Consider the following 288,358-nt stretch of genomic DNA (forward strand, 5'->3'; position numbering starts at 1 on the left):
GGTTAGTGGATATATGACGTGACTTATATGGTCGGCTCCGAGGTCTTGCAGCTTGCGCGGGCAGGCAGGCACGGCCTATAAGTGCGTGTCACCTACCACGAGCAGTAATGACTGCTTTCTTTATTTTATAGCTAAAATTTCTTGGTGAGTTCTCCTGCAGAGTGCTGCTGGTCATAACAAACAGACAGACAGCCAGACAGGCGGACAAAGAACTTGAATGAGGTCTTGAGAAGCACCACACTTAGAGCAGAATCGCGGGCTGCTCCCACGTGGGGACGGGGAGGCCTAGCCTTGCCGCCGCATCGTGGGCTCTCTGGACAGCCCGAAGTTGTGGGAGAAGTTCGGAACTCTTGATTGCAGAGCTCCACTCCACCTCGGTGACTTGATTAGGTCCCCGTAACGAGGGGCACCGAAGAGCATGTGGTCTAAGCTGCTAACTGACCCGCAGTCCGGGCAGGTAGACTCGAAGGCGTCCAGAACAATAATGCTGAGGAAAGCTAAACTGGGATATGACCTAGTCTGCAACATTCCGAGTGTGATTGCCTGAGACCTGGAGAGTTTACTGTGCGGAGGTGGAAAAGCTCGCCTGCCCATTTAATAGTGCTTGGTGACTTCGTTAAAGGTGAATAAAATGTCTAATTTCCCCGTACCCACCCTGCAGACCTGCATCCTCCCCGGCGCAGAGGCTTAGAGCGCGTGCCCGAGAGTGAGCAGTATCATTGAGGTTGGTGAGGGAATCTAGCTGACAATCAACATGTGCGGGAAACTAAGTAATGGTGTACAGGGATATAATCTTATTGCCGAGAATTTCAGAGGCTTCGACGGAAATGGAGCCAGAAGCAAAGGCCCTAGCCACCGATCTAGAGTCTGCGTAGATTTGCGATCTACTATCGTCCAGGAGGGCGAGAGTTATGGCCGCCTGCTCGGCCCTCGAGGGAGTGTAATCTGAAAGATGCGGAATTGAGGATCGAACCCTTGTGATCTATAAAAACGGCAGCGAACCTGGTCGAGCGGCCATACTGGGTGGTACCTACGAAGCAAGTCGAGTGAGGTTCGTCTCTAAGGTGTCTGAGAAGTGCGACGGCCCGGTGCCTGCCAACGTGCTGTGGATGAACGTTGCGAGGAAAATGCGATGCCTGAATGCTGGCCCTTTTGACATCAGAGAGCTGATGTCGCCGCTCCGCAACGATCATGGGGTTGAGGCCAAGTACGGCCAAAATCTTCCTTCCGGCCGGCGTAAATGACAGCCAAGCTACGTGGACAGATTCCTGTGCATCGATGATCTCTTCCAGGGTGTTGTGAATCCCTAGCTGCATGAGTCGCCCGGTGATGGCTTGCATGGGAATGCCCAGCACCCTCCTTATGCTATTTTTGAATTAGCGTGTCCAGCTTCTTCTCGTGGCCTTGCCAGCAGTACATGGCCTCCACGTACATAATGTGGCTCATGAGAAAGGCGTGAAAGAGCCTCGGGACGTTGTCTTCTCTGAGACCTCCCTGCCTGTTGGAGACTCTGTTGATTAGTCTGATCATGTTCGCCGTCTTCGTAGTGATTTTGTTGATCGTTGAACCTTTACAGCCGTTCGACTCTATCATGCCGAGAACTCTAAGGGCATCCACTCTGGGAATGGGATTACCGTTACTTGTGCAGAGGTTGTCACAGAAAGAGAAGTGATAGTGGCCTAATTATTAGAAGCATCGGGCTGCTCTGCGGGGGACCGTGGTGTGACTCCACTATCGGGCCGACCTGGCTTGCAGATGAGGACGACCGACGGGCCGTCTTCCACGACTCGGGGCAGAGCCCTACTCCCATATGTGGTTGATTCCTTCAGTGAGGGATCACATGCCTGATGGTGGAGTGACACCTCGGTCCCCCGCAGAGCAGCCTGATGCTTCTAATCATTAGGCCACTGTCACTTCTCCTTTTGTTTCTTTTTTGCAGAGGTAATGTCGACTGCCGACAGCGGCATCCAGCCCTCGGGTTTGGACCCCCTTCTGAAGGGCCTGTATAGAAGGAGCTTCGACTTGCTCAAAGAGCACCTAAGGCCCGTGTTGGTGAGAAAATGTTCTGTGTAGTCTAAGGCTTCCTGAAGCGCAGTTTCGACCTTGCCCTCGCTGCCGGCGGCACACCAGATAGTGATGTCGTCGGCGTAGAGAGTGTGGTTGATGCCTTCAACTCTGGAGGATGATTTGGATAACTTGCACATGGCAATGTTGAATAAAAGCGGGGAGATTACCGCACCCTGCAGCTTACCTTTCGGGCCCAGCTCCATAAGGTCGGACTTGAGATAGCCAATCTTGAGCGTGGCTTTCCTTGATCATAGAAACGAACTGACAAAATTGTGAAACTTCTCGCCCAGCCCGAGCTCTAAAACCGAGTCCAGGATGTGTGTGTGTGTAATGTTGTCGAAGGCTTTCTCCAAGTCGAGTCCCAGGATGGCCCTGACATCCCTCGTGTTCTTGTTAATTTGGTGGTTGAGTAGCTTCATCGCATCCTGCGTCGACAGGAACGGGCGGAAACCGATCATGTTGTACGGGAAGAGATTGTTTCCCTCGATGGTGCCCTGAGATGCGATTCTATATAACGTGCTCTGCCATCTTGCCCACGCATGACGTGAGGGAGATGTACTGAGGTTAGCCAGCCCCGAAGGCCGACCCGGCTTGGGTACGAGGACGACCGACGCCGTCTTCCACGACTCGGGGACGGAGCCCTACTTCCAGATGTGGTTGATTCCTTCAGTGAGGGATTACATGCATGATGGTGGAGTCGCACCTCGGTCCCCCGCAGAGCAGCCCGATGCTTCTAATCAGGCCACTATCACTTCTCTTTTTGTTTCTTTATCGAATTAGGCCACAATTGCATGTACACTTCCATCGTACCCGCCAACAAGCTCTTTAGGATGATCGCCGCGTGTGTCGCATTGTGTGTGCGCGAGAGCTCTGCGCGCGCACCAGTTTCCTTTATGTCAAAGGCGGAGGGTCGAAACAGGCGAATTTATAGCATTTGATTAACCGTTTTACGAAAGCTTCGCTCCACCAAAATTTGCAGTTGACCTTGAAGAGACTGCAATAAGGTCGGACTCCAGTTAATTTTGCCCCAGTGGGACCGCAAGTATTAGTCAAATTATCCGAAAGGTTGAATTAAGAAACGGCGCCAAAATAAACGGATTCAAATGTTTTTTTTTTTTTTATTACTTGAAATAGTCTATCGTCACTGACAGGCTGCTTCAATCTAGTAATGGAATAAGTCGGTGTTCCCACTCCTGCGTGAAACGATTTTCTGCGCCATCCTGATAAGAAAACAAACAAAAACTAAGAAAAACGATTTTGCGCCGAAGTACGCCAAAATTAGCGAATGCGCAATGCGTGTGTGGCCGAAGCGGTCTGCAGACGCGCAAACCGCACGTGACTAAAGAGGTTCAATAAATCGAACTTCCCCTTGGTTATACGCCGCCGACCGATAATTCGGGCTCAATGGTGACCGCCTGAATGCCCGAATAAGTGGGAGTCCAAAATATCCAAATTCGCCAGAAGACAAGCGGCCTTATGCCTCGAGGGGCTAAAAAAGCGCTGTATTCTCATGACCGCTTTCAAGGACGCGTTCACTTTCGCGGAATTTTGCATCACACGCGTCGTGTCTACGAGCGACAGCATTCTTGGCACTGTGTCAGGAATACTATCGTCCGTCGACGTGTCTGGAGCTACTCGCAAAAGTGAAAGTACCTCTGAAAGAGATCGTCCAAAATCAAGGCCTAAGTTTCGCAACGTCGCCACATACAGACGAATGTGCAATCAATGAATACACAGAATCTTCAGCCACTGGTAACATAACAAGACCGCGGTTTTGTAGCGATGATGCTTTCCTGGTGCCACTCCTTGCGCTTCGTCAGTGGCAAGAGCGGCGCTCCGCCAGTGTTATGAATGGTGTCAGCTGGCCGTGAACGGTGAATGATATGGGTGGAATATAGAATCGAGTGGAATGCATCGCTACAAAGTCGCGGTCCAGGTCGATCGCGCTATCATTGCCGAATGACTGCAGGCTTTCTTTTACAGCGGAGCTGTATAAGTCTACTCGCCCATAGATTTTCCAATTTCCGTCCATCAAAACTCCCGCGCCCTCTATGAGTAGACTAAGCAAACCAGTAAGGCATGTTCTGGCGTTGACGTCGCAAAAGGAAAGCTAAGAAACCACCCAAGACATAGTTTCATGCAATAAAGTCGCTAGATATTTGCTTTCAGAGATTTTGCTTTCAGAAGATCCAGGGACTTTATTTTCAACAAAGTACTGTGTAATAAATAATTTAATGAGCGTTAAAACTGTCCGACGGCAGAATTCGAACAGAAGCCCGGTAATTAAACCATTACGCCACGGATGCATGCATCGACAAGCGGCATAGAACGCCCGCATGAATTTCTCGCGTGCAAGTCCGCGCGTTGAGACGCTTGGCGCATATCGAGTTGGCCACCTCGACAGGCCAATTGCGTGTGTTCGCAGAGACTGGGTCTGTAGTTGCTAGTATGCTGATCAGTGTATATCATAGCAACCACAAAGCCAATGTGACCGTCGTTACTAAGTGACAATGAGTAATGCAACAAAGTATTTACCACAAGTTTTTTCACCACGACATTTACAGCTCCGCTGGTCATCCACATTTTCAGGGCGGAATGACCTTGAAGCTTTAGCAGCAGTCATTGTCCTCGTCGGCGCAGACATCGAAGGTGGAATCGGCGTTGCTTAAACAACTCGAATATGCCGGAACCGTGTCACTCTTCAACATGTGAATGAACAAACGCTGGACGCGCGTAACTAACACTGCGGGACTCGCGATTGGTTTGCCGGATTTAGGTAGTTTCGGTTTCGATGAGGTGTCGGCAACATGGCCGACGACCATGCTGCGGCGATGCCAGCGGCGTAGCAAAGCCGAAATATCACTATTTCAGCTCAACTCTGCGGTCATATTAGCACGCAGTCGTGCAGGCGTGGTCCGAATTGTTGAACGGCGTCCTTTAAGGTGTCCGAAATTGCGGTCGTGTTTATACATTAAATTTATAGGCCAGTGAAGGTGCCCCAAAGTGGTGAATAATCGAGCGTGTCTGAACTGTTAGTGCGTGATAAACGGGCGGCGCCAGCTGTGAATAGACAAGTTGCTGAGCCGAAGCTTCAGCTTTACGAGGAAAAGCTAATGAAAAACGCCTGGTATCTAAAGCAACGCTTGAGCTTTACCAGGCGCTCATCAAGGCTGGCCTAGCTCAGATGAGCATTGGTGACACTGAGTGTGGCCAGGTGTTTGACTGACTCGTGCTAGCTATAACCTTTCCGAAAACATGGCTAAGCTGGCAGCTGTCAATTAAAAATTCATAAGAGGTCAAAGGCAACGTCTGAGCAGCTTCACTCAATTTGAACTGAACTATTTACAGCACGCTGTGTGAATAGGTTTGTTGTCTTCATTTAAATGAAAGAAACAACCAAATTTAGGTTTTCTTTTTCTTTTATTTAGAGGCAGAGCAACATTGTTTTACATCAAGCAAATACTTTCCGGAATAACACTTGTCGATTTTAAGTGTTCGAAATAGCCTAGGAAGTGTCCAGCAGTTGGCGTTTATTTGCTCCAAAGTGCTCAGACATCTGTATTTTGGTGGTCTAACTGCTAAAATATAACATTTTGTCCTTGTGAAAACTGTTCCAAATTGATATTCGCACCACTGAATAACTATACAGTGCTCAACTATTCAAACGCGATACTCGTAACACATGGCTTGCGGCCCTTTTTGCGCCACCGATGGGAACTGCGGACAAGCGAACTGATGTATTTTTGTATCGCATGGAAATGAGAGCCTTTGTGACGCACTGTGACTGCATTCGGCCCCTCAGCGATCACCCAGCGCTCACCAGTGGCGCAACAAGCGCCTTCTCCCATGCGCTCCGAGTATCGCGTTTCAATCGATAAGCCTTGCACGTGGTGCATGTCGTCGGTCAGTGGCCCATAGACTTCAACGTTATCGTCGGCCCTGACAAAAAACTGAGAACAGACATCGCTCAGGGCTGTAAGAGTTGGGGTTGGGCATGAAATAGATGGTAGCTGGCCCATGCCGCCGTCCGACTCGTACACGCTGAGGACGTTGTTGAAGGGAGGGACTTGTTCTCATCGAGAACGAGGAATTTGGGATTTCTTTACGATATCTACATGAAGGGGGGATAACGTTACAGTTCATCAGTCTAGCATGACTGAAAGAATGCACCCTGAAGAGCCGCAAAACGGGGCTGCTTAAAAACACACTGTACTCCCTAGATCCCTAGGTAAGGGAAAACGGTCGTTCAACCTTCGGCCAATGGGAGCGTGCAGTCATCGTAGCCTACCCGCCTTTGAGGGGGAAGGTTTACACACTCACTTCCGCACAGGTTTCACTGAATACACCGAGGTGAGAGGGTTCTCGCAGACAGGGGTCTTGCCCCGAGCAGGCGCCTCTTGATCCCAGAGCTGACCCTGCAGTCAGTGGCCGCCGCGTCTGTCCATTTACTGTGACGACTTCTGGGGCCCGTGGGAAAGCACCGCAAAACATCCTCTTCCAGGAGTTCCCCCGCTCCAAGCAAACCGTGAAAGCGACGGCGAGTCAACTAACAATACTCGGTCCGCCGAGCGTGGCTAGCGCCGCTGGCGCTGCTGGGCTATCCGAGGAATCGCATTGTTGACTACCCAAAACGACTTGTCGCAGCGGGCTGGGAGGGTTCGAAGGTCGCTTCTCCGAAGGACGCCACCCCCGCAGCTGCAGCGGCTGGGCAAATATTGCAGGTCGTTACCCCTGCAGGCCGATCCTAACAGAGGACAGTGCAGATTGTCATCATCACTGCAGGGCCGGTTGCTGTCGTCGCCTAGGTAATCGCTAGTTTCGTCTGCACAATTTCTTGTGTTTTTAAGCTTTGCTTTCGGTAACCGCTGCGCGCATGACGAAGCATTAAGCGAAGCGACATGCTTTCGTGTTCGAACCAAGCGAACTTTTCTCCCATCGCAATCTGTTGTTTTTCACCGGGAGATTCCAGTTCGTCCGAATTAAGCGGTAATTAGCCAAGGTCAAATTAGCGCCTGTCGACTGTATTTGTTGTACTGCAGCTGCGGTCACAGTGTTCATATCGACCTAGACTCTAGGCTCGTCGTGCTAATGTTGTGTGACGCGATATATAGCAGTCTAGCCGATGTCGTTGCTTCAATAGACACGTCATGCGTTACGCAAACTAGAAACGTATATGTTGAGAAAAAATACACGCAAAAACAAAATAATTTGGCTCGCTGGTTCTCCCAAGCCCCGCCAGCGACACGCAGGCCAAGTTTGTACGCAAACGTTGCAAACGCGGTCTGTTGTGGTGGTTCACACATCTATACTGATGGATCAACTACATCAACCAGTTCCGGTGGCGCTGTAGTTATACCAACAAGGAGAATAACCCAGCGGTTCAAGACTTCCCATGTCACTACGTCTACAGCTGCAAATCTCGCGGCTCTCCGCGACGCACTTCATGTGATAAGTCCTGAAAGTGATAGGAAATGGGCAGTCTTCTGCGATTCAAGGCCGGCCTTGCAGTGTGTGCAGTCGTTTCTCCGACATGGAACTCACGATCAGCTCACATGCGAAATCGTGGAATTTGTCCATCATTTCGGAGAAAAAGGCCATGGTATATCTTTTCAATGGATACTAGGTCATTGCGGTATCATATAGGAAATGATGAGGCAGATAAGGCAGCTCGGATGTCAAACCAAGAAGACCGCTGCGTCCCCATTCCTCTCTCAAGGACCGACGCCGCAAGACAACTTCGCAATCTAGCTCGCAAGATCTCTTTAGCAGAGTGGAATACCGCACATACCAGGCGCGCAAGACTGCACAGACTAAACCCGCCACTTCAACACAGACCTCCGGCCGGTCTGCACCGAAGCGAAGCGTCTCTTCTGTGTCGGTTATAACTTGGAGTTGCCTTCATGAATGCCTACTCAGCACTAATTGGAATGGCTGATAGTCCTACATGTATAATTTGCGGATGCGAGAAGAATATTGACCACTTATTGTGCCATTGTCCTCAATTTCAAGCGCAAAGACAATCTTTGTCAAACACATTGAGGAAATTAGATGATCGTCCTCTGAGTGAACAGACAATATTAGAGCACCGTCCCCACCGATCATCGGCTCAGAAGGCAATGAAGGCACTTTTGTGCTTTCTCAGAACGTCTGGTTTGCGAGAGCGGCTTTAACTCAAGTACTGCCCGTGCGCGTATCTACACCTTCTCTCTCCTTTCTCTCTCTCTTCCCCTTCTCCCTTCCCCCAGCGTAGGGTAGCTAACCAGACCCTTGACTGGTTAACATCCCTGCCTTCCTCTCTCTCTCTCTCTCTCTCATGCGCGGGATGAAACCACGATTCGGTTGTGTTTTAGGGAGCCTTCGCGGCTTTTTCGTTTGCGCTACGTTCCATAGAAAGGCCGTTGCGACGCCGGGCAAGCGGAGAGTCACGACGTACTAAGTGCATTTTCATGACATATCTCGGCTGGTCAGTCAGTTATTTGATCATGCTTGCTAGGACTAAATTAGAATTTTTAAGTATCGGTCTGGTCCGGAATTTTTAAACATCATGCGAAGTATTAGTACTTGACTTAATTTCGCGACACTATAGTCGTTGTCAACCTAAGAATTACAAGAAAGCTCTACTTACAGTAACGTAGTGCAGCTGCCTTTCACCTGTGAAAGATGGCCGAGCTAGTTGGAATGAGCAGCTCGCAGCTTAATGACTTTGCTATGCTAATGTGAAATGCTAGGCTAGTGGAGAATGAAAGCTAGTTATTTCAAGTTAGAATGTTATTTTTGGCTAAGCGGTGATATCAGGACAGCCTAAAGTTTGCTAAACGTTCAGGTTTCATCCTAAAACCAGTGAATCAAAAACCGATCTGTATGGAGAAAAAAGTTGTTTCATACACGCGAAACAGCTTGACGTCAGGTTAACAAGCGAACTTAATTGCCTGACGAATATATGCAAATTTAGTTTGAATTGACCAACGCTCTACATATAACATTTTAATTCCTGTAGACTGTCACCGACTATAAATCACTATATATGTTATCGCTTCACATCGCGTCGCTGTCCGCATGGCTTTTGCTTGACGACGCTCCGGCTGGTTTTCCCTCATCGCCTCTGGGCATTTGATTTACGCTTTGTCTCTAGGTGCTGCTGATATGCCTGGTCACTCATTGCAGCACACCTCTTTTGCTCGGGCTCGCGTTTCCGTGCAAGGACGCGCACACTTCGCTCCCGCGGCGTGCCTACATATAAGCGGTAAAAGTTGACGATTCACTCGTCCCGTGCCTCTGGCCCAATGGGTAAAGCATCCGGACATTGTTTTTTTCGCTACTGCAGTCTCTGTCATCCGCGCTATCTTGGTGTTTTTCGTCACAAGTCGCACGAAACAGCGCACAAGAAGCAAGTGACCTGCGTTATACGGAAAGCAGCCAAACCCCGGCTATAGCGTTTAAGAAGAGATAGTGAGTCATGCTGCTTTGGACTTGTCTGAAATACTATACACGAGCCTTAAACAGAAACTACGCAATCGAACAGGACGTAAGAAAGGGACAGGCAACGGCGTTGACCGAAAAGCGAATGTGTTATTCTCCCAAGAAGCTTATATGATCTACCATCTTTGGTAGCGGAGTGATTTGGTTCCATTAATTACTTCCGCGCACGTTCCTTTTCAGTCTTTTCTGTTTTCTAAGACAAGGTCTTCTTTGGCAATTTCACACGGTTTCGGCTCACTTAGAATATGGATATCAATCTGGCCTCTTCGTCAAAACGGCCCTTTCGCGCTTCCAGAGCGTCGTATCGAGTCGCAAAAGGTGCAATAATGTAGGCCTCAAAGAGACGACAAGTGCAAATTTGTCGTACTCTAGATAAAATTAACAGTACGGGCGTAATTAGCACCAATATCTTCGAGAATTAATTACATTGCCCGATAGACTGCATTATATGCGGGAACGGCCTACCTGGCCTCTTGGTCAATAAAAGAAAGGCGTGCCAACAAAAGTCGTCGAAAACAACGTCGACGTACATGGACATAAAAAAAGAAAAAAAAAGAACGCGTTGAAAAATGAATAAAAGGAATAGAGGGTCCGGAAGAAAATGTAAGGGCTGACAATGGGACAAAGAAAGTAATGCAAAAATATGCAATTATGCAACATTGAATCACCTTAAAGCCCCAATTTCACTACATATAAATTACATATGCTAGGTATGTCGACATTCTTTTGCGTCGACTTTCGGTGAGACCAGTGGCGTAGCCAGAAATTTCGTTCGGGGGTAGGGTGGGGGGGGGGGGGGGGTCTCACGTTCCAGCTCTGCCTGCTCCTTATAGAATTTGTGGAGGGATCAAATACATGAATAATAACTGCACTGCTAATGCCAAAGTAGCTGCAAACGAATTCTTGAACGCTACGCACTGTCAAGACATGTAAAATATGTATTATTTTACAAAAAATAATATATTCGTCTGTCCCAACAAATTGTGCCAGAAATAACTCGTACCAATGCTTCCACCTTTTTTTGTGTATTTAATAAGTACAGGAGGTATCACACGAACCTTACTACTATATCAGTTCGAAACCAGCAAAGCAGGGCATGAAGCTGATATGAAAAACGTGAAGGCGGTGAAATGAGCAAGTTGAGGACAAATATTTTAATGAAACTTTGAGCAAAACGAGAACAAGGGAAAAGCAGGAGCCTCCTGCTTTCACTTTGTTCTCGTTTTGCTCATCGTCTTGAATTTCCATCTCACGCCTTCCCCCTGTTTCAATGAAACTTTGTAATTCAAGAACCTTGTTTACATTTCTGTGCATATGCAACAGCCAGGGAAAAATCTCAGTGACGCTGTCCTTCGTTCCCATGTATTGCGCAGGAGCAGTCGTGTATTGTGAGCAATTGCACCGAATTTATAGTCGCAACAGAGAGCACAAATAGAAAGCAATAGTTCTGCAAAATATACCTTAGAAATGCGAAGATATAGTGGAATATACAAATGCGAAGATACAGCTTAATAAAGGGCAAGAAAGTGTCACTGGAAACAAAGTTCACTGCATGTATGCACAAAACCTCGCAACAAGATATTTAAATATACGTACAAGTCTCCAATAAATCTACGTATCGAAGCTCCTTCCCCGCTTTTCTCCCTTGCGCACACAAGACTGAGCCACCATCGTCGACTCACCCATGCCCCCCCGCCCCCCCCCCACCCCCTTACGCTTTCACTCGCACATACAGCATGCGGCGCGCGGTCACGATGTTATCTCCCTTGGACTTTATACGGAACATGAGGGCGACGGCGATGGCAGGAATGCGCCTGGAATGTCCATGTAATTGCTACCGCAATAATATAAGAGTATTCGGCAAAGGAAGCGCCCCGTAGCCCATTACTTTCCGCAAAAGAAGAATTAACAAAATCGAACTTTCACCATGCGACAATTTGCGGCAACGCAACATTGTCTTTTTTTCTTTTGTGGGGCGGGGCACCGAAAAAAAAAACGCACAGGAAAGCATGTTGGCCACAATCGAATGCCTACTTTGGGCACCTAACGTGGCTAACGAAGGAATAGCGAAGAAAACAGGAGACGCTTGGTCCACAGAGAACCATACGCATACTGCTTGGTATCCTAAATCGGCGAGACAAAATTTTCTGGAGAGGTTGCGTTCAAGCGAACGCGTTGCAATCCGTCGAGTCCCCGCAGTGATGGCGGCGAACGACCATTGTTTCTTTTAAAGCGAAAGCTGTACTAGCCGCGAACTTGCGATTTCGCCGTGGCGGTGCTCCGAGGAGGCACATGACGTCACAACGCGGGCCTCGCCGCGGATATTTCTTTCGTTATCTTGCTCCCTAGTCACTACTGCACATGCGCCACTAAGTAGGAGGAGGCCTGGAATCGTCATCGGAACGAGGTGAAGAGGAAACGAATCGCCCAGGAAACAGACGAACAGCGCGCCGAACAACTGGCTAAACGCCGCAACATAGCTAGACAACCAGACTAACCTGGACTTGCAATCAACATTAACCAAGGCTAACCTTAGCTTTCGCTACGTATATCCTGGCATAGCCGAGCTAAGCCACTGCCAATTTTTTCTCTCTCTCGCTCCCTAGTCTCTACTGCGCATGCGCCACTAGTAGCACCGAGCCACAGGTGTTCCGCCGCTGCGCAGCGCCGCGCCTTTCAGCCGCCGCCGTTTGGTCGTCGCCTCCGCTCGCTTCGCCAGCTGCGTCGCATGCCTGATAACATGTAGGAGGATTGAAAAGGAGAGCTCGCGTGCGCCGCAACCACAGTTGAGGCGGCAGTATGGACGGCGACAATTATGATAAGCAAGAGGAGGCCTGGAATCGACATCGGAACGAGATGAAGAGGAAACGAATTGTCCAGGAAACAGACGAACAGCCCGCCGTACGACTGGCTAGACAACCAGACTAACCTGGACTGGCAATCAAGATTAACCAAAGCTAGCCAGCCTAAGCTTTCGCTACGTATATCCTGACATAGCCGAGATAAGCCACTGACAATTTTTCTCGTGTGCTAGCCAGAAAGCGTAGAAAATAAGAACTTAGTTACCTCTGCGGACTTTAGTGTCTTGACATGGATGCTTTGGCGCAGGTGAAAAAAATGCTTATAATCTTTTTTTGTGACATGACGGCACAAATGAACCACCACAACGCTTCGTCTCATCGGACCTCGCTGCCTGCTTTGCCAACGTGTCTGATAGTGTGTCGATTTGGCTTGTCTCGATCGTTGTATGGTCCGATGTACGAATATAGAAAATTCAATGCACCTTTGGCGTCAAATGTTTATAGAAACATTAAACCCACATAGTTTCGGAATTGAAAACATAAAGCACGCCTTTGGAAATATCAGTGCACCTCTCGCATCAAAACTTCATGAGAGCTTTATGCCCACGAAGTTTCAGAATTGAAGTTCATGCATTCTGTAGATTCCGTGGCCTTCGCGAGGTGCCGCGACAAGCCCGCTCGCCATCAAAACGCCCTTGAAACTTTGTGCTCGAATGGGGCTCCTTGCGTTATGGGACTCCAGGTGCATGGGCGTTGCCACGAAATCCAGCCCAAGTTCACAATGTTCGCGCTGAAATAGCTTTTCGAGCATGAAAAAGACATTCTAGACAAAACCCAGAATGATTTCCGGCGCCGGGGTTGTTTTGGTCGACGGCGCATGACAGCACGAACCCCCCCACCCACTTCCCCCATTGGCTATGCTCCTGGTTGAGACGCCTTGTTGAGTATCAACAAGAAAAGCAGAAAAGACGGATTAGACGGACCAGGAGCATGCGTAGAAGTAATGCAATGAAATTACTCCGATTGGAATATCTCATTCGGAATTAAGGAGCGAAATGGTTGTGTAGCTGACGCATGCATCGCCACTTTTCTGAATGTGGAAGGCCACTTAATACAATGATCAGTTCGTGCGCACTGATCATTGTATTTTTTGTCACGATGGTGCAACCTTTAAAAAGCGTTTCACAGACACTTTTAACGCATATCAGTGACAGGTGGCTATCTCTTGCTTGCTTACTGACCTTAACGCGATAGCGTTCAAGAACCCCTATCGCAGTAAATCCGGCGTTGGCGTCGGACGATGTTTCGGCAAGATGATTTTCGAACCACCCATACCCAGGCCCTCCATGAGACGCAAAAAATTTACTGAACTAATTGAAGTTCCCAAGCTAAAATACGTAAAAAATCCTAAACTACGACTTACACACAACCCACAGACACGATAGCTTTCAGATTGTAATTTGACTATACGAGAAAACGTAATTCTGTTACGCGAGCACTCAAAGAAACCCCTTCACACACACAGAAACCGACCGCGGCGTCCGCCATGTGCGCGCGCCGGCGCGATGGGTTTCTTGGAGGCCACGGAGCGGCGCGCCCGGTTCCTTGCAATACTTCCAGGTGGCGCTCGCCTAGGCCGCATCGCGGCCCACGCAAGAAGCCGTGTTTCTAGCACAAAGCTCGCATGGCTCGCATTCGAGCATAGCGTTCGCGGCCAGCGTTTCCCGGTAAACATTACAGTTACATACGCTCCAGTTGCCGGGAAACGCGAGAAGCAGTCAGGGATCTTTGAATGCTATCGCATTCTACTCTTAAAGGCGAAGCTTAAGTGTCCTCAAACATTTGTTTGGTGATCTTGCATTCACACAAAGCATCGTTTGTCCGACATAGAAGCGTCCGCAAGAAAGAGGAATCTGATAAAAATTACCATGGCACAATTTACTGCAGTTTATGCATTCTTTCAATCATTTTAGGCTCGGTCTCTCGATTGACTTTCTGTCATAGGCCACCACGCTTATTTGGAGCAGTGAACAGCAATATGATGCCTGCAATATTGAAAAACATTCTTTAGGCTGCGCAATATATTGTGCACCTGCCGATTACCGCAACATTCTGGTGCAGGAGGCCCTCACGCTGAGCAATCCTCGAATACTTGCTTTTGAAATCAGCTACGAGGCATTCTGCGATACTTGTCAATAGCTTTAAGGGGTACTCTGAAAGCTATAGGCTTTCTGCTTGGGGTGTGGAGCTTTTTTCCACTTGGTGATCACAATAGGGAGTGAGGGTCGCTTTCATGCACGCTTTTGCGATACCCCGCTTTACTACATTTGAGTGAGTAGAGGTGTACGGAAGAAAGCTATTGTGAATTAGTGAATGAATGGAAACTTTATTTTCATGCTGAATGCCGGTGTGGGTCCCGTCTGTTCAAGGAGACCCTAGGTTCTCGGCTGTGGGCTTCCTAGGCGGCGTCTTGGTCTTTGGTGGCTTATGTTGGATCTGGGTTGAGGGCTTGTCGGTCTTCTTCGCAATGTGGTGATGTTTCTTGATGTAAGCGGCTAGTATTGTTTGGTCTTCCTGTGTTGAGAGTGTTGTGATGATGTCTTGTCGTGGTCCCTGCGTGGCACCCGCCGAAGAGATGATGCTGGTTTAGCACTCCCCGGCTTGTGAAGCATGGTGGTGATGGTCTTTTTTGGCAGAGTGTGATTCGTTTTTACGGGGCCATCCGTGCTGGGGTTAGGAGAGTACCTGCTAGCACTTGCTTCAGTGGAACCTGCTCTTACTTGGTAAGGTGTGCGTGCGGCTTAGGGCAAGCTTCCGGGTTGGGTCATATACATATCTACAGATCTTTTTAGTACGATAAGTTCTGGCGGGGTCGAATATCTCTGGGGTTGGCTGTGGTTGCAGGGAGCCCGGAGTGCGGTTACGCGGGCGAATCGGTTTGCGCTTTCGCTAACCTGCATCCTGGCATGACCAGGTACCCAGTAGAGTTTGAACGACCTTTTTATATATTCGTAAAGTAAGTGAGTGCCATGGGGTGGATGTTATTGGGTAAGATGCGTGTGCATGCCTGCTGGGAGTCGGTGTAGATAGTAAGTGTATTATGTGGGGTATGCGTATTATTTAATTACTTGTCCCAAGGCGTATATTAATTTGGTGCTTTGTGTGCAGCGGCAGGGACCCATTGCTGCTGCGCCTCCCATTTCGATGGTGGCCAATGCCCATTATGGTTGCCGGCGTGTGTGAGGACGTGCTTTTCTTGTGCGCACCGAGACCGGGGCGCATAACGCCACATATACGGTAACCTGAGAAGGCGAGAACCGCTATATCTGACGGAAGTACAGTGGTGGATGCTAAGAGACTTCATTCTTTGAGGAACACGTCAAATTTCATTGCAGTAGAACGCTAAACGTCGGAAGAGTTAGTACGGTAAAAAAATTTAAAGTCATCTACACATCGCATCCCTTTGACTGTGCTTGTCCGATGCAGCTTAGCTATACAAGGCTACGGTCATAAAAGGTGAATAAAATTCTACTTAAATATGGGGCTGTTACTGTGCCTGTTTTCGTGGACGGAATTTTGGGAAGCCAGAAAAACGTGACAAGGAAGAACGCGTTAGCTCTTTGTAGCGTCATGAGACTTAGACATCATCTGGTCGCGAATATAGTTAGTAGTCCTTCGTTAAACAATCATTACATTGGATCCTAAAATAACCATAGGCTCAACTTGTGGGCTTCCAGAAATTTTTCTGACGGCAGGCGGTGCAGCCGTGCGAAATTGCTTCGATGCGACGTATACGGGAACCATATGTAGTAACTATAACATATGGTTTGGCGAAAAAGCACAACTGTACTTCATTTCACCGCTTTCTTTCTCCACCAACTTCCAATCTTTTCCCGCCAACTACATGCAAGTGAGTCCTGAAATAAGTAATTAGTCTCATTTTTGCTGTTTCTTCATCATAATCAGCAGCAGTAACCTATCTTTATGCCCACTGCCCAGGACGAAGGCTTCTCTCAGCGATCTCCAATTATCCCTGTCTTGCGCTAGCTGATTCCAACTTCCTCCTGCAAGTCTCCTAATTTTATGACCCCACCTAATTTCCTGCCGTCCTCGACTGTGCTTCCCTTCCTTTGTCACCCAATCTGTAACTCTAATGGTTCACCAGTTCTTTGTCCTACGCCTTGCATGACCTGCCTAACTCCATATTTTTTTTCTCTTAGTGTCAACTAGTGTATCGGCTATCCCCGTATTCTCTCTGATCCACACCGCGCTCTTCCTGTCTGTTATCGTTATGTCTAACATTTTTTTGTTCACACCGCGGTCTTCCTGTCTCTTAACGTTATGCCTAACATTTTTCGTTCCATCGCTCTTTGCGCTGTCCTTAACTTGTCCTCGAGCTTCTTCTGCCCCTTATGTTAGCGCCGGCAGAATGTAATGATTGTGCACTTTTCTTTTCAACAACAGTGGTAAGCTTCCAGTTATCATTTGGTAATGCCTGCCGTAAGCACTCCAACTCATCTTTATTTTTCTGCAAGTTTTCTTCTCGTGATCAGAGTCCTCTGCGAGCAATTGTCCTAGATAAACGTACTCCGGTACAGACTGGCGATCATGAATTCTTATTGTCTTGCCTAGTTATTCAACATTAACTTTGTCTTCTGAATATTAATCTTCAACCCTACTCTTGCATTTTCTCGGTTAAGGACCTCAATAATTTGTTGCAATTCATCCTCAGTGTTGCTGAGATATTCGCCGTTGGTCCTCACTCATGTCTTCCCAGTCTAATAGCTTGAATGCTTCTTCTAGGCATGCAGTGAATAGCATTGAAGAGATTGTGTCTCCGTGCCTGCTCCCTTTCTTGATAGGTAACTTTCTACTTTTCTTGTGGAGTACCTAGGTGGGTGTGGAAACTTTAGAGATATTTTCCAAGGTATTCACGTATGCCTCCTATACTCCTTGATTCCGCAATGCCTCTATGACTGCTGGTTTCTCTGTTGAATGAAATGAATTTTCATAATCTATGAAAGCCATATAGAGAGGTTGATTGTACTCCGCAGCTTTCTCAATTACCTGAGTGATAACATGGATGTGATCCATTGTAGAATATGCCTTCCTGAGGCCAGCCTGTTCTCTTGGTTGACACAAGTCAAGTGTTGCCCTGATTCTGTTCTAAATTATCTTGGTGAATATTTGATACAGTATGAAAGCAAGCTAATGGGCCTATAATTCTTCAATTCTTTAACGCCTGCTTTTCTATAGATTAGTATAATGTTGTCATTCTTCCAGATCTTTGGTACACTTGAAGTCGTGAGGCATTAAGTATAAAGGTCCGCAAGCTTTTCAAGCGCGATATCTCCCCCTTCTTTGATTAAATCGACTGTTATTCCATCTTCTCCTGCCGCTTTTCCGCCGATCATGTCTTGCAAGCAAGGCTGTTCTAAGTTTATCGCTAGTTATAGGAACCTCTGTATCACGTTCATCACTACTTCGAATGAAGGTAGCTTGGCTGCTCTAGGTACTGTGCAGGTCAGTACAGAATTCTTCCGCTAATTTTACTATATCATCAAAATTGTAACAAAGCTGAATAAGAGGTATGATTAAAGGTAATACGGGCCTACACTTCAACCTCCAGTCATGATGATTAGTGAGAGGGTATTAGTAGATATAAACTAAAGGTAGTACAAGCCTACACTCCAACCTGCAGTGATGATGAAGAAATAGAACAGTTTTATGAAGATGTTGATTTAGCAATGAGAAAAGTGCAAAGTAGGTATACTGTATATTTACGAACGACTTCAATGCAAGAGTGGGGAAAAATCAAACTGGAGAACAAGCAATTGGCAACTACGGCATCGATTATAATAACACTATATGAGAGATTCGGGTAGAATTTGCGGAAAGAAATATGCTCCGAATAATGAATACCTTCTTCAGGAAGCGCAGTAACAGGAAGTCCTTCTACTATATAATCGAAATTGCTGATGACATTACCCAGTTAATCTTTCACTGCGTACATCTTGCCCTCTCCTATGCCAAATTTTCTTCTCACTAATCTCATGCTGCGGCCAAATTTTGCTGTTTCGTCAATCTTTCTGATGTTATAATTTCCAATATCGCTCACTTTCTTCTTGTTTATCAGCTTTGAAAGTTCAACGAATTTTCTCTTATCCCTTGAGTGGACACTTTCATGCTTTGTCGTTTCTTTATTGGGTCCTTTGTTTTTTGGGAGAGCTTACCTACTGGTTGATTGGGTTCCTTACCTCCCACTTCAATTTTTGTTTCTGAAATCAGCTTAGTTACGGCTTCATTAATTGCCTTTATATTATCATTTTCTTGTTCTTAAGCTGCATATTTGTTTACTAGCACCAGCGTGAATTCGTCTGCTTTTACCCTAACTATGTCTAGGATAGCCTGTTTCTACCTGACTAATTTTGCTTTTTCTCTATTCAAATTGAGAACGATCCTAGACCTCACTAACCTATGGGCACTGCCCCTTAGCCTACCTAACACTTCTGCATCCTTCACTATGCTGGGATCAGCTGAGAGTGTGGAATTATTTCATTTCTTGTTTCGCCATTGTGCCTTTCCCAGGTCCATTTCCCGCGCTTCCTGAAGAAGGTATTCATCATTCGGAGTCTATTCCTTTCCGCGAATCTTACCAACATCTCTCCTATATTATTCCTAGAGTCGATGCCGTATGTCGAATTGCTTGTTACCCAGCCTGCTTTCCCCACACTTTTGCACTGAAGTTGCCCATGATTATACAATACTGAGTTTGCAATTGTCTCATTGCTAATTCAACATCTTCATAAAACTGTTGTATTTCTTCATCATCACTGCAGGTTGGAGTGTAGGCTTGTACTACCTTTAGTCTCTATCTACTAATACCCTCTCACTAATGCTGTAGAATTCGTCAGTGTTGTCTGCTATGCCCTTATGAATTAGAAATTCACCTTGTACTCTCTCTTACCTGGAAGACCTCGGTAGCAGAGGACGTGGCCGTTATTTAGCGCTGTATAAGCCTCACCAGCTCTAACTATACTAAGGACAATAATATCCCAGGCAACGCCTGATAATTCCTCAAAGAGCCCTGCTAAGCTAGCCTCACTCGAGAGGATTCGCGTGTTACACGTTGCCAAGTTCAGTTTCCAGTTTTGCTGTTTAGTACCCCTTTATTAAGCAATAAGTTTACCTACCTTAACGGGGCAAATTATTTCGTGTAACGTTATAGCAATTAATAGCTGCTGACGAAGGACCATATCAACGGATAGAACATCAGGCAAAATAGTCGCGTTTATATGTTATGAACGCTTGGTGTTTGTGGCCAGTGCATGTTCAGAATTTTCGAGCAGAGGCCATCCATGTACAGTTTGGTCTAAGAAGAACTGCCTTCGAAACTTAGTAGCCGTCCCGTTTGTTTTGTCTTTTCTTCGTGCTTTTGTATGCGCAATCTATTTTATGGACTGAGTTGGATATCAGTACTTCACTGCTCTAGATATTAAGTACGACAATTCTTTATGCTTTGAGCCACCTAATGTCAGCGGAGCGTCAGACAAAGCGTAGCTTCGAAACTGTCGGCAAAGGATGTGTGGCTGGACGGCTTGTCTTCATGATTGAGAGTAATCCTTTGAAACTTTAGTCGCTATAGGTGAGCTACTACGTCGTTGTGGTATGGCACGTATGGATGCTCCGGAGCTTAATACGTATCACCCGTATTTGCCACCCTATGACTGTTGCTGCTGCTGCTGCTGGAAGGCCTCCTGGCTGCCAAACTCTCTTTTCTTTCTGTACTGTCCTTCCGTCTCACCCTATGCAGGGTAGCAAATTGTACAGTACTTTTGTTTAACCCTCCCCAATTTTCCCCTCTCTCTCTCTTCTCTCTAATAGTGGTTATAGCATTCGAAATTGATCATCGTTCTGGTCACTGCATCAATTAGTGCAGAAGGGATGAATTATTGTCTGCTCATGAGGCTACATAAGACACTACTATACATGACGCTACATGGCGCCATGATATTTCTTTGTGCATTTCTCAAGTGGTTGGCTTGGGTAGAGGCAGTGCACTTCGTGACATTTTGTGTGATAAGCTGGTGTCTGTCGCGGCCCGATACTTCTGGGTGTCTTCCTGCCGTGAGTGGGTTGGCAGCAGAAAGCATAATCTCACTTATATTACTGCAGCTGCGCCCATTAGCATTCAGAACAATTTAGACGTACGGCAAAGCTCTCTTACAATTTTGTCTCTTCCACGTCCAACTGTCTTGCAAGCACGCCTACTTGGTTTTGAATCTACTGAACTAATCATGCAATGGCGTACTTAATTTTACATTGCACTCAGCTTTTCATAATTTGATGGATATCGTTTTCACTTCGTTAGTATGAAGGAAAGCCTCAACTTTGTCTTTGCATGACTTTCTTGCATTCCTTGCTTATGTGTGCACTTGCAGTCAGCCCTTTCTAAAAGTTCTAATCCAGTCATTTTCACTGGGTGACATTTCACTCTAATGTGGAAGCGTGTGAGCCCAGATTCGTTAATAGTACGGAAGATGCCGACATGTTTCTCGTAATGACACCACGTGCAACTATCCGATAGCTTCAGCCTGGCCGCAAGCGTACTACAGTTTACGGAATACCGTCACACCGAAAATTCGACGACAGCAGCAGCGCTGATGGTGCCGCCTTGTGGCCGTTTATGTAACCACAACGTGGTAAAAAAAAGTTTTTGTGCTGTTGTTGATCTTGCAGAACGGAAAAGAACACCAGTAAGTGTTGCTGTCAGCACATTTGTATTAGCAAGGCAGATTGGTCGTTGCAATATTAGTTCTGTATACTGTATTTGACGTTGACGTCGTGTCACGAAATGGCGACATCAGCTCTTCTGTGCTGATTTGTGTCGCCGGTATTTAGGTAATCCGTAAACGGTAATACGTGGACGAACAGGCTACAGGTCTCAGTTCAGCACCACAGGGCGTGCGTGGCCACTTGGCATACCGTGGTCGTTTGAACGATGACCAGTGCTGCCATTGCTTCGTTTAATTGTTTCACCTCAAAACAACCGAGAGCTTGAAAAAGGGCTCAAATGTGGTTATTCTGGTAATTACTCGGTACGTGTGGGCTTGCTGTGGTTATACCGAACTAACCAGGTGGCGTCACTATCACGTATCTCCTTGGTGGAAAAGTCTGTCGATTCCTACTTCATTTTCCTCTGGGATGCGTTGCAGAGCAAACACGCAAGCTCGCAGATCGCATAACAACATTTTATTTGCAATATGGTATCAACAACACATCATAAAGCAGGCCCAGTAATGGCGACTGGGGATCGCTTGTAAGGTATAATACAAAGTAGGAGCTGCAAGGATTCACTCCAAGACGTGATGCCTCTCAATAACTACGTCAAGCCGGAAAGCGGCGCAACGTGTTCAGAACAAGACTTCCCAGGATACAGAATGAAAGTGTCGACGACCGTGTCATCGAAGACACAGCTAATGTTTCGAATTCGCACAACTCGGTGCTTGTGACACTTCATCTGCTGAAGAATTAAAACACCTAGCCCTTATTTGATTGTGGGTGTTGCTTGTAGAGTAGAAATAAAGACAGAACGGAGTTAATAATAAACTTGGGCATCACTTTCACATGTTGCGCCGCTTGAGGGTGTAGCTACATGCGATTTACTGAGGCGAGTTCATTTAACCATTCACACACATCTTACGGTTGGCAGCTGAAGAAATAAACGCAAAAAAAGGCGAAGTGAAAATGTGGACTGACGTGCGTGACATTTCAGTATTGGATACTATAGGCACACTATACACGTCGTTTACCTATATAGGATGATTGATATTCTCGACGCTACTCCCGATGCAGCCAGCTTACTGATCTCTTGCTTGGCTGCAAAGTCATGCTTACCTCAAAAGCCGAGCTTACCGGCGAGCTGGCCACGCTGCGCTTAGCCTTGTGCATTCGTGACAGTCGGATCAAATTTCAAGTATCATACAGAGTGCCTAGAAGATGCATCCTTCAACTCTCGACAACTAACATGGCGCTGTGGCATTGAGAAACCATGCCCTGAACATAACGTGGGCCATATGAAACAAAATAAAGGCGGCAAAACAAAACAGAAAAGCGCGAAAATGCATCACAAACAACCACTATACAAACTAACGCTGCCAACCATTTCAGCTACACCATTCCAGTTCATGATCATTGGCGTGCTCATCCGTAAGAGAGAACAAAAAAGACGCCTCTTTAATTTGCCTGCCGACTAGACAAAGTTCTTAGTCGACTTTCCATCCTCGGGAGGTGACTTCTAACACCTTTTCATCCAATAACTCATTCAGGATCTCATTTAAATAGAAACAAGAAACAGTTCATCTATAGCCTCATCATTTCACGAGCTGGTGTCACGTTCATTTTGCGGACTTCGACAGTTTGGTCAGCCGGGTTCCGGTGCTATTCGTGGAGGAGGAGGCGGTACCGTTAGCCGTCGAGTTGTCGGGAGTGTCGATGTAGTCGTAGTAATAGACATAGTCGATGTACTCGACGTCGTTGTTGTTTGTCGGTGGCGTGGGCTGGCCTTTGGTCGTGGCGTTACCCGACCTTTGTTGCTGGGCGCCATCCTTTTGCAGCACGTTCCCCCGCACCGTGTTTGGGGCGCCGCCTAGAGGCCTCTCGGAAGCCCTGGTTGATGTAGAGGGTGGTGTGCTAGGTGTTGCTGGTGCCGTGACACTAGTAGTAGCGGGCTCTGGACTCGTGAGTAGAGGGATAGTGTCGTTACGTCCGGAGAGGAGAGGCTGTGTTTGAATCGTCGTTTGCAGCTGCGGAGTCGTCTCAGTGGCTTCGGAACTTGCTCTCGACCTTGTTGTCGTCGTCACAGTCTGCGGTTGGCGGGTGCCGGTCGTTGTCGTTTCGGCGGTTTTTGTCGACGTGGCGGGTCCCGTCGTTTCAACATTTCTCGTCGTAGTAGTAGTCTGCTGAACGATAGTTGTTGACGGTGTTGTAGGTGTCTCCGTTCCACTTGGAGTAGCCGTCGTGGTCACTGCGGGCGTGGTTCCAGGAGCGTTGGCGTTGGTCGTACCGACGAAGGCGGTCTCCGTCTCTCCTGCGGTTTGGTAAGAGCGAGTTGCAGACTGCGTTGTCTCTGGCTGGCGGGACGTTTCCGGTGGAGCCGTTGTCCTAGTCGTTGTGACTGCAGCTGTCGTCACCTCTTGTGTTGAGGCTGGCGTAGACAGAGTGGTAGGTACAGTTGTGGTCCTGCTCAGGGTTGTTGGTGTCAAGGTAGACTGAGGAACTGCCGAAGTGGTAACCGTAGAGGTAGAAATATCAGTCGCCGTCCTGTCCTCGGGTTTATCGGACGAAAGATTCTCAATTGCCAGGTTCACTTTAGCTCGCGACTGTGTTCCGACACTTTTGACCAGCGTAAGAGTCGTGTCTCTTCCCGTCGATAGTGTGGTTGTGCCCGTGCTACCCTCAATCGTCGAGCCAGCGATCTGTTTTCTCGTTGTGGCGGTGCTGGTGGCCTCAGTGGGCGTAGATGTAGTGGTGGATGCGAGGTCCGTGCGAGTGGCTTCTTGCGTCGCCGTCTCCGTTCTAGCGAATGCGGTTGTCGTGTCCTGAACATTTTGCTTCGTCACACGAGGAATGTCCACGGCCATCTTTGTGACTAGTTCTTTCTGGAACTCTTGGTTGTCCGGATCCGGCGTGGTGGATTCTGGATCATCTTTTGGTGCGGGCTGATCCCCCTGAAGGTCCTCAACGAATAACGACGACTCGTTCGTATCTTTCTGCTTGCTTAGCTGCTCCTTGACCAGTGCCATCATGGACTCTGGGATCCTCCGCCGGTCTCCGGGCCTTTCTTGAGCCGGCGGTGTCAGGTTGCGCTTTTGGCCTGGAATGTAGTAGTCGATGTAGTCGTAGTAGTCGAACACGTTGTCTACCAGGGACCTGAGAATGGTCGGCAAGTTACCGCTCTTCTTTCCGGCATCACCTTGCGCCTGTTTCGTCGTGGTTTGTTCGGTCGTCTCGGTTGTTGTAGGGGGAGTAGGCGTAGTTTCAAGCAGCAGTTCCGTCGAAGGCGATGATGTGGTTCCAAAGATGGACTCGGGGACAGTGAGGCCGACCGATCTGGTCGTCGTTTCGTCATAGATCTCCGTAGACGGTTCGCTTCTGGGCGGTTCAGTCGTGATGGCCGCTGCAGGCTTGTTCGTGCGGTCGGGGGCGAATACGGCTGTCCGGGTCAGCTCGGTAACCTGCTCGGGGAATTGCTGCTTGGCTGTCGTGGTAGTCTTGGGAGTCTCCGGAACTCTCGTGGTTGACTCTGCTTCTGACGATGGAACCACGGGAGCGTCGTTCAGGAAGAGTTCGTCGTCGTCTTCGACGCCGATAGACGGCAACGTCACACTTTTTCGCGGCTCTTGTTGTAAGGAGTCACTCTGGAAGCCAGTGCCACGTATGATCTCGACTGGCGACTCGGTCGGCGTTGTTTGCACAGGTGACGTCGTTGTGACGGCGCCGTCCGTGGTTCCAAAAGGCGTGGTGTCCTGCGTCGTGACACCAGGACCCTGCGTGGTTAGTAGAGCCGCCTCCACCATGTCGTCCACGTTCGTAGGTCCACGGAAGGCAGCGTCGCCCACCGTTCCATTCGCGGCGGCACTTGCGTTGACTGCGGCGGCTTCAAGCGCCTTGATGCGGTTGAGGATGATGGCGTCCAGCAGCGTGGTGTTCTGTACCTCCAGGAACCTGAAAACAAGCAAGAAAACGAAGGCTAAATTTTAATCGCCTGACAGATGAAAAGCAGTCGGTTGACGTGAATGAACGAATGAATTCCGGGGTATTGCGTGCCAAAACCACGATTTGATTATGAAGCACGTCGTAGTGGGGTACTCTGGATTAATTTTTACCACCAGGGGATGTTTAACGTGCTCCTATTGCACGGAACACGGGCATCTTTTTATTTCGCCCCCATCGACATGCTGCCGTCGCGGTTGGGATTTGATACCGCGACCTCGTGTTTAGCAGCGCAAAACGATAGCCGCTAAGCCACTGCGGCGGGTAGTCGGCTGACGTGAATAAGCTTTCTGAGGTAATCTGCAGTAATGTAGCAATAAGGAACCTGATCGTTATCTAGCTCCGCAGATTCTGAATGGTGCACATTGGCTGAGAAACTAGGCACAACAAAAGCGGGGGTGTGCGCTTCGTATTCGCTGCAGTGTAGAAAGAAATAATAAAGCGCTACGGGTCGTTACTTTTTTTATGTTTTGTGCACTAAGGCCTTTGGCTATTTGAATAATGCAGGAAAGCAAGATTAGAATATTTTCACCGCTGACGTATTCATTTATAAAGTTTTATTTAAAATTATTTTGGCATGGCTTTTTTCGTGTATCCCAGATATTAGCACTCAATAAAAATGTCCTTTCTATTTCTTAGGTCGAAATCTGTACAACATACACAGATTTGTGTCGTTTTGCACAATCATCGCTTACGAGGCGAAAGCGATGATTGGAGATACACACGTAGTTTCGAAGCGGTAACGTTTTATGTTTTGGCACAACAACGAGTAGAACGCTCTTCCACGACCCAACCACGATATCACGTGGGTAAGCGAAAGAACATGTCTCATTTAATCTCCATAGGCTGATGGAAAGGAAAATATGTGGGAGATTATCTAGAACTGTGTAGGGAATTCCCAGCGAAACAGATCTAAATTGGCGCAAGGTTCTAGAGCTTTGGTATTTCGTGGTCCTCTGGATACAAAACGTGAGCAATGACGACGATATATAATTATAGATTTTAAGAATCCAGAATAGCAATTACACTATAGCAATAGAACGCGTTCGAAGTCAGTCGACCTCACGCTTGCTCTTGTATGGTTGTGTTGTCATTTGGTACCGTCATTCTAAGTCATGTCCTCTCTGCTGTCTGTTGGTTACCCACATGATCCATGGTAACGAGCAAGTAGAGATGACAGATAAGAGTAAACTATTAGTATAACCAATCAGCAGTGCTACAGAATAGGATGTTACCAAGTATCTGGCTGACTGAAGTAAAGTTGGAGCGAATGCTCTTTTGATGGCCTCTGTACTTGCACACCCTTTTGCTGAACTACTGAGCCAGCACTCTAAGCGTGCCCGCAAAGCCGAGAGCACCGTATCGATGTTTCCTCCTTGAAGTGGCTGCATTGTTTCAGCAAAACACTGCACCTGGACTTGGTCACACTCTCCTATACTTTACCGTCTAGCGTCCGTACATCTTTCTAGGTCTTTCTTCGGTGTCTTCATAGCAGACATTTTCAAAAAGTTTTAATGGAATCAGCCTGAGTAACCTTTTAGTCGTGCTGTGCATCCTCTTGGGCGAGCAGTACTTACTTTCTCCCTCTTTGGCTCTGTCCATTCTCCTTTCTCTCATCGCCAGTGTAGGGTAGCAAAGAGGACGCTCGGCTGATTGGCCTCACTATCTTTCCTATTTTTGCTTTCTCTCTCTTGCTCGGCACGTCAGCGACGCAATGTGTGGGGAGTACTAACAATAAGTGCTTCTGTGAGTGCCTGGACTTGTTTCTGACTAGAAAGATGATAAATAATAAATAGGCTAAATTGTGAAGCGCTGCCGGCGTCAGTGCTTCATCCCGTTTCAATTTTAACTCTGTCCTTACCTTTTACCTTTGTTTCCCTACTATAGGTTATACTAGAGGCTTGTTCACCTCGCGGGGAAGAAAAGAGACAATTTGTGAACATGTGCACTAGCCTTTTGAGGACAAACGGTATCTTGCGCAGCTCCTTGTCGACGCTGACGTGCGGTGTGAAGGGCTTGAGCTGCGTCTGCGTTGGTGGTGGTTGCTTCTTGTGGCGCTGGCAGATCATGCGCGGGCAGCAGGCCGGGAACGGTAGACGCTTGTCCTCGATTATGTCGCACAAAAGTGTCGGGCGGTTCTGCAGCCGGGGGCACCTGCGCACCACAGGGGGAAATGAAGATCATGTAAAGACAAGCAAGGACAAGCAAGGACAAGCAAGGACAAGCAAGCATGGAAGGCAACCCGAAATTAAGTGAATTAATTAAACTGTGCTGTTTAACGTCCCGACATTGCACTCTGAGTTATGAGGGAGGACGAAGAGGTGAGGCGCAGGGAGGGGGGAAGGCCTGGCCGCGATCGGGATCGAACCCGTGTCCTCGTGCGCTTAGCAGCACAACGCCATAGCCACTGAGACACAGTGGTGGATGTACCTTGAAATTGTACCCGTCGTGGTGGCGTAGTGGCTTCGGCGATGCGCTTCTAAGTCTGAGCACGCAGGATTGAACCCCGGCCACGGCCACGGCATTTCGGTGGGGGCGAAATGCAAAAATGCCCATGTACCTTGCATCGGGTGCACGTTAAAGAACCCGAGATGGTCAAAATTAGTCCAGAGTCCCCCACTACAGCGTGTCTCATAATCATATCCTGGTTATGGCGCTTGAAACACCAGAATTTAATTTTTTAAACCTTGAAATTGCATTGCAAATTCTATCATTTGTTCTTTCTTTGAACAAAGCCCGTTCCTCGTATTACGACTGACACCTACGTCTTTCAGAGAATTGCTCCCACGCCTTATGCAATGGTCCATCTGTCAGACTTGTGTGGGCCTTTTGAAACCTTTCGATATTGTCTTGCACTCTTTGGCCTACCCTGTGGACATTTGCACCACCTTATCATTCATCACATTTTCACTGTGGAAGGCTGATAAACGGGAAGCTATAAGCTAGTGCTTTTGTGGCAGCGGTTCGAGGGTGTCTACACGGCATCAAAATCTTTTGACGTATTCTTAATGAGTTATCGTGTGGCACTTACATATTGTCATTTCGTCGACAATTAATATAGCACTCGTGTGTTGCTATGCAAACGACATATATAGCGCATCGTGCAGAAGACCGTCTCTTGGACTTATGATGTGCCATCAAAAGACCAGCTCGTAGCATGACCCACAGGAAAATGTCCTGAGGGATGGTGGACATCTGTCTGAGGAAAAAAAGAAAAAGAAGAGAAAAGAAAACTACTCCATCGCCTGACTGCGATCTGTCCTGACATGCTTGCTGAGACGGCTATCTGCTTCAGTAGGGATGGATGTCCACTGCATCGTTGAGCTTCGCAAGATCGCTTGAGATTCCGCATAGCTTTCGGCGACTTTGATTCATTATGACCATTTTTACTCCTAGCAAAGAGAAGGCAACACCTTTAGCCGCGCGCTGTTGCTGCCAGGTTTGTTTTGAAGTCCTTCTGGGGTCAACGTACTGTACCTAGTTTGCCTGTTGCATGAATTCCAGCTGCAGAAAATTGCCTTTTGCGATTAATGTTAATTAAGCCTACGTGTAGAAGAAAGACTTCCCACATGCAAGCAAGCGTAACTGGTTTATCTGGAAAGGCGCATCTATTTTCTAAAGCAGATATCGCGTCTACTACTGAAGTTCTCTCGAATGATGATTGTTGAACGTTTGATGATGCGCCTCAGTGAAAATTCAAGAGACGCTCAAGCGGATAAATTGCCGGCCATGATTACCACATTAAACCCGTTCACGGCTCTACCACCGTCACGACCACCTTGTATAACGTGTCAAGGGGTCGATGTTCGTGTGTGTCGCATGTTTGCTCATGTGATGACAAATTTACCGCGATAAATTATAACAGAAAGCTGTTCATGTCTCATGGACACCATTGCGGTGGCTTCAGTGTAATCCACAACTGCAGCACGGGAACAAGCACGCATAACCTGCACGGGTGGCTTTCAACAGCCGTGAAAGTCGCATATAAATCACTTTCAACATGCGCTATTCGTTGCCTGCGATCGTTCTGATAACCAGGCTAATTAATCTCAGAAGGAAGTGAAATTCATGAACCAATAAATTCCTCCACCCAACTTTTCTTGGCGCACAGCCTTGCTTCCATATTGCATGCCTCACGGCGTCTATTTTCAGTCCCATCGTAGGTGCGGACATAGTTATCGGTGGTGCAAAGGCCCCGAGTCAAGACACGCCTACCCACCGTCGGCCCGACGGTACTGTATTATGCTCTCGTGCTGCATATGCGTGTGAGAGAGCGTGCAGCCGCACGCCTCGGTCTCGAAAAGAAGCGAGACGGATGATAGTGTCTTTTGTTCGCGACCCACCAGTGAGCAGGTTCAGGCGAGAGAGTGTGGAGATGGATAGGCGATAAAACGTGCGGAACCGCCGCCGACGTCGGCATCTTCTAGTACTGAGTGCAGCCATAGAGTTTAGGGTTGGCTATCTGGCATAAAGAAGGGAGGACGGAGCGGTTTTTACAGTGGTGGATCTTACTCTTAGGTTGTCACGTTTGTTAGTGTTACGGATCGGCGCGGTTATTTTCGGGCGTTTCACTTTTTCGCTCTGTTAGCCAGCGAACAGGGATGGGCTATTCACCACTGCCGCTTCGCGTAGCAATTCACTACTGTTGCGAGGCTACGCGACGCGACTGCCCGCGTGTTATCCGCGCTGTCGTTTATGTAGCATGCGAGTATCGCCGTTGCAGCGCAACCACCCTGTAGTTTTGGAGGCCGAGCCAAACGGTGCGGCCCTCTTCTTTCTTTGGTGTCGCCGCGGCCAATACACGCTTCGTTGGCGCGAACAGATATGAGTCCCCGCTGGACGGTGTAGCCGATCGAAAGTGGTCCACTTTTCGCCTCGATCAAGGAGGACACACGGAGCCTTGAAGTGAGAGCAAAAAAAGTAACGACTATGCGTATGATCCTCCCTGCTTACTTTCTTTCCTTCTTTTCCTAGTTCGGTACGGCCGAGTGGAGCAGATGTTTAACTGAAAGTATGGATCATTTTCGTTTTGATACGTGCTAGGCAGCCGTTTTGAGAACCATTTGTGAACAATTTTCTGAGTATTTTCTTTTTGTGGCGCCAGAGCGCGCCATCTTTTTTTTCTAATTTATTAGCCTTCGCTAAAGCATAATTTGAAGTGCTGCATATTATAATTATGCGCACGCAGTTTGTTTTTGCCACTATAAAGTAAAGCAGAAGGATCTATGTTAAGGACATGTCTACCGATGATAAACGGGTTCGCGTCTTGTGTGAAGCCACACCGTAGACGGGTAGTGGCGCATAGATGAGCGCACTTCGGGTAGAGGGGAATTCTGCAAGTTTCCATCGTCCATTTCGTCTGCTGCTGAAGTGCTGAGTGGCTGAGGGCGCCTGCCTCCTCATCACGCTTGCCCCAGCTCAGCCAATCAGAACTTCAGCAGCACACGAAATGGACACGTCCACAAGGTGGACACTTGCAGAATACCCACGACAAGAGGTGTTGAAGGTACCCCAGAACAACTACGTGAAGGGCCGAAGGAACAGGTCGCACTGGAGGCTGACTGATGGTCCAATGGACACAAAATGACACTGCTCCTACGCTCGCTATCTTTCACTGTGCGTTCAGCGTGTGTAATGCCAATACATCCATTATCCATATCATTCGGAGTGGCGTACTATAGGCGTAAAGCCTGGTGAGCCTCCCGGGAGCCCATTATATTGTATATCTCGCTGGTGCCAAGAAAATGGCCAAGTGCAACGCCAAGCTGTTTTGTCGATAGCGAACCAACCCTCAACACTGCGTTTTTAGCGACAAAGCCGTGCCATACTTCCGCATCAGTCTGCTCAAGATAAAAGCGTCTGTGCAGCCTGCATGGTAAAAATGTCTGTGCACGTGACGGGAACACTTGCATAATGAGCTTGAACTCTGTGGTGGTGCAATTTGCTGGTTTATTCCGATGTAGCGAAATTCAACTTTTGATGGCAAGGCTTTATGGCTTTAGTGGCAAGGCAAGCCTCGTATTTGAGATTTTCGTGGTCGGTGAAGAACGCGTGCGACGCTTAAGCTCTTGTGGGTTGTTCGAGCAAGTTCCTTTTGATTATGATGCCTGTGTTTGGATCACTCGCTCTTGAAAGCGTGGAGAGTGGCTTAGCACGATTTTTGCATAATGTTTCTCTCGTAACCAACGAGTGTCTGTAGACGCAGTCACAGTGCAGAAATGAACTTTATCGTCACTGTCATTTTACTGCCCAGAGCAAAACGTCTTGCTCCCTTACGGATGGTCGTTTCCCCACGGTTTACATCCTCGCCATTATTGGGTAGCACCGAGTCGTTGACGAAGACAAATTAAGTTACCGCCCTTAGAAATCTTTTTGTGGCAAGCAAACATTATATAGCGGCGACATACGAGCAGCATGAAATAAACTTTAATAGTTATCGCTGTGAAACTATCGTGTCAAATATTTCAGTGCGCACCAGGCGATCAGAATCATTACACAGTTTTAAACTACAGCTTCACTCATCGCAGGTGTAGTCAGAGCTCGCTCTCGCATACAGTGATTTTTTTAAACCCCGCCACGGTATAAACCAGCAACCTTCAGGGTGAAAAAAATTTTAACTGGCAGCTATCGATCCTGAGCACAGTAGTGGAGTGATTTGAATATTAATATAACCTTTAACTTTAACGGAATTGTATTAGGCAGTCTCTGTTTTCGTTTTATAAGACGTGTAAACAGTTTACTGTTTGGCCCAGCCCCTCATTTTCTCGTCCTGAACCTCTGGTTTCGTTGCGCAGCAGGCCATGATCGCCATTAAGGAAAACTACGTACTAACTTGGCCGCTGAACGACTTTTCACAGCCGTATCACCATCGGCTGTGTCAGAAGAGCAGCTTGGTTCAACAGCAGCATCGTGCGGCGGATATCCCTGAAGACGACTCGAATGAGAGCTATGTATCTGCTTATCTCATAATTTCCGCAATGTACATGCATGGTATATACGCTTTGAGGTGGTCTGAGCATTCCGGATATAAGGCACGATTGTTTTGTGTGCGCACACCTAAACGCAAGCTTCTGAGCTACCTATATACATGCACCTTTGCGGTATCCGCCACAGATTAACGTACGGCTTGCTTCTTGGATTCTCGATCAAATGACCGCTCGAGCTACCGATTTCGTTTAACACGTCAAACCAGCACCTGAGCTATGAGCGACGTTGCTCTGAGAAACACGAAATAAAAAATAAATAAAAGTAATATCTCGAGAAAGTGCAGCATTCTCTACAACGACGACGCGGAGGCAATAAATGTTGGGCCTATCGGCGTTCCGATTTTCGTTGAACATGCGTCGTAAGACGAGTTCCACACGAGGTATTGCGAACCCCTTTATAGGCGTGTAATAAAACGCGGCCTATTCTAAACGTAAGCGCCGATACCGAGAAAAATTGAATACTGTCTACGTATATATATATGTATTTATATATGTGTAGAAAGCATTGAATTATATAAAAGTTTGCGACAGGAAGCACCAATATCTGAAAAATTTGTTATAGTAAAGAAGAAAACTATCAACGGTTCCGTTGCGCTCCTGAAAGGCAAACTCTTGGAGCCGCCGTCGGGTTCACCTTCGAACTCGTGGCGGTAGCTGTACGAATGCACCACCACGCACGTTGGCGTTCATCAGGGCGATCTTACGTTCAGCTGCCACGCACGAACTTGCGTATTATACAGTTTTCCTTGACCCTTCACAGGTTCAGCTTGTGCTAACAAAACTAAATAGTCTATGGTTGTATAAAATTGTATATCCACGTTGAAAATCGTTGGGCCACTTCTCCAAGTCGCTGCACGAGAGCGCCCGCGGCACACGCTACCACGCTCGCGTGTCGGGACTGGAGCGTGCAGCGCGAACGCACAGCTCTCGGCGTTTGGTGGAAAGCACCAGCGGTGCGCTCACAAAGAGACCGGCCGACTAATTACGACCGGGGCCGGCCGGGTCGCGTAGCGAAGGAAAGCACAAACGCCTCGGCGACCACGAGAAGAGGAACCGGGAGCAGGCAGGCATCCAAAGAACGGAGAGGAGTGGTAGTCTTTGTTCTTTGCAGGCAGGTTATACCGTTGTTGTAAGGTGGAGGGTGTGGGGGGGGGGGGGGGGGGAGCGGGCGTGCTGAACACTTCCTGAGATGTGACCGAGGGGGGGGTAACCGCGCGCGCCCCTTCCGTTCCGTCCTGGGGCGGCTTCCGTTTGGTGTTGTTCTTCCAGTGCCCGCGGGCGGCAGAGAAAGAAGAAAAAGTGCCGCGAGCGTTCGTCCTGTTTTCCTAATAGCGCCCGGGGAGCGAGAAAACGCGGCGGCGCGCACGCTTGGGCCAGTCGAGCGAGTTTAGGGTCAGTGGAGAAGCGAGGGCTCGCGTCGTTGCCGTAGAGACGAGTCGAGAAGCGGTCAGCGATTGGAAAGGGAACGGACGGCATATGTAAAGAGCGATTCCCCGAACAAGCGTCCCTCTAAAAAAATATGTGCGTGATGCCAGCGGACAGTTTTGTCTCTTACAATTTGGCAGCTTAAGGTGAAGCTGCTGGTCACTCTGACAAGATCAGGAAACTAGCCTTTGTCAAACCGTGCCAAATAGGTGAAGTATCTGATGTATGCAGGTCGTTCATAAAGAAAGAAAGAAAGAAAGAAAGAAAGAAAGAAAGAAAGAAAGAAAGAAAGAAAGAAAGGAAGAAAGAAGAAAATGAAAAGCGTCCACCGGTCATGGAAGCACGTCTATTTCGCAGTGGGCCGTCGTTGACCTAGTCAACCCGTAAGACCTTGCGCAGCAGACTTGCGCGACCTTACAGAATCACAACCAAATTTCTTTTGCAAGCGGTTGAATGAGCAACTTTTTCTGAATGCACGTAATTAAAACAAACTACATCTCCCGCATGTACGTTATCCATAACATGAGCCGCACTTCCTGCAAACGAACATTTTGTGTCACAATTACGTTTCTCAGAACGCCGGCACAACATGTCTATAACACTTGTAGGACGCTTCCGAGCGATAATTTACTGCAAAAGCCGTAATTATACCACATTTCAAATTCTTTCGCCCACGTGCGCTAAGTGTATTCGGTGCTAGATTTAGGTCTCCCAGGACAGGTACGTTAAAGGTGATATGGCGGGCCAAGTCTAATGGCCTTGAGTTATTTTATGGGGCTTGCAAATAAAAGCGAAATATTCGTTTTACCCCTATGTAAAGGCGTTACACTGGGCACGAAGAATGTTTGCCCGTCGCTCAAAGAGGTCTGACAGTGGCACCGAGCTTTCTTTAGGAGGATATAGGGGGCATGTTACGGGTGATGTGCAGGAAAAAAAAATGAAGGAACAAAAAGTGCATGCATTACTTATCGTCTTTTGAGAAAATTACTAATATAAGCGCTGGAGGGCAATTACGGTTTTCTTGGAAATGAAACGGTGATTGTACAAGGTAGCACAAATTGCACAAGTCAGCTATCTATCTGTTTATTATTATTATTATTATTATTATTATTATTATTATTATTATTATTATTATTATTATTATTATTATTATTTACAGTGAAGCTGGAGTTCCACAGCCGTGCAGGCAGTATCAAGCGCTAATAAAAAGAGCATCCAGAGCCCTTCACTTCTGCTTTGAAACGTATTTATCAATGATTATAAAATGAAAGATGCCTCGCGTATACGTCGCTCGAATAGAAAACTTATTTGCACGGCTTTGTAGCCTGTGTAATCCGTATTTTTGTTTTGCTTCTCATGTCGCGTTTCACCGGCTCTACGGAGGGCGTCGAGTCAGTTTGGGGTTTGTACGGCTGCGACGGTGAAGGCCGGTTTCGCACTGCAACGCAGCCTTGCTGCTGCGTTCGAGGAGCAGCTGTCGTGGCTGGCCGTTTCACGGCTCCCACACAGGCTGTGTTACGAGCGACTTCATGGATGCGTGCTGTTCGTGACGGCTCCGATGCAGACTGCGTATATTGAAAGCTGACGGTGCGGTGCTACAGCCAGCCACAGCGCAGCCGGCAAACGTAGACCCCTGTAGTCGGTGACGACCTGCACGCGAGCTACACCCGCAGATACACGGTGCACCCGCTCTTCGCCCCTGCGAGAGAGCTGAGGTGAAGCCCGCCTGAAGTCCGCTCACAGCTTAATGTCGCCGCTCTGCGCTAACGTAAGTGCTGGGCTAATTGGAAAATAAAGCTAGTTGTCTCAAGCCACTTGCTTCATTTGGCTGAGCGATGATATCGGGATCCGCGTGAAATTTGCCTAGACTTTCAGGTTCCATCTTGAAACCATGTGACGCAAATGCCGATATATGTAGAGAAAGCAGTTTCTATAGCACGCGAAACCACTCGTTGTCAGGTAAGTAAATAAACCTAATCGAAGCATACGCTCTGCTTTCTTTTTTTTTCGACTTTCTCTTCAAGTTATATATACAATAAAACTTCCATTTCACTGGAGCACCTATGCAAATTGTACTTGGGTAGGGCAGCGTGCATATAACCTTTTATTTCTTAGGTTGTCACCGACTATAATCTTACTGTCACCGACTGCTTCCGGAGATAGCTTCGTTGTCTTTGATGTATCAGTTGTCGGACTGTCATACACCTGTGAGGGTGTTTTTGTTTGTTGTTGCTACTGGATACTTAATTACGGTAAGATGCATGGTGTGGTATGAGAAATATAGTTTCATTAACCTGTTGCTAAGGTAAGCTTATTCGTATGCTAGTTACAACACTAGCAAAGGGAAGTTTTAATGAAGAATAAAGCGTTGCGTGACGCAAGCCAGATGCGGGAACTCAAGTTCTTTCTTCACTTGGACAAAATGGGAAACATTATAGTAAAATATATTTCGTTACAAAATATGAATGAACCCAGTTCAACAACGGTAGCCAAAAAACCATGACAACTCACCAGATTGCATTAGTGCGGGCCTGTACAGCCCTCCTGCTATCACCGCTTTTTCTGTGTGGTCAATCGCAGTTTTATAAATATTCAATTTTCTGAAATCACAGGAGAGTAGTGGTACACACAGCATCTTGTCTCACGAGGCTGGTTCCCTCATTCGAATGTGCCGAAAGAAAAAAAAAAGAAGTGTCCCTCTGATCAATTGCAGATTACAAACGCGCCTGTTTTGAACTCGTTTCAAAACGGGCGCGTTTGGAAACGAGATTTCGCTAGATTTTGCTAGATTTCGCTCACGTGAATCACTAGTCCTGTCAGCTATCGCAGCTGAAGTCAGACGGCGTCGCACGATAAAAACTGAGTGCCAAGTGCCACGGTCGTGCAAGTGGGATCGCTGCGCAGCTGGGGTGCTGTTCTTGTCGAATTTTGTCACGTTGTCTAATTTGGTAATGACGCCATTTTGAGCCAATCAGGAGACCGTAACAGCCCTCGGGGCACCTCTGATTGGTTCAAACTGCTGCCATCACAGAATCTGACAATATGGCGGAAATTGACAGTGCACGTGTAGAATAGCACGCCTGGTTTCTAAATATACTGTAGACTCAAAACACTGCGTCGAAAAATGAATGTGGGAGCGCCATAGGACGCGTGCCACTCGATTTTGATAAGTACGCTTATCTTATATATACTGATGGTACGTTGTTGAACTTAGTTAATACTGCATTGGTCCAGTCCGCACGAGCACAGAGGACCAGTGACTTTTTTTCCCGCAAACGTCACGTGTGTAAATCGTAAAAACGCGTCAATTCAACATAGCCGTATTGATTTCATTAAAAAAATTAAATTATGGGGTTTTACGTGCCAAAACCACTTTCTGATTATGAGGCACGCCGTAGTGGAGGACTCCGGAAATTTCGACCGCCTGGGGTTCTTTAACGTGCACCTAAATCTAAGTACACGGGTGTTCTCGCATTTCGCCCCCATCGAAATGCGGCCGCCGTGGCCGGGATTCGATCCCGCGACCTCGTGCTCAGCAGCCCAACACCATAGCCACTGAGCAACCACGGCGGGTCGTATTGCTTTCATGCACCAGTGCTATGAAAGTCTACCGGGAGCCGCATTCGCGTCAACTTGTTTTCATTGATAGTTGTTTTAAATAATAGAATGGAATGAGCCCACGAATCGGCCACTGTTTCACCGTGAACGCAATCTATGAATAGGCACCAATGTTTCATACAGTTCGCGCGACGTACACACTTATACATGGTGTTTCAGCTAAGACAACGCTACCAAATGCATGTTGCTCACTTCTGTGTGTAGTATGTTACGCTATTTTTTGTATTTTGCTTAAGTAGATAATTAGTCAAGAATACAACTTCTGAAAGCAACGAAGTTAGGCGAAAAATTCCAATCAGAAAGTTGTAGATCGCTTTGAAAAATGTCTGATTAGGCAGTTTCTAACTTTATATCTATTAAGTGTTAGTGTTTTTCAGCTTACCCCGGATGCCCGCGAAATGCATAGACACAAAAAAGATACCACGTGACATACCCGCTTGCGCGCCGTGATTGCAACGCTCCCAAACTATCCGCGTACGAACTAACATAGCATCAAGCAGGGCGTGCTTCTGAAAGATGCATTTGAGCAACATGCATTTGGTCGCGTCGTCTTAGAGTGCATCGGCATATTCTTAAACTCTGGCTAAAGTTAGCCGATACACCTTGTATATCAGAACGCGTAACAGGTATGTAGCATCGCCCATGCTCTGATCAGGGCGTGCATATTTCGGTGAGAAATAAATCTGTCATCAACGGCGTCCGATCGTTCCATCGATGACCTTCGATCTGTACTCTTAAAGGCCACAAGATTCCACTGCAGTGCCTAGGATACTATAGCTTAAAAAAAGCTTAGTCGACAATGCACTTCATTTTTTCTGTCGCTTAAACTGTTGGCGACAGCTCCCGATAATGCCCGTGCCTTAGTCCATCGCGAAGAATCCATAGATGATACGGCAGGACAATGACTTTCCGGAAGTGAAAGCGCGCCTAGTGGCATGCGTTGAGCGACAAGTCGTAATTAGAAGCGCACCTACAATTTGTTAATTACGTGGGCCCACCAGCAGCGCCGCGTCGTGTGGGACTCGGCTATAAATAAGCTTTAATGTCGGCACGGCTTCCTAGAGCGCGGGCTCGCCATCTTCTTTGCAATTACTAGGGGCCGCCGCGCTGAAGCAAGCCGTATTGTGCGAGGAACTGCCGTTTCTCACACCTGAGAAGCGCCTGGAATGTATGGCGTGCTAGCTGGGAGCCCTCCCTGCGGAGGCTTACGCGCAACACACGTGCGCCTGTAGGTGAAACCGAGGGCACGGAGCAAGTCTAGCACAGAAGTGTCACGACGGGTGCCGCTATGCGGATGCGAATGTCCATGGAAGGGCGAAATACACATATCCACAAGTTGTTCCGCCAATATTAAAGGAAGGTAAAGAGAACCATGCTTTCGCGTGACCTTTAAGCACTAGTAACCTATTGGGCTGTTGAAATACTTAAGTATACTGTTGTGCTGCCGCGCCGGTCATAATTATTGCTTGGTGCGCTCGCGTATAATTTGAACCCTGTGTTTATCTCCCGGTGCGACACTGAACTAATATTTCCTCCTGCCTCTCTTAATCTGCGTGCCGTTCTCGTGTTAATCGTGTGCCCATATGTTGCGTGATGTATACGTGCGTGTCTTCGTATGATGAGATTTCAAGTGATACCTGTTATTTTTTCTCACATTTCTTTAGTGAGAGCAAATCAGCGCCACCTACAGACGCCGCCTTGTGATTTACATTCCTGTAAATGCCTGAAAGGGAGGTGAGGGGGTAAGGGGTTATTGTGTAAGTGTCCACCTAGTCATGGTCAGAACAGGCCACTGTGTCCAGATAAGGGAGGGGGGGAGAGGGGACGTATTTTGTGAGTGTCTACCAAGTGGACATGTCCGAACATGTCCACTTGTCCACAAGTGTCTGCCAAGTGGACATGTCCGCTAGGTGGACACTTACACGATATGTCCCCTCTCCCCCCCCCCCCCTCCCTTATCTGGACACAGTGGCCTGTTCTGACCGTTGACGCCCAATCACACTTCACCGTTACAATCACATCTTCTTAAAAAGTTACAGGCCAGGAAATGCAATGGGTGGTACTACGGACCCATTATGCTTTTGTTAACAGATCGTGTGCTATCGTTCACTTCTTTCGGATGCTTTTATATTTTTAAGTGCCTCCTCAGTGTAGTTTAGCTTCTGGCTTGCAGCATAATTATTGTATATGTAAGACTTTCATCTGCCAGGTGAATATAAATGGTGTACTGGATTGCATAATATTGTTGTTCGTATTGTATACATGTACCGTATTCTGCATTGCAATAAAATACCAGTACCGTTACCAATAGGCTGTGGCATATTATATAGTTGGAACCACCGACGGAGCGCTCACAGAGGCGCAGCATGTCTGCCAACTATTTCGCGAACTATAGCCGGTGTGCGTAGCAATTCAAAATTACTTTCGCCACTGGTAAGACATCGTTCTCGAAAAAAAAAAAGGCACAGCAAGATATGAACAGCGAGTCACCTGTTAGAAACTGATGGATGTAGTGTACATGTTCGTACGCATAGCTCGTTTAAAAGCGTGCAGATAGCGAACGTTGACCATAATGTGTAAATATAGTTATGTATTGAGAATACATCACACCGAGTACTCTGGTGTTGCCACGTGAAAGGCGGCAGATGACGCATACACGCATACACACGCTCCGGCGCGCAAGACACTCAATCCTACATGTTCTAGCGGATCGCACATGTACGCTTACGACAAGCTTGCCGAGCTCATGTTTGTTCAGCATACATCATCACGTATCTGTAACAGCTTTTAAAGTGAGCCAACAGCCAGCACCCCCTTTTCAGATCCCTGATTTTCTTTTCTCTTTTTTTGCGAGAGAAAGAATACACGACTGAATGTGATGTTGAGTTATTTACGTGCGTGCCTCCGCTTTAGACAAGCGTGGGCACGCACGATGAAAATGAAGAAACTAAAGCGTTATAAAAAAAAAAAAAAAGCTACCTGTAAGGGTGAGTCGGGCCTTTCATTCAGGGCGTGCCTCGGTGCAGTGAATACTGACGGCACATCAGGAAACGGCTTTTTCTTTCTTATTCTTCTCACTGGGGCTTCTAGATCGCAAGCAGACAACGGGGTAAGCAGGAGGTTGGCAGACAGGGAGACCCTTTCCTTTTACGGTCGTGCCCCGTCGCCGCATGTCCTACACACACGGCCCGCTCGCTGCTTGCGCTGCGCACGCGATGTGCACTATAAGTACACGTGCGCCAGCTTCGAGTTCATTTTGAGAGTTATATATCACGCGCATATGCGTCACGCAAGCTATACTTATGAATCCCATGCTCTTCCTCTAAGAGCGGAATGAGTTATGCACGATGCTATAAGGAGGTTCCCACGCATTTATGTAGTCGTAACTATACTGACTGGTAAGGCTACTTTCGGGATCGATTGCACGAATGGTAAGAAATCCACGTGGACGAAGCTATCCGCGACATTCTGCGTCTGTGACTGGCGAGTGACGACAGTGATCACGTTGCGTTAACTCGCGCGTCGGAAAACGCGATTTTGCCTCCGACACCGTTGTGATGTGAAGACAGCCTTAGTAGCCGCAATTTGGAGTGCTGTGTCTCCCTCCGTATCGCTTTCAGGGCGCCTCTTGAATATTAACGTGAAATATTTTCCACTTGACATTCCGCGCAAGAGGTCTCACATCGCTGTTGGCTGTCGCAATTTTTTTGTTTTCTTGAAAGATACTTCATCGCATGGTTTGTTGCGCATCTGCTGAAGACGCGTTTTCGTACGAAGCAAGATCCACTAACCCCGACGAGGATTTGAGAGGTCATAACGCGTCTGCGAAAATTCAGGTATACACTGACATAAATTGACGATCACAATACGTTGGATATAAGGAGTTAGCTATACGAACGAAAACTTGACCCATGAGGCGACCCCCTTCAGCTATGTCGATTTCCCTTTCTTAAACGTTTCTCCTCGTTTTGGGGAGCCTATTTTCGGCACCGTTCGCACGCGTTCCGGTATAGCAAAAAGACAAGCCGACTGCTGACTATTTAAGGCTATTTTCAAGTCTGTATTCGAGCAAGTGTGTCTTCCGCACTATGCGGTGTCTGCGTTTGCCAGTACGATGCCTGGAAAACCAAATCGAACCAACCTTTACACGCCAAAAAAAGTCGTCGCGGTGGACGCCACCGCCGCAGCCTGCGGCATATCGCGAAGCGTGAAAGATGAACTCCATATTCTCTTCCGTGCCCCCCCCCCCCCCCTGCCTCTCTTTCCCCCTCCCCTTTTAAGGTTCTCCCGACAGTCTCCTGCGTCGTTCCTCCAATTTGAAGAAGCATCGCGGCCTTTTCCGAAACTGTGCATCCACTCGCGTAGCCGCCGGGTCGCGGAGGTCGGCCCGACGCCCGCAGCACTTTCCGTCCTCAACGCTCCTCCGCGTCATTTACGCGCGTTAACCCCCGTTTTCGCTCTGAAAAGAAGACAGCTTTCCCCCCTCCCATTCGCACTCCCTCTGCCTTTCAAGCGCCGTACGCCTCGCAAGGCTCCTCTGTTTGCAAAAAGAAAGTGGCGCAGCAACTCCCGCGCGCCGCTTCCTCAGCGGCGTCGGCCGCCGCCTTGTTGCGTGAACTGGACGCTCGGGAAGTGCAACAGGAAGCGCGGTCTCTCTGCCTGTGTAACTTTGCTGCTCTGCAGAGCGGGGGGAGGGGGGGGGGGGCGAAGTTGTCGATCGGGGTGCAGGTGGCTTTCTTATTTGGGCACTCGTCAGTCGTTTTGTTTTCTTTAAATTTCTTTTCTATTCTTCGCTTCTCTCAGCGCGTGAGCTGCCTATATGCACGAGGCGTATGCAGCGTGCGGGCAGCCGCTAAGACTGACGCTTTCAGAGAGCTGCCGCGTACGTGAGTATATACGCATATCTACACGAACGCCGCCTCGCGGCGGCGGTCGGACAGCGCTGGTCACGCGTGTTTGTTGGGCGTCCCGCAGCTGTACAAAAGAAGGGCGGAGGGTAAAACAAGCCACTGCAAAGAGAGAATAAAGCACACGAAAGATGATGGAACGGAGCCTCTGTGGCGCTATTCTTTGTCCGATTCCTTTTTCTTCGTGTCCGGCTTCTTTCTTTTTCTCTTTTCATCTTATCTCTCTCTCTCTTTCTCACGCTGCCGGTTCGACTGGGGCGACTTTTGATTCTAGCGCCAGAACGTTCGTGACATGACGTCGTTCTATCAGGAGTTGCGATGCGAACGCGTGAAGAATGGTTTCACGAGACGCAAGAGCAGTTCTCTCCTCGATGCGCGCTAAGCATCGAGGTCCAAACATCGAGTCCCTGTTTAGTTCCTGTTGCCGTTTTATGGTTATCTACAACCGAGAGTACTATATGCAGTGCAGAGTTCCTGATCTTTCTACGTGCCCTACTCCGGTGGCCGCTGCATATGGCGCGCCGCGCGGGCCCTATATTGAAAGCGATCTGCGACGGGGAGAGAGTGCGCCGAATGCTGATAGCTTCGTGTGCGCTCTGTTCTCGGCGCTTAGTTCGTGTTGAAGAGACGGGCAGAACGGAGGTCGATTCGCTCACTGCCCCTACTGCCGCGCTTCAATCCTCACACCAGAGTTTTGACAGTGAGTGTGCACGGTCATCCAGGTAGGCATGTTCACGTGTGCTTGTGCGTGCGTGACACCATGCTTGTTAATTTAGTTAGTAAGCGAATGTTTACAAGTTTATACGGCTGATAAAACTACTATCCTTACTTTGTACAGCTATCTACTAATTTGCTATCGCAATCGACGCTTCACCGTTCGGCCGAAACAGCGACTATTTTTCGTTCTAGTTAACGTCCCTGCCTTTCCTTTCTTTAATTTCTATCTTTCTCTGCTGGCCCGACGCGACGATGGACAGTAGGGATCAACATAATGATGCATATTGTACCACATTTGCAAAACAGCCATGACATCCTGCTGCAGAGCACGATGCCTTGTATTCTATTGACCTTTGCATGGAGCCGAAAGGAGAGAGAGACAGAGAGAGAGAGAGAGAGAGAGAGAGAGACTCTGAAGTGCTTCAAATCTGTGACGTAGTTACCGTACAGATTGTAAGGTGAATCGGTGGGTGACCCAGTCAAGAAACACTTTTTCATTAATAACGCTAGCGTACTCAGGTCGTGGGGCATGTTAAGGAACACTAAGTGGGAAAAATTAATCTCGAGCTCTTCACAATGGCGTCCCCCAAAGTTTAGATGAAGCCAGCTGCCGTTCGAAAATGAATGAACGAATCTCGCATTCTGTCTGACACGAGGGCGAGGACGGCTTCCGTTTGAGGTCTGTTATATATGAGTATATTTATGCGTCGTGCCTTATGAGTGGTGCTCCGAAGGCAGAAGCCATTGGCATCTCCGGTATGTACGGACCACTCACTGCGAACGCCTTGGGTTACCGGAGGCTACGCTGCGGTGCTGGCGATCACAGCGAACTGCACCAGCTCCCACGATATATACGCCACCGCTATATATGTCCTTCCGTCTGTGGGTCTCCTTATCCCAGCGAGGCACGCTCGTTCATCGCAAGAGTCATACAGTAGTGACAGTAGGACCGCATTACGAGGGAATTTCTTTTCTGTCGTCGGCGCCCTTTGTGTGCGCGATCGCCTCGCACGGCGTCCGGACATTGCAGAGCGGAAAACTGGAACCTGTGGAAGATGGAATGAACGCGGTCCTGTATACGTATTGTCGCCGAATGCGGCATGATCGAAGCACTGCACCGCATGGCCGCGTGAACTAGGCCGACGCTGCCTTTGCAGAGCGTGTAAATCGGGAAGCGAATGCAAATAAGGAGGCCAGAGGCGTGCATGAAACTGTAGGAAGAGCCTGTCGCTTCATCGGCTGAAATATATACATATGTACTTTGCCTCGTTCGAGCGTTATGGGCTACAGTGCACGTAAGCAGAGCTCGTACTTCTTAACGGCGGGGCCATTGGCATTCATAGGCGCGCATTGCAGCGCCGGAACCCGTGGCTATCGACGGTGCTGCTCCCGAGAAGGAGATTACTGCTGTTCCTTCTTTCTGTCTTTCTTCTTTTTATTTTGTGCACAAAGTACAATGAGCGCTTACACATGAGACATATTGCACTAGTCCGTCGCTCCGAGCGCACTTGATGAAATGCCGCAATCAAGGAAGCGTTTTGAAATTCGGTTACTGATATCAACACGCGAAATCAGCATACAAGGGGGTTCAGATGAGTACGCGCGCACGTGTCAAGCTTGCATGGCGGAAGGCCCAACACAGCGAGTTCGTTCATTAGGCATCACTACGCGGTGTAGTAAGCCTTTTTGCTCTGACCATTAACGATGAGTGACAAAAGTGGGACTTAGATTGCGAAGCTCGATTCGGGACGCGCAGAATCCTCGTCGCCTGTACAGTGTAAGATGGCTTGCGTCCTACTCTGACGTCATGATGCGTGGCTAAGCGCAGTCATGTTTTTATTATTAGAACCGCGAAATCATTTCCTTCAGCAAGCGCAATAAAGTGTTTGTTGTTCAATGTATCAGTTGCAGTAAAATTCAATTTTTGTGCTGAAGCGCCCGATAAAGACAAAGCAATCCGGGACAGCTTGTTTCACACATCAAAGCTTTAGACCATGTCAATTCTAGATTCTTCCTCATACGTTATCAGAATGGGACGTCCTCTCAGGATGACACGACGTTGCCATTGAAAATCCTCTCTAAGAGAGATTTATATCCGCTCACGTCTCCCTCATAAACGTGTGGGCTGCGGCAGCTTTTCGTATGACGTCATGGTTTAAAGCACGAAAGCCCTCTCTGTGCAGCGATACCTATAGTAGCACCTTCACTAAAGTCAGTACCGTGATGTAACGGGATACTGCTTGGAACTTCCTCTGAATTCGCTCTCATTCCCGGAAGCCATGCACGGGTTTTGTGCATGGCCGAGCCTATACTTACCTGCTTTCGCCGTCGAAATGAGACGGAGAGAGAGAGAGAAAGTCGCGACGTAACGACGAGTTCATCTTTACAGTACGTCATTCGTCCTCTAATAGCGTCGGCGTAATTTTAGATTCTGCTGTGGACGGAAAGAACTCGCGTGCACTGATAGCGGCTATGCGGTCAGTTCTTCCGGAACGGGGAGAAACAGGTGCACCGTAGAAACGCTAGCCTACTAGCAGGGCTCGTGCAACCACGCTCTTGCTCGCCGAGTAACGTAGGGCGAAACAAAGAAAAAAAAAAGATAACTAGACGAACGAGCGGCAACTTTCCGGCCTTTTTAGAATTCTCTTCTGCCTGTCTGTCCGCTTTTGTTGCATCGCAGTCCACACGCATGCAGAACACGTATACATTGGCGCGCGCGCGCTAGCAGCGTCTTGGTTTAGGGGTGGGCGGCGCCTTGCGCGTGCACCGCGGAGACAGTCCAGACCGCAAGAGGTCTTTCTGATGAGGGATGAGTAAGGTACTGCAACCACGTCCGGCTTCTTTACCGTTGCAGAGTGTGACGGATGGGAGATGCGTGGTGCAAGGTGCCACGCTGCAGCGACGCCGAAGGCGGCCGAGCCTTGCTGCATTTGATGTATGTGAGAACGCAGAAGAAAAAAAAAAACGAAAACAAGGTCAAGTAAGAGGCAACGACAATGCCCTGGTTGCCGATATTCGCCCGACATCGATTCGCGTGATTGTCGTGGTTGCGGCTAACTAGCCTCGCTCGTGGGGGAGCATCCTCTCGCGTTGTACGTGGGCGAGCACGATTAGACGGAGCAGACGTCGCCGGGCGTCTCACGGACGGGCCCCGATGATTCACACGGTTGCGCGGTTGTCCTCCTGCGTGACAGCGAACCTACTCGGGAGGCTCCTCCTCGATATATAAGTTGGGGAGAATTGATTCGCGGCCGTGCAGTCGGAGCACGTGGGAATTTCCGTGTTCGATGCGGCTTTTCTTTCTTCCACGGTGACTACGGCGCTGACTGACACCGGCAAGTGGCATGTCGTGTTAGCGATGTTTTTGATGGCAGCGGACGTATTTCTAAGGCACGAAATAAAGGACGGTGCAGGTAGTGTCAGGTGAAGCGGAAAGCGTCGGGCTCATCTGGTTCTTGCATATACTATAGTGTTTCCTCTTTCGCGGTTACGCCAAGTGGAGAGCTTGGAGTTCGCAATTTTATCTAAGGAAGAGGCTGAAAACAGACAACTTTGACAGCGCAAAAAAAAGAAAAGGAAAGAAAGAAAGAAAGAAAGAAAGAAAGAAAGAAAGAAAGAAAGAAAGAATGAAGAGGAGAGTTATTTTATTTTAGGAAGGCAGAGATGTCGGCCTCAGCTAGTGCACTATCTCATATACCATACTCAGCACTTGGAGAAGACAGAACGGTAGGAAAAGGGGGACTGAGTCGTGATGATGATGATGATGATGATGATGATGATGATCAGGATCATGACGGCAGTTTAGGGATTCATGACGGAGAAAGCAGCCCATATGCAGCTCGCATGCTTAACAGCCTACGAATGTGTGCATCGGCCAAGGAGTCCCTTAGTGCGATAGAGTCGAACATTTGGTGCGTCAAAAATGACTGGCCGACAGCGACGTCACACTTGCAGTCGGAATTTTCCAACTTTTCTTTTGCTTTTCTTGAGTGTAGGCAAGGGAAAACCGGGCTTTTTGTTGCCGCTTTGAAGGAACGCGACGGAGAAATTATAGGGTTTACGTGCAAATACCTTGCATCAGACGCAAAAATTGAATACCAAATGCGGGAAAAAAAAAAGCAACCGATAACGCCTTTGGTCACTCGAAACTGCGAAGTTAGCTTCGATGCGAATAATTTTGTTGCAGGCGTTAAGTAATGAGGTGCGATGAGGTCACTTATGAGGTCGCCGTGAAGGCTGAGAGTTCGGGGGCGAGATAATCGTGTCTGCGTCTGCCACTTCGATAATGCTGACTTTATCTGAAGTTAACCGGTTTCTCGGCGTGGCACCTGTTGGTGAATGTAGCACTGCAACGCGTTAGTTTGGGCTTAATCATCCAACCAGAACGCGCAAGGCTATCCATCAGTTCGTCTAACGGGGTCGCCGCGGAGAGCACAGACCCTATCAGCCCGCATAGAGCTCACATATACGAACTCGAGATAACTTCGCACGCCTCAAGCTGTTGCCGAGCGTCGGTTGTTGTACAGGACGACTCCTACACTGACGCGACGCCTAAAAGCGATTACGGTGCGTATAGGGCCCGTGGGGGCACGATGACTATGTGCCGCGCATTCCCGCGAACTAATGCAAATCATCTGAGGCAGCGCCGACTAGTCACGAGTTGCATAAGCGTGGGAGTAAGACGAGCCGGCATGGCTCGTAGCGTGGAGCGAGTCCATGACTTTTGGGTTAAACGCCAATTGTTTGGGGGCGAATGTGGCGTAGCTTTATATACCCGAACGCGTTCCCGGCGCACCTTACGTAATAACAGCGGCATAATAGCTCACGTTCTTACCAGGATTGTGCGAAAGTCGCGAGATCGCACACCTCTCTTCTGTTTTTTTTCTTCTTTTTCGGCGTATCGTTCTTTGCTGCGTACGGACACGGCGGTAGTTTTTTGCGGTAGGACTGTGAGCTTTGCTAGCTGTCCTCGTCGTAAGCACTGACCTAGAATTAACACATACCTCTACAGCACCGGAGGGTCCCGTGCCTGCAAGACATACCGGTCCGCAATCGTCGCTCATATTACTCTTAATGCATGAGGTCAAGGCGCCCATGCAGGAAAAGAGTCTCGCGGATGCGCTCTATACGACAGCTGTGCGTTTGTGTGCGCGAGGACTGTTTACCAAATTTAAAGGCAAGCAATGGGCAGTCATCTACATTTATTCTGGAGGACCGTGAGCGTCATGTTTCGCAAACTCGCGTGTATCGAGGCGTTGCTGTTTGCTCACTGTCCTTTCCTTCTCTCGCTCTCTCTTTCTCTCTCTCTTTGACGACAGAACTAATGCCAGAAGATTGCCTTATAGGTTCCTCCGGACGATCCTTCTTAGGCGCAGGACAAAGGGTTAATGCGTCTGCCGCTAAGGGCTGCAGTCGGGGCCGTTAACCACCGCCCACTGCGCCAGCTCGTCCCCGCGCAGTCGGTCACGCCCTCTCGAATGAGACGCCACAGGCCAATTCTCTGGCTGCACCGCGGGCCATCATCCTTACGCCGCCGTATGTGAGCGCCAAGCACGCAGCGTGCGAACGTAGCCCGCCACGGGAATGATGGATGGCGTTTCGTCACCGCCTGCCAGCCACCTCCCTGTGTCCTCGCGAGGCGTGTCCCGACGTCGAGGCATCAATTTCGCCCGACGGACAGTGTCGCTGCGTCTGAATGAAACCATTTGTCACTGCATCTGCCAGCGAGGCGCGGACGCGCACACTCGCCTAACGGCAACTTTCTTTTTCCCCTCGTGGCCCCTCCGCGCACCCTTCCACTGCCAAAGGCAACGTCGCGTGTGTGCGTATACGCGCAGCCTCGCGCTCTTTTCCGACGATTCGAGCGGCCCGGATGCGGTCGGTGCCACCTAAGCGCTTTGAATCTGGTTGACCCGGTGGTGTGGCGGGGAAGCTACGCGCGGTCGGCGTCGCTTCGAGAAGATCGACCTCGGCGGCGCCCGTATTGACTTTGCCCACCTTTCTCGCCTTTGTGGGTCAGTCGCGGTGGTCTCTCGTACGCGTTATGTAAGCGAGCCTCGCAGGGAAGAAAAACAAAATTGCGCCGTTTTGTTAACTTGTGTTCGCAGTTCTTCTTTTCCGTTCGTTGTTGTTGTTTTCTTAAGGAGTCGCTCTCTCGCCAGGACGTCCCCTCAGCGCAGGGGTGAGGGACGGGTCGACTTTGGCGCGCATCTTTCGCGAGGTAACACCGCGGAATGCATGCGCGCGTATGGCGGGCACGCCACTTTCGATTTCTGCGTGGGGTACCTGCGGCCGTGCAGTCGGATTGGTTAGCCTATTAGGCAGACAGCAAAGTGTGCATTTTTGACGCCTGGTGTCGGTGGCTATGTAGATTTATGCGCGTGCTTTCTCTGCCTGGGCTTTGAACTTGCCGGCTGTAAGGTTGCTGCCGCTACCCACGGACGGAGACTTATAAGTTGCTAGATCTACCGTTCGCTTTGAATGCCTAATGCTTTAAGGTGTCATAATCATATGCCCATACACCGTACCAGTGAATACGTGAGCATGTGTACGGAAGTCAAGGTACTTTGATGTGCATAGCAATAAACATGCACGTTCGTGATTGACTTAAAAGATTAGAGGTCGCGAGTGCGCCCTGTGCCCTTAAATCCACATATTTGCCTAAAACTCGCAAGTCCTTACCGAGCATGCAAAGCGTGTTGTACCTTTTTGTTTCTTTAGGGCCACTGTAATCTTATTCGCTCATAACGGGTAAACAAATAGTTCTTGAGAGATATTGAGATGTTTCTTTTATATTTACGTGCAAACCTTACTCATTGGTAGTCTCCCACGAGCTTGAATTCAGCGAACAGTGTTTATACAAACCGACTCTTTCTCTGTCCATCTTCCAGGTCATGAACCGGGTGTACTTTTTCCTTCTTTCCCTGTGACTTCGTCAACATACAGTTGTGCCCTTTAAGATGTTGTGCCTATTCAGTCAGATGATTGCGGCGTCTGTGTTTGCTGTGCTCAATAGACTTCCAGCGGAGGTAAAAAGCCACCAGCGTGTCGCCTGTGAGATACTGCCAACACAACCACAGCGGGAAATAACGCGCAGCACGATACTATTTAGTGTAAATTCGTCCAAAGCCGCCATTTATTGCATTCAGAAACATTTTTGAGTCAGTCCGCAACTTCGTTTAACTAATTGTTTGCGTGACTTCGCACCACGAATGACTGTGAACAACCTTACACGTGTTAATTTAGTACAAACGAGAGAGAGGTTCACAGAAACATGGAGTCTTGAAGTAATTAATCGCGGTTGAACAAGGAATGCTTCACGCTGGAATTAACATTTCGACGAGATGACTTGTCGTTTCCCCGACAAAGCCAAGTTCATTTGTCGAAACGCTGGTTCCAGCCTGAAACATCCTTTGTTCGACCACTACTGACCATGCGTTAATCTCACTTTTATGAGAGATTCCTGATAGCGCGTTTTCTTTAAAGCCCGGAGGGTTGCGGTTCGTTCCAGATTTTCAAATGTATCCCAAGCGTTTCTGCTATCCGCGTCGGGTTGACGATTCGCTTGGGCGACCGGAGCCAATCCTTGTGGCTAACCTTCTCACCGTCACTGGTTGCGTCTGGCACAGTTCAGATAACGCCACACGTGCCAAGTGGTTACGTCTGCGCAGTACTTGTAACACCTGTTTCTTCCTTTTTCTTTTTTTCTCATCGAACTAAGAAACGAAACTTTCTTCGGGAACTGTTCAGGACAAAAGAACACTCTGCCATACCGGCGACTTCAAAGCCCCTTCGTGTAAGCACGGCGCACCGCGCTTTCTCAGGGCGCCGAGTCGGCGCGGGACGCAGCGCGTGCAGGCTACCGGTACTCTATGTACTGCGTGCTCCTATATAATCTCATTTAGTGAGCAGCTGCCGGATGGGACGGCGTGACGTTGTTCTCTCCGCGGCCCACTTTCGCTCGGAGCCTCTTCCGCGACAGAGGTTTCGCGACCTTTGTTCGCAGGACCTCCCTCTGAGGCTCATCGTCCCAAAGACGCATCGCGGGGAGAGAAGTTCGAGTCGCTCTTCAATCACTCGCGCTTAGCCGAAACGAAAGCTGGGACACCACATGAGCGAGAGCACTCGAACGACATAGCCGCGTGAACCAATACCAGCGAGCAAATTCGTGCAGCCTTCGCCGGTCGGTTGCGGCCTAGAAAGAAAGAAACAAAGGGGCGCTTCGTGAAACGGCGCAACGGTAAATTACACGAAACGGTATTGTGGCAAGGGGTGTATAGTCTTCAGATCGAAGAACGCGGCGGCGGCGTTGGAGCCAGAACGGGGCGTTACCGGGAAGTATGTTGGCCCGTCGTACTCGAGTTGGCAGAACATTTGCAGCTACCGCGGCAGAGTTCGAGCCACATTCGTCGGCTTGACCGACGTGACCCTGCACCACATTTCAGTTCGAACTAGACAGTTTGGGCGTCGCGCGCGCGCGCGCCTCGAAATTTTCACAAGGCGCCGCAATGGACGTCGTGGCGTTCATTCGGGGCTTTTCTGGCGGTGTGCGAGGAGGAGGCGTCTCCACGGGGCTACTGCCGAGCAGGTCACGGAAGCACAAGGTCGGTCTGCTGGCCTTATAGAGAGCTTTACCTTCTTCATTTTTTTGTTTGTTTATAAAGCGGCCGACTTCACTTCTTTTTTGTTCTTCCTCTAAAAGCTGTTGGCAGACACTCCCAGCCTAGAAGCGGCACCCACTAATGCACAACCACACATCCGATAGTGTGCGGCTTGTGCGTTGAGAGTGATAGCGGCCGCCGCTTGAGAGACATGATCGTGCTTCGATTTCTTTCTTTCTTTCTTTCTTTCTTTCTTTCTTTCTTTCTGTACAACGCAATGCCCACTCACGTCTCTGAGGGAGGGGCTTTGCAGAGACGAAACAATTTGACCTATCATATTTGACGCGCCCTAATCTGCAAGCTCAATAGTCTCGTTCTCCTGACATGTGATAGAGCGGCACGCGTAACGAATCTGAGCTATGCAATAACGCGAGACCTCTCTACGTCGTTACATTGCACTCTTTTCGCTTGCTATTTTGCGTTCGGTTCGCTATTTAAAGGAATCTGCAGCACTGCAATCTAAATCTTGTTGCATACGAGTCGATGACATGCGACTATTACTGTAGGGAAGCAAGATATAATGGCTTTCTTTTGTTCTTTCAGTCACTACCTTTTCAGCGGGTGGTTAAGGAGAGAAATCAAGCATGTCTGGCATTGCAAGCAGAAAACTCTTCTTGATTCGAACACGCATAAATGCAGATGAGAAACCTTTACGGTTCTAATGTACGCGTCTGGTTTGTTTGTTTGCTTCTGTCTACTATGGCTCGAAAAATGTGACTTTTTTGTGTTGTTGTCTTTCTCGTACTCTCTGCTGGCTTAATCAATCCCAGAGAGTTTAGCCAAGGATGACTCGATTGTGTGAGTCACAAATCCTAGTTCTAGATGCAATATTTAGACATTGCTCACTTATCACCAACATGTTTGACGAGCGTTCAACATTTGAGCTGATTAATGAGTGGCGCGAAGTCTCCTATTCATTTGTTAACTGACTGTGTCTGCCATACACAGGGAATCGTATTTAAAACACACTCACGCAAAGCCACGTGTTGGCGTTTTCGTGAGCCAATCCTTAGTGGAATAACTAAGTACGGAATCTGAACTAATTTAGGCTTTCGATAGTCCGTGGCATTGCAAGTAGAGCGTATTGCACGAGGAACCAGAACGAGAAGCATGGAATGTTGTCCTCTGTAGTATCGTTTCAGTCCCTGGTACTATTTGCATCAACCAGTTATCTGCACTGCTGCTTTTTTTTTTTGTTTGCTCTGGGCAATCAACTGAAAAGTTGCATAGTATGGAACAGACAACTTGCAAATTTCAAAGAAAGCAGCCGGTGGGCAGTGACTTAACCCTGTCACACTGAAACAGCGGGCAGGGAACACAGAACATGAGAAAAGGCAGGGGGCAGGAAGTTTCTCGCATGTTTCAGTGTGAACGAATACCAAGTCGCCCGAAATTTAGGTCTCTTATTTCGACCCTGCTAACTTCAGATATCTCACGCAGCGGTTCTTCTGCAGCATCTTGGGCTGATAAATAGAGGTTACGCGCCCAGGCAGGACGGTTGGATATTTAACAGATTTGTCGTTCGTTGGAACACCGCCTCCGTCGCTCGTCGGCCCGTAAAGCGGTGAAGGCGCTCTTGTGCTTTTTGAGGACGACGGGCTTGTGTGAACGTCTGTGACTATTAATGCATTTTATATTAGACCACACGCGTCAGCGAACTCACCGTTGATTTCCTTCTTTCCTTCCTTCCTCTCTCTCCCTGTCATCTTTGTTTTCCCCTTTTCCATTTCCCCGGTGTAGGGTAGCCAACCGGACGTTATTCTGGTTAACCTCCCTGCCTTCTGCTTTTCTCTTTCCTTCCCCTTGTCGTTCGTTCCTCGATTGACGTGTAGAACTGCTAGTGTAGAACTGTAGAACGTGACCTTGTGTGTTACCTCCACGTCTTTTTTTTTTCCTCATCAGGTGAGCTCAATGACACACATCAATGACGTGTCGCGTGGAGTGAAGTATCTGCGCTTCTTTGTTTCTTTTCCTTTTTCTTTTTTTTTCTCGCGCTTTGCTAACATCGATGCACAGAGCTTTGCAAGTTGCAAAAGAACGAAGATGACAAGGTCATTGATTTACATTATTAACAAAGCAGCTGACCGAGCGGTCAGCACAGGTCAGCGGCCATAGTGAATATACTCACGCGTAGTGCACTTCGAGCAGGATGCCCGACTCGTCCATCTCGCATGCCGCCCTGCTACAGACGCCGATGGCCCAGCTCTCGTTGACGGCCCTCGCCGAGCAACTACTCACGTCGTAGCACATCCCCGGAAAGTCTGCGGCATTTGGGAAACAAAAGAAATTGCGATGTCAGCACTCCAGTGGCCATCTTATATACATAAACGCCAGGCGCTGTCATGGACTCAAGGTGCCGCCGAGCTTTCGGCGAGTATATGCATGACCAATAACCCTTTCGCTAGGGCGCCTTAGATTTCGCATTGGCCTTCTCGAGCGTACTCGAAGAAACGTGAGCGACATTAGCGCAGGGCTCGTCGCCCAAGCATGCTTGTAAGTAATAACGTAGCAGTGCTCAGCTCGCCCTGAGTTGAAGTATGCAATAAAGTCAAAAAGTCATAATGTCGGCAATTGAAGAACGTAATTTCGAACGTTGAAGAACCTTATTCTGATCTCGTGGAGAGGCCTCAACGGTCACAAATACGATTGAATATTTTGGCGCTGTCACCGAAAGAGAGGTCCTCTGAGGGAAGCCACGCAAATCATAAAACTGCAATGCCAAGATTTTCATAGATTAGCGCGACATTTTAAATGGCTTCAAGCAAACTAAATATTATCACAAAAGTGGGCAAAGCCTCTGACTTGAGAAAGAACGCCAGAACCGTCTATCGTGAATGCTCGGCCCGTTGCATGATGCACTTCAATTCGCAAAGTTTGAGTTTCAAGTCACGGATAAATGGCGATAACCTTTGGCACTTCGCTACTGTACGTTGATCAGTGCGAACGAGACCAAGGCTACTATATATCCTAGTACTTGCAAACCTTGCCTCAGAACTCAAAAATAATTTTTCGTGAAGAAAAAAGAAATAGATAAGATGGCGTAGCCGGAAACGCGTCGCATCCGTCTTTTCCATTTTGTTCCACCATTTGGACCTACCCCGTCACAGTAAAAATGAGCTAAGGTTGTCTTAATATAGTGGCCTTTCCTTTGTTCTACCTAAACCGGATGCGCGAAACTGGCTTGAACTGCCCGATGGTCGAATTAAGCAAATGGATTGAAAAGTACGGCTGTTTGGTGGCACTGTTGAACACGTTCGACTTAAAGGAAATGTCGTATTAACCGATGTCTGAATGACGGAAAGCCATTGAGATTAATCTTGACTCAGTGACTAGGTTCGAAGCAAGTGCCACCTCGTCGCGTATGTTCCTCCTCCTATCTGTTGTCATTTTCCTGCTTGATGAACAGCAGAGCGTATCAGGGTGCCAATTTGTGTAGCTGTACTTTTGTAATGCAAGGTGAATTTGCCAGAGCACATGATGCTTGTTCGGTCTTCTTGAAGTCAGGTTGAGTCACCTGTCTACGCTTGCACTCTCAAGGGCCACCCTTTACTGGCGCTGTGAAAATTTCCTCCTTCGGTTAGCTGCACTGACTGCTGGTTTTCTTCTTCTTCTTCTTCAAAAAAAAAATTCACGCTAGCTCGTGGGGAACAATTTTAGCAGTGCATAAAGGCTATTTAGATCGCCTGTTGCAATGCGGTGTTATGTACTGTTTTGCATTTGAAAGGCTTTCCACGCGTCAACGTGCTGGAGCAACAAAGGCGCAGTTGGAAACGGTGCCGTTGCATAAAATATGCGGCTTTTATCGGTTACATTAGTCGTTGAACAAGAACGGCTTCTCAGAAGGCGTAGGACAAAAAGAAAACACGCACACGCACACACACACACACACAAAAAAAAAAACGACAAATGAATCTGTGATAACCGCAGCTGGATCGAGAATTGCGCAAAAAAAAGAAAAAAGAATTTTGCAGGGAAAGTTTGCTTATGGGCACAGCGCTATAATCCGTATGCGGGCGAGGTGCTTGGCGTCTAACGACTTTGTGTATGTTATCAAACGAGATGGTCGGCCGGTCGCTGGTTTTTATTTTTTGTCCCGTCCTTACGGAATACGTTGCCACAACATTAGCGCTCGCATTTGGCCAAGGAAGGCGCTTTTTAAAGCAACTGGCTCGATTCTGAGGAGAGAAATAGGCGTCTTTGTGACCTCGTTTGTAAAGGAAACGACCGGTTCATGCAAAGTTTTCCCTTTTTTATTCTCTTTATCTCTCTTTCTTCCTTTTCGTTTGGTCGCGAGAGCGATAATAGGAAGCGGATTCTTGACGTATTCGGCAGGAAGGGTCTAACAAGGCTCGAGGCGTCACTCGGAAAGCATGCGTGACTCCTCTGGACGTTGCGTTTTTTTTCATCAGTTTTTTTTTTAGTTTTCTATGCGGACGTATTTGATCGTTCAGTCAAGCACTGCCGATAAAACCTGCAGAACTTGCGTAGTTTCGGACTCGTTATGTATAGGGATGTCGATCACGCGATTGAAGAAGGCTGTTCCGTGGAAGCTCAGGTCGCCCAACAGTAACAGTGCACATTTCTGCGAACTTGCCACGCTCTGTTATGGCTCAAGTTTATTCGTCGCCCAAGCTCCCGTCGCAGCTTTTGCGTCACTATTTGTTCAGAAAATTGCAGAAGCTGTGGAGCTCGTATACGGCAGCTTTCGCAATACTTCTCATCGTCGGCGTGGGTATTTTGTAGATGTTTTTTTGGCAGCACAAGTTACAGCGAGTTACAATGACGATTCCTGCATTGAGAATTATTGCTGCTGGTCAGGCTGATAGAACAGGGCCGCCACAACACGAAATTTACGTAACCGCCGACGCAAGCATTGGGCGGTGACCCGCAGCGTTGCTGAACAGCCCAATCAAACGCTCTCCTCGTTTACCGAAGGTCACTTTTGTTTGCTTTCGAAACGAATAACATTACCTACATTGAGCCGTCTTATTTAATTGGCTGACAAGAGGCGAGGAGCACGCTCAAGGGGAGAGGGGCTCGACCCTTGAACAGATGGTGCATTTACAAATAGTTTTGCAGAAAGACGGGTGTAGAAGAACAGTTAATGCCAATGAAATGTCCGCACCACATAACAGTCGTAACAACCTAGCAGAATTACGAAGAAACTCTTAAAGCAACAGTGCAAACTGTCTTTCTTTTGTCAAGCGCCACCTTGTTATGTCATATTTAGTATACCCATATTGGTATACTCCAAACCGTTCCTTTACGCCGCCGCCACCGCCACCACGGCCAAGCACCTTACAGCTTCATAGTCAGAAGAATACCGAGGCTCAGAAAAAGGAATTTGGCGCGGCTTGGCCTGCACTACCACAGACACACTTCTCCGCCGAGCGACAGAATCGACTACCATCAAGCGCTACAATCCGACAACAGATAGTCAAGCTGTGCAAGATGTCTAGGCCGTTGCTATGCTGAGGTCACTGGTGAGTGTTGTCCGAGCACTCCTCAATAATATGCAAACGCCATCCGCTAAATGTGCACTGCAGATCCTGGATACCCTTGAACCAGTACTTCCGGGTCTACAGTAACAAGACGGCTTGCCACTGTAGGATTCGTCGGACGATCTCGCCGCTGCCACCATTTGTTAGGGTTGGACGATCTATGAGCTGTAGGCCGATCTCGCCGCTGCCATTCAGATGTAAGATTTGGCAGTCGTAGCTGTAGGAAGGAGCTTGACTCTTCGTCGGGACTTAGGAGAGCAGGATTTATTTACATGTTATTTACAGTTGAACATGAGATACATCGACAAGCTAGCGTGGCTCCCAAATTGAGCCCGCAAGACGAGCATACAGCAAACAGCTTACGAGCACACAGCTCACGAGTACATTTCGAGCACCACAACGAGCACACTCTAGCAGCCGACAATCGCTGCTTATAAGCACTCTACTCGGCGTCGTAGTTCGACGTCATTGAAGATGACCCGCCCTTTTGGAGGAGGCAGGCTCTCGACTTGGAGGAGGATGAGGGCTCACATACACGTGGCGCACACACACACACACAGGTGTAATGGTCCGGAGCCGACGTCAGAGGGGCTTCGTAGAACTCTGAGCCGTCCCGGGTGGCGCGCCCGGGTAGCACATTGTCTGGTGTCTCGAAAAGCTCATGGGGAGGTTCCGCCAATTACCCCCCTCGAGAACTCCCCTGAGCTGACCCCGCGCCACGTGGCTGCCGGTTATCCACAGTTCTCTGAAGTGCGCCCCGTCCCGGTTGGATCGGAACACGTGCAGCGGGCTGAAATAGCTGCAGGCCGATCCTAACACCATCCACAACCACTGCGGCCATTCCGGGAACAAGTCAAGTGCGATTCCATACTTCAATGGAACCCCAGAGGTCTGCAGTCACGGATGTCAGAATTTCGGCACTGTTTTTGAGAATAAGTTCCCCGTTATCATAATTTGTGAACCTCATTTTTCAACGACAATTCGACTGTCGGGCTGCGAATCATTCGTTTCTTCATCATGCATTGAACGTAGTCAAGTTGTTGTGTATATCCGCAAGGAGCTCACGTATGTTTACCAAATTGTGCAGCCTCACAACGATAATCAATACGTGTGTCTCCGTGTTAAAAAGAAGAAAGCCTCATTCACACTTATAGGCGCCCACATATCCACATCACGTCGACTTGACTGACAGGGACCAAGCGACATACAAAACCTCCCGGCCCTTGGATAATCATGGGTGACTTTAACGCCCATCATCCACTCGGGAAGCCTTAGGACAAATCAACGAGGCATGTGTCTTGTTGATTTCGCTGCCGAGCATGGACTATAAGAGTTTTGAACGATGGCAGCCCGACTTATCTCCGAGGAGTGACTTACAGCAGCTGCTTGGACTTGACATTAGTGCCGAGTTTAAGTTCCAAAGTTAAATTGTTTACAGACATTGAAACTCATGACAGCGATCATATTCCTACGTACATGACTATCAGAGGCCTTGACAGTTCTTTTTACTTTGTGCTCTCAATACAGATAGATTGGCAAGCGTACCGAATTCCGATCGAGGAAAAGTGCAGACATGACCATCCCGAGCCCCTCGAAGACACGACCATACAAGCTCTGCAGGTTTCTACGCGGATGTTTACAACATCTACACGATGCACAGATTTCGACCAAGAATTAGAGAGGCTTTGGGTGATCCGCCGGCGGGCCGAGAGAGTATATAGGCGTACGAAGTACTATTATGACCTGAGGGAAGCCCGACGCATTCAGAAGAAAGTTCAGCGTCAGATGAGCAGACTTCAGGACCAACGATGGAAGAGCTTCGGCAAATCTCTGGGCCCTCGCAAGCCGTTATCCCCCGTGTGGAGAACTCTCCAGGGTCCTTTCTCACCTCCACAACAACGTCTTCCCTTCACAGCGGTGGCGCTACATCAAAGTCGTCCAGAGCTTGAGGTCGGGGGAGAATTTTGTGCAAAAGTTACTTGCGACTTTGTTTTGCTGGCTGCCGTCTTCTTACATGACGTTTCGATCGCGAGAGATCAAAGTATGGAAGCGCCTTTCTCTATGGTATAACTCCAAGCGTCCTTGGCTGCGTGCGGGCGATCGTCATCACCAGGCCCCGATGGGCTGACCTACGCTGCCTTGAGGCACCTATGTCCAAAAGCGCAACGTTGTTTTCTGGATATATTCAGTCAATCTTGGCGTGACGGCATAGTCCCCGACGATTGGAAGTGTAGCCGACTGGTGCCTCTAATGAAGCCTCGGAAGTCTCCGCTGGACCTTACATCGTACCGGCTGATTGCACTTGCGTGTTGCATCGGTAAGGTCATGGAGAGAATGTTGTTGACACGCATGGAGTGGTACGTCGAATACTATAAAATTTACCCTGAGGCTATGGCTGCTTCTCGACGTAGATGGTCTTCAATTGACAGTGTCATAGATCTCGTGACCTCCGTGCAGCAACTAAAAGCTATGAAGTGCCTCTCTTCTTCTTCCTAGATGTTCTTAGATGTAAAAGGTGCCTACGACAACGTAACCCATGGAGCCATTCTCCAAGCTCTTGAGGCTGCAGAACTTGGAGGGCACGTCTTTAGGTGGATTAGGAGCTATCTCTCATGGAGATCTGTGTTTGTCCTTACAGAGGATGCCCCGATATGTCCACTCGTGGTGTCCCACAAGGCGGAGTGTTGAGCCCCACTCTTTTCAATCTCTTTCTAGTGGGGCTTGCGGAAACCCTACCACAGACTGCTAATGTCTCGCTCTACGCTGCCGATATTTGTATCTGGACGTCCGGCGTGACAAAGCCACAAGTGCGCGCCAGAATACAGAAAGTGGCAACTCTGACAGCGGCATACCTTCGCTGACAAAGTCTCACGATTTCTAAAGAAAAGTGTGCGCTAAAGGCATTTACACCGAAACCGATATCTTTCCAGGCGGTATGTATCGAGGGCCAGTCCATAACGTACAAGAAAGCAAACATGTTCTTAGGCATTATTGTGGATGGTGACCTCACCTGGAGTCCGCATGTCTCTTACATTAAGAAAAAGCTCATTTGTATTGCAAATATGCGTAAATTTGTATCTTGAGTATCATGGGGACCATCCATGCGCTCCATGTTGCAGCTATACACGGCACGTTTTCTCGGACTTTTGCGATGCAGTCTTCCTGTTTTGTTCAACACATGCAAGACTCATCTCCTTGCACTACAGAGCGTACAAACCCAAGCACTTCGGACATGTCTTGGCCTCCCGAGATCTTCTTCGACAGCTGCAACGATTGTCATTGCACAGGAGCACCCGATCACCACTCATATCGTCGGTGAGACGCTAAGAGCGCATATTCGACGCCTTTCTCGGCTACCACCCCACCATTTAGCCGATTTGCCAGTGCGAAGACCACGGGCTACATTCTTTGGTATTGTGACGAGACACTATGACTCGATATCATCTGGCTTCAAGCCTGCCAAACGCCCAACATCAGCGTTGTGGTGCCTCTGGCAAATTCACTTGTGCCACTCAATTCCTGGGATTGCTAAGAAGGCAAACTTGTCACCGCTAGACTTTAAGCAGTTGTCTCTGCTTCTCCTCAACGAGTTTTATTTTGATCGCATACCTATTTACACGGACGATTCCACCAATTCAAACAGCTCTATCGGAGCAGTAGTTTTTACATCAGTGTCGTCTCTTTGCAGTTTAAATATTCGCACAATACAACGTTGACAGCGGCAGAACTTGCGGCTCTTCAAGGTGCACTCAAGTACGTGCTTCAGCAGCCGTTGGGCCATCTTCTGCAATTCTAAAGCAGCCAAACCGTAGTTTGCCCTGCGTCATGGTTTACACGAGCAGCTAGGGTACTAAATAAGGCACGCTCATAATCATGCGCTCGAGAAAGGCCACGACATTGTATTTCAATGGTTGCCAAGCCATTGCGGAATTGTCGGCAACTACAGCGCAGATGAAGCTGCGCCTTCGGTTCACCGAAAACGTCAGTGGGTTCATACACCACTTTCGAGAACTAATGCTGCGCGACAACTTCAATCACTTGCTCGCCACATCACACTCCCACGATGGAATTCACCGGGTTTCACCAACTCACGCTTGCACTCTCTCGACCCTAACTTGTGACTTCGGCTACCACCTGGACTCTCCCGTCGCGAAACAACTTTACCGGGTCACATATCGTTGGGCGCCGCATTTACAAATTCCTATTCATTCCTGATAGGAATGGCCAACAGTGTGACGTGCCATTTGTGTGCGTCCGATGAAATTCTAGAGCACCTTCTGTCTGACTGCCCATCCTTTGACACTCAACGACTTACTTTACGAGGGAAATTCAACCGGCTAGACAATAGAGCGCTCTCAGAAGAAAATATCCTTGGACCATGGCCTATGCGTTTTTGCATGCAAAAGGCCACAAAAGCCTTTTAGCGCTTCTTGAAGGGCGTTGGATTGTGTGAACGCTGGTGACAGTGGAGATTCATCTGCGACTGACTGTGAATGACTGACCAGTATTTTAATTTTCACTCCTTATCTCCCCTTTTACCCCTCCCCAAGTGTAGGGTAGCCAATCGGGCACGTCTTTGGTTAACCTCCCTACATGTCCCTCTTAATTTCTCTCTATCTTGGTTCTATTAGAAAAAGGAGCAGCCGGTGCCGCATAAAGGCGCCAACGCCTCCCAAATACCATGTGTTAAAAATGGGAACACCAGATTTTTATTGACGGAGAGGGATTTTCTGCGTTCAAGGGTCTGGTCGGAGGGAGAAAATGATAGGAATCGGCATTCAGAAGCGGTTGACTTGGAAAGGCTGGTTGCATGACGCCATGCCTCTCTTTCTTTCTTTTTTTGTCTCTTCCTTACACTTTGCGCTGAAGTCAGTTTGCGTCAACAATCTTAAGGGATCGGACACAACGTGGCCGCGCAGGAAGTGCACCCTGGGAACCCCCGCGTGTTCGAGGAATGAGTCAGTGTCGGGGCAGCGGTGTAGCGGCATGCGGTCGCTTGCGTAAAACTCGGCCAGGACGCGACGACGAACGGGCGGCCGGGCGTGACCGAAGACGCATTAAGAAAGCTACACGGATGGCTCTCAACCGGTTCACCGTTGGCTCGAGCCAGCCCGCCTGCTCCACACCCCGGACCAAAAGACGAAGGGGTAAAAAAGAGGAAAAAAAGAAATGGAGCGCAGGAGTATCTCCGTGTGGCCTTTCGTCACCGGTCATTTCATTTCGTTCCACTCACCATATGGACATCAGAATTCTATTCCGTTAAAAAAAAAAGAAAACAGAAAGAAAGGAAAACTCCTCGAGGAGATTCCTTTCAGAGGCACGATTACAATTCTGGGAAAGCGCAGGCTGTCTATCTACCTCGAAGAGGTACGACGCAGTGTTTGCACGTTCCTTTATTTTTATTTCTTTTTGCCTATTACCGACGGCGGCTTTACTTGCTTCACAAATGTACGCAGTAAAACATTGCAGTATTGCTAACAAATGATCGCACATGATCGCAGGGTAGCCCTTAATTGACGCTGCGATTCAGTGGCCCACGGGTCAAACAGTTAATATGTTTACACTAATTGCACTCACACGTACAAAACGGAACACAGGTGGCGTACTTATTTATTCAAATAACTATTCGTATCTAAGGGCCAGAATTTGTGGCAGCGGCTGGCTTCCTGTGTTGCTTTCGTTTATTACGCTGGCTTGGACTTCCTGTCTTTCTGTTGTTGCATGGCTCTTATCATCTTGGTCAGCAGCTTCGGTGGCGTACTGGATGCAGTGGGGATTCGCGGTCACTGGAGTATCTCGCGCTGCATTTTTCTGCCAGCAGATCGCGCGACAATCAGCATACCTCCTAGCCTTTTGGCGAATAAGGGCGTTGGATATCTCGAAACGTATAGGTATTTGGGTAATCCTCTGTGCCGCCCTGTGTCAGCCCCGATCACGCGCGTTGCGCATATGTGAGAGTCTTAGGAGAAAAAAAAAAAAAAAAGAGGTGATCCTCCTCGCAAAATTACCCCACAAAATTGCTATCCACGAGGAATCGTAATACACTGCACTTATCGCTCGCAGGTTTTGTGTACGCCTGTTCCTGCGAGAACATCTACCGTGCGTGTCGGTTTACAGATGTATCAGTTCACGTTTCGCGGTCGCTCTTCCTGAAATACACGCGATATTTTTTTTTGTTTTCTGTCTAGGGCAGTTCCGGACGAAAAGCTCGCCAGCTGCGGCCCTTCCGTGTCTTCCTGACGCTGTTTCTGCCCACCTTGCGGTACTAATTCCGTTATTGCTAGGCGACGCAGCTGCCCTGGAAAATTGAACGCCACGAGCTACGCGCGTAGCGAGAAACGAAAGAAAAGAAACGAAAAGAGATGAAAAGGAAAGAATGGGCCAGGAAACAAGTGGAAGGACAGAAGTACGTCAGAGAAACTTGCACGATGGGGTCACCGGGTCTCAGGGGCCCATTTCGTGTTTCGAAATCCCAAGAAACGGAAGAAACGTCGCAGACCGGGCAATGTGACTCGATCTAACTGCGCTTACGCGGGGCGCGTTGTCTGTATCTGTGGTAAGAAGGTGGGAGAATGGAGAGCGGGGAGGGGGGATGACAGCGCGGAGAGCGAGGTCACGCAGTTCGCCTGTCGTCCTGCCATACCAGGCGCGTAACAGAGCGGTTGGTATATAGCGCCCCTGCTGAGACAGAAGCGCGTTGCGTTTCTTGTGTGAGACGGCTCGAGCGATCACCTTCTGTTGTAACCGGAGGCGGGACATTGTGAGAGGAGTGGAAACATATGGGCCTATCTGATGCGCAGGGCACAACGTCGCAAATGACCCCCCCCCCCCTCGCCCCCTTCCAAGAAAAGAAAAGTGTTTAGGCGAAGGGTAAACTGACTAAGGTTCTTAATTACAACAGCACAAGAATTAAACGGAAGTAAACACTCAGATGGCGATAAAGCTCAGCTCCGACTGATAGCTGACATTCTTTTCCTAGATTAAAGCGGACGTTACACGTGCCTCAGCGCGCATGCAATTTTTATACGCGGGCTCCCTTAAATAAATTAATGTGCCAGCTCACAGCTAGTGCATGTCGCGCATAAGCCCTTCTGTCGTCTTCGTTCTCTTGCGGCTGTGGCGATTTCGAAGGGACAAAATCAGGGGTGTCTTCAAACGGTCTACCGAGCGTAACGTTCTTCTTTGCTGAGCCTTTTAAACCGAGCTTCGCTTCGGCGTGGCAGCGACATGAGCTGCGTGTAGCGATGGATCGGGGCAAATTGCTACGCGAAAGAGGACTGGGGAAGGGGGGGGGGGGGGTTGGCCACTTCCGGGAATTCTAGCATTCCTTCTCCCGCCTCTACTGGTGGCTGCAGCGGATATATAGCTGCCGGATGTAAGAGCAAGAAACAACAAGAAAACAACGCACTGCGAAGCCTCGGCGTGAGCGGTTATTGTTCTTATCCCCTCGTCTCCAATCTCCTCCCTTCCTATAGAACTAGTACGCGGCTTCGCGACGTTTGGGGGCAAATCGGTAATCAGCCGTAACGACGACCGGCGGCCGGCGATGGTGAAAGGAGCTGCGCGCAAAAACAGGGACGATTCTGCGCTCCCGATGCGTGCGGTCTTCGATGAGAGGGATTGACAGCGGCGAATGTAGCATACGCCGCCCGCAGGTCTTGCATATAGGGGGGAGCAGCTGTCGACCGTAGCCAGGATCGCAGTCTCGAGAAGAAATGAAACGAAGGAGGCGGTTTCGAGAGTTAACGATTCGCGAAAGGTCGGTGATGGCCGTAGCAGATCTGTATTGCGGCTCTGCTCGAAGTGTTAGATGCATGCGCATATATAGGGGTTGCGGCATTCGTGGGTCGTGCATGGGGTGCAACGCTCAAGACCCACCCCTGTTTCAGTACGACACAGCCCGCATCTTGATGCTTTTTAAGGTTCGTGCAATGTTACATAAGCTTTACTAATTAAGTTCCCTCCCCCCCCCCTTTCTTCTTTCTCTTCTGCCACGAAAATGCCATTAAGCAAGCGCGACACAAGAATCGTGTTCTCTTCATACGTTATTTGGCGTATGCATGCAGTAGACTGGAATGAACCACCAAGATCAAATTATACGCCGATATGCATTGCTTATATGTAGACGCTTTTTCATTGTCGGCTCAATAGCACCTCGCGATTTTCCCTTTGTTGTAAGCCACAGAAGCGTCATCACACAACCTGTAGACGTAGGCTCGCGCGCATTGTTGTGAGCACAGGGACGTGTGCACATTTCTTGACAAGGAGCTCGATTAAATGACCGCGTTTGCTTCGTTTGCTTCGGAGGTCGACATTTCGAGCGCAGTGTTCGATAAGAAAGGTTCTGCTCCCACAAGGGACGTTTGAGCTTTTGTTCTATAGATATCCTTTTGCGTGCGCGCTTTGCTCTTGTTGCGCTGCGCCCTCGTCCTTGCGTCTAGTTACTATAGCTTTGTTCTTTTCTTTGACGAATCATCACGATGGAGATGCCTTCCATACCTCCATTCTATTTATTTATTTATTTACTTTTTGCTTTTAGGAAGCAAGGTTTATCTAAAGGCGAGCACATTTAACGGCGTTGGCAGTGAAAATGATAAGCCTCTACAGTGGCCTATATCACGTAACATCCGGAAACAAAGCTCAAATCGTCCTTCAATTTCCCTGGCAAGAAAAAAAAGAAAGAACGTCAAACTTACTTATATGATGTTTTTAGTATGATTAAAGAGGTAGTGGGGTAGTAACTATGAGCTTTAGGATAGTGAAAATTCAGGATCCTGTAACATACGGACTTCGAAATTGCTTCTGTATGCACAAACAAACAATCAAGCAAAAAAAACATGGGGGAGCATAGGTGGCAAAGTATTTATCTTGTACAGCGCATGGCATTGATATGGAAAGTCAATGCAACTGTCGGCTTACAGATAAGCAAGATTTGAAGAGTAACCATAGCTGCTGGTTGGCTAACAACGGGTGCTTGAAGCGCCCCATGGAAGAGACGCGTAGGTTCTTTACCTTGGAAGGTCGATCGTGAATTAGTCGCAATAATTCCGTATATTGTAACCGAAAATAAAAAAAAAATCAACCGAATTTATTTTCTCAAGCCGATAACTTCGAATCAAAAGAGAAGGTCCGCATTGAAATTTTCGTATACTCGCCCAAACCTACTATTAACGCGATAGCGACAGCACGCTGATAAGCGTCTCCCTGCACGCCAGGCGTGCTGTGGATGTAGGGAGAGGAGGCCGCAGCTTTGCAGGGGAGAGAAGTGCCCGCTTGCTCTTGAGATACTCGCCGCGCCCAGGCACCTGACACGCGCTGTCAAACTCGTGACAGCACCTTTGAACGCGCCGTGAGAGCGTAGGCAGCGTCTGTTACCCGGGTGGGCGAATGAAGCAACAACGACGACGACCGGGCACCACTGCGTTTTCTATAGCGAATGTTACGCGCTGTTTCAATACGCAGCTTCACGGTCCAGCTGCGTACGATCGAAACTTTGTCCCCTACCGTCGTGGCGTCTGCGTTCTCGCTTCGATTCCGTCGCGAAACGCAAATCATTCTCGCGATCTAAGGCGTCGACAAAGTGGCATCGCGCTGCGGCAGTATAATTTCTCAAGTTTCACTAACCATCATTTACGCTCCGTCGACCGCACCTTTGTAAGTGTAAGTTGTTACTTGGTCTCTCCCCTTGATACGAGGCAAGCTATACTGCGCCTCCTCTGGTTGGTCGTTGTCGACGGCACTGATTGCAACGTCGGCCGCTACGCGAAGAAAACACATTGAAACAAGATTTCAGCAGCTATCCGTTTACTTGACGATCAAGGCTTGGCCTTCGCGCTGAAGTCGGTCTGACGAAGGATCAGAGCAAAATTTTGAGTCAATGTTGCCATACACTAAGGACGCAAAAAATTACAAAGACTCCGGCTGCGGTTTTAAATTAAAACAGCTTAGACAGCTTTACTTGTGTCCATGCAAGTGACAGCGCCCCCTTTTAGTTTTTCCTGCCCATTATCCCGCTTTTCTAAACGTAGTTTGTAGCCAAGTCGATCAGCCATTGTTTACCTTCCTGTTCTTCCTTTCTATATCCCTCCCTCTCTCTCTGCCTTGTTGTTTTCTGCGAACTGAAGTCGGTCTGACGAAGGATCAGAGCAAAATTTTGAGTCAATGTTGCCATACACTAAGGACGCAAAACATTACAAGGACGCCGGCTGCGGTTTTAAATTAAAGCAGCCTAGACAGCTTTACTTGTGTCCATGCAAGTGACAGCGCCCCCTTTTAGTTTTTCCTGCCCATTATCCCGCTTTTCTAAACGTAGTTTGTAGCCAAGTCGAGCAGTCATTGTTTACCTTCCTGTTCTTCCTTTCTATATCCCTCCCTCTCTCTCTGCGTTGTTGTTTTCTGCGAACAAGAACGAGTGAGAGAGCTATACTTTCGTCCCACACAACGTCGATCCACCGTAGTGGTCATGAGCTTTCATCATTTTCAAAATAATGCCATGAAAGATAAGGTAAAATATTCAGATGTACCGTAAAACTAGATGCAGGTGGCATGCGCTGTTTGTCTGGCATTTAGTAAATAGTTTTTCGCCATCAGTTTTAGAGAAAATCGATACCTTGTGCGAGACGAATACCGCTGAACCGCCACCGACAAATGAGTACGTAGTGCATTTCAAATGCCACAAGGTGACGCGGAAATCAAGGGTGAAAAGTGAAGGCAACAAACCGCCATGTGATGTTAAATCTGTATTACGTGCTTGGGCAAACAAAAACACGCTTCTACCTGAACAAAGTGGAAAAATGTGCTCTTTGTCCACATAAGAGAGAAAGCAAGGAAAAGAAAGGCAGGGAGGTCAACCAGACAAGCGTCCTGTTTGCTACCCTACACTGGGGGAAGGGAAAGGGTAAATACTGAGGTGCTGCTTTGACCATGCACCTGTGCCAACTCAACAGGCAAGATGGTTTTTCAGGTTAATTGCAGACCGGTTGACCAATAATAACTGACTTGAAAAAGTACTGTGTCACCAGGATTTTGTTGGTTCACTGGAGTATACTTTTGTATTCGTTAAAGCGAAGAGCGCACACTGAATGAGCCGACAACGACAGATCGAGTGCAAAGGTACGAATCTTTTTTTCGAAAAAGGAAAACTTTAACAAAAAGAAAAACAAATCTTGCGTATGAATGCAAGAGGCCGATTCGAAGGACTTCGAGCAAACATTACGGGTGTTTGAATGCTCATAGGCATCCAAGAGATCCGAGCGAGTGAGGTTCATGAGTGGCAAGTACATCGAGCGCTTTTCCGACATAATTTCGGCGTGGCGTCCGTCAACCGGCGTCGAAGCAACCTTACGGCTTATTTCGCACCAGATGATAGCCACGCTACGCCACGATGAAAATTCGTCACAAAGATTTGATCCGTGCGATCACTGCTTTGGCAGTATACGACACCTCTGACGAACCAAGAGGAAATGAAGCATATAGGACGGCTGTGTCAAAGACACCACGGAAAAAAAAATCGCTTAGCTAAATGTTGATGGCGATAAGTGGCCGCGGCAAGTTATGTAGGTTGGCACTAAACGAGAGCTGTATTATGTACAAGGAGACATATGGGCCTGTACGAAATGACACGCTAAGGCTGCGACGGGCGTTGCCATGTTTTCGTGTCAGTGAGTATTCTTTTACTATTTCAGATCCAGCTAATTTCAATCAGTCAAGCCACTGGATTACCGCATGCGAATTCGCCAGCATTGGTAGCTTCTGTTTGTAATCTGTACGTTCGAGACCGCGTGTGCCAATCGCCCGAAAGCTCTGAAATTTTAACGTATTTGGTATAAACCAACGAAGCCGTTTGTTCTTGCATACAGCTGTATGCGCATCAGCAGAGCAAACGCCTCCTGCTGTGCACCCGTAAATGGCGAGTCACTTTGTGACCAAATCTCGCGCGCCCTGCTGCAACCGTATCTAGAGGATTAGCTTGAAAGCTTTGTTCGCATTCGCATTTATAAGCGAGCGTTTCAGACTTCATTGGCCGAAGCATAACACGAGCGCTTCGCACTGGCTATAAATAAATAGTAACAGTATACGTCGGTTTACTTTCCTCCTTCCCTCTTATCTCGTAACAGTGACAACAAGTGAGACACGGCCGAGAGCTTTGCGCGGATATTTTTCAACCGCCTCCGCAGCGCAAGTCGTTGCCCGACATTCAACTCAAAGCGATGTGCCCGGTATGAGGAAAGAACGTGAACCCGTCTCGTCTGTTTGCCCTAATTCAATACGTCTCTCATGCCACAGGGCCGTTGTTCTTACGTGGCGCAGAGGCAAAAAGCAAACGAGGATGTGTTTTGCTGTTGCTCTCTTCCAGTCTTGCTGCGGCTCGGGCGAGGCCGGGCTATTTTTGATTCACAAACCCACGGGACGCCGATACGTTTCTCCCGCGAGATGAGCCGTCGCGTTCTCTTCTGTCCACCGCAGTGTCGAGTCAGCCAGTTTCGAAACTTTCAACGGCAGTGACCGAATTGCTTGCGTCACAGTCGTCCTCGCAACTTAAGTCAGAAATACTGTACGAGCATGTACGGATTTTCGCATGTCGTACACTGGAGTACACTGGAGTACACTGGAGTACACTGGAGTACACTGGAGTACTATGGAGTACACTGGAGTACTGGAGTACACTGGAGTCGTACACTGGAGTACTATGTACTTACTTCGTTGAAAAGGTTGATTAGACTTATGAGGTGTAACGTAAAATATCAAGACCTGAACTGCAAGACAATCTGCAGTGTTCGACTCCAAATAACTTCGATCGTTAGGGCTGCTCGCAGACACAAACTTTAATCTAAGTAGATGAGCTTTCTTTCATTTTGCACCTGTCGGAATAAGGCCAGGAAGTCAAGAGGGTACTGAGAAAAATTATTGCCCTTGAGCTAATTTTCATAATGAACATACCAAGGAACATTGGACATTGCCCTTGCGGCCTACCGTCGAACTTCACCGCAATGCACCAACGTGACTCAATGGGCAGCATTTTAACAAATGATACCTCAAAAGGTGGCTTGAATTTCAACAACTTTCACTTAGCAACGTCGAGGGTAACCTCCTCTAATAACATGTGCATTTACGGTACTTATTCATAACTTTTATGCTGTGTTTGAGCAGTGTTTAAATCCTGACCGAAACACTACTATAACGCAGCAAGGACGTTACGGCTAAGTGCCATAAATACACATGTTAATAAAATATACGTTGCTCTCTACGTTGCTAAATGAAAGTTGTTGGGATTCAGTCGGTCTTCTGATTTACCATTTAGTTTTTAAAATGCTGCCCATTGTGTTAGGCTGATGCATTGCGGTGAAGTTTGACAAATGGCCGATAGGACAATGCCCAAAATTCCTGTATATGTACGCGTTGTAGGAATGAATTCTTGCAGTTATCTACATTTGAAGAGCCATCTCTGTGCATGCAGCCTGACAGTTAACCCCTCTAATAGGAAGCCTGCGAGCGTTGAACGGTGACGTCACATGGGGAGACCAACCGCCCCTCCTTTTCAATGGGTGGCGATGGAGGCGCTTAGCACAATAGCTTCCTTTTTTTCGAAGCAAGTTTTTTTTTTTTAAAATGCAAACATACACCTTCCCACAGTGTGTTGTGCTTAGGGCGCGCATGTATTCTGTTATCTATAGATGACACTGCACTAACGCACGGCAGTTTCAGTGGGCGCCAATGCGTGACGTCGAAAACAGACCGGGCAAGTCGTAACCTTGCTTCCGATGTGTTTCCGGAGCCGACTAGAGTATACGCCAGAAGGCTCATGAAAAACACTGCTGTGATAGCGTCACCTAGCAACTAACTTTGCGGGTGCAGTTGCTTTTCTCGAATTGAACCTAATTTCAGAGTGTTCTCCTGCCCTTCGCCTGTACCAAAATACGCCAGGAGACATGAGAGACAAATAGGGGGACACCACAAAGCCGACCACCATCTTGATCGCCTTGATGTCTCCGCATTTTTCCTTCCTGTTCTCTGGCGCTATCTGCAAGCCGTGACGACTCGACTAGGCGAACAATGCGTTTTGGTTCGTACCCACGTTAATTCTGATTACAAACAGCAGGCGCACACCACTGGAAAACGTCAACCCTCGAATATGGATTCATATATCGGACAAGCAGCTGCTCTGGCCTATATGGAGTTATCAGTTGTCCCGTGTTCTTAGAAGGTTGCGCAACGCACATGTGACTGCGAAATCGAAGCGCTAGCGCGCCGACGGAATACAAAGATGTAGAAGCGCAGAACAACCGATCGTCACCACGCCCGCCTGCGCCTCTCGAAGCAAATCTCGAGCGTGGCGCACTGGGAGGAGTTCGACGTTTTGCAACTTAATTACCCGCTGAGAGCCACCATAGTCGGGGCGGCGCGAAGATTGTTTGCCGTCATCGTCAACAAGGGACGTCGTCGTCTCGTTTCTCAGGCGATTAAGTAAGCTTCGCCTTCCGGAACGCGACGCGCCAGTGACGAGCGCTGACGGCTGCTGACGTCGAGCGACGGCACGTTGAGCCACTTGTAAAGTGAGATCGTGGTCGCGGCAATTTTCATCCGTGTCCCAGACGGCGTTCCCAGATTATTTTTGTTTTTCTTTTTAAAGCGAAGCTTTCTTTGCGAACGCTCCCGGACCTTGTTAACCGCTGTTGCTGCAGTCCTGCCGAATAGCTCACGCATGCAGAATGGCGCACACATATAGCGAATCGGTTTTACATAGTAATCGGTACTACCCCTACAGGTGCGCCAGTGACCGGTTCCGTATTTTACGAAATTGCGCGATGAAACAGCAAATGGCACCTAAATGCAACAAATATCCGCCTCCAAGTGCATATTTCCTTCAATAGAGCAAAACTTTCAATGAATTTCTGTTCCCTCTATCCCTTCCCCCAGAGTAGGGTAGCCAACCAGACGCATTTCTGGTTAACATCCCTACCTTCGCTCTTTATTTCCTCCTCCTCCTCCTCCTTCTATGCCTTATTTTTCAGGCTCTTGCGCGTCTGCTCGTTCGGTTTCGCGCCGGGTTGCAGAAAATGGTGCCTTCTTCACTATCACTCTCTTTCTCTCTTCTCGCCGAGCAACCAAACCGAGCTCGGAGATGGTGTATTGAAAACTGGGCTGGTCCTGGGGATGCTGTAATCATAACTGGACCCCCATCCCGAAGGCAGTATAATCTTCGGTTGCGAGGGTCGCGTACGTGGGTCCCGTCGGTGGCGTGTCTCTGTGTCTGGCCACCCTATCGAGCGGACACGTATTCGCTAGGCTGCAATACGCTGTGCAGAACACGATTGGATTGGATTGGAGACAACTTTATTTATGCCTGCAGTTGGGCGTTCGCGCGCCCCGACGAGGGTCTACGTCATCCTCGAAGTCGCCGTAACTCGGCGTGGGTCTCCGCTCGCCGTAACGTAACACGTTCGTGTGCAGAACACGAAAGTGCGCGTTATCGCGGAGCCAAATTACAAGCCTCTTCTGATGGGAGAAGAACGGGAACAGTTCCTTGCGCGTATTGCGAAATAAAACGAAATTGCACACGTCATGTGTCTCTTTGAAAAGTATTTAGTTGAAACGTCTTGAGAAATTTTCGCTTAACGTTGATTCCAACAGTTACGTTGGGCCTGCCGTGGTATTTTACTCTCTTGCATCAACACTTGTAGAAATTTTACGCCAGTAAAACAAAATAAAACGGGGCTGGTTGCTCGTCGTTTCACAACAAAGCGCCAATACTGCAGTGTGCAAGGCTGTTGCCATCGTATAGTTTAGTCGATTGTTGTTGCACGTTGTGGGCGTGGCTCGTAACGACTCGGTGATCGCGTTGGGAGATCGTGTTCCATCCTTCTGGGAGAGGCATCTTTAACGTCGCGTTAGCCGTAACGCAAGCTCTAATTCATCGTAATGCATATAGTTTCAGAACTGTACACCAGAATGTATCTGCGTACAGCGGATCGCAGACGAGTCTCTAGCATGATGTACATGCAGAATTCATTAGCCTTATCTCTTGACCATCCACCCATACACGCCGACACGCACGCACGTTAGAGGCTGCTGCGCTGTGCTCCCGAGAACAGGGTCACGGCATCGAATTCTGAAAACGGCGGTCGAAACACTCGTGTACTTGAATTTAGGCGCGTGTCAAAGAACGAAATGTTGTCTAAATTACTTCGGAATCATTTTCTGCCATACGGCGTCTCTCATAGTCTACATGGCCCGTTTTGTAACGCTGAACTTGATCATTTGAATCGTTACTATAACGTCATCCTCTACATGCGTATAGATGCAGGTACACACGCGCACAAGGACGGAAACAATGAACCGAGGAACTCGCCGTATAAGACGTAGCTTTCGCCGTGAAGGCGCAAGATTGCTCACGGTTAATTATCTCAAACGAGCATTCCTCCTTGTGCGCACGGTTAGCGGTGTCGCAAGTGACGGTGAGAGAGCGGCTCGTCGTACACCGAGCTGGGGGGCAATGAGGAGTAATTACGAACGGACAGGTGTACAAGGGCGGAAGCGGCGAGCGTAATTATCTAGCAACGAGATCACAATGAGAGCGGGCGGGAGCGCGGTCAGAAGGTGCTGCCGATCGGCCGGCGCGGAGATTAACCAGCTGCGGATAGCGCATGTTATACATAGTTGTCAGTCCGTTTCAATCTGCCGAGTCTTGAGCAACGCTGCCGCCAGAATGCGGTCGCGTCGGCAGGAGGCAATTTGTGCGCTCAGCCTAGAAAATATTATGTGGCTCTTTTTTTTTTTTTGTAGGTAGATGGACAAGTTGAGAGAAAAAAAAAAGAATACATTTCTCGGGGTTGCTTACGAAGAAGGCTTGCGGGTCACCGGGGAGTAGTTGCAATCGCGACGGTCGCCTTGACTCTTTTGGCAAGCGGAATTGAGGGATTATCGACGCGCTGTGCCAGACTCTGTTTCTGAAGCGAGACTGGGAAAAAAAGCATAGGTACTCGCGCGGCGCAGCATTTCAATGAAGTGTTGATCGAGCTTTCTTGCTCTCTGCCTGCTCCATACCAAATACTGTGCCTCTCAATCTACAGGTCTGACACAAACGTGACCTAAGAAAGCGTGCGCACATGTTGAAGTAAAATCAACAAAGATGGCACCTCGTTCTATGAGGCTTGTCCATAGTTAAAAAAATAATAATAATCCGACGAAGAATCGGGCTCAGAGAAAGTATGATTGATGCTGGCGGTACCAGCACTCCTATACTACTACATCTGCTATGCTCCTTATTCAAGGCAACCTTCTCACTATATGCTTACAACAGTCGCCATAAAAATTACGTTTTTTTTTGTTGGGTTTCTGTTGATTTGATTTAAGTAGTCCTTTTGTTTAGATTTACCGAATGTAATGCGTGATATCTACAAATGTATATACTCCTCTGCCTGTGCGACCTCCGTTTATCCTGCCACAGGGATAAAGAATGACCTACGGACCACGGCCGAATAAAGGTTGCGCTACTACACCCTATACCTTAGCTGACTCTGCTCTTTTCCGGCCAACCGGAGATAATGATGCGCCTCTTTTCTTGTCCGGCGTAATCGAACGCTGTCGAGTTTGAGCGCCTGCCGTCTGTGCGTGAAATGGGGCATGTATGGCGTGCGTGGTTCCCGAATTCTCTGCACAAAGTCGGTAGAATTTAGCCGAACGGAACTTGCAATTGGGGCGCACAACAATGAGAATAGAAAAATAATATAAACGCCTGAAATACAATGTTTCGGCCTATAATATCATTAAAAAGAGCCGTTATTAACAGTGCGAAAAGTTCTGGAAATAAACCGAGATTTTCGGTTGGGAATAATGTAGGCTGGGGAAGCTGCCATGAAATAGCTAGTCACACACATTTTGTATAAGACACGTTCTCTTTGTACTCTGTTATTTTTCTTGCGCGATTTTTATTCGATTCCTTTTCTAGCAACCCTGCCGAGCTTTTCGTCTTGCGTTAAAGCTTTTGTTGTTGGTGCATGTCGTATCCTCCCAATTCATAAGACCTGCGGGTGGTGGCACTCTGTCTTCTATGACGCAACAGAATACACCTTCAACGCCGCTTTACAAATTAAGGTGAGGAACGGTGCTGATATATGGGTTTTGTGCCCGTAAACGTTCCTCGACAACTCGGCAAGTACAACAGCCATTTCGAATCGCTGTGCAGTGTCGCTTCAGTCGTTTCTCTTCTTATATAGGCCACAGTTTGGCCACAACGACGACGTCTGCTAGCTGACTTTCGTTTTTTCTCCCCTAGCTTGCCTGGAAAGTGGAATGTGCGCGAAGAAGAAAAAACGAGGAGACGAAGAAAGAAATAAAGAAAAAGGAATAAATAAATAAGGCCTTCGCGTCCGCAACTCCTCTGAAGAGGCGTAAGTCGGCGAGGCGGGCGCTCGAAATATTGAGCACGCGCGAGGCTGGAATCTCGCCGGGTTCCTCGCGTACTTCTTTATGGAGGCACATCATTACATTGCTGGCGCGAGATCGCTCCCACTGTTACGTAGGCGATCTGACGAAGAATCGCAACAGCTATGCAATCGGAAAAGAAATGATCCATAAAGAGCGGCTCCGATTCGAGCCGTTTGGTCCTCGAGTTTGTCATCAGCGGCGCGCGCGCGCTGGCCTAGTGTGCATAAAGCGATTGAGCCGCCTGACCGACCCGACTCGCGGTGACTGAAGCCGGCGATGGCGAACTAGTTCAGGTCGCTGCCGCTCGTTCGTGCCCGCCTCGCGATCGTCACGGGAGCCGAGCAGACGTGCCTTCGTTTCCGGGTTTGTGCCTGTCGAGTTTGTTCTCCAAGTATGAAAAGGTGTACACGGAGGACGCCGGGGGAGCAGACGTCTGCCTTGCGGGAAAAGGATACTCTTCAACCCCCCCCCCCCCCCCACACACACACGCACAAACGCACACACATCTGGAAACTGCCTCTCTCTAAAGAAACGCGTTCACCTGCCGTCATAGTCCCACTTTCTCGTTCTTGCTGCAAATAACTGCTTCTGCCACGCTACCTGCTTTCGTGCGAACGTGGGAAGTGGCTACGCTTACGGAATTGATTGCAGACCGTATATATATTTATATATATAAAAAAGCGTCGCCACATCCACAACTAAAGCGAGTGCCTGATGCGTGGTAAACCATCGCACCGTGAAACAACGCATTAGGCACCCACCGTGCGGCTAGCCATGATACCGCCTTCAATAGAGAGTTTTAAATTAGGGGGACGCAGGCGTTGTGGCCTCCTAGCCCTTGGGGCCACAGTACTGCGCATGCGCAGACCCTTACGTTAGTCTGCGCATGCGCAGTATCGTGGACCCAAGCGCTAGCAGGCCTCAACGCTTGCGTCCCCCTAATCTAAAGCTCTCGAATATCTCCGGCGCGAGGTTTGCGATTGCAAGTTGCGCCGCGGCCGTTAAGTGTCACCGCCTGGCTACAGTCGTTAATACACGTCAGACAGCCAATCAGAGTGGCACTCAGGCCGTAATTAACTCGTCATTATCATCCGAAATCCGGGGGTGACGTCTTCTTATTTAAGTGATTTTTTTTTCTTTCTTGTCTTCTCGGCTAGCTATTCGCTGTGCATGATTCTGTGCACCAACTTGTGCCCATAATATTGAGCTTACTTCTCAAACAAACTTTCTTTGCCTTCTGTTTGCTTTTGATTGTCGTGATCAAGATACAGAAACAAGTACATCGAACTATTGAAGACACTTGTCAAGAAAAAAAAAAAAAAGAGTGATCTATACGGATAATTACCACAAGCGTCTTTCACTCTTGTTGTCTATTTCCGCATCCTTCTATCGTGATCATCTGCGTCCCACTTGCTCGAGCCAGTTATACCAATCCAGAATATATGCTTCCTAAAATTTCCTGAGCTCGTTTCTTGCTGCTTCTGCTAGGTGTTATAAGAGTTCTCACGAGAAGTATGATACTTCACGTTGGCATTGGTGTGTTTTTTTCTCTGCTATAGAGCTGCTTAGTGGAGCCGCTCAGGATTCAAGCAACGTGTCGTGGGCGTCATTACCTTTCCGTCTTTCCGCGGTGTGCGTTTCTTGCTTGCGCGGCCCGGGATGACGATGCCCACGCATCACGAGCGCCGGCTTTCGACGACCGAGCTCGTTCAAACAAGGCTGGAGTCACGTTTCGCTCGTGCCTTGCAAGCGCGCGTTGCATACAATTACGCAGCCACCGCGATTAAGGGTATGCAAGCGCCTCGTGGCTCCCCTGCGTCGAACTCTCACTAACCTTGTCTTCTCTCGTCACTTTTACCCTTCTGTGATCGCAACTCCGCCGGGTGTAGGATGCGAGGCAAGTTTCTTCAATAACTTCTACTACATGCTTTTGTTTGCTCGCTTCTGTAACAATATTTGCTGGACATATGTGTTTTTATTATTCATTTTCTGCATTACTGTGTTTGCATTTGCCTTTGTTATCATTGTAGCTGCTTCGTGTTCTTTTTCCAATTTTCTAGCAACGTTGCTGAACAAGTCATTTTGTACCTATATGCATCGTGTAATAATGTGTTTTGCGCTTGTATCATCTCTTTGTGGCCCCTTCTCTGTATAATGATTTATAATGAAGCCGCTGAGGGTATCATAAATAAATAAATAAATAAATAAATAAATAAATAAATAAATAAATAAATAAAAGGATCAGAACGTGCACTGACCAACATGAGTTGAGCTGCATAGAAGTGACGAATGAGAAGGGAAAACATTTAAGTAAACATGAAAGAAAGGTTTGCTTTTTTTTTTCACATATGCGCGGGATTGTCTTTCGTTTTTCATTTCTTGGTTATCAGGATAATCGGCTGAGGTCACCTAAAACAATATAAAACACAGCAGGAAGCGCAGCAGAACGGATCTTAGATAAACACGTATTTTGCACTTGTCACCACGAGCGCCACAAGCTGCCTTGACTTTTGAAAGCGAGTAATTGCTCTCTGCTCTTTAAGCCCCCTGCTCTCCAACTTCTTTCTTTGTAATTACGAATGAAGTAGCTTCTCTCCATGCTGAGTTGCCAATTTACTGAACTCTTTCTTTCGCTTTTCTATTTTTCAACATTAAAAATAAATTTCTTTCTCATCTTTACCAATAGGGACATGCGCCCACGCCAGCAAGAGTACCTCCACGCGGCGAAGCATTTCCGCAAGCTGCGTCATTCAAGCAACGCCGGACAGACCAAAACCACAAACCAGTGGCCCAGACTCCACTACAGGTCTCAGCGACGACCGTGAGCGCCTGCTCACGAGATCAGCCGACTTGCCTTGACTTTCGAATTCATCCGTCGCGACCGTCGGTCCGCTTGCGTACAACCCGAGTCTGTGCAAGAGAACTGCACGTATCATCGATAGAGGGTGCTCCAGCCGTCAGCCGAGGAAACAACATCAAGAACCGAAACAGCAAAAAAAGGGCCGGCAAGAACACACCTCTCCCAGGCCGGCAGGCGTCTGGCGCGGCGCATCACGCCGAAGAGCGCGCCGTTCCTCCTCTGCGCGGGTGCCTCAGCGGGAGCTGCAGTCGGCAGCGCGCCCGATTGTTCTCGCCGCCCGGCCGCTGCCAGCGACGGCAAGGAAGACCTTGCAAGGCCGAAGGCGCGATCACCGGAGAGCACTTAACCCACTTCATTGCGCGCACCCTCGCTGGATGGCCGCCCCCCTTCCCGCCCGGTCCCTTCGCCTTTCTTCTACCGGAGCGGCCGGATCAGGGCAGAGCGATCGTGGCCGGGAACGAGGATGGGCCGAAAGAGGGAGAGCGAGCCAGTGAGAGGGAAAGTGTGTCTGCAGCGAGTTAGCAACGGAGAGATGGGAGTAAGGCGGCTCACAAAGGCGCGGTGGACGGGGTTCGTCGTCGCGATCTAAAGACCAAGCAGAAACAAAAAGATTGAAATTGATTGCCTTCCTTTCGGGCACCGTGTGTAACTGGAGGACGCTGGACGCTGGAAGAGGCGAAAGCGGGAGCGCAGTTAGAGGCGTATGTGCGAGCGAAACGACGATGAGGTTTGTTTTGTCACTCGAGATGAGATCGAAATGTGCTTGCATTGAGAGCGAAACAGAATATATACAACGACGACAATAAAAAATGCCACTTTCGTCGCGTTGTGTCGAATATTGCGTTTCAGCAAGTGATGTCATGATTGTTCTTGTTATGAATTACGGCAGACTTTCTTGCCTTTCTCCCTTGTACTATACCCCCTCCCTCCCTCTCGCTCCCCCTCTCTCTCTCTTGCGTACATATATCGTTGCGCAATTTATCAAAACAATCTATCCACCATCGTGCCGCTCAAAATAAGCGGAGCGCAGACAATACGCGTCGCCAAAATATTTCGCCTTGTAGAAGCTGTGCCATCATTGTGGCAGCGAGTTGACCACCAGGTGGGCGAAGTTTTCACAGAAACGGAACTCCTCAGTCTGCTGCATCATGACAACACCGACAGTGCCTTCTGAAGCTTTAGCACCACACTGCTCTGCATGGGGGTGATGCCAAAGGCGGGGTTAGCCTGGCAGACTGGGCCAGCAATGGCTTCTCCTGGAGGTCTCTTTCCATGTCGTGAAGATGTGTCACCGTGAGACAGCTAATTCAGTCTCTCGTAAGAACGTGAGCGGAATTTTCTGTAGCACACCGAACTGCCTTTCCATGCAATGCGGAGGCATGACACTGCTTTGCGGGGTACAGCCCCGCCAGGGCAATGCCGAATAAACCGCACTCTCACGAATACCACAAAGAGGAGACCTTGAAGGAAACAACGCCGGTCGGGCCTTGACACTAGCATTGTTGTCATGGCGCGCAATCATTAAAAGAAAACAACAAAGAACAATCATTCAGACTCTCTATCCCGTGCTCACACGATGGCGACCATCCGATGACTTGCTCGGCACCTTGGCCACTGGTGTTGATCGCTGATGGTGCATGGAGGAACCGGTTCAATACCGGTGGGAGCGTGCTTTGTTTCGCCTTCGCGACCTTGATTGGGCGCATACGGACGAACGGCGCCCTCAAGATGTGCCCGTCGTTCGCCTTTATCTGCCATCTGTTTCACCAAGTGAGGATGGTTATCGTTTTGAAGCTCTTCCAGTACGTTCTCATGTAATGAGGAAGCCGCTTGCATGTAGATAATTGCGGCTCTTTCCTCCTCTGTTTCAGCCGGAAAAGGTAAACTCGGTAAACGCGCTAAGCTTAAAATTAATTCTTTCCTGCTTTATACTCGGTGGGATCTTAGGAGGAGCGCAACTAATAACGAAAGAGAAAGCGAATAACGCCCGTAGTCTAATCGCTTGTCTCCTTCTTCTTCTTTTTTTTTAACGAAAGCTTTAAATGTTTAACACGTACAATAAAGAAATCAAGATTTCACAATGTAATATTAAGTCGATCAACAGTATGTGCCCTTAAAACTCTACAAAGTACATCCCACTCAACTCTACATCATGGTTCTCGCAAGTTGCCGGTTTTCGAAAAGTATAAGCGCCACGTTGTCGACGAGAATAAGCTTGGCGTCATACGTTTGGTGATAAATTGTTGGACCATTGCGGTGTTGTCGGTTACAACATCGCCACATCGCCGACAGAACTGCTCCGCCCCGTACATGAAAAAAAAAAAAAGGCTTCACCTCTCCTTTCCAGAATCGCCTTTACCTTGTCTAAAGCAGTTGCTGAATAGCAGCTTCGGTTACACGCTCTGTTCACTACGTTGCATGAACGTAATTCACCGAGCTTTGCCGACACTCGTTTGCAATCACTCGACCTTCCGCCGTGAATTCTGCTGCGCTTTGCACTCTAGTATTTACGCAGAGTAGCAACATTACTGTGTTGTTTGTGGGTGGCCGTGGATCGCGCCTTTACAGATGGGAGCGATTGACAGTGTCGAGAGAAGGCTATTGCGGTTGCGACGAAGCTGCAAATGCTTCCAGCACCATGGTCTTATCTCGTACCGGGCGGTCGGAGACCGTAGAAGAGACGTATACATGCATTGATGTTAGTATGGAGGAAACTGCAGCAGTTAGTTACGACCCTGAGCAAAATGAGAAAAAACACTGAACCTGTTTGTACGGCCGACATGTTGAACCAATATGGCCTCTTGAAAACAATTTTGGGTGTTTTACACCTTCGTATCGTTCGCAGGACGGCCTGCCTAGGCCACAGCATTTACGAAATCAAGGAACAAAACATATTCATACCTTGAACACTGCCCTCGATTAGTCAGAAGTCTAAAGCTGCGAAGTTTCTGAATGGTTACTAGACTGCACGACCCCCTGAAATATGAATGCTCATCTCTGTGTGTGTGTGTGGATTTACTCAATATAGTTTTTTTATCCGCTCGTCGTTTTCCCCCTTTTTCATGGTTAGTCTGTCTAGGATAAAGTATTAGAATACATTTTGGCAAGCTTTCTTGTCTTTCTTTCTTGTGTAAATTCTCTCTCAGACACACATACTACATACCGACATGTTGAAATTGTGAGAAAAAAAAAACACACACACACAAGAAAAAACAAAGTATGAAGCTTATATTTGTGTCAGAAATAGCTTAACACGGGTTTCCGGGAAATCGCTCCGTGGTTCAATACATTCACGCCTTCTACATGGGATATAAGAAAATTAAAAGACGCCTAAGTTGTCGCATTGTTTTGTCGGTTTTCACCTGCAACCTGTTTTCGTTGAAACGTGGAGGCGCCGCGGCAAGCCAAGTGTAAGTTCAACATCGTACACCAGGCCCGCCTGCGTCGGCAATGCCATTTCAATGACAACACGCAAGAGGTTTCGGCAACCGTATTCCTCCTTTACATTGGCCACTTTCGGTGCCACTTTGACCTTCGCGTTATGTATCGGATCGCATCGTTGAGCGGGATCGCATTTCATTACACAATCGCACGAGGCGGTGGCATAGCACCGCGTGCTATGTCTGAGCTGATGCGAACGACTGTCGACATTGTCCCGAACAATGGGTGCATCCCTAAACAAAGCGTCGTACACAGCAGCCACGAGCGCTGGACTGGTCGATGCGATGGAGGCGCACGGGGAAGTGGTTAGCTCACTTAACTGACTTCGTTCACCCGATCGATGGGAGAATGAGAGGTAAGGGGAACGACGATGACGACATAGGAGGCGACGCGCGATGCCTGTGGGTCAGTGTGTGTCAAACTTCCTGCACTTCCAGATCATTATGTATGCAACGTGCCGGTGAGGCAGCACAGCAACGGAAATTACGTGGGCGCACGCTGAACGCCGATTGCAGCTTATCGACTCGTATGTTCTCTGCGCTGACGCGGAGGTTCTTTTCGAACGCCCCAGCTATGTGTTGTTGCACTACTACTGAGAGAAAACGGTACGAGCCGACCATCCGAATTACGCAACGCCTTTCTGGAAACGTCAGCGCGTATCTGGGTGGCACACACTAGTGCTTCCGGTCTTTTTCTTGTACCAAGGCTCAGCAGAAGGTGCTTTGCTTTTGAAGAAAAACAAGGGTTGCGGGGTTCGCATGTCGGCAAGACAGACATACTGAGCTCCTGCCTTGGCTACGAAGAGCAGAGACTGAATAAAGGGATTTAGCTATCTCATATAAAAGAGAGCGTCGCCTGCTATTACATCCAGAGCCACGTGTGCATTTTCGCTACATTCTTTCCGTTCTAATTTTGTTTTCTTGGATACGAAGCACAATATGCTTAAGTGCGTAAGAAATGTTTAGTGGCTTTGTTGGTGTTAAGACACGGGACTTTCTGACAAATTATGACTGTACACTGTGTGACGTAGGATTCGACGGTGACACTGCGTAACACTAGGAACGCCTTCGCAGACTGTGTGACAGTGCTCACACACAGAAGCAGTTCGTGTGTGTGTGTGTGTGTGTGTGTGCTGGGATTTTTTTTTCTTTTCTCTCTCACCTATCGCATCATTTTGACCCTCCCCCAGCACAGGGTAGCCAACCGGAGATAATCTCTGGTTAACCTCCTTGTCTTTCATTTGCCTTTCTCTCTCTCTGTTGGTTTTGCTGGTTTCAGCGCGATGTGTTGCGGCAAAAACTTGCGATTACGCCCTTCAAAACGTACGTGGTGCTTTCTCACATTCTTGAGCAAGAACGAGACACGTTATCGCGGAGAAACACCAACGACAGAACTAATCAGACGAATCAGCCATCCTTGTATATTGGGTCAAATGCTTTCCTACCTAGGAAACCTATCTCATAAGCTGACCAATAACGTAAGCTTATTATACGTCGATGCAATTAAATGTCAGACCCACCACGCAATTTGTAGAGCAAGGAATGGTAAACACGAAAAACGGACTCTGACGTTGCCAGTGGAACGCACTTGTCGTGCACCTACGCATAGGCTCACAAGTTCGCACGTAGCTTCGATTTATTTAAAGCTACAGCAGCCGCATGGTGCTTCCAGATCTTCCGAGCCCTTCTCATTGCCGCTGTATTACTCCTATAAGTTCTAAAAAAAATCGCCATATTAACAGGCAAATTCTTGTTGTTTCTTGGACATCACTTTTTTTTTCTGAACAAGACAAGATTCTTATTGGTGACGAACGCCTAAAGACAGTGGGCAGTAAAATTTTTTAAAAAAGAAAACGACGTGCTGAAGGTTTGTATAAATTTGTTATTGGAGCGAAAAGAATTCGGCGTTACTGCGTATAATCGCCGCCGGGGAAAGAAACAGACTGAATGTTTATTTACAGGGATCGCTTCCTCGCAGTCTATTTTTCCCCTAAAGCGAGCATTTTACTGATTCATCCACATCCAAGGTCACAACTGTATCGGAGGAAGGTTGACATTCAGTCATGTCGTCGAGTTCAATAACTCAGGAGATAGCCTTCGAAACCCGCTAAACACGTTCGTGCGCAGATTTAACTTAAGCACCTCGTCGTATCCGCAATAACATTGCGGATAGCACTGTTGGCTTAAAGAAAAGTACAAATAAATAAAGAAAGAGTATTTAGAGAGCGTGCTAAACATCAGAAAAAGAGAGATGAAGAGAGATGAAAAGGGATCACTCATAGCTATTTTCGGTTTTCTCATGGCGCAAATTTCTTCTTTTTTTTTTTTTTCCGAGAGCACCTCGATGCAGCTGTCTGTTTTCCATGTCGATAAACTACGCGCCGAAGGGACGTAAATAGTCTACGTTAAAGGGCTGACACAGGGACGTACAACTACTGCAGAAATTTGACTACGACAAAGCTGCAGGAAGTGGAACACGCATCGAGCGCGCGCGAACCCGCCGCTGAACACGAAACCAACGAAACCGCGCTTCGCCCCACGAGCCTGGCATGGTGAAAAAAGTGCGGCCACCGAAGCGGAACTCCAGGCAGCGGCGCGGCTGACCGGCGCGTAGTGCACATCATCGCAAACACTGCGCGGAGGAGCGAAGACTTCCGGTACGAGCGTCTACATAGAGGCCGTCGGCGGATCCACTTTGATGTTGGCCGTGCGACCAACCTGCGCGTACGGTGCCGCGCCTCTTCGGCGAGAAGTATGTACGGTTGGAGAAAGGGCAATTTTTAACGCTTGCCTGTTTGCTTTCTCGCTTGATTGCGGCGAGCTTAACGAGATCGGAAAGTATCTTAAGTGTGTCACACTCGAACAGATGCCGTGTATGCGTTATGAATGTCGTTTCCTAAAACTGGATCATACGTAAACAGCTTTTACATCTCCGGCCTCCAGTGTATAGCAGTCTAGTGCTGCTTGACATTTCCGTCTCGCTCTTTACCACGGTCTTGCTTTACTGCAGCTACACAGAAGCTGAGACCAGAACTGAAAGCGAAAAAAAAAAAAGAAGAGTAGCCAGCGACGAGGCGGTTAAACCGCAAAGCAATGCAGAGGGAAGCAGTTCTCGTGGTGTCTTCGTCTCTGTGGCTCGGTTCGACGGTGACCGCTTGTAACCATGCAGCGAGGACTTCCTCGAATGACGGATGTTAGCTAATCCCCGATAAGTTTTTCTGCTTAACTTACTATAACCTTCTACTTGTGTACTCGTTTCTGCCCGCCATTTTTCTCGACAGTTTTCACCGCGAAGGCTGGAGTAACAGAGTTTCTTTTGATTAACTTAATTCCCTCAGGTCTCCTCTCGTCTCGTCTCATATCCTATTCTCTATTTGATCTTTAAACTCCCTCTTACATCCCAACGAGGTTACGCTATGTGAAATAAAGTGACGCAGTTTTATTCTGTTTTGCAGTTAGCGCGTTCTCGTAAAGGGGACAAGCACGCATTGTCCGGTGCTTGTGCTGTTCTATGCACACAAGCCTGGCTGATGGCTACTACTTGACTCTATAGAGTCCAGCTGTAATGTTTAATAGAAAACATTTCCTGAATTGATTCGGTCAACATATTCAATTCAACACTTAATTCAGTGAACACATGCTCAATTTGCACGCTATTATTTCCTTACCATTGCCATTGGGACGTCGTTAACTGGTGAGTTGCGATTCGAAATATGAATTCCTATAGAAAGACATACCATTAGAGAAACGAAAATTTGTTCCTCGAAGGTATTCTTGGAGCATAGTTATGATACCCTCGTTCTCTTTGTAAACTGCATAGGCGCGGCACTTTATCACCCTGTCGTTGTTTTTCTACACTGTTATTCAGACCTTTCTTTGTACAGGATATTACATTTCACACATCAATTTACATCATGCAGAAAAATTAGAAGACAGGTAAAGCTGGAGGAGGTTAACAGGGCAGCTCCACACAGCGTCGGCGAACACACGCCCAGGCCACAGGAAATCTATGCAGGTGAGCGTCGTAGCACTGAGCACCTACCGCACGCAAAATAGGCTTTCCAAACAACGACAAGCAACGCGGTAGTCACTCGCGCAAAAACAAGATACAGTATTGCGATTGCGCGTAACCTAGCGTCACTCTGTCAAAGTTTGGTGCGCATCCAGAACGGGTTCGTGCTTCAGCCAGCGTTCCATTTGCGTCGAGGCTAACAACATCCGCCAGAGCACACGCAATTTGCACAAGCTTCACTGGAACGGTAAGCGTTCTGCGAAGGGCTGCCAAGTTGCACAGCGCAGTGTACGTTCTGAGCTCCCGTAACACTTGAACCATCAATCACGAACGTTTTCCGGAGTGCTCTTACTTTTTCTGTATATGAAAGGCTATAGGTGGTGGTGGAAGGAAGCTTGCACTGCTGGAAATTCTCCGCCGGTAAGCGCCGCGTAGATTGTTTTCCGATTGGCGCGAAATTCTTAACGCACTTACGAGTGCTCAGATGTCAAAGCCGGATCTTCCTTGAGAAAGCTGCGGTTCGAGCAATACTGAAGTACCAACGTTTATTGAGCCCACTTCTTTCCTTCTTTTTATATATAATGTAATTTGCGCTTGCTGCAGAGAATATATAGTGTAGGGTTGCAACACGTGTAGCGATATACAGGCCCGGAGGGTTGGGATAAGTGCAACGTCCATTAATATAGGAGCGGCACCAAAAAGGGACGACATCCCAGATGTAGGCCGCAGATTTCTCACCTAATAGGAAAGTGGGAGATCCGCGTTTTATATTGTTCCACGCTTGCTAGATAAAATCATCCGCTGCCTAATTGCACTTATATGTTCCGCGTTCTTCGATCGTGTTGCAATTAGCAATGAGGCTCGTGCGACGCGAGCGGTCGCTGTCATTCACGCACGCGGTAGGCATGTTGGCGAAAAACTATGTTTAGTCTATCAGATCAGCATGGAGGTCAGCAAATAACAAGCAGAGGCCACGCCGAGGAAAGCCTATAATATCATAAGGATGAGTAACCATGACTGTTACTTTGCTGAAGGACAGTTTTTTGCAGCGAGGGAAGGGATGTAAGCAATGTCATCAAAAAGCAACGTGCATGAATTGAACTATCTTTATTTGAACATATTTAAAGCGAGAATGCTCATCGTGCGTTACAAGGATGAACGCCAGCTCGTTATCATCATCATCGCCATTAAGTCATTATGATCGCCAGCATAAGTGAATCGAGTGGAGAGGAGAGACTGCTCGCAGGTATCGGCAATTACAAATATCTCGCGCCAACCTGACCCCCCGCAGAATCGAATGGCTGCCAAATAAGCTGTGATCAAGGAAATGTAGGTATACATGTTTTACAAGATTCATTTCTTTTAACAGCAACGACAACAAAAAATTACCATTCCTTCGTTCTAGAAGATAGCAGCACCCACAGGCGTCCTTTCACAAAAGTTGACTACACCCTCGCATCATTCGTCCGATAGCCTTCCCGCGGAATGCCACCTGCTGGAGTGATTTTGAGGTCACAGGTTTGCTTCGCGTTTATGGCGGCCCGCGTATCTCACGAGACGAAAAATGCTGAATATCCCGCGTGCTGTGTTTGAGGGTACATTGAACGCATAGTCTACGAACTCATGCATTTTGTTTCCGAACTTTCCAGCGCACCGCGCGCTTGGTAGGTTGCGCGGAGTCATAGATTATCATTTCCTATTTGACGAATGACGGGGCTAAAGTTTCCTGACCCGTCTGGCCGACGACGGACGTCGTTTACCTTCCAAGAGGTCCAAGGAGACGATCGGAAGGTCTTAATATTTTCAAGCATGCAGGAAACTGAAGGATAACAGAGCAAGCTCGAAGAAAAATCTGGTATATATAGTACACGATGGCAATGAAAGTGACATGCTGAACGTTAAAACGAGGGAACAGAATACTCTGGCTTCAACAACTGAGGAGGTGACATTGGGAGGAGTAACTGTACTTCGGCTTCATTCGTAATTCGCAGAGTGGGTAACTAAAATACCGAGGTTACGGGAGACGCGATCGGGGATAGAGAGGGAATCGGATAGGATAAATTATGGGGTGTATAGGACAAATGCGACTATATACGGAGCTCTTTGATAAGACTATCTTTTCTGGCGTGCTTTCGGGCTGATGATATATGCGCCGACGCCGAAGATTATATATAGACTTGGGTTCGTTCAGAACTGGGTTTTACATTGCACAGCTGTGCATTGGGGCATATGACGTACGCCATAGTGGAGGTATGTGGGTTAATTTTTACTGCCTGATGTTAAACCTTTACGGCGCATTCCTCACCACTCTCTGTGAGAAAGCGGCCGCACAGGCCGACATCGTACTCTCGACCTTATCAAGCTCAGATGCAGACCGCCACGGCCGCAGAGCTGTAGAGTGCAACTGCTGTAGTAATAGAGCGTGGACTCAAAACTCTCGCTCTCTCGATGCGAACTGCCCCACACCTGGGCGTTTTTTCCCCTTTGAGCAGGTGCTGCTGGCCGATCTCCTTTCTCCTTCAATTGGTCCGTGTCTTCGCCGACCGAGTTCTAAAAACAGACGGCGCCACGGCCACCGATAGCACAATTAATCCCGGCCCTCACCGCAGCAGCTTCGACAGAGAAGCCAGAGAAGCGGCGTTCGCCAGTGACCCAACGGGGCTCGGAGGACACCGAGAAGGAGTGCGGCGCGCATCGGGACAGCTGCGCGCGCCCATACATATACACGGAGGGGCACTGCTTGGTGGACGCTTCAAGCGGCAGACCGGTCTGGCACCGAAAAGCGAGCCGGGTCGCGCGCGCGCGAGCGCGGAGGGGGCCTGTTGTGATTCAATCCGGTGCCGCTGCAGCCGGAAGGGGAGACCTTCCGTGCGAGATTGCCGATAAGGCCCGCAGAACGCGCGCCCGGCCACACACACACGCACAACGCTGTCGCGTAGTCGCAGTTGCGTGCAGTGTATTGGAAAGCCAGGTCTGTCCCGAGCTGGTCTCGTCACCAAATCAGGAGAGCGGCGCTATTCACACGTCGCGTCCTTCCGCTGCCGCATCGGGCCTTCTTTGAACCGCGCTGACGTCTTCATCTATACAATGAGCTGTGAGCGTCAGTGCCGAGCAGCTTCGCGAGTTCCAGGTAGTGTGCGCCCACCTCAACGTTCTGCGGGCGCGGGATAGTTGTGCCATGTATAACCGCGATGGACAGTATACACTTTCGGTCGGTCGCATGTGCGAGGACCAGTGTGCCAGTTCGTCGCGTGCTTAGATTTGGGCTGTACTGCGTGTAACTAAGTAGGCTGGGCGGGTGGCTGCGTGGCTGTACCGTTAAGGCGCACGGCCGCGCGTGCGTGCGACCAAGCGACATGCGCCGGATATGCGCTTCCGGAAACAACGCACCCCAGTGGCGGTCACTACCGGAAGAAGAGACCAACGACCACTACTGTCTCTCTCCTCCGAGGCCTGTCACTATACCTGGAGCTGCCACCGAACGCCGTGGTCAGAAAGAATTATATGGCTCGGACAGGTTAATGTGAGAGAGAAGCCCCCATCTCTGCCTGTCGTTTCTCTTGGCTCTTTTCAGCTCTTCTCTCATCAGCTGTTGCTTTCATGAGGCAACTGTGAGAAGCCCGATTCGGTGGAAGGAAAGAGAGTACGTGTAGTGTCACACGGTTCCGGGCTGTTCTCCACTGCCCTGATATATAATGACGCTCGAGTTGACAAGTTGAGACGTCCAATACCTCGCCTCGACACGAAAGTGCAGGGTGCTGCGCAATCGTAATTCGGCGCGCGTGCGCGTTTGGGAGCGATACGGTAACTGGGAGTTAAGAGAGGGAGACCAGGTTGATTGGCACGTTTCAGCACAAGGGGGCGTTGTGTGCGCAAGAAAGACACAAGAGAACTTCCTGAGTCCCACTGAGTGAAACGTGCAAGGGTCAGCACAACGCTAGACACAAATTGTGGTGAACAACTGACGAACGGTCACAGACAGCTTCGTTCGGTTTTAGACTGTTCCTCACGGACTGGTTTTGAAAGTCGCACCTCGGCAACTCAATTTCAACGTGTTCTAAAACGGAAATAAAACAGAATGAAAGTAGTCCATCAGGGACATCAATGAGCAGGGGCTGCAGTCCGATTTGTCATTCATCTCCCTTCTAAGCATTGGCAGGCAGCTTCGTCAAATTGACGGTATTGTTGTGGTTTCATGTAATATCGCTCATCATCCACTAAACATGACTAATCAAAAATAGCAGCCGGCACTCACAGACGGCTAAAATGACGAAGCACAACTATTGGCAACAGTGCTAGGAAAGCGTCGGTGTAATGTTCCTCCTCGATGGTGTACCGTTTGAAATTGACTCACCGTGACAGGAAATGTCTTAACCAGGACCAATCTGTTCTCGGTTGATTTTTCGCGCTTTGTTCGTTGCGAAGTAGTCGGTATAGGGCCGCGAGCTCATTCGCGGCCACGGCTGCAACCTGTCAAATCGACTTGAGGCGAAGCTCTTCAAAGGTGATCAACCTTGGAGATGTTCGCGCAATTTTCGGAGCATGCCTGTGAGAGATTCACTCTGTACGCCACCGCAGCCAATGGTTTTGCATGCTTTCTCGGGGCATTGGGACATCTCGGGCGCAGAGACCAGGTATTGCACTTAGGAGGCCTATCGACAGGAAGCATCTGCGCTTCATTCTGAATCTTGTCTCCTTGTTTTACGATTGCGTGCGGCGCGCTTTGTCCTATAAACCGAGGATGAAGAGTACTGCGTTTGATTGCTGCTATCAAGTCGCAGATTGACGGTTGAACGCCGACATTTCTAACCATTCACTCGCTCGTATTTTGCTTCCTTTTATTTTTCAACGAGTGGTGACTGAACCTAACTCCGTGTTGCGTGCCTGATGACATGCTTGTCATAAGGCACTGATCGAGCGAGCCCCTTGTTCTCTGTAGAATCGGGCATAGAAACAAATCAAAGGTATACGGGCAACCGAGCGAAATATCTCGGCGCCGTCGCAGCTGTTACGCGCAGGCCCCATCGACAATGGTTCCAAGGGAACGACGCTTATGTGCCGCGGAGGTTGAGACAAGAGTCGCTGTGCGCAACTCAGTTGATGTCACGAGCCCGCGGCGAAACGTCGGGACGCGTCGGGACGCGTCGGGACGGCGAAACGTCGAGTGACAGCGTCGATTTGGTTGCGCATTTCGCAGTAGATATCAAAATCACGACGGCTAGTAGGCCTAAGCTTGAAATGTGTGAGCGGCGGGGACTGTAGAAAAAGGAAAAAGAATGACGGGCACAACTCCTTTAGGTGTGTTGTCGTGCGAACTGTCTAGAATGAGGACAGAGACTTCCACCGGGCGTCACTGCGTGTGATGTTTTCTCCCGAGGTGCTGATACGCAGATGCAAATGGGGGACGAGGTCGAAGGCCGCGTCGAACGAACAGAAGACAGCGTTTGCGGTGAACAGGAGTTGAATTTGAATTGCGGTTCAGCCGCTTGAAAGAGAGGCGACCAACGCGAAACAAATGGGGTTACACGGGGTTTCATGATCTGAAAGAGCGTGGGAAGGCGTTCTCTCGCAATATCATGACTTTTTTTCAGCAAGCAAATTGTGCAGACTTGAAAAACAGAACTACAATAATGTTTTACGACCAATATCGGGTAGCAGCTCGACGCTTTCAGGTGATTTTCACACAGAACGGCCACATTATGCGAGTGTTTCCCTTGATGTATTTGTGACAGGAAACACTGGCAGAAAATCTGAGTTAGCTTGATAGGATAGGATGTTTTATTCTTATGTGCTGGCCTAACACATAGTCAAGAACGTGTAGGGTGTTCATTGAGAGCATTAAAATCGCGCGTTTCTATGCGCCGAATAACGACGCTTTAATACGTAGTTAGCGTGATGTTTACGAGATGATGGATGATGGACTTCGGTAACACTGGCCGTGTTATGGAAGTCCTGTATGACGGGCGCTAATCGTATCACGTCTTATAAGCATGCGAAGCTGCGAACTTTGCAGCATTGGTGCGGAGTAAAAATTTAAAGTGCGTGAAGATAACGATACGAGTGTCTCACTACTTTCCGTTATTATACGTATCCGTTACGTCCTGCATGTCCTGTCGCAGACGCCAAAGCGTGATGCAAGCTCTTGAATTGAAGCTGGTACACGTCCAACTAATTCCCACTTACCTCTTTTGGTGCTGTGTCTTAATTAATTGCTACCGTGTGAGTCACGCACAGCTCCGCGTCAATCTTAGACATGAAGCGGTGCTGTTGGCCCGTTTGAGATCTGACCTCACTTCTGCGCCTGGTCGGCTAAATATAATCCGGCCCTCAAGGCGTTGCTATGCATGCCGACGCAGGCAACGTTACGTTGAGGCCCCACGAACCCTGCCATGTCCACGCATGTACGTACAGTTGTATTTTCAAAACATTCGTTTGTGGCTTCTGAAAAGGTCGCGCTTGATTACACGTCAGCCAGTGCCTCAATGTTGGCGCGTGGTTGTCCTGGACCTTTATTACGTAGCCTTGACCGAGCGAGGCGTGTTTTATCCGTTGGCATCGCGTGTACTCATCGTTTAGCGGAAGAATTTCCTCCACGGAACGAAGTACCCTCAAGACACCGCTTACCGGATAGCAAGCGAGATTAATCCGGTCCTGGTGTGAAGAAAAGTATGCGGCGAAATTTATACGAAGTATACAGGGTGTGCAAAAGAACTGTTAGTTATACAGAAACGATTTCGTGAAGTGCATAGGTGGGAACGGCGAAGGACGTTTGCGAAGCTTGGATTAAGTCTTTGGCGTTTTTTAAGAGGTTGTCGTTCTCTTGACATAAGTTTGTACAGCAGTTTCCCCAGTGCTTGCGTGATGTATCAGCCCACTCTTGAGCAGTCACATTACCATCTGTGGTGGAGCGGTAGAAGATTTTGGAACGGGCTAACTTGAACGAGGCACAAGTCGCCGCACGAGAGGAGATGTGAGCATGATGGAACGTTACACAGTGGGTTGTCGAACAGGCAGCGTGGCAGGTGCGAGATGAGTTACGGACGCGTACCCTAAATGTTATTTTGCTTATTCTAAGTCGAGCTCTTCGTAAGTATTAGTGCGGTGAATGCAAAAAAAGTAATAAATTGTGGGGTTTTACGTGCCAAAACCACTTTCTGATTATGAGGCACGCCGTAGTGGAGGACTCCGGAAATTTTGACCACCTGGGGTTCTTTAACGTGCACCTAAATCTAAGTACACGAGTGTTTTCTCATTTCGCCTCCATCGAAATGCGACCGCCGTGGCCGGGATTTGATCCCGCGACCTTGTGCTCAGCAGCCCAACACCATAGCCACTGAGCAACCACGGCGGGTGCGGTGAATGTAGGCGCTGCATTTGGATGTCAAGCGCAATTATCAGGCAATAAGGCCAATCAGGCAAAGTGAGTGCTGCAGATTGGATAAAAAACTTGATGGGTTCGTTGACTATTTATCCACACTTATCAAGCGTCTATAGAAAACTGTCGCTGGCGTGGCAAAAAAACAAACAAGAAAACGATCGATTGGAAGTGTGCGTGAAGAGAAAGTGCGTGCGTCTTACGGCTAAATGTGAAACACTTATATTTTCATTGCTGTTGTGTTTTTAAATGACGCTTACTCTGAATCTGTATAACAGCTGCACAGATAGCGAGCGCTCATTCTCGTGGTTACAATAATTGGAAGCGTTGTTCAGAAATAATATATACCCAAAGAGCTGCGTGTGATCTAATGAGTGTGGTTGGCCACGGGAACTTAGTATGCATTTCTGCGCTTTTCCTACGAGAAATGCCTTGGCGCCGTCTGTGACCATCGGTCAGTGGCAAAGCAGAGCGCCCATATTAAACCGTGGCCGAAAATGGCAGAAACTTATAAAACAGCAGAGTGAAACGATCCAAAAGTCCTCAGAGAACGCCAGTCAGAAAGCAGGTGGCGAATCCCAAAAGGGCGGAAAGTTGTGAAAGTTGCTAGGGGTGGCATTCAGATTTAAAGAGAAGCAGTGTGAAGGACGGGACGGATGATTAAGAAAGACACGAGGTGAACCGAACGGGCCACTGCCCCATTTGACCCCGTGGTGAAGAGGGTCCTTGTCGGAACAGCAGCTGTCACCGGAAACCATCTGCGCGCTTCGTGACAACCCGTTTCGCTGGCGCCATTCAGCAGCTCGTGTTTCACCCACGTGTCATCGTGAGCGGAGTATAATTGCAAACGCCCGCGCTCACGAATCCATGAAGGTCGCTGGCCCCAAAGAAGGAAGACGTTTAACTCGGAGACGACAGAACGACGCTATTGCAGTTAGATGCCAGCCAGAAGTGTTGTTGATTTTTTATGCTGCTGCTGCTGCTGCCGTTGTTGTTGTTGTTTACGGCGTAAATAGTACACTTCGTTCGCGGTGCACATCGTGGCCCAGTTGTACGAAAGTAGAACATCCCGCGACGCTTCATTTGTTGAAAGGACAGTGTGAAGCAAGTCCTGTGGAGCGGAAACTTCTCTGTCGTGTCGGGTTTGTTCCATGGCAGTTTACTTATTGAATCAGACGCACCAAAATCTCAGCTGTTTTCATACTGTTTTTGTGACGCAGAAATATTGCTAAACGTAGACGCGTCTGCTGAGTTTCATTACGGCTTCGATTTCGGAAAGGCAGACGCCTAATACGACATAAAAACTTGTTAAATGCCGTCAGCATAAAGGTGGTAGCAGAGATTTGTTAATTTCGCAATTTTCATGAACAATTGTGTTTCGCTGCTATATGCTTCTGAGTTGTAAGCCACTGTGGGTGATTAATGGTGCTTTTGCGCTCTTTCAGTACACTGCGCTGCTACTGACTGAACTAAGGAGCAGCACGTTTGCAAACAAGGGGACGATGCGACATCAAGTGCAGGAATGCGCATGGCTAGATGTGAAAGAAAAAGAGAAGAAAGCAATGGTGGCGGGGAGGGGGGGGGGGGGGGGGTGACGAACAAACCTTGACTCTCCGGTTTTTGTTAGCTTGCTGTTGTTTAACTTACATCCATTGCCACTCGAACTTTTCTGTCGAGAAATAAAGTTAACATGCCGCATGCGGTTACGCGTCGCAATCGTGAACTTTCGTTCATTCCTAATTGGAATGGCCAACCGTGCCACATCTCTTTACCTCATCTCCACGTACAGGGAAGTCAACCAAGAGCCATCTTGGTTAACCTCCCAGCCTTTCCTTCTGTATATTTAAAAAGCTTTGCAAGTTATCATCCGAAAATTATTCTTTCCTTTCGAAGGCTTCCCGTGCCAATGGAGTTCCTCCTGATTGCCAAAAGTGTGTCGCTAAGTTCGTTCGTTCACGTCGCCCTACGACGAGGGACATCTCTTAAGCCTACAAACACCATAACAAGGACGTTAAATGCTGCAACTTACTACACTCACTTCCGCGTACTTGAGAAACGGAAGGTTGCCGAATAAATTGCTAGTTGGGATTAATAATCAGTCGCGTGCGCTTGGCATCAACTTAAGGAAACGCCGCCTGAAAACTTCCAGTCTTCTCACTCCGATATCAACACGAAGAGGCGTTTTCTCTCTCTCTCTCTCTCTCTCTCTCTTTCGCTACAGCGCGCCGATGGTCCGAACGGAGATTCCCGGAAACCGTGCAACGTCACGCGAGATCCGCACCGAATAAGTTTCCTTGGAGTGTGAAACAAACCGCGTTTGAGCGGCTGGCAAAGCGTGTACCGTTAGACAACCTTGAACTCAAGGCGAACTTGCGCGCAAGATGCGCCGGCGTCATCGAGAGCGTTCTTTCGTCTCCTCTGTTCACCCTCCCTCCGGGACCATATACCGTACTTTCCCTATCTAAGAACGTCCGCGTCGCCTCCCGCGGGGCGAAGGAGCCCCCTTCTACCTCCCCATTTTTCTGTAAGTACCCCTTTTGCCTTTGCGAGCCAATGCCGTAAACTTTTCTTAAATGAGCGCCATCGCAATCAGGGAATAGAAGCGCAAATTGTTACGCGATAAGAGCAGCAAACGGGAGGGCAACTGGGCTGTCAAGGCTAGAGGTGGGACGGAGGAAACCCTGTCACGTGAGACCTGCAGTCAGTGGCTGTATATGAGCGTGTTGGTCACTAACCGCAATCATCTAAAGCAAATAATTAGTCCTATTTTTCGTACGAAGTAAATTTGGATTCTTCAAATTTCAGTATACGTTCATGCAAATGACGTCTTTAGATGGGGCATTGTAATACCGTTTAATTTGTTTCGGATCTACGCGCTTTCGATACGATAGACATACAATTTAAAAGAAAAAATGAAAAGAAAGCACCACAGTCGTGTGTTATAGTCATAGTTATAGGCCTGGCATTTATCGTACTATTATTTGCTCTTATGCATTTCGTAGTAAACCCGCGAGGACCTCGTGATCACATTGTGAAGCGCACTGCACTCGCACGCTAATTAGGGCGACTGACTTTTGATTACGACGGTTGCCATAGATCGCTCTACGTCGTTCCACATCCCCCTACATCATTTCGTGCCAGGGCTCATGACAGAGCTCATAACAACTGTCCCTGCAAAAAGGCCGCTTACATTCGAGTATATGCGGCACCACTCGTCGGTCTGAATGGAGAACCGCGCGACACCCATGCGAGAGCTTATAGAGGTCCGGTTTGTTCTTTTGCGTTTATTTTCATGGATTGCTCCCTCCTCCTGCTTTATTTTTCTTTAATCTGAAGATGATGTCGCGGCCCGATAAAGCAGCAGCAGCAGCAGCAGCAGCAGACACTCCAGTGCCATCTGCAACAGGTTCGAAAGCGGGAAAGAACGCTGGCTCCGATTCAAGGAAATCAGCGGCGTGAGGTGAAAGAAATGTGGTCGATGACTAAAAATGCTGGCCAAGCTTTCGGCGAGGTATTCGTTCAATTCGTTCGGCATTGCTTTCCTGCTTTGGTTTGCTTTCTACGCTTCGACATACTGCACTCGCAGAAACTTGCTGGCTATTCTTGGCTAGCGATGGCTCAACTTAATATGCAGGCACTACTACCCACTTCGTGATGTCACCGCCCGGTTTTGAGAGCTGAGTGTATATGCGCGTTTTACTGTAAACTAGAGCGGCTGGCTACTGTGGTACTGTGACTCGCCAAATAACATAGCTCGATGCATCAAATCATGTAAACGTCAGTTACGCGTTTCGTTAACCGAAGCCTCCGTTAAGCTGTAGAGCTAGAGGTACAGTACTTGTAATCTTTTTCTGGCAACTTCAAGTGGCAAAATTGCGATGCAGGGAAAAAAAATTCGAAATGAAGTTTCTACGTGCCCCTCGTTTACAATTCAGAAGCATTCGCTATGACGGCGTAAGTTATAAAATCTAGAACACAAAGTCAAGAATGAGCTTTGGAATAGAATATAAAAGAGCCGGTACTTTTTTGTAAAGTATGTATTTTTCATTAAAAAAAATAATAGAGTACCTCATAGATTCACTAAATTAAGCTATTGGGAGCACGCATGCGCGGTTAGCTGGCCACGCTGGCGTCCCTTTTACGCAGATCACTCTCGAGAGTCCAAAGTGTGACACAGTCTAAAATAATTGCTCTTTATTCGTCTGTAAGACTAACATTTACTCGCTGGGAAAGACTCTAATGAACGCTCCTCGGTAAAGCGGCGACGTTTTTAGACGCAGCTGTGAAGGTATAGACTGCAGAGAAACAGGGTCAAAGCAATACAGTAATATTGAACGACACGTGGTCCCGACGTTCACGTAAGCTCTTGCGCCGTCAAAATAGCTGTGCAGAATAAGCTAAGTTGTTCAAATACCGCATTTCACAGGGATGGCTGGTACATGATCATCCGTGGTGCATTCATCTTGTCGGTGCCGTTATGTTCCAGAAGCTCTGTGACGACAACGTAGACATAACCCCTCACAAAACTGTGCTTGCAACTCTTCGTATTAGTATGCGTAGGCCAAGAGGCATATGCAGAATGAGCAATACCTTGTCAGCGTGGCATAATGCCCCGATCGTCTATCGAATTTACAAAAGCGGTATGAAGGACCCGGCGCTACCTTGACAAAATATGTGCAGGTGCTCCAGCAGTAGTAATGCGTGCTCGGGATTTGCATACACGAAGCATGTTGGTGCACACTGACTTCATAGTTATTATTCGGCAATTACTGATTGGCATATCAAGCTCACACCACTGCGAAGGCTCGGGCTGTGCGGAATACCCGTGCTCTTGGTTCGGCCCGAGGGAACACGGGACTCTTCTTAGCCTGGGGTTCGGACCGGGCGTACGCCGAAGTACCTTCTTATTTGGGTGGCCGCTTACATGCCAAGCCCAACTGCATGTACGTGCGTGTGTGTGTGCGTGTGTGTGTGCGTGCGTGTGTGTGTGTGTGTGTGTGTGTGTGTGTGTGATTTGTCATCTCGCTCTTCTTTCCTCTTACCTTACTTCCTTACTATCTTTCACTTCTGTGTTTTGGTCTCCTCCTGTTTTCGGAAGAGTAGGCAGGCCTTGTGTCCCTTTCTATGGCAGCTGCCAGCGTACTCCTCGCTTCCCCTTTCCTGTCAAGTGTATATATGTTCTCACTACTACTACTACTACTACTAATGTTGCAACAGGCAACGGGGGCACTTCGATGCTCAGCTTGGAAACTGGGCGGCGTGCATTGAATGCAGCCGCTTGAAGTTGGAAAAGTGAAAAGCGAGAGCGGCAAGGTGCAAGGCGGATCCGCTTTTACAAATCGCGGCTGCCGGCATTAAAACAAAAGACGTCGCCAACGCTATCGATCGCTTTCTCCAGCGGCGGCGTTTGGAAACAAAGCAAGGAAACACGATGGTGTTTGGCCGGAAGACACGCTCGTTTTGCTAGCCGAACTTTGTCTTCTATACAACAGCGAAAAAAAAGAAAAAAGAAAAAAATTCTGTATTACTCGTGACGGACGAAATGTTCCCGTCGCGGAATAGAGATGTCTGCGCGTCGACCAGGATGTATTTCTTTTGTATTTCAGTGGACGTCGCCCACTGTTCCGATGACGCCTATTGAGAGCGCAAACTAGTTTGGGGCGCAAAAGTGGTGGGCGTCCCTTTCAGACGGGCTTAAGTTTCGCGAGGCGAGACGGACGACCATTAGCACTACGGGTGGAGCGCGGGAAGCCGCACGCCCCGTTCGGTGTTCCGAATTTTTATATAGACAATATACACATAGCGCGCATCGCCGCCGAAAGCGGAGCTTCTGCTCTCGGCTTCTGACAGCTTCGCGCGCGGAAGTCGCGCGCACTTTGGCGTGAATATGGCGGCTGCTGCTTCTCGCACCTTGTCTTTCACTCGGGCGCGCGCGCTTATACCTGCGTACGTACGTGCGTACGCTCACATGGATAGTACGTGTCACTTCCTGCAGGCCAATTTGGCAACGCTGGGCGTGGCGACGCCCCCTGAATGCGTGCCGTCTTTTGCGCTCTCCGGAAGAAGACACGCGAGGAGACGCGCGGCAATGCGATACAAACGCGTCCATTGCCGCATGCTATGTTTAGGGCAGTCGTGTCAAGACTGCGACTGACAACACGAGAGGAGCCTTTCTACATCGAGCATGCAGCGACGCCGAGACTGGCAATTATAACGCGCAGGTTACGCGTCGCCTGACGGAACAGTACTCTCCGACATGCGCGTGTTTCGTTTCGGTGCCCCGAACAGCCTTCTTTCAATCTTCTTGCTTTCTTTCTATATTTATTTTGTTGGGTTCACGCGGGCGGAATGAACGGTAATGGGGCGGAAAGGACACGGGGAGACACAAAGAAAAGAAGAAACGTGTCGGGATGCTCGGAGGATGGATGCGCGCAAATGAAGTTGCGTTATGTATGTCATATGGCGGCGAGGACTTACGGAGTCGCCATCTGTCGGAAGCGCCTCGCTTGCGTAGTATGAGGGATAACGCGGCGCACTCCTCATAGGTTTGGCTGTCGGCGCTCAATAAGAACACCGCGCAGGAGCCCTCCTGGACTTTTTTTAAGTACTCTCGAAAAGATCCAAGTTTTTTACTGCGAAAACAATAACCTAGGACAAACAGAAAGCACAGAATGGTTAACAGACGCTATCTCTTTACCGAATACGCACAGTGAATGTCCGAGGCAGATCATGCGGTCTCTGTGTCCACGTTATCCCTCATACCACGTACCGCTGACGGCGGCACCAGCTTTTCCAGTGGTGGAGCTCGCCTCCAATAGCTTCAGTTACGCACACTGGCGTAACAGCGCAAAACGCAGATGGGACACGAGACGAGAAGACGACACTACAAGCGCTGTGCTGTCGTCTTCTTGTCTCGTGTCCCGTCTACGTTTTGCGCTGTTAACACCAGGATGGAAAACGAACAAGCCCAAGCTGCTATTCTAGCAGTCACACAGCAGCTTGAGAAGTGTCGGTCAGTAACAGGCACTTGGTATGAAGATGAGAGCAAAAAGACGAGGTCCAATGAAATCCAACGAACGACGAAATTTAGTTCCAACGAAACTAAAAGTCGGACATACGTGGAGCACTCTGAACGGAAGCCGCTTCTAAAGGGGGGTGCTTCCGCAGATTAGCAGTACTTGTGCTTTTCTTCTTTTTTAATGTGGAAGTGTCACCGTCGCAATTATTTGATTGTTTTATTTCAGAAACGTTTTCATCCGTGTGCTGCCCAACAACTTTCCATCAGAACCGATAAAGGAGGTTACGTCATCGCTGACACGCTACAAGCAAAAAGAGCGAAGGTTCTACCAAAGGAGGTTTTTCAAATGCGTACCTGTTTCGAGGTCTTGTCGTGTTGCAGCTAAACAAAATCTTGCCAAGCGTTGTCTTCTGGTATATGCTTTTCTTTCTATTGCTTCATATGTTCAGCGCACACTAAGCAAGAAAGAGCAATGAATTTCGCAACTGGCTATTGGCTGCATTCGTCAAATTCGGTCTCGGGCGTGTTAACTTTGTCTTTATTGTGCCACGTTCTGTTAGTACCCCGGTGCCGCATATCGCAAGAGGCACTGAACTACTTTGGCCGTAACTCTAGATTATGTTTCCTGCGTGAGGTTATGCACAAATGGTTCTTTATTTGAACTAATTCATGGAACTTACATTGGCAAACTTTCCAAGCGCTGTACTTTACATTCGCATTACGTAGAGGCGTTATTATTATGCTCATCACATGCTTAGCTTTCTACATTCACCAACTGACGCTCCCAAATCAACTTAAGTGATCCACGGCAGGTTTCGGTGCGCATATCAAGCCGTCTGTTCCTGAAGATACATGTGAGTTATTTTTCAAACTAACATATTATATATTGCTTCTTATATTATGACATCTGAAGGCACTAAAATGTTCTCACTATGCATCAAGGTTTCAGGCCTTCAGCTTTGCACTTATATATGGCAGGACACTTCTGGAGACCACGCTGAGGCTCTGTGCTAGCTTGAAAAACTTGACAGCCGTCCGTTTACGGAAGGTGGTATCTTTGAACCCATGGTCCCAGCCAACATCAGCCGAAGTTGTTTAAAAGCTCATGGTGTTTCTTCTTTCTTTTAAAAAAAATGTGGCTGTATAAACTACATTAATCGGTTGTCTGGCGTCTTAATCGCGTCTGTGCAGGCAGATCCTATTCCCATCTTCTTTTTCTGCTCGTCTCATCTGCCCTTTACCCGTGTTTCCAGTGCAGAATAACCAACGGCACATGCAGTTACTCTGGTTAACCTCCATGCCCTTCATTTTATTTTATATATTTCCATCTTAAGCTGACGTCTATCTCTCGCTTTCTCCCGCTCGAGCTTAAGAGTAAGGAAACCGGTACCAGTATTCTGGCCTGATCCTTCCTGACCAGAATGAATGTATGCGATTAGGCCCTGCGAAGATGCGTTCTTTAGGCCTAGTTTGGCTTCGCATGCATGCTAACGCGGGCAGCTGGCTAGGCCACGCGTCTGGGCCGTTCCAATGAGCCGGCTCCGCGTTCCTTATAAGTCGGCCGCCGTCTGGCCTGCCTACGAGGCTGACAGACGACGCCGTGCCTTAATGGACTATTTAACTCTCGCTGTGCAAGGAGCCAACCCACGCCTACAGTGCGCGCTCCGTTTCCTGTGGGAGCAGGGTAATTGTTGCGGTCCTCCTGGGACCGCACCAGAGGCAGGCCAGATGGATGCGCGGTCAGATATCTCCGTTGCGCAATACAGGAACTGTCCACGCGTGAGCGCTAGACTCGTCTCCGTCTGTCGAAATCGCCGCCACGGCATGCACCTTGAGCAACTCGCACGAGAATGCTGTGCATCTGGACGAAAAGTTATCGTTCCCGATACGAAAGTTCCGGAAACGATTTCCAAAGCTGTCTGACGCAGAAGGGTGTCTTATGCCCGCGCCTCTGGCGATTTCTCCGGTCAAGCGCTCTTGACGGAAATGACGTCGCCTGAACTGCTTGGCGCGCTCATTTGTAGTGTCTAAGAAAAATACAATGCAAAGAGAGCCTGAAAAGAAAACGTATTCATTCAGGCCGCACCCATTGTCTCTATCTCTATCTCTATCTCTCTCTCTTTTTTTTAGATGTAGTGTGGCTCAAACTAATCCATTTGCTGTCATTTACTATCTTTCTCTAATTCCTCGAGCACGGGTTAACTCCGTCATTGCTGCTGCTTAAGTGTCTCGTTACGCGGTGTATGTTCCATTTATAGAATAGGAACATTTTCCGACGATTATTTGCCAGACATAAGCGATGGAAGGTGTGGCTTCCGCTGGCACACAATCTGAATACTTAACATAATTGGCGCATTAGATGTTCTTCAATACAGCCTGCGAAGGAGGTTGAGCCGCATTTTCTGAGTGAGTGTGCCTTGCTACACAGAAGAAGTTTTCCCATTTTTGAAAGTTTTTTGTTGTTGTTGTTGAACGAACATTAAGACTATTACAGCTGAGGTTCCTCCCTAGGGAAACCACGTTACAGACTGCGTTTTACGCGCGCGCATGTGTGTGTGTGTGTGCGTGTGTGCGTGTGTGTGTGTGTGTGAGTGCCTGTCTGCGTGTTCCATTTTTATGTAAAAACGAACAGCAATAAAATCAGTAACGATGTTTCCAAATTCATTCTTCATAATGTACAACAATCTTCGATATCACTAAACTTGGCACTATGATCGCTGGCTGTAGATCCATCGTTGCGGCATAGTGGGTATGGTGCTTTACCGCTGATACAAGGTTACAGATTTAAATTTCGGTTGCGGCATTGCAATGGGGACGGAATGAAAAATGAAGAAAGAAAAAGAAAGCAAGGAAAGCGTTCGTGCACTAAGGTTTCTACGCACGTTGCCAGATTGGCGGATAATAATCGGGAACACTTCACTTCGACGACTTTCATTGCCAAAGTATAGATCTTGGATGTGAAATCCCATGATTCATTGGAAGTTCTCCACGGAATGTCGGCTAAAGCTCGTGTGTGGCATGATATCAGGTGTACCTGGTTTTCCACCAACACATAGTAGTTAAAGTCTTGGAGAAAGCGATAAAAGTGGATACAAATTTAGTAGCTATATTTTTTTGTTCTTTAAGTTCTACATGATATTTATTCAGTTTTTGCACGGTGCCGATCTTACTCGATGTACTCGAGAGATTTGCATTACTAAGAGTCTGCACCAGCATTAAGCACCTAGAAACCGTCACTGCGATTTCAAAGCACATTTGTACCACAGAATCCATCGCCATACCGCACATCACTGGGTCTACCTGCTGTGTTAGTTCATCAGACATTGACAGTGACTCAACCTTAAGCAACGACGAACGCCAAATTTATACCTTCCGAATATCTAAACATCTTACGTACATACATTGCTGGTCCTGCCTTGCTTTTATCAACGCGAAAATACATATGCGAAATGTCGAGGTCGACTCAAAGAAGTGCTTTAATTGTCATCAAAAAACAGCCGCGGCAGCTCCGATGACAAGGTCACCGACGATGACAACGGTGAGGAAGACGTGACGAAAGCTACAACGACAAAGACGGCACGGCACGGTAACAGCTTGATATCAGCGGCGGCAGACGGTGGGTCATGGCAGACAACGACACAACAATGACAGGAGGATGGCTGACGCGCTGTTTACGTGGGATCAAATCTCTCGGGTGGGAGCAAAGTAAATTTTCTTCGCCGATGACTAATTTCAAGGAAACATATTACCAATAATCGAGATGTGGATACCTACTATAACCTGTGCCAGAATTATGGGTGAACTAAGCTTAACAGGCAACGCCGTCAAAAAAGCTGCCTCGAATTACGCCACCGATGTATTGTAGCTAGACAGAAAGGAAACCGGTAGTAATAATAATACGGTGATGGCGAAAAATGTGTCAACAGCGAAGTAAGAACACCAAGTGGGCTCGAAAGTGCTAACTGATGAAGGATCAGCATTAATACAACACTTAAGGAATTTTTATAGCTCCACGCACTTGCGTATAGTATATAGTAACTTAGGCGACAGCGGTTGATCTTCACGCTCATTTGCACTCATCATCAGCGCATGCGACGCGCGTAACTGAATTTTATCTAACATTGTACTGCGTTTTGTCCCCGTGCTAGGTGGATATACCCTATATTCGTAGAACGGAATCATAAGAGCTGCCACGTCGCCATGTATGTCAAAAGAATGCTCGACAACGAATGCTCGCCATCCCGCCGTCTCGGCCCTCCCGTCCGAGTGAGGCCGAGCGTGACCAACCTATTCCGGTAGCCAGTGCCACCGCTGCTGTTTCTCGCTACGCCGGCGGCATCTCCACACTGTGGTTTCGTACCTCAGAAAAGTGCCACAGCCGCCTGCCTGCTCTTGCCCACAGCGAGCCGCCGCTGACAGCCGGCCGACGTTACGCCCTCTCTCCCCGTGTACAACGATCGCCCGACGTTTTGTTAGGGTGCGTTCGGCACAGAATGCGCCGACCCAAGGAAGGTGTATTCTATACGATCAGGTCGAGAATCCTTGTAGCGGAGCCATGCGCGGCGCGCTTCCGGACAAAGCGGAACCGCCTCCCACGTTGTAGTCAGCGGGCGCGCTTGGTTTGCGTGCGAACGCGAAATGGGTCGGCTCGAGGTCCGCGCGGACTGCAGTATAGGTGGCGGCGGGAATCGCCCGTAATGCCATCGTATACCGCAGTATCCTCGAGTGGCCGTAACTGCCGCTCACGGGACGGGAACCGCGTTGCTCTGTGCCGCCATCAACATTGTCAGCTGTGCCTATCGTCTGTGGTTACCCCTTGCTTGTGTTGCAACTCGCTGTTGCTCGCATGTGTTTCTGTCGTTGCCGCGCCTGTGCCATCGCAGCGTAGTGCTGCGGTTTTATTGCCCGGCTGCGCTGCTAATACTCCGGTGAAGAGGCACAAGTATTGACCGAAGACACGGACATTAAAGACGCGCCGTCACGGGACGTGGTTAAACTGGCTGGCGGAACTGAAAAGCAAACACATAAAGTGTGACGTCGATTAACAGATTTATTGTCGCGTATGGCAAGCAATGCTGTCGTCATTGTCGAGGACGACAGGAAAGGAAAACGAAGAGCAAAATAAGAGAAAGAGAGAGAGAGATCGGGAGGTGTAGAAGTGACGGAAGAAGCTTGGCGCAGGACAAGCAAGACATTGCATGCGCCGTACAGGAGGAAGTCGTATCCGATCCAGCATTCAGAGAAAGGATCTCGTAATTATGCCTCTTATTCGATAGTCCTCACGAAGAATGCGCTTTAATCTTCTGTGTGCAACAAGAAAGGTCTCGTTAAACGTGCAAAGCACAAGGTGACGTAGCGCGATGGTAACATGAATGGTTATTCCTGGCGGCGTTTTGACTGCGAGTCGTCAACTGACAAGACTTCCTGCGCGAACGCTATTCTACTTTGAGCTGCATGACCTCGTACACCATTTCCGAATGTAAATTTATTCCGCTAGAGTATGGGCGATAAATGACGAAGGTCTCCGTGGTCGCGAAGTGCAAGCTTTCTATGACTCCATTTTGTGGCAACTGCATGACAGATCAGGGCTTTAATAGCCTGAACGGCTTTTAAAGATCTATTCAGACTTGGAAACGAACCTGACGTCATGAGGTGCAGCCGCAGTAAGGCATGAATTTTCCTTTCAAGTTTTCAACTTGCACAATGCATGAGTGTCACGTACAGCTATAGCGCACAATAAGTTCCACTTGGCAAGACGACTCATAGCAGCGTACATACGAGGTGCGTTAGTGTGTGGGAAAGGTTGCTTTCAGTCCTTCGCACATTGGGTTAGCCGTCAATTTCCGTAGTGATATGAAAGGTCATAGGGATTAGTAAACGACGCCCAAAACACTGGCCTGAATGGAGGGGACCGAATGGGTGCCACCAGAGCTGTCGCTCGACACACGTGGCTTCATTTCGGGCTCTATTGAAGAGCCGCCCACGAACTTGGAAAAGACCATTTTCATGCAGGCAACGAATGCATTCGCTTCACGAGTTGGCGGCGGAGTCTGTTCTTCACGGCGTTGCAACAACAGCGAATCTTGCCTGCGCTCAAATGACCTGCGCTTTCCCTACATTATTTAAATGGCAATAGAATACTTCCTTTGTACTGTCTCAAGAAAAGATAAAAAAAAAGAAGGTATTTGAACACGAGCCGTGCCAGAGTACCATACGCAGCTATGGCATATATACAACAACGATCCTGTCTTTGGTACTGTATAATGACAAGCGAGTATTACAGGCCAGCGCAAACAGGACTGCATGGTCCCTTGTGGATAGTCGCGATTTTCGGAGTGGACTGCCAGCAATAGAATTATTTTTGTCAAGAGTGCTTGGCTGCTGCTTTCATATTGTTATATTACGCCTAGTGGCTCAAGTAATGCTCATGACGAAACCATTGGAGGGCGGGCGTCACAGCGTTTGAGACAGTCACATACGCGCTGTGGTCTCCAATAAATCTTGAACAATTACAGCCTAACCTAAGAACCGTGATCGAGCTTCGAAGGACCGCTATAGTATATGTAATGAGCAAGATGAATTCCAATAGTTTTGCCATAGTGTTAGCGTTCAGAGTTAAATGGAGCAGCCACTGTTCCGACTGAATAAAATAGTACTAGTCGTTTAACTAGCTGTTCACCACATGGAATCCTAATGAAAACGTTATTTTATTAAACAAGCTAATGAAATGTATATGTTTGAGTAGAAAACAAAACAAGTACCATGATTGATACGGGCTCTTAGAGAAAAGCCGTCTAGTTTGGCTAGACTTATAACGCGACTTTCACTGACGTACGTCATCAGATGATGCATTTACTGATGCAGGGGGAAGGCTGTCGCCAATGCAGAAAGTTTGAAGAAATCCTGATTTGGCTGTACTGCATCGTTACGAGCGACCTAGTGACTTTAAAGCATTCTTTGGGCTTAATGAGTTGGGAACCTAGTTTTGTTGCTGCGTGACATACCTTCGGCTCAATTAACTAGAAAAGCTCGGTGTGCCGTGCCGAACCCAGACGCTGAACTATGCTAGTTCAGTGAGGCATGCCTCGTGTACAGTGGACTGCGCAATTTCGGAGATGAACTGTAGTGATGAAATGACTTGCACCGCTCAGCTTTTGTAGGCATTCGTCACACAAACGCACGCTCTTTGATGGTAACAAAGACCGCTTTCCTCTGACAAACGATAGCTGATGCAAGTAAACTATAATTTAGCTTCGATGCTTCACAGCTATATGTGCAGCGCAGAAACACGATAAGGACTAGAGCAGATCGAAACGCACCGATCTCCTTGTGGCAATCGCGTGTTTCTGCGCTGTATACCTACAGTCACGAACCACCAACAAGCCAAAGTTTCCGTTCTCTTTGATACGTTGTTCAGCGCATTGTACACCCATTATACGTTTTTGAACTACAATAAAAATAACAAAGGCCCAGTACCAACGTGAAGCGGCAGCCGGAACTCCACGAGGCCTCATACAACACGGCAGTATAAGTGACGTGAGCTGTCAGCCATAAATCACATCGCGTCACGTCTTCATGCCTTTCGCCTCCTGCTATACCAATGTTGCCATTGCATCATCGGAACAAAGCAGGGGCCACATTCAGAAAGCTTTTCTTTCTCAAGGACTCTTTGCCAATAGCTGACACATTCGGTATCATATCTCGTTTACTATCACGATCAGGCAGCGCACTTATCTTACGCGAACAGCTTACTCTCGCATATTACACAAGGCATCACGAATCCGGCCCTCCTCTTTGCACAGGCGAAGGTACGCGCCGCCCGTTACACAATAACATTTATGTTTGCGTTCAACGCACGGAATTCATTGATTTCGGAACCGACATGACGAGGTAATTCGAGGTGTAATTCCGCTTTAAAAGCACGCCAACAGGGCGGACGCTCTCTTTGCTTCAGAGGCGAAGTCGTTGAATGGATAGGGCGTCTCACCGCGTATCTAAACGCCTCGCTTCCAGCTATCGGACTCCTAGATCTACCAACGACCACGCACACAACGTGGCAGGTATGCGAGGTTCCACCGCACCGTGCTACCGAACTCGTTCTACACGTAAGCTCTCTGCAAACTCGGGGGGCTTCCACCGTGGTCCACCGTCTTGGGGTCGTGATTGCCCGTCGAGTCGTTAGCGGTAATGGCGTGCAGTCGATTGCCGCGGCATCACGATGAACAGCGGGTGCGGGCGGATACGCGATCCGTTCGTGCCTGCGGCGTCCTCGCGTCGTGAGCGTAGCGCGGGTTCGTGTGTCAACCTGACGACAGCGTCTCCACGGTGCGAAGGCTCGGTATCTCTCCCGATCACGACGGCTTATCTTTGTGGAGTTGAGCTTTCTCAGCGCAAGGTCGGGCGGCGCTTCGTTTCTCGCCTTGTTTGGTGGCCGAGAGCCACTGATAGGGATAGCTAGGCGGTGCACGATTTCAGTGCCGTTCCCATGCTCTTTCGTCTCGGCGTGCTTACAGGCTTTCCAGCGTTGGCTTGTTCAGTGTCTAACACGACCGTGTCGAAGAACCGTGTTGACTTTGCCCACGCCGAAACGTTTCGATGGCGTGGACATTACTCGTGAGAATAGAGACTCGTGCGGCAGCGTCAATTTTTCTTGGCCACGAATCATCTGATGCACGCAATGAAGTACCGATGGATGTTGTCATTACAATGAACAATTATCACCGCACCGATACCAAGTTTCAAAAGCTTGAGGTTCACTTGAATGAACTTTCACTTCAGAGAACATATTCTCAAGCTTTCTAGCAAGTTAGTCGAAGGGAGAGAGAAAGAGAGTTAGAAGGAAGGAGAAAGGTTGGGAGGTTAAGCAGAAGGCAAAATCCGGATTGCCGCCCGACACTGGAAAACAAGAGAGCTAGAAAGATAAGAAAATAGAGAAAGGGAGCACAGACAGACCGTCACTGCAAGCCCATTATCTCAGCAGATTATACCACAGCACAGTAGCCTATGTAGCACTACCAACACCTATTTAGGCTACAGGGCTCCGCTTGAGGAAATCTGTTGTCCTTCGAAGCTGTAGCAGGGCGGACTTCGTCGCGCCCATCTCCTATGGCTTATGGAGCTCTATACTCGAAAATGATTTGCAGTGATAGCGGTCTTTGATCAGAGTGTGGTAGCACGATTGCGAGCGATCGATTCTGTAAAGTGTAGAAGTACAGACTGTTGGGCGTGTTGGTAATCCATAATTAAGAGGGAATGGCGCAAACGAACAGGGGCGAGATTGAAAACACGGACGAGCGCAGCTGCGCTCATCCGTGTTTTCAATCTCGCCCCTGTTCGTTTGCGCCATTCCCTCTTAAGTAAAGTCTAGCGAGGACAGCCACACGAACGTATTGATGAGTCTCCTCGCGACCACAGTCATCACACGACACGTTGTCGGCCCGTTCAATGTGAAAAGCGAAAGACTGCCGAAGGGAAGTTTTACTTCCTCTGTCATGTTTAATTTTGCTTCTTCGATCCTGTAAAGCGTACACTATTGCGGACGAGAGGAATGGCATTTAGGGTGAGCAGAAAGTATACGTGACGGAGGGCAGAACTTTAGCCGAAATCTAGGTTGGTGGTCGGAAAAAAGTAAGTCCATTAAAGGTACGAGGGCAACAACAACAAAAACAAAAAAATAGATACGACTATTTGCCTCTCCGAATTGTCTTCGCGTTGGTGTGTTTGCTCTGATTCATACGCTACAGCTTCACAAAGCACAAGTATTCGTTGTACAGGTGCGATTTCGCGAGCGAACCGAATTACGAATAGCAGTGTCAGTATCCGCGCTTCCACCAAGAATTCCAACAGATTCCAATAGTCGCAGCCTATTATCTTTCCCACACCCCTGCAGCATTTCGTACCGGTCGCCGTGTCTTCTCAGAGGCTTTAATTCGAGCAGCGTTACGGTGACGGCTTATATCCAATGAGGAGAGTGTCTCTGGGTTATATCTTACTCTGTAGTCTATAGGCACACCGGCCTGGTTCCACCATCGTGATGCGATTTCGGGCCTGCACGCAAGAAATCGCGGTGTACGGCCAACACACGCCAACCCCGCTGCGTACACCCACGCGTGAACGGACTTGATCATCGCCGCTTCTCGCGACCGGGCGCACGCATGCCGCATTATCGCGCTTTTGACCCTCCGCCTCTACCTAACGCGACCAAACTACTACACGAGAAGGGAGGGCAGAGCGTGCAGAACACACGAAGGCTGCAGCCACGCGAGGTGGCAAGCCGGGAAGGGGGGCGAACGAGTTGCGTCACACCGTATGCCGCGGCCATAGCAGAAATAACGGCAGCGTCGTCTTCGAGCTGAGCGGCGGCTGACAAGCAGAATCGCTGCAGCGGCGATTACGTGCGGGCACCACCACCACCACCACCACACATTGGCTCACGCAACGCGTGGTAGCGCTGGATATCGTCGCGCAGAGAAGGGCGCGCTGTGGGAATCGGAGAATAAGACCACGCTGACCTCTCTCTGCGCGTGGACGCCTCGAAGCGCGATGGTGCGCGTTATAAGGTGGCAAGGGAAAAAAAGATGGGGGGTAGGGAGGGTCAGCGGGGTTATGCGTGGCGCGCGCGTTATTGGAAGCTGCTAAATTGCTTTTGTCTGCGGTCAGAGGATGGTCGCGCATGCCTTCCGCGCTCTCGATGTGTTCCTGTGGGACAAAGCCAGCTGCTGCTGCTGCTGCTGCTGCTGCCGAGCGAGCGCTAGGCGCATTGTGACTCTCGCGCGGCGTCACGCTCCCCCCCCCCCCCCTTCTATTGCGGCGGAGCGGCGCACCCCTATAGTACAGTGTGTGCACACTTTCTTTCATTAAATTCGCCGACCCCCAGTCGGCACGCATGAGATGGTAGTTTAATTAGCCGTGTCGAATTAAGGTAGGCACGCCGCTAATGTATGTGCAAGTGCGATGCTTAATTGATTAACGTAATATGTCGGCTCTATTTTTGTGAAGTGATAATAAAACTTGAATTCTTGTTATATATTTTTTTTCTACTTAAAACGATCCTTTATTATGTTTACAGCATTTCTCGCCCTTCCAGAAAACAGATGGATTGTGGTAGAAGGGTGAAAGTGTTGGATCCCTGCGGCGCCGGCGGGACATGAATTGCGTAGGCATTTGAAATGAAGTAAGTACAGTACATCTGAGCTCAATGTATCTCGCTATACGATAAAGTCTTTCTGAAACATGCCAAGTATATTGAAAGCGAGGCCCCGGGAATTGATACCCAGCACAGCTCTGAAGAGTCTGTAGACTCTGTAATTTGTATACAGGAACTTGTGTGAATTTTTCTCGGTTATTTTTTTCTATCCTTTCTCCTTTTATTCTGCTTACCCCTTTCCCCAGCACAGGGTAGCCAGCCGGTACTTACATTAGCTAACAAGACTAACAAGATAGAGCCGAATAATATACGACTTTGTCATATTCTGTGTTCATTCACGTAGTTCTCTGTCGTAAAGGCTCTACAAATGCAACAGAAATATAATAGAGTAGACCCGCAATGCTCTTCGCTACTTTGCCTATTTCTAGACTTCTCTCACGGAAACACGCGAATAAGTCCGGTATTTTCGTCGTGACCCCATTCGCATAGCTGTAAAGCTGGCAACAAGTTTGCGAGCAAGCGCTGTAATTGCTCGCGAGCCGCTGCTTTATCACCATAGTTGCTGAATTAAGTCATTGTTATTTAGCATACAAGCATCCATCGGCGTGTCAAGGCATGGCAGGTCGAGCAAGGAAACAATTGCGGCTAGCAGCGAATCTCGCATTGCACTCAACAACTCATATTCTTTTGAGAGAGACGTCAAGAACACGTGCTCCTGATGAAGTAAAACAGTTGCTCGTGAAAAGTCCGTGAGGCCGTACCTCCTGTGTGACTTCCCAACACGCGAAGATGAGAAGCTTGGACTTCGGATAGCTTCAGGGCATTTAGATGACAGGCCATTTGCAGGTGATGATGGGACCGTGGCCTCGCGCGTCTGTGATGTACAAAGCCACCAAAGCGAAGCGCTAAACCGGCTGCAAACGTGGTCCTGGTAGTTCTAGGTGGTTCTACCTTGCACTGGTAGAAGGGTGAAAGAGGACTGAAGGGTGTGAAGGAGGGAGAAAAGTTCACATTTCTCATGGACACACACGCAATGAATAGTTAATCGTTCAGTTCATCACAAGTGGTTGTACAGGCTGTCGCATCTCAAGAAGCGCAGCATCGCTTTGGCGGCTTTGCACATCCCAGACGCACGAGGCCACGGTCCCAGCATATCTTCTTCTGTAAAAGGCCTGCCATCTATGTGCCCCAAAACCGTCCGAAGGGCAAGCCTCTCATCTTCACTTGTTGGGCGGTCAAACAGGAGGAGCTTATGTGGCGTATTCTACGGGGAAGACCACTCGTCCAATGCTGTACAGTGACAGCGTGGGACTACCCACGCCTTGACAAATGTGTCTTTTCCTTCCTCCACACCAATCGGCAAGCGAGAGTGTCTGTCTCAGGGCAAGCACCAAACGGTCACAGGCGAGCACCGAAAAGAGACAACGGTCTCACCTCCGCTGTAATCAAGACGCGTCGTTAATTGGACTGGCCTTGACTGCGTTGTTTGATGCTTGTGGCGCAGCTTTTGCTGTTCTTACGTAGCGCCTCTTTGTTGGCACCCGTTGAAAGGGTCCGGTGGCGCGAACGAGTCCTTGATTTCAAAGTCTTTTGTTCAATTAAATGGGGCGCTGTACTAACGTCGTTTGTAATCATGACGACGGTCATCGGTGTTGTCTTTCCCCACAGCCACTGCAGCAAGGTTGCAGGCGATAGTTGGCATCGTTGTTCGAGTTTACGTTAGCACGCCGCTTCCACGTGACCATCCAAGTTCTTTGAGGAGCGATGCACGGCAGAAACAGCCGTTGCTTCGTGGACACTGGCGAAGATGTGAGCTTATATACTCTATAGTCCTCGCGCATTCAGGACCACTGTACTTCCAACGACTCTCGCTGCTCAAGAATTCTCATCAATGCCAAGAAATATATACAGCCTGGATGGCGCACCCCATTTGTCTGCTCTATTAAAAGTAATGTGGCTATACAAAGAGGAAGTTACAACTAACGTCAAACAATCATAACCGCGGTCATAGGATTGTACTTGTCGCTATGTCTGGTGCACCTGCTAATCAGGCCGGATGCCGTCTGCACTACTCGGGCACAGTAGCGCTTCGATCGCACTCTCAAGCTTCGAAGCCACACCCCGTAGCTTCCCTACACTTCAATGTCATACTATATTGAAGTACGGCGCTGTGACAGCAGTCTTCCTATAGGTCAGAAAAATGGGGGCGGTAACCAGTACGGGCCCTTCGAGGAGAAGCGCCACAGTGAACTCGAGCGTGCACGACGCATGTGCACGGAGCTATACAGACAAGCAGCGAGTGGTGGGTGGAAGGAGTATTCGCGACACGCGAACGCCGCACGTAGTAGGTGAGAAATTTTCACGCACATCAGTTCAGAAGAGGGTCACTGCCGCGCATACATTCCGGAATGGGCCACGATATATAAGCCCCCTCTATAGGCCTCGGAATTTCCTTTCACTTGCCGAGATACGTTCTGCCCGTCGTCGTTGTGAGTAACGAATATCCGACAGGGTATGTAACATATTTAGACGCACAGCTCGAGCCATGATGCGACGGCCTCTTCTTGGCTCCGCGCCTCCCTGCAGGGACTTATATCAGCTTGCAGCTTAGTCGCCCGGCTGATCTCGTCTCTCTAGGAAAAGGTAGCCTCCGCCGCCGTTCTTGTTTAGTCTTTCCTGAGCTCTAATCTCTGGCGGTCTTTCGCGCGCGCTCTTCGGCCGTCCTCCTTCTTTTTTGGGGGGATCACGTGGGTCAGATTCTTACTACGGTCCGCTTCAGAGGGAGAGAAAGACGTAGGAAGAGGGCCTTGAGAAAAAGCAACGTGAGTAGGAAGCCGTCGTGCGGGCATTCATGCCATTCCACTTCACCCCGGCTACTCTCATGCATTTCGGGCGCGTACGGCACGTGCCCTCTCCACTCGTGCTAGCGGAAAAAGTAATCGAGATAAATGAAGAAAAAAAGAAAAAGAAAACCAGAGGTGGAGTAGTGCGCCGGGAGCAAAATAGGCGGGAACTGTGCCTTTAAAGGTTGAGCCAGCAGGGAAAAGGCCTAGGCAACGCAGCGCTGCCGGGCAAGGCTGGCTCCGATTTCTTTCTCTTCTTCTTCTTTCTTCAGCCGTTCCTGCGTTGCACGGGTCACGTGCGATGGTTGCCATTGTCAATGCGAAGTGGTTGAAAGAAAAGAAACGGACGGCCCGCGTCCTGGCAGGAGTAAACCGAGTGAAAGTGGAGGCAGAAAACAAAACGCGAATAAAGGATGGTAATAGTATGAGGTCGAGACAAGCCCATTGTTTGTATTCTCGCCTCAAATGGCTGCTTTAGCGCCCGAAAATAACCGCGCGCGCGACTGCGCGATGCACACAGAAGGCCGCGTTGTGTGTAGTGCCGCCGGACCGGAGGTGGCAAAAAAGCCTTTTCTTTTCTCGCGTCCACCTCCTCCTCCCATGGTCACTGCGTCGCTTACTACAGCTGGGTGCCGGAGCGTAAATTTGGAAACAGATCGCAATCAGAGGAGCTCCCCTCACGACAGAGAGAAGAGCTGAAAGGTGAGCGTTCTATTTGCATTGTGTTGTGCCGCGTTGATGCGGCCCCTCGGAGAGCTTTGGTGAGGCTATTTGCTGTACGGCTGCTGTCTCTGCCTGATATGTTGCCAGCCAGCATGATGAGACGTACTTGATGACGTTGACGATGACGTTGCTGTTGTTCTTGCACAGGTGATGACTGTGAGCTATATATCTCGCTAGACAGCCTGATAGGGTGTTTTTGATGACGTCGGTGATGACGTTGTTGTTTTGTCGCCATTGTGCTGGTGCAATTGTATTTTCGGTGAAGCGTGCAAGCTTGAACATATAGTACTTCACGTTCAGGCACTTCCGTGAGTCTGTGAGTTGAAGAGGGCGTTTTCAAGACACATCATTCGCGTCCCGACTTTCATCACGTATGTATCTATAAGAGCAGCGAAGTCGGCGACAAAGCGATTTCTTTTTTTAACTTTTTGTGATGAATGAGTACTTGGAATGTTCAGATGTTTGATCGGTCGCCCAGTAGTCCAGAGGCGAGCCAAATTTTGCTACTTCTACACCTGTCTTGAGTTACGGCTGGTTGAAAAATGGCTTGAAAAGTGAGGAAGTGACTGGGTCTTGTCAGACCCTTGAAACGGCTACCAGAGTGCTACCAAAATTACATATGTGAAATAATGTGTCCAAAGTGTCTACATGTGTTCGCTATGTAAAATAAGCACAATTTCTTCCAGCACACAAAATAAGCAGGCAAGCTGTAGCCGCCGAGGCTATGGTGCCACTGACTGCCGACTCCACGAACGCTTTATGTAAAAAAGCCAGCGCCGGACGGCAGCAATCGGAAAACCTGCGCCAAGGAAGCTTTCCTCGGTCCATGACGCACGCATGACGTTGCAACGATCACGCATAGGCTCTCTTAACGACGTAATAAACTTCAGTTCGGCGCAAAGTGAGTAGCACTTGCTTCAAGTGGCCCCTGCCTGTAAGCTCAAGATGCATGTGCTGTCATCAAACTAAAATAATGTGCAATACTATGTCAATACTAATGTGCAATACTTCCAAAGACTATGACTATGTTCCGTCAGAAGGAGTGCGACATTCAATGCATCATGTAAATTTGTCGAAGCTCTCAAAATGGAGTAGTGTGTCTTCTTTCTTTTTTCGCCGACGCGTAATGGCTTATAATTCAAAATAAATCATCGTAAGTATTCATGTATTTCAAATCTGCTGTGCGTATAACACGCATAGAACCTACATGGCAATAATAATAATAATAATAATAATAATAATAATAATAATAATAATAATAATAATAATAATAATAATAATAATAATAATAATAATAATAATTCGTTACCGATGTGCTTAGTAACTTCGGCTGCAATACAAAACAGTCGGCCTACATTGTTGGAATCACCGGCTGTCTTATAACTGCTCTAATGACAGGAAAATGATAACAACAGAAACAAGCATGGCGCAATGAAAAAGAAGAGAAGGGTACGTGATCATCAACAACAAGATCATCAAGAAAGACCGCTAGCGCACAACCTATTATTCGCTGCAAATGGAAATGAAGCTGCCGCGGCTGAGCATTGAGGGCAGGCTATTTGTCAGAGATGCTGGAAATGTTGCGAACAGACCAATGCGTTCGGCGTGGCCGACAGAAAAAAGAGAAGAAAAGATAAACGAAGAAAATAAGGAGACATGCCGCCCGGAACGCTAGAGAAAAAAAAAGACATTGCGACGATTGATGCGAAAACTCGTTCGCCAATAATTCTTCACGCACGAAGAGCAGCAGCCTATTCGTGACTGCGATCAATCGACGGCTCGGAGCAGCAGCAGCAATTCCGAGTTCATTTGTATCGTAATTTGGCGAGGCGTGAAGGCGGAAAACACGGTCAATGCCTTTGGGGGTTGGTTGGCAAGTGCGTGCGTCTTCTGCGTTTCATTTTTATTGCTTCTTTTTCTCTCTGTTCTCCGTTTCTTCCTTCCCGGCTGCTGAGGCCGCTAATGAGCCGATGTCGTCGAGTGAAACGCACACCCTTCGTAGCGTTGTGTCTCGCTGTCCGTGTCTTTCGGTCTCTCCGGTTCACGAGTCTGCGCGGCGGCTCCCGGCCGTTTGTGGTCAGCGCGAAAGATCGCCGTTGCCCGGCGGTAGCGCTTGACCCCCGGCATACAGCGGAGTCACGCTTCTGTCGTTTCCGCTCGCACGTCGCCGTTACTATACGCCTTCGACAAAACATGATGGTTTCATCGCGCCACTTCTTCTCTAGGATGGCGATCGTATAAGGTTCGAGCATTTTCCTTCCTTCCTTTCTTTTCTAATCTTCCACGCGCGGTGGCGAAAGTCTCCGAAGAAATGCCGAGAAAACTGAAGGAGCTGTCGTCGTAAAGTGAGACGATGGGAGAGGAGGGAGATCTGGCAGGTCTCGGGGGAATTCGTAGTGACGGAGATATCGCTTGAGCTGTAATTTGGCTGGAAAATTGATCGCCATTTTGTCGATCGGACGTGTAAAAAGCACGGTTTTGCCCCATAGAAACAAGTGGCACAATAGGTTCGTTTTGCTCTTTTACCTATATTGTGCTCGAGCAGTAGGTACTTGTTCTGAAATCCTAGGGAAAACTGTCCCGCTATAACTTGGTCTTAATGGACTTCTCTTACGGTGGTGTTCAGTACTATGTAGCTTTAGAGACTCACTTCTAGGGGTTAGTGGAAGAAAGCGCAGAGAAATGGGGACTTGACCTTCCTTGGCTAGGTTTCGATATATATATATATATATATATATATATATATATATATATATATATATATATATATATATATATATATATATATATATATATATATATATATATATATATATATATAACATTTGGTTTAATAAACTGGCTTTCTCAGCATACTTGCTGTACGCCGCATTGAAACTACGCTTGTAACGCCTGCAGTTCACAAACTTGCAACTTGCAGTGGTGAGAAATGTCAGAGGGAATACAATATTCGGTTTTAGGCAAAGATTGTGAGAGATGCTAATTCGTAACAAGTAGTCTTCCCGTCTAACATTTAGTCTCAAGGATAAATTTTATGCCACGAAAAGAGAGAGAGAGGAATACCGGAAGGCAGGGATGTTAACCAGTCAATAGTCTGGTTGGCTACCCTACGCTGGGGGAGGGGAGAGGGGGAAGAGAGAGAAGGGAGAGAGAAGGTGTAGATAGGTGTACGGACAGCACATGAGTTAAAGCCGCTTGCGCAAACCAGAAGTTCTGAGAAAACACAAAAGTGCCTTCACTGCCTTCTGAGCCGATGATCGGTCGGGACGGTGCTCTAATATTGTTTGTTCACTAAGAGGACGATCATCTAATTTCCTCAATGTGTTTGACAAAGATTGTCTTTGCGCTTGAAATTGGAGACAATGGCACAATAAGTAGTCAATGTTCTCCTCGCATCCGCAAACATCACATGCAGGACTATCAGCCATACCAATTAGTGCTGAGTAGGCATTCGTGAAGGCAACGAACATTTGTGTAACCGTTATGGCCTCTTAAAACAGTTTGGTAGTATACTGTCATAATGCTTACTTTAAGTATTCTCACTGAAGTCACTCGAAAGGGATCGTCAGAATAGCTATATGACCATAGACGATATTTACCTAGAAACTAGTGATATCTCTTCATAAAGAATTTGCAAAGCGCATTAGCAGTAAACAGAGGGATGTTGTCTGCCATATATGGGCGCACTTGTCTCGCCAGTTGTATCTGTTTATTCTGTCTTGTAATGCCGGTCCATTCAGGCATCACAAACTGTAGGAGGCTCCTTTTAAGTTTTTTGCTTCTTTTTATGAGTGCATTCTGCTAGAGGGGTTGAGAAAAATATCGCACTACCCATCCAATCTCTGCATACTTCAGTGACCTCTCTCTCTTTTCATCCCCATACCCCCTTCCCAGAGTGCAGGGTAGCAAACCGGGTGTGCGTCTGGGTAACCTCCCTGCCTTTCCTGTACTCTCTCTCTGTGTATATATATATATATATATATATATATCTCAATGACCTCGGAACTTGATAACACAGTCACTGTCGCCTACCTTTCGGATTTTGCTACAGTTCTAATTATTCCTCTTTTCCCCTTTTTTAACATCATTCCTGTTATAGCGTATGACTGCCGTCAGCGTCAGTGGGCAATCTGCTCGACTTCTTTCGCCCTAAATCTACACTCTGTTTCATTTTGTTGCGCATCCTTCGTGTCATGTCGTGAGGCCGATTGACTTTTCGTGAGATGGAACGATTTCGAGAAGAAATGAAAATGTCAATGCAGGCAACCCACATTTCCGCCGCAATTTTTGGTTGGAAACGCGTGTCGGAGCCGTACGAATGGGACGCCGCCGGCATAGCTAGTTCCTGGCCGGAGAGTTACTTCTTTCCTGGTCACAGCATAGAAGAGCGTAACTAGGGCCTATCATTACTCCTCGCTGAATCGCATGGTCCTGCAGCTTAAGCGAACCTTGACTGTACCAATAAATAGTACGAGAGGACCAGGCATGTTGACGCTTAGTTAAAACAAAGTATAATAGTACACCACACGCGATTACGCTTATGGGCGTATGTAATACATAAGCATAAGCGAAGCAATAGAAGAGGGAGAAAGAAAAATGAGATAATATTGGCGTTATACTTTCGATCAGTTCAGCGCCGGCGGCACTGTCACGCCCCTATTGCCGCAAATCGCTCAGATTTCGAAAGCGATTCCGCTTTTTTTCCGTCCTAAGAGGCACAGAAACCACACAGGTGCTTCTGACGAGGTAGAAGTTTCTCTGCACAATGAAAATAAATAAATTAAATTGTTAGAGCTGTGCCGCCAGGTGTGTCATCACTGCCTGTCGCACCCTTCTGTTATCTCTCAACGGATGGAAAGTTCATGGCAGCGTCGAGAGCGCATCCTTTTCTTTTTTTCGTATCGTACGCGAGGTTGTTGCAGAGTGTGTGTTGCACCTGATTTGCATATTGCACGGGTTAGGCGTTTAACAGCCGTCGTCTGGGGTCGACATTCGCGCGTGTGCGGGTGAGTTCCATCGGCTGAAGGTATCCGTCTACAATATCGGGCACGTGCGTCTCAGGCGTAACTCGCTCGACGAAATCATCGCAGGCGCCGTTGTGCTGAGAAGGAACGTGGGAGGAATCTACGGTGGCGGCAATGTGGAGCGGAGATGCATGCGTGGCCTCGACCCGACAAGAGTGCGAACTTGCCCGTTTAGTTTTCCCGCCTCTCGCCGACTGTAAGACGACGTGGTTGTTTGTTTCTAGAAGAAGGTTGCTCTCGACAGTATGTTCTTAAGTTTCAGTGAAGTTTCCGGAGCAAGAAGAGCTGAGCTATTCGCGGTGTATACGTACGCTGAAGTCACTAGCGCAAGAGTGGACACGTGACACTAAAAAGGCGACAAGCACAAGCGTAAGTGTTCCGTGTCCACTCTTGCACTATAGTCACTTCAGCATGAAATACCAACTAGCCCGGTCTCACACCCTGCTTCAGTATACGTACGGTCTGGCATGGGAAATGCGCTCACTCTACTATACCTCTGATGCCTCGGGTCGAATTTCGGACGCTGCAAGAGTTTAGAGGTGACCCACTTACGTTAACGTCCCCTTCCATGCTTTGTAAACATTAATTGAAAAAAAAAAAAAAATCCGAGGACACCTAAGCACTTCTTACGAGTTGCGAATGCGAAAACATTAAGGTCCAATTGAACGCCGCTGAGCGGTCTTTCCAATTTTGCGCCACGAGCATAGTTCGCGTTAATGCTCGTTCCGCTCGCCGTGTATTGGGAGAGTTGACGACGATGGGTGGATTTCGTTGCCTGTCTTTCGCTCGTTTTGGCTGCGTTATTCCGCTGCCTTACTTCGTCTGCGGTGTACTGGCGTAGACGGCCCACGTTTCGCTAGTGCCGAGGTTGCGCCCGCTCGCGATGTTGATGCTTCAGACTCCATAGCGATGCGTGCTGCCCGAGCTGGCAAGCGCGAGCTAGCGTCACGAGCGCACGAGACGTGGCCTCGCAGCCAATGGGAAGTTAGGTGCGGTTCTTTCGCAGCTTCACACGCTGCCGGCTTTTTCGCTCAATGGGCGATTTGACTCATACACGTAAAAAAAAAAAAGGAAAAGAAATAGTGAGAGCGCTGGCAATTTATTTAACTGGAGTAAGGGCTCGTTCTATATTTTGCTTCATATAAAATTGTTCTCGTAGGCCCCAGGGGCATATCTTTACTGACTGGGCACAAGCAGGATAAGCTTACTGCAGCGATGAAAACGAGGGCTCTCGAGAATGAAAAATACTCTCGCAAAAAGAAAAGGAGTAGAAAATGTTGACAAAGTCCTTTTTTAACGCACGTGTAATAGTAATGGGATCGGAATATTCACTAAATTCCAGGTTTCAGGACCTGAAATGTATATGTTAGCTGGACCGAGCTGGACCGTAGCCTGTTTGACATCTTATTGCCCCGCCATGCTAAGCTGATGCGTCGGCGGAAGGTTGCTAATTAATTTGATACTTTGTAGTATTAATGTACGTGCAGTGTCGAAACACTTAGGAACAACGTAAAGTCCGTTTCGGACGTGGTAGCTCATTCATCGCCTTCTGCACATAATCCGTCACAGTCGTTTGCGTCTAAATGAAAAGCTCTCTTTCTCTGTTGCTCACTTACTCACTTTCAGTCAAGAAGTTAAGGACGCCCTAACTTAGCCGCTTTAGAGCTTCCATGACACTTCATGACACGACTGCAAGTGCTAGCTTATCCCCCACGCGTCACTGACAGTGGCAGGGTAATCCCTAATGTGTTAGGGCGACGTTACAAAAGCTTTCGGAAAACACGAAAGTGAGAAGATAATATATATATATATATATATATATATATATATATATATATAAGATTGGGGCGTGCTTTACGAGAACAGTTACACTTTCTTATCGACGACATAAACATGGACTAGAGGCGGCAATATTCTTCCAAAGAAAATAATAAACTGGTCTAGTACGGAAACTAAATGTTAGTGCGTAGCAAGCAAGAAAAAAAATAAATAATACACATGGCACGCTTGCACATGATACGCTTGCACATAGGCTAAACGAATTTGTACAACATTACTGCGCTTTGAGAGCTGTACGCGCCGGCAGCAGACAGCGGTATTACACGGCTGTTCTAGCTCAGAACTTGCCTGCCGTGACTATTCATAGATAACATTGGAGAAGTAGCTTCCCGCACTCCAACTCCTCTTTCAGTGCAACTTTCACAATAGGCTTTTGTCAATGCTTTTTTTTTTTCACATTGTTATCAAGCGCCCTCGCTCCTTAATTGCCGACTGTCTTCTCTTCCTAAAAACATAGGGACGCGTCTATTGTGCCTCCATATCTCGGGCGGCAGCGCACAGCGCAGGGGCGTCTAAACCGGGCAGGCACTTGGGAAGCATACGCTCGTTTGAGTCAATGCGTAGTTTCGTCGCAACGGCGACTTGTTGATACGGGAAAAGAGAAACCGCTCACCTTACAACGCCCACTTTGCGCGCGCTAGGAGCGGAGCGGGAATTCGGTGAGGCTATTAACTTGGCACGATGTGGTGGTGCGTGTGATTACGGAAGCGCCGCCAGCTCTTTGGTTTGGCGCTTTTTAGAAGCGAGGAAAGGAGCGGCTACGCGGCGTTTCTTTGGCGTCGAGATTAACGGCTCGACTTCGAGGAATGCGTAATGTCGCGAGGGAAAACAAACGTATTCGGACGGATAATTAAGAAACACCGTACAGTGGGGCCGAAAAGTTGTCGAGAGTCCTGGCCTAAAAGTAAGAGCAGCGCTTTCGAGCCGGTTGTAAACATCGCTCTCACTATGCACTACTTTTACGGAGTCGACCGAGAGCCGACATTTTGGGCTGGTAACGCTGGCGCTTTCTATATGTAACGACAAAATGCAAGGTCCCACAGTTGAGTCGCACAAATGAATATTGTTTATGGAAATGACAATTGTCATCCCTGTAGCACGTAGCTACAACGTAAACCCACATGCGGATTACTCAAAAAAAAAAAAAGAAATGAAAAGGAAAGAAAAGAAAAGCGTCACAGAAAAAGCAAAATTTGGCCTGGTCCGGGGTTCGACTCTCTGAGAAACCCGTATGGCTTCCTTTTGTAGCTTCGTGCTACAGTAGGGTTGATGACAATTTCCTTTTTCATAAGCGTCCCTCTACATTGTCGGTTTCACCTGCAAGCAGAACTGATTTGACATATCCAGTACCCCTATGGTTCGTTCGGGTTGTCGATCAATTCGGCTTTGCTGTGTGATATGCTAGCCTCCTGGTTAGCTCACATGGTACAGAGAGAGAGAGAGAGAGAAAGAGAGAGGTGGGGGGTGGGGGGGGGGGGAGTGACCATGAGGGAAAATCAGGGAGGTTAACCAGCCTGAGTCCGGTAGGCTGCCCTGCACTGGGGAGGGGGAAAGGAGACTACAAAATTAGAAGAAAGAAGTTCACATTTTGTACCGCACACACGCAGTCAAGCGTTGATCGTCAATCGCAAGAGAGAGCTGCGTAGAAGCTTCATTGTGTTAGCGTCTTCGCCCATGTTTCTTATACGATTAAAACTCGATCTAACAAGACTCGATGTTACGAAGTTCCCCATCTAACGAAGAAATTTCAATTCGCTGGCAAGTACCCATAAGGTTCAATTCTGTTATCAAACCGAATTAACGAAATTAGCTTGCATTAAACCCGATTTGACGAAGCTTTTCCAGAAATAAATGTGTAAAAAATATGTGATTTCTTTCTAACTTTGACGCATACGGGTTTTTCATCGAGTGTGCGCTCTAACGCTGCTGCGTTTAAACATCTAGGCGCTCTTATCACGGCCCTAACTTTATTTTGACTAGGCGTCACGTAGCGCCCATGCACGGAACAACGAACTCAGCAGTCGCTAGTGTTATGTACCAGATGGCGCTAGGGGCGGCGGTAGTTGGGCCGCCCTCGCGGACTTTTTACACTCGCAGACGTGGGTTAGCTTCAAATACAATGCTGTGGTACCATTTGAGTGTCGCTACATCACAATTTTAGATTTCGAAGGACTGAAAAATTATTTACTCGTTTTTCCGAACTTCCCGATTTAACGAAATAATTCGAGCGTGGTCATCACTTCGTTAAATCGAGTTTCAACTGTATCTGCGCTCTGAGTCGCCACGTTCCTTGGTTAATTAACGTACAGCTTGTTCGTGCGCACCAAAAGACAAACTTGGTCCTGTTGAGTTTTAATGTTCACCCAGCTGAAGAACTGACCATGTAATTCACGTTTGAAAGGTAACGTCTTGGGATCGTTCAGCAACCATGATCGATATCTCATTGCGATCACCAGGAAAACATAAGCTGTCACTCGCGGCTGAATATTTTCTCTCGCATTTGATATCGGACGGAAAACCCATTAGCGACGAAGTTGTGACCTGTTGGGGAGAGGTACACAGCGGAGAATTTGCGTGTTGAATGCATCCGTAATGGTCAAGCGAGGATGGGGATAGGCACGTGTCGTAGATTTACGCTGTTGACAAATAGATAACTGGTAGCGGCAAAATTCAGTTGCAGTCAAAACAGACGAACACTGAGGGCCAAGCGTCACGTGGTGTGGCTTCCATATTTTTGTCATACGATTTCTCCATTTGTGCAGACTTATTGCCACAAGCAAATGTGATTTGTTATACCTTGCTAGGGCTCGTATGACGTCGTCTGCTTGGCGCTTTTCCCCAAGATTTCGTGCGCTAAAGAAAAATAAGTTCAAAAATAAAACGATATTGTGGCATCGACACAACCTTCTTTTGTCTAGCATAAGCATTTGGAGTGACGTTTTGGGGACATTTATAATTATACGGGTTTAGACTAGGTTATTTTCTGTGTTCATCTATCTGATGAACACAGAAAATAACCTTGTCTATCGGGTGAACATTGATTTTTTGGATAGAGAGAGTTTTATAAGGTAATTTTTACAGGCGATGCAACATCGAAGTGTCGCGTCCTCTCCGCGTCACATTTCACTGCGACTCCATTGCATTTGTAAAGCACTGCATCGACCTTTCCGGTAGGTGGCAAGCATTTACGCGTCGTTTAAGTGCGTGTGAAAGACGTACAAATGAAAGTCACGAAGTGAGAACATAATGGGCTGCCCGATGCAGTCTTTCTTACTCTGTCGGGACACTTTGCTGTCGTAAATGTAGCATGAACTGTGCACCATGTACCTCCGAATGGCTCACAGTCACAATATAACTGTTCCCTATCGTCACTATGCCATAAACCAAGACCAGCGCTACGTTCCTGTCTAGTCAGGACAAAAAAGCTCGCGCGCACGCAAACACAAACACACAACCGACAAAGGAGCCACGCAAAGCGGTTCTAAATTGGGCTTAGTTTCCGCACTACGTTCTCCCGCGCGCAACGCATATAGTCCACATAATGTTCCCGCTGCTCGGCTCATTGAAGACCTGGAACTGCTTCGTGGATAAACCCGTTCCCGACGACTGGCTCCCTCCCCTCCAACCTTCATTTATCCCATCTTTCTTTTCTTTGGCTCATTATTTTCTTTTCCCATCTTGTTTCTTTTTCTTCCATCATTGCAAGTTCGTGAACGACGAAACGTGAGCGACCCGCACGTTTGTTCTCTTGCGGCAGCTCTTGTCCCGTCGTTCCGACGTTGTCGCTCGTGCTTGTCCACGCTGTCTATCGGACCTATGCGCAGAGCCGCCAGCAGCGGGCGGCAAAGCTGCGTCGTTCTTTTTTCCCCCTCCGTGTTGTCTCCGATCTGTTCTCTTTTTACGAGGCCACTAGGCATCCTTCTCATGCAATCTTACCTTGCCCTGCCCCCTTTCCACTTTAGAATCTGTTTCTTCTCGTGGCGCTAAAAAAGAAGTGAAAGCAGTTTCGGCGACCAGGCCCGGATGGAAGACTGACTCGGCGCCCGAAAGACTGGCTCCCTCCAGGCACGACCTAGGAGGCACTCGCTTCTATGGCCTAAAAGCGGCGTTTAACGTCGTTTCCTTCTGGGCAGAACAGTAAGGGTTCTTTGTTGTGGCGGATCCCTTCTTCCTCCGTCGTTGCCTTCGTTCGTCCTTGAACTTAGCCCCGTAGTCGTCGTCGTCGTCGTCGCCGTGCCCTCATTAAAACGTAGACTGACGAAGACGTGCCTGCACTGCGAACAGATCAACCGACCGACCGCCGGTGACAGACAGTCCGATGATCTACGCCGCGGAGATTCGGCACTGCAGCACACTGCCGCCTGCGTGCAAACGACGCGCCTCTAACCGGTCTCGTGTATAATACGGCGTGCCTGCTTGTTTGCGGTGGCTGGCGTGGTATCGGAGTCGTGCTATGTTGGTGCACGACCTTGCGCTCACGCAGGCAGCGGCGCGCGTCCACGTGTCCGGGGGCAGTGACTCAATTTGCGAGTTCCACTTGATGTGTAGGAAGCCGACGATCGACGTAGGCGTTCGGCACCGTCAATGACTAAACTATCATTATGAGGCATCGATAGAGTCTTATTAGGAAGGAAGGAAGGAAGGAAGGAAAAAGTGGAGAAGGAAAGGTAGGGAGGTTAACCAGCTTAGCTTAACCGGTTTGCTACCCTACACATGGGAGAGGGATGGGGGAGATAAAGATGGGGAAGGGGGAGAGGGAGAGAGAGCACATAGCACAGCACATACACATCGTCCGTTGGAGTCCATCAATCTGGCATGGTACGTGACATCACTCTCACAGCCGCTTGTCCAATCCAGTCTCTTTCAAAAACCGAAGTAGTCCCTTTGTCGCCTTCACCTGCGATGTCTTCTGTCGGCGGCATGTGAAAATCGTGTCGAGGGACAATGGTCTACTGTCAAGGTGCGCTAGAACAGATGCCAGGGACTGTCGCTGAACATTATATTCAGGACAGTCGCACAGAATATGTTCCAGCGTCTCCTCGCAAAGACAGGCATTACAGAGAGCGTTGTCGGCCATTCCAATGCGGAAGGAGTAAGATTTCGTGAAAGCCACCCCTAGCCATTAGTCTTATTAGAAGGAGCCATTGAGCATCCTGTGCCACAAGGAACAAATCCGCCGTGGTTGCTTCGTGGCTATGTTGTTGTGCTGCAAAGCACGAGGTAGCGGGATCAAACCCCGGCCACGGAGGCCGCATTTCTATGGAGGCGAAATGCGAAGACACCCGTCTACTTAGATTTAGGTGCACGTTAAAGAACCCCAGGTGGTCGAAATTATTTCAGAGTTCCTCGCTATGGCGCGTGCCCTCATAATCAGATCGTGGTTTTGGCACGTAAAAGCTCATAATTTAATTTAATTTTAATAAGGAGCAAGTACCAAAGTATGCAGATTCAGGTCCGTGTTCTATACCTGGCAAGCGTATATGGAAGTTTCATCGATGTCGATACTTGCCAATATTTAAGCTTGTGCGAGTTGTCAAGTTTTTTCAGAGAGAGAGAGAGAGAGAGAGAGAGAGAGAGAGAGAGAGAAAGGTTGCATAGAAAGGCAGGGAGGTTAACCAGATGTAGTTCCGGTTGGCTACCCTGCACGGGGGGAAGGAGTAGGGAGATAAAACGAGAAAGGGAGAGGAAGGAGGAGAGAGACAAAGAAAGAGGGACGAGCACAAACATACCGCGTACGCTATAGAGTGGTAGGGGGTGGCATTCTTAAAGTTTATTGTGAAGGCCCGTACACCGCAGGAATTTTAGTAACGCGAATAAGGCCTTCTGCGCGGATGTTCTTTGGGAGAACTGGCCTAGAGCTTTTAGTTCTCATAGTGGGCGATTGTCCAGTTGGTCCGTCACTCTGCACAGCACTTGCCTCTCGGCACTATAGCGCGGGCAGACACGGTTAATGTGTACGAGCGTGTCTTCACAGCTGCATGTGCAGCCGGTGGGGCTGTTGACCATTCCAATAAGGAAAGCATATGAGTTCGTAAATGCAACCGCCTAGCCGCAGACGGTACAGCATGGCCTGTTCACGTTGTGGCAGACCAGGCGGTGGATGTATCTGTACGTCCGGAGACAACGAACGCAAACGACGCATGGTGAAAACTTTCGAGCCCCACATGGGCAAATTACATTCGCGGAACATCAATCGCAGCCGAGCCACAGCGTCGAGGTCGATGTCAAGCATATGACACCCCTGAGAAAATATTCTTGAAGCAAGTGACGTGGGGTGAGGCTTGCAGCTTTTTTATTGGACACCTGGGTATTAAAAAAAAAAAGAAATCAATCCTGTGGGCGCCAAAGTAAAGGGAACCCAATTCTGGTCGAGTTCACGACTAGTGATCGAACTGTTTAAAATGTGTGGTTTTAATAATATTTCCGTAGTTAGCGAACTTCTTCAATTATTAAATAACAAGTTCCATCTTACTTGTTTATTTTTATTAGTTTAGTGCTAACCATTGCCGGGCGCATGGCTGAACAAAGCCCTCCACTTCGCCAATTATATGCTTAACCAAGCTACCAGAATGAGGGGTCGACGCTATTGCGTCGTCGCTTGAGGCGCCGGCCTCACGAAGTTTCCTGGTGATCTGTCATGTAGAACCAATCTGTGACGCAAGCTGCTATCACGGAATGACAGAGCACTGAACAACCTTCTTTTCTGTTCGCTACAGTAGCAACCGGAGCAAATCGCGCAGGCAAACCGCCCATTATTACTCTGCATCCTTTCCGCAACAAAGCAACAATGCGAATGGACTCGTCAGCTGTTTATGCACATCGCATTGCTCAGTCAGTTTAATTAGATACTTGCGTACATTGTACGCCACGGGCGGGGAACGTCCGGACAATGCGCAGTTTTAATCCTCCATCCCTTCGGGAAAACGAAGAAGCCGTTGCAGTGGGTGTTTGCTCATTTCCTCGGCTCGCGAAGAGAGGTCACTCTTTGTATCACAGCTTGAATGCACAGCTCGTCTGGTGATGCTAGAGAACTGGCCATATTTCCAGCGCCTCTGTCATCGCTCTGTCTGTTCGGGCTTGGAGACGAGCTGAGATGAACGGGCCGTCGATTACACTTGACGAAGGTTTCCGGGTCATCAATGCAGGAACCTTGCTGGCGCTCAGCGTTCAGCTTGCGGAGTGTCGATTAATGGCTAACAATGAAGAAAGGTCGTGGGTGTGACCGCCGATACAAAAGGAGCGAAGAGGCACCCGTGCCCATACAGACGGAAAAAATCGTTTTCTTCGCAAAGCACACCAAAGAGAAAGACACCACGCACACGCAGAGATGACAGAGCACCCAGGCCTCCTGACAGGAAGGCATTGAAGCGGAGCTGTGTGTGGACCGAGAGCATTTGTCGGCATTGCCTCGACTCGACGATGGTAAGAGGGTTAATTGCTGACCCGGCGCCATTACAACCGAGCGCATCAGTGCTCCTGCTGTAGGCTCTCGGAGCACGAAGTCGGGCTAGGTGGTCCGCGCCTGCTTGCTCTAGTTTTTCACCGATGACATGGCTGACTAGAGGGAGTCATTTGAGAGGTAGTTGACTCACGTTGACTTGATTAAAGCACCAAATAGTGTCATGAACAACGGGGAGGGGGGGATGAAACGAACACGACACGAAAGCAAGCGTAACAGAATCCCTGTGTCGTGTGTGCTTTCTTCGTGACTGTCGTGTCCCGTTCTGCTGCTTAAGACAACTCGGACGAGTCGGGACGCCGATACGTCGGGGGCTGTCAGATGCTAACGGGACGGCCATCCGAAGCCGCCGCTGGTATGAAGTACGAAATGTCTAACTTTGAGCTAACTTTCGCATTGAACTTGACCGCAAAGAACGGAGCTGATAGTTGCAATTCGTCATGCTTATGCAGCTACAGTTTCTCTTGTTGTCGTCTCTTAATTATAAAGCAATATTACGGATTACTATTTATACTCGCGTGGGTAAACCGAAGGGAACTAAACAGCAAGAGAAAAACAGTTTACCGTTGCACTGTAAGAAAAACGAAGTTGTTGCGTTACGCGCGCTCTCGAGCGCAGGGATTAGAGAGACGGCCGCAGACTTCGCTCGCTCGATTGAGCAAAGCGGATTACCATCATATCCGTCACTGTTACACTGTCGTGTCAGTTTACTATCAGGAGACACTTGCGTAACGTTAGGCTCGTTGGCCGATTAGCACAATGGCCCGCGTGGAGATATTTCCGGACGGGGATTTCCTTGTACAGAGCAGGCGAAGGCAACTGTCGAGTCGACGTTCTAGACAACTTCGCGTCCGAACCGAACTGCGCTTTATTCAACAACAACAACAACAAAAAAAAAAAGTGCTTCGGTTGTAGCGGCGCGCACATGATAAAAGAAAGCGGCGGTGATCCGCTAGGAAGACGTGGGCGCTTCCTCGTCGCCACTTTATAAATGGGAAGCGGAAACTGCGACCGAGGAACGGACGCTGTCTGATGGCGAAGTGGGCTTACACACACAACGGACACAAGCGTTCGTTCGACGCTTTTCGAGCCGGGAAAATTGTTTTTTCCGGCAACGACGTTTGCTTGTTCTCTCGAGTAACGGCAGTATTAGAGCCTTCCTAAGGAGACAGGTCGGCGCATTGCTTTGCACGTGCCCTCCCCCCATACCCTTCCCTCTCCCAATAATTTCTTTTTTTCTTTTGACAGGTCTCTCCGAAGAATAAGCTTAAGACGACACCAGCATCGGGAAATATCGTGAAAGTAAGAACCACAGCTGTCTACATCATAAATAGGAAGGTTACTCAATAGCTTACGCGTCTTTACTCAAGTTTGTGCACCAAGAAATATCAGCGTTCCTAGGCCACGCCGGCTGCTCCTTTGTTTTAAGCAGTGTGAAACAGTTCGTGTTCACGTGACACAACATGATGACTCGGCAAGTATTCACGTTACATATTAGACGAACGCGTGTGCTCAGGTTTATACTCCGCGAGCAGGGCGCACTTTTCGGCGTACATGGCCGGGATGATTCTCGTGCAGCTAGAAAGCACTTTCAAGCGATAAGCACACGCGGCGTCATCAGAAGCACTAAGCGGACTGCTTTATATGCACAAGCAATTGTCGTAAGAGCGAAAACAGGTGGCTAAGACATTTCTCCGTAAATATCCTAGGCTGATTTTTTTTTTTTTTTTTTTTTATGAAGGGCGCAGCGATTACTGGAAGTTTAATAGCAAAGGGAAACAAATTTGTTTTTCGGCCCTCTCACATCTACCTCCTAGCGAAATGCAATGAACTCTCGTGCGCTTACACTTATCTCTGCGTGTCAAAGAGCCTCCAGGCGTCTAATATTAATCCGGAGTCCCCCACTACGGCGTGCCTCATAATCAGGGGCGCGATGGGGGATCGTTGTTCGAAACGCACGTTCAGATTGCGTTCAATTTGCGTTAAGTTTCGCCTCACGCGATTGGCCTAGGCCGCGTCGACGGGTGCGACTGACGTCATCGGCGCGGCCTAAGCCAGGCGCGTGAGGCAAAACTGAACGCAAACTGAACGCGCGTTTCGAACAACGATCTCAGATCGCGCCCCTGATCATGGCTTTGGCGCGTGAAACCGCTGAATTTATTTCTTAATAGTGACCCGCTTGGTGGCTGCCATCTTAGTGGCTTTTAACATAAACTATCTTGGCGCTAGTGTTGTTTAATGTACCGATACTAAAAAAAAAGAAACAAATAATGGTAGGGGGGGGAGCAGGTAAATTGTAAGAGAAGGAGTGTGAGTTGGAATGCCTTGTGCAACAGCAGTACAAAATAAAAAAAAAAAAGCACCTAGCAATTGCAGAAAGCTGCTGAGGAACTTTCACCTCCAAGAATTCCTTGCCTTCTCCGGTATCCGCGATGCGACCTGAATTGTTAATCGCAGTGTGCGTTCACACGTGAGAGGCTCTTACCTTTAACGCAGCATGCCGCCGCAAAGTCAATGCACCGCATTCCGAGGGTTTCACGTGACGAGGTCGGAGTTACATAACCAAGAAAAATGCACTTCGAACGCGCTTCTACCCTCAAGTCCACGTCACCTTGCGACGCCCTACTTGTGGCTCCCTGTGCACAAGTAATGACTGATTTGCGCCAGCGACGCTTAACAAGTTTTCTTCGACAAGCCTGATCGCTCGTTGTGGCGCACGCTTTTCTTTAGTTTCCCTAGGTGTCGTATAAATGCGCAATTCGTCGTATACGCGGGACCAACCTTCAAATCTGTCATCGTCGGCGCAGCCAGTGTTAATAGGCTCTGAAGTAACCCGTCAATTTGGCGTTGGCACGCAGTGTAGTCATTTGACTGCCACTGCTGTCTGGAGCCTGGTAATAAGACGCGAACAAAAAGGCGCGAATATTTGTCCTGTAATTACTTTTGTCACACAACGTTCCCGAGAGTAAACTTCTCTTTTTGGGGATTCCTTATCTTTTGGTTGTTATAAAAGTTTTGGTTTTCCGGTCCTAAGCAGAACATAGTAGGTTCTGCGCACTGGAGTACAAAAAATTGTGTAATTTTGTTGAAGTTCTTGAAGACCAGTCGTGGTAGCTTAGCGGCTATGGTGTTGCGTTGCTAAGCACGAGGATCGACGCATGATCGAATCTCCGTCACGGCGCCCGCATTTCGACGGGGGTGAGAGAGAGAGAGAGAACAACTTTAGTGAAAATGCCTGCAGAGTCGGTTAGGCTCCCTCCACGCAGGGAGGACAAGCTTTTACCGCGACGCGGCCACTACGTCAGTCTCGTGCATTGTGCTCCTCGAGGTCTTGGTTCCTCGCTACTTCCGCGGGTCCGAGAGGGCCTCCGCCCCCTTCCTGGGGGTGCTGCCCCCCTTCTCCTCGGTTTCGCGCGGTCGCTGCCTCTCTAGAGCTGCCGAGACCTATGGACGGCCTTGAGTTGTGTCTCTTGGTCATAGCTCCTCGTTGCAGCCTCTAGCTGGTGATCAAAATTCTTCTGGAGTCCCTCACTACGGCGTGCCTCAAAATCACATCTTGGTTTCAGCGCGTAATACCCCAGAATTTAATTTTAATTTAAGTTTCTTGAATCGTAGAAGTTGCTAGGTACATAAGGTAACCACGAAATTGTAGCTTCTAGAAACCTTGAAGAGTTGATAAGTTGACAGTTTCCTCAGAAAGCAATTCAAACTGCTCCCTTGTTGCTATTTTATCAGAGGGAAGAACGATGTGACATGAATTATATGAAACTAGACTAATAGTGTGAAGTTGGACGTGCTCGTGCACTTGACGATGCGCGCGTAACGGCTGATAAGTGGCACGGATTCTACCGTAACAGTGTTCCGATTGATAACGCTCAACGTGATAAACCACGTGTATCCGCTTCAATGACTCGAATGATAAGGTTTTATTTAGAGCACCATTTCGATCGGGCTTAAACATACGAGCGGAAGTTCATACCGGCAGTTTGCTTTTTGCTCTTTCTTTTCTGCGTAGCGTGACGAACAGCCATGAGGGCAGCGCTAGACACTCCTGGGCGCAGCTTTTTAAATGAAGAAAAGAAAGAAAGAAAGAAAGAAAGAGAGAAAGTGCGTTTGCCATTAGGATTGCTTCGCAGGTATTTGGATGCGCCAGGAAGTCATTACGGAACGCCGATAAGTATTAATTGTTCTTACGAAACTTGGCCTGCCCGCCGGAGCACTGCAGTGCTGTTTCATCTACTGACGTATTGTGAATGCGGAAGTACTTTCTTCGTACGCACGTTCGACGCGCTGGCACTGATTTTCGCTTCTTGTTCGTTATTTTGGATTGTGCACTTGTTTCGTCGACTTTGCGTGCACCGTGTAGGCCTTTAGAGGAATTAAGCTTGATGCACTGACGGCATATCCGTATTACGAAAATTAGCGGAATGGCGCGCGGCTTGGGCCGAAGGTTCTTTTTACGTTACTTTAGTTATTGTTGAGGTTTTTCCTTTTCACCTTAGACAGACGCGACCAAATTTGCGAGTCGACTTCCTAGGTCTCATATTTCTTTTCTCCCAGCGATTTCATGTTAGCCAGCGATCTTTCGCCGTGGCCCGCAATAGATGGCTCAGTGGTTTTGGTGTCTTGCTGCTGAGCACGGAGGTCATGGGGCTTGATTCCCGGCGGACGCATTCCAATGGCGACGGAATGCGAAAACGCTCGTGTACTTAGTTTACTTAGGTTTAGGTGCACGTTAAATAAGATCATGTGGTCGCAAATTATTCCGGAGCCCTCCGCTAGGGCGTCCTTCGTAACCCAGTTCCGATACGTGAAAGCGCATAATTTGAGTTTTGATCAACCGTCGGTTCAGTTACCTACCGATTAGTTATCCAGCGGCCGGTCGTGCATGAGTTCGTGACGAGACACGCTTCTTTATTTCCTCGCATCAGTGCGAATTGTATAGGCCTTCTACGTGCAGCATTCGTCAAAAGAAAGAGAGCCCTGGTAAGTATCAGTGTTGCTTAGTTCTCATGGTTTCGCATAGCGCCCGTCTAACTTCTTGCAATATAAAGCTCTGGAGGATGAAGGTGAGAAGTCGGTCCCATCAGCAGATTTTTTGAGCAGTGGCATTGCTACGGGTGGCCGACGAAGTGGATTCTTACACGACCCCGCAGTGGCTTCGTTTCTTTTGACAAGGACTGCGCCTGCCTGTCTAAACTGAAAGTATGCTGAAGGCCATCGTTCGCATCTTGTCGGCGCATGTTTGGCACCGTCTACGGTCTTCCGGCCAAATGCCAGTGCTCAGCTCTAGAATACGATTTTCCACGCATTGTTCAAGAGACACTGCCGTGAGTGGACATGAATTCTTGCTTCCGCTTGGCAGAGCAGTTTATGTTTGTCGCTTAACAAGCAAAAAAAAAAAAACAAATAATAAACAGCCCAGATAAAAAGGCACGTTCTTGACGTCTTCCTCCAAGGCGTGTCTCAAGCGCGGGTTCGAACAGGCCCAGTTAATTCTGTCCTACAAAATGATTGATTGCCCCACACCCGCTGTGTGCACAGGCGAGTTAGGGGGCGTTGTTCACTGCCAGACACAGCCTGCGCAATAGTGCGCGCGCGCTGATCCACTCTTTATTCTCGCTCGACGGCGGTAAAAAATGCTCGAGGAACGTCTGCGTAATTGCGGGTTTGTCGTAATTGAACGAGGCCAATGGTGGCGCCCGTTCCGCTCGTCTCTGAGACCGAGGAAGCTCGGAGTTGCGTGTCAGAAGACCAGTCGGTGACGGAAGCCGAAACACCGATGTCGACCGTTTCCTCCCGGCTTAACGATGGTTGCGAAGCAGCGTAAACGTTCGAGCTGACAATTATTGATGACATATTCTGGCCTCCTTGATGTATTGCCAGCAGCTTTCCTTATATTTTTTTTTTCGTGTCATGTCATTAAGTGGAACAAAGCAAAAGTATGCCTTCTTGGACTCTGATATTCCTTACCTCCGCCGGAAACAACTCATTCTAATACAACAGGGACCCACTACCCAAAGATTTTCGTTCCTAAATGCTGTTCGCAATCGCACTGGTATCTTCGCTAATATCATATGTCTAAGATCACGGTAGGCTAGCACCCGCTCTTTTGTACGAAGAGCTCTAGCGTAAAAAAAAAAAAATATTTCTTTTTAATGACTGCCAGGACTGAGCACTTTTTCACTAAAGCATTTCGCTTAAGCAGTTAGTTATTACAGGCGTTTTGCCCGTATACACACACAAAAAATTCTTACGCTATTATTGTTCGTAAATCATCGAAGATAGTCGGCCAATGACAAACAGCACGTACGAACGGAAAGCTTTGATCGTTCGGCCTTAGTTATTTTAACAGTATTGCTGCTCTAATAATCTTCAGTGTCAATTTCTGGAGTCTTTCCTTCTTCAGAGTGATTATAAAAGAGATGCTGGCCAGATGTGGTGGCACCAGCTACTATAACAGCAGTGACCGTAAAGTGCCTAATTAAAGCGGAAGCGATTCAGCAGGAAAAAAAATGGATTCAAGGGGTAATATTCGCCGGCAATTCAGCACCTATATGATCCGCATCAAAAAAATTAAAACGAGTATAAGACACTATAAGCGCACACAAAACACAGCCTCAAGGACGCACAAGTAGGGCAACATGGTGACGGAAAACGGGCCAAGTACGAAGGTTTGCCATAAGTTCGCACTATTACAGTAAGTTCGCACTATTACAGTTGCCCTGAGGACCTAAGGAAGATAGATCTGTTAGTGTTTGAAGAAGATATGAGAATCATGAGCGCTTTTACTTTTGCAACACATTTCTAGCAGCATCCCAAGGTTGTGTAGCCAGTCGTCTAATGACTATAATGCAATTTACCGCTTTAGTAAAAAACTTTCATCGCTCACCATCTCACCTGGAATAGCATGCCGAATGTGTCACTATAGGCTAACATTTCCAGATACTATTATCTTTTATCTTCTTTAAATTGTGCGGAATCTGGTGGACATTTTGACCTTCGCTACCACAGAAGTACAAGTTTCAACGCGGGAATGTGTGCAACGTAGAAAAGAAATCGATAGTCATTATCACTCGCCATGTGGCAAAATAGACATTTACGTGCAACCTTAATTGTGCGAGTAAAGCATATCCGAGGAGGCAAGTGCTAGATTTATTTACTATTGTTGGCTGTGTAATGCGCTTTTCATATTCTGTTGGCCACGCGAAATCGTAAGCAGGGGTATATTTTGCAACGATCTATTTCATTTTTTCATTCTTCTAGTCCTTCGTAATTGCCTCGGACTCCACCGTACCATTGTTATCGCTGGGATCAGCCACCGTACGCGATGAACGATAAAAAAAAGGAAAATAAAATGGTTCGTTACAAATCGCAGCCTCACATTATTCGTCTTCAGGAAACAAGGAAGTTCGAAGGAAGGCGATATAGAACACGACGACAAGCGTTTAATCGCTCTACGCATCGAAACGGTTCCTTTGCGTTCCAAGCCAACGAGACGTTGATTCGCTGTCGCTAATGCGCTCTATTTTACCGATGAAGTTGCGATTGCTGCTGTTCACTCTGAATGCTGCTTGATGCTTACATCTTGCAGCACTGTGCAGGCAGGAGTGTCGATTATAAGTTAGCTGCTCCATCTTCAAGTTGCTCACAGTATTACGTTTCCCTTTGATGATGTGCACACATCCGGCTTAACTAAACGAACTAGCACGACCGTTCGCCAGGACTCGGGGTCACGGAAATATTTCGTTGGTCAACCGGGGTGCGACGTGGGCCTCCTCCTTTTTCCGGACTCTTCAGCGCATAGTATAAGTGCGAACACTCGAGAGGTCACGAATCCGATTACACCACGCGATTCAGCTAAGAGGGAGACACACACACACACGCTCCGCGAGCAAGCTATAGGCTGCAACGAACAAGCAGCAAGTAGCACTCCATGATGCAAGGCCCGCATGCCTGATAAACACGTCGTCCTCGCAGCCTGGGAATACCGAGTTACGGGCCCGACAAGGGGGGGGGGGGGGGGGGGGGGTGAGGAGGGGGTCGGTTGGTGCGTGTAGGGCTGCTCTGGGAGATTGTTGTGCACAGGTGATGTGCTGCGAACGAATCCGCGTGCGACAGGCTCGTGACGACGTGACCCCCCCGAGGATGACCCCTCGCCTTTGTTTCCTCGTGGCTGGATCGTCCACAGCGCTTGCACTCGAGAGCGACCTGGATGGACAGTGCGTGTTCGGAGGTGCGCGCGGCGCGTTGCCGGTGTCCGGTCCGTTGGTTGCATCAGCGGATATGCGCACTCCGTTCGTCGTGACCATTGTTTTGCTCTTGTACGCTCGCAGCGCATAGCGCGTGCTAAATGCGAGTCGTGTTCTTTTTTTTTTTTTCTCCTTCCGCAGTGTGCGCGCCTGCTGCGTAATTTGCGAGCAGCTGCGCATGCTATTTGCGGGTTACATGTATGGGAAGCAGGTGGTGGGGCGACACCCGATGCTGTGTTTTATTTTTTGTTATTGCTGCTGCTGACAGCGCTGCGTTTTGGGCCGGACTCTTGTCATTCTGTCAGACGTTTAGTTATGCGAAACTGTTTCTTTCTTTCTTTCTTTTTTTTTGCCTGCTCCACCGCCGGTGCGTGTGAAGGGTGCGCTATTTATAGAGAGTACGTTTTATCTTGAGGTTTTGCTCTCTCTTATACGTGGCCTCGGCCCATGTTCCTAAAGCTTTTCGTTCGTAAGTGCTCTTTGCCACTGGCCGAACATCTTTTCCAATTATACGACCAGCATTAGGATTGGTGGGAATTTGCGTTTTTTATTTTTTTTTATTATTTCTTTATTGAATACGGGCACTTGTCTTTGTAGGCAAATCCCTAGTATGAAATCTTCGTATATTTCTCTCCTACAGTATCCGCTTGCTGGGAGCTTCGCGTGCAGCAATCTCATCTTATATAGGGCGATCACTGTATACGATATAAAATAACCTTCTTTTTATACGATAACCCATGGACGGGTTACCCTTAGACCACTAAAAGCATGAGCATTAGCACCAATCGCAACTGCCTATACGAGAGATCAATGTAATCTACTTTCGATACTACTTTCGTTGCTAATTAAGTGGCCCTTGGTGCAGTGACATTGCAGTGCTCGTCCAATACGAGCCCGGTAACTTTCGCACGAAATATGCATTACTTCTTTCTCAGAGACTCAGAATATTTTCTCAGAATATTGTGCATCTCTTCCGTGCAAGCCCAGCGCAGAGTCAGATGAAATGCTACGGATACCACCATATAGAAGTGGTAAGCGAACAGCGATATTCAATAGTAACCTGAAGTGCATGGGACCGAATAGAGTTACCACTTGGTCCCGCACCCCTTGAATTCTGTATCTGGAAAATTTACAGACTCTTGGGCATTCAAGTGCAGAAATGTGTCACAATTTACTGTGGGTTATTTTGCGTTTCAGTTTACGCCGATATCGTTGTATCGCATGCGAATACGACAAAGACGATCGTCAATTGAGCAGCGGCAGGTGCTCATATGCAGATGCGTGACTTTGTATGAGTTTTTCCTTTCCATTCGTGAAATTTATAAACATCCTATAACGGACGATTAATTCAAGCTGTTCGGCCGCGAGCTTGTCGACGGTTCACTGAAGTCTATACATGGACTTTAACACTTCTATAGAAGTTCTTCATGAACACTTTCAAGACTCAGCGGTTACCTATACACTGTCGGCACACATCCTGTAAGATGGAAATTCTATCCAATAGCCTCCACCCTCCCCTCCTCGCACTTTCAAAATGTAGGAACAGAGCACTTAATTGTTCAAGAAAATATTCTAGCTGTCCGCTGAAAATTGTTCAGCCCTGAAGGCATTTGATGGAGTGTCTGTGCTGACGATTCTAACGGTTGAGAGAATATGCTTTTCTCCTTGCGTTATATTTGTGCAACTCGGTAAAAAAATATAATAACACGATAAAGAGAAAAGGACATCTGCAATATAATCACAAGGCTGTAGGGCTGAAGTGCCTTCATGCATATGCTAGAAAGACCAGCCTTCCACTTACGACGTTCTTCGTGGCCGCATTGTGGGTATTTGAGACGGCAAATTAACCACATAACTTAAATACCTCTGTCGAGATAGAGAAATTATTTTTGTTCAAATGCCATTAAGCTAATCTTTCCCCGCTGTTTCTTGTGACGCGGGAAAATGTAGAAAGAGAAGAAAACGAAAAGTAGAAAACGCAAAACAAACCAAAACCAAACAAAAAGAATGTCGAACAATGTCATGCACTGCCACGCGTTCGGCGAGCACGAACCACTGCAGGCGAGCCACCGAGGCGCGAGCCGCATGCAGCCCTGCGGGGCTTCCTTGCAAGACGGCTCATGCGCCGGTGTCTCTTTCCTTTCTGTTCTTTTCAAGTTCGCGAATTCCGCGTGTGCCCCGCACTTCCTACACACTCAAGGGCCGAAGCGGAGCCCGCACATACACACATACACATGCAAGCCTTCCTGTTACAATTCTCGACATTCACCGCTCCGAGAGAGTCAGCTGGCTCGTTCGTGTTCACCTTCCCCTCTCCTTCTATCTCTTCATCCCACCTTTCCCTTCTTCCTGCTTTATTATTATTTTTTTGTTGTTGCCGGCGAATATCAAGCGTTGGGCACGTGAGAAGAATGCATGAGTGGCTAAAAGAGAAGGATATAATAAGAAGAGTCACAAAAAGCGAGCGAAGGAAAGCAGCTGGAAGAGGACTACGGAGTTCGTGAAGACGCTGAGCGCCCAAAAGTACGAGGTGAAGGACACTCACTGCCGCGGGCCCACGCGCGCACCGTGTGTACAGAAAACGAGGGAGTCAGCGGGAAAGAGAGATCTTGAAAGAAATAAAGACATCTGGCTTCACGCGCGCTCCTTAATCTGAAGACTTTCTCTCTTTACGCGGACAAGCCGTGGTTGGATTTCACGGATAATCGCCGGGGCGAGGGAGACACACGGACCGACACGGGAGCAGCACAGCTGTGCACGCATGGATGCGAGCAGCAGAGGCGTGTTCGCGCGGTGTTTTTTGCGCTGAAGGGAACCGAAGAGAAAGCGAGAAGAGGGTTAAAGGGGGGAGGAGGGGCCGTTGACCGCTCGTAAGCGTTCGTTATACACGGGGGGCGCGGGAAACGCGGATTGCCGCACGCAGCATACACCGTGACCGCTGCCGCTGCACCACTTTCCATTTCCGCGATGCTTGGCATCTCTTCTCTTTGCGGCTGCCGGTGCTGAACCACTGTATACGGTGAGAAGAACGGGCTCGCACGAACCGAACCTTAATCACGAGGAGTATGTGTACCCTAGTTGTGCATCGGTCGACACGCCAAAGACCATCGCTGGCGATCGCTGTACTTTGAACGAGAACCGTGCAGTAGCGTGGGCAGCGTTAGAGATGGTGGTGTCAGTTAATCAGGCGCCAGCGAAAGGATGTTCGGCCATCCCTCAACTCTTTATATCTTTGGTCGAAACGGAACAGACGACGCGACAGAAGAGACGACGCGACACTGTCGACAATTCGGCATAGGGAACGACGCCGAAGACCTGCGCTAAGAGCCCCCGACTAAGGATTCTAGGAAGCGCTAGAAATCTGAGCGCGGCTTCACTTTTGTACTATTAAGAATGCTTACGTGCACCGTCAACTTCTAGTTTAGCGTCGTTGCAGGGAAAGGAGAATGACGGATTTACAGGGAAGAAAGAAGGTGCGATTTAGGACAAAAAGTAAAGTGTGGGAGCGTCGCAAAAACAAAGAAAAAAAGAATTTTGAATAATTGCCAAGGTGCACAGCTCCTCTGCTTACGGTGTCATGTGGAGATCGCTGATTAATTTAAGCTTCTTCTCCCCGCCCTCACACAGAGTACCCTCAAACTCCCCTGAATGAACATACCTCCACATTCAAAGAGCTCTGAATGAATACTGATGGCACATTTTTTAGCATTATTCTCTGAAGTTTAATCAAAATTGTAGAGTGTTTTCTTTCAAGACAAAATCGTCGAGTGAGAAATTACTGAGGACTGCAAACTTGCATTCTCGCAGGGGATAGCCTTGCGCGTCGCCGCTTGCCCAACGCTGCGTGTATTTAATGAAGCGGCGGTGCTACACCGACCAGCGTTGCGGTCCGCCCGAGGTGATTGCGGTACACGCGTCACGCCTCTGAGTGTGCGGCGGATCCCACCTGCGTGGCCCGTGAAGAGGAAGCGATGTTCGCGCAAGTAAGAAGCACAATCGATAATTGAATGAACCCGCAACAACCTGGGACGTGTTTTGATAACAACCAAATACCGGTGCCATAGCTTTTGTCTCGTGAAGCGCAGGTAACTACTGCGGGGGTCAGAAGAGAAAGAAAGGAAGCCGGAAGCGGTGGCCGTTCCCACGCTTTGTGAGCGCTGAACGACGGGATGGGCCCGCCGGTTATAACTGTTATACAGAGCACCGAGCCATTTTCTTTTCGTAACTAGGAATGTGTACTGCCTCCGGAGGGACGAACTCGTGCTTTGCTGTTTATACACGTCGATGTGGTGATATATCCTACCAGGCGCCTTCGTGCGTTTAAGAGAACGAGATTGTAGTCACTCAAGCAGTTCGCCTAAAGCAGCAGTACGCATTGCGCAAATAAGTAATTTGATGCACGATAGTAGGACGTTCGAGTAGTTCATTGGAGTTCAACATTCTGATGACAGCGAAGCAAGGCGGATGACGCAAGCTCTTACGGGGCCGTCTGTTGCACCGTTAATGCAATGTTGAGTAATTTCAGGGAGATTTCCAATTTAGGAAGGCCGCAAAGGTATCTGCAGTATTTCTAACCGTAGTAAATAGTACTTCTGAAGATAAGCAGGCAATGTTCGTGATTGAATGCTTCAGTGAAACAGCCCGTCTAGTTACCGGAATACCACGAAGATATTTGTCTTAACGAAACAAAAAAAAAATGTTCCTGTCTGCTAAAATTTTTGTTTTGACCAATTACGCATTTCCTCCGTAACTTGAAAAAAGAAATAAACCAACAAAATTGACAAAGAATGAACAGCGTAAAGGCAAGGATGAGTAGATAGTCAGAATAATTTCATCGAGTTTCTATATCTAGCACACCGATATATATATATATATGAGCGGCAATTCTTGTCCTTGATTTTTTAGATACGAAGTAAAAACAAAGAACTTATGACACGAGGGATGGAAAAAACAACAAAGCGAGCTTTTTCAAACTAAGATTGCGTGCTAATTTTGTTTCTCTTTACTCAGTACAACATGTGCTAAATTAAAAAGAAGTCTAATGTTGAGCTTTCTTTTTTTTTATTGAAATGAATATTAGGAGAGGTGGGCGCCTTTATGGTGGCACCGGCTACTCCTTATCACTTGGTAAAGGAAACAAGTTTGCGTAAAAGCGGAGAATAGCGACACGAAATATGGCACTCAGTACAACACTGGATGAATAAAATATGCAGTCCAACAGTACATGAGTCGCAAAGCTCTGTGCATTAGTTCAGTCCACGTACGCATATATAAAGTTGAGCTTTGTATTATCGTGATTATATAAAGAAACAGGCACGCCACAAAAGTATATTGGTTGATTTCTTTAAAATTACATATGGGGGCGACAAAAATTATCTGTAACTTCATATATATACATGGTCTATCGTTCATAACCTAAGGCAGCATATGGTTCATATTTTGAAACAAAGGTGACCTGTCAATGCTTTTTGCGAAACTACCATGATATCCTGCACAAAACGCTGCTGATTTTCACACATTAAAATTAGTTCTTGTATTGTGCTCTGGCGTTACATGATTTAGGTATCGAAGTAGACTTTTTCTTTCTATTTTATTACAAGTATGTTTTAGTCGTCCAAACACGCATGAATTCTCTTTCGCATATCATACTCCTATTATTGCCGCTTCTGTTACATTCGGGTATGTAAATAAGCGAGATTTTGCAATAACTTATTGTAAGACCTTGTAAACGAAACTGAAACAAACATGTAAGCCGAGACCAAGGATGCGCGTTAACGCATGTCGTTATATGTTCCGCCACTGGCGTAATATACGGTGGTTGTCTGTTTTTTCTTTATTCATTTTATGTTTTTCAATAACAAAAGAAAAAAAAATTCTCGTATAAGCTTGTGCCTAAGTCAAAATCACGATTGTTGAAAAGTGGACGCAAGTCGTTTAATTTAACTTAGCACCCGATTTTAAAAGGCGGCAAATCTTTTCAGCTGATTATCAGCCACACTTCATAGCACTTCAGCTGTAGTCATCAGGTAACTGCAAACAGGACAACACAGATTTCCTTGAAAAGCTTGGGTTTGATCACATCTTGAAAATGATGCAACGCTACCTTGTGTGCTGGAGAGGTAAAACTATTGTTGGAATATATATTTAACTGTATTGCTCATGATTGCTACGTTAATTTTTTGCATTCTCGACACATTTGTATAGGTGGTTCTTGTATCTAGTCATATGTCATATACGCTGAAGTGATCGCACGCATTTATCGCGTTCACAGTAATTAAATTTCGATCTTCCTTCTTTTCAAATATCACAATCATAAGCTGACGAACCGGTACACCCTTATTTGACGGATCGTTTAGGCTCGAGATAATCTGGGTGCGGGTAGAGAAACACAATGCAGTCGGATACTGAAGCGTTCATTGCTGCGCTTTCAGTGACATTCGGCAGATTCTGCACAAACTAGTTGAGTTACTCACGAAAGAAATAGAGAAAAGATAAGCGATGAAGGGCAGATATGTTAACCGGATGAACTGCGCAAAGCTACAGAGCTTTGTTGTACAGTCGAGTGGACTATTTGTCATACTTGAAAGACTCCACGGAAGGCAAGCTGCAGTGCATGCAGAGCAAAAGTGGTGCCCTTTTAAAAGTAATGGACTCAATGCGGGGACAGGACGTGCAGTTTTAACATCATGTTGCAATACCAGCGTACATGTGAAACGCTACGAAACGCAGCTTTCTTTTTTTTTTTCCCGCAGTTACAGTACGGTAACAACAGTGACCAACTGTAAACCCACGCGCAGCGCGTTCACACAGAGGGCAGGATGGGGTTATCGTATGCTGTCGCAAGAGACATTCGTAGACCACAGGTTGAGCGGAGAGCGGGGAAGAGGAGGATGAGAGGGGGGTACGCTCTTCCTGTTACAATCGGTTGTTTGGTTCATGTTAAATGGCAATCTTGCAGCCGAATGCATTGCGACAGGGTACGTATAAGAACAGAAACAAAGCGGTAGCTTGACCCTACATCTGTACGCACGCTTCCCGCGTTCGCATACGCAGGGAGAGAACGAAAGAGGGACGATGCTCCTTTACAGGGCACGTAATAACGCCACGGAACGCAGTGCACGCGGTGCTTACGGACAATAGTAAATACGAGCTGGGACTAAGTTCACGCCACTTTGCTACCATCCGGGGCACGCGGAAAAAAAAAAAAAACGAGGGCAAACGAGTAGCCAGAGCATCACTCGCATCGCTGCCTCGATCGAGCGTTGAAAGTCTTATGACGAACTGCGTGACTCGCTTGCACGATATCATCGCGAACCCTCAGGCCCGTCGGAGATGCGTGCTTAAATCTTCCTCCCGCAAGTGCTGCGTCTTATAGCAGCCACCTCAAAGCAGTGCACGTCTCGAAAACAAGGTACCGGTTCCCACGAGAGATCATCAATCATGACAGATCGCAGCGACGAAGAGTGGAAAACGGAAATAAACAAGTATGATTACTGCTTTCCGTTATTCTTTTACGTTATAGTAAAGCACTTTTAGACGTATATACGAGCTACAGACTCACCGTTTTAAATTAAATTTTTATGCGCGTTCCTTTCTTTTTTGAGAGTTCTGTAGGTCCAATTCAATTGCTGATATGATACAGAGCCAGCTAACAATTTTTGAATGTACACTGACTTTTGCAAAGTTATGATTTCGATGCCTGGTGCGTTAAGATTCCGTAGAGGAGCGTAGGACGGTGTTGCGGGACAAGGCGCAATTCCTTCTTTCTTTTCAATCACAGCGAGCGGCACTTTTTTTACCAGCTGTATCTCTGCAGAGGCACATGACCGAAGGAAGGCTTCCTTTTCGAACTATAGTAACCTGGTAAACTAAACTCCGTTCACCTGAATTAGCGCCAAAATCTACCGCCACCAGAAACCTGCCCCTTGACCTCCTCCGTTTACACCGGCATATAGCACGAAAGTAATATACCGAGCACGCTTCCACGTCCAGAATCGACAGCCACGTATTCCAGGCGCACACAACCGGCGGGTGTCTTGAGAGCACCTCTTTATAAGCGACGTCGAAACCGGCACGGCAATCGGAAGAAGCAGAGACACCGAGGCTTCCAACGCGCCCGCGCGCGTCTCGCCGAAGAAGGGGCAGGGTCGCCGAGCCGCTGGCCGACCAAGACCAGCTAGCCACCGGGACAGCGGCCCGCCGGCACGAACATCACCGGCGGGAGAAGCGTCGGCCGCAGCTTCACATCGAGATCGCGCGTGCGCCAAGCGTGGTCGCTTGTCGCTTGCCTACCTCGGACGATATCCGCCTTCATGACGACGCGGTAGCCCTTGACGACGGCCCACTGTCCGGCGCAGGAGCCGGCAAGGAGCAGCGAGACCACGAGCAGGACAAGTCGTTCGCACCACATGGCCATTCCCCGTTGACGTCTGCTGGCCAGACTGACTGGGCGACCGAGACATCCGCGCCGTTTAACCGCTTTCCCTTTCGACCGGCGGTGCGGCAAGAGGGCTCGTTCCAGTTCTTCGCCCGTTTCCCCCTCCTCGGCTTTCCCCTCGCCCGCAGGAAGACGAAGGAAGACGCGCCGAGGCTGTTCTCACCTGGACCCAACGCCACTCTCGCTTGCGGCGCCGCCGATGTCGCTCTACCCACATCGCGGCTGCTGCCGGCCGAGCTGCGGCAGCGGCCGAACGTTCGCGGCTACCTGCTGCGCCTTTAATGCGGCGTTCATACAACACTTGGCCAATGAAGAACTCTTCGCTGCGACGGACCGTGGCAAATTGGGTGGCTCGCTGGGAATATTGGTAGCTCAGTCTACCTGCTCGGGGCTTTTGAGATCGGGGGAATCGCTGTCATGTTCCTCGAAATAAGCGTACAAGGTAGTGGTGTTGCAGGTACAGGCTGATGTAGCGTTGCAGTTTGGTTCTTGGAGTTTATTCCCCTGTACTTCACCTGAGAGTCTGGAGGCACAGCCATAGTAAATGCTACGTGGTCCACTTCGTATCTGGAAGCTCCTCCTTGCGGACGACACCTGGGTAGAGTGATGCGCAAAATGTGAACTTTTTTGTGTACATTAGTTGTTCGCCTATGGAACCGCGGTGTTGTTTAACGTAAGACGACAGCACCAAATGTTCACAACAGTCTCATGACCGCTCAGCTCTCATATTTGCAAACGTTTGATAAATTTATTGGTTTCCTTTTTTTCCGCGTTTCATTCGCTACCACGGCTTCCAAAGATACATTTAAAAGCAATGCCGAACGTAGAAGTGACGTAGTTTCCTCCTGCCTGGGAACAACCGACCAGTGGCTGTCAACGCTGATGTCCAGGCGCACTTTATTTCCGCATCCTTGCTCCCATAGTGAGCAGCGCCTGTACGGAGAAGCTACATCTATTGTCGTGCCTTCTACCATGTACTTTTTTTCCGAGCGCCAATTTCAAGCTTCAGTGACTGCTGCACGGCTTTGCGCAGAGCATATACGCGAGGGCCACCCGTACAGCCGGTGGATGTTTGCAGATTTTTTAAAGCTGTTTCAGTGCCGACATGCCCGAGCGAAAGCGCCTTTTATATCTCTTTGTTTGGACCACTGCTGTATATAATTGCCGCCCCTCTAGGAACGAAATGGCAGTTGAAGCGGCTGACGTCTATGTACGAAAATACGAGGGGCGTTCGTAAAGTTCGTATTATTGGCATGATGCAATAGAGACAAAGAAATGAAATCGGAGTGGAAGTTTATTCTTTCTCTACATAATCCCCTCCCAAGTTCACGCACGTCTGCCAACTATGGACGAGCTACGGTGGACCATCGCAGTAGAACTCTTCATTTTGAGATTTGGTTTGGTTTGTTGCCTACGGATACAGCTCAACCCACTATGCATGGGTGATCGTCCATGAATCGGGCGGCAGTAGGTAAAAAGCTCAGGAAGAGCTCGACTTGAACGACCACTTCCTTGTCGTTCCGAAAACGTTCCCCGCGCAGTGTTCTCTTCGTGCGAGTGAAGAGAAAGAAGTCACTTGGTGTAAGGTCAGGTGAATATGGTGAGTGGGGCAAAATTTTGTAGCCAAGGAGGGTGCATGTGTCACCGTCGCCTTTGCTGAGTGAGCCGGTGCATTTTCGTGGAGCAGACGGACGCCTTTCGTGAGCTTTTCTCTGCGCTTCGCCTTGATAGCACCTCGCAATGTTGCGAGAAGCTCGCAATAGTATCTTCATGTGATAGTTTGGCCTTTGCGGCCGTAATATATGGAGAGAGCAGCACCACGGCAGTCCCAGAAGAAATGAAATTTGAGTTTGACCTTGCCTGATGACGGCACAACCTTGGCGATTTTTGGCCCGAGTGAGTTTTCGGGCTTCCATTGTTTGCTTCACACTTTAGTTTCTGGATTATAATTGTCCACCCAACACTCATCCACAGTTATCAGGTGGTCCAAAAAGTAGCCCGAGTCGCTTTCGCAAGGCTTCAACATTTTTGCGGCTGCTTACTTCCGCAAGTATTTTTTCGCATTGGTGTCAGCAAACACAGAACCGAGGGCGCGGCAACTTTTATCATGTGCAAGTTGTTGTAAAGTATGCTGTGCATAGAGCCTGTACTCACGTTGTCCTGTTCTGCTAATTCTTTAAGAGTTATCCGCCGGTCAGTAAGCACTAGAGACTTCACTTGCGCAGCAATATGTGGTTCAACGGGTCGCCACTTCGTTCTTCGTCGTCCGGGCTTGTTCGACCGCACTGAAAATCGTCTGCGCCATTCGACAACAGTGTCATAAGCTCGGTCGCTGTCACCGTACACCGCCACCAGCTCGGCGTGAATCTTCTCGGTATCTTGTTCCTTCAAATACAGAAAACCGATCACTGCGCGTGTTCCAACTTTCTCGATGGATGATGCCATTTTTGTTTTGGGGTCACAACTGTGTTGCGCGTAGTGTACAGAGCACAAGTTTTATATTGCGCTGCAAGTAGACAGACGCGCACTCATTTTGATGTCTATCGCGTACGCATTTTATAAATCTATGGCAGTGATAATACGAACTTCATGAACGCCCCTCGTAGTTTAGGTATCAGTGCCACAACTCTTGAACCTAACCGAATAAAGAACTCAGTCGTTGCTGTCAAGCGGGTGACAGTTGCTGCGAAGTCAAGGTCAGGATTATGTTGCCGGTGGAGGAACGATAAAAATAGCGCAATATTAAATATGCTTTGACCATTTGTTTTGGGAAGTCCGGACCCTTGCTGCACTGAAATCGCAACGCATAAAATTTTCGCCGCCAAGGAGTCATGCATGATTTCTGAATGAACTGCTAGAGAATGCTCCAGTCCATAGCGATTTTGTTGATATAGTGACTGTTTGCGTGATGGTGGTAATCAATACAAAAGCAAGAGGCTGCACATCGTCGAAAACCCTGGTAGTAGTTACCAGGGTATGTCGCACAGTGTTTTACGCACGTATGCCAATAAAATAAAAAAGAAAGAATACGCGCAGCCCAGTTCACAAATGACAACGAAGTTCTCAATTGCATAAAGTAAGTGTTAGCAGGGATAACGAGAAGGATGAGGTCATTCAAATTCCGTGAACCCGGCGCAGCTAACACGCACGCGCTATACCACGTGCTTCCCAATTCACGAGTGCCCATGCTCGAGCTGGCACAGAAATCTCATTTTCGACGTAGTTTCACCGTGGGTGAGACCGTACTGTAATCCCGGCAGAAATGCCATCTTTGCGCCTGGCTATTCAAGAGGACACTCTGTGGTACGTATCTCGGGACGTTGTACTATCGGGCGGGGCGTGAAATGGGCGCTCCGGCGCCGTACTTGCGACAGTTTTTTGTGCTTTTCGTTTCAGGCTCATATAAATGCGCAAACCTGCACGAACGACTTGCGCGTACAAGAAAAAAAAACTTTAAAGAAATAGAAATACATGCGAGATCTAAGCACATCACCGAAGCCCTGGATACGCAGACGCTGGATCTGTGATTTTCGCGGGAATTCTAAAGCACTCAGAAAGTCACTGGCCAGGAGTGGTAAACATGACGCATATCCCGATCAATAAGGCAGCACAGTGATGTGCAGTTTTCTGTATTGCGAATTTGCCGTCGTAGTTTTTATTACCTTCATCAACCGCTAGCTATTGCGCTATCCAACAGAAGGCAAAGATTTCTACAAGCGATATCTAATTGCACCTAGCTGCAGTTCATTTCATTCTTAGAATTTTTTTTTTCTCGTTGGCATCCAGTTTGTTACTTTAACAGGCAGCCGGTGATCTGTTATATGTATCGCCATGACCTACCTGCAGCTTAATTTCTTCTTCTTAATCACAGCTGGAATATCAGCCACCTGTGTCTTCCCTTTAACCAATAGTACCGTCTTCCTGTCAGAGAATTTTAGTTGTACACAAAGCTAAGCGGTCGAAAATGATTACACTCGCTCATGGCAGTACGGACCCGCCATAGTTGCATAGTGGCTATGGTGCTGGGCTGCTAAGCATGAGGTAGCGGGATCGAATCGCGGCCACGGCGGCCACATTTCGATGCGGGCGAAATGCGAAAACACCCGTGTACTTAGATTGAGGTGCACGTTAAAGAACACCAGGTGGTTGAATTTTCCGGACTCCCCCACTACGGTATGCCTCATAGATCCTGGTATTGGCACGTAAAACCCCATAGTTTTTTTTTTTTCACGGTAATACGGCCTTTATCACTTTTTTACGCGGCTGTCCAATCGAAGTATATGTAACGATATATATGCGTGGTTATAACATATGATTACAGCGTTAAGTTATTTGTTTTAGTTTGGTGACTTGAACATTTGGTCTCCAAATTGACTGCATGACTCATGGCTCCTGCAGCCGGGGTATGCTGTTATGCGTCACAAGTTACGGCACATTCTGGGCTTTGTCCTTCCTGTAATGACACCGTTGTATTCTCGTCACCACACCGTAGGTGCGCGCACAAACATCCTTCCACGGCGGCACGCGCACCGGCGGTCCTTCCGTTGGGATACTGTCCCAGCGTCGAAATGCGTCTAATTATCTCATTCTGGGCCTCTAATTAAACTTTCGTCTCGGTCGAGCCGTGTGTAGACGGGCCTGTTTTAGCCTTGCTGCTGTGTTAAAAATAACTGTATGCGCTTTAATTGTGAAACGCTTTTGCAGACGTCCTTAGCTCGTTCGCGCGCACGGTACTCTTCACCCGGAGAAGCATGGAATATTTGCAAGCATATAGGGGGAAGCACACCGTCGTAATGTCGTCTGGCAGCAGAGGAAAGTAGCCATTTATATTTTTCTGTGGCTACAGCTGGCAGCGATAGTACAGTCTCAGCTCTCACAGTTTGGCGACACCGTTAAGGTGTTCTCTTAACGTGCGAGCGTTTCGCGCACATGCAAATACCCTGTGACCCACGTTCTGGGATGTTGTCGGCTACGGAAGTCGCAGAAGGTAGTGTCAAAGGCGTTCGGTATAAGTGACGCTCATAGTGGGTACATTGCTGGTCTTTGTGAGAGGGTGAGAGAAGAAGAGGGAGATTGTCTCTATACTACACTTCGTTTCACGATAACTTGGCGTTGGAGTGCGAGTATACAAGCGGCATCGGCCGATTAGGTTCGTGGCACTTGTACTTTGCAGCGTGTTCCTGGACAACAGCACCAGCATGATAAGTCGCAAGCGCACTCTTAATAGTTGAGAGCGACAGAGCGAGAGCTAGAACAAAGTGGATTGTTTCTCTTTTCTTATGGTGTTCAGGACAGAAGAGCTAATACGGCGAAAGTTCTTCTTGTTTACAGAGAAGTGACTTCGCTGCACAGTGTCCGGGTGATGTCTCTAATATGTATACCTTCAACGCTTCCGCAGAAACTTGAACAGTTTATGACAAGGTTCCTGGGTAATTGCTATAGTTGTCGTTGTAGACGCATGCAGGAATATAAAGACAAACCTCAAGGCTCTGCGCTTCAAAACTGGCGAGAAGGTTTGTCGCACATGTTCAGGTCAGTGCTGGCTGCCAAAAAGCTTGAAGAAGGGCACACAGTAAAAATTCAGCATACACGCTACAAGATTGCGGCAATATAACTGATAAGGAACTCGGTGAAATTGTTCGGAGGCTCTTTCTTAAAGGGACACTAAAGAGGAAAATGATTTCTTGTGCATAAGTGAATTACCTTTCTACGACACCAAAAGCGCCACTCTTACCACGATAAGATGCTTGGAAAGCCAGAAAAAGCGCAAGAACGAAAGACGGGTGGCGACGCCTCCTTGAAGTTCCCGAACCTGGTCGCATTGACGTCATGGATTTTGATGGCATCTTGCTTAATTATATATCGGTACAGATTGACTACATTGTGTTCTAAAAGAACCAAATATTAAACATGGCAAGTTTCGCGTACCTTTACTCAGCCAACGCGGCCCAAATGCGAAAACATAGTTTGGAATCCTTGACGTCACACTGACGTAGCGGCATCGTGGTTTCGGCGCGAAATTCAAATACTGATAGTTCGACCTTCATTTTCTTATCTAATAATCAAAGTATTATTTTCAAATGACTGCTCGCAGGGTTCTCAAGCAATGCTTTATTTGTCTAAACTGATTTATTGTTTCCCTTTAGTGCCCCTTTAACGATAAACTTACGAAAACTTACCAAACATGAGAGCTAGAAACTTCTAGTATATCCTGTCATACTCACTGATTGACATAATGTAAAATGGCATTAAAGAACGAGTAAACGCTACTAAGGCACATTTATCGGATACTAACTCGTAACCATAACTGGGAAATTAGACTCAAATAGCAGCTGCAGCATTCTGGAGCCTCATACGGAGCAGCAGACGTGGTCAAACCAGACGCCCAGATGTAGATGTCATCGGCAAAAGTAGATGTAACGAAAGCAGTATAGGGAACATTCTGGAGGGAACTTTTCATGTTTGAAGATAGTAGTATCTGAACTACCGGTCTTCTACTTTTAGGGAACCATGTAATCCCGTTACCATTCATTGCTGTGGTCTGACAGTACACATCGGATCCACTAACCATGTTGTAATTGGGACGTTGGAAGAAATTCCGTAAATTCCTGGTGACGATGAACACCGACGTACCAAGCAAGTATGTACTACATTCAATTTTTTAGCAGCAGAATGTATAGGTTCACAGGCAGATTATGTGGACTCGAAAGCTTCGTTGGGAGCTGAAAAGTGGCGTGTGTCTCGAGTTGGTGGAATAATCTCCCATACGATTGTGCTACGTCTGGCTGGTGTTGATAGAGCGCCAAGCCTTTCAACATATGATAATCGCGTTGAGGAACACGTTCGAAGAATTCGTGTTGTGCTGCTCTATGCACAAGATACAGGCTTGCGACAGTCTGGCGACTCTCAAAATGTACTCCAATGCTGTGATCCAAACTTACCTAAACATTTTTGGAACTTCTACGTTAATGTAGCAGTATCTAGATCATCTACTATGCTTGCGTGTCCGCACGTAAGTTCAGCACGTCAGAGAACCTATCCAGGTTTCGCCAGTACCACGTCGAAATCAATTAGTTTCCCAGAACGCTTGAAGGTGGGCGTGGTGCTTGGCACGTTGTCCTTAAAAGCGTCTTTCAGTATACGGATGAGGCCGGTCTCAGATGAGTTCTGCATGACAGTCTGATAGATCTGTTTCAGTATGCAACTCTTTGAAATAGACGTAGCACAGCGTTCTGATCCAGATGCAAGTGAAAATATAATCGGTCACATGCATATCAACATTCGTAAACTACGAAACTCGCCCGACGAAACGGGATGAGACGAAAGCGATATAAATGCAGCTGTTGTGTCCCGAACCGCGCATCTATAAAACAAATTGTTGCACACTACGTCTCGGTCTTCGAACTTCAATAAAGTTGCTGTTGGACATCGAAGTCCTCGGTGATAATCTAAAGGCCGGAATAAGACGTGAATGTGTTTCTCGGAGCACCATATTGCAACGATTATTTTCATTCCTATGCTTCTTCATAATTGACTCATAAGATGCCGAAATGGCATTACCGTTCAGATCAGTGACTTGGATGGATGGATGGATGGATGGATGGATGGATGGATGGATGGATGGATGGATGGATGGACGGACGGACGGACGGACGGACGGACGGACGGACGGACGGATGGATGGATGGACGGACGGATGGACGGACGGATGGACGGACGGATGGACGGACGGATGGACGGATGGGTGGACGGATGGACGGATGGATGGATGGATGGACGGATGGACGGACGGATGGACGGATGGATGGACGGATGGACGGATGGATGGACGGATGGACGGATGGATGGATGGATGGATGGATGGATGGATGGATGGATGGATAATAGGAATAAAATAAAGACTCGAAGGTTAAGTGTCTCCATAATATACGGTCGTTGATCTTTTTTACTCGAACCCACTTGATGGTAATGAGTAGGCCTCTACAACAATGAAAGTAATATGACATCTTTTACATTTAAGCCAACTTAACGATCACTGGCCATATTTTAATCAACGAAGCGTGACCTGCCGAGTAATACCAATAAAGTCACAGCGAACAAATACTACAGTTATGTCCATTTCAACATTATCGTTAGATGCAAGTTTCGTATAAGGGTAGCCTGAATAAAGCCGTTAACCCTATCTTACAAAATATGATGGCGGCGAAGCGATTGCCAAGCATAAGGTAATGGAAATCCGAGGTACGCGCTTGTATTCCTCTTTCACTTCACTTAAACATGCGTTCTGGCGCACTACTCAGGTTGTCGAACAGCCAACAGATGATATATACTTGTGATCGAATCGTAGGCATAACTTGCTGCGATCTGCTCTCGGTTCCCCTTCGGCAGGAGTAGTGCGTGTGTGAGAGGACGGGTAACATGCTTCGACTGCTTGACAGGCTCGTGCATGCGGCCATCCTTACGAGCAGCAAGGTTTGCCACTTGCAATCTGCAATGTTCCCTCGAGATCAGCTGCGCTTGGCGATAAAAGGGCAAGGGTTGCGACGGTAGCAGAACAAGGCGTCATAACACCGAAGTGACTCTTGAAGGTCGCCGTTGGAGGCGTCGTTCCCTTCCCTTTCCGAAGGAAGGCGGTGCGCATATTCAAGGCCACGCGCTCGACCAGTGTTAATAACATTCGTGCCATGTACACTGTGTTTCTCACAACGCTAGATGGGAGATGAAAGTGCGAAGGGCGCCGTGGTAGCCCGTTAATCAACAACTCCGCACTCGCGTGCTCCACATTCGTGGGTGACAGGTAGCGGCGATACGAGAATGCAACGTCAGCTCAGCACGCTGTTGATATCACGGTGTTCGCCTAAGGGGACGGTTCACCTCAGACCTGGCTCCAATTTCTGCTATCCATGCACATAAATAAAGCCAATCGGCTCTCATTAGGGCGATTGCTGCACTGATTTGGATCAACTTTACTGCGTTAAAGCAAGTACAGTCCTATGTAGTGACGGAAGCAAAAGTTGAATGTCGACCTTACATCCTTCTTCTCATGTAAGATCTCAGGAAGTCGAAGGGAACGAAACGTTAAGGACATAATCTAGGTAAATTTGTAAACGATAGACTCGGACGGATGAAATTTTGTCAGCTACATTGATCAGATTGCTTAAAGCTGAAAATATTGACACTTTTTGTTTGGCTCGGCGACGTGTTCTTATTTCTGTCATGGAGTTTCGGAAATCGATGTAATCATTGTAAAAAAAAAAAAATGCATACAACGCGATTCACGAGGTGAACAGTATTCATGATTTTTTAGCAGCACAGTTGCATATGTAACGATCCGCAGTGCTGCTTTAAGAACAGTTTTCAAATTTTCAACGTGATATAATAGGCCTAGATCCAAAACCTGCTTGTGTATGCGTTTTTGTGACAGTTATACCCACTCGTTGTCTCAGCCCATGCTCTAATCTCTGTCCTAATTGTTGCTTGGTTGTATGTGGTGCGTGCAAACTGAGGTTAGCCATGTGGCATCGTTGAAGTTAACAGGATGTGTCAGCTAATCAGGAGAAATATTATTGAAATGCACTTTCCACCACGCCTGTGTGTTCTTCGTACTCCAGCGTCCTTTGCTTCTTGAGCACAGTCTCGAGTGCAGTCGTGAAAACCAGACAACGCCTCCTACCTTTGTCTTCATGTCACGACTCCGCCATATTTGCATCAGTAACCGTTCTGTCACAACGAACGAATGTTTCAGTTGGTTCCTTTCTTTGGAGCACATTTAGTGCACACGTCGGCGAAATGTGAAGAGAATACAGACTTACGTGCTCTCACCAGCATCAGCTTTCTCCTACCACTATTGTTTTTACGAAATTGTCGTATTGATTCTGATTCATGTGAAGAGAGAGAAACAGAGGAAATGCAGATAGGTTAGCCAGAAAAAAATAAAACAGTATGGAATATATCCAGCAACCGGTGAAAGGGAAAAAGGGTTTGAGGAGATTGGAATGCAGAAAGACGATTAGGTGATATGGAAAGCGGCGCACAAATCCTGAGACGCCACGCATCACTATCACACTCATCTCGCAGGCACGTTGACCTCACGACGTTCAAGCACAAGCCCTCCGGACTTGCCCCACACTGACGATACGCCCGTCTACTGCGGCTATCGTATGGCTGTCACTCGTGACCCCCCACTACGACGTACATTTCCCTTGACGTCTCTGCAGCACAGATTCATGTGAAGCCTTGCAGAGCGACAGTACGGTAACGGAAGTGCCAATGCCGGACATCTACTGTCCTGTCTGTCCTGCAGTAATAATTTCTCACCGCTTCATTTTTTCCCCCGTGCCCCTTTCTCCAGTGCAAAGTTAGCAGGTTACAGTCATGCTGTATGGTTACAGCAAAGCAATTGAGAGCTCGCTGTAGCGGTTGTTATTTATTTTTCGCCTATGTGTCAAGTTGTGCCTATACCCACGTGCATACTTTGATCCCTGCGAGAACGAAAGGGGGCGAAAAGTAATCACCCTAGTCTACTAACGGTCACTATGCTGTCGATGTGGTTGAAACGCACTCGCTGAGCGGGCATACTTTCCTCTGCCCATTTCTCGCCTGTTTTACCACTGCAACGGTGCGCGAAGAAGTGTTGAACGAAGGGGTAGGGGCTCGCACCGCATTCTACATTATGTGCGCTCGTCACATGCAGAAACGTCCAAAAGAAACTTGCTTCAGATCATCTGGCGCGTGTATACTTTGTATTAGGTTACGCCGCGAGCAAGGCACATGCGGGCACGCGACCTTTCTGCGCCGCAATCAATCTTGAAGGCGCGCTTGTTCCGCAGGGGCGGCGGGGCACTTCCGACGTGGCATGTTCCCGTCGTCGCTTTGATGGTTCGTTCCGCTTAGCGCGTCGCCCGCGCCTCGGGCTTGCTAAAGTTTTTTACTGTCAAAGCATCGGTCGTTCAGTCAGTGCTCGCTGGCTGCAGAAGATTGAACTTGTCTCTCTCTCCCTCTCTCCCCTCATATATCCACGCGTTACAACAAGCAAGCCTACAAGACGTAAACGAAGAAACGAAGTCGCAGCCAAATTACTTTTCTTTTCTTCGTTCTTTCACTGCCATTTTTCGCTGTGCAGAACGCTTCTTGGCTACGGAAGCTGACGGCTATAGCCGCCTGCGAGCCCACGGAAGCCGACCGCAAGTGCACAAATAAAGATGGGCAAGTGAACGGCGCGCGAACCGGCGTGCCGTAGTTTGCGCAGGCTTACTCGTTGTTGATTTTGCGCGAGTAAGTTCGAGCTGTTCGAGTGAACTCATCTTTTTCTTACTGACCCCCCCCCCCCCCCCCTTCTCTTCTCCTTCACCTCCACACCCAGTTCCCGCGCCCCGGAGCTAAAGTGGAGCGGCAAACAAACAGGAACAGAGAGATTGAGCAAACAAACAAACATTGATCGTCGGGAATCGGCGCGATCTCGGCGCTGCCGGAGGCGACGTGGTCGTGTCAGCGTCGCGCGTGCGTGCGCTGTGTGTGCGTCAGCGTGTGTGTGCGTTTGTGCGCGAGCACGCCTGCTCCCAGTTCGATGGGACCTCTCGTCGATGAAGACGACGCCGACGACTAACTTCTCTTGCTGCTCAGGCTGAGTGTGCAGGAAAACGGTGCTGTAGGCCCGAGGCACAGGCGGCGGTGACGGTTGTGTAGGGCACGATCGAAGGGGGAGGTGGCGTGAGGTAATTTCGCGTCTTCGAGAAGCGCGGGTCCGAGCGAGGTCGATGGAAGCGACATTTGACGGAGGAAGAAAGTGGAGGAGACTGCTCGGAGAAATAAAAGGACTGAAAATGATGACGCAGCGCGAGCAACTGATGACGCAGAGAAGTAAAGGGGCAGGACGACGGCAGTAGAACAGTGGGAACATCTTGCCGCTACAGACTTTCGCACGGAGAGTGAGGTAAGCCTGCACGCTGTCCATGTGGTGAGCAAAAAAAAAAAAAGTTAGAAGTGTAGAAAACGGGGGCGAATATTCGTGTTTCCGATGGATGTGTGCGCGACTCGCCCGACCGAAGTGGAGCGCAGGCGAAGTTTCAGACGATGGTCAAAGTTGTGGGCGAGGAGGAAGAGAGAACGCTACGTGTCCCCCCTCTTTTTATTTTCTTTATTTTTGCCGCAGCTGAGAGCCGCGCGTGTCCCAGTCGGAGAGTGTCAGGTCGGAGATTTTTACGCGCTTTTACGTGCGCAGGCAGCGTGTGAAGCGCGGTAATTTCTCGTCGACCGCTCTGCGGAAGCGAACGTTAGGGGAAGATGAGTGCCTCTGGGTCACAAGCGCGCGTCGAGCACCGAGTCAAAAGCGAAGGAGTTCTTAAGTGACGGAACTGCCTCCCGGTGCGCTCGTTGTCGGAGTCGCGTGGTCATCGGCGGGCCGTAGAACGTGCAGGCACGCCGCCTGGGCAATTATTTCGACCCGAAGAGTGTCCGGAACAAAGAGTTTGTCTACTTGGTTGTCACATTTGTTACTCTAGCCATCTCACAATCTGTATATATATTTTTTTCATCTCTCTCTCTTTCTTTGCGCGAACGCGGAGCCGCTTGGCGCACACAAGATGGACAGATATTGGAGGGTTATGTGCGCTGCTGTAATTTCTGTGAAGGACCTAAATCCCAACCGCCGTTCCGGCGTGTCAAACGTCTAGCGCGTTCAGCTTAAAGGCGCTCCTACGACCGTAAGCTAAGCAAATATCTCAAGCTTTCAATAAAGACAGCATCTCTCTCTTAAGCTAGGCAAATATTTCGAGCTTTCAATAAAGACAGCATCTCTCTCTTACGAGTGGGCATCTTGCTCCAATAATAGATCGTATAGGGCGCCTTATTCGATGTGGCATGGTCATTGAACAAATGGATTCGGCAATCGCTCAGGGTGCTTGCCTTTCTACGTGGCAATGGTCCACGAGATTTCTAAGCCGTTAATTTCGGCAAGGCCAAACGTTAATGCAGCCTAACTCGTCCAGTGCGTTGTTGATTCGCCGTGAACTCTGAAGAACCAGCCAAGTGATAATCTGGCCTCTACGTGCCGAGGCACTGCTCAGCTGCTCGGGCATGACGAAACTCGATCAAGTGGTCGCCTCTACGCTTTGCCTTTCTTTTGAATCGTCCCAATCCTGTTCCAGGGTGTTAAATGTGCGGGGATAGTCACAAAGAGACCCTTAACCTCGCCCATTCAAGGCAAGTCGCTTCCTATAGCGCTACCCACTACAAAAGTGCCCGTTCGGAAATTGGAAATAGTGTTATATGTGCGGGGATATTGACAAAGAGACCCTCAACATCGCCCAATCAAGGCAAGTCGCTCCTTCTATCGCCTCCCGGTGAAAGTGCTCGTTTGGAAATCGCTTTTAAACCTTAACTCGATGCCAGACACTGCTGCTCGATTCAATTACAAAGGCCTTTCGAATCCGTGTACTTCCCACATTTGAAAGCACCTTTCCGCGCCTTTTGACCAGGGATTCGCTGGCGCAAATTTTTTGCTTTAATTATTCTTGTGAATGATCCTAGCCGTGGTTGCAGCCGGCAAATAGAGGACGGAATACCACTCACGCCACTTGCTTAACTGTCAGGAGGCCAATAACCTACCTGCCTTTGTCCTGATACGCGTGCAGTACGACGTATTGTCCAAAAGAAAAAATACTAACTAACTAACTAACTAACTAACTAACTAACTAACTAACTAACTAACTAACTAACTAACTAACTAACTAACTAACTAACTAACTAACTAACTAACTAACTAACTAACTAACTAACTAACTAACTAACTAACTAACTAACTAACTAACTAACTAACTAACTAACTAACTAACTAACTAAACTAAAGAATTCTGTTTAAAAATTTGCACTTTATAATGGCTAACGGCTCAATCTGTGTCTTCTTATCTCATCCAGGACAATGCCTCTTCCTTTCCTTTAAGTGTGTGAATCTATGCAGTGGCCACGACCTTAAAAAGGCCTTGCTTTCTCTTGATGACATATGTCGCCTTGAATAAAGGAAGTCCACTTGTTGAAACGTTGGCTCCTGCTATCACTTTGTTCTAGTTTTGCCCATCGTCTTGAATTCCCATCTCCCGCATTTCCAGTGTCTTCCCTGGATTTCCGGAGCACTTAAGTCACTTGCAGGCTTTATCGCAAGCCCCGAAGATCGAGAATATTAAACTGAAGCTCAAGAAGCGTCACTTTTCTCAGAATTCTATTGACTATCTTAGGCACAGAGTTTCTCAAGGCACAGTGACACCCAAAAAGAGTAACGTTGAAGCAGTGTTGCGGTTTCCAAAACCCACATGTCAGAAAGACCTGCAAAGATTTCTAGGGACCATCAATGTCCACCGGCAGTACATTCCCAATTTTAACAATATCGTTTATCCTCTTACGAGAATGCCACGCAAGGACACACAGTGGGAATTGGGCGTTCAATGTGAAAAGGCTTTTAAGGGAATGAAGAAACGGCTAACCGAAGAGCCAATATAAAAGGGCCGTGAAAACTAATCCGCAAAGTGTCCGCAGTGAATTACGAGATTGACCGATCCGTGATACCACTACCTAGAGCTACGGCATTAAGCATGTCAGCAAGTTGCGGTATGTAGTTTTTTTTTTTTTGTAGCAAGTTTGTATGACTGTAACGAATAAAAGAGCGCCCATGAACTACCCGTATTATTTACAAGGACAGATGTTAAAGAAAGTAGAAGAGTATAAATATTTAGGCGTCATAATTTCATCAGATCTTAAATGGGACAAGCAGGTAACATATATTGTTAATAAATCACTGGCAGTTCTATACTCGTTAAAACGCTCGCTCAGATCCGCATCAATAGATACTAAACGCTTAGCATACCTGTCACTAGTTCGCTCTATACTGGAATATGGAATAGTATGTTGGTTTCCCTTCCGTAAGCAGTACATAGCAAAATTGGAGAGCGTACAAAGGAAAGCGATTAGATTTATTTTTAATAAGTATCGCCGTGTTGACTCCCCCACAGAACTATTAAGGCGAGCTGAACTCCCCACTATACAAAATCGAGCTCGACTACTTCGTTTTAAGTTTCTTTTCCTTCTCCTTAATGGTAGTACGAAAATCAATGCGAGTGACTACTTGCTACAGACAGATACACGTAGTTCTCGAACAAAACACACCAAGCACTTAACAGAATACAGATTTCACAATGACATATTCAGGTACTCCTTTTTCCCGCGTGCAATTCGTGAATGGAACATGTTGCCTGATGACGTTGTCACCTGTACATCACTCGAAACTTTTATCGCCAAGTTATCAAACTATGCTCTGTAGCTACGATCTGCACATAAGTGAGCTGCGTCGTACAATGGCATTCCAATTCACTTAGCAATGTCTTGTATTCTGCCGTGACATAAACACCTGCTGAATCTTGTCTTTTGCGCATTGCACATCCAAAAGATTTACAGTTTCTTTCCTTGTTCTTCTGTGTGCTAAAGCTTCCTGCATAGCGTTTACTACCATTTTTCCCCGCTCCTGTTATAGAAATTGTGTAATGATTATAGAGTGCATATGTACTGCCTTGTTCACCCAAACTTATCTATGTCCGCGCCTACTTGAACTGTGTTCTCTTGAAGATTTATCTTACCCCTTTCCTGCAACAGCCTCATATGTGAGGCTAGCAGTATGTTCAAATAAATAAATAAATAAATGTGCTTCTGGCAGCCCACTGCAATAATGCAGAATATACACGCACACGTCGGTCCTGCAGTGATTTGCTTTTCCGCGAAAGTGGAGTGGGACCAACCTGAGCAACGCATGTTTTCTTTCTCCGCACGTAATATTCATTCATTCATTCATTCATTCATTCATTCATTCATTCATTCATTCATTCATTCATTCATTCATTCATTCATTCATTCACGACCCTTACTGGCTCCCGTAGGAGTATTATGGGACGGGAGTTGTACAATATACAGTTACAAGTAGATGCGTTATACTGAGTTGAGAAATCTGCGCTTAAATAAGCAAAATGGTATTAATACCTGTTGAAACACGGTTAACTTGCATCGTAGTTTGCGACTGTAAAACGTGGTGAACATCCAATAAAACCGGCACAAACACACGCAAGAAATTTGCCTTACTTGCTGAAACGCCCTGCAAGTACGTGGTAACCAGCAACGATAGAAAACAACAGTGAAAACATATGCTCATTAGAATATGGCAGGCAATTGATAAATATAATTGTTGGTCGACCAGTGAATTCCAAGTGAATATGGCCATTTTCACGTTTAGTATTGGGCAATTACGATAAACGCTTTACCAAATATCGTAAAAGGATTGCGTATTTAGCATTTGACTGGCTGTACGATATTGGCAACACCGCTGGAGGAGCGTACTGGGGACTTTCTGCAGGGGAGTTCCCCGACAATATATCGAATGGGTCGGAATAGCTGTAACAGAGCTATAAACTGACACCGGAGCTTAGTAGTAGTGAAGAAGGCGCTGTAATTACGATAAGCAGCAAAGCCGGTTATGGAAGAACCTGAAAGACTTAAATGCGCAAAGCTGATGCAGTGGTTGCTGGCGGAGGCGTGCGACTGCTATGCCGAGTAATTCCTTGTAAGCGCAAGCTAGATCCCTCGCCATGCGTGGAGCGATGAATGGGCTGCATGTAACCCTGATCGAAATTTGTTCCACGTGGTTACTGGGAACATCCCAATACCCATCGCACGTATTTCTTCTATGAAAGCTGGGCATTGTGGCCAACATGATGTCATGGGTACGTATCCAAAGTGAAAGATATTTACTGTGTAGTATTTTCTTCAGTTCCTGTGACGAAAAAAAAAGTCTAGCAAGGGATGACTAACCATCAACTTTGCAAGCGACTTCAACCCAAAGAAAAATTATTGATTCTAAAGCGCCAAATGGCTCATTGAGTGAAAAATGGTCTCCAATCCACGCTGTGAAGGTGGTTGGACAGCGACGCTGTAAACGACAGCTAGAACTATTACCCATCGCAACGTAGGCTGAAATTATTCACGTGTCGGCGTTCACATGCACTTTACCTAATTATTAGCCTAAGACGCTTTGATGGCCTGAGATGGTCCAAGGATCTTCATTTCTGGTAATGGTCTAGAGTCCATCTGGTTCAATGCTGTCCGGAGAGCTTCACTCTCGACGTCGTACTGGGGACAGAGACATAGGATGTGTTCAATCGCTTTTATGGTTCCACAAAAGTCGCACGTGGGCGTATCCCCCATTCCAATGCGAATCGAGTAGGCCTTAGTAAATGCCACTCCAAGCCAGAGGCGGCACAATACTGTCGCCTCAGAGCGAGAACTTTTGAGGGCACTTTGTAGCTTTATGCGTCGATGGCACAAAAAGCCACGAAAGCAGTGTTGAAATACCTCAAGTCGACAGGTCTTGGCAACCGTGTGTAGACTCGGCGCGAACGTTCAAACGTTCGCGAAACTGTGTTCTTTCTACCTCCCCTCTCTCTCTCTCTATCTTTCTTCGTCCCCATACCCCTTCCCCCAGTGCAGGGTAGCAAACCGGACGTGCGTCTGGTTAACCTCCCTGTCTTTCCTCTCTTCTATTTTTCGCTCTCTCTCTTTTTGACGTCTTGCGACTTGGCTTGCGCCGTTTCTTCGTGTACCTACAAAGAGTAGACCAGAGAGAAGAGAAATTCGCCGGCCTCGTATGCATGATGCTCTTCAGGAGTCCTGACCATACGCGGCATTCCCATAGCACTGTCACAATACCAATCAGTTGCTAGGCGGGTTCTTGTTTTACGTGCGAAAGTGTGGTTACGTCACTCCCTGCTTCGTATGCTACAGTCAAGATTCCGTCGCCGCGGCAGCTTGCACAACAGCAGTCTTTACAGAGAAACGTATGCGGGGAGTGCTGCGTGTTCCGCATTGCATGTAGGAGCGCCTTATCATCAATTATGTGGTTCGCGTGCTTGTTTTGAACTTGTTCTTTGTTGAAACATGTGCTTTTCTGCATGTTGTATGCGTGATTCCTTAGAATGTACGCACTGTTCGCTTCACTTTGCCGAGTGCTTGTAGCCTCTGCCTTGCACGAGCCATTGCGTTTGGGTGTATGAGTCGTAAATGATGATAGTTTTCTATCGACCTTACGCCGCGAAGAAATCTCGGGATGCTAGCCACAGACAGCTTCGCTGTAAAAGCCGGCGTCTGTCCTCTGTAACAGCGAAGCGACACCTAAACTCGCATTGCATTGGCTGCAACGCCACGTCACGAGCGCGCCTCGACGGAGTTATTGGCTGCGACGCCACGTCACAAGCTGCGCCCCGACGTAGCAGAGTGGGCGAAAGGGCACACCTGCTGCTGCGACTACGCGCCAGGGGTCGCGCGAGGGGAGACGGCATCGCCGCGTCAATGGCATGCGGCTTTGGCACCGCAGGCTGCTGCTGCTTGCTGGCTCGAGTAGCACGTATGCCGCTATGGTACAGTACTCGCAGCGCAAAACTCGAAGGACCGCTCAACGACGTTCGATTGGACATTATAGCTTTCGCATTCACAACCCATAAGAAGTGCTTTGGTGTCCTCGGATTCTTTAATACCTCCTTAGAATCTCGCCACCCTAAAATACCTAGTGGGTTGAAACAAGTTAAAAATAAACTGAGCAGCGATCTGAAGAAAGCAAAATGAGAATTTCACACGCGCCGCTTCCAGACGTTGCCTAGGGGCAACTCCGAGGATTTTTCGATGTCCACTGGTCTTAACAATAATTTGTATATATGTTCACTTTTGCACTCTGATTATCTGTGCCAAACTATATGGCTGCAAGTAATTTAGTTTTCCTGGAAATGAATTTTAAAAATTGGTTGCGTTCCCGACTCATGACTTTTTACAGGCCACTCTGTGTTTGTGACCTCAGAGAGCACACCGCCACAGCCGCTGAAATCGTCCCTTAAATCGCCACTGTCTAGTTCGGTAACTCTTTAAAAGCTCCCTGTGTCGTCAGGAGACATCATCAGTTTCGCTTCTTCGGCGTTAGCGCCATACTGCGTGTTTAGCACGCGTTCTGCGCGTTTACATTATGGTAGCGTAGGATCCGCCGTCATCGACTCATCATGACGTCACATGAATCGGCTACCCGTTTCGGTTTCGGTATCTCGTTTATTGGTTATATAAAATTATTGATGAATTTCTAAGCAAATTGAATCACCCTATCTGCGACAGGACTGTCAATGCCATTGGAAAATGACAATATCTTAACGTGGTTAATGAACGCCGGAGTTGCCCTTTAACATGAAACGTTTACTGCGAGCTAGCAGGGACGTATGTCCATACTGAATGTGCCGCATGAACTTGTTGTGAACAGTACTGTGGTACATCTGTAGTGTATTTAATTCATAACCATTTCATCAAGGCTGGTGCTTCAAATTTTGCATTCATTTTTTATTCCCTGAACGCTATGTTAATAGTTATATCAAACGCCAGGTCAGCGAGTCTGTATTTCTTAAGCGTAAGACAGCGAACGATATTTTTTCTGTTCTCAATTTTCTGAATAACATATCAGCCGTGGGAGAGAGTCACATTAAATCGCAGCCCATTAAATCAGTTGCTAGCATCATATCTGGCCCGTTGGCGCACATTTGCAACATAATACTATCTATCAGTATCTCTCCTAGAAAAATTTAAATAACGCGTGTTGCTGTTATCTTTAAGGGAAGGAAACTCAATGATCTAAATAACTACAGTACAATTTCGGCACTGCCTGCATTTCCCTATGTGACTGAATGCATTATATACAAGCGCTTAAATAACTTTCTGTCGGGTAGGAATGTTATCTCAGATAAACAGTATAGCTTGCAAAATGAAAAATCAATCGAAATGAGGTCACTAAGAACCAGGGATAAAATCATAAATAATATTGAAGGGAAAAGAAGCTTACAATTGGTTACACTTTTAAATTTTCGCAAAGCCTTTGACTGTAACTAAAGTACGAACTGGAAGAATAGGAGCCGAGTGGCAGCATTTTTATTAGTCACAAATGTATGAAGCCAGTAGATAATGAAGGCAAGAAATGCATAGGGGAAATAATATGTTGGTTTTAATTAGGTTGAAATGCAGAAATGATTATAACGTAGAAGGAAATGAAAGTGGGCGATAAAGCAACACGCAGCCGGTGTTCGTCTCCCACCGGCGGCAAGTTTTTCTTTTTCCGTCCAATTTCATCTCTCTGTACCTTAACATTTCTACACATCAATTAAAAACAACTAATTATTTCTCCTGTGCTTTACTTGGCTTCAATATCTGTTGGCCTCATATGGTTGTATACATTATAGTATTCTACTACGGAAACTTCACATATAGCATATTCGGGGCATATGGCATTAGAACTCATGCCTATAGTTACCTTGACTATCAGTACCAGTACTCCTTATTGTAGGAGTACAGATTTGATAAGAACATATTTAAATATGTTGTGCCACAGGGCTCCTATTTAGGGCCCTTGTGTTTGTTATTTAGGCTCTTCCAAATTAATAATGGGCCTGAACATTCCCAACACTTACAGCATGAAGATTTGTGTTATATTTAATGGTCTCTAGTAACTTCGAAAAATTTACAAAGCGCTCCCTAAACAAAAACACATAATACAGCTTTCATCGTGCTTCGATAGTAACAAACAAAGCAAGGTCAAACTATGGCATTCGAACTATTGAGTATGAGGCTATGCGTTTATGCAACATGTACCCCGACATTGATAACCAAACTAGAAATTGTGAGACAACTCGCGGGTTTCAATGTGCAATACAATATATGTTGTTATCTTATGGGGACGTGTTTGTTAATCCTTATAGAACTTTTTATTGTTAAATGTTACTAGCAATGTTATCAACGTAATATCGTTTGATCTATATTTAATTTTTACTAATAAAACAAGTTTCTAATTGGATCTGTTTGCAAAGTGTTGTATTAGTTATGATTCTTATTTTATGCGTTCGCATTATCTCTATCTATCTATCTATCTATCTATCTATCTATCTATCTATCTATCTATCTATCTATCTATCTATCTATCTATCTATCTATCTATCTATCTATCTATCTATCTATCTATCTATCTATCTATCTATCTATCTATCTATCTATCTATCTATCTATCTATCTATCTATCTATCTATCTATCTATCTATCTATCTATCTATCTATCTATCTATCTATCTATCTATCTATCTATCTATCTATCTATCTATCTATCTATCTATCTATCTATCTATCTATCTATCTATCTATCTATCTATCTATCTATCTATCTATCTATCTATCTATCTATCTATCTATCTATCTATCTATCTATCTATCTATCTATCTATCTATCTATCTATCTATCTATCTATCTATCTATCTATCTATCTATCTATCTATCTATCTATCTATCTATCTATCTATCTATCTATCTATCGTCTAAGCTAGGGTGCTCAGCAGATATGTGGCTCCCCTGAGTAACATCTGGTTGCGTAGCTGCAACGCGTGAACACTTCGTTTGAGGCTGAACAAAGCGACCCGCAGGAACTTACAGCTCAAACGCCATGTAGAGAAGACTAGAATTCAAATCGCACTGAGCTTGTGTATGGCGTTAAAAACGTGTATGAAAGTGACCGTCCCTGGCTGTAGCCAAGAGTTCTGATCACTGTCAGCTTATCAACTCCCACCACGCCTTCCGCACTTCCTAATGTGCCTCCCCTCGCTCTTTAGCGTTCACTTAGAAATCTAAGTGAATGATCGCTGTTTTCATTATGCCTCCCACGAAATGCTCCCCACTCACGTGGCCGAGAATGGGACCCGCGCTTTCGCGCAGATGTTTTGAAATCCACAAGCTGCTGAGCTGCTTCGTGTAGCGAAGCATGGAAACTCAGAGAAGCATTCAGAGGTGCTTCTACTCGTGCTCCTGCTCATAGATGTAAACCATCATTTATGTAAATCTGTAAATAAACCCCTTTCCCATCTCTTGAGCTTCGCCCCGGACCTCTCGGTCCTCCGGCACCTGGTACATCACCAGCCACGGAGCCGTAATGGCCGCTCAGACACCGAGTCGCAACAACTGTATGACAGCGGTGGGATACGCTGCCTTAGGTCCCAACAGCAGGCACCGCTATTCGAGGAGCTTCAAGCCGACTTGGGTTGCTGGGTATGTGCGAGTAGGTGTGCGCCGCTCTTCAATGAACATCTTTGACGTCAACTTGGTTAAACTAGGTGTGTGCCACTGGGAATGTGCCGCGCTAAAATGACAAGGCGATCCTTTAAATTTCTCTAATGCTGGGGAGAATCAAACCCACGTCACACTGGTTTCTTAAGGACAGCAACCCAACGCCCTAGCAAGCTGCACCACAAATGCACTAGGTACGTGCTGCTCTTCAATGAACCTATCGCCATCTTGGGTTACTGAGCACGTGTCACTGAGTGTGCAGCAAGTGAGGGAAAAATGCTCAGCGTCCGCAGACCCCGGCGCGCCATGCTTCTCGTCTTGGAGGCCACGTGCGAACTTAGCAGCAGTGCAACTAGATGGCGCAGCGTGTCCAGAAAGACGCGCAATGGAGGAGCCCGGCTGCTAGATGACGCCTTTTTCAGGCGCCATGCATTTCGGATTGCGCAGACTTCGCGGTAGCGCCGCTAGATCACGCCGAGTGTTCTTAGGGAAACGCGAAAGCAGTGCATGCCTCATACATAACTTGTCTCGACGGTGACAATACGTTGTGTCGCTATATTGATTCAATGCTAGCACATTACCGTTGACAGTAATAGAGACATGGGTTCTGCCGCAATTTTGTTTACATGGAAACTGCTGATGCGTTTGCAAGGTTTTGCATTAGTAACGATACTTATGTTTCTTTTCAACATGAGAACTGCTGCTATACTTCTGCTGTTCCAGCGTGGCCGAGACCTTAGTCACGAGGGTTATGGTCTTCTTTATGCGGGCAAACTTTGTACTTGCCCGAATAAAAAACAAACGAAAATGCCCTTTTCGAAATCAGGCGAAAGTTTCGAGAGCGCGTTCCATGTTCTTGCCGTCGAAATATGCTTAGCGTCAGTTTTAACTTCAACTGCACGACATCATTTCTCAATGATGTCTCTAACAACCCGGTCGTATACAGCTGTGGTCGTCGTCAACCTTCCGCAGACAGAAAGAAAGCGGGGCAACTTGAGGCTCAAACCAGACCAAGGCGTCGCGGTTCCCCCGCAAAGGCCGGCAAACAAGGCCGTTGTCGGACGCGTCGGCTATACGTACGGCCAACAAGGGCAAACGCACCAGACCACTGGGGAGAAAATTCCGTGGGAGCCTCCGTTCGGCCGTCAACCAATTTCTCCGCCTAAGACGCGCGCCTCTCTCTTATAGGCGGCAACAGTGCTGATACCGGCGGTTCCGAAGAATGACGGACAAGGCGCGGAGAGAAGTCGGCTCGAGAACAAACCGCAGCTTCTTCATTGCGCCCTCCTCTCGTGCGAGCGCGCGAGCGAGCGAGCCTGAAGACCAGCAATTAGGCGCGGCGGCTCAGTTTGCCGCTCCTCTTCCTGGTATTGCTGTGCACCCGGCATGCCCCGCGGCGGCAGCGACCTCAAATGCCGGCGGACGGAGCGGATATCCACGAGTGGTTTGTCCGAGAGCGAGAGGGACATGCCGCTTGGAGCGGGGACGAGGACGGTACAACGGTGTACGACGGAAGGAAAGGGGATGATTGGAAGAGACTGATGAGCAAGAACGGAACGTCGCGTAGGCGTTGGCTAAGAAGGAGAGCGAGAGAGACGGGCCGCGGAATCCCGAAGGAATTGGGAAACGTTCAAGAAGTTCGTAATTCTACAGCGGCCGCACCAGTCGCGTCGAGTAGCGGTTGCCGGCAGAGGTAAGGGAATGCGGAGAGAGATGTACGTTACCGACGGGATTGTGCAACCGATATATACGCGAAGACCCTGTACAAGGAGACCTTTTCGCATGACCCATGTTGTTACGGTTGCTGGTCCTTACTTTGTGTTTTATTTTTTTTTTTCGCTTCCCGCACCTTGAGCGAAAAGTACTGAGAAGAGCCAATGCGAGGGCCATCAACTATGACAGGGGGCTTAGGGTACATTGCGCACTAGAGATAATGGCGCTTGTCGCGCATCTCGCGCAGGCAACCCTAGGCCACGCGCACGCACGCGACGCGAAAGAGAGCTCTTCAGAGAGGAGAAGGGCGGCATCATTTGCAAACAGTAACAGCGCCAGGAACATTGTACCGGCGGGACAGCTTCGCCTGTCACTCGAGGGAGACGTAAACGAGCGCTTATCGCGATGGCTCCCGGGTGGATGAGCGCGTATTGCAACGAGAGTGCAACGAGAGCACACTCCACTCGCTATGCGCCCTGCCTTCCTCGCGTCCGGGGTCTTTTAAGGCCGTGCCTCGCCTCCTCGGTAAACATTACGTGTCACACACCCGCCCCGCTATAAATGCACGGTGAACGGTTGTGCGCGGCGCGCCTCTAAGTAAGCGCAGTCCTGTTATACAGGTGCGAGCACTTTGTGTGTGGTCCGTTTAATGCGAGCGGAGAACAAGGAGGCCCGGCTTTTCTGACGTGCCTCTTGGCGCTCAGAATGCGATACAACTCGAGCGCCTCGTTATGCCGAGGCGTGCAAGGCTGATTTGATTTACGAATTACGGCCAGAGCAAAAGTGTTAGTGCTGGCTATACTACTTGTGTATACACATACACCGCGCGCTCAAGAAGCGATTAAAAAGAAATAAAAAAGAAACAGTGCATTAAAAATAAAAAAGACGGAGATTTTTCTAAAACTCGCTTGTTGTTGCGATCACGGAAATTTATGTGAAACGAATTGGCTAACTGTTTATTTGACTGGAGCTCAGTAAAACACTATTCGGGAAATCAGCTTAGGGTGCAGGATGTAGCAGAGGAATTGAAGCCAGTAAGTATTGAAGCCCTGCTAACTTACCTTCAATCTGAAGGCAAGCATAATGATCCTGATAGTTCTGTCCATGTGTGCAGCGAAAGACATTGGCGTTGCACACATCCATTTTTCCTAAGGTGATTCATATACACGGCCAGGCACACAAGCGTGGAGCGTTAATGTGTTTTCCAGAGACACAGAGAGGGGGTGTAAGGAACAGCAACTAGGTTCGCCTCTGATTTTTAATTATGGGGTTTTACGCGCTAAAACCACTTTCTGATTATGAGGCACGCCGTAGTGGAGGACTCCGGAAATTTCGACCACCTAGGGTTCTTTAACGTGCGCCTAAATCTAAGCACACGGGTGTTTTCGCATTTCGCCCCCATCGAAATGCGGCCGCCGTGGCCGGGATTCGATCCCGCGACCTCGTGCTCAGCAGCCGAACACCATAGCCACTGAGCAACTCGCCTCTGGTTTTGTTTTGCTGCAATACACTGGGGCAATTGGGATAGAGGAATGGAAAGAGCTACAAGCTTGGGAAGAGAATGCTGCACACACGCGCAGTACTGGCACATAGCACAATATAAACGGTCAATGAAACCACTAAACCAGTGATCGTCGTCCTTCTGTGCTAACAAAGCGTGCGGTCGTTGTGGAACAAATTCGTTATCTGGAACTATGAGGACTTCACGCGGCTTTACTTATGTTGTGCGAGCTTCAGAATGCAATAGGGTGAAATGAGCCATCTTGTACTTATCGAAAAATTAGCGAAGGCCCGGTGGAACACAATGTACAAGGAAAAGGCAGATTCGTTATCAGTTTTTGAAATGAGTGGCACCCCCTTAGCAACAGCCTGGACAATAAGGGGCATGTCGAACATCTCCGCATCGTTCCCTCTGCGAAGACCAGCGGGAGATCACTTACGGGAGATCACTTACAGCAGACCACGTATTAGTGATACAAGCAGGATCAGTCATCTCGCAGGGTGTGCCAACATTGCAGCAACCCTTCTGCCATGTGAACCATGCTTACCTGTAAGAGTTCGCTCCTCCATGTACTTTTAATGCGTGAGCCTTAGGTGTGTGTGTGACACACGTGCACGCACACAGGCACGCACACACACACGCACGCACGCACACACACAACGCTTTGCAATATGGTGAATCGTGGATCCGGGACCTCAAATAAGTGCGACGCAATGCTAGCGCCTTTCTCTCTCGCGTTTACCGCTAAATCTCCACTGGCTTTTTGCTTAAATCACCTCTCACGTAAAGCGGCCGCTAACTTCACTTCGCCACGTTCGCTCAACTATGTTTCTGTTCCCCGTTACTGACCGGTTCAGATCGGTCGTGTCCGTCAACTGACGTTTCATCCACGACCGTATACGAGTCGCGCGCGCGCTGCCCGCATGGCCCGATGCCCCTGTCGGGGTGTGAAGGACAGCGCGCATTCCAGTTCACTTTCTTTTCTTCGCGAGATGTGAGCTTTAGGGCGTCGAAGGGCGCAGGGCGCGGTCCCCGCCCGCGTGCCTTCGTCTGTGGGTCGACGCTGGATGCCAAGGGTCGCGCCCGTCTCGAAACGCCCGGCAGAGTCTTTTCTTGTTCGTTCGGGGTCGACCGCTCCGTGTTCTCGAATACTAATCGATCGACGGGTGCAGTTATTTCGCAGGCGACTGAATCGTTTGGGGAGGCGTTCAAACGCTGGCCAGGTCGCTTAGCATGCCCTTTGTGGCTTTCGTGAATCGCGGGCGGACGTATTGGATAGTGCTAAAGCATGTATTACAGGTAGTCGTATATTAAACCAGGACGCTTCTCAAGCAACCGCGCATAGAGCGCTTCTCTGCCCTCTTACTAAACAAGATGTGGGAAGATAAAAGGCGACAGCAGGAAGAGACAAAACGAAGAGGAGAAACGCTGTGTCGTGTGTCACTTGAGGTGTCGTCGTATATTTTTTGGTGGTTGTTTCGGGCACGTACCAACAAGTGTAAAGCTAGCGCTCTCTATCATACACTAACTTGGCTGGCGCGATAAAGTGGCGCATTCTGAAGTACGCCGACGCTCCCTCAGCGGAGGCTTATGATTTCGCGCAGTTTATGTAAACGAGCTTGTTTTGCCTGATGGGCACTGTGCCGCTAATACGCTGCTATGATCGTCGGAGTTGGATCCACATTCAAACATGTGCTCAAAGTATTAGTATGTATATTGACAGTATATCAGCAGTGTGAATCACGTCGCATCTTCCCACGGTCCCTCCATCTACGCGCCCAAGTACCCGAATGGCTTCTCGAAACTAATTAGACCGAGAACGCCGTCTTATCAACGATTGCCTAGTATGACATGAGTTCCGATGTGTAAGTGACGTGTCATACTCCTCGGTGTATACGCGTGCAATATCAACGTATCTATGAATGCTCTTCATAGTATAGGGCGACAGCCTATACAACCTTACTGAAATTCCTTTCTCTGTTGTCACTCGTGGTGAGGCCGATGGCGGGGCGTCAATGTCGACGTAAACAAGGTTAGCTCGATTGAAAACAACGCAAATTATACTACACGTAAAAGAATGGTACGAAGCTGCACTCGCAGTGCATGGTGAATAGACGCAGTTGGCTTGAGCAGACAGAACTTAGAGATGCACTACCATCTACGCTGATGATTCATGAACATTGTCCCACGCCACACATACCCTTTGTCGTAGAGCTATTTTTTTCTGCATGCCAACTTACCGTGTTTACTCGAATATAGGTTGGACACGAATATACGTCGACCTCTTTATACTGAACACGTCGACAAGTTACATATATATATATATATATATATATATATATATATAATATGGGATCACTATATCTCTTTAGAGAGAGAGAAAGAAACGTTTATTATTCGAAACAGTGACCCGAGCGAGGAAAGGCATCACTCTAAGGTGGGAAGGCTCCTTAGTCCAGGAACCCCCTGGCTTCGACTGCCCTCTTGGCCCTGGCGACGAGTTGTCATTGGTCATCCAGGTCCCCGAGGGCGTACTTTGCCTCCTACGTTTCGAATAGGTGGTTTGCTTCTTGTGCTCGTTTTGCGTCCGTTTCCGGTTGCATTTCGCTGCCTTCCTGCCGCGGGCATTCCAGGAGCATGTGTGCCAAAGTGTCGGGTACGTTGCAGAGTGGGCAACGTACCCGACTTATATTTAATTACCCGTAACCTCTCCTACTAAATCTTGGTAGTCGATGCCATAATCGGCTTCCTTATCGCAACTGCCATAGAAGTCGTCCTCATGTGATGCTTCACAGGCATCCTCGTGAATCCAAACCAAGTCGTCCTCGGGGCCGTCGAGTGCGTTGGATATGCAGCGTTTCTTGAAGCCAATGTGAATAACCGCATAACCGAATAACTGGCTGTACGGCGGGCGCAACTGAAGTACTCTGTCAGCTCGGTACTTTTGCTAGGTTTGTTCACGAATATAGGTCGAAATTCTTTGGTCATGAATATAAGTCGAGAAACTAATTTGGGGTAACATTTCCGATAAGATAAATAATGTCGTCCTATATTCGAGTACATTTGGTATTTGTTTTCCAAGGCAACAGCGCCAAAGTAGCAAACGTCAGCGGTCTGTGACTGCCGTTATTATCATCGCCCTCTTATAGACTCAAAGCACTTATTTGCATACTCTACACATAGGCAGTTTTGTAAGTAATATATGTAAGCGGATACGATGCTTACATGTCCATGACTCATCGCTTAATTCCGCCGCAGACTGCACCACCGCCACTATTAGCTGACGCACGATCCTCGCTTTCTAAGAAATGCAGGCACCAATTCGAGAATGGACATGCCATTATAATGACGCATCGCTGTCCCGATAACGCTATGGATTCTCACCGAAAGTGTTTCCATAGCGTACGTGGTCACTGTGCGCAGCACTATTACAGCGTTCTTAAAGAACGAGAGGGTTAATGGTTGAAACTACGAATCTCTGCGCTTTGGGTCACTTGTTACGGGATAGTGAAATCTGAATAGATTTAGTTAGGGGATTAGGGGGAGTGGTTAGAAGCACGCGCTTCCTGGTAATCCACATCATTTATGTATCGGCTAAGGCGCCACGAGCGATGAAGACGTGAGTGAGTGAATAAATTTTATTTCGGAGACCAAGCTGTTAATGCCCGAAGGTGGGCGGCCACCCTATTGAAGATTACTCGAAAATAAATGCTGAATAACGTGGAAAAATAACAAAAGAACCAAATGGTGGATGATTTGATACGACACTATTGTGATGTCGCAATTAACAGAATTAACGAAAATGAAGTTTGGACACGTGCACAATCAGAACAAAGAAAAAGAAGAAAAAATAAAGTACTGAAAGCTGTTTGAGCCGCTATACGAATTCGTTTGGTCTGGCAAATGAAAAAATAGAACAGAGAGAGAGAGAGAGAGAGAGAGAGGGCGCCAAACCACCGGGAGAAGGAAAGAGTCACGAAAGCAGCTGAATGCTCAATGAAAAGAGAAAAAAAAAAGGCTGGAATATAAATGGAGAGGAAAGGACGGCACAATACAGAACTCGTAATCTAGGTAACATTTTAGACCACGGCGTCACGCCTCGGAGAGGCGCATGCAGCGAAATAAGAGCAAGAAGCTGCAACCGCCGGAAACAACCAGAACAGTTCCTGTCCACACTAAACACCGTCGCCGAGGCCCTTCGTCTTCTGCTCGCCCCAGTGCGACAAGATCTTGCACGCCGGCGTCCTCGCGTCGACGTCCCCGCCTACGCACAAAGCACACATGGTCAGAGCTCGTCAAGCAGTTACACGAGCCAGCCGTGAACGCAGCCGCGCAGCGTTTCTGTGGCGAGAAACATGAAGAGAGGAGGAAGGAGAAAGAGCCCTGGTGCTGCGATCTTCGTTTCGAGAAAACACTGTCAACACCTACTGCATTGCCCGCGTCCCCTCTCTGTCGCCCTCCCGCCTCTTTTCATCACACCCTCGCGCTCGCTTTTGTCTCAGCTACGGAAAAAAAACAGCGTTGCGCACACACTTCCGCTTCCCTTCACTGTTGGAGAGCTGCCCCTACGATACACTCTCCCTGACCGCAGACGATAAGATGGAGCTCGGTGTGTGCGCGTGGCTGCGCTTGTGTCTGTACGTATGTATGTGCGCGCGCGAGCGTCTGAGTGAGGACGCACGCACATGAGGAACAGAGCGGTAACGCTTTTCGCATTTACTCCTTTGATTATCTTGGTCTTGATTCTTCATTCTCTTGTTTATTTTATTATTTCTTTTTTTATAATGAGGTGCCCTGAGCGCGTGCGTGTAGCCGACGGCCGAGTCTGACGTCAACAACATCGCGACGTTTCGGATGCCCGAGAAGTGCCGAGCCACGACGGAATAAAGAAGAACGAGGGAGGCAAGAGGAAGGAAGCATCCGAGTGTCGGTCCCCACCGTCAAGCCTCGCTCGCATCTCGGCGATTCTAGGCGATTCCGGAGCGCAGCGCTGAGCGGTTGCGCTCGGCGAAAGGGGGAGGGAAGTCACATACGTTCGGGCGCGCGTCTTGGTGCTGGCATCATGCGGCACCTCCTTCCCCACTCACTCCCAGCAAACCTCACACTTTTCTTGTCGCGCTCGACACGGCGTATAGTTTAGATCCGTGAACGTTCCGCAAGTTTCACGCGGATGGGAAATATATATATATATATATATATATATATATATATATATATATATATATATATATATATATATATACACGCACGTGAGTGTGTGTGTGTGTGTTACTCTCTCGGAACGAGTGAGTTTGTGGATGGAGGGTAGCGCCGTGCAGCAGGAAGACGCGCAGCTCTCGGCGTTCTTAAAAGGCGTGACACTCGCGCTTTCGCTTTTGTTTAGTCTAATGAACTACACTTGAGTAGTGTGACCGCTGCGGCGGGCTGTCCACAAGCGCGCACGCATATCGTAGCGCAGGGAGAAAGACTGGAACTCTATTTCCGTTGCGGAGGAGCCTCGACGATGACGTGAAGTGCGGAGAGAAGGACTGACCGCGACGTGGCGGCGTGAAGGTAATATTTGGCTCTTTGGTCACGACGGCGAATCGAAACCGTTCCGAAGCACAAAGCGTTAAAGCCGACGGAGGGTCACTGGTGAATCACGCTTTAAATAGATGTAGATGATTGAGTTGTTCGCGACTGTACGAATAGCCGAGATGTGTCCCAGTGACACCAGCGGGTACCGGCTGTGTTACAGTTCACTTTGTGCGGCACTGAATGGAACGAATGCCGAACGCCTGAGACACGACGTGCCTAATCGTCACGCCCGTCAAAATAAAAAGACTTGTCCGCCGGATGTGTGGGACGGGATTATGCGCGGAGTGTGCAAATCCTACTCCCTTCTGTCCTAAGTTCAACGTCGCTACGCCAAGGAGTGGTTTCCCTTCGTGTTGCTCTGTGTAGGTTGAACCGACCTGTCTTGACAAGGCCTTAGACCAGGGGCAATAGACAATGAGGTTGCCCGGATGGTGGAGGGTATAACAAGGCCCGCGAGCCGCCATGTGGAGGCACATGTTCTCTGCCCTTGCGTGCAGGAGCACGCACGCTGAACGCTTCAGTAATTTTTTGTCTTGGAGCGCACTGCTCAACTGTAATGATGTATTAAAGTTCTGTTAGTTGCTTTTACATCACCTCGTCTTCCCTGCCGAATCCTCTCCGATTGTCAACCTGATTCGAAATCCAAGCAGATGCTGTTGAAGGTCGCGAAACCCCGTCCCCTTAACAACTGGTGGCAGCCGTAACAGCTCCAAGTTAAGAGCTATTGAAGTGCGGGTTAACACCAGAGTCTGCACTTTTTGGTGTGCGGCGAGCGCAAATAGATTTGCCTATTGAAATTTCTGTGCGCGTTAAAGGAAAGCAGGTTGTCTATATATATAGATATATATATATATATATATATATATATATATATATATATATATATATATATATATATATATATATATATATATATGTATATATATATATATATATATATATATAAATGGAGCGCTAAAATATGGTATACCACAGAGTACACTGTTCTGCTGGCTTTACGACATCAAGCCCACTATGTCCATTTATTTGTGGGTTAAAGAACTCCTACTGCTCCGTCTCTCGCGAACTGGAGTGCTTTCCATTTCCACTTCAGACAATTTTATTATGTCTAGTAGAAACAGAAATCATGGGCGAACCGCAGGAATATATTGTAAACTTCATGACGAACCAGAGCTAAGCGCTTAAAACTCGCGCCGACCCCACAATTTATTTCATTCCGGTCTGTTCACCGACGATAACAAACGAATATGCGACACACTGCTTGTGAACATTACTGTATGACGTATTCCAGATAATAGCATATTTAAAGGAAGGTATGCTCAGAGGCACCCAGAGGGCAGCTATGGCCTTTATGATTGGCTCAAAAGGCCGCCATTACCAAATTTGATAATATGGTGGAATTTTACAATGTCCAGAACAGCAACCTTGGTTCGGAGACTTCAAGGCGGGGTCGGCAGCCGGGTTTTGTCCTTGCGTCTTTACTGGCTTACAAAATCTCCTTTCACGGTAAGAGTGTATTTCATTGCTTTGTAGAAAGTTAATTTGCGAATTCGGCTCAAATTTTCTCTTTAGTGTCCGTTTACTATAACGTATCAAGAAAGTTTACACCAGAAGAGTTCGTCGCTTTTTCTTCTTATTGATTACCCGTGCGGAATAGGATGGCGCCGCCGCCGCATGTTCGAGACGTAGAGCTCAGCAACTTCCGTATAGTGAGTAGCTTACTGTGCACTGGGTATATAGTCTGTCGAGCATAGAATTTCGTATTGAGCATGGTGCTATAAACTCTAATAATGTCGAACTATGCTCCGTTCGAACTTGGTCGGTGATTCTGTGAGGTCGCCCAAGGCTGCCGGATGGCTGGCTGGCTCGCTGGCTGACTGGCTAGCTGCCCGGGCGTTCTCAGTCCACACCCATCAGTCCGCGGCCGCGCAGGTCTGGACTCAAACGTGTGACGCGTCCGTCGGCAGCAGTACGCGATAGGCTTCGAGCCACCACGGCGAGCTGTGTCACGGTAGCACCTTGACGATGGGTGCGCTGCTGAAGTGAGTCAGAGGGGCATGTGTTTGGCGCATACACTGGGTAGTTTCTGTTTTCTTTTAAATCCCAGTGTCGGAGATGATAAACGGGTGCGCGAATTCGGAGGTAGAAAGAGCGGCAGCGAAGAAAGAAAGAAGGCATCGGTACAGAGTCGCAGACCTTGCAAATAGGTGAAGGTCCCTCGGCCACTGTAAGCCGATAGATCGTCTGCCCCGGACCATTATCCGGCCTCTCATCGGCCGCTGGTGCGTGGCCTTCAGACGTACTCTCGGCAGTGTCACGCGCTCACTCACACGCGCACGCACACACACACGCCGAGACGACCGACGCGTGCAGCCCGTCTCTGTACACGACCGCGTGCTTAGTGAGAACTGTCGACTGCGCAGTGTCTATGGACGCGTGCGCTCAGCTGCTCACGCTTCCGGCCACACGGCGACGATGTTGCGCAGATGACGCTTGTCGTGTTCGTGTTTGCGAGCCGTGCCGGAAGCGTGATTGTCGTACATACCGCAGACACCCGTAACGGAAACATTCGAACGAGTTGTCGCTACCAGCTCTAAGCTTTGTACGCCGCTCCCTGTCTGTTTTCTTTGATGACACGTATATTCTTAGGTTGGCTAGATAGTTCGTGGTGTTGAGCACAGTGTAAATAATGAGCAAGAAGAACAAGGCGATTCAGGGGATTTGATTTTTTATGCGTTTGGTAATTCTTTGGGAACTGACTGCTATTTCTTGCCACTGGGCATCTTCGATTATCGATTCCTGACAGTCCCGGACTGCTTGGGACTGCTGTCCCGAATTAAATTCTTTCGGAACAGCTTTGGAAGCTCCGCCCACCGTTCCGAGAGCTACCATAATCACGCTCGTTTTTAATGGACCGAAAGTTGCGGACTGTCCGTGAACTCTCCTAGCTTTTGCTTGGACCAGCACCGACAGCTAGCAGACGACGGCCGTCTCAAAAAAGATGCGCGCGGCGTTTGGCGGAATGCTGTAAAAGATTTCGCGTGCTTCGGCGTACTTTGCTCATTCCACAGGGCAAATATTGCACAGAGTTTCCTACAACATACTAGAGGGAACTCTGGCGCTGCAGTTGTTTACCCACCATGGGAATGATGGGAAGTGCGTGAATTTGTCTGATCTTCGTGTTTGTGGATTCAGACATTCTTGTGGGATTGTTTATTACACTTTATATTCCTTCATTGTCGTAAATTTCAGAGCAACCTAAACTCTTCGAGGTGCAGAATGTGCGGTGGACACGAACAATCACTACCAGTTGCAACAGGCGCCGAGATGGGTAATGAGGGCGTCTTGCCGGTGGTCTCGTCCGGCAGGAAAGATGTGTCGTGTCGCAGGAGCAGAGTTTCAGACAGATTGAAGCATCGCCGGATGCTAATGGGGTGAAGAAGAAACCTCGCAGCGCGTCGTCCCTTACAAGGGCCGGCAAGAGGCTAACCTTTAGACGCCACTATGGCGAGTGCACAAGGCGCCGAGATGGGTAATGAGGGCGTCTTCCCGGCGGTCTCGTCCGGCACGAAAAATGTGTCGTTGGAAAGGTCCCTGCACGTAGGTACAAACAATTAATATCCGCGGATTAGCGACTAAAAGAAGGCAATATCAGCTGTATCGTATTGCGACGGAACAAGAATTAGATATAATCGCAGTGCAGGGAACAAAAGTTGATGGCGAAGACTAGACTCAGGGCATGTCGCGCCCGTTCTCGGCGCATTATGATGTGTGCATCAGTCATGCGGTTGGAAAGTCAGGAGGGTGTGTCCTATTTGTACGTAGTTCCTTAGGGATTGTTATACATTCGGTTACAAGCTGTCCAATGAGCCGCTTTGTAGTCTGTGATTTTGCTTTTGTCTGCGATGAGTGGCGCGTGGTTTGTTTATATGCTCCAACCGACATTGCACAGCGCTTAGGTTTCTTCTGCCACGTTAGTGAGTATTGTAACACTGATCACACGCTCATCCTTGTCGGTGATTTTAATTATGTGTGCTCATTACGAGACGAGTTCTACGCCACATCGTGAGACTAGCACGGTAAAGTTAATAGATATCATCAACGACGTCGCTTTTGAAGATGTGGAATAGTGTATTACCAGTGGGCATGGCGTCCAATTCACACATTTTCAAGGCTCTAGTCATGCACGCTTAGATGGTGCGTGTGTGTCGATGGATATTGTGATTCTGTGTAAGGATCACTGCGTAACCCCTCTCTCCTTCACTGACCATGCATTTCCTCGTGATGTTTAGCATTTGTAGTAAAGAAGAAAGAAATAGGAAATAGAAATAGAAGACATGGAAAATGAATAATAAACTACTTGATGATGATGTTTTCAAAACTATAGCATTGAGGGTATGCAAGAAGTGTACCAAGACAATAACTCGGAGATTGGGCCGAAGTGGGAAACGTTTAAGCAAAATATTAGAATGAAAGCTATAGAAAGAAACAGCATACTTAAACATGAAGAACGAATTGATGAGGAACTGTTACGTCTAACTTGCAAACTCTTGTCAAAGAAGTGTCTAACGCCTGGCAGATATCCGTGTGGTGGAAGGAAGACTGGAGTTCTTAGACAATGAAAGATTTCGAAGTGCAGTTGTAAGAGCGAGAGCAGAGAAAACGGTAATTGCTGAAATTCCTACAAAGCGCTCACCAGGCACGGAAAAAGGTTGCGCGCAACGTAATAAAATAGTAGAAATTGTGTATAATGGTGTCGGTGACAAGCGCGAAGCACGAGATTGAGCAAGCCTTTTACGAATATTATAGGGCTTTGTTTTCGTTAGCTGCGGTAGATAGCGGCCATTTCAAAAGTGTAATTTTGCCTTTCATATGTCACTATTAGATGACGAAACAAATGATACATTGGAGCTTTCAATCTCGGTAGGGGAGGTAGAGAAGGCGATCGATGACCTAAATCCCGGAAAGTCCCCTGGCTCCGACGGGCTAAGTGCGGTTTTTTACATGACCTTCAAGCGAGAAGTACCTCCAATATTGCGGCGCTTATTCAAAGAAGCCTTTGAGTTTAAATCCCTGCCTCCATCATTCCTCACTTCCCATACTATTTTCATTCCGAAAACGAATGATTCTATCAAACTTCGGCATGTATCAACCTATCAGCCGATCAGCCTCACAAACCCAGATTACAAAATTTTTAAGAAAATAGTGGCTAGAAGGTTGCAAAGCGCAATAAAAGAAATAGTGGGCCCGCATAAACATGTGGAATAAAGGGCAGAAGCATCTTTACCAACATTCACAAAGCGAGGTGTGTATTAGAGGGTTGCGATGTCATGAATGGTGCAGTCGCGATGCTCCAAATTGATATTGAGAAGGCCTTTGACCACGTGCCACATGACTTGCTGTCTTAGAACATGCGACTGTTGGTACGGTAATAACAGAAGCTGTTCGTATGGCGCACAGTGGTTGTAGTACTCGGTTGGTTGTTAACAAAGAAGTGTGAAATCTCATTGAAGTGCGGCGCTCAGTTTGCCAAGGATGCCCTATTTCTCCTCTCCTTTTTTGCATGTTTATTGAAAGCTTTTGCCTAAGTGTTGTAAAGCGCTGTACTATTAGTGACTTCAGGCTACGTGCATGTGAAGTACGCGTTCTGGCCTATGCAGACGATATAGCTGTTTTTTGTTCAAATCTCGAAAGTATTGCGGAGGTTATTACCGTTGTAAAACGCTTTTGTGAGGTAAGCGGAAGTGCAGTGAATTGGGGTAAATGTCTTGGTTGTTGGCAGGGGATTGAGATCTCACGCCACCGTTTTTTCTGAATGTGCAGTGGATAACAACACCGGTGAAGTATTTAGGCGTACCCTTAGAATATTATACAGACAGTGATCCTTACTGGCGGAGGGAGACAGAAGAAATCCGAGAAAAAGCCGAAAAATGGAAGGGCAAAGATTTGTCTATCTTTGCTCGCGCTACAGTTTGCAATTTGTTTTTCATTAGTGAATTGTGGTACGTATTGCAAGTGCTCCACTGTTCTCGAACGAATGTGCAATAACTTCATCGCGTTTTTTCCGTGTTTATGTGGAGATCATCATGGGAACGAACAAGTCGGGCAAACCTTTTTAGGTGTGTCCGTGATGGGGGCTTGAGTTTATCGCATTTATTATAGAGACAGCTTGTAAATAGTTTTTTGTACCTTCGGGATGTACAGGATCCTTTCCTGCGCACAGTTTGCCAAGTACGACTGGCCAGTGCTTTGCCCCAGTTTGTTATCTCTTCCAATAAAATGGAAGGTCGACTACAGGGTTACCTCACAGAGGTTGTTAGGTCGTGTCGCTTCCTGGAGGCATGATTTTCTTTTAAGCACTGTGACTCGTAAAAAATTGTATAATGATTTATGCGATCTTGTTCTTCCAATTCCTTTGTATTGGACTCATTTCTGTGGAGGAATATGGCGAAAAGTGCTGAAACGTGTAGAAAGCATGCCTGTGCGTCCGGGGTTGAAAACTTTCTTCTTTAAATTACATGCAGGGGGGCATTTTGCCAGTTAAGACATGGCTTTCTGAAAAGGGCTTCTTCGTTCTGTTCTGTGAGGTGACCACTGTTTCTTGCGCCGCAAACCAGAAACGATTGAACATGTGTTCCTAATATGCTGGGATGACGCAAAGGACCTTGAGAAAGGATTTCCCTTTAGATGCACAGGGAATAAGGTACCTAATGGTTGACAACTAGGATGGTTTTTCCTATGATATTACTATGTTATTGGCTTTGCACAGTATTTGGACGTCACGCATCGCTGTTAGCCATGCAGACGTTGATGCTCGTCCTGTTATGGAGAGCTTTCGCAAGTCTCTCATTTCATTTCTGGAAGTAGAAAAAGCGCAAAAGTGTGTACCCGATTGGGTGCCCATTATGGAATCTTTGTTACATATGAAACAATTGTAACATGTGTTTTTGACATTACGTGGTTGATTATTATGCTACCGGCGTCTGTGGCGTAATGGTTTCAATATCAGGCGTTTGTGCTATAGAGGCCCTCTGTTTGAATCCTGCCTTCAAACAATTTTAATAATATTTGTTTTATTATTTATTACGCAGTACATTGTTGAAAATGACGAGTTTCCAAGCTCACGAAGCCGCTTGAAGCCAGAAGGACGAGGTTTAGGCATATCCATGTACTACCCATAATTCCCATGCTGAGTCAACCGCTCCCATTGCAGCTGTCACTATACAGCTGCCGTATACACTTGCGCCAGAGTTCGCTCTAGTACTTATTGTATGAAGCTCTATGAAATATTACGCACTCAGCTATCGCATTTGTTACATCGGTGCTTGGTGTGCCATTATGCGAGCTTTTCACGAGCTGTTAATTGCTGCAGCCTTAGCCCTCGTGTTTTTTCAGGCGAAGCTTTAAGAGAGAAGCACAGCGGCCAGGCACACATGCTTGTCTTTCATGGCGTGTTTCGTGATATCTGTCGTGTTCATCGCAATGTGCGTAGTATACAGGTGTGTTTCGCTCTTCAGGGGAGTGAAACTTGTGCGAGGACGCATATCATATAGCATGTGGCTATGTCAGGAGCTTCGCCGGTTATCACAGGAGCTTCCCTGATTGCTGTTCACATATAGTGATCCCTTTTGTTGTCAAGTTAGAGCGTTTGTTTTTTGACGTGTAGGAATGTGTCGGATTCGTAGACTGTGTACACGCGCTCTGTCCTGGACACGCGTGGAGCCTTTCGTCGACGGTCTCGCGATCTTTGAGGATATCGGTGGGCGCCTACTGAGTGAACAGCGACGTAGAATGACCACGCCTTTGCTTAAGTTCGTGTGGGAATTCCGCCTAAATTTTGCTAGCACTGAGTTAGCTTAATTGCAACTGTTGACTGGCACGAAGACTGAGAGCGCGTCGTAAACTGCGCCTGTCGGACATGTTCTATGCGCTCAGCCTGCGTCTATACTATATGCAATCGTTGTGGTTGCGTCAGCGACGTGGCCTCCGAGGTTGCACCATCTCGCATGCCACGATAATGAATTCGCTGAGTAGTGGTGCTAACTACGAATAGCTACGAGCAGACGAAAGCAGCCAGCCAGGAGAATGACTTCCGGTCACAGTGCTTGCGAGTGAAACCTCGGACAGTCCCCGACGGCTTGATCACGTGGTTTTGACACGTCCTTCCGTCGGGGCTGCTCAGACCGGAAGCCGCGGACGGTTTGTGGACAGTCCGCGATTGCATAATCAAAGAATCCCACTGTCTAACCGTCCTTGTGGGCCACTCCTAAGGATTGTGCCATCTAATGCAGCGGTAAAAACCGCACGGTGCTGCTGCACCGGTGGTAAGGGGAGTGTTCTGGCATTCTTTCCTTGTGACAGATAGCGTTTTGAGACGCTCTCGTTTGAGACGCTCTCGTTTGAGACGCTGCGCCTCTGGCCGCAGCGGTCGCAGACGCCGCACGGGGTTTGGAACTGGTCCGTAAGGAAGTGGCGCTCAAAGTACCGGTTGGCTCTCGCGTGCGGGTAAGGTCCGGCAGTATGGGGAACGCCATCCATGTTGCACTATGTTGCACATAGTGCAACACAGTGCCACAAATAATTTCCTCCCAAAGCCCACTAAACGCGTTCTTGGATGGCAACAGTGGTTAGTGCTTCATTATTTTTTTTCGCCACACTCGTCTTGGCGTCGCATGGAATCCTGCCGTTTTTAATGCGTTAATAAGTGAGAAAAAGCGTATATAATTGGTCAATGGGTTCAATATAAAGAGGTCGACCTAAGACGACGTGACCAAATGCATGTTGCTCACTTATGTATGTAGTGTATCAGGCTATTTTTTGTATTTGACTTAATTAGATAATTAGTCCAGATTAATTAACCAACTTCGGAACCAACGACGCTCGGAAAAAAAATCCAATTAGAAAGTTGCAGAGCGGTTTGCAAAATGTCCGAACAAACAGTTTCTGTCTTTATATCTATTAAGTATTAGTGTTTTTCAGCTTACTGATGATTCCCGCGAAATACAAAAAAAGAACACCACGTGACATGCACGCCTGCGCGTCGTGATTGCACTGCTCCCAAATGTTGTACGCACAAACAGCCATAGACGCGCTGCCACTTAAAAGGCGACAGGGCAGCGACGTAGGCGTTGGCTGTGCCATTTAGGCCAGCGATGTGCTCCCCTCGCGACAGTTCGTTATAGCGTTAAGCAGACGCAACGGTTATCGTTTGTGCTGCCGGAAGCAACAGGTCCGTCATTTCGCAATAGCTGCAAGGTAAGGGAACATCCCTAAATAAATAAAAAAAAAACTCATAGTGTTCAGAAGGCTGAAAATGGCAGAATAAGAGTATCTTCAATGGCCAGACGCAGCCTTTCACTTAATTTACGTTTATTTTTCATGCGCTTTCACAACAAGGGCTCGTAGAGGTCACTTTCTGCAGCGATACAACACTGGGATCTTCTGAGAAGGCTTGCCGTCACTGCCTTGAGCACCGTCGGTGAAATGCTGCGGCAGACCTCAGTTGTCTTCTCCTGTAAGGCTTCTGGAGTTGTCATTTCTGTCGTCTATACGGGATCCTTAATATAGCCCCACAAAGAAAAGTAAAGAGGGCTTATGTCGGGGGACGTTACCGGCCACAGGACAGGCCCATTTCTCCCTATCCATTGCTCTGGGAAGCTAACATCAAGCGATGCTCGTGCTTGACTGCAGCTGTGGGCTGGGGCCCTGTCGTGTTCACACCAAATTGCGTCAAGCCGGGCTAGTGGCATGTTGCAGCAGAAGTCTTCAACCGGCCCTCTGAGGAACTCATTCAGATACCTGTTGTCGGTCAGAGTGTTGTTAAAGAACACTGGGCTGTCTGATTGTGAACCCTCTGATTGTGCTGTCATATATTCTGCACCAAACGTTAATAGACCACTGATATTGGTGGCGGGATCTTTCTAGCCAGTGGGGATTTTGATCATTCCAATAGTAGGCGGTGTGGATGTTTACTTGGCAATTTCTGGAAAAGTTCGCCTCGTCCGTCCAGAGTACCTTGGTGAGAAAGTCAGAATCCTGCTCCTTTTGAATCAAGATCGAATTCGCAAAGTCGCGCCTCTTTTGGATGTGCCTTGACTCCAGGAATTGGTGCTACTGCAGATCATAGAGGTGCAGCCCAGCTGTTTTCGATATCCTCCAGGCAGTTGAGTTGGACACACCGAGCTGCGCGCTCACGCTACGCGTGCCAGCGTGTGGATTAGCCGCCATGAAAGACAAAACGTAGGAGCGAACCTCATTATTTATGACTGAAGCTCTCTGCCTCTCTCTGGTGAAGCTGCCGGTTTGCTTCAGCTACTCGTAGGTGTTGAATATTGTCATCGGGCTCGGTCGCGTACCCGGTTGCCAGCTTCGAAATATTCTTGCAGCCTGCCGTCTTTGTGCGCCTGCAGCTCCTAGGGCAAGGATCATGCCTGATTTTTCCTCGTTGGAAGTAGGCATCACGAAATTGCTCGCGCTTTAACAGCCGAAGCACGATAGTCTGTTTATCACTGTCTGCAACTATACCACCTACTACCACCACCTCGTCAGTCAGTCGCTTTACGCAGCGCAGGAGATAAGGGTTGCTAGCTTAAATCGAACAGCTAACGATTGCGTCGCTGCCCTGTCGCTTTTTAAGCGGCAGCGCATCTATGGCTGTTTGTGCGCGGAACGCTGGGGGGAAATGCAATCACGACGCGCAAGCAGGCATATCACGTGGTGTATTTTCTTGTATTTCGCGGGCATCCGCAGTAAACTGAAATGCACTAATATTTAATACATAGAAAGAGAGACAGAACGTGTTTATTCGGATGTTTGGGAACCGCCTCTGCGACTTTATAACTGCAATTTTTTTCCTAGCTTCGTTTGTTCAGAACTTGGTTAATTAATCTTGAATAATTATCTAGTTAAGCAAAATACAAAAAAATTGCGTCACACACTACATACAAAAGTGAGCAACGCGCATTTGGTCGCGTCGTCTTAAAGTACATCGGCATATCTCTAAATTCTGGCTAAGATTAGTGGAAACACCCTGTATAAGTGTGTACGTCGCGCGCACTGTATGAAACATTGATGCCTATTCATAAATTGCGTTTACTTTTCATTCTCATTTCATTCTATTATTTAGAACAAGGACGGCGCCGCGGTAGCGCAATTGGTAGAGAATCGCACGCGTAATGCGTGCGATTGCCCTCCCACGGCAAGTTGTTTTTTCATCCACTCTCACTTCCATTAATTTATCATTTATTTAATGCATTTAGTAAGTCCAAGTAATTGCCCCTGTGTTGTCCTTGGTGTCTTTGTTTGTTGGCTTCTTATGCTATGATTAATAAATATCGGGCGCCTCGGTCAACCCCTATCTTCTCCTCTATTATACAGGCTGTCCCACGTAACTTGAGCCAAGATTTTAAAAAATGAAAGGCGTTTCAGAAGCGAATTGAACCGAACGCATACTATTCGCACTGGCCTATAGTAATTCAGGTAATTTTTCTTCCCCCGTAACTTGCTAAATAATCACGTTTAATTATCAAATTCTTTAATTATTGGCTGAGTACCCCAAGTATGCTACGCAGATTTGTAGAGCACCTTCAGAAACCACCGACCGAGTTATTTCCTTTACGATACGTCTCACGTAGTCCTTTTTCCTGATTGCAAAGAAAGCCCGCGAAATATGAAAAAGAGCTACGTGATACGTGACGGAGCGGTTCCGCAGTGGTATCATGCTGCTCTCAAGCGTGCGTTCGGTGAACAAGGTCGGCTGTCGTTGGATGACGGTGCCAATGCATGCTGCTGGCCGAGAGCTGCCGAGGAGATGAAGAACATCCTGCCACTTCCCCGTCGGGCATTTTTCGCCGTTATTAACGCAGGAAGACAACTGCTCATAACAGCATTCCTAATTTTGACTGTCAAAGTGTATATTTGATATCATTCTGGTTAGCATTGTTGCTTGAGTGTATTTTGGTTATGTGATACCGTTGTTCGCATCATCTCTTTAAGAACGTCTGTATAATTTCGGGTTGTTATTTTTACATGTACGTGACAAAGCAGCTTTACAGTAAATCTGTTGTATATTGTTATATGTTGTATGTTGCAAGTGTATGTTGTTCGTACCACACGTTCAATAGGCGAGGAGTAACCGGTGCCGTATTTCTGCATGGACATCTCCTTAGATCACACATATAAAAAAAAAAAAAAGAAACAGACACTGAAGCCAGGGAAAGCAAGTTTTCGCTGGTCTTATGGTCTTTGCCTCTTCATTGGCAGATGTGAACACGACAGAAAAAGTTTCAAGCAAATAACAAAGAAAATAATTTAGCGAAAACAATTCTAGAGCCTCTCTCTCTTTCACAGACACACGCACATACGGACGCACACGCACGCACAATATACTCGGTCATACACACAACACAAAAACAAACACTCGCACGCGCATACATGCACGCACACACAACATACACGTGCGCACTGACATAAATTCCCCCACACAATATACGCACGCACACGTACGCGCACACACCTAACACACATGCGCAATATGCACGTGTGCACACATACACATTCTCCCCACACAACATACGCACTCACGCACATACAACACACACTCGCACCCACACACGCACACATGCACACAAACACTCACACACTCGCGCACGCACGCGTAGGTGCGCACATGCACCGGAAATACACAAACATAAATGTTCTTTGACAGGTCACAAATTACGTATACATTCTTGCGGTAGTACAAATGACGCCCCTCGTAAGTGCCTCGTTTTGGTGACTTGGTGTCCCTGCCCTCTGCGCGAGACCAACCAAGGACTCACTCTCGATCGAGCCAATCCCGCACACTTAACTCCGGACCTCTTTAATGGGAGCCGGTCGGAGGTTAGGCGAGGACAATATTAGGGAGACCACTGTGCCATCAACGACCGAAATATGCAGTGATAGGGTTCGGCATAGGCCCGATTCGATCGCTGTCAGCACAGCTGATGCAACGGGAGCACGCCGGAGCGAACGCGCATCGCGCGGCTCAGCGCAATCAGTTCGGCGCGCTGTTTACACAGCCTCGCGTTCCCTCGCAAAACTCGCTTCGGGCCGAGTCTCTCGGTCAGGCTGCAGCCCGGCACATTCGTCCCGAAGCATCACCGTGGCAACGTTATTCGGTCTCCTTCCTGCGCAAGCCGCTTCCACGTTGCACCTCTGCGCACCTGCTGGTGGGATTAGCCAGTCGGAAACGTTCTTAGACGCTTTCTCATTGTGACACAAGTTTCGTTGAATCGCCATTCTTTCCTGCACCACGAAAAGGTCATGTCCTGGCCGATTTTTTTTACAGCAATAGCTATTATGGTCCCAGTTCCACTGTTGTGTTCATGTCCGCGTTTGAACGTCAGGTACCGTTGCAAGAATGCCAAGTTGCTTTGCGGGCAGTCCATATAAGAAACAAACAATGAAGCGTTACTGATATGTATATATTTTAGCTTTTTGCATCCGTAAAGGTCAATGTGTTTCCAGGAGCTTTTGTCAGCGTAAGCTGTTGCCCAAACAACGCGCAGACCCAGGTAAGACGCGGATACGTCAGTTGCACAAACAAAATTATATCAAACATAGAAAGATTGTTTGACTATAATTTCTACGCTTGACGACTTTTTTGCTCACCAAAAACAAATTCTGGGATTTTACGAGCCAAAACCACAATCTGATTGTGAGGCACACTGTAATGGGAGACTTCGGCACGTTGAACGAGCTAGGATTCTTTAACGGACGTCCAATGCACGAGCGTTTTTTGCATTTCGCGCCCATCTAAATATGGCCGCCATGGCAAGGATTTGAACCCGCGACTTCATGCTTATCAGCACAACAGCATATATCCATTAAGTAACCATGGTGGGTGGTTGCTCATAAAAGAGATCTGAGGGGGCAACCTAGAAAAATAAAGGCATACCGAGTCCTTCCAATGCAGAATTGAAAAAAAGTGCATATATGCTTTCTCTGAACTTATCTGATTGCGCGAACTATTGAAAAAATAAAGTAATTTTATGTAGTTTTTTTTTTACGATTTCTATGAAACAATTAGAACATGTATGAGGCATTTCACTGCGTCGGCCGCCGCGAGACTATCAGTATTCGACCACGGGCGCCTGCAGGATAACCCGGATGACTGACACGGGGTCCTCGTCGGGTGATCCACCGGATTGCACCATGTCGTAGCTATAATGCCAGCACTTCGCAAGTAACCTCTGCACTGTCAGCCTTGCGGTCAAAGTGATGAATACTGTAAGATTATTAGCCCACCGCCCGGGTATGGATTTTCGCCGTTCATACTGGGAACACGTCGACGAGTATACTCAACGTGTCGTGGCGCAGCGCCCGACGCCGTCAACTGCCCAAGTGAAGCTCATTACTCAATAATCTCGAGCGCTCCTGTACGCGAAGCTTTACTTCCCTCAGAAATATGTGGGTCTCTCAGATTGTAAACTCGCAGATTATAAACTCACAAAGACGAAAAGATTCATCTTCGCTTGTATACTGATTTTGAGAGTCGCTTCACTTGACTCGGCTGTACAGTGCTCCGCTTACATGGTTAAAAGTCGCCCGCGACTTGTTTCGTCTTTCGCGGAGCAGCTGTAATCCAGATAAAGTGGGTGACCTTTCTAGAGGGTATGCTAGATGTTTTGTTAGCTGCTACAAATTTTTAAAGATTGCCTATGGCAGGTAGCACAATTGAGGTAAAACCTTGAGGTACGCCTTGCGGTAAGTTACTCGGTGGGACACTAATTATTTCTACGAGAAATCAAAATGCATAATTGAATAATGAACATAATTATGCTAATTATCCTCTAAATTAATTACTTTAGGGCACACATTTCAATTCACGCATTCTAGCCGCTGAGTTCGCAAGGCGTACCCACAAGAACGAGTTCTGAGGGCTACGGCAGTTTCGAGATATTAATTTTCGATGTGTTCGACGAAATGTCTCGGCGTTCCAGTTACCTTTGTGCCTCAATGCATAAAGTAGTATGTCTTTAAAAAGGTAAGTGGAACAACGGTGCCTTTTTACCGCAAGTTTGACGCCGCATATTTCGAAACCGGTGCCATCCTCAGCAATCGTTTCAAATGGATATATGCCTTGCGAACTCACTAGGTACAATTCGTAGATTGAAATATGTGCCGCAAAGCAATTATAAAGCCAATTGCTCTAATTTGGTTAATTATTCAAGCAGGCAATTTGATTTCGCCCAGAAGTAATGGCCGCTTCATCGAATAATTTAGCTCAAGGATGTCAATCGTGCCATCTGCCGAGAGCAGTTTTTAAATAAAGTGGTGCAGCTAAAAGAAGAAAAAAAAGAACACTCCATATAAGTTCTACGCAGCGTTTACCTTCCTATTTATGATCCTGCTGTTCGAGAGGCAACGTAGATGCACCAACCGCTCACGCCCAAGAATGTGGAAAAACATCCAACAATCAAACGTCGCAGTGCAATCCATATAACATGGTCCATGGGCGCAGAATACAACTTTTGCATATTCTATATGCTAAACGTACAACGAAAGTAACAAGTCATGTTTCAGGGAAAACGCGAGGAATGCGGGCGATGGAAATTCAAGACGATGAGCAAAACGTGAACAAGGTGAATGCAGGAGCCAACGTTTCGACAAGTGGACATGTCTTCTTCAAGGCGACGTACGCTTTCCTCGCCACAGTATATATAGGTGGTGTTCTTCTAAAGGGGAGAGGGTGTGAGGCGGTAGGGTGCGGAAACGAGGGAAGGTGTGTTAGCGTGTCGAATTGAGTCATGTTTCAGGCAAATAGTGAATTGTACCCAATAGAACGTTTTCATTGTTTTCAGAAAGTACTCGAAGGAATGTTTCTGGTTTGGTCGAGTGGGTGTTGTCGTCAGTAGGTACTAAAAGTGTCACAAAGAGAGCGATGACGTCTGTACCATTTGATAACGTCCTCAGGGCATTAAGCTTTGTCTCGGCCACCGCAAGGAACAACGCAAGGCTTACTTCTCATATATAGCGTTGCGCCTCTGCCGACGTTATAGTGTGCAGAGAGGAATAAGGCACCTAGAGACCATGGTAACGTAGCCAGAGCTCTGCTGCGATTAACTGACGGCGTACTCTACGGTTGATCTGTAAACCAGCGCCAGACCGAGAATATTCAAACGAAGCCAGGGGTAAGAAGCGAAAGGAAAGAGAACAAATCGGGTATTTACTTTTCCACCACCACTTTCCGCAAACGATGACATGGACTAGAGTCAACATTCAAGGTAATTTTTTTTCCTTGAAAGCAGGTTGCTCGCGCAAATCGGCGAATGTTAACTCTACTCGATAAGAGACGGAACAGTGGAAACATAACTGAGTACAATATTGAGCCAGCTTTCGTGTTGCCGTTTCACACTATAGGGGAGACCGCAAATTTTAATCTTTCTCAAACAATTTTTTTATTTTTGTCACATTTGTCGCCTGACACACCACGTACGCACAAAAAGGCGCATGTACATTCATCCACACACGCGCTTAGTGCGTTTGTATCTTAAAATTGATCGCACTCAACAAGGCGAGCTGTTTAACCATGTCGTTATCATGTATTTTGCAAATCAAGCTTAAGCTGTGTGAACTAAGCGTCACTTTTTACCGCGAAATATGATGCTGAAAGCACTCCTCATCGACACGTGTAGCCTAATGGATTTATAATTTCTCAAGAATACACGAGGCTGACGCCAAGTGATGTGATATTCGAACACTTTTCAAAATTATGCTTCTCTCACACAAGCGGCAAGCGCGAACTGCGTAGGATGCAACCGAAAACCCGGTGATTGTTAAAAAGAAAATTCACTTAGAGGGCAACGCACAAACAAGTGTCGCAAGATAAAAAGTGACTTCCGCAGTTCCTCCTCAGTGGGGTGACGCGACATCACAGCAACGCTCTCGACATCCGAACTCGGAAGCGTCAACTCGCATTCGGAGTGTTATTTTCCTCGTGTCCCGAGAGATAAATTAAAGCAACTTTTTCGGGCATCGCGCGTCGTGCACATTGTTTTTCGTGTGTTCCGGAAGGAGAGACGCTAAACACCCGGTGCTCTAGCTCGAGCTCCCACGCTGTCGCGTCCACATCCATAACCCCGTGAAAGCGAAACCAAAGTTTACCTCGATCGCAATCACAAGTGCCCACTGCTCGGCAAACACCATCGCGCGCACAGAAGCAAACAAGCCTCGACTGACACTTCCGGCCCTAATCAAAGGCCTGTCCTAACGCGCGCTTCCGCGAGTCGTGAACCGCTCTTTCTTCTGCTGCGAGCTGAGCAACAACTATACCAAGGAATGCGCACCGATTGCATCGGCCCGGAGCAACAACGCGCACCTGCTCACCGTCGTAACCCAACGAGAGAGTGTCTTCGTATGCTGAACCAGGCTCAGAGGAAGGAGTCCAAAATGGAAGGGTTGCGAAAGTATAGACGGATCGAGAAACGTGCACGACTGCAACCCAGTTTCAATTTGACGTGGTTATAGCAACAGTGGCGGCGGTCGGCGGCGAAACCGCGCCAGCGCTCGCTCGCGCATCTTTGAAGCGTCGGAGAAGAAGCCCGATGCGAATTTCCTGCGAACACAATCAGTGAACCTGTGGCCCCTTCAGTGAGGAGGCGCTGACGATGCCTGCTAGAAACGTCGTGGCCCACCGGGAGTGGGGAGAGATACGTATGTTACCGTCGTGACCTCGCCTCGCCGTGCCAAGACAAACTGAGCCTTGGAGACGGTGTTCGTCGCCCCTTCCAGGGCAGTCAGTGCACCGCCGCCTTTGCCGACTGGACGGAGGCGTGTATGTGTTGCACGCCGAACGTGTCAGTAGTGCACCGGTTCCTCCAGCCGTGCCTGCCGCGATTTTTCGCTATTTAAGGGGTGCTTCACTCTGCGGGGGATTTCTTTGTTTACCTCTCTTGGTTTAAGCGCGCGTCGACAGGGACACTATCATATTGGAGACATTTAAATGGACCAGGGAATTGACAGTTTGTCACTAGCTACAAAGGTGCCGTCCTCTTTCATTTAATTTATGTTTGTACGATCATCTTAGTTTCGCGTTTCTTGGAGTATTATTGAAATTCGGTCGGGCTGCATGTCATGAATCCGCACGCCGAATTTTGTCCCCATTTACTTATCAGGTCATTTGAATGCATGATCATGAGGTTTACTTGAGTACGGCTCGGACACCATAGAGGAATCAAAGGTCTTGCCCCCGATGCTTAATGTGACCTAAGAGAGGCACTGTGCGCGAAGACAGTTGCACTGAATGTCGTGTGGGGCCTTTCTACCGGCAATCCCAGGACTTCAGAAAAACTCCGACGTCCCGCCACCTCAAGCAACTTAGTTTACTCCTCTTGTACTAGAAATACAGTGACTGCACACGCGTCTGTACTGATGGCTCAACTACACCAACCAGGTCCCGTGGTGCTGTAGCTATACCAACAAGGAAAATAACGCAACGGTTCAAGACTTTGTCTATAGCTGCAGAGTTCGCGGTTCTCCGCGGCGCGCTTCCTGTGGTCAAGACAAAAAGTCCTGAAATATGGGCAGTCTTCTGCGATTGAAGGCCGGCCTTACAATGTGTGCAGTCGTTTCTTCGACATGGAACTCACGACCAGCCGACGTGCGAAATCGTGGAACTTGTCCATCAAATGAGAGAAGAAAAACATGATATCCCTTTTTAGTAGATACCAGGCCATCGCGGTACCATTGGAAATGACGCAGATAAAGCAGCTCGGACGAGGAATGGGTACGCGCGCGCGCACACACACACACACACACACACACACACACACACACACACACACACACACACACGCACACGCACACGCACACACACACGCACACACACACACACACACGCACACGCACACACAAACACACAAACACACAAACACACAAACACATGCACACACAAACACACACGCACACACATGCTCACGCACGCGCACTACGTGAAAGACGCAGCTTTCACTTCCAAGCAGCCTCGCAGCTTTACCTTGGAGCATACGTGTCATTGCTCGGTGGGGCGCTTCCCGAGCGTTGCTCTAGGAAAGCGACGGCGTCGCTCTTTGACCGCGACCTCGGGAAATGCCTTTGGTCGTTCTGCTCTGTCGCTATCCTTCCTCGTGCCTGACAGAAACATTTGTTTGCACACGTGCGCATCTGCACGTGAGGGGGCGTTTAGGAGCGTCTGTGCACGATCCGACCGTCTGCTCACGCCTTCCCGGCGCTCGTGCTCCTGCTTTTGTTCTTATTTCTTACTCGGGCGCGGAAATGTGGCACCTAGGCGTGAGGCTTTTTCTCTATATATTTTGATCCACGAGAATGCTTGTTGTTGCATTGCGGTTTGCTTCGTCGCTAGTAGGCTGTACTGAACTGCATGGTTTGCGCAAAACAGAATTTTTACAAAAACGTACCAAAATTCACGGCCATGGTCGGAAGGAAGGCCAACATAAATAAAAAGAAAGAAAACTGAGCAATGGCAACGATAAACCAAACAGTGAATGACAAATAAACATTATATGCATGTTTATGATGCAGCAAAAACATTTGCGACACAGTTGAAGTGTATTTTTTTTCTTTTTGCTGGAGGGAAGGGCTTTAGCGCTGGCAGGATTCCTTCTTCATAACTCCCCCCCCCCCCCCCCCCCTCGCCTTAGTTCTTAGTCTGGCCACTAGTTGGTCACTCAACCGGCCACTAGTTGTTGCGACATGCTCATTAAGTAACTGTACATACCTAAAATTAGTTAATGAATATATTTATTACTGGTTTTAAGCCTCATGGAGGGTCACAGTTGGAGACTGAAGCAACTTAGGGAATTTTGAAGGTACCTGCCATTGTTGAGAGATTTGGCCACAATGTCTCACTTTTGCCTGTCCTGATTCCGGAACTGGTAGCATAAAGAGCGCTAAACGCGCTGCCCAGGTGATGTACGTTTGTATTTGCATATTGAAGATTGCATTTTGCGTTTTCATTTTGCGGCTTTAATGTTTCTGGCCGTTTATGGAAGGCGAGTTCACCTGGGCCGCTAGATGGGTACTGTCTTGACGAGCGGACAACATGGGCCAGTTCATACTTCATAATAGTACTTAACTGCACAAAAAAAAAAATTGAATTACGTGCCCTATACTGGAATCGAACATCGAATACACAAAGAAGCCCGCGAATATACACAAAGTGCCCCGAGCTGCCAGTCCCGCGGCAATTGCGCATGTGTTCGCGGGCTTCTTTCACGCTCGGAAAAGATACTCTTATGTAGCACGTATAGAGCAACAGAAAGCTGTATCGGGAGTTTTTCATATCGCTCTACAATTTTCTCATTGACACTTTTCATTGAATTATAATATTTGAGAAATTGATTAATTGAGTAAGACTGATTATGTAATTAGGGGGAACGCAAAAAATAATCTGAGTATCTCCAAGTGACGGTAAACAACATTAATTTAGTTCTGTCCAGTTACGTGGCATTTGAATATTTTTAAATCTCGGTCCATGATAGTTGGGACACCGTATGCCTCTATGTTATCAGAACAAAGTTGAAGAAACAAAGTTTCTTTCGGTGAGGTATGATGGCAAACTCTATTGTCTCACGCATATTGACTACGAATATGCAAAAGGAGGCCGTGCTTTTGGAATGTTACGACGGCTGAGAAACAGTCGGTCAAGAATGCTAAGAGACACACTGCTAATGCTATACAGCATGTATTTCAGACCAATATTAGAATCTAGGTGTGTCCTGTTTTCTGGAGGTGCCGCTTATAAGATTCGTCTCCTTGTTCTAATAGAAGGGGATGCCCTCCACGTATGCCTTGGCCTCCGCAAATTAGTAGCGAACGCCGTGCTGTACCTGGAAGCGCGAGTGCCTTCGTTAATGGCTAGGTTTCGACTACCGTTAGATACGGGACATTTTCCTGAGCCTCCTTCGAGTTCACCAGACCACATCGAATCGCGCCACAGCTAATTAAGGAGCGCAGAAGCACATCTACCCCGTTCCCGAGGCGCGGCACGTGCAAACGAGTTGGCGTCCCCCACCTCGTGCGCCGCAGGTGCAGCTATTCACTGCTTGACTCTTCCCGAAAGTGTAGCGGGAGCCTGGCACGGTTCCAGGTAACGCAGGTCCCGAGCAAAGCTGCTTTGCAGCACTGAAACGTCGCCCCCATCCGCCTATTGTGACGGTGCTTGCAAGCCGGGAAGGCAATACCTCAGCGAGAAGTAAGCCCTCGGACAATTGCGCCCCAAGGAGCGACCCTCGGCGCCGGGTGTGACACAATCGCACGGGCGCCTACCATTGGCCGAAAATGACGACACCTGAGCGGGCTCGCCGATTGGCCGAAAATGGCGTCACCTGAGCGGGCTCGACGATTGGTCGAACGTGACGTGACTTCGAGACACCGAAGGGCTTAAAAGCCAGACAACGGGTGCAGCAAAGGAGCAGTCCTTCATCTATCTCTTTCGAGCTTCTTGCCACGGGCCGCAGCGTCCGAGTTGCTGCCGGCCCGTAATGACTTTATGACTGTTAATTTCTTTGTACTCTCACTGTAAATAATGTAAATAAACGTTCAGTTTTCATCTCAAAGTCCTCCTCAACATCGGCCAACTCCCGCACCCAACGGCAAGGTCCAAAAATCTGGGGGACAGCGATTGAGATTGTCCTCCAGATCCAACAACTGGTTGACAGCGGTGGGATCGTCCTTCAAACTCTAACAACGGGTGGCAGCGCTAGGGATGAACCTTCGTGCAAAGAGATCCAACACTACTAAGAGTCCACAGGCCTTTCTGCGACTGCTTGAATAACATTTTAGAAGACACGAGACAGTGTTTATTGGTCAGCCCACTTAACTTTTTTAATTTCTATTGGCCCCGTTTTCATACGCAACAGGTGTTTTTCGGCAGGCACTACTCGAGACTTTGAGCGTTAAACTCTATAACTCCAGCAAATTCTACTACCGTCTCTCTAGAAATTATTTTCGATAACATCTACTCAATAATGCAAAACATTTATGTTCACTAATTCTCAACGACTTGCTGGATGGTCACTTAGGCATATTCAGACTAATGCTATAATAGCTACACATGCCTCACAGAGCAATGAAAAGGAAGGTGTAGGCTCCGTCTCGTTTGAATTTCCTTCGTTTAATTTGGGTGCCTGGTCACAAAGGCTTGCATTTAAATGACTGCGCCGACTGATTAGCAAAGGATTCTCTGGGTGGCCCTTTGGTTTCTTGCGTTCCCCCGACCGCTTATATCGTTGTGTCTAGGTTTCGGAGATTAACAACGATGAACGAATTGCATAAATCTCGCCTGGCATCGCATTGCGACTACCGCCAACTGATGTTCCCCGGGAGCCATAAATTCTACCCAACAAGCAAATTATAGGTTACACTAAGGAGGATACGCTGCCGCATCGCGACACCAAATTTCTGTAAACAGAGGGCTAGTTAGGCGGCATCTCCTTTGTGTATACAGTGCGTGAAACCGGAAGCCAGTGACCACTCTCTCCTTGCCTGCCGACGATTTTCATCAGTAAGAAAAAGATTCCTCGAAGTCCCTAGAAACAAGCTTGGCCTCAGCATGAACGTCCCCGTCCTGCTTTCGTTTGGAGCTCCCATGTTGGGGTAGAGCTAGCAGAATGTTTGCGCAGTGATGACAGACTTCATTCTTGACGTCAATCGCCTGCTTTCCTAAAACAGTCAGTTATGATAATTATTTATCTATTTTTTGAGTCCCTTTAGGGTGATGAATAATCCGCTTTCAATATCAAGCCGAATACGTATTTCCATGGTATCTTTTTTTCTAAACTTCTGTGATTCATTTTCTGCAAGGCCGCCCAACCCTTGTCCGATCCTTCACGGTGGGTATGTACCATTTGTGCAGAGGACCAACACCAACAACAAGAGATTTGAGCTTCTTTATACTATGTTTGTCAGCAGTGCGTATATAAATGTGCGCACATAGGGACCCATTATTTAGTGCTCATTGTTTCCATGTGATTTTCTTGCCTCTGTGGACCTGCAGCTGGAGTAGGTTCTCGGGCCTGCACCGAGGAAGCAACCCCAGTTTCCATTAAACGCATCCCTCTCTCCATTTCTCAAGGAAGAGTGCATCACGAACAGAAAGCAAGAGGAGAACAGATAGCCGCCTTTGCACAGAATCCTGAGTGACAATGAAAATGCGTGATAATCAACTTCATTTTTCTGGGCAACCTTCGAGTGATAATGGGTCTTGATATGCGCTTTCACTGCTTGGCACTGTCTGGCTGTGAAGCCCACCCAAAAAGTGAAACTGGCTCCGCGTAGGATTTTCTCTCATGGTCATGAATACACCGTTTCTTTTCATTGAACTTTCACGAGAGCTGCTCTTCACACTGCCCGCTTGAGACCCGCTTCTTTTAGGTTTCTTTCTGCCTCACGTAATCTTTCATTTTCATCAGCGCCCGTGACTGCTGTGCAGGCTGGAAGGTGAGAGCCGAGAAAGTAAGGGGTGGGCTCTACGGGCTCGGCTGGCGGTAGGGGGTCGCTCCCGTCGTCCTTCCCGATAAACGTTATGATCTTCTCTCCGTTCTTCATTCTTCGTCCGGTGCGCGCGCCTCGATTGTCCAACTCTGTGTGGCGGTCGCGGCGTGCATACCAAGTTTCACTCGGGCAGTCGCAGGCGTCGGAGAGAGGGGGTCTCGATTCTATCAAATCTCGACGCTGGCCGTTTCCATGCGCTCGTCAGCAGCCGCTCGCGAGAGGGACAGAGATGGCCACTCTCGTGGCCGCATCTATTAATAGGCAGCGCGGAGAGTTGCCGCCGACGTCTTTTTCTCCGTGGAGGCAATGCATAGACACACGCACGCGCACACTTGCCTGCCGTGCACCTAAGCTGGAAGACGCTGTCCGCGGCCGTGGCGGCAAAGAAGAAAGAACGAGGACGCGTCACCGCGAGTCCCACAATGGTGTCGGGAGTCACGACTATGATGTCGGCCGGCTAGCTACTGTTAGATTTCCTTTCTTTTATATCTATTGTGTTGAGTTTTGTGAGGCTACGCAGGACCCATATATCACCCGAACGAGTCGCCAGAGTACTTTGAGGCCTTGCGCGCTTTTTCCTCGCTTATAGAGGGTTTGTTCATTCATTGAAAGTCTAATCGTCCCGACGTTACCTATCTGTTTCATCTGTCGCCTACTGTTTCGCTCGTTCGTTCGTTTCTTTTTTCTTTCATTCTGTCTTTCTTTTTATAGTTGTCGCTGTTAAAAGTCGAATTGCACCTGAGATAGTGCGATGCACTTTCTTTTTGTTCCTGGCATTATTCGGTCATTTTGTATGTCTGAAAATTTCCCGCCGCGCTATGTATCGGTAGATGACAACTATAACCTGCCGAGCGAAACATTTCGTGCTGCAGGGCCGGACTCTTCCACTTGACTGTTTCCATGGCGCGCAATGAAAATGATTACGACATACGAGTAGTCATCGGTGCATCGTCGCCATGCTGCTCGATGCGCCGCAGGTTGTCGAATATAGGCGAACACGAATCGGTATAGTTGAGGTTACTCCATAGCAGACACTGGGTAAGACAAGGAAAGTCCGCTTTATATATTTGCATGCGGATCATACCTTTCGTCTGGAACGAGGAAAGCGACGCACATCTCTGCTTGAGTTATGAAGACGGCGCAGTGTTCTTGTACTTGTGTTTTATAGACAGACGCAACAGCAACGATTGCACAACATTCCACCATTCACAAGTCAGTGCCACGATAATTGCATCTTAGAATGGAAGACACGCAAGCCATCACTCTAGTTTCTTTTTTGTTGTTGTTGTTGTGCTGCATATTCGAGCATATCAACTCATTAATAAAATGGGCTTATGTAGATTCTTCAAGAAAACTGTGCTGACAATTCGTCGTGTTACTTATTTTTTTAAAACTTCGTTTGCTTATGTCCTCCTGCAGGTCTCAACATTTTTAAGCGATGACCCGCTACAACTTAATGTTCTCTATGATCTTTCTGAAAGCTTCCTGTGGCAGACACCGTATTTTCGTGTCAGTAGTTTAACATCTGGACGCTTTCACATGTTGGAAGTTCGTGCTGTTCGGGCGATTCACGGGAAGGCCCTTAATCTTTGAGGATCGCTTCTTACAGGGTAGCAGTTATCAGGAGAAGGGCGCAAATTGACACGCACGCACAAGGAAGGACAAAGAAGGTGCTCGTCCTGCCTGTCTATCTTTGTGTATGTCTGTCAATTTGCGTCCCTTTGACACCAACTTGCCTAACAAGAAATACTTCTACAGGCGTATTCGGACTGTCAGAAACGCGCACTGCCAGAACAAGACTGAGAAAAAGCGGATTGTCGATCTGTTTTCACTCTGCATGGAATCAGGAACGAGCTTGAAGTGTTCGAATACTATTAGCAATCGCGCATTGTTCCACCGAACGCTGAGCAGGACAATTCAGATGACATTGTCCTGCTCAGCGACACTGGGGTGAATTGAAACAAATAATTCAGCAGTTCAACCGAGAAAGTGTAAGAGTAGGGTTGAAGATTACTACGTAGAAGACAAAGTTATGTCCAATAGCATGACAAAGGCAAAATAACTCATGATCGCCAGTCAGCTTCTAAAGTCTGCGCAGGATGCATGGGTACGTAGATCTAGTTGAATTACTCACGAGGCACCCTGATTAGCAGAAATAAATTTACAGAAGAATAAAAATTGGTTGGAGTGCATATGGCAGACATTACCCAATCCTGATTGGGAGTTTACCATTGTCGTTGAAAAGAAATTTGTACTTACATTGCATTCTACCAGCAATAACATAAGGGACACAAACTTGGAGGTTAGCAAAGAATCTCGAGGAAAAGTTCACGACCACGCAAAGGGCGATGGAAAAATATATGTTAGGTGTAACGTTAAGAGACAGTAAGAGAGCGGTGTGTATCATAGAGCAAACGGGCATAGCCGTATTTCTAGTTGACATTAAGCTAAGAGAATGGAGTTGGGCAGGCCACGTAATGCGTAGGGCAGATTATCGGTGGACCATTAGAGTTACAGAATGGGTTCCAAAGAAAGGGAAGTGTAGTTGAGGACGGCATAAAATTAGGTGGGGTGCTGAAATTAGGAAATTTGCAGGCGCAAGTTGGAATTAGCTAGCACAAGACACGGGCAATAGGAGATCACTTGGAGCGGCCTTCCTCCTGCAGTGGACACAAAAAATAGGATGACGATGATATCGATCATTCCACGTCTCGCCCAATGTGGTGGCTTCCGTACCGGTATGCCTGAATATGTGCATATAGGGATGTTATTATGGCGGTAACGAACATCCAATTGTTGATGTCACCTGCATTCAGGTTGTACGTGTTAGGCAGTGTAGAATCATCAAGACCTCTTGTCTTTTGTACCCATTCTGCTCCCTACATGGCGCAGCCGTTTTCCAATATTGGCAGTGCGTGACGAATATGTTTATCGAAAAATTCGGCAGGACCCATCTCACGAAGACTGTCGACGGTAATGCGTTAGCATTGAATCGATATAGCGACATGACGTATTGTCCCCGTCGAAAAGAGCTTTTTTATGGGGCGTGTACTGCAGCGGAACTCATCTTTTGCGCTTCTCTAAGAACACTTGGCGCCATCTAGTGGTGCCGCCGCGAAGCCTGCGCGTGGCCTCCAAAAGGCATGGCCTGCCAGCGCGTGTGAACGCTGAAAAACGCGTCATGCGGCAACCGGGATCCTTTCTCGTGCTTCTTTCTGGGCACTCTGTGCCATCTAGTGGCGCTTACGACAAGTTCGCGCCTGGCCTCCGAGACGAGAAGCGCGGCGCACCGGCGTCTGCGAACGCTGAGAATTGTTTCTCGCTTGCCGCACTCTCAGGCGCACATACTTAGTGACAAAAGATGGCGAAATGTTCATTGAAGAGCGGCACATACCCAGTGCACGAGTGGCCCGGCCTGCTTATGCGTCGGGTTGCTCTCCTTGAGGAACTCTTGTGACGTCGGTGCGACTCCGCTCAGCATCGGAGAAATTTCAGGGATAATTTTCGTCATTGTGGAGTGGCACACACCTATTCGCAAATACCCAGTGACCCAATTTGGCATCAAGGGGGTTCATTGAAGACCAGCATGGACTGAGCAGCGCATACCCAGTGCTCGAAGTCGGCATCAGCGTTTCTTCGAACAGCGGTTCCTACCCAGTCCCCCATCTACAATGACCCATGTCCGCGTGATAGAGGTTAGTTGAAGAGCGGCACGTATTGCTATTACCTTTATTTGTACGTAACCACTTTTACACATGTTTGTAGAGTGAGTATGGGCCACGGGGGAAAGTGTCCGAATAGACAAGCAGAACAGGAGGCAAGAAGTGAAGTCAACATAAGAAATTTTAAGAAGTTGGCTACAGAAATGCGATGGAGCTTTGGCAACAGAAGCAGCCGAGTGAGAAGAAAGAGGTTAAGTAAACAAAATGAAATCAGAATGTGCATCGAAGGAGGAGAGTTGAGCTACATAAAAGTAAGGAAGAAGGAGAAGTGAATTGAAACATTTTAGTAAACATCAAAGAAAGCTTTACTTATCGTGCATTCCAAACACATATGCATGAAATTCGGTGATCTTTGTTTTCTCGCGTAGGTTTGCGATCAGAGATACCCCGCTACGGATGTTTCATGCCCTTGAAAACTAGGTAGTCTAAGTATTCAAAGAGTTCATGGACAGAAACAATTAATCTGCAACGTGCTCGACTAATTTGCTTAGAAGTGGTTTATGAGGCATTGTCGTGCATTGAAATAGCTCATAGTAAGGCTGGTAGATGAGAATACTGAACGTCACGCGAACGTTGTGCATTCCTCGGCCCCTGTTGAAAGAACAAGTGTTATAGGAAAGCAATTGCCCCGAGAAGAAGGAAGGGTCACAGCTAACTTGATGAGTGGTAAGAACACTGGTGACCTTGTCAAAGACAATGACGTTTTTATGACTGCCAATTTTCGGCATACATAGTGTCGGCAACAGCGCTCAAGCAAACAAGAGAGCCAAGGCGATGGTTAGCTTTGTTCTGGAGGTCAACAAAATGAGCATTCGTGATTTGCTGCCTCCAAGCCTCTTGAAATATTACCAACACTGTGGTTTTCCACATAGCCTTCAGTGTGTAAGGTGAACGGATGCTTCTGCCGCTAAAACCTGTCAAATCGAATAAGTACAGGCAGTGAGAATGCCTTGTGCGGTCATTTCAGAGCAGGGCCGACCTTTGTTTGCCCGCCGACTTCCGTTTCCTGGCGGCAGAGCATGACCGAGGAGAGGGCCTTGTGTAGCAGTACGTCTACGTCTGCCGCACTGTCTCCTCCAATGGACAAATACTACGCAGCGACGCGCGGGAAATGGCGCAGGTCTCAAACGAAGAACACAGGCAGACACGGATGTGCCTTTTGAGAGAACGCGAGATCGAGACGCCATTATAAGTCTGCGGGGGCTATTACAGCGGAAGCAGTCAACCTTGTCCGACAAACGAGAAGGAGCACAGGGCGACACATGTGGAAGACTTATCACAGCTTCGCACTTTTGGCGACTCACCAGGGACAACACAAAGGGCCAACCTGGAAGAACTAAGAGGACGCGGTGTGACGGACAAGACGTAAGTGAAAGAGAGAGAACAGAAACGCGTCGCCTGTACAATGCAGGGGGCACGTATTGGTTTCCGCTATAGCCTAACGGCGCTATAGGTGACAGCCCTTTACCCTTCGCCCCTTGGCATGTACGCCGGGCGCGTACACTCGGGCAGAGCTGCAGTGTGGGCGTGTGCCGGCGCCAGTTGGCTTGCACAGGAGGGGTAAGGCTACACGCCCGGTTGCTTTATTGTCTTTATCCCGGTCCGCTCTTGGCGCACGTGTGTGCGCGCGCGCGCCACACTGCAGCGATCCCCGAGATGGACCGTGCGATAGCCTGCAGCCAGTGGACGGCGATCGGAAGGCAGCGCACGGCGGCCGCGTTTGGTCGCTCGGGGAGGAAGCGGCTCGTTTCCGACAGTCAAGCGCCGCCACCCTCGCTACGGGCGTACGCACAGTTCGCGGTCGAAGCGAGTGTTCGAGACTTGGCGTCCTTTGTACGTCGGCGTGTGGCGATGCCGAACCCTTTAGGTGTCCGCAGGTGCTGGGAAGAGGGAGCGTGGGGGAACGAAGCACTGGGGCGACGGCGGGATGGCGAGGGTGAGCTGCCTGTGGTTGTAGCCAGGCGTTGGCGTGACAGACACCGGAAGTGCGCGCTCGCGTTTGTATGTGTGTGCGCACGCGCTCGCCTAAAGGACGTTCGGCGGCCGTGCGGCGTCGGGTGAGTCTCCACCAAGTGGACCGTGGCGGTGCGCGCGCGTGGACCAGTTTGGGGCCGCGCGGCGGCCGGCGGTGTAATTTGAGGCTGGGCCTTTTGTGATTTGCCTTGTAGCGCGTAGGCTTTGATTCGGGGTTGTCCGACAGTCATCTCGCGGCACGTGCGCGAGCGCGCGAACGAGCGCCGGCGCCGAGTCGAAGCCTTCTTTTCGTTCAGGCGCACGGGGTGCTCTGGCCGCGCCCGCTGGAACCAACTGATTTGAGGGGCAGGCTGCGGTTTCCATCAGAGCGGCCGATCACTGCCCGCGGCTAGCCGCAGCCGGCGTTTTGCCAGCCCGCCACAGCCGCTTCGTGGCCCGGAAAGCCCGGCCGATCGCAGACGCGGCTGTTTAACGCTTCTTTTCGTGCTCTTTGCCTCCCGTGCTCGTCTGCATAGCTCCAGTCTGAGCGGTGCTGCTGCTGCTCCCCCAGCTCACGCTGATCAGGGGTGCTGCGCGTCGTTTGGCGTGTTAGGAAGCTGTCAGTCCTCGCGCGAGCGGTATTGTGCCGTCGTGCGGGACCGGAGAAGCAGTGAGGATTAAAAAAATACAAAAGAAAAGACAACGTGCAGCGGAATCCAAGGAGCTTCCGGATTCGTAATTGGCCTCCTCGATCCGATGCCTGGCGCTGCTCTGATCGAAGGACGCATTACACGCCTCGTCCTCTTAGCGATTTCCTCCTGCGCGAGGTCGCTTCTTTTTTTGATACGAAATTGCAGCACACATAGACTTGCTGCTTTCTCCTTCGTTGTTTAAACTTGCTGGCGTGCTGCTCTCTTCGCGAAATCATACCATGGCCTACGTTATTCGCTGAACCCCGTATCATGCATATTAGCGGTGGATTTTTCGGAGGCGAGACTAAGAAGCGCCGTCGGCGATACAGTATAACTATATAGTTTCGCCCTACATGGTATTAATCAGGCATTGTGCGCTGCGCTCAGTTTTCTACGCGCTCGCTTTGTTACAGTAGCCTGGCAAAAAGACAGAGTAGAGCCGTGCCGTTCGAATTTTACTGGCACGGACCTGATGTATCGTGTATACGTGAAAGGGGCGGTCAGGCGGAGCAATTGCCGGAACTTATTGACAAGTTAAACTCGCTTGCCGGAGTTCGAGGGCACGATCACCACAAAGAGCTTGACAGAGAGAGAGAAAGAGAGAGAGAGAGAGTGGGGGGAGGAGCACTTTATCACAGAAAAATGTTGAAAGAAGCGGCAAAGAAAAAAAAAAAAGAAATGCGTTGAGACAAATTGTTGTATCAACCTGCTTGGTGTACAGGCTACACGGTACTTCCTAAGGGCAGGGTAGCTGTGAGGGATTTCACCTATGCCTCGCAACTGCATAAGAAAAACCACGGCATACGAATTGTGCGCGAACAGCTTTGTCGACGAATGTGGATGTGCGTGCGGGGCCGTCCAGTAGCCAGCAATGAACCATCGCCTCAGAATACTTCCATTCGCAGGCTGCTTGTATGCGTTCGTCCGTGGACGTTCGCGCGAGACTGGCACACGTATATGGTCTTGCCGACAACGACACCCCTCTAATGGCTTTCTGCATCTGTAAACTTCTGCACTTCAATCGTCGTCAGCGCTACAGGTTCCCTCGTTCTCTCGATGCATTATATGCAATTTTATCCGCGTAAGCGGCGCCACCAATTGCTACCTGTGGCGGGATCCATCGTAAACACCCCTGATAGATCACGGCTTCCAAGAGAATCGACCCTCACCTCCATAGCGTTCATCTTTCGAGCACCGCGCCTAATAAGCTTTCTTTGTTTTCCTCTGTATATGTGCAGATGCTCCGTTCCACTACGCAAGTGCTATCAGGCCTTTCTGCTGCGCATTCAAACTTAGCTTTTGCTTCATACGATGAACGCCTAGGGAGAAGCGAACCTAGGGAGAAGCGCATGTGCGTTCGGCCTTGCCGCGTGCTCTACGCAGCAGTCCGCGCGGCTCGGAGTGCGACGCCATTAGGCCTGGGGGAGGCCCTGGGAAACAAAAGTCGCCCGCGTCGTCGTGGTCCGAGCACGACCGAGGAGCCGCCGTATAATCGAGTGACCCGCGCGACCCGGGAACGACGGTCGCCTTCATTCCGCGGGCGCTGCTTCGGCGCTCTCGTCTGCGCCATGGGACGCGACGCCCCCTGTGCGTCGTTCCGTTTTAGCGGAGGCTATCGAAGGACGTCGGCGGTGAGGCCTGGAGGTAATCGGGCGAGTTCGTTCGTTCGCGCGTGGTTGTACACTCGTTTCGAGCTTGCACTTAAGTGGAGGTTCGCGCGGGTGTACCAGGTAGCGAATGTCAAGTGTAACCATTCGCCCTGCTGCTTGCGCTGCTCTTTGCAAGCGCTTACCGGTGGCCACAGTCGAGAGCCTGTGGACTCTCAAAGAAAGAGCTGACGAGGGAGTGGATGCCATCGCTTTTAAGTGACCAGATAGCTTTCTCATACTTTTTTTCACAGATCTGGTTGCACCCGTTTCAGTTTACATTGAAGTGTGGGTCTACAAAGGAAGCGTAAAGCTCATTTTACCCTTCACGTCAGTCTTTGCAGTTCTTCGGAGGCAGCGTTGCTTATTTGTTGGCTAGGTCAAAAATATACACGAAACTACGAATTCACCGGCACGCACTGATGCACTAATTCCTCTAACCATGGTTAACTCAATTCCTCTCGGCCTACAATGCACCGGAAACGCGGACGATGCTCCATATAGTTAATAAGGGAGGCGTGTTAAATTATCGAAATATAACAGACAAATGGGTCTACCGTTTGTGCTGTCACGTGCTAATCACTCAGATAAGTTTCGAATGAAAGTAGGGTATAACGCTTGATTTGAATCAAACCGCAGCGCAGATGTGCTTCCGGTAAGGAAGTTCGGGAAGGCGCACTACTTGGCATTCGAAAAGGTATAGTGCAAAAGCGGTTCATGTTAGGCGGGGTGAACGCAGATCTCCTTTGAGGCCTGTTGTCCTACAAAGGACTTAATTGGTCTGAAGATGATAATCTACGACGCAGTACTTTGCAACATACTACACACAAGGCCAGACTAGTTGATAACTCGGGAATAATCAACCATCACAAGAAACCTAGTGCAACTCTCAAGTAATGTATAGAGAAAGAGAGAGGAAGAGATTTGATGTAAGTTGAAGCTGTAACCCCTACTATGTGCAGAGCTTTCTGCGGTGCTATAACTGGCGGGGGCTGTAGGGATAATAGTCGGAGCGCAAATTTGGTCGTGTACTGACGAAATACCCGCTGTTAGATACGGGACCTTTTCCTGAGCCTCCTTCGAATTCACCAGACCACATCGAATCGCGCCACAGCTAATTAAGGGGCCCAGAAACACATCTACTCCGTTCCCGAGGCGCGGCACGTGCAAACGAGTTGGCGTCCCCCACCTCGTGCGCCGCAGGTGGAGCTATTCACTGCTTGACTCTTCCCGAAAGTGTAGCGGTAGCCTGGCACGGTTCCAGGTAACGCAGGTCCCGAGCGAAGCTGCTTTGCAGCACTGGAACGTCGCCCCCTTCAGCCTATTGTGACGGCGCTTGCAAGCCAGCAAGGCAATACTACCGCAGAGAGAAGTAAGCCCTCCGACAATTGGGGCCCAAGGAGCGATCCTCGGCGCCGGGTGTGACACAATCGCACGGGCGCCTACCATTGGCCGAAAACGACGCACCTGAGCGGGCTCGCCGATTGGCCGAACGTGACGTGACTTCGAGACACCGAAGGGCTTAAAAGCCAGAGACCTGGAGCAGCAAGAGAGCATTCCTTCATTCATCTCTTTCGAGCTTCTTGCCACGGGCCGCAGCGTCCGAGTTGCTGCCGGCCCGTAATGACTTTATGACTATTAATTTCTTTGTACTTTCACTGTAAATAATGTAAATAAACCTCCAGTTCTCATCTCAAAGTCCTCCTCGACCTCCGCCAACTCGCGCACTCAACGGCAAGGTCCAATATCTGGGGGACAGCAATTGGGATTGTCCTCCAGATCCAACAACTGGTGGCAGCGCTAGGGATGAACCTTCGTCCACAGAGTTCCAAGAGCGCCAGTATTCACAAAGCAACGGCATCACGGTGCTTCAAGTTGAAGTAAAAGTGACAAGCTGGGCTATGTGGTTTGTTCTGATTCAGCATGTGCATTATAAGCGTTCGGAAAACCTTGAGATGCGTTCGGCAACGTTTCTGTTAGTGCCGAGTAAAGTGTCGAATCACATATCGAGTTTTGAGTGCAGAAACGCAGCAAAACAGAACGCAACGCTGCTGAACTACCACAATTACTAGCACAACCATCACTCCCGTTATTACCATCACTACCACGGCTTCTACTAAGACCACTGGTATACGGTGTACATCGCGGCGAAAGCGTTCTTAGTAATTAATTCAATTTTAATTTATATTTATTTCGAATTGCCTGTGTCTCACTTTGCAGGCACATTCAACGCCGTCTGCTCCTGCAATCGCACAGAATCATAAATGGAAGGGTTACGGCGTCCTACCGACGTTGGCGTCCAAACTCGGGTAAATACGCACGTCCTCTTCCCCTTGGAAAGCAGTGAATCTATTATTAACCAACTTCCCCGTGATTAGCGTGCCACGATAAATTTAAGAGTACAACTGGTTCGGACGGAGACCTGCGGGGGCACGTGCCAGTTTAGTTCTCGAGGTTGGCTAAAGGCGTCCCAGTGAAAAACGAAAGTGGAAAGCGGGCAGGCTACGTTTGGGAAGCAGGAACGATGGAAAATGGCTGACTGCTATTTCAGCCTCGCGAAACACAAGTTTGTTTTTCGACGATAAACAAGCTCCGGTCGAAAGGAATGCAAGAGAAGCACTGAATGCCCCGGGAGAAAAAAAGAAGAAAACGCTAGCAGAATGTGTCGTATTTCGAACGTCGTTGAAGCATCGGCGCATGACGGAAGCTGTTCTAGAATCGGCTTTACACTGTACACGGCAAACTTCAACGCCTTGCACGTGTGCGTGCACGGACCGTGAAGCTTAACCACCGTACAAACTCGCCCTCTTCGTGGAGGCAACCTTTCGCCCCAAGGGATCGAGTGGCTGCGAACGGGTTCCACCACTCGAGGCTGGGCCACAAGGAATCCCATTTCTTTTTTCTGTGCAAAAATTAAAAAATGTCAAGCTCTCACGTCAAGACGAAACGCGTCTCATTCGGCGCCTCACTCCCAGAATTGCGTACTCCGTTTGTACAGAGGAGAAAAAAAATAACGGAAGGTGAAGCCCGCCCACAAGTATGCACAATTGGACACGTACGTACGCATTCAAACCTGGAATGAACGCGAGATGGGCGTCTGTAAATACACTGCACGCCCGGCTATTCCAAAGAGACAAATCGCCCCGACAAACAAGAAAAAAGAAACAGCTACGCACGGAAGGGTTTCGCAGGTGCGCCCGGTTTCTCCTAAACAAACGCGCCAAGGAAAAAAAAAATATACAGGAGCGAGAGAAAAAAGGTGACAGGTGTCAAAGGTTTCGATTGGCCTTCCCCGTAATAGCATCCGCGCGCGCCCGCGGACCCTATTTCACGGGTTTTTAAAAGCATCAATAAAATGAACGCGGCTGGCCGGTGGTAGGCCCGGAGGACTCTGGCTTTCGGAAGCACGGAAAGCTACAGCGGCGTCAGCAAAAGCGGCAGCAGCCACTGAAGCAGAAGCAACAGCAAAATGCCGCGACATTTTTAGGTGCCTCCCGCGAACGTGCTCTCCTGAGGAGAGACTTGCGCGCCAACCGACAAGCGTGTACGACGCGAGCGTGCTTATGGCCCGCAACACGCGTGCTTCGCTTGTCTCGGAGCGTTCGTGTGCCGCTGCACAATGGATCTTCACGCGGCTTCGGAGAAGGAAGGGGGTTGGGGGGGGGGGTGCAAAACTTTCGTGAGTGGCAGAGTTCAGAGCCGGCGATCGCGGTACAGCCGTTATACGCGCGGCCGAATCACCGGGCGGGGTCCGGCTGTCTCAAGGGAGGTATAGAGGTGAGATGCAAGGGTTACGGAGGCGGCAGCAGCAGCGGCGGGAGTGCCTAGGGCGCAAGGAGGTTGTCGGGGGCTGGGTGGGGGGGGAGAGGGGAGGGTAGTGAATAGCTCAGGGAAGGAGGACGGAATCGCAACGGCGTCGTCGCAGGTGCGCAAGCGTGCGGACTTAGCACGCATCACACACGGGGCCGATCGTGCTCTCTGCGACTGCGTTTCAGCCGTTTCGCCGGTGGAAACAAAATATTTCCGATAAGGAGGAGAGCGGCGCCCCGAAACTGTCAGATCATGAGGCTACACCCCTTTCCCGCCACAGGTTTTCTTCTGCGTGCCGGGTTATGAGTATCGAAGGAGGGTGGAAAGTGAAAGGTTAGGTTGGGGAAGGGAGAGAACCCGCGGAGGTGACGGCCGGCCGCCTCAACAGGTGGTGCGCGGGTCTCTCCGTATCGAGCTCACGTGAACTGACGGCCCCTTCGAAGCCGATTCTTTCTCTTCTCGACTTTTCCTCCTCTGACTCGCACCTCCTCTCATCTAATAGACACGCTATGCGTGTAGCGTTTATTTCCTGCTCAGATTCATCGTTCTGTGGTTGGTTCTCTTTCCTTCGTTTTTCACCTTTGTTCATCTCCTGACGCCGTTGAGCCCAGCCCGAAACACTCGGGCGTGGTTATAACCACGACCCGAAAGCAGCCCTGGTTAAACCTGCCGGTCTTATACCTCTCAGCCCTATTTGCGGCCTCTCCCTTATGCGTGTTAGTATTTGTTAATCTTTTCCCTTTCTTCCTCTGGTTTGTGGCCGCAGAGTTCTGACGTACCGTGACTCTGCCGATTCACCAGGAGTGCTGCCGCATAAGAGACTGAAATAGACGCGGATCGCTGCACGCCATTAATATCGATTCGGACGTCTCTGTTGCGCCTCCCTGACTACCGGCAATCTTTTCCAGCAGCACGCACAGCTAGCCGGGCCGTGCCGGGCGCAATTTCGGGTCATGTGAGAGGCAGACCAACAGAGACCTGGCCCCCCGCGATCACACGTGAACAGTGATAAAAACCTAAGCTAATATTCCTCCCTTGATCGGGACAGAGGTGTCCGGATCTCCGTCTGTGGTCTCCCCCGTCACGAAGCAACTCTCCTATGTAGGCCGCGTCTGGCGTGTGCCTTCACGGTACCCTCTTCTGGCTTCATCGGAATCAGTGCGTTTTTTTTCTGCTATGTTTAATTTATATAGCGAAGTGAGCCCCGACCTGCTTTTCTCTCACTGTCCCAATGCAGAGGCGACCCGTCTCCAGTGCAGCAGTGCGCTTACACGACTAAATGACACTCGGGCTGAGAAAAAAAGAACTAAAGAAAAGAAAAAGAAAGAGTTTTTCGACCTGCTCCGCTAATGAATCGTAGGACAAAGGTGAAAAGTGAACGGAAGAATAAGCTAAAATGAACAGATTACCATACTATTCTTATATCTCACATGAGAGTGCGGTGAAGTGCGATTGTGTTTGCTGTGGCTTTCGTAGGCGGCATTGCCGCTGGTGCCCGGTCCGAGTAGAACAAGCAAACCTGGAGCGTCTTATGCGGGAGTGCTTGGGCCCTGGTGATATTCGACACCGGGTAATCGAAGTCCTCTCTATGTGGAGCAACGACCACATTCCTTTCGTGACCGGATTTTCTCCCTCCCTGGGGTGGCCGTCGGAGCGAAAGAAGATACTGGAGAGCCTCTTGAGCTTCTTCCTGCAAGCGCAGCTCAAGTATTTCATTTAGCCCTGAAAACGGTCGCCGAAGGGCAAAACACGAAGACCGCGGTTTCTAATACTGTGGCCCAATAAGGTAATTTACAACAGCGACAACAACCGTAAATAATCCGGTAGTTAGAGAAGTGTAGAATAGGTTGAGTGTAGATACACCGCAAAAATGTAACCGTGCGACGTAAATACCCATGAGGTGTTTACAGAACAACAGACAACGTTCCGTAACTTCGCTAATTCCGAAAAACTTAGAAGACCAGAGAGGAACTTCGATGACCGTTTCTTAAATTAGGCTTGTTTTATTCGTCTAGGTTATTGACTTCATCCGAAATACCCTTGTCAGTGTAGCCTGCAATTACTTCAGTAATCGGGATCTCTTTACAGGTATAATGTTCCCATGGCCTTCTCTCGGTTTTGTTCTACACGTGAAATGGGCTTCCTTTATTCTCTTGACTTTAGTACCACCCGTCGGAGCATCAATAGGCATTATGGAAACTGAAAAAAAAAAAAAAAGCGAATGAAACGAATGGCAATAACACCGGCCACAAAAAAAAAAGAAAACAGACTGAATGTATGGCTGCAAACTTTGGAGGGCGGACATCCGGGAAAATAAGCGCCGATATTGATGACGCTGGGAGTATATACTACGAATGGCCTTGTAAGCTTTCGAGTTCCCATACTTTTACTATTGACACCGGTGATGCCTTTTGTGCAGGGCAAGGTCAGGTAGCAAGGTCCCTCCGCCCCTCACCATCTCGAATAGTCGTTTCTCAGGAACGAAAGACTCGGCGCGCAATCAGGTACGTATTTATGCCGAGATAAAAATGCGGGTGCCTCGCATCAGCTGCCTGGATAACGTCGCCCGTGTAACGATGGCGAAGTTAGATATTTATTATTGGAAAAATGAACAACCGAAATGTGTTTACATTATCAAAACAAAAGAAAGGAGGGCTGGGGTTCCGGTGATCGTTTGCTACTATAAACAGTACCAGCACTGTAAACGTTTTTAGAAAAAGAGAGAAAAAACAAACAAGTTATGACTGACGGAAAACGTGTGGTGGATTGCGGCACCAAGCTCTTGTTATTACATTGCCTAATCTCCTACCTATCTTAAAATAGAAAAAAAAACACACACACGATCAATTCCCATAACCAAACTTTCTGAACCCCTATTGTGAACTTTGTTTGTGTACGCCTCTGTTTGTCGTTTGCACACTTTTCTTTCACCAATCTTTCAATCGCCTCTTACTAAACTCTATTGCGGACACGTTTACTTCCCGCCTGTTCTCGCTGAACCCAAGGGCTTCAATGAGGCAAGAGGTGCCTTAATCGACCGCTGGGCAGAAATCTTCCCATTCTAATAAAACATGCTCCATCGTTTCCCTAGCTTTGTCGCAGCAAACACATGCTTCTTCTACCTTGTTGTATCTCGCTTTATAAGTGCTTGTTCTAAGGCATCCTGATCTCCCTTCGAAAAGTAAAGAGCTTCCCTTTAAGTTATCATAAATTCTTTCTTTCTTGATTTCGTTTTTCCTATTAAGTAGTTATTCATAGCGGGCTTTTCTTTTCATTGCAGCCACCAATGAGATTATCTCAGCCTCCCTCATTTTTCGCTTCACGTTCTTTGTTGTCATGTTGTCATCGTACAGGTCGTGTACCTGCTGGTAAGCTTCCTGGTTTCTTTCCTCCACTGTGAATAAATGTTTTTCCTCAACACTCTCCCCGCCCATTTGATTTCTTCCATATTCGTCAGTCGTTCTTCATAATCAATTTTACTGCGAGCTTCCAGCACTTCAAAACTTGTCCAGCCCATATCACCCTGCACAGCTTCATTCGTAGTCTTCCCGCGAGCGCCCAATGCGAGGCGTCCCACTGACCTCTGGTTTCCATCGAATCCTGATTGTACCCCTGACTTCAGGCAAACAACCGCATTTCCGAATGTAAGTCCTGGAACCATTACACCTTCTGGTGGCAGCTATTTCATAAGTTTCCGACATACTGGTTATGGTTCACTCAAGCAAATTTAAATAGCACATCTTAGAAACAGCGAAGACAAACAAATGGTCTGCATGCTTTTAACGTATGTTATAAAGCAGCGTGCAGCGAACACGGGCCAATGCAAAGGTCGAGGCAAGCGCAATCCCTGTCCTTTCTAGCAGTTCATGGTTTGGGCGCGCGGTTACGGTATGAAGAAAAACCAACGCGCCAGGAGTTCGGTTAGTGATGCGAAAGCGTCAAATGGCCCACTGCGCGAAAGAGCCGGTGTCTGTCGTCTGTAGCAGTGAAACGGCAGGTAAATTCCCATTGGTTGCGATGCCGCGTAACGGGCGCACCTCGAAGGAGCAGAGCGGGCGGAAGGGAGCGCCTGCGGCAGGGATAGCGCGCCAGGGGTTGCGTGAGGGGAGATGTCATTGCCGCGATACGACGTCACCGTCGCTATCGCTCTCGGAAGCCTGTGTTATCCGCGCGCACCTTGGCCGCGAAAGCTGTCGCCTGCATTCTATCTGCGCATCGGCAAGGCCATATCAAAACGCGCCAAGCGTCTCAACGCGCTCGCTTGGCCGCGAGAAGTTCACAACTCGAAGGACCACTAAGTGGCGTTCAAACGGACATTAATGCTTTCGCATTCACAACTCATAAGGTGTGCTTAGATGTACTCAGAATTTCTTTTTTTTTACTTACTATGTCTTGACGCAGCCTGGCGTACCTCCCCAGAAAAAAAAAAGACTAAATATGTCTTCAGGGATTCCTTCAGCTTTTGACGCATTTATTGCGACAGCATGCATTCCCCTGCAGCGAAAACCACAATCTTGGTTTTGCTTCCTTGTTTTTTTGCTCAAAGCATTACGCTCACCCAGTATGGGTGAAGGGCGAAGAAGCAAGGCGATTAGAGGGTTGCTGCTTGGGTGAGGTCGAAGTGTATATATATAAATTCTGTATTGTTACAGAAATAGCAGTGCTGTTTAGATAAATATTATGTGACTGGGATACCCTCACAAACTTCCAGTTCACTCCCGTCTCGCAAGACGCGATGTACACAGCTTCCTTTCATAAACTTTATTACTCTTAGACTACCCACATCTAAGTAAGCTAGATTTATTTTGTTTGGATGTATAGCTTTATAGAACATTATATTAGCAGCTGGTTGGCCATAGGCTTACGATCATTTCTTGTCCTTCGAGGTCATCATAACCTTTTTCTCATTTCAGTATATTTTCTTCAGACCGTCTGAACTCGCGCGTCAGGTTTATTTTCATTTCTGTTCCGTGTCATCAATATGTGGTTGCCTTGTGTTTAGCGTAATAATTGCGAGAAATTGAGTAAAGCAATCATATTTACTGTTCCCATCACTCAGTAGGACAAGGTATACTAGCATCCACCTGCACGGTGTATTGGCAGCGTAAACCCCGTTTGAGATGACTGTGAAATAAAGGTATTCTTACATCATTTGCGAAGTTCAGTGTTTGTGTAATTAAATGTTTGGGTCGGCGGTAAGGAGGCTGCCCATGCGTTAAAGGCTTTTTTTTTTTTTTGCTTTTCAGGCTCGGTGAGTCGTTTTGAAGGTCCCGGCTGGGAACTATTCAAACTTGAGGCCGAAAATTCCTATGTCGCGATCCAAAAGATCTAGTGTAGCATACGACATCTGAGCAAAATATTTTTTCCCCTGTATATTTGCAGCGCTGATATATCTGGCACTTGACGGCTATAAATCCTGTGAGATAAAACACTGTAAAAAATAAAATGAAAAGAAAAAGAAAATGTATGTTGTCGCTGATTTCATTGTTGGCACTGACACCGCTGATGCTTGTGACGTTTTCTGCCGACCACCTGACTGGCGCATCTTCTGTTGTGACTATGTGTCACGTTTGATGCTCATTATCATCATTGTCATGTACGCCTCTTTTGTGCCGTGAACGCCATTTTCACGAGCGTGACAACAAAGCATCGCAGGCCAACACGCCGCCATCTTGCCAAGAAGTTCTATGTGATGTACATAATGCAATGTTCATCCACTGCAATATTGCTTGTTGTGGCTTCCGAAATATGTTCCCGGTCTTTCCTCTTCATGTCTCTCTCCGAAATATGTTCATGCACAGACACCACAAGTCTCTAGAGTCTGTGTGGAGCGCAAAGCTCTGTGCAGCTTCCAAGGCATGTCTTGCGCGTAGATGTCTTGTGCGTGCATGATTGTCAGCCGGATTGAAATCCACTTTTGATGATTGCTTGCTTTGTATGATTTCAACTTTCTTATCTGTACTGCTCACTTTTCTGTCATTAATTATGAACACCTGGTGATCTCAATGCCATAAATAGTTCCTATGTATAATCATTCTTACTCATTCAACTAAATTTAAAAAAAAGAACGCAACTACACAGTGGTTAGATGGTTAGACACAGTGGTGCACATTACTGTAGGGACATAAGCCAAGAAATAGACATCGCTTTCCCTCAAACCCAGGAAACACGTAACAAGCTATTTGATTTCTAAAAGATATCTTGAACGGCTAATTCAAAAGTCTAGTAGCTGTCTTGATCAAGACATGTTGTAGCCATGTACGTCTAGAAGTACTTCAGTAAGCCCTGCTAACGTTACGCTAAAAGTTGGCTAATGGACAGCTTGACAAGAACAACTGAAGACTTCTTCTAGATATACTATCAAAATTTTGCGGTAGCTGTTACAGTAACACGAGGTTTGCCCACAGTTACAATTTGTTTTAAATGAGGCACTGACATCAGAAAAAAAAGTTTATATTGTTGGACAGAGTGATGCACAGGTAGTTTTTCCAGATGTGAACGATGGGAATAGTGTAGTACAGCCTCATTGGTCAATTAGTGCTTTTGACTTAGACCAATCAATTGAATGCTGCTTGTCAGAATTATTTTGAAAATAAAATAAGATCTGTATTGTATGGTGATATCATGCCAATGTTCGCCCACTGACCTAAACAAGAACATATCTGCATGGAACACGTCATTATTGACAAAACTTCGCCCTGCTGGGTCACCACCACATTGAAATAGTTTCTAGCAGGGAAATATTTTGTCAGTGATGCTGCAGTTCAGGCAAAAATTACATCTTGGTTTCAGCTACAGGGGACACAATAGCCTGACACCAGTATACAAAACAGAACACTGTGCTGCAATGAATTATTAAGAAATAAAGAATAGTACACATCTGGAAAAACACTCTGCGAACCACCCTAACTGACAATATAAATATATTTTTTCTGATGTCCATGCTTCAGTTAAAAGTAAATTGTAACTTACTTTGTGGGTGCCCCTTGTAAGGTAACGCCACGTGCTTGCACAGCATCACGCAGAAATAATGGCCAGTTTTTCAGCATACCATCCATTAGTGAATTTCTTGCACATTGCATGTTACCGGAACTGAAAGATAAATCATAATATGTTGTTATTTTTTCATACACTGTACGATCAGTTTTTATGCATAAAATATGATTGCAAGCGAAAAGGCAGCAATACATCTACTTCACACCATGTCACATAGTCATACTTTATTACCTAATAAATTAGAAAAGTTGCAGAGAGTGTAATTAACAAGAGTGACAAATAGCAGCAAAGGTGATCATGGATAAATCTTGAAGATTATTGCCGCCACTGCCAGAGCAGGCCAGCTTTCGTAGGAGAGCACTGGCTGCCCACAAAAACTTGCTGTCACAGGCCACGCGTGGATGTTCTTATAGACATAGGCAAGCAATACCTGCACAGAAGAGGGGAAAAAGGCGAGGGAGGAAATGGGAATGTTGAAATTGGAACTTTAATTAGCAATATGTGCTAAGTAAGAAGTTCCTCACATTAAAAATAAATTCAAGCACTCCTTTCTCTTAAATTATGGGTATCTTAAGGTACGCATGTGATGATGTTTAAAATGACTAGTATATTTCCTGATATATAATTATTAAATTGCAGAGCAGAGTCAAAGTCAGCCTTGAAATTAATATATGGTGTTTTGTGGCTAAAAAGCCGCTTTTTAACTTGTCAGACAAGTCTGAAAAGCTTCCTGCAAAATATAATCAGTTTAGTACAGTAATCCACATTGCAGGTAAATTATGTACTAAATTATTTAAAAAATTAAATAGCGTTTTATATTGTTAAACAAAAAGCAAGTTTGACATCTTGCGCTGCCTAGCTGTTGAATTTTTTTTTTTTCAAACTTAAACATGACACAGTACAGAGTAAGCAGGTAGCATGCAAAGAAAGACTGGTGATAAAGTAGTGTTCCAAAGCAACACTCCTAGCTTGATCAATCTCTTTTGTTGATATATTTTCATGTGACCCTAATTGGCTTGGAACAATACCTTACACAAACGATGGATCACCATGGATGATGCGTCATACAAAATTGAAAGTATCTCATGATGTGATCAAACGATAACGTTGCCCACTGTCTTGGAAGTGTAAACATGCTGTTTGCGCGAGAAAGTGCAAAGTGATTCGTATAGGTAGCAAATTCATCAGTATATCTGTAGCCTCAGGTAATTCTGAGCATCTACGTTGACTCGCGATTGAGAAGCCACCGCACAAATAAGGTGTATTCAAGTAATGGTCCAAGCTGAATAATTGCCCACCTAGCGAAAAGTCAAATGTGGCAGGCTAATGGACCAGGGAAAATAAATTCCTAAATTTTTATAACACTTCCAATGATATTATTGAAATAGGCGACAAAAAACAGCACAGGTAAAATTATAGTTATGAGAAAATTTTAAAAACACCTCTGCGAACTGCTGGAACCCTCAGCATCATTTCTGTTCTACACGCACATATGTTGCAGCACAATCTCTATCTCAGATGCAGGCGCCTCCAAACATCACTGTGTGATCTCCTAGCAATAAGGTTAAAAAACAGTCTGGCACAAGCTACCTGATGTGATTCGTTTTGCAAGCGCCAGCCAAGTGCTGCCGGTGGTAGAGCGAAATTGAAGTTCGTCTTTGTATGGAAGCATCGGCCCATGTTTTATCAATTGTAGCGGAAAAGCACACCTTTTACAGCACACATAAATCTTAAATTAGACTGCTTGCTGATGCTGTACAGTAAATTCCTGTAAAGAAACTAAATCACACAGAAAACATTTAGAATACAGAACTAATCACATACTGGCTTGAATACATTTGTGCATTAGGGAAGCAAGGTGTAATGTACACTATTGTAGCAAATTTTTACTCATGTATGCAATACCCGTATGACACAACAGAGTTCATTTGTGAGTTCTTTCATAGCAGTGACTACCTACAAGTACACTTTGTAAGGCTTAGGGAAACTAATTATTAGTAGAACTGTGTATGTACACTGGCACTGAGAAATTGATTATAATAGTGGCAGCTGCAGTGACCATAGGATGGTAAGAACTCGAATTAGCCTTGACTTGACGAGGGAACGGAAGAAACTGGTACATAAGAAGCCAATCAATGAGTTAGCGGTAAGAGGGAAACAAGAGGAATTCCGGATCAAGCTACAGAACAGGTATTCGGCTTTAACTCTGGAAGAGGACCTTAGTGTTGAAGCAATGAACGACAATCTTATGGGCACCATTAAGGAATGCGCAATAGAAGTCGGTGGTAACGCCGTTAGACAGGAGACCAGTAAGCTATCGCAGGAGACGAAAGTTCTGATCAAGAAACGCCAATGTATGAAAGCTTCTAACCCTACAGCTAGAATATAACTGGCAGAACTTTCTAAGTTAATCAACAAGCGTAAGACAGCTGAGATAAGGAACTATAATATGGATAGAATTGAACAGGCTCTCAGGAACAGAGGAAGCCTAAAAGCAGTGAAGAAGAAACTAGGAATACGCAAGAATCAGATGTATGCGTTAAGAGACAAAGCCGGCAATATAGTTACTAATATGGATGAGATAGTTCAAGTGGCTGAGGAGTTCTATAGAGATTTATACAGTACCAGTAACACCCACGACGATAAGGTGAGAGAGAATAGTCTAGAGGAACTTGAAATCCCACAAGTAACGCCGGAAGAGGTAAAGAACGCCTTGGGAGCGATGCAAAGGGGGAAGGCAGCTGGGGAGGATCAGGTAACAGCAGATTTGTTGAAGGATGATGGGAACACTGTCCTAGAAAGACTGGCCACCCTATATACACAATGCCTCATGACCTCGAACGTACCGGAATCTTGAAGGAGCGATAACATAATCCTAATCTATAAGAAAGGGGATGCCAAAGACTTGAAAAATTATAGACCGATCAGCTTACTGTCCGTTGCCTACAAAGTATTTACTAAGGTAATCGCAAATAGAATCAGGAATACCTTAGACTTCTGTCAACCAAAGGACCAGGCAGGATTCCGTAAAGGCTACTCAACAATAGACCATATTCACACTATCAATCAGGTGGTAGAGAAATGGGCAGAATATAACCAACTCTTATATATAGCCTTCATTGATTACGAAAAAGCGTTTGATTCAGTCGAAACCTGAGCAGTCATGGAGGCATTACGGAATCAGTGTGTAGGTGAGCCATATGTAAAAATATTGGGAGATATCTATAGCGACTCCACAACCACCGTAGTCCTCCACAAAGAAAGCAACAAAATCCCAATAAAGAAAGGCGTCAGACAGGGAGATACGATCTCTCCAATGCTATTCACAGCATGTTTAAAGGAGGTATTCAGAGACTTGAAGTGGGAAGAATTGGGGATAAAAGTTGATGGAGAATACCTTAGCAACTTGCGATTCGCTGATGATATTGCCTTGCTTAGTAACTCAGGAGACCAATTGCAATGCATGCTCACTGACCTGGATAGGCAAAGCAGAAGGGTGGGTCTGAAAATTAATCTGCAGAAGACTAAAGTAATGTTTAACAGTCTCGGAAGAGAACAGCAGTTTACGATAGGTAGCGAGGCACTGGAAGTGGTAAGGGAATACATCTACTTAGGGCAGGTAGTGACCACGGATCCGGATCATGAGACTGAAATAACCAGAAGAATAAGAATGGGCTGGGGTGCGTTTGGCAGGCATTCTCAAATCATGAACAGCAGGTTGCCACTATCCCTCAAGAGGAATATGTATAACAGCTGTGTCTTACCAGTAATCACGTATGGGGCAGAAACCTGGAGGCTTACGAAAAGGGTTCTGCTGAAATTGAGGACGACGCAACGAGCTATGGAAAGAAGAATGATGGGTGTAACGTTAAGGGATAAGAAAAGAGCAGATTGGGTGAGGGAACAAACAGGGGTAAATGACATCTTAGTTGAAATCAAGAAAAAGAAATGGGGCATGGGCCGGACATGTACTGAGGAGGGAAGATAACCGATGGTCATTAAGGGTTACGCACTGGATTCCAAGGGAAGGGAAGCGTAGCAGGGGGTGGCAGAATGTTATGTGGGCGGATGACATTAAGACGTTTGCAGGGACAACATGGCCACAATTAGTACATGACCGGGGTAGTTTGAGAAGTATGGAAGAGGCCTTTGCCCTGCAGTGGGCGTAGCCAGGCTGATGATGATGATGATAATGATGATGATGATAAAGGACCAGTGCAAAAAAAAATGCCCGTTTGTGAGACACCAACTAGCTATTTTACCACGAAGCGCTCCTTGGCCTTAGCTCATATACAAAGCACTGGGAGGATTAGAGAGGAGGGTACAGTACAATGCGTTGGCGGGGCTAGTTGGTGCGAATCCATGATTACTTTGTTTAGCGCAAAACAAAGTATTCGAGGGTACAGTACATTGGCTTACTCTGATCACGATGAAGTCCCGTCATCCAGCTAGCGCCAAGGTACAAGAAGGATGTCCAGCCGTCTATGGAGTGAAAGGAACAAAATAAGAGAGCATCAAGTCAGTTGAAAGACAGATTTGCAATTACAAATAAGGTGACCCAGTCACAGCCATTCATTAATAAATGTCAAGCAGTCGTGATTGCACTCCCAGATGAAGCACCTACTAAGCTAAAAGTTTGCTGCATATTTGGAACAAAACACAACTGAAATTTGTACATCAGCAGACGATTGCATTTGGAATTGTAGAGATGAAGTAAACATTGCAGTTATATTTTTGTTTTGCTATAAAGTGGGAACGCTACAAGTGGCATATTCACTGACACACGGGCGCGCGCGCGCAGCGCTGTAACCCATGCAAAAACAAAAGAACGCAAAATAGGGCGAGTTAAGTCTGGTTCAGGATTACAACCAGCGCGTCGTCTTCGAATGCACTCCCTTCGGTTGGTTCGTGCTACGTTAACCACAGACTAACAAGCAGGGTAAAGTTCTGACTGGTGTTGCGGAAGTCGTGGAGTGCGGTAGTGCTGAACTGCTGAACACAAACAGAACCCCCGTATAAAAGTAAAGATGACGGAAACCGGTTGGGCAGAAGGGCCCGTCCATCAAGAATTGTCGCGGGTAACACCTAAAAATATTCACATTGTTGACGAAAAGCGAAGTGTAAAGTATTTCACTTACCGGAAAAAGTGTTGTCCAATCGTGCGACGTACAAAGACGCACCGAGACACGAAGGCAGCGAACGCAGATCCCGCCATTGTTGGTAGTAAGCCGTCGGTGAAAACACGCAATACAGCCGATGTCACGAAGCACTGATGCAAAACACACGGCAAACAGCATCAGCACAGCTAAATGACTCCAGTTAATATCCAGTATAAATGTACACAATGGCTTAGAATGACGCACAACTGGCACAACGAACCCACGACCGAGACAGTGCGGGGGGCAGTGGCTGTTTTTTCAAGCTTCCTGCCTCCTAGTGTTTCCAGCACGGAATGAGATGTCTGACAAATTTGGAGCGTGTCTACTTGACTGCCACCGAAGTGATCGCAGCACAGTGGCTCCGTGACACCGCTGTGCAACACCGGCGTTTCACTCCTGCTGGGCTGTCAGTATACCTGCTGCGCGAGCATAGAAAAATGGTTTCCAGGCGTCGTGTGCGCGCCCCGTATGAAAAACAATAACACGCCCAGGATTGTTGAAGTTCTGGTTTGAAATTATTTAACATTAAAGCCAACTTATGATGTTGCCACCAACGAGTTCGATTTGTCTGTGGCGTATTTTATTCGCTAATGCCGACGGCCGACGGTAACGTCACCTTCAACACGTCGTTTGGCATTTTATGCGCTTTTAGACAGAAAGATCTAAAAACGTTCTTGAGTTAGACGTTCTGAATGTGTTTACCAAAATAGACTCTAGTGACACCAGTAGTGGGTTTTGCCGCAGATAGAATATCTACTAGCATATTCCAAGTGCTGGGGTCATGTTTAGAAGAAATTCAATTTTCAGTCTTATCATAGACCAAGACGTCTATAGCCGTTTGTAGCCGTTTCAAGAGGTTTTTAAGAGGTTCTTTGTTTCGTGGGAAGGGTGTTGTTGCTACTGCAACGGATGAGACAGGCTGGGTCGAACGTGAATGGCAGTTGGCAAGACCACTATGGCAGAGCTACCAAATGCAGAATCCATGATGTAGCACTTTAAGTCACATGATTGGTCACACAGCACAGGATGCAGGCGTTAAACCCATTTGGGGCTGCGTCAAGACAAGTACAGCTAGCCAAAATCTCCCAGGATGCGATTCAGAGGCCGCTCGTAACGCGCGACATTCGCTACTGCGCTTGTTTGCTTCAAGAACAGCACTGATCGCGAAGGCGATCAACGAGTTAATAGAATACAAAACATTGTTCTTGAGCTTGGTAAACTGTAGTGCCAACTTTCTGTTTAAGTTAGCAACGGCTTTCCAAACTAATGGCCGTGTTAAGCTTAGCAAACAAACCTTGTAAGCTGACGCGACCTCTGCGCAGTGGATATATAAAAACACAAACAAAAAATGTGGTGGCTCGGAGTGGCATTCAAAAATGCCTGTTCCTACGTCCTGTATGCGACAACTGTAGCTGCGAGCAATCGATCAGTCATCTACTCTATGATTGTGCTCTTTACAGTGTTTTCAGAAAAAAGCTTTACACTGCACTGATAAACTGAGCGATCGCCCCTTTCCGCAGAATAATATCTCGAGGCGTTAATCTTGAGCATAGTGGCCATCAAACGTTTTGCTATACATATTGATGACATACAGACTGAGTGACAGACTCAGTTGTCGCGTGCTGCATCGTGTTTGTATTCAAACTCTTTGTTTTTCTGTCTCTACCTATTTCTTTCTAATTCAGAGTCCCTTTCTATCTTATTTTAATGCCCTTTACCCCCTTTGCCCAACGCACAGGAGCCAGCCAGTCTGCACCCTGGCTAATCTCTTCGTCTTTAAGAAAAATGAATGAAAATGGGCTTGGTGACAAAATGGGCTTGGTGACACCGCAGGCAGACGGTTGCTGTTACGGTTCACTGTGTGCGGCGATTAATGGTACGGATGCCAAGCGCCTGAGACTCGACCTGCCCAATTGTCACGCTCGTCAGCATGAAAACACTTGTCCTTCGGGTGTGTGTGACAGGATGGGGCACCAGTGCAAATCGTATTCTTCGCTGTCCTCCGTTCAGCCCATCCACACCAGTGAGTGTTTTTTTTTTTTTTCGCATTCCTCTGTCTGGGTTGGCCAGTGTGTCGCCTCGACGTTGCCTGCGCTCCCCACCTCTGCACCGGTGAGTGGTTATTCTCCGCATTCCTCTGTGTGCGCTGACCAGTGTGCTGACAAGGCCTTCTATCAGGCAGCTAGAGAGAAGGCGGTTGCCGGAATGGTGCAGCGTATAAGAAGGCCAGTGAGTCGCCACAGACACATCTTCTCTGCCCTTGCGGGCAGGAGCACGCACGCCGAATGTTTCTGTACTTTTTGTCTTGGAGCGCACTGCTCACCCGTAACGATGTATTAAAGTTCTGCTATTCGTTTCTACACGATCTCGTCTTTCCTGCCGGACCCTCTCCGATAGTCAATCTGGTTCGAGCTCCAAGCAGACGATGTTGAAGGTTGCCGAAACCCAGTCCCCGTAACAACTGGCGGTACTAGCTCGTAGCAATTTGCGGCAACCATAACAATGCTGATCCCTATTCTTTTTGTCCGGATTGCCTGGCGGACGCTTTTCGCCGTAGGATCGAATGACCCTGCCTTGGAGCGGGCTTCCTCTAATGAGCATGCGCCAGCTGTCATGGCCATCGCAGCATCGTCAATCAAGCTTCAAGATCTACAGCTCCATGTGCATCAACCGTATCATTATATCTGCTCGGTGTTATCGTCAGATACTGAATAATTCAAGTATGAATACCGGGGGCAGTTAAAAGATTATTTCAGTGGGCTTGATGGCACCGCTGTCAGGTGGGTGCTGATCCCGATTCTTTTTCTCCGGGTTGGTGACATATATTTAACTTAAATTAAATTATGGAGTTTTACGTGCCAAAACCACTTTGTGATTATGAGGCACGCCGTAGTGGAGGACTCCGGGAATTTCGACCACCTGGGGTTCTTTGACGTGCACCTAAATCTAAGCACACGGGTGTTTTCGGATATATTTAACTTCCTCAACTAGAGACGATTAACTCACATTAACGGTGTGGCCAAGCCCACAGTGTTTGCTGGGCTTCACAACTACATCGACAAAACTAAGATTTTGTCACCCTGCCTCAAATTAAATGGTATGGAAAAAGCCGTATCAGAGGACTTCTCTAAATGCAATTCAGGATATACGAGCGAAATCATGGCGTTCGGCCGCTGAAGAAAAGGACAGTGGTTCTGAAGTTTCTGTCGTTTTTGATAAGCTGAAAGTTGATGGCAAGCTGTATGTATGAGACACACTTAAGAATTGCAGATTAGAGTTGTCACAATCCACTGCGTCTGTGCAGCCCGAACGGTTTTGCCTTCTCAGTCCACTCATGCGGCCACGCCTAAGTGCGTTAAGAAATGACAAGTATCAAGCAAGACGCTCGGCTTATTTCGCTCAGTGGACGCCATGTTCTTAATAAGATACGGTTCCTTGAATATATAATTTTGACTTATCAGCCACACATCTTAGCCATCGCATAAACCTGGCTAAATTCTTCTAGACCTAGCGTTTGCAAGCAGCTCGCCCAAGACTGCTCTGCTGCTGTCAAAAATTCGATATCTGATCACAAGTTGCTCGTGTTAGTGTGTCCTTTTTCTGGCTCGCGATCACCAGTTAAACCTTCTGACACTTTCATCAGTGACTATACGCATGCGGATGATGATGCAGTGCTCGGCTATATGCAATCCTTGTTCGCATATTTCAGTGAGGTGAAAGACTTTAATGAGCTATGATCCGTTTTAAAGACATAATACTTCCCTGTGAACGCAGTTATGCGCTTATAAATAAGAAACGCGTCAACAGGGACTACCGTTGGATGAATCGCGATCTGATTAATCTGAAACGAAAGATTAAACGCTGTCATAAACGTGGTGATAAGAAACAGCTTCCAAATCCAGTACCCACATTGCAGAAAAAAAAAAAAGCACGCAGCAAGAAAAACATTTTTTTTGTCCTCTTTCATGTTACAATAACCAAAAAAATTCTGGTGCTATTTGCCATAAGATACAAAGGGTATCGCAGAGATAAAGCATCGGGCGTAAGCAATGATGATCACTGCATAAATTTTCTAAAATAAACGCATTTTTTCACTCTGTTTTTACGCTCACGGTTATTACGAAGAAGAAAACAAGGACGCAGACAGACGGAGCGCTCCGTCCAGCTTCATCACTGTTCCCTTCCTTGTGATTTTTTTTTGTCAGTGTAAAACTCAGCGTCAGCGTAATCGTAAGTTTCTTGTCTTTATTCTTCTCTTTATCCATGTCTACAACATACTAGAGTGTATGTGCACGCGCAAACGATATTTTTTTTTTTTTGTGCGCAGTTACTGAAAGTATCGCAAGCGAACTTTGACGGAGCAAATCGCGAAAAGACGGATCATCTTGCAGGAGCGCAATTACGCACAGTTGCCTGATGAAATAAACTGCACCGGGCACAGGGAGTTCTGGCAAATTTGCCCGGAGAGTGAATGCGCGTGCTTCTATAGCACAGGGGGCTCGAGCTGCAGCCGAGTTGGGCGAGCAACTTGTAATGCAGCGCACCACTGCGATTTCGTACTCAATCGATACTGAATGCAAGCTGTACATAATGTATGAGGTGCGCATCCAACGCAGCGATCACTTAAAAAAAAGAAGAAAAAAAGAAGAAAGAACGCGAAGCATGCAGAATTATTCTGCGTGATGGCCGGGAACACGGCGAAGACGCACTCCGGAGGCGGGTCGGTAAAGTTTCTCACAGCTTCAATCAGTCTCCTGCTTGACGCAAAACGCGTGAGGGACCTATAACCCATAGGCTCGGCGAGTTGCTCACTGAATATATTAAGTACGCTGCGGATGCGAGGCTTTTATTTCACGCCTCAAATGAAGTCACGCGCGGCGCCCGAAAGTCGCGCCTATACGCTTGAGCGTTATTCGGAGACGCGCGCTCTCCTCACCAGCACGGCGAATATTCAGGTCGAGAGAGCATGGATGAGCGCGTATTGGGAGAAAACCCGAAAGGGCGGACTGGTGTGCTTATCAAAAGCGCTTGTTTCGCAATAACAAGAGCAATGCCCCAAAACTTTATTGGAACGTTTTAAATGATAATGTACTAAACAAAAAATTGATGCCCTCAGATGAGCTCTAAATTGACGGTGTACCCGCGTCTCGCTCTTTTCTTGCGGACAAATTTAACGAGTTTTTTTTTTTTTTTAATGAGTTTTATGCCTACGGTTATACAGACACAGCTACCAGCTACATCTCTGAGAGACCGATTGAGTCGCCGGCTTTTAGCTTGACTGATGCTGAAGAAGTATTCAGTGTAATAATGAACTGAAGATCTACGCGGTGCGTTGAATATGATGAACTTAAGATTAGGCCAAATAAGCTCGAAGCAAACATCCTAGCAGCAATTTTGAGCCACGTCCTTCCCCTGTCCTTTACTTCGGGCATTTTTATGTCCTTCGAGCATATTTCCTACAGCAATGAATAATGCAAGGGTTTCTGTTACATGTAAAGGTGGTGACAGAGAGAGAGAGAGAGAGAGAGAGAGAGAGAGAGGAATACAGGAAGGCAGGGATGTTAACCAGTCAGTAGTCTGGTTGGCTACCCTACGCTGGGGGATGGGAGAAGGGGAAGAGATAGAAGGGAGAGAGAAGGTGTAGATACGTGTACGGACAGCACTTGAGTTAAAGCCGCCTGGCTATTGAGTTAAAGTGCGCCTGGCTATTGCACATGTAAGGAAATGATTGAATTGGTGCTCTTAATGTGGGCACAAAATTTTTAGGTTAAAGGGAAAACGTGGCATCCGCCTGGGTTGCAAGGGAAACACAAAGAACCCCTTGTAGCTTCATTCTGCTTCAACCTAACTCCACCTTTCGGATGTCTGCAGTCCACTGTCCACCGATTCGCTAATTTATGACGTGCTTTGGGTAGCTTTAACTCTAACTGAACTTGCATAATCGCGCCGCCGATGTTGTCAGGCGTAACCATCAGACGAAAGCTTCGTAACAGGTGGTGGCAAATATTTGATAGTACAAGTTCTAATGTGGCAGCACGAATAGTAGTTTCGTTCGGCAATTTAGTGCCATCATATCTCATTGCCATGTCTCATATGGCATGCATTTCGGTTCGTACTTTCACACTTAGCGTAGCGGTCGTACTATCATGACGTTCCACATCGCGTGGCAAGTGGCAAGTGGCAAAAATATAGTTTGCGCTCACGTGACCTTCACTCTCGCCGCCAAGTGTCGCGAAACTACTGAGTAAAGGCGAGGTCACGTGCCCAAAAGTGTGCGGCACTGGCAGGACACGCGGTTGACAATCATGTGTCCTGGATTTACCTCGGTGCAAGACACGTCTAGGAACGCTTCCATCAAGGGTTCGGACACGAACTGATTAGGCCAACTGGCTTACGCTCATATATAACAGCACGATTTTCCGAGGTTTCGTGGTTGCGACCATATGAAAAAAACTGTTCTTTATTCTTAGTTAACACTGTTCCTAGAAAGCATATCAAAAGCAACCGAATTGTATTTAACCTTGAAGTGTAACGATGAGGTGGCAAAAAAAAGTAATCGAGAACGCTTGAATGATGGAATTATGCGACAGGTGGAACTACGGCGCTTCAAACGTTGATATGTATATACCGGCTGCGCCAGTTAACTTGGACCAAGCTTTAAAAAAAAAAAAAAAAAACCAGGAGTTATAGAGAAATCGTACCGACTGCGCAGTAGCGGCAGTCGTGTGTACTTGCAGCCAGTATTTTTTTCATCACTTACACTCTAACAAAAGTTTACGCCCTTTGGGGTGTATATTTGTCACAACAATAATCGTCATCTGTCTTGCCGCATTTCGTTTCTTTAATGCTGCGAGCCCGGTACTTTCAAGTAATGAACGGCATGGGCGTCATCAGCATGACAGAGCATTCTCGACAGGAAAGTAACGAGCGCAGCGTTTTCAAGAAAGGAAATGCGGGCAAGACAGTTGACGATTATTATTGTGTGGCAAATATACACCCCAAAGGGTGTAAACTTTTTTTAGAGTGTAGAGTGCAAGTAACTGGCGTGGTACCGTTGAGATCTCCCGTTATTATCTACGCACTGACACGTCAAGCAAAAATGATTTACGTAATCGACAACAGCATATGCTGACCGTACAGACCCGTCAAAACGCCCTATAGATGGACATATAGCCTACGCAGGGTTTGTTTCTATTGGGAACAAGGGAACAAAAGGAACATACGTTCCGGGCGCGTCTGTCTACAGAACAAGATGAGTGCGCAAAATTGCAGTCCCACGTGCGCCGTCACGGTTTCCCAGCTACGATATCCCCCCCCCTCCCCCCCCCCCCTACGTCTGCGCTACGCTTATCAATGCGTCAGTGGCGTGTTCTCATGATGCTGCGACCACCACATAGCGTGAAGCCCTGTATCGAGCTGCCGCCGCTAGTGAAGCCATGTATCTGTGGCTATTCGCTTGGCGGAGCTTGAGTGGCGGCGCGCGAGCGCGTATTTAGTTCGTGTTTTGGATGTTTCGCGCGCTTTTGTTTTTTTCTCGGAAAAACCAATGAGGCAAGGCTGAGCTCGAAACAAATGCTTAATTCGGAGGTTATTTTAGGTGCCCTACAACTTTCTAATTGTTATATTTGCGATTAAAGCTGTAATTAAGAAGTTCCCTAATTAAAAGCAATTAATTAATACTTCGTGATAAAGAAATACTGGCTGTAAGTACACACGACTACGGCTACTATGCAGTCGGTACGATTTCTCTAGAGCTCTTGGGTTTTCAAAAAAACCTTGATCCGAGTTAACTGGGACACCCGGTATATGGTATACAGACTTCTCGCTATCGTCCATCAAAGAAACGGAGCACCCTCGTTAGCGAAAGCGACAACGCAGTTCTTTTCGTGATAGCCGAACGTCATAGAGTAGTTACCTCTCTATCGACTAAGCTTTAATTAAGGGCTGTCCCGAAAAGCAATGCCTTAACTAGCTTGCAAAGGAGAATCCTTTCCGACAAATTTAATTGCAGTGAAGAATACATAATAATGACACTACATTCTTATAATACATGCTGCTGCCAATGACGGGCTAATAACTCGGCCACGGACAGCCGACGAAGAGAGTCGACCCGCGAAAGCTGTCGGCGACACGTCGGCAGCCGCTCTCGCACCCCTCGCCGCTATCTACCTTGGCACCCGTGACCGAGACTATACTGATGCAAGCTTCTGTACGGACGGCAATAATGGGACCCGAAGCCATCTGACGCGGGCAAGCCCCGACCTTGAGTTTTGATCGGCTCGCTTCAGGACCGCCGCATGTAAAATGACCGCCTCGCACTCACCCCGAATTTGATGTCCGAGTCTACAGGGAGGGTTAGCTGACGATAAGCGCTTTCCTGTCGCCGACCAGCCAGCGCTTCAGAGGTCATCTGTCGCGAAAGCCGCGCGTCGCGTCGGCGGTAGTGCCTGGACACTCCAATCAGTGCCGATGTCAACACTACTTCGAACCACGTCTGCCTTGTGCCGCAGGTGAATTGCAAGATTTTTAAGCTGCAGCTGACCTGGAGCGACTTGAGTTCCATCGCGAGAGCCCATCGCGGATAGTTCCTCAGACCGAGACGCTGTTCTGCGATCGAATGCTTTGGCAACAGGACCAAGGGTGCCTTCCTGTCCGTATATATGAGCACCGCGTTCAACGTTTGATAGAATGTCCATGGAATGGCTCAGGTGTCCTGAAAAGAACTGGTGACGTTTGAATGATTTGCGATGTTTAACGCTCCAAAGGATCACTGAGGTTATGAGAGTTGCTCTATGGAAGAATGCGGGGAATATTTGGGCTGACTGAAGTTTTTATAGTGCACATTAGTGTAAGTTGACGAGCGTTTTCACGTTCCGCCTCCACTTGAATGCGGCATGTCCGCGGTAGCAGGTAGCTGCGCCGCCGTACTACGGTATTCTTCCGCAATATCTAAATAAAAGAGACCGTCACGAAAGTACTGTACGGTATACAGACGGCACAGACGTAAATAAGCATACTTAGCGATTACATTTAAATGAATAAAGTGCGAATGGACATGAAAGACTCGTCGTATTTGATACGTATAATGAAGTTCCTAATCAATCGCCATATTTGTTCACTAGTTCGCAGCATAAAAAAAGCAAAACAATATAGCTTCAACATAGACCAGGGGTGGCCAGACAGACATATGCAAAAAGGCATAAAAAATCATCTTTTTAGTCAAGAGCTGCAGTAGAAAGGGGGGCGTGGCAAATTTTTTTTTTCTTTTCGCCCGACAAAGCTGGGCACAATGTATGTAGGTCACAGTGTATGCCGTTCATGCAGGGATTGCTCATCGCGCCTCGGCATTGTGCTTCCCCATTCGCAGAGCAAATACCCTGAAGTTTTTACTCGAATGACATGGTTGCAGTCCGAAGCGGCTCAGTTAAATGTTCGTCCGTAAGTTTCGCACGCTGTTTTGACTTCACCGCTTTCATCGTTTCAAATTTCAGGCAGAAATATCGAAGAGAGGCGCGCGCGGTCAAGGAGGAAGGGGGGGAGGGGTAGAGGTACATAGCTCAGGGAGTCGCTAGCCTCATTCGGACCTCCGAGGAGCCACATGGAGCTGGCGAGCCGCTGTTTGGCCACCCTTGCTGTAGACTAACGTGGCTTCACCCACGGAACGCGTTCTTCTTTGAACCGTGCGGTAGGCTGTTTCAATCATTTGCATCAGAAAGTGTCCAGACAGGCACAGTGAAAAGAACATTAATTACTTTGACATCAGATCCCTTCGTCATGCCGTATAGTTAAGGCGAGACGTACGTCACGCTGCAGTTGCGAGCTTGCCACGTTTTAGTAATGAATCGCTTTCAGCGTAGTGCTTACGCAAATGAGGGGTTACGGCTTAAGGCGAGACCGCGGCGCGTGTTTCAACGGTCCGCGCAGGGTCGACGTATTTCTGCGCCCGACAACGACAGGCGCAGAATGATTGCGACTGTAAGTGCTTGCGTCAGACGCAGAATGGCGCAATTATCCCCTATCGGACCCATGTAGCTGGGCGCTGACTTTGACACTGTTTCGCTCTTATTGTTTTACTAAAGGCTCGCTTGGTCGCTTACGGACGATTATGGCCGCTAGTGTGCAGCTTGATTGCTTGCCGGTGCAACGTGCAATGCAATAACGCAAACCGCGCAATGCAATGGTTCGTATAGGCGCCCGGATCTTTTAATGCGCACTCCCTGAAGCAAATGAAAGCGATGATTCGTTGAAGCCGGCAAAACGAAAAATAAAAAGAAAGAACCCAGGAAGGTTAAAGAAAGTCTGCTGGTGTGCAAACTATGTCCCGAAGGTGAAGCCGCACAGTAGGGGCCCGATTTCGCAGACTTCCCGCGAGATAATAAACCTCCTTGGTTAATCCTGGCTTATTTTACCAGATAGATATTTATCTACGTGTATCTCTGTATTACTGGTTGTAGTTTGAAACCTTAACATCCTGGCATATCGTATTGGGGAGAACGTCATCAATATTCAGATGAAATTACTATTTTCGTTGGGAACAACCAGCTTTTATTTTCCAATTAGCCTAGCATTACAATAACAGCTCCAAATCACTTTTCACCTGTGTTTGTAGCGAAACGATAACCGACTGATTACATTGTTAGAAGCATCCAGTGAAGAGCACAACTCTTATTAGTGCCGAGGAAAGTTAATCTTTAGTGGAATACAACACTGTTTCAGGATTGTGTATCAACGTTCTGTTTCAGTGCGGGTACAAGAGAACGCGATAAAGCGTAATGACAATGCAGAAGGAAAAGGCGACACGTCCCAGGTTTACATCGATTCCATAGCATATGTCTTACTTTCAACTTTCGTGAACGTACGTGGCTACTGAACCAGAGGCGGAAGAGAGAAGTGGTTTTCGCACTATTGGTGTGCTGCAGGACCTAACAGAAAGTGCAACGAGCTCTTATCGCACTAAAGGGCAGAAGACGTTGCCAGCAGCGATAACTTACTGGTAGTATCAGAAAAGAGAGAAAAAAGAAAGCATAATGCTTAAACTCTCATTCTTTTTTTCTCGCGAGAACGTGCTTGTAATCAGTGAGGATATAACTTATCACATTTGTCAATATTTTGTGCAATGAGGACACGCGAATGGGAAAACAATCTGCACCGATTCAGAGCCTATTGCACCGCATGTCTGAAACTCCGGTGAACGCGAATTTAACCCTCCGTGAATGCATGCTATAGGCCTGTAGTACGCAGCGCCACTCTCGCTTTCCTTTGCTTGGGTATAGAGTTGCATCGCCGTGTGTCAGACTGAATGACTGCTCGCGAGATAAGTTATAGAGGCCTTAAAATTCTTACGCTAACTGCATATCGCCGATGTGTGAGACATACGAGTGTTGCTTGATGCGAAAGCGCCAGTACATGACTACATCACGCGAGATAAGTTGTGTGGGAAGTCTATCATTGTTTCTGAGGTTCGCCCGGCCGTGGTGGCTCATAGCATGCGCGACGTACGGCTGCGAAGCACGAGGTTGTGGGTTCGTTTCCCAGCCATGGCAGCCGCACTCCGATGCGGGCGGAACGCAAAAATGCCCGTGTGCTTAGATAGGGCGTTTTTTTTTCACCTGCACCAAATTTTTTAAAGATTGCCTGTGGCAGATAGAAAAATTCTAACCTTTGATCTAAATTACTCCATGGCGCGGCTACGACTTTTACGATTAATAAAAAGGACCTAATTGAATAATTAACATGATAGCGCTAATTAACATTAACGTTAACATTAACGTCGGACACATTGAAAAATAATATCTCGAAACTGCTGTAGTGCTGATATTTCGTTCCAAGTGAATACGCCTTGTGAACCTATCGGCTACAATTCGTAGATTGAAATATGTGCCGTTAGGTAAATAATTACACAGTTAATTAGCGTAATTTGGTTACATATTCAATTATACCTCTTGATTTCTCATAGAAGCAATGGTCTTCTCATAGGATAATATAGATCAAGGCTTAGACGTGCTATCTGCCACAGGCAACATTTAAGAATTTGGTGCAGCTAAAATAAAACATCGTGTAGATGCACGATAAAGAACCACAAGTGGTCAAAATTAAGCCGGAGTCCCTCACTACAGCATGCCTAATAATGACCTCGTTGTTTTGCCCCGTAATATCCCATAACTCACTCAATTCAGTTTCTGCAGATCCAATGTATACCCATTGCTTGAGAAGCTAATATTATTCGAGCACCACAAATATACATCAGGGTAAGCTACAAATTGTGGGTGAAAGCAACACAATCGATAGGTCAAACAACGAGGATTCTCCACATATTTGTGTGGAACTAGTGTTCCAGTTATTTTATTAACGAAACGTCGTTTTATGCATTCAAGCACAAAAGAAACTGGAATGTTACTACGCCAATGCATTTCTCCGCAAAATTCGGGAATTAATATCTTGAAATTGGTGTCATCCCGAGAATTCGTTCCAAGTGGATCCGCCTTGCGAACTCTGCGGCTAAAATTTGTAAATTGTAATATTGGTCATATGGCAATTAGTTAAAAAACTAATTAGTGAATTTTTGTTAATTTGTCAATTCTGTATTTTAATGTTTTTTTTTGCAAGTAGTGTCCCCCACTTTGAGTAAACCAGCTCGTCAACTAGAATTGCGTTATCTGCCCCAGGCAACCTTAGAAATTTTCGAAAGTGTTCGCTGGAACACCATGTATACGCTTGCATGTCCCTGTTTTACGAGTTTCTCAGTGAGTGAGAAAGGTGAAATAAAAGCAGGGATGTTAATAATTCAAGGGTCCGGTTTTCCATACCACGCTGGGTGAAGGGAAAATAAGAATAGAAGGAAGGGAGAGAGAGAGATAGAGAGAGAGAAATGAATGAGGTGAATGGGAGCACATGCACGGACAGCCCTATGCAGTCAAAGGCGCTCGCACAAGCCAGTCGCTCTCAGAAAGCACTAAAGTACCTTCACTATTGACGTAATAGTTCTGCGAAAACCCGCAAGGTGGAGAGAAGTAATTGATAAAGGAAAAATGAGACATCCACCGCAACGTAGCTAAGTGCTAGAAATGAAACCCATACGGGTTTCTCCAAAGAGAAGCTTCGCAGTTGAAGGAAAATTCGTCCTTGTCCGGGACTCGAACCCGGGACCACCGCCTTTCCGCGGCAGCCGCTCTAGCATCTGAGTTAACCAGGCGGCTAGCAAGTGGCAGGTGAAGTCGAATTTATCAACAACTCAGGAGCAAAGGCCAGAGTTTGACGTAATAGTTCTGCGTAGCACTTAGCTACGTTTGGGTGGATGTCTCATTTTCCCTTTATCAAAACCTTCACTATTCTTCCCCTTTCGCCCTCCCCAAGTGTAGGGTAGCCAACCGGGCACGTCCTTGGTTAACCTCCCTACATTTCCTTTTTATTTTCTCTCTCTCTCACTGCCTTCGTAGCCAACGACCGGCCGGGAGGATGTTCCAGTAGGCAATCTCGTATCTATGCGCCTCAGAAATCGTTCCATGCACGGCTAATGTCACAACAGAATCCTCGGAAGTAAGGGAATTAGACACTCGCGTACGGCATCAAAGGACCAGCACGGGCCGCAGGCGTTAATAGCTATCACAAGAGTAGCGCAACGTTGCATGTTTGGCTCAGATCCAGTCGCAGGTGTGCGTGTGGAAGCCAAAGACAGCCGTCAGTGGCTCTATCAGCGACATGCTCGTTCGACGCCCGAACCCAAAAGATGCTGTCGAAGTAGCACTGCGAACTCGGTCAGTAAGGGTTACGCCGCTCCTTTCGAATAAGTGCGGCAGCGACAAATAAACGGCGAAGACGCGCGTACGCAGGCAGCAGAGACATTTCGTTGGGCGTGGTAAGGTGGTTAAGCGACGTCGTTACCGTCCGCGGCCGGCCCGGAACGCGCTGCTGCACGTCCAATCACTGTCCGTCACACTTCATCGCATGCATGTCATTAAATATCAAATCCCAAACGCATCACTTTAAGGCGTTCGCCATCACCGCTATCACAGATTCACAGCACCTGACGCACGTCGAACACCGTCGTCACTTGAATCATGCAATTCTTTAAACTCGTCACACCGGTTTTCGCAGTATAGCTTTGAAGTCAAATATCTGGGGAAAATTTCGTTCGCTATAGCGCGATCTCATATGACACTTGTGCATACAAGGTTTGGATGCGGCTGGAAGACGCAGAAGAGAGAGAGAGAGAGACCGACAAGCTTTAATGATATGCTGGATATGTTAGCGTGACTGTTCGCCTGACATGCTACTCCGGGTTCTGGGTGATGAGTATGATATGTACGATTGAGACGCAGAAAAAAGTTAAGTGATGATTGGGAGTACAAACTTCGCTCTCATTTTGAGAAAGTAGAGTAACGTACAATTACATTTTCCTTGCTTTCCAGTCATGGTGACGGACCCTGGTCGTACTTACCGTACCTTAAGTGTTTGAGCTTCGACATTACAGAAAAGTCCTGTAACGCATAGAATAAACTAAGAGAAGTCAGGTGGGGGGAACTGTACGCGCGCATGTGTCTTTGTGTGCATGACACATGCGTAAGTTCGTGAGGGTTTCTTGCTGATACCGCACGTGGGAATCGTGGCACGGCGTAGATTTTTTGCCCCACCGATAGCTCATTACGTGTCGGAGATAGTTGCGCACTGTGTTCTCGAAGAACCTCTTAAACGAGAGAGAGGAAAAAAAATGAAGAAATCAGACTCTCTAAACTGCGGTGCTAGTAAGAATAAGAAATAGGTCGCAAAAAAGAAAAATGCCTTCTGCGACGAAGAAATGCCAAGAAATGCTACACCAGTGAAAGTTCGCTGAAACAAACCTCGTTCTATCGTCTCGCGAAGAATCGAACGGCGGCGATTGAGGAGCCTGAGCGAGAACGAGCTTGTTAAAAAGAGGGCCGACGCGAAATTAGGTCGTTTCGGCAATCGACGAACTTGAAGCAGGCGGCTGGGCGTCGGCACCCCGCGCCGATCACTTGTCGAGAGCCGCCCGCCACCGACAAGTGATCGGCACCCGTCGATATGACAAGAGAGAGAGAGAGAAAGAGAGAAGACAAGAAAGGGGGGGAGGCGGAGATAGAGAAGGAACTGTCGCCACCTCGTTACCGATGGCTGAGAATGACACTCCGGACTGACGTGAGACAGCGCCAAAACAAAAAAGACAAATATCAACATGGAGTGGCGCTGCAGGTGCGCGCGCGCGCACACACACACACACACACACACACACACACACACACACACACATATATATATATATATATATATATATATATATATATATATATATATAGAGAGAGAGAGAGAGAGATACGTACACAAAATTGCGCCTTTTGCCAGGACTGTATTTCTAGGCCGAATTCCTATTCTTGGTTTAGGTCCGGCGTCATGGCCTTCTTGTAGACGCGAGAGTCAAAACGATCGCATTTTAATACACGACCAGTCTGTTCATTTCAGCGCTTGTAGTTCACGACCAGGGACATATCACAGCCTGCTGATTGCTATCGGACAGTACAAGTCAATAAATAAGGATCATGGCCATTCTCGCGCTTTTATTTTTCGTCGTTCATGGCGTGCACCCTTTCGCCTTTTAGTGCTTTACTAAAGAACCTGCGTCGCGCCGAAAAATGAGAGTGATTGCGGAGTCCGGAGCGGGCTCAGGTTTCGGCCACTAGCGTATCGCGTCATTGCCACTCTACGTAAACACAGTGCCAGCGGCATCTTGCGCGTGTGCGAAATCTCCGAGTACTCGCTCCGAGATCTCGCGATGCCGGATGTTTCATGTGCCACAATTCATAGACGTTCTCTGCTGAACTGCAACCCATATTCGCTTCCTGTGCGCGCTTTTAACAAAAATAATATAGTCCCACCCACAAAGGTGATGCATTTTGCTGCCAACGAAGTTGAGCACTTCAGGATGCGTACGGCGCTCAGAGGAAGTATGCTCAGCCTGGGCACGCATTTCCTATACTACAGCGGCATCTAATTAAAGCGGTGTCGTCGCAATATCTCAACGTCCAAGTCTTTTGGCAGGGGGTAGGTACGTTGCAAATATAATATGGGGAGAGGGTGGCCGTTTCTCGCACTTGTGCTGACTACGGCACTCAGTGTCAGCGTTCCACATATGCTGGTGTATCGCATCTCGCACCGAACAAAAGCTGCATCATGCTGATGCTTGACGTCGAACGACATAATCATCTGACATTCGTCCAGAGACAGCACTGAATAATAAAGCCAGGAAGTTAGTTTAAGTGTGCAATAATTAATGGACGGTGAAATGATACTTAGGATCCCGTGGCAATTAACGCTGTCTTCAATGGTTCAGGCCGCAGTCGTGGAAGTTAACGCCCCCTTAGAAGCATCATCATCATCATCATCATCATCATCATCATCATCATCATCATCATCATCATCATCGTCGTTGTCATCATCACCATCACCATCATCATCATCAACATCCTATCTTTATGTCCACTGCAAGACGAAAACCTCTCCTCTGCGATCTCCAGTTACCACTGTCTTGCGCTGCAAATGTCTTGCGCTGCAAAGCTTGCGCCTGCAAATTTCCTGGTTTCATCACCCCACCTAGCCTTCTGCCCTCCTCGGTTGCGCTTCGCTTCTCTTGGCACCCATTCTGTAAGCCTAATGGTCCACCGGTTATATAGCCTACGCATTACATGACTTGCCCACCTCCATTTCTCTGTCTTAATATCAATTAAAATATCTGCTATCCCCGTTTGCTCTTTCATCCACACCTCCCCTCCATCTTTCTGTCTCTTAACGTTAAACCTAACATTTTTCGTTCCATCGCTCTTTGCGCGGTCCTTCATTAACTTGTTCTCGAGCCTCTTTGTTAACATTCAAGTTTTTGCCCCATATGTTAGCACGTGTAGAATGTGATGATTGTACACTTTTCTTCTCAACTACAGTGGTAAGCTCCCAGTAAAGATTGGAAAATGCCTGCCGTACGCACTACAAATCATTTTTATTCTGCTACAAATTTCCTTCGTATGATCAGGGTTCCCTGTGAGTAATTGACCTAGGTAAATGTTCTCCTATGCAGGCTCTAAAGGCTGATTGGCGACCCTGAATTCTGGTTCTGTTGCCAGGCTATTGAACATTATTTTTGTCTTTTGCATATTAATCTTCAAGACTACTCTCACGCTTTCTCGGTTAAAGTCCTCAATCATTTCTTGTATATTTGTCCCCAGTGTTAATGAACAGGACGATGTCACATTCGCCGTTGATCCTCACTCTTAAGCCTCCGAATTCTAATAGCTTGAATACTTCTCCTAAGCATGCACTGAATAGCGTTGAAGTAATTATGTCAATGTGCCTGACCTATTTCTTGATAGGTCACTTTCTACTTATCTTGTGGAGTACTAAGGTAGGTGCGGAATCTTTGTAGATATTTTTCAAGATATTTATGTAAGCCTCCTATACTCCTTGATTACGTAACGCCACTATGATTGCTGGTATCTCTACTTAATTAAATGCCTTTTCGTAATCTATGAAAACCATATAAAAAGGCTGATTGTACTCTGCGAATTTCTCGATTATCTGATTGATGAGATGGATGTGATCCATTTCAGAATATCCCTTCCTGAGGCCAGCCTGTTCTCTTGATTGACTGGAGCAAAGTGTTGCTCTGATTCTGTTGGAAATAATCTCGGTGAATATTTGATATAATGCTGAAAGCAAGCTTATGCGCCTATTAATTCTTCAATTCTTTAACGCCTCCTTTCTTATGAATTGGTATAATATTGGCATTCTCCCGGCTCTCTGGTACTTTTGAAGTCGTGAGGCATTGAGTATAAAGGGCCGCAAGCTTTTCAAGTGCAATATCTCCTACATTTTTGATAAAATCGACTACTATTTCATCATCTGCTGAGGCTTTTCCCCGGGCCATGTCTTGCAAGGCCCTTCTAACTTCATCGCTAGTTACAGAAGGAGCCTCTGTATGCGTTGATCACTACTTCGAATGAAGCTAGCGTGGCTGCTCTAAGTACTGGTATAGAATTCTTTCGCTGCTTTTACTGTGTCATCAGAATTGTAATAAAGCCAAATACGAGGTATAGATTAAGTGTAGTACTAGCCTATGCTCCAACCTCCAGTCACGATGATGAAGACATAGAACAGTTTTATGAAGGTGTTGTATTAGCGATCAGAAAAGTTCAAACTGAGTATACTGTAGTCACGGGCAACTTCAATGCAAAATTAGGGCAATAGCAGACAGGGGAATAAGCAATTGGCAACTACGGCATCAATTCTAATAACACTATATGATAGGTGTGGGTAGAATTTGCGGAAAGGAATATGATCCGAATAATGAATACCTTCTTCAGGAAGCGTAGTAACAGGAGGTGGACGTGGAAAAGCCCAGCCCCAATGCATAAACAAGAAATGAAATAAGTTTCATACTCTCTGCCGATCCCAGCATATATTGCAGGATGTAGAAGTGCTAGGCAGGGTAAAGAGCTGTGACCATAGGTTGGTGAGGTCTAGGTTTTCTTTCAATTTGAAAAGAGAAAAAGTAAAATTATTCAAGAAGAAACAGACCAACCTAGACGCAGCAAGTGTAAAAGCAGACAAATTCAGGCTGGTGCTCGCACAAAAATATGCAGTTTTAGAACAGAAAGATGAAGATAACATAGAAGTAATGAATGAAACCGTAACTGCGCTGATTTCAGAAGCAGCAATTGAACTGGGAGGTAGGGCACCAAGTAACCAGTAGGTAGGCTCTCCCAAGTAACAAAGGACCTAATAATTGAACTACAAAGCATGAAGATATCAGATAAAATTTGCTGAACTCTCAAAGCTGATAAACAAGAAGAAAGTAAGGGACATTTGAAATTATAACATGGGAAATATTGAAGAAGCAGTAAAGAATGGCCGCAACATGAAATCAGTGAGAAGAAAAGTTGACGCAGGACAAGGCCATATATATGCACTGAAAGATAAGCAGTGTAATACTGTAAGAAACAAAGCATTTCGATGCAAAGAAGGCTCTCAGTGTGATGGCGTACTGCAAGCGGTACGGAGAGAGACTGCCTCAGGTGCACGAACGTTAAACGCGAAGCTGCCGTCTCGTGTCCATGTCCAGAGGAATCATTGACTGCCACTGCAGCGCTGCTACTTATCAGTGCTGGCAATAAGGGTACCCGATGGTGGTACAAACAGAAAAATGCAGGCGATGTTCTAGAGTCCTTCAGCTGGAGCTTACTTCTGACGGACACGAATACATTACATCGCCATTGCTGACGATAGTATTGCTGGCGAGTTGTCAGAATTCCTGTGACTTAGGTGGCTGCTAACGCCGTTGGATATTTATTTTGTTATTGTTGTTCTTGCCTCATTTGCTTATATTTTAGTAGTGACATTTCACCCACCTTGTCAGAGAGAGAGAGAAGGAGAGAAACTGGTGAAATGCAGATAATCAGACAGGCATATATGTAGGCGCCTGCATGCTACTCTGCATAGGCAATGTGATTAGGGACAGAAAGATGTTAGGAGATGGAGTGGGCAGCGTAGCTCGGACGAAGTACAAAAGGAAGTGAATGATACGAGCGGAGGCTTTTGTCCTTTTGTCCGGGTTGCGCTGCCCACCCCTAGGAACATGTTCAGTCACCAACTCCCCCAGCTTGCTGTGTTAATGTTAGGAGAAGCACGGCCGGAAAAGAAAAAGAAAACGAAAACAAAGTAGGGTTAGGCGAATATTCGAAGTTTCAAATACGAATCGTATATTACACACTATTTATCCCTATTCGCATTTGAAAATGAACTATTCGGTATTTTCGGATATAGAAACTAACCAAATATTTAGCGACAACCGATTGTTAAATTCTTGATGCTCTTATCCGTCTACTAAACAAAGTATCGCAAATAATCAGATGTAAATTGACGAGAAAGTTTTTTAAGCAATGCAGAACCCAAATAGATAATGCAAGTTCCTTTTTCGTGGCAAAAGCCTACACGACAATCTATGAGTTTCGTTTGTATTTCGTCACTTAGTGTTTTCAGCGGTCTACAGCATCCTCGCATGCCCGGAGTGGTACTTGGAATACTACAACGTCTACCCAGATGTCATGACAGGCTTCCGACGCGGCCGCTCATCGATTGATAACGTCGTCGACCTGGTTACCTACGTTCAGCACCAAAAAAGATATAAATGCGTTTGCGCTTCTTTGTTCCTTGACGTCAAAGGGACGTACGACAACGTTACACATGAAGCCATCCTCGCCGTTTTAGAAGAGGTCACACTCCTATACATTACATCTGCTGTGGCGCCCCCCAGGATGGCATACTGAGCCCTACGTTGTTTATCCTCACGCTGATTGGTCTCCTTGGTCACCTTCTAAACGCAGGTAAATTACCAATGCGCTTGGACGACATATGCGTTTGGGCGTCCAGAGTGACACGCATACAGCTGCACGCAAGGCTACAAAAAGCCCACTCAGACTACACACTACCTCCGCAATCAAGGCCTGGAGATTTCATCGGATAAATGTGCACTTGTGGCATTTACGCGTCAGCCCATGACGCACTACAGTACATTAATCAGTGGGCAGATGATGCCATTTGTATGGTCTTACAGACTCTTGGGTGTCATAATTGACAGAGATATCTCATGGAGCCCCCATGTAGTGTACATGAAGAAGCGGTTGATAGGCATATAATAAAGGGAAATTCAGACATCCAGCCGTTCGTAGCAATTGCTAGAAAGGAAACCCATACGGGTTCCTCGAAGGAAAAGCCTCGCAGTTGGAGAAAAATTCGTCCTCGTCCGAGACTCGAACCCGGGACCACCACCTTTCCGGGGCAGCCGCTCTACCATCTAAGCTAACCAGGCGGCTAGCAGATGGTAGCGCGCCCGTTCTCTTGCCTTTGCTTCGAGCTGTTGACAAATTCGACTTCGCCCTACCATCTGCTAGCCGCCTGGTTAGCTTAGATGGAAGAGCGGCTGCCCCGGAATGGCGGTGGTCCCGGGTTCGAGTCCCGGACCAGGACGAATTTTTCTCCAACTGCGAGGCTTTTCTTTCGAGGAACCCGTACGGGTTTCCTTTCTAGCAATTGCTACGAATGGGCGGATGACTGATTTTACCTTGACAGGCATATCTGTCACCTTCTCAAGTACTTCGCTGGAAAGACCTGGGGAATGTCCACTAGAGAGAGAGAGAGAGGAATAGAAGAGAGGAAAGGCAGGGAGGTTAACCAGACGCACGTCCGAATGTCCACAAGCGCTATGCTGCAATTATATACATTTTTTCTTGTCTTTTTGCGGTACAGCTTGCCAGTATTGACTAACGCAAGTAAAACAAGCCTACGCACTATTCAAAGCTTTCAGGTTGAGGCCCTCAAGATTTGTCTAGGTCGTCCTCGAAGTGTGTCAACGGCGGCAACTATTGCAATCGCCGGAGACCACCTCATCAAGACCCCCATCACAGTTGAAGCACTAAGAGTGCACGCAAGGCACCTTGCCCACACTCTTTGCCATCATGTAGCCTCTCTACCTGCGAAGAGACCACGTGCCTCATTCTACCGAATGGCATCCGCACATCGTGAGGCTATACCATCTTGCTTCACACCTACCGCGAGACCTTCGACTCCTCCTTGGTGCCTCCTTCAACCAAAGATCAACCTGACACTACCTGGCGTCCGGAAAAAAAGCAGATATGTCATATCTGGCTCTTAAACAGCTCGCCTTGCTCCTATTAAATGAGAAGTACCGGTATTACACGCACATATACAGTGACGGCTCCGTCCTGCTGAAGAGCTCTGCCGCAGCTGTCGTTATTCCAGCAAAAGCCACCGCTATCAAGTTGAAAACATCTCACTTGACAACGTCGACGGCAGCAGAACACGCAGTGCCTTGAGTCGCAATGTCCTTTATTAATGACGAACCAACAGACAAGTGGTCGATTTTCTGCGACTCGAAGACGGCACTACAGTGTTTATTGTCAGCCTTACGGCGTGGTCCGCTTGAACAGTTGGTATTTGAAATCACAGAAGCCATACACCACTTGACTGCGAAAGGACATGACATGACAATAACGTTATTTGAGTCCTGAGGGACTGAGACCTCGGGGAGCCAAACCGAAGGCTCCCGAAGATCAAGTCGGTGGCTCCGCCCACGATGTAACCGGGAGATCAAGTCCCGCAGCAACGTCGTGGGCCCTCTGGACAGCCTGGAGTTGAATGTTGAGATTGCTGCTCTTGAGAGAGTCCTGCCAGTGTTCTTTCGTGATGGGTGGAGAGGCGTTAAGGGCTGGGCACAGCCAGAGCATGTGGTCAAAGGAGCATGAGCCATGACCACATTTGGGGCACGACTGTGAGTGTTCAGGATCTATCCTGTGAAGAGACCGAGGAGTGGGATATGTACGGGTTTGCAGGAGTCTTAGTGTGGTAGCCTGGGGTTTGTTCAATTTGGGGTGAGGGGGTGGAAATGTCCTCCTGCCTAGTCGATAATGGGAAACAATTTCGTGGAATGTACTTAATGGATCTTTGTGGATGTTGACCTCGTTCCAAGCCTGGCTACCCGCGACAGCGCGGTGCGTGAAATCGCGCGCTCTCCGGTGGGCCTGCTCGTTAGGATTACATCCAAGCGGGTTAATTGAGCTATCTAGATGGGCTGGGAACCACGAGATTCGGTATCCTCCTTCGGTACTCTCCCTAGTCCTTTGAAGTGCTTTGATCACAATACTGTACGCCTGTTCAGATATGAGGGCGGACGAGAAGGATCTAACAGCTGTGCGCGAGTCCGAGAAGACGATAGCGGGAACTTTTGAGCCGTGAAAAGCCAGAGCGATCGCCGCTTCCTCCGCCACATGGGCAAACTTAGTATAAACAGAGGCTGCATTGACCACGTTGCCTGCCGCGTCTACCACCGAGACAGCGAACTTATCCCCACTGTCATATCTGGCAGCATCGACAAAGAGGGCATCTAGCTTCTGCTGATTGATCTTTTTAAGAATGGACTTGGCTCTCGCGAATCTTCTTCCCTGGTTATGCACTGGGTGGATGTTTCGCGGGACGGGGTCAACCATGATGCGAGCTCTGGTTTCCCGGGTCAAGCTAACTTTGGTCGCCGGTTCATGTCTGGGTTGGATTCCTGCTTCTTCTAAAATCTTAATCCCTGGCTTAGTGGATGAAAGTCTCATTATCTGAGCCGCTGTGTGAGCTTCTATTAGCTCATCGATGGTGTTATGGAGTCCTAGCTCCAGCAGCTTCTCAGTGCTTGTGGACTGCGGAAGGCCGAGCACGCGCTTGAGGCCGGTTCTGATTAGGGAGTCGAGCTTGACCTTTTCCGCTTTACCCCAATTAAGGTACGGCGCGATGTAGGTGACATGACTCAGGAAGAATGCCTGATAAGCTCTGAGCAAATTGTCCTCTTTAAGACCGCCTCTTCGATTTGAGACGCGGGCTACAAGTCTTAGGACATTACTAGCCTGTCCAGTGAGCCTGTTGAGGGCCGTCGAGTTACAGCCCTTGGCATCAATGAGGAGACCTAGTATCTTGACCGAGTCCTTTCTCGGTATGGGATGCCCATTTTTAGCTTGAATTTCTACCGGCAGAGTTTCCAGAGGCGCAAGATTTCTGACCCCCTGTCTGGACTGGCGGTATAACAGTAGCTCTGATTTAGCGGGGGAGAGTTCAAGGCCCGTGTTTGAAAGAAAATCTTCGGTAGCCTCCAACGCGCTTTGTAACGAGTGTTCGAGCATGGCTAGCGATCCGCTCGGCGCCCAGATCGTAATATCGTCCGCATAAATGGCGTGACCCACGTTCGGGATTGCAGCGAGGCGAGTGGAGAGTTTGTGCATGGCTATATTAAATAAGAGTGGGGAGAGGACTGAGCCCTGCGGGGTGCCGCAGGTGCCTAGTTCGTATGGTCCTCCCGTGACCATGCCTAGTCGGAGGTGTGCCTTGCGATCCGCGAGGAAGGATCTGGTGTAATCATGAAACCGCTGGCCCAGGTTGAGAGACGAAATCTCTGTCAGGATGTGTTTATGCGCGACCCTGTCGAAGGCCTTGGAGAGGTCCAGTGGGAGGATCCCTCTCACGTCGCGAGTAGGGTTATTAAAGATCGCTTTCTTAAGCAAAAGCATAGCGTCCTGCGTGGACAACGCCTATCTAAAGCCGATTAGGTTGTGTCTAAAGAGCTCCTTGTTTTCAATATATTCAGTGATCCTGTTATGTATCACGTGCTCCGCAACCTTGGCGATGCATGATGTAAGGGAAATAGGCCGCAGATTATTTATATGTGGAGGTTTTCCTGGTTTGGGTATGAGTACCACTTTTGCGGTACGCCACTCTATCGGGACCTGTCCACTTTTCCATACCTCATTTATTTTGGCCGTGACTATCTCGATTGCCCTATCGTCTAGGTTCCTGAGGAGTTTGTTCGTGATTCCATCAGGTCCCGGGGCTGATCTGTCATTTAGATTGAAGAGAACGTGTCTGATCTCTGACATGGTGAAAGGTTCGTCTAGATCAGGTGCCGAGAATCCCATGTAGTTCACACGCTCTACCGGGCGATCCGCGTCTTCGGCGAGGGGGAGATAAGTACGTGCTAAATTGTTGGCTAATTCCCTGTCGGTGAGACCGATTGCGGTTTGCTTTTTAATGAGCCTATCCGTTGCAAGGCTAAGGGTGTCCTTAGACTGTTTATCGTTGAGGAGACTTTTAAGTAAGCTCCATTTGCTACCTCTTCGCATACGCCAGTCCGTTTCGGTACACGTCTCATCCCATTGCTGCCGGGCGAGCTGGGCCGAATAGGTTTCAATCTCCTTGTTAAGAAGCGCGATTTTCGATCTGAGTCTACGATTAAGCTTTTGGGTCTTCCACCTGGCTGAGAGGGCGTGTTTAGCCTCCAGAAGGTGAGCAAGTCTCGAGTCCATTTTAGGAACTTCAACATCCGTAATGATTTCTTTGGTTGCTCCTTTAACCGCCTTGTTCAGATTATCTAGCAGATCTGAATACGTTTCGTCTGGCGGGACTGTTTCATTTCTGATTTTTCGAAAGGACATGAAATAATTTTTCAGTGGCTACCAAGTCACTGTGGTATCATCGGCAATGAACGTGCCGATCAAGCTGCTTGTTCAGCTCATGCAGAAGACAACCGCCTATCGATCCCACTGTCTAGGACAGATGCTGCATGGATGCTCCGCCTACTTGCACGCCAGTGCACTACGTCAGATTGGAATGAACCACCTTTTACAGACGGCAGGTTATCCAACCTTAAGCCTCCGATTTCCACCAAGGCTTCCCCGTAGACACGCGACACTTTTGTTTAGGCTGTGGTTGGGCGCCACGTTTGCCAATGCCTGCGCATTCCACATAGGGATGGCCGACACTGCACCGTGTGTCGACTGCGGCGATGCGGAACCGATTCGTCATGTTCTTTGCCAGTGCCTCCAGTACAGTGTGCTGAGGCAATCGCTTTCCGTCGTGCTGAACTAGTTGGACGACCAGCCTCTGTCGGAAGAAAGAATTATGAAACATCGACGCGACTTAACGTTGTATCAGAAGGGCGTGCAAGCGCTACTGCGCTTCTTGAGATCGACCGGCCTGTGTGAACGCCTGTGATTGGAACGCCTTTTCTGTTACCTGGCTTTTCTTTTCTTTTTTTTCTTTCTTCCCTCTCGCTTTTTCTCGGCTTTACAACCCCTATATTCTCCACCCCAGTGCAGGGTAGCAAACCGGAAACTCGCCTCTGGTTAACCTCCCTGTTCCCCCCCACCCCCTCTCTCTATCTAATACGCTACAACAAGTGATTTCTTCCATGCAACGGGTCCTCTTACAGTTTGTGGCCCACAAAGCCTTCAGAAACCTTTTCTTCCCTACAAGTTCTGATATTTTTTCGCCGCAACTGTTTATTTAGTGTTTTGGAAAGTTCCATTCCGTTCAGCATCCACTAATTCGTGGAAAGCTTGTATGCAACTATGGTTTAAGGGTGTTAATCGGCTACTCGTGAAGTTTCTTAATGACAATTAGTGATCTTGTGTTAAAGATTTGTTTTGTTCCTGATACTTAGCTGCCGTTTAATGCGATTAGCGTTCTTAGGGTACTTCACGCACTATAAGGGCTCTATCCGCCTGTCGCGCTGTGTCTCTAACCGTTTTCCCGCGAACTTGAGTAACTCTGTATTATACGCATAGCCCACGGTCGAATGCGTAGAGCATCGGGTTGCTGCGATGAGGGAAGCGGGTTCGAAACGGACCGCCGCCGTACCAACTTGAGTCAATGAGAATGTGCCACTGGCCATGCGCTGCATTTGAATGGACCTCTTTGACACCAACTTTGGTCACTGGGTATGCGGCACTGGGTATGCGGCACTGGGTATGCGCTGCTCTTCAAAGGTGACGGTCACTTTAGCATAAGCTAAAGAGGATGAAGGCGAAAGCCTGCGTGCTCACGAGGCATTCATCACATTTCTTGGCATTTGCCTTCGAATGTACTGTTGCCTCCCATCACTTGTTTTCTCCCCCCAAAGGTCGGGGTTCGCATGCCTTAATTAGCTCTACTTTAATTAACTGTTCCTCAATTGATTGACTTCGCCTTAACAAATACAAAGGTAGCGCATTCGATTCGCGACCTTCACGACCCTTGCCCACCGTAGAGTTAATATACGACAGCTTGCAACAATGAACCAATGAACCTATTCTAGGCACCTCTCCGAAAATATCGCAGGGGTTGCATATATATATATATATATATATATATATATATATATATATATATATATATATATATATATATAACATCTTTCTCTCTCTCTCTCGGTTTGCGAGGATGGTGACAGTGACCAATTAACAAATCGATTTGTTTCAATCGAAACACGTTCGTGTATGGGCTGCTCAAAAGCGAAACATCCTTATTCAATGTTCATTCAATGCTGCATTCAAATGGAAATTATTCAGCACCCGCCGTGGTACTTAGCGGTGTGTAGTTGCGTTGCTAAGCTCGATGTCCCGCGTTCGATCGCGGCTGCGGCGGTCGCATTTCAACGGGGAGCGTAATAAAAAAAAAAAAAGAAAGCTCGTGTACTTTGATTTACCTCTGTGTTAACGGTAGACCAGGTTTGCAAAATTAATCCGGAGCTCCTGCTACTGCGCGTCTCATAATCAGGTCGTGGTTGTGGCACGAAAAACCCCTAGATCTTTTTTTTTTTTTTTTTTCAGGAATCGCTCAGTCGCAGCTTTTCGATGCTACATAATCAGTCCGAGCAGTCCTCAATGCACCGATCTCGCTCCGTAAAGCCTCCAAAACAGCCTTGTTATGCCTTACATTCTACAGAAATAAATGTCCAACAATCTTGAAGAGTCAAATATTGAGTCGAAGAGGGATCGAATAGTTTTCGAAATTTCGGATATTTGCCCCCCTCAAGTTGTAACGGAAAGCGCGGCATGCACCTGCCGGTCTGCGGGCCCTGAATAAAACGGGTGCCGCCATCTGGAAGCGATGCGCGAAGGCGCTCCGAAGAGCACTTCCTCTGCTCCTAAACTGACCGCGCTGTACAAACATGACACGCGCCAATTTCCAAAATCACCCTGGGCACTTCTCTTCACATTTGGTAAAACGTGCGGCTGCAGCACTGTTGCCAACAGCAGGCTAATTACGCTACATGTACGGTCTTTCCGGCATTTACAGGGCTTTCCAGGGTCGTATGGCCGGCCGGTAACATTTAGAAGAAACGTTGAGTTTTTCGGCCCTATAGCCTAGCATTTTTCAAGAACCTCAAAGTTAAGCCCTGCGAATCCTTTGGGGAAAAATCGGAATTTTTCTCGAAGGTGAAGCATTGAACGCGAGAGCTACGCTTAGCGTTTCCCTCGAGCTCTTCGCAAGGGGTTCTATATTGTGTTGTTCCACTCACATTATCCTATAAAATAGATAGAACTTCTGTTCCAGTTGCATTAACCTATCAATATATAGAATTTGTTTTTTTTTTCTTTTACATCAGTGTATGAGCATATAGAACTTGTGCTGAGCCAGTTACATTATCCTATAAATATATATAACTTGTGGTGTTTCATATACATCTGCGCATATGTAATAGAACTTGTTTTGTTCCAGTTGCATTAACCCATGAATATACAAAATTTCTGTTGTTTCATTTACATTAGCACATAAGCTTATAGAAATTGTGTTCTGGCAGTTACGTTAAGCTATAAATATTTAGAATTTTTGTGGTTTCATTTACTTAAGCGTATAGGCGCATAGAACTTGTAATGTCCAATTTACATTATGATTTATATATATATATATATATATATATATATATATATATATATATATATATATATATAAGGAGAGAGAGACAACTTGTTTCATTTACATTAGCTATAAGTAAATTGAGCTTGTGTTGTTCCAGTTGCATTAACCTATATATATATATATATATATATATATATATATATATATATATATATATATATATAAAATTTGTGTTGTTTCATTCACACTAGCGTACACGTTTATACAACTTGTGTTCTGCCAGTTACATTAACCTATAAATACACAGAACTTCTGTTGATCCACTTACATTAACCTGTTAATATATAGAACTTGGCTTGTTGCAGTTGGAATAACCTATAAATATATGGAAATTTATTTTGTTTCATATACATTATTACATAAATATATAAAACTTGTCTTCTTCCTGTTGCATTAAGCTGTAAATATATAGAATTTGTGTTGTTTCATTTACATTAGCTTATAAGCTTATAGAACTCGTGTTGTACCAGTTACATTAACCTATGAATATATGGAACATGTCTTTCATTTACATTAGCATATAGGTGTATAGAACTTGAGTTGTATTTACATTAGCGTACAGGTATATAGAACCTTTGTTGTTCCATTTTCATTAGCCTATGAGTATACTGAACTTCTGCTGTTCCAGTTACATTAACGAATAAATGTTTAGAATTTCGGTTCTTCCAGTGGCATTAACCTATAAATACATAGAACTTGTGTTGTTTCATTTACATTAGCTTATAGGTATATAGTACTTGTGGTCCACTTACATTAGGCTATAAATATATGGAACTTGTGTTGTTCCAGCTGCATTAACTATAAATATATAGAACTTGCGTTGTTTCATTTACATTAGCCTACAAGTATGTAGAAATTGTGTTGTTACAGTTACATTAACGAATAATTATATAGAACTAGTATTGTTCAATTTATATTATGATATATATATATATATATATATATATATATATATATATATGTGTGTGTGTGTGTGTGTGTATATATATAGAACTTGTGTTCTTTCATTTACATTAGTGCATAAGTATATAGAACTTGTGTTGTTCCGGTTGCATTAAGCTATAAAGATATAGTTTGTGTTGTTTCCTTTACATTAGCATATGAGTTTATATTACATTAACGTAAGAATATATACACCTAGAGTTGTTTTAGTTGCATTAGCGTAAAAGTATATAGAACTTGTGTTCCATTCACACTAGTGTATTGGTTTATAGAACTTGTGTTGTTCTATTTACATGAGCCAATAAGTATATAGAACTTGTGTTGTTCCAGTTATATTAACGAATAAATATATAGAACTTGTTTTGTTCCATTTACATTAGGCTTTAAATATATAGAACTTGTGTTGTTCCAGTTGCATTAACCTATAAACACATAGAAATCCCGTTGTTTTATTTACATTAGCCAATAAGTATATAGAAGTTGTGTTCTTCCAGTTACATTAGGCTGTAAATATATAGAACTTGTGTCGTTTCAGTTGCATCAATCCATAAACATAGAGAACTTGTATTCTGTATGGAGGATCATGTAGACAGCATTGTGCGTTCTGCTGCTGGCATGAGCATTGTGCGCACAAACTCCGGCGTTCCTGCTGTACAGCCGTGTGCTTTCCACACCGCTGTGGGTACCCTTGGTCTTAGAGAAATGGGCAGTACGCTTGAAGCTCTCAACGCGGACAGATATGCCTTCTGTCTCACCTCGTATACACCATTGAGGCGCGATGCCTGCAACGCCAGTGGCTGCGCTCCTCCCCATGCGAGCGTTGCGAAAAGCGTCTAATAGCTACGATGACGCTGTTTCTTCTGCGCAGCGGAAGTTGCCTAGCGTGCTGTGTCGCGCCCACGTCGTAGTAATTGCTAAGATTGGGTGGATGTCTCATTTTCTCTTTATTAAAGCAGACCTATAAATATAGGGTGGCTCTTAAGTGCTTTAAATTGCTTCTGCTTGCCGAGGTCATGTATTCTTTCACCTTCTTTGGTCTTCATCTCAAGTATGCCCCCGAATATCTTTTTTTTTCTCAACCGACGCAAGAGGCAGTTCCGCTGATTCGTTTTGTTGTTGACACCGTAGGTTGGACTGAAGGCGCCGGTGTTCTAGTTAGTCGATTTTTCTTCCCACGACAACGAACATATCCGTTTAACGAACTCCAATATCTGTTCTTCGAACAAGGGAATTTTTTTCGAACTTCTTTTTCTTTCTTATTTCATAAATATCCGCTGCTATTTGCTTTAGCTGCTCTGCAATGAGATCTTCTGACCTGTGCTCGATTCAGCACCTCCGCACAAAAGTAAACAAAAATCGCAAGGAAACATCTCGAAAAATTCTTCGCGGAATAACCATGGGCACGGCAGCAGAATTGCGGAAGCATCATTACTACGAAATGACTAGTCATAGCGTCTGATCACCTGAAGAGCTAGTACAAACAGGAACGCATTTGAAGGCCGCATCTTGGCATTGGTGGAATGGCCGCTCGTGTCTAATGCTGTGATTTATTGTTTTATTACGTAGAACAGAGTTGCATTCACTGACAGTACTTTGTCGGTGGAGATAAAGCCCCATTACCTGGCCCGACTTGCGGAGACACTTCGGTATCGATCCCCAATACTGCTTCTAATAAATAAATAAATAAATAAATAAATAAATAAATAAATAAATAAATAAATAAATAAATAAATATTCTACAGGAACCACTTAAGTAGAATATAACCACCGATGATGTGTGTTCCCTTACATCTCACCCTCAGTCTTTCCTTTATTCTTTCTAGGCCCGAAAAAAAAAAAAAAATCAGTTGGCTGTTTGGGCGATGGTAACGTGCGTCTGACACGGGTGATCCTATTCATTACACGTTTCGAACTGCAGGCCCTGTGTGTAACATGTGTGAATACAATGTACAATTATTGTGTGCTTGAAGGCTATTTACACTAAAGGAAAAAGCCTGAATGTCCGTACTGAACATTCATGAAAGACTGTCATCCGCACCGCTTAAGACATGTTCCTAGCCCATGGACTAGCGCTTCCTGTGCATATCATGCGGCAAAGGCACATTTACACTTCCTCAGAGACACTGGTCCCTATGAGCTACTTTAAGTTGCTGAGTGGGCTGGTGTGTTTTGTGTACGTTGTGTGTTGTCGTGCAATGTGCATATATTTTCATCGCTCACCATGACCATCTGGACAAGCATACAGGCATGTATAGGAGTAGCGTATGTGCATTCTGCCAGGCTAACCTCTCCAGGATTCATTAAAGAGTGCTCTCTCCCTCCCTCTCTCTCTCTCTCTGTACAGGGAGGAGAACCATAAACCATCAGGTTTCTCATCCTCACCTCATCAAACAAACAACACGTGATGTGAACCTACCCGCCTTGGTCGCTTAGCGGCTATAGTGTTGGGCTGCTAAGCACGAGGTCGCGGGATCCAATCCCGGCTACGGCGGCCGCATTTCCATGGGGGCGAAATGCGAAAACACCCGTGTACTTAGATTTAGGTGCACGTTAAAGAACCCCAGGTGGTCACAATCATTCCGCAGTGCACAATTACGGCGTGCTTCATGATCAGATCGTAATTTTGGCGCGTAAAACTCCATAATTTAATTTAGTGGAAACATATGCTATAGTTATCAGGCCAAGCAGCTATCGCTAGCTGACTCCCTGCACCTCCCTTCCCTCCCCCCCTTAAAACAGCAAAAGAAAAAAGAGGTAAATAAAAGAGAAAGAAAGAAGAAAGATAGGAAACGAAAGAGAGTAAAGAAGATAGAAAGAAATGAAAATGTACTGCCAAAGGAAAAGAAAACCAAGCGGGAGTCAAAGTTGTTCAGACGTTCCTAACTGGATCAGGCCCCGTGCGATGAGGGAAGAGGTCTGACGGATGCCTATGAAATTGTACGAGGAAGACGATGTCTGACCGCAGAGGTGAAGGCAGCGCCCCACCCCCGTTTTCCGCTGACCGGGCCCAAGGACTCCGCAAAGAAGAAGAAGAACGAGCGGCGCGTGCAGCTTCACCTGGAAGGCCGCTGTCGGAAACCGTCAATTACAATCGAACGTCTCTGAGCTGGCGCCTTCTAGGCCCGCATTGTTCTTGCCACTCTGCCGCGGCCCTTTTCGTGATCCGCATAGCGTGGAATTCGATGGCAACCCGATGCGAACCTCGGATGGTGTCGCGATACGCGCGCGCGCTAGCTGCATTCTAGAGACGCGCGGGGTCTTCCCGCGGCGCCCTTTCGCATAGCACGCGCCAGGAGGGCAAGAGTAATGTGAACCTCCTTCGGTGGTGTCAGAACTGGAGTGCTTGCCGTCACGTCGGTATCCTGTGCTCACGACCTCCGCGCCGCATTAAGGAGGGGAACTGGAGCAGAGGACGACGAACGCTGTGGTGCTCTGGGACATGCACCGCTTGTGGCATTACCGGCGGCGGTCGGCAACATTAGGGAGCTTTAAATTAAATGCTGGAATCTTACCTGTCAAAACCCCCATATGATTATGAGGAACGTCGTATAGTGGGGGTCTCCTGATCCCTTTTCACCACCTGGGTTTCGTTAAAGTGCACCTAATGCACGGTACACGCTTCTTTAATTTCGCCCCTCTCGAAATGCGGCCGTCGCAGCCAGGATTCGACGGCGCGCCCTTGGGCTTAGCAACGCAACTCCAAAGCACTACGCCACAACGGTAGTATTAGGGAGTTTTAGATATCGCGTCCTCAACCGGATTTGTGTGCTCTATTAGGTACTGTAGGATATCTATTAAGAAGGGGGCGGATTGCACAAATGCCCGTGTACTGCACTTTGGGTGCATTGCACTAGGGCGTTAAATACCGCTGGTACATCAATCAGCCCTGATTTCGATAGACGTGAAAAAGAAAAGCTGAGGTGGTAAAATAAATCCTGGGACTCTATTTCGCAACCCTCCTCAAATCCTATAAAATCTTGTAACATGACAGATTTCAAAGTCAGCTGTTATTGTGAACCGGTCTGTTACGAGTCCGATAACGTACTTGCTTGATCAGATTGCAGGGACACGTGCTTGCATCAACACCTCCGAATATGCGGACAGAGCCCAATTCTACAGTTCGTTCACATAAAAGCGTCCTTTGTTTTCCTACGCACACGGATACAAGTTTAAAATCCCATGGTGGTTGCTCACCTTCATTTTTTATCCTGGATGCCGCGACAACTGATGACATTTAAGATGTAACAGGCGTTCACTTTTCGCCGTCGGTGACGATGCAGCAGTACGTCTCACAGGAAGTATCAATTGTCTCGGAAGTCAGAAGCAACAAAGTTATTACAACGCTTGGCATGTAGAGTCTCTGCGTCTAACTTTATGCTACTCCAGATTATTATAGCTTAATTAATTTTCCGAGTTTAAATTTGAAAGTGAAGAAAGCTGTGTCATTCACGAGTGTGGATATAGGGTCTGAAGAGCATAAGGATTCCTTTCCTCCTATTCATTTCTTATCACCCGTGCCCTCATATCGCCTAATGTTGGTGATAACGGGGCGCCCCTTCCTTCGAACCAATGACAAAAAAAAAAAGGAAACTGCGGCTTCCGGTGCCGTAATAGAAATATATTTTATTATTAATTATTTTCACTATTTCTTATTGAGTCGGTCGGGCACCATCGCTCCGCTGATATCCCCTGGGTCGTCCATTTGGTGCGACGCATCACGAGAAGAGAAAAATGAAAAAGAAAAGAAAGAAATGGAACGTATGAAAATACAGACATCAAGTTCACAGTGCGTCGTTATAACTAGTCCAGAAGCTACCTTCGGACGCTAACCACTCATAAACTACTCTAACCAAACACTGACATAACAGGACACAAGAAAACACTACAAAAGAGATTTCAGGTTGTAAGGAAAAGGGATGGGTTACGATATTGCGGCATTTCTTTGTCTTGTTTTGCTGTCATGATAGTGCAACGAAAATCAATCCTGCTTGAACGATAGGAATTGCGTGGGAAAAAAAATACGCAGGCCTAACGCACATGTTGAAGTTTAAGTGAAGCGAATGAACTACTGCTCAAGTGTATCAGAAGGTGAGGAACCGCCTGGGGTGCCTTTTTGCCGGATGCTGCGTAAGCAGCAGGGCGGGTCAGCCTCAACACTAACGCAAAAAATATGTCCTGCTGTCGGAGCTGGAATGGCTTCACCGGAAGAGTATAAGAAAAGTTCTGGAGTTTTACGTGCCATGTATAGCGCAATTTATACTACGCACATCAAGTTGTTCTGTATTTTTACCAATAAATAAATTGATATGGCCATGATATGGTTAGATTGGATTCTGAGGTTTTACGTACTAAAAGCACCATTTGATTATTTTATGAGGCACGCCGTAGTAGGGGAATCGGCATTAATTTTGGTCAACTGTGAGCTCTTTAACGAGCATCCAAAAAACTGTACACGGGAGCTTTTCGCTCATATCTAATTGCGGCCTTCTTGGCCGGGATTTGAACCCGTGACCTCAGGCTTAGCAGCGCAACGCCGTAGACACTACGCCACCACGGCACGTAGAGATATCAAACCTCGGCTGTCTGCGGTCTCAGTATGTTTCCTCATAACCAAGGTTGAATCCAGAAATCCACGTCAGCACAACCTACATGACAACATGTCAAAATAAAGAACAACAAGAACATTAAGTACCGACCACTGCATTGCCGTAAAACGACACCATTTCGTAATTTCGGAGCGTTCTTAATGCTCCCCGGTTGACAGTATTAAGACTAAGCTCGGTGAATGTTGTGCTGTATAGACAAATTAACACGTCCTTGTGACGCGTAACAACTTCTTATGAAGCTAAGAAAGAAAATATCCTATGGGAGATGACGTTAGAAAAGCGTTTGGTGGCTGCAGGGTACGTAGCGGCCGGATTTTTAAAATAAAATTTACGGTTCGTGCATATATGTTGGTGGTGTTTGCTAACTGGTCGTAGAAAGCGCCAAATGGCTGTCTAGTCACAATACTTTTTTTTTTTTCGGAAGGTGAACGGGAGGCTCGCAGTTGACCAGAAGAGCGAGTTGGGGGAAGGGGATGGGGAGACCGATTGTCGCACGTATTTATATGCCAGGTACCATGGTACGCAGAAATTTCAAGAAGGCACCTGTCCTGTGTGCCCCTCCCCCACCCGGCTTCGGTCCCTGGCTAGACACTCGCGCACGTTAGCTACCCAAACTTACCGGCCGGGTCAGGTTACATGTGTTTCCTTTCGAGGACTTAACATACGCTAGCACTGAGTAAGCTAGAGGGGGACCGGAAGAGGAGGTAGAAGTGCTGATGCAAAAAATACAAAATCGTTGACAAACGAAGAATAAAAAAAAATACAGAAACTCACTTTTATTATCTCACATCGAACACTTTTCCCCAAAAGAAGAACGACTGCGCCAACGCAAACGTTGTCGCACGATAACTGCGACACTTCCCCGACACATATAAGAGAAGGCTCAAGAGAAACAAGGGAGGCGAAAAAACGCGAACCACCAAAAATGAGGTAAACAAAAGGTGGAACGTGGTCGAAAGCCTTGCTGGTTCCTCTCGGGGCGCCTTTCGGTGGCGGCCCTGCGCTCATCTGACAGCCGCAGAGCGGGCCAGATAATTCGGGCCCAGAGGATCGCGTTACCTACGAGGCCGCGCAACAGCCGGCCTTCCCGTCTCCTTCTCCCTTTGTTCTCCAGGCGTCCTTTCTCATTGGCATTGCGGCTGGCCCGGGTAGAGGGGCTATGTATGTGCTTGTGCGTGCGTGTAGATTGTGATCTCACACCTCTGCTCTTCCGCCCCCCCCCCCCCCCCCCTCTCCTCTCGTCCACCCGCTCTACCCAACAGCTGCCAATAAAAGAAAGCGGCAATAAAGAAACGACGCCGCCGGTGACCGCAAGCACCCGGAAGTTTGCCCAGTCAGTGGTGTGCCATTATCATCAGTCATCGAACCTGTCGCTTGTCAGAACTGACCGCACCGATAAACACGGTATGGGCGGAAGGCGCGATGTTGGTTTGCTTTCTGCGCTACGCTCTCGTTCCTGCGTTCGCGCTCGCGCCAAGTCTTCTTCGGCACGTGGACGAGAACATAATTCTAACGAGGCACTGCGTCGAGCTCGGGGCACAGTCGTGCGGATGGGCCGGTCCGTGGAGAGGCAAAGCAAAGTGAGTGGGCACAGCGAAGGGCACGCGGCCGATCTTCGAAAATACTGCCATATGTTGTGGAACTACTCACATTCGTGCGTTGGGTTGCGCATGAAACACATGGACGAAATAAAGGACCACAATCCACTATCCACTATCCACTATCCACTATCCTATCCTATAAAGGACCACTATCCCTTTCCTCTGTTCGTGTGCGTCATGCGCAAGCCAAAGTATGAATATGGGTAAGTGCGAACTAACCCAGCTTTTAGTTTCTTGTGCTGTATGACGCTGAATGCTTGTGGTGCAGCGGTAAGGCCAAGAATAATGTGCGTGAGATTTCAAACGCGGGAATTGCCCTTTTCGGCATAGGCGAAAAGAGCGCCTGCGCGAATCCCTTTGCGCGAGCCACGTGCTGGCTTCGCGCGTGGAGAATGAACTCGACTAAAGGCAATAAACTTGCTCGGGCTCCTGGAAGATACACCCAACTGAACAGTCATATTGGCCTGTACCACCATTCAGTACTTCCACACGGAGAAGGATAGCGCACCTCATTAAACGCTTCGAGAGCAAAAGAACGATTTACGCTTGTGTAGTATACTGTTCCGGTGAATGAGTATTGATGTTTCACCAGAAAGGCGTGTCGCGAGCTCTGATGAGACTGGTTGACTGGACGTTGTTTACACGAGCAGCTGATACTGGTGGCCGCGTTTTCTCCTCGTAGATAGCTTCCAGGGCGCGTATCACGTGCCATAAAGTTATTTAGAAAGCCCGAGGTCGGATAAACTTGAAGCGAGACGCGCGATACTGCTCATTAATCCTAGTTGAAAAACGTGGCTTGCAATTTGAGCACTGGCTCTCCCGGCCAACGTCACGCGCGCGACACACAGGCCTAAAGTTGTCTATGTTCATTACAAACCATGGAGAAGACTTCAGCGATTGCTTCGTTTTTGTACTCAGTCACTGCGGCAGCAGTAGGCTGTCATAACCATAGCGTTCCCTGCTTAAATTACCCGAGGACACTCTGGCACTAATTTCTATACAGGAGCGTCAAGCCTGCAAGTATGGCAGTGCAGCCAGCATACGCTGGAATAATTTTCAGTTCATGGATTCGCTTAAGCTCTATCCTTATGGCTTCAAATGGCTTTGTGACTACGCAAATTGATAATTTTACTCAAGATATTGCGTTATCAAGGCAACAATTCGCAATGATTATTCATGCGCGCAGAAATAGTCGTAACTTCCCGGTTTGCATGCGGTTTGCTTCAAAATAATGTTCTTTTTTTTTTCGGTTCCAGTTCAGTTCAGTTCCAGTTCAGTTCCGGTTCAGTTCCGGTTGGATATCTTGCCAAAAATCAACCGTGGCCATCTCGCTCGACAAATCTGCACAGTCGCCTGCTCCCAAGCCGGCGAGCCGGGCAGAAAGCTCATGTGACCCCTGCATTGACGCCATTTGCGGTGGCTTTCTTTTCGCCTCGTTTTAATGCGTAAGCATGTTATAAGGCTACTTCCCTCGCAAATCTGTTCCTCCGTCCGTCCGTCTGTCTATAACGCGTGGCACGATGCTCTCCCTAGGTATACGTGGGGTCCTACGGGGGTATATATATATAGGAGAATGCCTTATGACTACGCATGACTTCTTAGATTCATGAATATGGCTATATACAGTGAGTACTGAAGATGTATCAGGAGCAACTAAGGTTAATAAAAACCTAAAGAGTTTATTTACGATGGCATTATTTAAGCCTAAATGAGACTCCTTAAGTCTATAGAAAGGTAAGGGAGCCTAATGGAGATTAATTACGATGAAATTACTTAAGCGTAATGACGGATAATTGCGGGTAATTAACAATAGCGAGGCTAATTACTATAATTCAGGTTATATACATGGGCTAATAACAAGTAATTAGAGGCACTCAGAATTATTTATTCCCAATTTATCATTATTAATTCATGAATTAAGCGAAAGCCGACATCGTACGCTTATTAAGCTTAATTCGTTAATTCATTCATTGAACAAATGCTGCCACCATACAATTAAACAAGCCTAACTATTTGTTAACTAATTAAGCAACGACTAGACGCATAGTTCGGATACGACCAGACACGTTCGGATGCGTCCGAGATGTATGTGCGCAAGGTGAGCGACTGAAGAGAACGTTTACGCGCCATATTGGCCAGTCCCACGAATTTCTGGAGTAACCCTTTCGACGCTCGCTGGCCGGAAGGGGCTGAACTACGGCGGAAATTAAATCGGCGGCTGATGCGCTACGGCACACGCACAACCGGGAAACTAATTTCGAGAAATTAATAATATTGTGACGCTGCTTTTCACGCATTGGGAAAGGAAACAAGGAAAACAGAAGCTGTGTACATCTGGCCGCAGAATTTATCGCTCACCTAGCCGGAATATCACGCGAGAAATTTACAATAGATTCAGGAAGAAGCTTGCAAAAGAAAAGAAAGATAGCCTAAACCGACTAACGAATGGTCCGCCAAACACGACCTAAAAATGCAGTTTGGAGCGCGCGCAAAACAAAGCACAGGATGTAATTGCGTAATTGATGTAATTGCGTCGGGCGCGGAAACAAAGCGAACCCAACGGTTACGGAGGAGCATGAAGCTTCCTACAAAAAATTAAATACTTTAGAGGGAGGAAATGCTGGTGCGCGTAGGGATTTTCAGCTGATGGGCAGTACGTATATATTTGCCTAAACCTCATAGTTATTTTTTCGCTTCAAGCAGCTGTGCGACTTTCGTAGTTTATCATTTTGAACCAATTAGAGTACATTATAAATGCAACAGTTTGCGCTGATTATGCATGGGAGCAGAGACTAATTGCCTTCATGTGTTTAAAGAACGGTGGGCGCTCGGAACGTTTTACATTATTATTATTATTATTATTATTATTATTATTATTAATCTGATTGGCACATGTAACAACAATCACAAAGAACAGCTAGAGAGCTAGCTGGCGACGGCCACTAGAGGGGGCACAACGTTTTGGCGTACTTAACCTAACCTAGCCTAACCTAACATAACCTAGCTAGAAAGATAAAGCGCAATAAATAACGCCACGAGAACGTTCGAAGACGTCAGCACGCAGTAAAGACAAATCCAGGCTACTAACCATCATTCTCACCGTAGTGGATCTATCGTAGCCCCAGCTATCGTAGCCCCATCTAGTAATTTTTGTAGGGAGCTCAATGCGAACGAGCCGCGAAATTCGAGCTCTCCAGCAACGACGGCCTAGCGGTGGGCCGATCCCGCGGCCCGTTGCCATGGCACCCGAACGCCTCGCAACACAAAAGCGGACCCGTGGCCCGCTCGATGCGCGCATCGGGCAGACGTTACGAGCGCATTCTTGGCGGTTTAATCACCAAAGTCAGCAGGCCGACACGGTGTTACTTCAAACGCTAAGCGTGCTGACAGCCCGGTAGACCGAGAATCCCGCAATTGTGTCATTTTGATCAGGTTAATCCGGACGACGGAGTAGTTGACGGACTCTTCGGTTATGATGTTACCAAGAAACCTGGTGTAGTGCATAAGAAAGCCATGCTTATACGCAGGTTAGTGCATTCCTTGTTTTTTGTGCGTGTGAAAAATTAGGATTTCGTTTTGTAATTATACCTGTCATCGCGAGTGAACTCAATGAGAGCACCTTTCTGGAATATTATAGTTTCCTATGTTGAAGGATAGGATAGGAATAAACTTTATTTGTCCAACGGTTGTTGATGTTGGTGCTTGGGGCTAGGCTGCCCCGGTACGTTTAAATGTCACAGACGTGTTGTGAGTGTAAGATGGGTCTCGGTGATTCGGTGTCATGTTTTGTTCACTACCGGTTCATGCCGGCTCATTGCCGAGGGTGACATTAGCAGATAGCCTACAATTTTGAACTCATCGTTGATCTGCGCCCTATAGAGTCGGTCGTTCTGTATTTTCTCTTAAAAAAGCTGGGCCGTGTTCTTGCAAGGTATGTCAGTCTTCGATAGCATTTTCTTTACCTTGGATTGGGTGTATGTTAAAGGACTCCAGGTGCTCAAAATTAGACCGGAGTCATCCCCTACAGCATTCCTATAAATATCATGGCATTGGCCCATAAAACCTCATATTGTAATTTTAAATTGAGAAATTTCGTCCCAACTTTGACTGATTGGTCACCCGTAACTTTCTTACATTCTCCGCTGCGGTATCACCCGGTTGATAATGAACTGTCATCTTTTATGATGCCTCGCAATATTTGCCTTGAAGCTACAGTCCTCAGTACCTATTTGCCGATAAGGTTTTTTTAAATACTTTCGCCAGGCGAGCTCATAACGCGCCATGCATCATATCATTATGGGGGTCAATTTCCTTCTCATTAAGCAGCGATGATGCGTTGCGCATACCAAGAAGAGCCTGTACAGCTCAGCAGCAGCACTGCTACTTATAAAGTGAACGCGGCTGACAACTGGTGGAGTTGGCGCACGAGTTTTGCTAACTGTATACAAACACAGCTCAGGGGCCGGCGACATCGCGCACTCGGTGGCAGTGGGAGGAGACGTCGGCGGCGAGCAGCAGTGCGACAGCAGCGGACAACCACGGGTGACCGCTGGCCAGCTCCGTGCCTTTGACGGTGCGGCGGGCTTTGCGGTTTTTTCCCGGGAAGCGCATTCAGAGCCGCAATGAACGTCCGGGTGCGTAGCGCTCAGCACAATCGGGTGCCCCCCCGCGCAGCGCACTCTTCAGCTTGGCGGCCTCCGCTGTCACCGGCCACGACCCGAAAGTGCGGCCCTGCCTGGTCTTCACCGCTGATCCCACTGCGTCCGATATGGACGCCACGCGGCGTCCGACCCTTTGCGGGGCTACCGTAACGTTGGTGGTGTCGGTGTTGCTGTTCGGAGCATTCAACATTGCAGGTACGTTGGGAAGCGTCTGCATAGACGGTTGCCTTTCGCATGTAAATTCCGTGCGATGCACAGAATGTTGCTGATCGGTGTTCTGATCCATTTGGCAGTGTGGAAGGATATTCCGGCACTTTGTCATTAATTTTTTTTTGTGTTTGTGTGTGTGCAGCCGCTTTCACATATAGGTCACTTCACTTTCGGGCTTCTATCTGCTGCGTCTAGCCTCACCAGTGCGCAACCTGGAACCGACGCTTAAGTAAAATCTTTATAATTGTTTTATCATCAACGTCCGCTAGCTGAGGAGTTGCGGTGCCTTGAGTACGGGTACCACAAGTTACGTCAAAACCGGCAATAGCACCTGTGGTGGTTATTAGGCAGTCGCAAGAGAGAGGGACATCGTGTTGCACGATTTACACCATAAGCAATATTGTATTCATTTTTGCAACTCATGCATGGCATGGTAATCAGTCTTGATTCCTTCAAACAATTTCGGCGACTGTTTTGTAAAAGCACGTTGCTATATGTGGATTTGTTTGCATACAACCTTATCGGACGCCACAGATGCCTCGCGCCTAACATTCTAGCGTCCGTCTTGTTGTGCATGCGATAACAAGAGTCGCAGCCAGATTCGTGCTTAGCAACTGTTCTAACTAAAATTCACACCTCTTAGTTAACAGATTTAAGTAATCTGTGTGGCTTCCAAAACATGCAGAGTATTCCGAAGTGCCGTTGCTTTTAGGCCTTTCGTACTCTGTGCAGTAGAGACAATATGTATTATATTGTTTTTGCATTCCCACTAAGCAGGGAAAAAAATCAGGGACTCGTGCACGCAGATTTAGCTTCTTGCTAAGGAACAATAGAGGGTCCAAATTTATCCGCCGTCCTCGGATATGACGTCCTTCATAGCCCAATGCTTATCTTTGGGACGTAAAACCCAATCAATTATATGATGCGATTATTCGGCACACTCGCTCATCGTAGCCATTGCCGTTGCCGGGAATTTCGATATGCAGGTGGTTCTAATCTTGCAAATGCCTTGCTGGAATCTTCTGTGACTGAAATGTGTGTCCAGTGTCCGTATCGGCATCAAATAAGACATTTAAGAGTGCATTCCTCGCCACGTGCCTCTCTGTACGCGAACAGTACAGTGCGCACAAACATTTCTGAGCCGCAAACGATGACACCCCGTACTTTAACCGCCTGCTCTTGCCTCTGCAAAGGAGCGAGGGGAGACTAAGGCGCAGATCTCGAACAACTTTGTAGCGGTTCGAAACGAGGAGTGTGTCGTTTCATCGCGCAGCTGAATTGGCAGCTTCAAAGCAAACAGAAAGTGAGAGAGACAAAGGAAGTGAAAGGCGAACGCTGCCGGTGAAGGAAAAGCTAGGTGCACCCGGACAAGTAGCGCGCAGCGCGCATGACATGTCCGCTCGGTCATCGCGTGAATGACCCCCGAGCACGCAATCATGGCGCGCTGCTCACTTCCGCTTTCGCTCTCGCTCTTCCGATAGCGATGCCTGTCAGAGGCGCACAACGCGACGTTGCGCCCATTGACTCCCTGGCGATCCAACTACTCGAGGCGACAATTATTTTCGTAGCACAGCTGAGGTCCTTCATACGGAAGCCTTTCATAAGAATGAAAGCATCGATTGTGGAAGCAAGCGGGTAGGCCCGAACGCTAGGTAAATGAAAACACGTATAAAAAGAAGTACAGAAATACGCTCAGTCAGCAATCGCGCTCAAATCGCGCACAAGTCGTTTAAAATCTGTCCGCTATGCCAATACCAGCACTCTATCGCAACGCTATCAAAACAATGCGTGAAAATTTAGGTTGGAACCAGCGATTAAGCACTCTGTGCTCCAGGAGCGCAGGGTTGTTGACCCTGTCTAGTATAGACGACGGAACTTTTCTTCGTATACTGAATCCACTGAAGAATGTGGGTAGTTGTCTCCGCTGCGCTACAGACGTAGCATGCAGGGCTGTCCGCTGTTGGAGATATGAAGCAGCAACTGGCTTTCGTGAACGATACGCCGAGCTACTGGCGGCTTAGAAGATTTAATTGGGGCAGCTTTTAGGCCGCATGGGAGAGGAAACGCATGTCCATGGAACGAAAAAAAGAGTTGGATAGGTTCAACCCTCCAGTGGGTTCTTGGGATTAGCTTAGATTCACTGCCGATGAGTCATGACTATGAGATAGTAGGGTGAGTTAAGCAGCCACCAGAAACGGTAGGGCAGCTGCTTTAAATTTTATAACAATGGACTTTGTTTTTGTTGTCCATACACATGGCAATCTGGAAGATCTAACCAAGAGTCATAGCTAATGTAAGCATGTCGTGCAGAAATAGTAACATCGTTCTGCATAACCATTCTTGCCCTTAGCCTTTTTGCCGGTGCGGTAAAGTACAACAAGCACTTGAGGTTAAAGGAACCCTGAAAAACTTTTTGAACGAAGTGAAAAGGTATTGCAATCTGTTAACGAGGCTCTTGTGAACATGTGAGCCAAATATTTTTGCACTGCATGCAACATGGTATTTACAATCTCGTGTCAAAAGCAGCGAACACCCGTTTGCTCTCGCATCCGCAATGTCGTCACCCGAAAGAATGTGGTCCACCAACGCTACTGGCTTCAAGAAGATCACGCGAAAATTCTCAGTAATACATAACTACTAATTCTTAATTGGACTGCGTTGATAGTGTGGAAGTTTGGAGTGTCGAAAACGACGTCCACCTGCCCCTCAAAAGTCTTCCGACCAGAATGAACCTGGAGGAAGCTAACATATTTTGCGGCCTATATTACGCAGCCTCCGACTGACTGGTACCATGCGCATGTGAGCGAAGGGCCTACGCGGTCAGACACCATCAGACATCAGACACCATCAGACACGTAGATGAACAAGACAGCATCATTTAAGATTACTTGCTGAAGGCATACTTGACATAATTGGTGAATGCTAACAGCAAAACCCGTCACTAAACAAAGGGGGGGGGCGAGGGGGACACACGGGAGAAGCGCTTCTCCCTTGTTTACCCTGTTTTCTTTAGTAATGTGCTTGTTGTGAGCGCTCAATAATTATGTCAAGGCAGCAACAGTACTATTTTGTCAACTTGGCTGTTACCTTTCCTATGGTAGTTCTTCAAGGTTCTAAAACAGGCAGTCCTGTATTTTTTTAGCCCTTGTGGCATCTCAAATGTCCACCATTCCGCTCTTGCATTGTTTTCTCTGGCCTTGCTACTGCTGTTCCAGATGCAGTGAGGAAAGATGAAGGACTGGACGAAGGGCCGTGGCTTCGAAGAAATCCCATCAGTTCAAGGCTCACGGCAGAAGATACAGTTCACACGTGGACCACTGATTCGGAACGCTTGGCCCAAGCCTTTTTGGATGGTTCTGGAGACGGAGAAAATAGCTACAACAGCCAGAATAGTGACTTCACATCTGTTCCACCTACTGTTACCATAGATCCCGGAGAACTGCCTCCTCTATTGGCAACTACAACGGCAATAGATTACGGAGATCTTAGTGATGGCACAGAAACTTCTCTGGCATCTTCAGATTCGGGCTTTATTGACAGCTGGGGTCTGTCCAGAACTTCGGTAGAATACCCGGGACCTTCTGTGGCTTTACCTGAGGCGACAAATGGCGATGTTATGGCGGAGCCTGAATATATGACACCATCGTTTCATAGCGACTCCATGGAGATGTTTTTTTCGTCGGGGCCTCAAACGCTGACATCTCCATTTTCAGTTTTCTCAGAAGAAGGCTCCTCTGAGGGGGCTGTGTTGATAACATCGTCGTTTCCTGTAGATAGCACAAGTGCAATCGCACCAACACCTCGCACTTTGACGTCCCTGTCACCCAGCCCACTGGCACCTTTGCTTTCTTCCAGCTCTAGCCCTGTCCTAGACGAGTCGCTGGCAGAGATAGAAAGTGGCTTATTAGTAGACATTAAAGATGCGAGCGTAACCAGTAGTTCGTATTCAGGAAACGAATCCGAACTTATGCTCAGCACCAAGTCTTTGTTCCAGCAAAACTCGTTTCCATCAACCACTGAGATTTCTATTTCCACTGATAATCAGAAAAATGCATCTGCGCAAAATTATACCGCGATTCATCTGTCTCGGCACGGCGTAAGTTCTGTGAATAATGCCGATGCGACTACTCTTTCGGCCATCGAGTCTTCCAGGCACTCACCGCAGCTGAACACTGTGCCAACATCGACGAGTCCATTATATTCGTCAAGCTTGACAACGTCCTCATTAATAAGACCAGAAACATTATTACCTTTCACCACTGAATTACTGCCGATTGGAAATACTTTTGATATTGGGACGGGATCACACTACTTCAGTGCTGCCACAACGGAAATGCTACCAACAGGAAAGACGGAGGCGTCGTACTTGTCCGGCCCATCTGCTCTGTGGACTTCAGAGAAGGGCCGCGAGAAGGCGCCCTTGGGGAGTTGGCACAGTAGCGCAGAATCCAACAGGCCGACGCTGCTGTGGTTCACTACGAGTCCTCCCGCGACGAGAAAGACGGATTGGTTCCTGACATCAATGTCCAGATGGTTTGTGCCGCCGTCAACGACTCTGCCGGATTGGAGTCGCAGCCCTCAAGATACTGTCGTCAGTCCAACCTCGGTGTTTAACTCATTCGGCCATCTCGACAACGGCTCGGAGCCGTCGCAGGAAGCGCTGAATGATCAGATGAAGTATTGGATAAAAACAGGTACGTGAACGCTACAAGCTGTATTATATACTTTATGTTCATTTGGGCTTGTGAAGCCGCATACTTAAGAAAGTACGTGGAGTCTCGTTGGTACGATCTTCACGGGAACCGGAAAATGAAACGTCATCCAAAAATGGTAATAACCAAAGCAAGCTCCAAAAAGTATGAAAATATGCGTAATTGGTGACAAACGCATTGGCAAAAGTTAGTGGGGAGTCGAGTGATACTGCTTCGTATCACAAGTTGTGCGGAGTAGCATCTCTCGATGCCACACGAATCGCAGTCAACACACGTCTATTTAGCAACGTTGAAATAGCTCGTCAGTTCGCCCTGAACGCTCCTCTTTTCAATGTCCGTAATGTAGTTGTTCTGGAAGCTGAAAAAGAAAGCTTCCGTTCCCTCACTCAACTGAACAGCGGCGCACCGCCAGTCCGTGTGCCCGCGCTGCCTCAGCTTCGTTTTACCGGCGGCGGCACGCCGCGTGCGGTTTTCCTGTGTGCCTGGGGCTTAACATGTTGTTCGTGAGTCGTTAAAATACTAATTAAGCCAGAACACTGGAATATGAAGCTATGAGCTTTATAAATATCACTAAAAGCCCCATTCCTGCATTATTATTATCCAATTTCAGGTGACAACGCGATCGCAATAACCGTATGAAAATACATTGCTCCTATGGGACGTTGGCCGGGAAAGAAAAAAAGAACGTGCTATCCGACAAACGTATTATGCACAATCATATCAGCGAGACTGCATTGTAATAAGCGCTTGGCACTGTCTGCTCGCACTGTAAGGGGACTTCTCATGAATAAGTTTTTAAAGAAACGAGCTTTTCTGGCAGTAAAACCCTACAAGGAGCCCTGTGAGCGTCCTTGCTGAAAAAAGACAGATTATGAATTTGCATCCTTTCAAGAATGTGATGGCTTGGCACACCTTTCGTTATGAATTAATCCCAGATACAATGACATGCCACCTGCTTGTTTTTAGTCTGAACAGATACAAACAAATGATCGCGCCGAGCAGGCAGCTCTTTTCCACATTTTAAAATGGATTTTCTGAAGAGGCGGATCTTACTTGCATACCAAAACTGCAATATCTAGGGAGGCAATTAAAAGAAATAAATTGCCTGTTCAAATGTTAAAGTCAGGGCACATGCGGCAATTTCTAAAGTGACGCTGTGCAGTAGTAAAGTTATGATTGCTTAGCAGAAATACTAAATCTAGCATTGCTTTCAAAATATCTGTCGTTAAAATGTGCTACAAAATAGATTGGCGTTCCAATTAGCAGTTACCCAAAGCCGTCTCTCAAGAAATTCGGGACGATCTTAAGTGAAACCCCAAAGAAGGTTTTAGCAAATTTTAAGGACAGACTACTCGAAAGGGATGGTAGTTTGAGGATTTATGCTAAAAAAAGGTATGACTTCACTTCTTCTCAGCCTGTCTCGCGATTGTGACACGTGCCCTAAAGTACATCATTACAACGTTAAGTACAAACATTTTGGCTGCATATGTGGACATTTGGCCTTGTCGTAGATGTAATGTCCTCTTCAGATAGTCCACCGATGCAGGCCGAATTGCACTATATGTTCCATGAAATTTTAAATGTGTAAGCATTTCAATGCCGACCCAACGAGACAACCCGTCAGTCCGTCACGTAAGACGAATCGCTATAAAGAAATTAATGTTATAAACAAAATAAGTTCGAAAGGAAAAACGTTCGTGGTGGCGATCGAGTATCGGACCTACAACCCCGTGCTGAGAAGCCGAGTGTTTCGCCCACTGGGCTAAAGAGCCACGCTTTCACAAGGTATGTCTGAACCATATGCATGTGTTGTGCCAGCGGTCTAAAACAAATTCCAAAGAAGAACAATTTCTCTGAAGTCTTTCTTGAAAGATTTGGTGATGGTCGAATAAAAGCCATCTCTAGAACCGCATGCAGAGTCGACTTGGAGCATTGCAGACATCAGGAGAGAGAGAGAGAGAGAAAACTTTATTTGCTCCAGAGGTGGGGTTCTGCAGAGCGCCTGTGGATGGGCCATCAGTCCAGAACTCCCGTGGCCTTAGCTGCCTTTCTGGTGCGTCCACTCAGCCAAATCTGGCAGTCCGGTTACCAGCTGGACAGCGCAGCCTGGCAATGCTCCGGCGTGGCGTTTTGTATCATGGGTATTGCCTTTATATCCTGGCATTCCCACGTTGCCTGGTATACTGTGGGCTTCTCACCATGCCAGGGACAAACGTCTCTGTATGCGGCTGTATGTATCTTTTTCTAAATAAGCAGACATGGATATGAGTGTGTTTGTAGCTGCCGCCAGGACACTGACTGCTGCCTGCCTAATTTCTTGTGGGACAGGGACTGTCACCTACTGGTTCCCCGGAAGTGCTCCATAATATCCCCGTAGGTACGGTTCACCGCTTCTGAACCCCTGACCCCTGATCTCTCTCGGCTGGCGAATCCTCGAGCTATGAGACCGGCCTGGAGTTTCCCAGCAATGCCCTCATGCCCCTGGGCCCAAATTTTCTGGTGTTTTTCTTTGCTTTCGCTACTGGCCTTTAAGATGCCCGCTGCTTTCCTGCCTACCCAACCATTGATGAATCCCCGGCAGACGTCCTGAGAATCCTTGATAAATACTAGCGAGCGTCCGGATCTGCTGCCCTCGGCAACCGCTAGAGCGACGGCGTCCTCCACGGCGTCAGATACGGTGCAGTCCTTCAGCGATGCGCTGACCTTCTCCTTTAGTAGGGAGTCGATCATAGTCACTACTGCGTCCCTGCCGTTAATGTATGTAGCAGCATCTGCGTAGAGGGAGTTCTTTCTGTCCTGGTAGGTACTGGCTATGGCTTCCGCCCTGGCTCAGCGCCTGCCCTGGTTACGGCCAGGATTCATGTGCCTAGGGATGGGAGCCACCTTGAATAAAAAAAATTGCGACTTTGCCAAAATGTAATGCCAAACACGCCGCATTCTCGATGCGTTTTGGTGGTCACGGCGGGAATGTGGCGCTTTGAATTCGTTGTGAGTTTGTTGCTTACTTTATCCTCGAATTGTTTCGGCGAATGTATTGTTTGCTTGACTACGCAGGACTGGTCTATGTTTTTTTATGCCGTGCCGTTTACTTGCAGTGATGCGCATAGAGCGCTACAACCATTCAAACACAGAGAAGCTTGCGAAGAACCTGGCATTTGTGTACGAAAAAGCTTTCGCCCAACTACATGCATCACGGCGAGGGAGACGCTACGTAGGCAGATCAATGGTTGTCCAGGTCAGTGTCATCCTTGCTGAAAACTGTGGCATAGAAGTTATCTGAACAGGGATGACGTGGCTCAGAAAAGCTGGCGAAGGCTTCGTTAGGTGGACCTATCTTTGTCAAAGGTCGCCTTGCCTTCTTCTGCGGGTTAGTTTTAGTGGGTTTGTAGGGTGACCTCATCTGCGGTCGTTGTCGGCAGCGGCTCCCTGTAAAGGACGAGACTAAAAAGAACATTAGCCCTCTCATTTGGTGTTTCTAGGCACAGTTGGGGGAAGGACAGGGTTCGAAGACGGGGGGAAGAGAGTGGAGAAGGGCAGAGGCGGCAGGAGAAAAAGAAGGACAGAGAGAGAAGTAGAGAGAGACAGAGAGAGAGAGAGAGAGATTATTGCGGGATATAAAGGATGGGAAGCCGTCAGAGAACTGGACAGAAACCGTAGGTGTCGTAGGTGGCATGCGTTTGTGACTTTAGTAAAATGAGCGCGGGAGTAACCAGCGCGGGAGCAAGCCAAGGGACATGAGTTGAGAGAATGACTTGAGTAGCCCAGTTGCAGCGCGCCTAGAAATTTTGAAGGTATTGAGGTCGCGACATGGAGGCTGTGGGAAAGAACGGGGAGTGGTGGGAAGCAGGCGCGGTGTATGGGAGTGAGTTGATATTTAAAGGGACGTTAACCTTAGTAGATCGGCGTAGGCATCGTCGAGGCGGTATATAAAAGTGGCCTGATCTTGTGTTGTGGAGGCGCTGAAAAAGATATGCTGACATTTCGGAAGTGTTGGTGGCAGCTTAAAGAAAATTAACACAAGAATAAGAAGAAAAGAAAAGGCAAAAGGTCGGGCCACACGACTACTTCGTATTTGCGTTGATAACTAAGATTACGTTGACAGAGTATACCACCTTAAAGAAACTTTATAAAACACGAACCACCGGAACACCGCCCTTCAGAAAACCTACACCAATGCAACCAAACTTGAGTAAGCCGATCGAGGGCCCCGAACTCTGCCCTGAGATCGCAAGATCAGCAAGATCAGTAACACCTATTCTTACTGCTAAATTCTCAAACGCACTCCCAAACCTGAACAACATCCTCAATAAGTACTACCCCATTCTCGATCATCAGCAACCAGAAACTTAAAATCTCCCCTGACCCGCCCAATAGCCTACAGACGCTATACTAATTTCAAGGACATTCTTGTAAACTTCAAATTAAGGACAAATACGACGCCAAAAACCAGTCCCTGTGGCCGTCCCAGGTGCTCTATATGCAAGCACGTACAATCTCCTACTAGAGTAAAATTAGTGCGTCAGAATACCTCCACAAGGTAACTTCGGGTTTCATCTGCACGTCAAGCAATATATAATCTACTGTCTAGACTATGCCACTGGTAGCAAACAATACGTAGTTGAGACTACAACAAACTCATACAAAATATTAAATGGAGCAAGGATATATACCGGGTGCCCCACGTAACTTGAGCCGCAAAAAATAAAAATAAATTATGCAAATGCCACGTAGCTGGACAGAACCAAGGTAATGTTGTTTACCGTCACTTGAAGATAATCAGATTATTTTTTGCATTTCGTCTAATTACACAATTAGACTTAATTAGCTGATCGACTCCTCAAATATTATAATTAGATAAAAATTGTCAATGAAAAACTTTTCATATCATCAACAAAGGCACAAGAACACGTTATGCCACCAGCTAAGCTCTATTCTTAAGCTCACCTAATCGTCATTTTCGAGCTCTTCCTTGCCCCTCTCCTACCACTAAATTTGAGATTTTCTTTCCACGCTAGTACGCATATATCAAACAAACAAACCTTTTACCGTTTACCTTTCTTTCCTTTACTTCTTTTGCACATTTGTTTCGTTTTTTGTTTTTAAACCGCCAACGACACGTCCCAAAGGTCAGTATATCTTTTTCCGGCGCCTCCAGCCTACAGGTTCATGCCACTTCTGCGTACCGCCGTGACGACGCCTTCGCCTATCTATACTGAGCTTAACGTCCCTTTCAAGACCAACCCACTCCCATATACCTTCCCACCACGCCCCGTCCTTTCCCACAGCTTCCATGTAGCCACCTTAATAAATTCAACATTTCTTAGCGTGTTGCTACTGGCCCACTCAGGTCATTCTTTCAACTCATGTTCCTTGGGTTGCTTCTGCGCTACTTGCTCCCGCACTAATTTTTCTAAAACTACAAACGCACGCCGCCTGCGTCGCCTACGGTTTCTGTCCAGTTCTCTGAAGGTTCTTTATCTCCCACAACTACCCCCCCCCCCTCTTTCTCTCTCTCTTTCTTTCTGCCTCTTCTTTTCTCCTGCCACCTGTTCCCTTCTTCACTCTCTTCCCCTCTTCTTCGAACTCCGTCCTTCTCGCAACAACACCTAGAAACGCCAAATGAGAGCTCTAACATTTTTTAAAGTCTCGTCGTTTACAGACAGTCGCCGCCGACAACGCTTGCACGTCACGTCACCCTACAAGCCCGTTAAATCTAACCCGTCGAGGAAGACAACACCACCTTTGACAAAGATTGGTCCTACTATCGAAGCGTTGGCTAGCCATTCTGGGGCACTTTTTGCCTAATTATGCAACATTTGTGCCGCACTGTGCTACTCCATCTGTCGGCCCCTTTCTTGATTTTGGATCTATGCTGACAAGAACTTTTGCAGGAAGGGAATGCCTTATGTGCATCAATATAACACGAAGGTGGACTTTTCATGGTATAAAAGGGATATCTTTACTATTATAGCACGACCGGATACTACCGCAACTACTGCTGTAGATCAGCAGTAGAAATGTGTTCAAACGCTTGCGAAACAGCGCATATAGTATGCTTTTAAGTCGCTTCCTTCTGATTAGTTTTCATCGGTGCGAACTTGCAATTGGAACCTTCAATTACCTTTCCCCGTTGGCGTCATCACATCTAGCTGCGCCAATCTGTATACGTGGCTTGTGGGAAGTGCTCATGAAAAACTACCGCATAAGGCATAGTTTTGGCTTTTTTACATTACTCACTCGTTCAATGGCAAAGATATACGCACAGAACAAATATTCTCGTTTTATTTTTCACATTGTGCGTAATACAGCACGCTTCTGCTTGGCAGATAATACATAAAGATACCCCCTATATTGGTGCTAACAAAGCCACTATGATGAAAGCACCAGCTCAAAAAGACGAAGAAAACACACAGGAAGAAGTTTGCCTTTATTCACAGTGGATAATTCTTGCTACAAGCAGGATCACATTAACATTGGCGTTTTTCTCATTTTTGTTTCACTAGCTATTCACGTATCTTCAGCTACAACAGTCAGTGATCTGCTCCAGTTCCTTGATTCTATGTGCTCATTGCAGACGTTGGTCATAGAGTTTGGCCGTCATGAGGCTTGAGGTTGCGTTAGTCTGAAGGAGGAAAGAGAAAAGTAGAAGGCAGGGAGGTTAACCAGAATAAGGTCCGGTTGGCTACCCTACACCGGGGGAATGGGAAAGGGGAAAACAAAGATCACAGGGAGAGAGTCTGAATGACTTTAGGAACAGAGCTGAAGAGAAAACGGGTGTAGAAGAAAGCGGCAACACAAGTTGTCGTACTAGGATTTCCTTCATCCAGATTGTCCCTTTACAAGGGCTGTATAAAGGCTGCTAACAAGAAAACTATACAATTACGAGCGTGAGTAGCGCACACTATTCATTTATACCTCTTCCCCAGTGTAGAGTGGCAGACTAGAGCTCAGTAGCTCAGGTCGACATCTCTGTCTTTCCTGTCAATAAATTATATCTATATCTATAACAAATTTAGCAAAATAACATTTCTTTGCAGTTGGCGTTTATTACTACTGCCGAAGTAACGCTAAAAACGTGTTCGTAAATATGACTGGGAGGTTTCGCTGCCGTGTCTTAATATATATATATATATATATATATATATATATATATATATATATATATATATATATATATATATATATTTATATATATATGTATATATATATATATATATATATATATATATATATATATATATATATATATATATATATATATATATATATATATATATATATCGTTCAGCAGTGCTGCCGTCTCACTCCTCATCTTGTGTCAGGGGCGCGCTGTACAAAACAGAGATCTTGTCTCGCCGTTTCGCCATTTCACAGGTGGTCAACCTCTCGGTGGACTATAAGGACCAGCTCATGTCCCTCGTGTACACGCTGTCACAAGAGGGCAAGCCTGTGCCTGCGGAAACCGCTGTGGAGGCCATGTCCGGGGTCAATGAGACGGACATGTCGCGGCTGCTCGGCTACCCCGTCGTCGTCAAGGCTGAGCGTGAGTGCGGCGCGGAATTTCGCTTTATGCTCGGCGCCAGCGATCACGCTTAGCAAGCTCATTTCATTTTCTCTCTGTTAGTTGTTTGTTTTACAGCTAACGAGTATTAATTAATGTAACATATACAAAAGCAATCTTGAACGTCTTGCAGACTTCCTGAAGAGAAAAAAAAATCTGTCTTTGCCACTTATCCTCCTCCTCTGCCTGCCCGATGGAGCCTTCTCATACATACATGACAGTGCTAAAGAACGTGCCAGTTTCACCTGAAGGGCGAAACACGTACATCGACGGCCAGATGTTGCACTCTTCGGACGGTGTTTTAGGTGCGCGCGGGTGCGCCAAAATTTCTGACATCCTTAAAAGCTTCAACACGTCCTGTACGTAGGGCCTGCATTGGCATCGCACAGGTGCCACAGCGCTGTCGCTGAAGAGCTGCGCAAGTGAAATTACATCGTTTTCAAATTGTGACCTCTGACAGTTACATTTAATATATGGAAGATCTAAGATAAAACTCCTCCCTTGCGAATGGAATGTTTCATGAGTTTCGCTAGCGGGATGCGATGCTTAAAAAATTATGAAGATTACTTCAGTCAAGAGCACAGACCTGACTTGAGCACCTTTGGAGGTTGAATAGCATAGCATCTGTCTTGCATATTCGGCAGAAATAGAGATATGACATATTTATACATACATATAACTATACAGAATCTCATGGTGGTGGCGAAAATTCGCCCGAGCTGTTCGTATAATTGCTACCTCAACAAAATATTTTCGAATGAACAGCATATTTATAATCTGGGTTCGAGTGTCTTGCAATGCTGTCTGTAATAATCGCCCACCTATTCAACAAGGAGCCACTCTCTTTAGCTTGTGCAATAACACAGAGCAAGACCAATAAAACCACTGAAATTTCTGTGCTGAGACTGTGTTTTTACTAGCACGGGGAATTTTTTGTTCCAATTTATTTTCTTGTACCATAGTTGGTTTGCACCAGTCTTGATCGTATTAAGTAGTGACATGCGTTCTCTCGTTGTATGCAAGCCACTATGTGTGATGCGTCCACGTGCGTGCCTGATTACGTTCCAGCTTACGTCAAGCCAACAAAAACAGAGTCCGTCTCGCGGCTCGCGTGGATAGTGGCCGGCGTTCTGGCGGCCATCTTCCTCCTCGTCTTGCTGTTCCTGGTGCTCTACTGCAAGTGCTGCCGTCCGAAAGTGCACCGCAGTCCGTTCAGCGACTCTGGCTCTGTTCGCTCTTACGGCCGGCAGAATAGGCGCAAGGTGAGCGGCGGGACAGTTTTCTTGTTTGTGGTGGTTGTCGGGGTGTCGGTGGCGAACCGGTGCGTGTTGTGAGCGTACGACTATGAACCCGAGACCGCCGCGGTGCCGTTATTAGTGCGGTTCCATCACACCGTGCATCTTTAAAGAATTAAGAAAAGACGCATGTTCCGTAAATGATGGTCGCGAAGGCTACATTCTGTTTTAAATAAACAATTGGACAAAAAGGAATAAAAAAAATTGCGTATACGACGCACTGTGGGAATCGATGCCATGCGAAGCATTTTGCTGGTACCTGTATATACTTACCAGGTGAACCAACGTGCTTGCATAAATTTAGCAGTTGTACGTGTGGAGTCGGGAGCGTACGTGTGTGTGACGACAGCAAAACGATGATGGCCGCATCGAAGACGATCGTACGGCAGCAAAGGCGTTTCTGCGTCGGCCGTTCGACGAGAGCGTACGACGTGACGCTGACGGGTTCTTCGTGGGTACTGGACGAGCGTAAGCTAGGGAAACACGGATCGTGGCTTCATCAGCAACAATGTGTCATACAATCGTACGTGTCTGTGACTACGTAATGTGGTACGTGTATGTTATAGCGACGATTGCATTTGTACTCCAGCGAAGCAATCTTAAAACATGATTAACTTGGGCGGTCATCAAGTTGGTACAATGTCGCAAAGCTTCCACGTAGCGTAAACTATTACAAGGAAAGAAAAGGGGAAGTGAGCCGGTCCCGATGATCGTGCAGTCTAACAGGGCAACTCAAGGCGCGAGCAGTCACAGGGAAAGAAAATAAGAAAGCGGCATATGGCGCGCGCTCCGAGTGTTTCAAAGAGCTGGTTGCCTTTGGGACGAAATAGGTATATGTTAGACAACAGCGTGCAAAATATCGTGCAAAGCCAGTTCCCAGAGACTGGTACCCATTAATGTATATATTGCTGTGCTTATGCTGTTCAATGTTGCAATAAAAAAAAGGTAGTGCTCGAGGCCGTGTGGTTAGGGAAACGGGCTGCTGTGCTCGATGTGAGAGGCTTGATTCCACCATCGGTCAGACATAATTTTCTTTTTATGAAAGCGAGGCGAGAAAGGAACCTACCAACCTACCTACGTATGCCTACCAACCGCAAAGTGCCGAGAATGAGGCAACTAATGCTTAGCATTAAAAGTAAATATAAGAGAGCCAGAAGGAAAGAAGAAGATAATAATAGTGATAATGGTACCTAATGATATTGCCTTTGAATTGGGGGAGGGGGGCGACAAATAGCCACAGCCTGTGTGAGCTACTTCCGTGTCACCGTACCGTAATCTAGCACTTAACCTATTTCTGCTTAACCTCGTAAAGCAGAAATTCCTGTGACGATCCCGTCCCCAGCTATTCCCTGCTTCCCCTTCCCCTCACCAATACTCGACGCGCTACTTGCTTATCTCGACTGCTGTGCCGTTAACGCTCCTATCTTCTTTGAACAACAGCGCTTCTGGAAGGTGGACGTTCCATGAGGTTGTGGCTTGGTGAAAGACACGTCAGAAAGTGTACCTGGAAAAACGCCTAATGGTGAAACAAGAAATGAAATAGATTTCATACCTTCTGCCGATCCCAGCATAGCGAAGGATGCTGAAGTGTTAGGTAGAGTAAATTGCAGTGATCATAGGTTGGCGAGGCTTAGGATTCATCTCAATTTGAAGAGAGAAAGAGTAAAATTAGTCAGGAAGAAACAGGCTAACCTAGACGCAGTAAGAGTAAAAGCATACCGATTCATGCTACTACTAGCTAACAAAAATTCAGCCTTAGAACAGAGAGATGAAGATGATATAGAGATAATGAATCAAACCGTAACTAGGCTGGTTTAAGAAGCAGTGATTGAAGTGGGAGGTGAAGAACCAAGGCAACCAGTAGGTAAGCTCTCCCAAGTAACAAAGGATCTAATAATAAAGAAACGACAAAGAATGAAAGTATCTAACTGAAGAGATAAGCTAGAATTCGCGGAACTGTCAAAAGTGACCAACAAGGAGAAAAATAATATTCGAAATTATAACCTGAGCAAGACTGAGGAAGCCATAAAAAATGGACGCAGCATGAAATCAGTGAGAAGGAAATTTGGCATAGGACAAGCCAAGATGTATGCACCTAAAGATAAGCAGGGTAATATTATCAGCGATCTCGAAGATATAGTAAAAGCAGCGGAAGAATTATATACTGAACTGTGCAGTACCCAGAGCAGCCATGAATCCTCCATTCGAACATGTAATGAGCAGGTTGCGGAGACTCTTTCTATTACTAGCGATGAGGTTAGAAGGGCCTTGCAAGACATGAAACGGGGAAAAGCGGCAGGAGAAGCTGGAATAACAGTCGATTTAATCAAAGACGTAGAAGACATAATGCTTGAAAAACTGGCGGCTCTCTATACAAAGTGTCTATCAACTTCAAGGGTCCAAGAGAACTGAAAAAATAGAAACATTATACTAATCCACAAAAAGTGAGGCGTCAAAGAATTGAAAAATTAGAGGCCCATTAGCTTACCCCCCCCGTATTGTATAAGATATTCGCCAAGATAATTTACAGTAGAATGAGGGCAACGCTGGACTTCAGCCAATCAAGAGAACAGGTTGACTTCAGGAAGGAATAGCCTACAGTGGATGACATCCATGTCATTAATCGGGTACTCGAGAAATCCACAGAGTACGATCAGCCTCTCTATATGGCTTTCACAGATTATGAAAAGGCATTTGATTCAGTAGAGATACCAGCAGTCATAGAGGCATTACATAATCAAGGAGTGCAGGCCACTTACGTTAATATTTTTGAACATAATTACAGATATCCCACAGCTACCTTAATTATACACTAGAAAAGTTGGAAGATACCTATAAAACAAGGGGTCAGACAAGGAGACACAACCTCTCCAATGCTATTCACTGCGTGCTTGGAAAAAGTATTCAAGCTATTAAACTTGGAAGGCTTAGGAGCGAGGATCAATGGCGAATATCTCAGCAACCTTTGGTTTGCAGGTGACATCGTCCTGTTCAGCAACACTGCAGACGAGTTACAGCAAATGATTGAGGATCATAAAAGAGAGAGTATACGAGTGGGGTTGAAGATTAATATGCATAAGACAAAGATAATGAAGATTAGCCGGGCAAGATACCAAGAGTTCAGGATCGCCAGTCAGCCTTTAGAGTCAGTGAAGGAGTACGTTTACCTAGGTCAATTACTCACATGGAACCCTGATCATGAGAAGTAAATTCACAGAAGAATAAAAATGGTTTGAAAAGCATACGGCGGAAATTGTCAGCTCCTGACTTGAAGCTTACCATTTTATTTGAAAAGGAAGGGGCGTAATCAGTGCATTTTATCGGTGCTGACATATTGGGCAACTTGGAGACTGACAAAAAGCTTGAGAACAAATTAAGGACCGTGCAAAGAGCGATGGAACGAAGAATGCTACGCATAACGTTAAGACACAGGAATAAAGTGGTTTGGATCAGTGAGAAAACGGGTATTGCTGATATTGTAATTGCCATTAAGAGAGAAAAATGAAGCCGGGCAGGTCAGTTAATGCGTAGGTTAGATAACCAGTGGACCATTAGGGTTACAGAATGGGCGCCAAGAGGAGGGAAGCGTAGTCGAGGACGGCAGAAGACTAGACAGGGTGATAAAATTGGGAAATTTGCGGGCGCAGGTTAGAATCGGTTGGCGCAAGATAGGGGTAATTGGAGATCGCAGGGAGAGGCCTTCGTCCTGCAAGGGACATAAAATAGGCTGCTGCTACTACTGCTGCTGATGATGATGATGATGGAAAACACGTTTGAGTTTGAGTTACAGTAGGTGGTGAAAGCGCACCTGAGAAATGAATAAGAAGTACCCTTCTCTACAGTCTTTCAGAGCGTGCTGTAATGTTAGTGCATTGGTCACTCTCACCCTTTTTTTCGTCTTTTTATTCCCCTCTTTATTTCAGTTTAGGGTAATAAAGCGGACGCTCGTCTCGCTGACCTTCTTTCCTTTCCTTGCTTTCCCTCTGTCTTGGTTGAGCATGGTAGCAGTAATCCCTATTTGTTGCACCATGCTTATCTCTTTCAATAATTTTTTTCAAGAAATAGGGGTTCTTCAGGTCTCACCACCGTGATCTCATTTGAACAGCCCAAAATTTATAGCTAGCAAAGGAGCACAGGAGTTTCCTTTCGTGGATATTGAAAAATGTGTTTTAGAAAAAGAATGCGGTGTTACAAAGCTGTGGGTGATGTATAGTAATATACTCTATCTTGGAGAAAGCAGTCGGCAGCGCATATAAGCGCACCCAATTCCACAGCCGAAAGAGGATTTACTGGTAGGACGTCTCGGGGAAAAATGAAACCTATGCGCGTGCAAAGGCCCGGGGATTAAACCCGCATAATGGGCAAAAGCATCTCAAAGTACAACCTTAACCGTAATTTTTATACGAGACCAAGTCACATTGCATGCCGTCGGCATTTCTGACTTACAGATGTTTGAGGAGTCTGCCGGAAAGTTTGGATCACTAGGCGAAAAAACCTACAAGGACGTGTTCACAAGCCCAATACATGTGCCGTCAGCGCCTCCAGTGGAAACAGACATCCGAACGACGTAAGTAGCACATCATCAGAATACGATAGCTAAAGTCATCTATCGTGGTATGCAAGGTGCTCTAGTGCAATTATTTGCTTTGCCAAAAGAAGCACAGCTCTTGGGTGCCTTAGCGCAGTACCGTTACAATCGTGCTTTGTTTCCCAAACATTACAACGAAGTCGCTGAAAAAAAAAACTATGGAATTGTGTTCGACAGATGTCCCTCTCTGTGTTATTAGCATGGCCTAAGGATAACAAATAGGGCGTTCAAACTTACTGCAGCCGAGAAGCATTACCGTCGAAAAGCTTTTTCACAATTTCTAGAGATTTCTTACTGGTGAGGTTACATAATATTGCAAGCTGAAATATGGGCTCTGAGACAGGGTAGCCGTCGATAACTGCATCCGGCCAAGCACAGCAGTTTCTAGGGGTATTAATGGTACGCTAATTTCAGCTGTTCAAAAGAAGCTCGACAGCCTTTGGTACACTACCAAAATCGAAGGTATCACAACAGACGAGTAAAAGAAGGGAGACAGAAGCTTTAGCTTCTTTTCTCCTATTGGGAGATCGAGCTGCCGACATATGCGTCCTGTTTAGGCTTGCATGAACTTGCGTCATGTTGGCTTCGCGAAAAGTTACTGCATATCTTGATAACCTTCCTACACTACTCGCTGCAGCACCGACCTGTAGCTCTGTTACGGCTGTCGCGCAACATCGTCTTGTTCAGACCGTGCGTGCCGACCCGATGCTTCTTGCATCACTGATCCTCCCAAGCAATTCTGCACAGCACGTGTCGCAAGCATCGCGGCTTGACACCAGGCCCACCCTTTACGACAGTTCACGCCTTGGTGAGGTCCACGGCAAAAGCATAAAATTCAACGAGGTGTTGATTATGCGTGGGTAGCCCCATTGCGCAAAAGGGCTTGCCCACTTTTTTTTAGCAGTTTGTTTGTCCAGTGGTGTTAGCGGCGCCGTTTTCACGCTTCAGAAATTCAAATTTCCTCTCACTGCAAGATAGTGGCCGAACCATGCTCTAGAGGTTACGGATAAAAGATGTGCGTCTCAGCATGCAGAGCAATACATGAGTATTTTCGCGCTAGGAGCAAGGCCACGAGACTGTTTTTAGATAACGCCGACGAAGTCTTCGCAGTTTCGCAACCTCGCTCCTAACATTCGTAGGGCCGTGACGCAAGGTTGTGTGAGCTTTTCTTTCCACCGCAGGCGGTCCAGGCCCAAGAACCTCAGCGAATACTTTGTAAACAAGGCTTACGAACCAGACCTTGGCGTGCGGGCATCAGCGGCTCCAAGCTGCAGGCTGCGTGTTACTTCCGATTATGACGAAGGTACGGTGGGACACCTGACCACTGAATTCGCGAGTATTCGTCGCATTGCCGAGAAGGCCGCAAATGGCACTTCCTGAACGACGGCGTGACTAAAAAAAAAAAAAAGAAGTAATTGCGCACAGTTTCATCACAGAGAAGTCGTCCGCAAGCACTATGCGTAATATGTCCGAATACATTTGTTGACCTTATTTTTATAGAACAAAACCAGTGTCTGAGCAGCCGGTTAGTAATATCCGGGCCTTATAGAAATGAGAACTGGCCCTTTGAAGACAAGGCGAAAGAACGTAGAAGTTGAACACTGGAAAACAAAAGTTACTTATTTTAAACATTTATGTTAATAATTTCATGACTAAGAAAAAGAAAAAAAATGTTATGGAGTGGGATGAGGTTCGCTGATGCGTATGTGATTAGCGAACTAACAAAGTTGAATTCCATTCATGCATCGTTTCCTCCTGCGTTCGTTTTATGTGAAAAGAAGGAGCCAGTGTCATTTGCATGGGCGTCAACGTATTCTGCCAATCACCCGCACTAGAAGAAACAAGACAGAAAGGGCTTATTTAGTATCGACTGGTTTGCGAATGGCATGGACGGAACAAGCGCCCGAGACGGAACAATGTCGGAAAGTGGAGGAGAGACATAAAAATAAAGCGATCGCACTTTGGTTAGTCAGTCGCCACTATGAATCGGCATTAGGTGTGGTCACCTGAGTTTTCCGTGCGTGTACAAGGCGGGATACCACTTGCAAGGAATCCCCCGTGCCCGTGAGTTCACTAATGGAACCAGGTCAGGCGTCGAGCAGTTATCACTCGCCAATGTGCAGAGAAGTTTTGGAAATCTGGTCTCTGATATAGAAAGTGATTTGTAGACTCAAGACGCTAGTGTGTCATGCATCTCATTCGAGAGGGAACTTACCAAAGTGTAATCTAATCCCGCAATATACGGCGTCATATGCTCTATGCTATGAACAAGCGAGAATTTTCTATCTTTACTCAGGTCTCTCCTCAGCACCCACACGAATTAAATCTCCAAACTATATTTCATCATCATATAGCATGCACTGTAGAACGTTAATGCGTACTTTCCGCTTGCCTTATTCATTTCTCATGTCGATAAGTATAATTAGGCTCGTGCGCTAGCGCAGTTCTACTGTCGTCATCTTATGTTTAGTTTTTTGATGCTTCATTTCTTAACTAATCCTTATCCTTTCAGATTTAGCATCTCTCATATATAGTATGTATTGCGCGCACTTATAATTTACATTGCTGTTTCTAATCATATTAACTGACGTACACGGACGGATATTTCTTCAGACCTCTCCACATGATTATCTGAATAAGCCTATTGGCTTATGCACTGATGCAATCCACTAATGGCTTTTCTTAATGCCGCGGCGCAGTAAGTCCTGGCCTGGACGAGATAAAGGGAGGCTTGTTCGATCACGTGCCTCCGCCTCTATCAGATTCGGCAGATTGCCCGCTACCACTGCCTCGCAAGAACTTGCAACTGGATGTTCATAAGGGTGACTTGGACAGCGACAGCGACACCTCGTAAGAGTTCTGACTGTTGCGACATTGAGCTACACGTTAGGTGTCTTCATGATGTGGCAGCGAATGTTCTGTGCTCAGTGGGCCAAATACCAAATAGCATTGCTGTGGATTAACGTAACTTGTACCGCATGTGCCATCGCAGGATTAGGGAGTACTAAATGAGCAGTAATCGAGAGACAAATATCAAGAAAACGCTACGGTGTCTCTTTAGTTGCTGCTTAAAACTACTCAAAATGCGATTCCGATTTCTATGCGCGTAAATCAAAAGGATTTGCCAGAGGAGTATAACCGTTGGACAACTGACTACAAATTCGCTTAAACTTTGCTGCAGGCTTTTATGCAATGCCCATTTTATTGATTTTTTTTGCTACATATGCTATGTGGCAAATCCCCAATTTTTTAAAAGAAAGAAGCCAGCTATCAGAATATCTGTTTCAAACATACATTGTAAGTTTATTTCACTTTTCTCATTTTCGTCCTTCTTCTAAACGCACTTTACATGATTTACTGCTCATACGCGTCCTTGTGCGTCATCTCGCAGTATAGATGAAGAGGTGCATAAGTATGCAAGGCTTTAAAAATCGGCCTTGTGCTCGATACTACAATTTATAGGTGCATGGTAGCAGGCTAGAGGGGGTCGTGCAGCGTAGAACTAAATGAAGGAAGCGCTGTGAGAGCCGTTCTTAAAATACGGAATGCAATTTACAGTTACGGAAGGCATGAGTGATTTATGAGAATGTCGTCGGTGTGTCCACGTTTCGTTAAACTACCACGTACGTGAGCACCTATGTAAAAGCGTTTTGACAACCATATCTTTCTTTTTTTTTTCATCGTTGTTCCTGCTTCATCGTGTTATACGCCCGTCAGCCTCGAATCAACCACATCAGCTGAATCGGCTGAAGAAAAGACGGCAACAAGCGCGCAGGAAAGCATTGCCACATCATTGTTGTCCGACGAGGTAAGACTCACACGTGCAACACGACTGAAACAAAAACCACCATGTTAAATTGGTTCCCTAAATATATGTAAATTAAAATGCGTTATTTTCAGTCATCAGGGTGTTTCGTGCCCGATCGCTTATCATGTTTCACGATGCATTATCTAAAATTAAGAGTAAGGAGTACACATCACAATCTATTGGCATACTGTGGTTTCGACTTCTGGAACTTTCGAACGTAGCGCAGTCGGCAGTGCAACATGATGCCCCAAAAGCAACGCAAATCATTCCATGGAGCTTACGAAATTGGTTAGCGTGACGCCACGGGCAACAAATATCCGTACAGCATGCCACAAATACCGGCGCTAAGTGTCCGGTGAGGTGATGCGTGTCCTTTGTGACCGCGCGACAACAGATCAGCTGCCACCGGCTTGCGACGTGCCAATGGGCTCATGTGTGCGTAAAACCAAAGTGGGCACCTAGTAAAAGAAAACGCTTGTTAAGCAACGAAACAAGACCAAGGTAAGTTTTCTTGCTGCATCAACATAGTTGTATCATCGTCCCATTTGTTTATGTATACTATCTGCAATTAGTTATATTGGCACAGCGGTAACGCGAAAATGTGACAGAATTGAGAGAAATGGTCCGCTGTGCTCCATATGCCGATCCTGCTCTCGGGAGCGTCAGTTTCTCAAATGCATAGGCTAAAATCAGTCTCTGCATTGCGATCCATTGCTGCAGCCCTCCGAGGTAAACCACATCAGCAACCCAGAAAAGACATGCTCAGACGAAGACCTAAAGGAGGCCCAGAAGGAATTGGATCACATGAAGAAGAAAATTGCGGACATCCTCGACAGCG

At 47.5% G+C, this 288,358-nt stretch overlaps 2 protein-coding genes across 2 annotated transcripts in view; one reads left to right on the top strand and one right to left on the bottom strand.

The window, feature by feature from the left end:
- Nucleotides 1-21,584: 21,584 nt before the first annotated feature.
- On the bottom strand, nucleotides 21,585-145,811 carry LOC126536466 (uncharacterized). The gene is made up of 4 exons (XM_050183435.2): nucleotides 145,645-145,811; nucleotides 53,563-53,695; nucleotides 27,075-27,275; nucleotides 21,585-25,073 (listed from the first exon to the last, which is right to left on the bottom strand). The coding sequence occupies exons 1-4, from the start codon at nucleotides 145,766-145,768 to the stop codon at nucleotides 22,745-22,747; spliced, it is 2,787 nt and encodes a 928-aa protein (XP_050039392.2). The 5' UTR covers nucleotides 145,769-145,811; the 3' UTR covers nucleotides 21,585-22,744.
- A 119,352-nt stretch (nucleotides 145,812-265,163) lies between these two features.
- LOC126536476 (uncharacterized) overlaps nucleotides 265,164-288,358 on the top strand; it is a 32,330-nt gene continuing 9,135 nt past the window's right edge. The window contains exons 1-10 of the mRNA XM_050183452.2: nucleotides 265,164-265,541; nucleotides 268,772-270,250; nucleotides 273,364-273,503; nucleotides 277,643-277,811; nucleotides 278,898-279,091; nucleotides 283,573-283,691; nucleotides 284,894-285,015; nucleotides 286,412-286,562; nucleotides 287,430-287,520; nucleotides 288,241-288,358. The exon at nucleotides 288,241-288,358 is cut by the window's right edge and continues 37 nt beyond it. Coding sequence (XP_050039409.1) covers nucleotides 265,454-265,541; nucleotides 268,772-270,250; nucleotides 273,364-273,503; nucleotides 277,643-277,811; nucleotides 278,898-279,091; nucleotides 283,573-283,691; nucleotides 284,894-285,015; nucleotides 286,412-286,562; nucleotides 287,430-287,520; nucleotides 288,241-288,358 — 2,671 coding nt within the window. The 5' untranslated portion in view covers nucleotides 265,164-265,453. The remainder of the gene's footprint in view (nucleotides 265,542-268,771; nucleotides 270,251-273,363; nucleotides 273,504-277,642; nucleotides 277,812-278,897; nucleotides 279,092-283,572; nucleotides 283,692-284,893; nucleotides 285,016-286,411; nucleotides 286,563-287,429; nucleotides 287,521-288,240) is intronic.

This window comes from Dermacentor andersoni, chromosome 4 (assembly GCF_023375885.2).
Source record: "Dermacentor andersoni chromosome 4, qqDerAnde1_hic_scaffold, whole genome shotgun sequence".
NCBI classification, from domain to species: domain Eukaryota; kingdom Metazoa; phylum Arthropoda; class Arachnida; order Ixodida; family Ixodidae; genus Dermacentor; species Dermacentor andersoni.

What these genes read in the sequence shown, in the direction of transcription:
- LOC126536466 (XM_050183435.2), bottom strand. Translation starts at nt 145,768, where the DNA reads ATGGCCATGTGGTGCGAACGACTTGTCCTGCTCGTGGTCTCGCTGCTC. An exon ending in GAAGGCGGATATCGTCCGAG is followed by an intron (nt 53,696 to 145,644) that starts GTAGGCAAGCGA and finishes CAAATGCCGCAG; the next exon opens with ACTTTCCGGGGATGTGCTAC. An exon ending in ATACCGTTTGTCCTCAAAAG is followed by an intron (nt 25,074 to 27,074) that starts GCTAGTGCACAT and finishes GCTTGTTTTCAG; the next exon opens with GTTCCTGGAGGTACAGAACA.